This window comes from Leptodactylus fuscus, chromosome 1 (assembly GCF_031893055.1).
Source record: "Leptodactylus fuscus isolate aLepFus1 chromosome 1, aLepFus1.hap2, whole genome shotgun sequence".
Lineage (NCBI taxonomy): Eukaryota > Metazoa > Chordata > Amphibia > Anura > Leptodactylidae > Leptodactylus > Leptodactylus fuscus.
The window spans coordinates 195,209,045-195,428,816 of record NC_134265.1 but is presented as its reverse complement, the minus strand read 5'-3'; the positions used below and the strand labels follow the sequence as shown (position 1 = coordinate 195,428,816).

The window sequence follows — 219,772 nt, the reverse complement described above, 5'->3', positions numbered from 1 at the left end:
AAGCTGGCCTGGTCTGATGAAATAAATTGTTTACAATATGTATTTACCGTATGAGCCGAGTTTTTCAGAACAGTTTTTATGCTGAAAAAGCCCCCCTCGGCTTTTTTTTTTTTTTTTTTTGGGGGGGGGGGAGCTATGACCAGCCACAATAGTAATGTATAGAATCTCCCATAAAATAGTGGAAAAAAAAGAAGCTTTATAAAAATATAATAAAAAAATAAAATAAATAAAAGTTCTAAATCACTCCTTTCCCTAGAATACATATAAAAGTAGAAAATTAGAAAATTACTGTGAAACACATATACATTAGGTATCCCTGTGTCTGAAAGTGCCTGGTCTATACTGTTCCATCGGGAAGGGGTTAATAGGAGTACTGCAGATACCCTATATTCAGCCAGACTGAATTCCAAGTGGGGAAAAAAAAAAACAGTCCTCAAGCTCAGGGGCAGACAGACAACCAAAACACCCCCTCCCCTTTCCCAGCACCCAGCAACTACTGCACCAATTTTAACTTCTGAAATTTTGCAGTAGCTGCTGCATTCCTCCCCCTTCCTCGGCTTATACTCAAGTCAATAAGTTTTCCCAGGTTTTGTGGTACAATTAGGGGCCTCGGCTTATATTCGGGTCGGCTTATACTCGAGTATATACGGTATATCAATTGCTTGATGCTCTTTTTCTAATACAGTTGCTAGTTGGATTACATCAATGTATATACCTGACTGTGCAGCACTCCGCTCCTAACATACCTGCTGATAGAGTAAGGCTAAGTTCACACATTGGAAAGTGTCACTGAATTTGCCACAGAATTTACTCTTTCCGCTTCTAAAATTTCAGCCATATTTTGCTTGTTAAAATATTTGTCATATGTTTGGGGCTATGACAGCCCTGACATGGAAGTAGAGCTATAGGTGGCTTTTGGGGAATTATCTCCCAACCGGAACATTGGTCGTGCATCCAATCAGCTGTACAGGTGAGAGACACCTTTACAGACTACTTCATGACTCCAAAAGGTGCCATGTCATGGCAATTTCCCAGCCTTAGTGAAGAGCAGTCTGGCCAAGATTGATGGTCTTCCTCCTGGCATGTGGGCAACCTAGTCCAACTCACCTGCCATTCACACACCTAGCACAGCTTAGATTTTGCAGAAGCCACCTGACACACCAAAGCCTCTGGTCCACCTGCCACAGCTATTGACCTCTCCTCTGAGGCACCTGGCACCTTCCATATGTCAATTTATTCTTTTTAATTTTGGCCGATTGATTTTAACAAAATTATTTATTCTGTTTGTTGTTTTTGAGCAATAAAAATTATCTATTCTTTTTCAGTTACACAGAATATATTTAACAAATAAATATGCTATTTTGATATAATTTATTTCTATTAAAAAATTATTGGTATAGGGACAGGACACAACCTATTGATCATTGGTATATGTCAGCATTCGTGCCTTTATTTATATATGTAGGTCAACTAATCACCAGGTTATTCCTAATCACAAATTATTCAAAAAAATTTTTCCACACGTTCTTCAGTACTGCCAGGGGCAGAATAGCCCACAACCACTATTTTATTTCTATAGCAGTCATGAGCTCTTCTGCCAATGACCCTTTTGAAGTTAGGAGCAACATAACTCTCATGGGGTCTTCTATATACTCATGGAATTAATAGTAATCTTGGTGTTTTCTGTACTTGGCATACTTTACATAATAGTATAGAAATAGAAAAAAAAACAAGACACAAGTTTTTGGAATATGTAAATACATATATTTATAAAAAAATAATACAAATACAGCCCCCCAAACATAGTAGGCCCCCCCAACCTATAGTAAACAATAAACCTTTCCTGCCCTCTCCACTAACAGAAATAAATACTTAAAAGTAAAATTAAAGATTTTTATAATAAAAAGGGGAATCTAGGAGATCTAATGAGCTACTTGTGGTGCTCCCAGGACCAGTTTTAGACAAAGTGTGCCCTTGGGCAAAACTAAAAGCGGGGCCCCCATATCCTAACATAGCAACACCATAATATTCAGTCATTTCAGAGGTTAGTTGTGCACCTCCAGCGGCATTGATATAGTCTCAAAAGATCAGGAATAGACAAAAAACACTGCAAAGATATATATATATGTATATATATATATATATATATATATATATATATATATATATAGTTGTGATGCTGCTATGTATGTGGTACCGCTATACTAGGGAGAATTATTACCTCTATTACCACTATATAGACAATTAACAATCAATACACATCATTTGTAGAGCAACAACACCTCTATACAAAGACCAGATAGTACACGACCTCCACACTGTGACTATCTCCATTACACTACTTAGTGAATCAAAGCCCATAGCTGTGCACTACACAAACCCCTAACCTAATAAACATCACATCAATTAAATTGTTTTATGGCCCCAAATTAATTCTTTAATCAATTCTTTAATCTATCCACAGGACAACTCTTCAGTATGTCAGTATATAATCTATCCACAGGATAGGTCATCGGCATGTCAATATATATTCTGTCAGGGTTCAACACCCGAACCCTACACAGATCAGCTGTACTAGCAGCTTCCGGGTGTCAGATGCTGTTTGTGGACAGGATGCCACTATTATCCAAGTAATAGGATTGGCACTGCAATTACCCAGAACCACCACTACAGTGGATGGCGCTGCTGTGCCAGTCCTATTACTTGAATAGTAGCGATGCTGCATCCTGTCCACTATAAGCTAACAGCACATGGAGAACAATCGGACCCGACATATCACATACTGAGGTCCTATCCTGTGGATCCTGTGGACAAGTCATCAGTATCAAAAATCAGTTTGCGGCTAGAAAACTCCTTTTAAAATAGTGATGTAATAATACCCTTTTCTGTCCCCAGTAATAACAAAACCCTTTTTTTTTTGCCATGCAATAGAAATGACCACCTTTGTATCATCTTATGAGTTATTATACTGCCCCCCTGTAAATAATAGTCCCTGCTTATAAATAATAGTTCCACCTTACTAATAATAGTTACCATAGCTTCCCCTTATAAGTAATAGATCCTTCTTATAAATAGCCCCCCCTTATAAATAATCATTTCCTCATCTTCATTAATAATAATTAGAGATGAGCGAACAGTGAAATATTCGAGATTCAAGATTCGTTTCGAGTAGTAGTAGCCTGGATCGAATATCGAATCCCATTATAGTCTAGGGGAAAAAATGCTTGTTTCAGGAGAAACCACTATTTGACTAAAGGAGAGTCACCAAGTCAACGAATAGCAGGAGGAGAGTGTTTAGGAGGAGCGCTGTGCAGTTAAAGTGCACGGACCCCATTATAGTCTATGGTGTCCGTGCGCTTTAACTGCACAGCGCTTGCAGTTGCGCTGATAAAAAGTAAGCTCCCTCGTATTCGCAAGCTGCCAGCTCTCCCGACTAGCAAAGACGAGCCTGCGGCAAATCAACGCTGTTTCTGCAGCAGGCTCTTCCTTGCTAGTCGGGAGAGCTGGCAGCTTGCTGTTACAAGGGAGCTTACTTTTTCTCACAGGAATGCATTGACCAGCGTTGATTGGCCAGTGTACATCATTCGGCCAATCTGGTTCTGCCGGAGGCTTGTCTTTGAGGAGGCGGAGTCTAAGATCGGACCACATTGGAGACTGCTGTGGTCTGATCTTAGACTCTGCCTCCTCACAGACGAGCCTCCGGCAGAACCAGCGTTGATTGGCCGAATGCTGTACACTGGCCAATCAACACTGGTCAATGCATTCCTATGAGAAAAAGTAAGCTCCCTCGTAACAGCAAGCTGCCAGCTCTCCCGACTAGCAAGGACGAGCCTGATGCAGAACCAGCGTTGATTTGCCGAATGCTATACACTGTATAGCATTCGGCCAATCAACGCTGGTTCTGAATCGAATATTTACTGCGAATAGCTAGTAATATTCGATCGAGTACGAATATTTCGAATACAGTAGTATTCGATCGAATACCTACTCGATCAAATACTACTTGCTCATCTCTAATAATAATCCCTCCATATTAACTATGATTCCCCAGCTGACTTTGTTATTAATAGTGACTCCTTATAAATAGCCTCCCATTATACAGTTAGGGCCAGAAATATTTGGACAGTGACACAATTTTCGCGAGTTGGGCTCTGCATGCCACCACATTGGTTTTGAAATGAAACCTCTACAACAGAATTCAAGTGCAGATTGTAACGTTTAATTTGAAGGGTTGAACAAAAATATCTGATAGAAAATGTAGGAATTGTACACATTTCTTTACAAACACTCCACATTTTAGGAGCTCAAAAGTAATTGGACAAATAAACATAACCCAAACAAAATATTTTTATTTTCAATATTTTGTTGCAAATCCTTTGGAGGCAATCACTGCCTTAAGTCTGGAACCCATGGACATCACCAAACGCTGGGTTTCCTCCTTCTTAATGCTTTGCCAGGCCTTTACAGCCGCAGCCTTCAGGTCTTGCTTGTTTGTGGGTCTTTCCGACTTAAGTCTGGATTTCAGCAAGTGAAATGCATGCTCAATTGAGTTAAGATCTGGTGATTGGCTTGGCCATTGCAGAATGTTCCACTTTTTTGCACTCATGAACTCCTGGGTAGCTTTGGCTGTATGCTTGGGGTCATTGTCCATCTGTACTATGAAGCGCAGTCCGATCAACTTGGCAGCATTTGCCTGAATCTGGGCTGAAAGTATATCCCGGTACACTTCAGAATTCATCCGGCTACTCTTGTCTGCTGTTATGTCATCAATAAACACAAGTGACCCAGTGCCATTGAAAGCCATGCATGCCCATGCCATCACGCTGCCTCCACCATGTTTTACAGAGGATGTGGTGTGCCTTGGATCATGTGCCGTTCCCTTTCTTCTCCAAACTTTTTTCTTCCCATCATTCTGGTACAGGTTGATCTTTGTCTCATCTGTCCATAGAATACTTTTCCAGAACTGAGCTGGCTTCTTGAGGTGTTTTTCAGCAAATTTAACTCTGGCCTGTCTATTTTTGGAATTGATGAATGGTTTGCATCTAGATGTGAACCCTTTGTATTTACTTTCATGGAGTCTTCTCTTTACTGTTGACTTAGAGACAGATACACCTACTTCACTGAGAGTGTTCTGGACTTCAGTTGATGTTGTGAACGGGTTCTTCTTGACCAAAGAAAGTATGCGGCGATCATCCACCACTGTTGTCATCCGTGGACGCCCAGGCCTTTTTGAGTTCCCAAGCTCACCAGTCAATTCCTTTTTTCTTAGAATGTAACCGACTGTTGATTTTGCTACTCCAAGCATGTCTGCTATCTCTCTGATGGATTTTTTTCTTTTTTTTCAGCCTCAGGATGTTCTGCTTCACCTCAATTGAGAGTTCCTTTGACCGCATGTTGTCTGGTCACAGCAACAGCTTCCAAATGCAAAACCACACACCTGGAATCAACCCCAGACCTTTTAACTACTTCATTGATTACAGATTTACGAGGGAGACGCCTTCAGAGTTAATTGCAGCCCTTAGAGTCCATTGTCCAATTAATTTTGGTTCCTTGAAAAAGAGGAGGCTATGCATTACAGAGCTATGATTCCTAAACCCTTTCTCCGATTTGGATGTGGAAACTCTCATATTGCAGCTGGGAGTGTGCACTTTCAGCCCATATTATATATATAATTTTATTTCTGAACATGTTTTAGTAAACAGCTAAAATAACAAAACTTGTGTCACTGTCCAAATATTTCTGGTCCTAACTGTATATAACAGTTACCCTGCCTTATTAATAACTAGCTTTTACCCACGACTTCGTCTGCGGTGATTTGAGAATTAGGCGGACACAGACGTGTGAAACTGTAAAAGTGCTTTAAAAAATTTGGTGGGATAGCATATGTGATGTGTTATATTGTGTATGTAGTAATACAGACAATGTGATGCGTTATATTGTGTATGTAGTGATACAGACAATGTGATGTGTTGCACTGTGTATGTAGGAATACAGTCAATGTGATGTGTTATATTGTGTATGTAGTGATACAGACAATGTGATCTGTTGTATTGTGTATGTAGTGATACAGACAATGTGATGCGTTGGATTGTGTATGTAGTGATACAGACAATGTGATGCGTTGTATTGTGTATGTAGTGATACAGACAATGTGATGCGTTGGATTGTGTATGTAGTGATACAGACAATGTGATGCGTTGTATTGTGTATGTAGTGATACAGACAATGTGATGCGTTGTATTGTGTATGTAGTGATACAGACAATGTGATGCGTTGTATTGTGTATGTAGTGATACAGACAATGTGATGCGTTGTATTGTGTATGTAGTGATACAGACAATGTGATGCGTTGTATTGTGTTTGTATTATGTTGTTTAGTTGCACCAAAAGTAGCCTGTGACTCAATCCTAAGGGAAAATTATGTTTGTGGAAAATTGCACGCAAATCCGTCCAGGCGTTTTAGCGTGATTGAGGAACAAACATCCAAACTCACAAACATCCAAACATCCAAACACACAAACTTTCACACTTATAATATTAGTAGGATAGTCCCTCCTTTTACATGTAGCCCCTTATTAATAAAATTCCCCTCCCCAGCCTTATTATTAATAGTTCCCCCTACTAAATAATAGTTCCACCAGCCTTATTAATAACACAAGTCTGCAAAAAAATTTCTTTCAAGAGCTATTTTGGTTATTCCACATAATCCTTATGATTTTTGGTGCGCTGAATCTGAAAATGACCTCCATTTTGTCATACGACATCACGTTTTGACAATTTAGGTACCTGTATTAAATAAGGCAATACCTCAAAATAAGGAAATAAACTTATAAAATGAATGTTTTATTACAATTTTTTTTCAAGAAAATCCTTTTTTGAACTGAAATGAGCTTATTAACACTAAATCTGCCTTCCAAAATATCAGTTTACATTCACATGTGGGGTACTATAGTAGTCAGGAGAACTTGCATAATAAATTGTGTGATGCATTTTCTTCTTTAACCCTTTGTGAATATGTAAATTGTAGGGCTAAATGAAAATAATAGTAAAATCTAAAATATATACAGCCAAATGGCACAAGCTCAATAAAGTAAAATAGCTTAAGCAGTATCCACTGGGATGCTACACACCTTTCTCCTCATTTCTGGCACTATGGGGTATTTCTCGGCATTATGTGCCTTAGATTTCCCTTTCATCCTCCTGGTCTTGATGGCTGATTTTCTTGTATCCCTGATTGATTGTAATTAGAGATGAGCGAACAGTGTTCTATCGAACACATGTTTGATCGGATATCAGGCTGTTCGATGTGTTCGATTCGAATCGAACATCACGTGGCAAACTCCAAAAAAATTCGATTCCCCTCCCACCTTCCCTGGCGCTTTTTTTGCACCAATAACAGCGCAGGGGAGGTGGGACAGGAACTACGACACCGGAGGCATTGAAAAAAATCGGAAAAAGTCATTGGCTGCCGAAATCAGGTGACCTCCATTTTAGACGAATAGTGGATTTCAAATCCGGGTCATATGAGAATGTGAACTTTGTGACTAAGAGACAGGGATAGCTGTACAGGCAGGGATAGCTAGGGATAACCTTTATTTAGGTAGGAATGTTATTAAAAATAACTTTTTGGGGCTCTATCGGGTGTGTAATTGTGATTTTTGTGACATAAACTTTTTCCAATAGGAATGCATTGGACAGCGCTGATTGGCCAGAGTACGGAACTCGACCAATCAGCGCTGGCTCTGCTGGAGGAGGCGGAGTCTAAGATCAAGAATAGAATGTATGCACACTGCCACTCACCATAAAACCGGACCAGAAAGGGTGCACGACCTGCAGGCTCCCGGACTTTAGAGGACAATTTCCATAGAAAATAATCTGTACAAATGGTCCGCAGCACCTTGATCCGGTTAAAATATAACCTTTATTTCATCCTTAAAAGTCCATGGTATAAACGTGCCAACAAACGACAAATAACATAAGACAAACGCATAAAAAACGCATAAACGCATAAAAAACACCCCAGGAAATGATACCAACACCCTGGAATGACACTGGAACAGCAGGGGAAGCATGTCTGGGGGCATAAAAGTCACTTTATTTCATGGAAATCCCTGTCAGCTTGCGATTTTCGCAAGCTAACTTTTCCCCATAGAAATGCATTGGCCAGCGCTGATTGGCCAGAGTACGGAATTCGACCAATCAGCGCTGGCCCTGCTGGAGGAGGCGGAGTCTAAGATCGCTCCACACCAGTCTCCATTCAGGTCCGACCTTAGACTCCGCCTCCTCCGGCAGAGCCAGCGCTGATTGGCCGAAGGCTGGCCAATGCATTCCTATGCGAATGCAGAGACTTAGCAGTGCTGAGCCAGTTCTGCTCAAATACACATCTGATGCACACTCGGCTCTGCTACATCTGATGCACACTCGGCTCTGCTACATCTGATGCACACATGATGCTACATCTGATGCACACTCGGCTCTGCTACATCTGATGTAGCAGAGCCGAGTGTGCATCAGATGTAGCAGAGCCGAGTGTGCACACTCGGCTCTGCTACATCTGATGTAGCAGAGCCGAGGGTGCACTAGAACCCCTGTGCAAACTCAGCTCACGCTAATAGAATGCATTGGCCAGCGCTGATTGGCCAATGCATTCTATTAGCCCGATGAAGTAGAGCTGAATGTGTGTGCTAAGCACACACATTCAGCTCTACTTCATCGGGCTAATAGAATGCATTGGCCAGCGCTGATTGGCCAGAGTACGGAATTCGACCAATCAGCGCTGGCTCTGCTGGAGGAGGCGGAGTCTAAGATCGCTCCACACTAGTCTCCCTTCAGGTCCGACCTTAGACTCCGCCTCCTCCGGCAGAGCCAGCGCTGATTGGCCGAAGGCTGGCCAATGCATTCCTATGCGAATGCAGAGACTTAGCAGTGCTGAGCCAGTTCTGCTCAACTACACATCTGATGCACACTCGGCTCTGCTACATCTGATGCACACTCGGCTCTGCTACATCTGATGCACACTCGGCTCTGCTACATCTGATGCAGCAGAGCCGAGTGTGCAAAAGATGTAGCAGAGCCGAGTGTGCATCAGATGTGTAGTTGAGCAGAACTGGCTCAGCACTGCTAAGTCTCTGCATTCGCATAGGAATTCATTGGCCAGCCTTCGGCCAATCAGCGCTGGCTCTGCCGGAGGAGGCGGAGTCTAAGGTTGGACCTGAATGGAGACTGGTGTGGAGCGATCTTAGACTCCGCCTCCTCCAGCAGAGCCAGCGCTGATTGGTCGAATTCTGTACTCTGGCCAATCAGCGCTGGCCAATGCATTTCTATGGGGAAAAGTTAGCTTGCGAAAATCGCAAGCTGACAGGGATTTCCATGAAATAAAGTGACTTTTATGCCCCCAGACATGCTTCCCCTGCTGTCCCAGTGTCATTCCAGGGTGTTGGTATCATTTCCTGGGGTGTCATAGTGGACTTGGTGACCCTCCAGACACGGATTTGGGTTTCCCCCTTAACGAGTATATGTTCCCCATAGACTATAATGGGGTTGGAAACCCGTTCGAACACACGAACAGTGAGCGGCTGTTCGAATCGAATTTCGAACCTCGAACATTTTAGTGTTCGCTCATCTCTAATTGTAATCTATTTTTCAAGCCTCTTTGGCTGTTTTTCATGGTGATATACTATCACAATCCGTTATAATAGCCTCCAGTATTGTATGACATGGCCCAAAAGGGTGATATCGGCTCAACACAAATTGTGGACAGTACCTTATAATGGATGGATGCCGCCGTATTTGACTGTTATTGGTTCAGATTACATTCCACAAAACCATGGCCAGGCTATTTACCAGTCTTTTGATTATCTATTATCATACAACGTTCGCATGGCAGCTATGCCCATGTCTGTGTAGCATTTTGGACTTTTTGTTATAATTGTAAGTTAGCATTTCTATGATATTACTTCAGTTGTAGTTCACAACCCATATGATCACAATATATTTACGTACTGTCCCTTTTGGGAACCTTGTTGCCATGACAGTCCCCCTGCCCCTAGGATGACAACCAACAAGAGGGCGGGGTCATCTATTATGATTGGTTACCCATCCGTGATGACATGAGCAGGGAAGGAGCTAAGAGTGGGGCTTCCTCTATAAAATCCCGCCTCCAGTCAGTATTATTTGTCAGCATTCTGGGAACTGTAGTTTTTACAGTAATTGGATATACTCCTTACTAATTACAATATAGGTCTCCGGATGAGCCCCTAAAGGTTAGAGATCGGGGAAAGTGTGTAGAGGCATTACAGTATCACACTTAGTTTTATTCATTTCTCCTCTACCTCTAATGTAGATTGTAAGCCCTCGCGGGCAGGGCCCTCTACCCCACTGTGCCAGTCGGTCATTGTTAGTATTATATCTACCTGTATATTCTATGTATTGTATGTAACCCCCAAATTGTATGTAACCCCCATATGTAAAGCACCATGGAATTAATGGTGCTATATAAATAAATAATAATAATAATTAATAATAATAATAATAATAATAATGTATTCCCTTCATTTTACTATCAGGTGTTGAGAATTTTAGAAGGAGATTCTCCTGTTTATTTTTGCTCTATAGTATATAGTTTTTTCCCTTATGTACCGTATATACTCGAGTATAAGCCGACCCGAATATAAGCCGAGGCCCCTAATTTTACCACAAAAAACTGGGAAAACTTATTGACTCGAGTATAAGCCTAGGGGGGAAATGCAGCAGCTACTGGAAAATCTCAAAAATTAAAATGGTTGGAGTTTTTGGGTGCAGTAGATGCTGGGTGCTGGGGAAGGGGAGGGGGTGTTTTGGTTGTCTGTCTGCCCCTTCACTGAGCTTGAGGACTGGTTTCCCCCCCCCCCCACTTGGAATTCAGTCTGGCTGAATATAGCGTATCTGCAGTGTTCCTATTAACCCCTTCCCGATGAAACAGGAGCACTGCAGATACCCTATATTAGTAGACTGGGCACTTTCAGACACAGGGATACCTAATGTGTATGTGTTTCACAGTAATTTTCTACTTTTGTATGTATTCTAGGGAAAGGCATGATTTAGAACTTTAATTTAAATTTTTTTTTTTAATTTTTTTTTTTTTCTGACTCAAGTATAAGCCGAGGGGGGCTTTTTCAGCACAAAAACTGGGCTGAAAAATTCGGCTTATACTCGAGTATATACGGTAATTATTTTCCCCAATAGTTTCTAACTATAATTAGCTGATGTTACCGCCACTTTATGGCTTTTTAGGGGAAACATTACTGACAAACATATGTTAGACTATCATTTTATCTCTTAAGGTAACTGGATTATTTTAGCTATTTGGACTATATAGGACCCAGTACTTCTGTGGGGAACCTTTAAAGGTGCAGTATTTGATATAGCAAATATCTTTCCATTATTGAATTGATGTTCAATATAGGTTCAGTGCAGGGGTGAACCTACCTTTTTCGCCGCCCGAGGCGGACGACAGAAAGCGTAGTGGAGCGAAGGGAGCGGGGTGGAGCGGCGTTATCAGGCAGAGAGCAGGCAGGGAGAGGACCTGCTCTCTGCCTGAGCGTGAGGGGAGGCGCGCTCTGTCCTCAGGGCCTCCCCAATCCACCGCTCGGTGACGGTGACGCTAAGCCAGTCCAGGAAGCTTGTCCTGGACTGGCTTAGGTAAGCAAAAATGCCGGCCTCCCTGGGGCCCTGGCATAGCGCCGCCTGAAGCGGTTGCTTCAGGTCGCCTCATGGAAGGTGCGGCGCTGGTTCAGTGGCGGATGGGTCTGTCCACCATAATTAATAGAATGAATGATGAAGTGGGAGTGATTGGCACTAATAGTTGCCCTTAACCATACAATAAAAAAATTATATATATATATATATATATATATATATATATATACTATATATATATATATATATATATATATATATATATATATATATATATATACAGTCCTATGAAAAAGTTTGGGCACCCCTATTAATCTTAATCATTTTTAGTTCTAAATATTTTGGTGTTTGCAGCAGCCATTTCAGTTTGATATATCTAATAACTGATGGACACAGTAATATTTCAGGATTGAAATGAGGTTTATTGTACTAACAGAAAATGTGCAATATGCATTAAACCAAAATTTGACCGGTGCAAAAGTATGGGCACCTCAACAGAAAAGTGACATTAATATTTAGTAGATCCTCCTTTTGCAAAGATAACAGCCTCTAGTCGCTTCCTGTAGCTTTTAATCAGTTCCTGGATAAAGGTATTTTGGACAAACAATTCAAGTTCAGTTAAGTTAGATGGTCGCCGAGCATGGACAGCCCGCTTCAAATCATCCCACAGATGTTCAATGATATTCAGGTCTGGGGACTGGGATGGCCATTCCAGAACATTGTAATTGTTCCTCTGCATGAATGCCTGAGGATTTGGAGCGGTGTTTTGGATCATTGTCTTGCTGAAATATCCATCCCCGGCGTAACTTCAACTTCGTCACTGATTCTTGAACATTATTCTCAAGAATCTGCTGATACTGAGTGGAATCCATGCGACCCTCAACTTTAACAAGATTCCCGATGCCGGCATTGGCCACACAGCCCCAAAGCATGATGGAACCTCCACCAAATTTTACAGTGGGTAGCATGTGTTTTTCTTGGAATGCTGTTTCTTTTTGGACGCCATGCATAACGCCTTTTTTTATAACCAAACAACTCAATTTTTGTTTCCAAAATGAAGCTGCCTTGTCCAAATGTGCTTTTTCATACCTCAGGCAACTCTATTTGTGGCGTACGTGCAGAAACGGCTTCTTTCTCATCACTCTCCCATACAGCTTCTATTTGTGCAAAGTGCGCTGTATAGTTGACCGATGCACAGTGACACCATCTGCAGCAAGATGATGCTGCAGCTCTTTGGAGGTGGTCTGTGGATTGTCCTTGACTGTTCTCACCATTCTTCTTCTCTGCCTTTCTGATATTTTTCTTGGCCTGCCACTTCTGGGCTTAACAAGAACTGTCCCTGTGGTCTTCCATTTCCTTACTATGTTCCTCACAGTGGAAACTGACAGGTTAAATCTCTGAGACAACGTTTTGTATCCTTCCCCTGAACAACTATGTTGAACAATCTTTGTTTTCAGATCATTTGAGAGCGGGCTGTCCATGTTCGGCGACCATCAAACTTAACTGAACTTGAATTGTCTTGTAGAAAGAAATGGTCCAAAATACCTTCATCCAGGATCCAGGAACTGATTAAAAGCTACAGGAAGCGACTAGAGGCTGTTATCTTTGCAAAAGGAGGATGTACTAAATATTAATGTCACTTTTCTGTTGAGGTGCCCATATTTTTGCACCGGTCAAATTTTGGTTTAATGCATATTGCGCATTTTCTGTTAGTACAATAAACCTCATTTCAATCCTGAAATATTACTGTGTCCATCAGTTATTAGATATATCAAACTGAAATGGCTGTTGCAAACACCAAAATATTTAGAACTAAAAATGATTAAGATTAACCCCTTAGAGACACAGCCCAAAAGTGACTTAAGGACCAGGCCTCTTTTTTCAAATCTGACATGTGTCACTTTAAATGGCGATAACTTTGAGACGCTTTAACTTACACAAGTGATTCTGAGATTGTTTTTTCGTAACACATTGTACTTCATGTCAGTAGTAAATTTTCGTCGATATGTTTTGTCTTTAATTATGAAAAAATAGGAAATTTGGTGAAAATTTTGAAAAAAATGCAGTTTTCAAACTTTGAAATTGCAAGCCTTTCAAATAGAAAGTCATACTACCCGAATTTTTTCATAAATATAATTAACCATGTCTCTGATTTATGTAGCAATCAAATTTTAAGCACCCTTTCATTTTTTTCAGATATTATAAGGCTTACAAGTCAAGCAGTAATTTTCCAAATTTTCAAGAAAATTTCCAAAACACATTTTTCAAGGGACCAGTTCAGTTCTGAAGGGAACTTGAAAGGCCTCTCTAATAAAACCCCCCAAAAGTCACCCCATTCTAAAAACTGCACTCCTGAAAGAATCCAAAACAGCAGTTAGAAAGTTTCTTAACCCTTTCAGCATTTCACAACAATTAAAACAAAATGGAGGTCAAATTTACATTTTTCAATTTCTGTCACTAATATATTCATTTAGCCCTAGAATTTACACATTTACTAAGGTTTAAAGGAGAAACTGCACCCCACATTTTGTTACACAATTTCTCCCGAACACGACAATATCCCATATGTGCTGGTACCCTAATGTACGGGCACACGGTCGCTCTCAGAGCGGATGGAGCGCTAATTGGATTTTGTAGGCCAGATTTTGCTAGAATATTTTTCAGGCGCCATGCCCCGATTGCAAAGCCCCCAAGGTGCCAAAACAGTGGAAAACCCCAAAATGTCACCCCATTTTGGAAACTAGACCCCTCAAGGAATTTATCAAAGGGTATAGTGAGCACTTGGACCCTACAGGTGTTTCACAGATTTTTTTACCATTGAGATGTGAAAATGAAAAATTACTTTTTTTTATAATAAAATGTCACTGTAGCCCCAAATTTTTCATCTTCACAAAGGGTTAAAGGAGAAACTGCACCCCACATTTTGTTACACAATTTCTCCTGAACACGACAATACCCCATATGTGCTGGTATCCTAATGTACAGGCACACGGTCGCTCTCAGAGCGGATGGAGCACTAATTGGATTTTGTAGGCCAGATTTTACTAGAATACTTTTCAGGCACCATGTCCCTTTTGCAGAGCCCCCAATGTGCCAAAACAGTGGAAACCCCCAAAATGTCACCCCATTTTGGAAACTATACCCCTCAAGGAATTTACCAAGGGGTTTAGTGAGCCCTTTGACCCTACAGGAGTGTAACAGAATTGGCCCAACAAAAGGAAAAGTGACATTTTTTGCTATAAAATGTAGCTTTAACCCCAAATTATGCATTTCCACAAGGGGTTAAAAAAGAAAATGCACCCCACAAATTGTCAAGCAGTTTGCCCCAACTACAGAAATGCCCCACATGTGGATGTAAAGTGATCTATGGGCACACTGTAAAGTCCAGAGCTGAAGGATCGCTATTGGGATTTTGGAGGGCAAATTTAGCTGAAATCTGTTTCAGGCACCATGTTGCATTTGGAGAGCCCCTGAAGTGCCAGAACAGTGGAAACCCCCCCCAAAACGACCCCATTTTGAAAAATAGACCCCTCAAGGAATTTATCAAGGGGTTTAGTGAGCACTTGGACCCTACAGGTGTTTCACAGATTTTTTTACCATTGAGATGTGAAAATGAAAAATTACTTTTTTTCCAATAAATCGTCCATTTAGCGCCATATTTTTAATTTTTGCAAGTAGTTAGAGAATTAAGAGCCCCCCACAGTTTGTTACACAATTTCCCCTGAAAACGGCAATACCCCATATGGAATCATAATCTGCTGTATGGGTACATGTTGGGGCTCAGAATGGAAAGAGCGCTATTTGGATTTTGGAGGGCATATATTGCTGGAATAGTTTTGAGGTGCCATGTCGCATTTGCTGAGCCCCTAAAGTATCAATACAATAGAAACCCCTCAAAAGTGACCCCATTTTAGAAACTACACCCGTCAAGGAATGTATCAAGTGGTATTATGATTTTGAGACTAAAAATGCTTCCCAAAAATTGAAATTTTTAAAGAAATATGCCATTTTGGTATCCAATGCATTGCACCCACTTTGTGTTGTCAGAGACCTGCACTCCTAAAACTATTAAGTGGGCCTTCCCGAGGGGCAAAAAAATTATATATGTGGGTATAAACTGCTGCTTGGGCGCACAGCAGGGCTCAGAAGCGAAGGAGCACTGCGCTTTTTAGCTTTTGGGGTACAGATTTAGAGGGACTTTCTGGGCGCCATGTTGTTTTTGCAGAGCCCTGGAGGTGCCAGTTAACTGGAATTCCCCAAGAAGTGACCCCATTTTGTAGGAGAAATTTTAGAGTCTCTGCAAAAGTGCCATGGCATCCAAAAACCAAACCGTCTAAGTCTGTGCTCCAAAAACCAAATAACCTTCTTCCCTTCTGTGTCTGGCTGGGCCCTAATATCAGTTTATACCCACATATGACATTACATATGTTATCCCGGGTACACCAGTGTCATATATGTGTCCTAATATCAGTTTATACTCACATATGACATTACCCCGGTTACACCAGTGTCATACATGTGGCATACACTGCAGTTTGGGCGCACAGCAGGGAGCAGAAGGGAAGGAGCGCGATGCGGCTTTTGGAGTACAGATTCAGATGTTTGGTATCTAGACGCCATGTCATGTTTGTAGAGCCTGTAAGGTACCAGAAAAGTGGATTCCCCAAAGGAGTGAGCGCAGTTTGAAAACTGCACCCCTAAAAGAATTTATCAGGGGGTGTAGTGAGTATTAGTATCCCGGACGTGACTGCACAGCGGATCGCGAAGAGGGAATGTATAAGCGGTTCGGAGGACATTGCAGACACTAAATTCCCTACTGTACCCCCAGTAGCTCCTATGATTGGGGAAGTCACACTGGGGTCACTTTGGGGGTCACTTCTGGTATATTTTCCCTCATAAGCTGTAAATCTGGGGTGTCCCCTGATATTCGCTCGCACAGCTTATACATTCCCTGCCTGCCGCACCCAGTTGTGTTCTAATGATTTGGCGATTTTGCGTGATTTTGTCTTCACATTGGTAGAGGCTATATTTTCTTTATTTTTCTGCTGACGTGGCCATATAAGGGCTTGTTGTTTGCGGGATGCGATGTATTTTGTAATGACACCATCTTGGGGTGCCTAAAACTTACTGATTACATTTTATTAACTCTTTTTTGCTGGATTTAAAAGAGAAAAAATCAATTCTGGTATTGAGTTTTACCTTTTACATTTTTCGCCATGCAGCGTACAGTATAAGTAACATGTGATCTTTATTCTGCGGGTCGGTACGGTTACGGCGATACCTCATTTATGTTATTTTTTTATGCGATACTAAGTCTGCAGAACAAAAACACATTTGGGGACATAAATCAGTGATTTTTGCATCGCCATCTTCTGAGAGGCGTAACATTTTTATTTTTCGCTTGACAGTGTTGGTTGAGGGCTTATTTTTTGCGGGACAACCTGTGCATTTTATTGGTACTATTTTGGGGTGCATATGACTTTTTGATCACTTTTTATAGCACATTTTGTAAGGTGAGATGGCGAAAAATCACTACTTCCGGCGGGTTTTTTCCGTTATTTTTTACCGCCGTTCACTGTGTACATTAAATATTGTTTCAGTTTTGTTGTACAGGTTGTTACGGACGCGACAATACCAAATATGTATTGTATTTATTAATTTTTTGTGTTTTTTTTACATAATTCATTTTTTATAGAAAAAAGGGATTTTTGGGACTTTATAACTTTATTAATTGTTTTCAAATACTTTTTTTTTTTTTTTACACTTTTTTTTTACTTGTTCTTGTGTCCCTATGGGACACATGGATCAGTGAAGATTGCATCACTGATTCTCTACTATAGAATGAGACACAGGCTGCAGTGACAGCCTGCACGTGTCTCACTCTAGACACAGGAAGTGAGCTGTGCGGACGGCACAGACTCACTTCCAGAAGACGCCGGGAGCATCACCAGGTAAGTGAGTGCTCAGGGCTGTCTGGGGTCACTAACCAGACCCCAGACTACATATTACAGATACCGGCACCCCCCGATCTCGCCGCGGGGGGTGCCGGTGGGGGGGGGGAGAGATCGCGGCACCCTTTGTTTGCGGTGGTCATGTTTGACCATCGCAATCAAAGGGTTAAAACCTCCGATCGGTAAAAGTACCGACCGGAGGTTATGGAAAAGGGTGATAGCTGTCAGTAACAGCCATCACCCAGTTCCGATTCCGCCCGCTCAGCTAGTGAGCGGGCGGAATCACCATGACGTACAATTACTTCATGGTGCGCGAAGTACCTCGCGTCCATGACGTAATAGTACGTCAAAGGTCGCTAAGGGGTTAATAGGGGTGCCCAAACTTTTTCATAGGACTGTATATATATGTATATATATATATATATATATATATATATATATATATATATATATATATATATATATAATATCAGGAAGCTGGATACTTTTGCAACATACTGGCCATAGTGACCAGCCTGATATTCCTGATACTTGACTCAGGTACCTGGTCCCTACTGGAATGTTTTAATACATTTTAATTAAAGTTATGTTTTGCTGGAATGGCTTTGCCATCCCATTTTTTTGTTTTTCTGAGAGCTAGTTTGCCATTAAACAAAAGTTGAAAATCAAATTGCCATGGCTGCCAGAGCATTAAGATGTGAGTTAATACAGTAAAAGAAAACCAGGAAAACACCTCAAACTCACCTCGAGATGCTGAGGGGAGTTACACAGAGACTACATACACTAGAGGACCATTTCAAATATTATAGGTAACAGAAGAACATTATTGTCAGGATCTCACTGTCCCTTCTAACAATAGGAACATTTCCAGGCACCCCCAAAAAATAAATAAATAAAACTTGTCCATATATAATGACCATTGAGAAGGTAAAGATCCCTAACTCAAACCAGGACTACAAAATCCCAGGAACCTTTACCTGCACAACACCAAATGTGGTCTACCTAACTCTATCTACAAAATGTCTTACTCTATACATACTAATAATAATGTCCTATATATGCTGTATATGTAGGTGAAACAGGGCTGAAATGTGAGGAGATGAAATAGAAGGGCAACAACCTAGCTGATCACCTGGGACACATAAACAAGAGTTCTTTATTAGAGATGAGCGAACAGCGTTCGACTGAGTACATGTTCAATCGGATATCAGGCTGTTAGAGATGTTCTATTCCAGTCAAACACCACGTGGCAGACTCTCTAAAAATGTGATTCCCCTCCCACCTTCCCTGGCGCTTTTTTTCACCAATAACTGTGCAGGGGAGGTGGGACAGGAACTACGACAACGTAGGCATAAAAAAAAAATAGCCATTGGCTGCCGAAATCAGGTGACCTCCACTTTAGACGAATAGTGGATTTCAGATCCGGTTCATATGAGACTGTGAACTATGTGACTATGAGACAGGGATAGATGTACTGGCAGGGTTAGCTAGGAATTAGCTTTATTTAGGTAGGAATGTTACTCAAACAGCTCTTTGGGGCTCTATCTTGTGACAGCCCATTATATGCTAGTCGGGATCCCTGTCAGCTTGCGTTATGTAGCAGAGCTGTGCGGTCAACACTGCTACATCTGAGATCGGACCACAGTGGAGACTGCTGTGGACCGATCTTAGACTCCGCCTCCTCCAGCAGAACCAGCGTTGATTGGCCAAATGCTGCACACTGTACGGCATTTGGCCAATCAACGCTAGCCAATACTTTCCTATGGGGAAAAGTCAGCTCCCGCATTATTAGTGGAGTAATATATATATATATTTATTTAAAATTTGTGCATATATATATATGCATAAAACTAGGACAAAGTCCTTGATTAATCCCTCTTATATATAGTGGTTCCCCAAAAGTAAGACACCCCCGAAAGTAAGGCACGTGGGGGGGGGGTGTTCTGTTGAATTGCCTAATATAAGGCACCCCCGAAAATAAGGCATGCCTGGCAGTGGTGGGCGGGGCTTAGCAGGGATTCAGGGGTGGGGCTTAGCGTTGCTTTCGTGGGTGGGGCTTGGCGATCCCCACTTCACTGACACAGCAGCCCTGCTCTGTGCTCCGTGTGCACAGCAAAGCCGGCTGCTGCCTTTGCTGTCCGTGCTGCTCTAGGATGAGCTCCCATACAGAAAAGGCAGCAGCCGGCTTTCCTGTGCACACGGAGCACAGAGCACGGCTGCTGTGTCAGTGAAGTGGAGATCGCCAAGCCCCGCCCACGAAAGCTCCACTAAGCCCCGCCCCCAAAACATTGCTAAGCCCCGCCCACCACTGCCGGGACGAACAGCAGCACCAGCGCTGCTATGAAGATGGGAAAGGTAATTATGATACCTTCTCCCCCTCCCCTACACTACACTACCTACAACCGGCAGTCATGCTGACGCTCCACTAAGGAAGTGCCGGCATGACTGCCGGTTGTAATAAGACATCCCCCGAAAATAAGACAGGTCCTATATTTAGGGCGACAATTTAATATAAGACACTGTCTTATTTTCAGGGAACCACGGTGTATATATATATTAAGCGCAATTCGCTCTAAGTATCACCGTATTGAAGTCCAAATTAATAAAGTCATATTAGCATATGCTAGAGATACGCACAAATTACACTCAGCTGTGGTGTAAATGGTGGTTCTGATTTAATGATGACAATGAAGCAGTATATACCACATTGCATACACAGGAACAGGTTTGGCTACGATAATTAGCATAACATGATTGGTGGAGAAGTTGTACCAATAGTCCTGAAGCATGTCTATTGGATAAGAAACTGGAGAGAGGTTACACCCCCCTGAGGGCTGAGGGGGGATATGAGTTCTGTTGAACAAAGGTGATTTGTAAAATGGCTGCAGGTAGGACCGCATGGTCTCAAAATCCAAAATTGAGTCTGTAAGCACATGGCAGGACCACATCTAAAATGGAGGTTACACAAGCTGACATCCTCCACAATGTGTATGTATATATATATATATATATATATATATATATATATATATATATAGCTATTGAGGCTGGTCAATGATAAGCCTGGGAGTCTTCATAAGGTTGTCAGTAGAACAGGTCGGCTTCAACGATCTTGCTGCAAGAATAAAGGAACGGGTCAGGTGAGGATTGACCCGGGGGAATTTTTCTTACTGTGGAGGAGTGGGCAGGAGGGTCCTGCCCCGCATTGCCTACAATCAGAGTGAACTTTGATCACGGGCACTAGCACCAGGCCTCTGCTATAGAATACAGTGAAGACCTGATTGCTATGGTGGCTATGCTGCAGGAGAGTGGCCGCCATCTTTATTGACTCAGCATCCACAGTACTGTTATGGCAGATATTGGCAAAGGTGCAAAGGTTTAAAGCCAAGACCCCACGTTGCGGGTTGCAGCAATAAAGCACTGCAGAAAAAAACATGGCTACATCGCATCATGGTTTTTTCCGCATCAATTTACACTGAAAGTCTGCAGGGGTTTCCTCCCCAGACTTACTTTCTGCTTCTATTATACCTATAGATATAATGACATGCTGCGATTTCCGAAACTGCAACGATTTTGTAAATTGCAGCGCGCTGCTGCACATATTTTTATGCAATGCCATGTGGGGCTTCTCTTGCCATTTACCATTTTAGTAATGAAAAATGTCTGTAGTATATTGTAGAATATAGTAGAAGTGGATGGCACCTCCCATAGTGATTGCAGTAGATTTAATTTTGTGATTTGTCAAATTTATTATGAGGTATATGTATCTTAGGGTGCATTCACACGGAGTAACGTGCCGCGTGACCTGGCACGTATACGCCGTGTGAGATTTTGAGCGCCGTATACGCAAAATCACGGCCGCAAAATAACGCGGCGTATACGATCCCGGCTCCCATTGAAATCAATGGGAGCGTATATGGCGCTCAAAATCTCACACGGCGTATACGTGCCAGGTCACGCAGCATGTTACTCCGTGTGAATGCACCCTTAGTGTGCGTTCACACTCATGTTGCTACCCCTGGTTCACATTAGCGTTAGGATTCCGTCCGGGGGAGTCCGCATGAGGACCCCCCCGGAACAGAATACCAACGCAACTGCAAGCGCTGTGCCGTTAAAGCACATGTACCCCACAGACTATAATGGGGTCCGTGTGCTTGCCGCGCACTGCCTGTACAAATGATTCATGCGGGCAGTGCGCGGCAAGCACATGGACCCCGTTATAGTCTATGGGGTCCATGTGCTTTTACAGCACAGCGCTTGAAATTGCAATTGTATTCCGTCCAGGGGGACTCCATGTGGACTCTAACTGGATGGAATACATACGCTACTATGAACCGACCCTTAACGTCCATTGCTCTCTTGTGTCCAATCTCTGCAACAGTTAATGTCCATTGCTGTCATACTATGATGAAGGAAGACAGCAACGGACATTGATTATGATAATGTGAACAAATCCTTAGTGTCCCAAATTGACCTAAAAAGTTCCTTTTAAGTCAGTTAATAAATGAACCATCAAGACATGTGTAGAGTTTTATGAGATGTAAAAGTAATTAAAATGTGTAAATCATTAAGGAGATACATAAAGTAAATATATTACGAGCCAATTTTTTTTTTACATAATGCTGTTTTACAGGCCTGCTGAAAAAAATTGCGCATATACATTAATATATAGAAATCTTTATATACACATCATAACTTATTTGTGAAATTATCATACTTTAGATTTCCATTGTCATATATTGTGTAAAACAAATATATGTCTCTGCTACATGTGATATGGTATATGTTCTTTGTTATGTTCAGAAGTAGACAGATCCCTCATGTTGATCGTATGCTTGGATCTGTTTCTTGATGTGGGTCAATTTCCCCTTTAAATAAATGCAGCGATCTTGTTTTTCTGTGAATGCAGGATCCTGAGGGAAACAAATAAAGATTATCTCATTAAGACACATGACAAAGCTTTATGGCTTTCTGCACTTTCTATACATTTCTGTCCCAGCCTTGGAATGGCAGTGGCTACTTCTGTAGTCAGATGACTAAACATTCCTAGGAATGTTTGACTGCAACAAAGTTCACAGTTCAGTCCTCAGATCATTCTAGCATCAATAATGAGTCTAGAAGTGTCTGGAAAGTTTCTTGTATGTATTTGAATTTGTTCACTATATATCTAGCAGCCTAAACTACATAATGTAGGAAATTGTAATAATATTTTTAATTTATTTATTATACTTACTTATATAGAGGATTAGTATTCTTTTAGCACAATAAATAATACATTTAAGGGTATGTTCACACAGAGTTTTTTTGGAGTGGATTTTGACGTGGAATCCGCCTTAAAATCCGCCTCCAAAAATGTCTCTCATTGCCTTCAATGGGAGCCGCTCGCTTCTTTTTTCCACTAGCTAGTAGTGGAAAAAAGAAGCGAGCTGCCCTATCTTGCTGGGGAATCCACGGCTGACTCAGCCACGGCAGCCGTGGCGCGAGACTCCCTTCTTCTGGCCTAATCCGGAGCAGAATGGTGCGACTAGCCATGCGGAAGTATTCACACATGGAATGCAAATTCTGCCATGTGAACATACTCTAAGGTTTAGGCCTCACATTGCGGAAACGCAATGTGTTTTATTGCAGGTTTTGCTGCTGTGTTTTGAGCCAAAATCAAGAGTGACTAGAAAAGGAAGGGGAAATATATAGGAAGTTCTACTTCTACCTTCTCTTCAATCCACTCCTGGCTTTGGCTCAAAGAAACACACTAAAATCTGCAACAACAAAAGCTACATTTCCGCAATGTGGGGCTTTAGCCTTAGTGTTTTCTAACATTGACGCATAAGTCTTGAGCACTTCCCATTGTGTTTTAATTTAAAACATAGCACAGTGTTGTCAGGAATTGTATTGGGGAATTGCAGTTGTTGGGGTGTAGGGAGCGCCCATGTACAGACTTAATATTGGGGCCCAGCAGCTTCACAATAAATGTCTGCTTTTTTACCATGCTTTCAGAATGATACAATTCTTTCATTTTTTTTCATAAATATCCCTGATTATACAGAGTCTCACTTTTGTCCATGTGCCTTGTATTGCAGGCCAGTTCTATCAAGAGAATATAGAAAACCTCCTTTCATATACCTTTTTGCAGTATTTAGAGGGATCCTCATTTATTAGCCATTGAGGAGGAGAGTTACAGAACAAATAACATCTATCACTCTGGATGACTCTCAAGTATAATACAGACAACTTATTCATATGAATGGGCATTTTGTAATGCCTTGCTTTCCCTATGCCAGCGCTGCGGGGAAATTGAACACTTTTTGCCCAGTTTCCCTACAGATTCCAGCTGAATGCTGGGGGTTTGTGCAGAGGGAGACCCCTTCTAACAATTAGAAAACGTAGAAAGTAGTAATAGCAACAGTTTTTGTTAGGTTCCCACTACTATTGCCTCTCCATTGTCAGGGTCCGTCAGGGACCTGAGCAATGGAAAAGCAGACCGTTAAAATAGTGTTTACACACAGAGCCTGGCATAACCCATTGGATATAATAAGGTCCATCAGGTGTCCATTTTTAAACTGAAACAATTTTAACCACTTCAGTACCGGGTCAATTTGTGGTCCGGGACCAGACACATTTTAGGTTTAATTTGTATGTGAAGTTATGAGGGCTGTAACATTTTTCTCGTATGTCTCATTCAACTAATTTTTGCGTCTTTTTTTGGGGACACATAGGGATTTATTTTTATGTTGTTTTTATTTTCGAATGTGTTTTAATTTTTCACTTTTCATTTTTTTTAACTTAACAAAACAAAGTGCTACTGAAAAACTTTATAAGGCTAAGGCCCCACGGGCCGTAATCGCAGCGCTAAAGCACAGCGGAATGAACCACGGCATGAACGCACTGCAGTTCTTTCCGCAATGCTTTCAACAGAAAGTTTGCAGAGTTTTCCTCTGCGGACTTTCTGTTACAATTATATCTATGGGAAAGCCAACGGCGTTCCTGTAGATATAATTGACGTGCTGCGATTTGCAAAGCCGCAACGGCTTTGAAAATCGCAGCGTGTCCGCACTGCGTTTTTTTTTCGCAAAGTGGGCACGGGATTTGCATGAATCCCATCCCTTTGCTTGCACTGTAAAATGCCGCGATTTTTCCCGCAGCGCCTCCGCTGTGGGAAAATCGCAGTATTTAAGTCCCGTGGGGCCCTGGCCTAAAATAGGATTTTTTAAATTATTTTATTTATATTTTTTATGTTTTTTTTTTTCCAGATTGTGTCCCCATAAGGTCATAATAGACCACTTTTTAATTTGTTAGGGAGGCTGATTTCCCCTGCAACTGCGGCTGGTACACTTAGCTATTCTTTAGACTTACAGATCTGATCTGGGTCCTGTAGGACCCAGCAGCTCGTGTAAGACGTTGATCCCGGCGGATCACGTGACTACTGGGTCAGAGGGCGGACCCATCATGGCGACGCGAATAGCTGTGTATACAGTGCTCATTGATGACCTTCTGTGACTTCGCTCTGGAACCTCCGGCTGAAGTTACAACCGGCTCCCAATATAAGTAGTTGCACAAGGCAACCACTTTCCGGACATAAATAATCTATGGATGGTCCGGAAGTGGTTACGCAAACACTGAAACAATGTCTCCAACGGAAACTCCAGCGTAGATGTGAATATAGCCTTAGTCTTAAGTGTTTTATAACCTTGAATAGAAACGGAAGTCCTTTTTCTGGTTCTAATCTGGTTCCTTCATTAATGAATTATCTAACCATTTCCTTAATACATGCCTTTGATTTTCCTTTCTTTGCAGTCCTTGCTAAAGTTATTAGCACTGAATTTTATTTTTTACATAGTTAGTATGGTTGAAAAAAGACATGTGTCCATCAAGTTCAAACAGGGGGTAGGAAACATCATAAAATCCTATACATTTCCATCAGTGGCGTAACTAGGAAAGGAAATTTTGACATGGCCCCCCCCCCCCCCAACCGACGTAGAAGACCTCGACCGACCCCCTCGTCTGCACTCTATTATGTCCCTTAGCACACAGTATTATGTCCCATAGTGGCTCCTGCACACAGTATTACGTCCCTTACTGGCCCCTGCACATAGTATTACCCCCATAGTGGCCCCTGCACACAGTATTATGTCCCATAGTGGCCCCTGCACACAGTATTATGTCCCATAGTGGCCCCTGCACACAGTATTATCCCCCATAGTGGCCCCTGCACACAGTATTATCCCCCATAGTGGCCCCTGCACATAGTATTATACCCCATAGTGGCCACTGCACACAGTATTATAGCCCATAGTGGCCCCTGCACACAGTATTATGTCCCATAGTGGCCCCTGCACACAGTATTATCCCACATAGTGACCCCTGCACACAGTATTATCCCCCATAGTGGCCCCTGCACACAGTATTATCCCCCATAGTGGCCCCTGCACACAGTATTATCCCCCATAGTGGCCCCTGCACACAGTATTATAGCCCATAGTGGCCACCCATAAACAACTATTATACTCTGGGGTCTTTTCAGACCCCAGAGTATAGTAATCGGAGACCCGGGTGGAATAAAAACATAAAAAATTACAGTTTCTTACCTGTCTCCGACTCCTACGTGATCTTCTCCGCTGGCGTCCTTATGAAATGACGTCAGACGTCACATGACCCGGGACGCAGGCCGGGTTCATGTGACGTCAAAGACGTCAGAAAGGAGGCCTGGCAGGATCGTGGAGAGGTAAGTAACACTGTTTGTTATGTTCCCTTACCTCTCCCGATCCGCCGATCATTATACTCGGGGGTCTGCAAAGACCCCCGAGTATAATGATAGTATTTGTGGGGCCCACGGTGTCACTTGCCGATCCCGGCCCAGCCAGGATCAGCAAGTGAATAGGGACCCTAACGGCCTATTTAAAAAAAAAACAAAAAACGCAGCGGTAGAGGCTGTCACCGGGCCCCTAATGGCCCGGGCCCTGTGGCAGCCGCCTCCGCTGCCTCTATGGTAGTTACGCCCCTGATTTCCATAACCATCAATACTATTTTGCTCTAAAAAGGCTTCTAATACTAAACTGTTAGATGTGATTGCTATGACCAGCTCCTGGGGTAGGCTATTCCACAGATTCACAGTCCTTACAGTGAAGAAGCCTTGTCACTCTTGAGATTAAACCTTTTTTTTCCCAGACGGAGAGAGTGTCCCTTTGTTTTTTTGAGGGGATTTTACATGGAACTGCTTTTCTCCATATTTCTTGTATGGGCCTGTTATATACAGTCCTATGAAAAAGTTTGGGCACCCCTATTAATCTTAATCATTTTTAGTTCTAAATATTTTGGTGTTTGCAACAGCCATTTCAGTTTGATATATCTAATAACTGATGGACACAGTAATATTTCAGGATTGAAATGAGGTTTATTGTACTAACAGAAAATGCGCAATATGCATTAAACCAAAATTTGACCGGTGCAAAAATATGGGCACCTCAACAGAAAAGTGACATTAATATTTAGTAGATCCTCCTTTTGCAAAGATAACAGCCTCTAGTCGCTTCCTGTAGCTTTTAATCAGTTCCTGGATCCTGGATGAAGGTATTTTGGACCATTTCTTTCTACAAAACAATTCAAGTTCAGTTAAGTTTGATGGTCGCCAAACATGGACAGCCCGCTCTCAAATGATCTGAAAACAAAGATTGTTCAACATAGTTGTTCAGGGGAAGGATACAAAACGTTGTCTCAGAGATTTAACCTGTCAGTTTCCACTGTGAGGAACATAGTAAGGAAATGGAAGACCACAGGGACAGTTCTTGTTAAGCCCAGAAGTGGCAGGCCAAGAAAAATATCAGAAAGGCAGAGAAGAAGAATGGTGAGAACAGTCAAGGACAATCCACAGACCACCTCCAAAGAGCTGCAGCATCATCTTGCTGCAGATGGTGTCACTGTGCATCGGTCAACTATACAGCGCACTTTGCACAAATAGAAGCTGTATGGGAGAGTGATGAGAAAGAAGCCGTTTCCTCACGTACGCCACAAATAGAGTTGCCTGAGGTATGAGAAAGCACATTTGGACAAGCCAGCTTCATTTTGGAAACAAAAATTGAGTTGTTTGGTTATAAAATAAGGCGTTATGCATGGCGTCCAAAAAGAAACAGCATTCCAAGAAAAACACATGCTACCCACTGTAAAATTTGGTGGAGGTTCCATCATGCTTTGGGGCTGTGTGGCCAATGCCGGCATCGGGAATCTTGTTAAAGTTGAGAGTCGCATGGATTCCACTCAGTATCAGCAGATTCTTGAGAATAATGTTCAAGAATCAGTGACGAAGTTGAAGTTACGCTGGGGATGGATATTTCAGCAAGACAATGATCCAAAACACCGCTCCAAATCCTCAGGCATTCATGCAGAGGAACAATTACAATGTTCTGGAATGGCCATCCCAGTCCCCAGACCTGAATATCATTGAACATCTGTGGGATGATTTGAAGCGGGCTGTCCATGCTCGGCGACCATCTAACTTAACTGAACTTGAATTGTTTGTCCAAAATACCTTTATCCAGGATCCAGGAACTGATTAAAAGCTACAGGAAGCGACTAGAGGCTGTTATCTTTGCAAAAGGAGGATCTACTAAATATTAATGTCACTTTTCTGTTGAGGTGCCCATACTTTTGCACCGGTCAAATTTTGGTTTAATGCATATTGCACATTTTCTGTTAGTACAATAAACCTCATTTCAATCCTGAAATATTACTGTGTCCATCAGTTATTAGATATATCAAACTGAAATGGCTGTTGCAAATACCAAAATATTTAGAACTAAAAATGATTAAGATTAATAGGGGTGCCCAAACTTTTTCATAGGACTGTATTTATACAGATTTATAATGTCTCCCCCTAAACGCCTCTTCTCCAGACTAAACAGATTTATCTCCTTTAGTTTTTCCTCATAAGTGAGGTCCTCCATGTCTCTTGTTAGTTTTGTGGCAGCTCTCCGTTTAACCTAGGACATCCTTTCTATGAACTGGTGCTCAGAACTGAGCTGTATAATCCAGATGGGGCTACAGAAATAACATATAAGGTGGTAATATTACATTCCTGTCCCGTGAACCCATACCTCTTTTGATACAAGACAATATCCTGCTGGTTTTAGAAGCAGCCGATTGGCATTACATGCTGTAATCTAATCTATGATCTTCAAGTACACCCAGGTCCTTCTCCACCTCTCCCAGCTTTACTCCCCCTATATGTTGCATGTGGATTATTTTTACTCAGGCGCTAACTTTACATTTATCCACATTGAACCTCATTTGCCATGTGGATGCCCAAACACTCAGTCTGTCCAAGTCTGCTTGTAACCTGCCTACATCCTCTATAGACTGTACTGTACTACATAGCTTGGTGTCATCTGCAAAAATAGAGACACTGCTCTTAAAGGGGTTGGTCACTTTCAGACCAATATTAACCACTTCCGACCGCCCATAGACTATATACGTCCGGGAAGTGGTTGCCTTGTTCTGACAGGACTTGCCGGTACGTCCTGTTAGAACACAGCTATTGCACGAGATCGTGCAATTGCTGAAGCTGGGAGCCGGCTGTAACTTCAGCCGGAGCTCCCAGAGAGAAGACAGGGAAGGTTTATTCCCGTCCCTGCCTTCTCGATCACTGTGTATACAGCGCTCAGTTCCAGTTTCAGTGGAAATCAGCCTCCCTAACAAAGAAAAAAGTGATCAGATGTCCCCAAAGGTCTCTTATGACCTTATGGGGACACCATCTGAAAAAGAATATATAAAAAAATTAATAAAAAGTAATAAAAATGTAAATAAAATAATTAAAAAATAAGTAAAATAATAAGTAAAATAATGCACCAATAAAATGCTGTTATTAAAGGTTATAGCTCCACCCCCGACGTCACCATATAAAATAAAAATTACCTTAATGGAGAGGAAAAACTATTTTATAAAGCTTTTTAGTGACACTGTGTGTTAAATAAAAAAAAGAAGAAAAAAAAATGAAAACCAGACACAATTTCCCTCCTATTTTGTTTATATTTTCCCGGATATAAAAAAAAATTAAAACATATTAGTTGAATGAGACGTATAAAAAAAAATGTTACAGCCCTCTAAACTGCACATACAAAATAAACCGAAAATTTGTCTGGTCCTGGACCAGAAATTGGCCCGGTACTGAAGTGGTTAAGAGACAAATGTTATTGTTTGTACAATATAAAGATATACAATTTTCCAATATACTTTCTGTATCAATTCTTCACTGTTTTCTAGATCTCGGCTTGCTGTCATTCATTCTGTTACTTCTAGTGGATAAAACTCTGACCATGGTCATGTGATTTACGGCCCATGGTCATGTGATGGACACAGGTGCACAGCTGATTACCAGGCAGATGTCTGATTACTGGGCTGTGACTATAACGAGCGGCACCTGTGTACTCATCACATGACCATGGACTGTAAATCACATGACCATGGTCATCGTCCTCTAGAAGTAACAGAATGAATGACAGCAAGCCGAAATCTAGAAAACTGTGAGGAATTGATACAGGAAGTATATTGGAAAATTGTACAACTTTCTATTGTACAAACCATAACATTTGTCTCTCAATATTGGTCTGAAAGTGGCCAACTCCTTTAACTCCATCTTCTATATTATTAATAAATAAGTTACATAACAGCAGACTCAGCTCTGAACCCTGGGGTACACCACTTATAACAGAGGACCCAGCACTGAACCCTGGGGTACACCACTTATAACAGAGGACCCAGCACTGAACCCTGGGGTACACCACTTATAACAAAGGACCCAGCACTGAACCTTGGGGTACACCACTTATAACAGAGGACCCAGCACTGAACCCTGGGTATACCACTTATAACAGAGGACCCAGCACTGAACCCTGGGGTACACCACTTATAACAGAGGACCCAGCACTGAACCCTGGGGTACACCACTTATAACAGAGGACCCAGCACTGAACCCTGGGGTACACCACTTATAACAGAGGACCCAACACTGAACCCTGGGGTACACCACTTATAACAGAGGACCCAGCACTGAACCCTGGGGTACACCACTTATAACAGTGGACTAGTCTGAGTTGCAGTCATTGACCACAACTTTCTGCATACGAACCTTTAACCAGCTTTCAATCTGGTTACAAACAATATTTTCCAATCTGATGGACCTGATTTTACTCATTAAACATCTATGAGGGATGGTGTCAAAAGCCTTTACAATGTCCAGGAACACTACAGGTATATCTACAGCCTCAAATACTTACATTTTTTTTCTTTTCATACTTTTCAGTGATTGCTTTGATTCTATCTGATGCCTGTAAGAATAAAGAATAGATGAATTATTGCCCTGTGACCTCAGCATCAGTAATTCTAGGTTAAATAGTATCTGTCACAGGTTTCCCAATCCAATAAAAGTGGTGTTTGGTCACAAAACGTTAAAGCAATATAGAGATGTAATGTCCCGGTACTGCTAGCCCAATTCCCTTTTATAGTCCTTGCAGACCGAGATGATATGGACATTTGCATATAAGGTAAAGCGTTTATTCCCCCTTCATTCCTTCATTTCTATTTTTCTAGAGCCAGCACACAGGGGGTCTATTAATGCGCCATCTTGTGCAACGTTTTTGTGTACTACACCTGCCTATATTTACTATTGTAATGTAATTTGAGCTGGCACTGTAAAGGGAGTGTCCATTATAATTAGGTGACCTCCAGGACCACTCAAGGGAGCTTGGCTGGCCTGGAGGCGGAGCTGAGTGACCGCCCTCTCTAGAGAGGGGGTTGGGAACTTTTTGGGTTTTTTGTCTTTTTTTGGTGTGGAGAAACAGCAGCAGACTGGGCACATGGAGAGCTGAAAAATGGCCGCCAGCTCCCACAGCCCTGCCAGCAGAGATGTCTCTCCCTCTGTTCTCAAGATCCTTCTCGGAGAGTGTTTTCCTCTGAAGCTCCAATCTTACAAGCGCTAAAGTTGACGGACCTGCCTATCCATACATCTGGGACGTCTACACGTATCTCTCTATCCAAGTAAGTCTTTGGGACAAATCTATATTTAAGAAGCCCATAGCTAGCCTGGCAGAAATCGAGGATCGCTCGCTGCCGGCACTTCTAGTCGCTCCCCTACATACGTGTACCCAGTTGTTGAGGAATAACCCCCTGGATACAGGCCGTCTTTACAAGTATATACAAGTTTACTACTCAAGCAACTATTAATTAATCTATCCAAAGCATTCCTGCTCCAAGCTCCAGCACCTGCTTAATTGGATACTACCTACAAAGATCGCTGTATTGTATGTGAAGAATTACTCCAAATGTACATTTGTATTACCTTGTCCTGCTAGTAAAAAGAGCAACGATTACCCCCGAAGCCTGGTTGTCTGTTGTCACTGTCAGATATCAGAGTGGGGGTGGGTAATCGGGGACATCAAAAAGGAGATTTTGTGCACATTTGGGACCCAGGGACCCCCTGAAATATATTACCCGTGATACCAGCCCTGGCCTTCCTGAGTGTTGCAGAGAGAATTCTCATTGTCCATTTAGCAGCAAATGACATTTTCAGCCTCTGCCTGTGTCAGAACTGTCTGTTGGCACATCAGACCCACCTCCGATGCACTTGCAGGCATATTTGCGTCTTCATAAAAAGATTATTATCTCTGCATTGGTTTGTGAATTTGTAGTCTTCTATTAAAGCCCCCTACACAGCATTATTATTGATTTGGGAAGCAGAAATGAAGAGGATGTAGCACTGGTGTTCATTTCACAGAACAGTAGAACGCTATCATTAGTTTGAAAGGCATTCTAGATCTAAAAGATTCCTTTTAACCCCTTCCTGACATCCACCGTACTATTACAGCAAATACTGGGTCTTTAAAGAACCACCAGGTCTCCATTGCATTCTACGGTGGAGAAAATGCCTGCAATCAGAGTTGAAACAAAAATTTAAAAATGCCTCAGATGGGAAAGGGTTAAAGAGTACCTTTCACCTCTACCAGCTATTTGCGATATTGTTGCTCCACTGATTCCAGTGCCGTTGGATTTTTTTTTCTCCCCCATGTATGTACGATACCTAATATCAATGTATGTAATGATTTTTAATCTAATTTTCATGTACGCACAATCATGTCAGAAGCTGTTAGTTTAGTTACTGTTGCTCTGTAGTGGTACATTCACACATTCAATTTTCTCACTGAAGATTTTCCACTGTGAATTTGGTGGAAAATCCATAGCAAAATCCTTAAATGGGATCTGTCACCAGGAAAATCAGTATCAGACTATTTACAATAGCTTGTAGGGCAGCTTCTACATGTTCCAGAAATGGCTTTTTTCTTCTGCATTGTAGCTCCATTTTCATGAAAATCAGGTTTTTACTCTAATTTAAATTAGCTGAAAAGGGCTTTAGGGGTATTTTTTCTCTCATTGGGACTTGCTCAAGTGACATCTTGTGCGTTGTCACACTTTGTCTACAGTTAAGGGAAGTTAACAAAAGTGGAGAGCAAAGCCCCAGCATGAGAAGAAACACCCCTAAAGCCCTTTTTGTCTAATTTGCATAAGAATAAAACAGTGATTTTAACAAAAATTTAGCTGCAATGAAAAATAAGAAATGCATTTTTGGAAAGTGTAGAAACCTCCCTACATGGTACTGTCATTAGTATGATACTGATTTTCCTGCTGACAGACTCTCTTTAACTAATCTGTGGAAAGATCAGCATATGTTACATGCAGAATGACTACGGATTTTGCTGCCAATTTGCCATGGATTTCACCCTATGTATTGCAGTCTCTACCAAAATTTGACATCATGCCGATTTAACACCCACACCAGAGGTCAATTTGTGCATGAATTTTAACACAGCATGTGAAAATTTTAAATTTTTTAGTAAAAACTCATGAACTTTACTACTACTACCACTACTACTACTGTCCCTACAGGTTAGAATTCTTTATCACCATATACTCAGCACTCATCTTTTAATTGCAAATTATCCTGGCGGCAGTTTTAGTGGTGTATATGTATATACTTTATACCAACAATATTTATGGGGGAACAAGCGCGTAACTTCAAGCTCATGGGCCTCAATGCAAAATCTTTTATGGGGCCCCTACCTACCTTGTGCCATTTAGAATAGTGGTAGAGGGATCTTTGGGGCTCCCTCAGGGTTCAGGGCCTAGTAGCAATTGTCACTTCTGCATTCCCTATAGTTATGTCGCTGTGTAGGAGTTATGGTGTATTATTTAGATGTACAGAATGGTAACACTATATGCATATTATGGTTTTGCATCACTATTTTTGTGCAAGGTACAGTGTCGGGGTCAGTATGTGTTGGAAGCATAGAAGAGGTGAATATAAGTATTTCTTATTTTTAGTCCTCTTTCCTGGGCCAGGTGCCTTTCAATTAATAATATATATAGCCTGGTTCCTCATGGTGGTCTGTGGCCCCAACCATCTCCAGCTGTCCATGGACCCCATACCCCTCTGGATCTGGTCACTACACCACTGATCACTGTACAACTCATACGTCCATAGTGAAGCCATATTACAAATCCATACCACGGAGATCCATAACACTGTTACATGGAAGAGCCCTTTTGTTAGATTACTTTTTCAACTGAATATAGACGAGGTAAACACATTTTATTGTGAATTATATGATAAGAAGTAGATTTACTTCTGGACTCACCTTCTGACTTTGAGGTCCACTAGTTAGTTTTTGCATCATGGTATCCAGTTCTTTAAACTTCTGTAAGGCAAGTCTAACTTCTGAATACAGTTCTTTATATTCAGTGTATTGGTCATTAAATACAGCTTTATAATTCTCTCTTTCCTCTGCACTCTTGATCTCTGGATACTTTCTGCAAAACAGAGAATATCATACTGGATTATCCCAGGTCACATAGTAGAAAGAATTTATAAGTGAAGGTGTTGGTATATTTGGTAAATAAAAACATGGCGAGGAAAGAACTTCAAAGGGCCATTATTATAAAGAACATTGACAAGTAGACTTTGAAAAGTCATTGAGGCCAGGGCCCCATGCCTCGATTTTGCAGCAGTGTTTTACAGCCCCTGTAAAGTGGATTGGGTTTTGGCAAATTTTAACCACACATTGCAGAAAATAATCTGCAGTGAAAATGCTGCAATTTGAAAATCACGCTTGTTTTTGCAAATTGCAGCATATCAATTACACCTACAGAAACAATGGAAGTTTCCATATAGGTATAGTGGAAACGGAAAGTCTGCAGAGGAAAACTCTGTGATTTTTTTTTTTTGTTAAAACCTCTGTGGGATAAACCGCAATGTGTTTTGCCTTTATGGCCCTTTTAGCCCTAAACAGAGCTTGGCCTCCCTGCCTTATCCAGCAGTCACTTTATTATCCAATGCAATGAATAAATGTCTGCCTATGTGTGGTAAATAAATTTTGCAAATACAATTTTAAGCAGTCTTGTTTAATGGATTTAGGGTCCATTCACACAGAGTTTCCGTGCACGGGTTCTGGCGCGGAATTTGCTTCAATGGGTTCCTTTTTCCACATCAGAATTCGCGCACAGAAACTCTGTGTGAATGGCCCCTAAGATACTTACACAACATAATCTGGTACCGTGTAAGGTTTTGGCCGGTACCCAGTGGGTATAGAACGACTTAAAGCTCCAGTGTCACTTCCTTTGTCTGAGAAATGGATGGTCTTCATGACTTTGCCTTTGACATTTCCTAATTCCTGAACTTCATCTTGAAAAACTATCCTTTTTGGTTTGGTTGCTCTCTGTGTAGATGGTAAAAAAAATAAATAATAATTATAAGATACAGTAAAGCCAAAAAATGGTTGCATGGTATATGAAGTTAATAAATGCAATGTATTTCACTGGTTTATATATATATGTGTGTGTATATATATATATATATATATATATATATATGTATAGTGACAATTGGGGGTAATTTAGCATCAAAGGTAGCGGTTTTCCTGGATTTACAGAGGTGTTGGTGGCGCTGGATGCCAAATAAACAGCAGATCAAGTTGTGCGATCCAAAATACCGGTAAGTGGCTTTATTCAGCTTATAACAGAACAAAAAAATAACAGACAGCCTAGCCCACACACAGGGCAATACCTCACTTCTTGAACCCTGTCTAATCTACCAAGGGCAAGATACTTTTCTGAGGTTTCTTCTCAGCAGTCTGGCTTGCGCTGAGCTTAATCAAGGCCCTTCTGGATTCCACTTCTCATGGGACAGACCGCCTGTCTGTCTCTAACTGGTCCACAGTGCACCTGCTCCTGTAGGGCACCAGCAGCACTCACTCTCTGAAGTTCGCTCCTTTTGGATTCCAGTTCTCTTGGGACAGACCTCCTGTCTGTCTCCAACTGGTCCAGTCCACCTGCTCCTGCAGGTCACCAGCAGCACTCTCCTGCTGTGTGCACTCCCTCTAGATTTGAGACCCTTTCCCAGGTATGGATGTGGTCAGGGTCCTTTTTAACACTGTTTTTGGTTGCTCTACAGCGCCCTCTAGGTTTACACCCTCACTATATATACCCTGTTTCCCCGAAAATAAGACACCCCCCCCTTCACCTTCTGGATCACATACAACCGGCAGTCATGCCGGCACTCCGCTAATTGTTCCCCGCTTCATTTGCTGATTGTTCCCCGCTCCAGCCGCTGCATAAAACATCCCCCGAAAATAAGAAAGGTCATATATTTCGTTAGCTAATTAATTATAAGTACATGTCTTATTTTCGGGGAAACAGGGTATATATAAAAAAAATATGAAATATTATTGTTTTTCTTCTCTTATTAGAAACCCAGTCATGATTTTCTTATTGTAGACATATTATCAGGCAGGGAGACTGCATGTATGAGAAGATAACCCTGCCACAACAAGGATATCATGACTGGGTTTTAGAGTATAAAAAGTTACTGCATTCATGGTCATAGCTATTGGCTTTTAAAGGGAGTCTATCATTGGAAAAAGTGCTTTTGAGCTAAACACATGTCTGAATAGCCTTTAAAAAGGCTATTCTACTACTACCTTCACTTTTTCCCTGCTGTTTCTTTATAAACCGCTTTATTTCTTTATGTAAATTAACCCCATGGAGCACCCTGGGAGTTCCTCAGGCCCTCCGAGCACCCCCCTCATCATACCCAGGGGTGTAACTACCGTAGAAGCAGCAGAGGCAGCTGCCACAGGGCCCGGGCCATTAGGGGGCCCGGTGACAGCTGCTACCGCTGCGTTTTCTTTTTTTTAATAGTCTGTTACGGGCCCTATTTACTTGCCGATCCTGGCTGGGCCAGGATCGGCAAGTGACACCGCGGGCCCCACAAATACTATCATTATACTCGGGGGTCTTTGCAGACCCCCGAGTATAATGATTGGCGGACCGGGAGAGGTAAGGGAACGTAAAAAATACTGCTACTTACCTCTCCACGATCCTGCCAGGCCTCCTTCATACTTGTCTGATGTCTCTGACATCACATGAACCCGGCCTGCTTCCTGGGTCATGTGATGTCCGACGTCATTAAAGAAGGACGAGAGCGGCGGGTGACAGCGTAGGAGTCTGGGGAACAGGTAAGCAACTGTTTTTTTTTAATGTTTTTATTCCCCCGGGTCTCCGATTATTATACTCTGGGGTCTGAAAGACCCCAGAGTATAATAATTGTTTATGGGTGTCCACAGTGGGACATAATACTGTGTGAGGGGCCACTATGGGGGATAATACTGTGTGCAGGGGACACTATTGGGGATAATACTGTGTGCAGGGGCCGCTATGGGTGATAATACTGTGTGCAGGGGCCAGTATGGGGTATAATACTGTGTGCAGGGGCCACTATGGGGGATAATACTGTGTGCAGGGGCCACTATGGGGGATAATACTGTGTGCAGGGGCCACTATGGGGCATAATACTGTGTGCAGGGGACACTATGGGGGATAATACTGTGTGCAGGAGCCACTATGGGGGATAATACAGTGTGCAGGGGACACTATAGGGCATAATACTGTGTGCAGGGGCAACTATGGGGGATAATACTGTGTGCAGGGCCACTATGGGACATAATACTGTGTGCAGGGGACACTATGGGGCATAATACTGTGTGCAGGGGCCACTATGGGGCATAATACTGTGTGCAGGGGCCACTGTGGGGGATAATACTGTGTGCAGGGCTTACTAAGGGACATAATACTGTTTGCAGGGGCCACTATGGGGATAATACTGTGTGCAGGGGCCACTATGGGGCATAATACTGTGTGCAGGGGCCACTATGGGGGATAATGCTGTGTGCAGGGGACACTATGGGGGATCATACTGTGTGCAGGGGACACTATTGGGGATAATACTGTGTGCAGGGGACACCATGGGGCATAATACTGTGTGCAGGGGCCACTATTGGGGATAATACTGTGTACAGGGTCCACTAATGGACATAATACTGTGTGCAGGGCTTACTAAGGGACATAATAGAGTGCGGAGGAGGGGGTCGGTCGAGGTCTTCGGCGTCGGTGTCGGTTGGGGGGGCGGCATGTCAAAAGTTCTCCACGGGGCCCCGCCATTCCTAGTTACGCCAATGGTCATACCTTTATTCACGCCCCTCCAGTGCTTGTGCTCCATCTCTCCTTCTCCTTCCTGGATATTGTGCTGTGCTCTTGCCTCAGATCACGCTGTTTGAGTTCAAATCTCAGGCATGCGCAGTACTGTGCATGTCCTTGCGGCCATTTTGTTGTAGTAATCTACACAACAGTATGCTCAGTTCAGTAGTTGACTACATCAAAATGGCTACATGCAGAGTCCGAGATTTGAACTTGAACAGTGCAATCTGAGGCAAGAGCACAGCACAATATCCAGGAAGGAGGAGTAGAGATGGGAATAAAAGTATGATGCGGGTGGGTGCTTGGATTCCCTGGGGAATACCCAGGGTGCTCCTTGGGGCTAATTTGCATAAAGAAATAAAGTAGTTTATAAAGAAACAGCGGGGAGACCTAAAAAAGTAAAGGTAGCAGTAGAATAGCCTTTTTAAATGCTATTCAGATGTGTTTAGCTCAAAAGCACTTTTCCCAATTATAGACTCCCTTTAAAATGTACTGAAAGTCTCTACTTGGTCTGTATAATGTCTACATGAATGCCAGGACCCATTGCCTTCCAGCAGAACAATGCTGAGAGCTTCACATTATATCTTCCCTTGGTAAGAGTTGCTCTCAATTTAAACTAGGCTTTCTGTTCTCATTCGTGCAGGCAGCGCGCGGTAAGCACGCAGATCCCATTATAGTCTATGGGATCCGTGTGCTTTTACAGCACAGCGCTTGCAATTGCAATTCCGTCCGGGTGGACGCCATGTGGACTCTAACCGCACGGAATACATACGCTAATGTGAACCAGGGGTCAGCCTTGAGAAATATTTTCTTTATGGAAAAACTTCAGGGCATGGCTTGCTGGGTTTCCTTGAGGAAAGGAACGTCACAGCTTTATTACAGATTTATTATTGCTGTACATGCTGCATTGTTGGAAAAAAAATGGAGACTACTTACGGACACTGTAGTATAAACAGATATGACTGAAACTAAAATACTGCAAAGAGTAGAACATTTTAAGTGGTTATCAATTGTATAATAAATGATTTATGAAGACACAATAAATAAAGTGATGGGACAGGGAGATGAGAAGAAAAAGAAGAGTTAGAAATGCATATGTAATTAAAGTAGAAATAGTGAGTGAAAGTAAAAGAAGACATATAAAATCAAATGGAGTTGGTGCTACAACAGAGAAGAATGAGTGAGATTTCATGACTTGAAACCCCCTCACCTGAATGTTCGCAGCCTGCCTGCGCCTTTCTTCATGCCTCCACATTTTTAGACAAACCAAAGAAGTAGCCAAGTACAAGAACATGTTGAAGAAGAGAAATGCTATGGCTGCCACCTGACCTCCTTCCACTCTACAGAATGCCACGATTAGTGGGTTTACAGCAAAAATAGAGTAGCAAAGACCACCACGGTTTATGTCATTGACATAAGCAATGCCTGCTGCCATGTATAACAGACACATAAAAATGTTGATGGCGAACTCCGTGAGAGGCCACCAGTGGGAGTCAAGGAGAATGGTCCGATAATATAAAGTCAGCCCCAACCCCAATAGGATCAAAGTGACAAACCAAACCAGACTGGCAACAAGCATCACAAATGGAGTCATTGGACCATAATAGCTATAGCCACCTGGCAATGTTCTTTGAAGTTCAGTGCCAAAAAGATTATACCACTGGTAATCCTTCTGTAAATAGGCACAGGTACAGGCAAACACCATGCCACCAAAAATCAACTGTACTCCAGCCATGATTCTGAGCAATCCAGGCCAGGACTTCATGTAGGAATATTTTAAATTGAATGCTTCTACCTTTTCTCCATAAATGGTGCACACCTGACTCTTCCTTTCAATAGAATTTGGAGTTTTCTTTTGCTTTATATCACTAACAGTGTCAGTGTTAATTGAAGATGTTTCTCTATAATCCCGACTCTTGTTAACAAGACTAGATTCTTTGCTAACATCCCCAAGTGATGAAATTGATGGTAAATTATGGACATCGTCTAAAGTGTAACATTCCTCTTCTGTCTTGCTTTTCCTGAAGAATCTTTTCCAGGAGTCAGGAATGAAACGTCGAACAGGCTTTAATCCATTTTTTCCCTTAACCTCAACATCATGGAGATCAGATGAGCTTTCAAGGTCTTTGCGCGCACCATGATCATAATAATCGAATGAGAAACTTGGAGCATCTCCCCACTTTGGAGTCTCTGTCTGCCACACCAATGGTTTTCGGCTTCTATTCTTATCAGGTAGTAAAGAGAAGGAAGACATTGCACTTCTATCAATGTGACTTCATGTAAAATGCTGCTGAAAATATATCTGTAGGCATCAGTTTTTTTCTTATGTCTCGAAGGACAATGTGCTCTAGTTTATGAACCACGTGGTATATGTAAGTTTTCTTCACACAGAAAAAAAATCTGAAAAAAGAAAAGAAGTAAATATTATCATGCATTTTTGTCTTTTGAATGTATTGACATATTTACAGACTAAAAGGGTTTATAAATTTAGGATAAGTCATCAATGTCAGATTTGTGGGAGTCCCACACCCTAATCCCAGGGCCGTACCTCTAATGAGGCGAGGTGAGGCAGTGGACTCAGGCAGCACTCCGGAAGGGGTGGCAGCCATGGCAATCAGCTTTTTTTTTTTTGCTAAACTAGCAAAGGAGAGAGGGTGCTCTAAAAACAACCTGAGCTGCCCTCTCCTGCACTGGTTTAGACCTCTGCGTCTCAGCGCTGAGATGCAGACGTCTTATTGCCAGGGAATTGAAGAGGCGGCAGAAGCAGGAGCAGCGGCGAGGTCAGTATGTAACTTTTTTTGTTTTATAATAGGCTGCTACCTGCTGGAGAATCCACAGCAGTTAGCGGCCTATTTACCTACCTCCCCGAGCCTGCTCACTGCTGCCCCTGCTTCCCCTTCTGCGATAGGCTGCGGAAGGCAGCAGTGAGCAGGCCCGTGCCCAGGCCGCGATCTCAGTACCACTATTATTATACTTGGGGGTGTTTTCAGATGTCATGTGATCTGGGACATTACCGTATAGGTCCAAAGCCTGCTCTAGCAGTACCATACAGGCCCGAAGCCTGTGCTAGTAGTAACAGCCTGTTACTGCTAGCACAGGCTTTGGGCCTGTATGATAATGTCCCAGACGTCTGTGCCAACAAACAGACAAAGCCTGTGCCAACATCCTGGAAAGCAAGTGGGACAGCAGGAGAAGCATGTCTGGGGGCATCAAGTACCTTTATTATGTCAGGATTCCCTGTCAGCTTGCGATATGCCGGAGCTGACTTTTTCGCATAGGAATGCATTGGCCAGTCTACGGGATTCGGCCAATCAACGCTGGTTCTGCCTGAGAGGCGGAGTCTAAGAGCCGTCCACAGCAGTTTCCATTCTGGCCCAATTTTAGACTCCGCCTCCTCAGGCAGAACCAGCGTTGATTGGCTGAATCCTGTAGACTGGCCAATATAATAATACCCCCCGAATATAATAATAGCGGTAGTGGGATCACGGCCTGGCTTGGGCCTATTCACTACCGCCCACCGCGGTCTATAGTACAAGGGGAAACAGAGGCGGCAGTGAACAGGTCCGGGGAGGTTGGTAAATAGGCCGCTACCTGCTGGGAATACTCCAGCAGGTAGCAGCCTATTATAAAACAAACAAACATAAAGTTCTCAGACTTACCGACCTCGATGCTGCTGCTGCTGCTCCCGCTGCCGCCGCCGCATCCTTTTCTCCTGGCAGACATCTGCGTATTACCGTAGGCGGCGTCATAACGCCGCCTACACTGAAACATAGATGTCTGAACCAGCACAAGGAGAGCGGCAGCTTTCCTGCGCTGGTTCAAACAAAAAAAAAGTAAAAAATAAATAAATAAAAAATGTCACGCTATCAATCCATACATCCTTTGCAATCGACCGGTAGATCGCGATCGACGTATTGGGCACCACTGCCCTAAACCTATTTTTCTGCCATACATATCAGAGGGTCACTGAATATAAATCAATTTAGTGGCATCACTGCTGGAGCAGCGATGGGGGCGTCCCCATTGCAGCTCGAAAACCGACCGCAGCGCCGCCTCTCTGGTCTTCGGTGTCCTCCCCTTGCTTCTTCAGCGTCTGTCGGACGCCTGCGCAGTACGCTCTGTTCGGCGAAGATTGCGGTCCCAGCCATAGTGCGGGCACTAACGACATGTTAACTAGAAAAAAATGTGTTTTAGTGGTAGAATCCCTACTCTCTCTCTCTCTCTTTCTCTCTCTCTCTCTCTCTCTCTCTCTCTCTCTCTCTCATTAGAGCAGAGTCCATGAATAAGAACTGTGCCTAGATTCATAACATCTTCATGTCTTGGGCATCAAACAAAGGAAATGAGAGCTCTTATCCTTCCATTCCAGTCATCCTGGAAGTCCTTCAGGATGGTTTGGACAAAGGCCTTCCACTGTGAAGGTTCAAGTTGCAGCCTTGTCAGCCTGCTTAGGTTTGCAGGCTGGGGATTGTCTTGCTAGATCCCCAGTATTGTGCTGCTAGTGAGGAGAAAGGGAAGTGCAGATTATGATTTTAATCTGTTTTTCTTTAGTCCCAACAGCAGCACAAGGAAAAAGCAGAAATACTCCAGTATTGCAGGCCCCAGTATTATGCTGCTGTTGGGACTAAGGGAAAGCAGATTAACATCATAATCTATGCTTCTGCTGTGTTTTGCTTACCCATCAAGTCTGTGGCAAAAATTTGCTTTTACCAGTAAAATTATGGCTTTTTGCAGTCTGCCATACAAATGCCAATATTTTGCAATGTATTATAATGCAATGCATTATTGATCAGACCCCCTGTAGTTTAAGACCCATAGGGGGTCTAATAAATGCAATAAATGAAATTTAAAAAAAAGTTTAAAAAAAATATCTAATAAATAAAAAAAATTAGAAATTTAATTCTAGAACACATATAAAAGTACTTAAATACTGTGAAACACATACACCATAGGTATCCCTTTGTCAAAAAAACTCTGATCTACAAACATATAAAAATATTTTTCCCGTACGGGTAATGCCATAGTGGAGAAAAAAAATCAAAAGTGCCAAACCGCCGTTTTTCACTTTTAAGAAACAGTGATCAAAGAAAATGGTATAAATAAAAAGCACACCTGCCCCTGCAAAAAAATATGCTCTACCCATCCCCATACACAGAAATATAAAATGTCAGAAACTTAAAAAAAAAAAAAAATTTCTTTGCAAAGTTTTGGATTTTTGTTAAGGGGTTAATAAAATATGTAAATAAAACTAAATAAATTTGGTGTCCCTGAATTCGTACCGAAAAGTAGAATACAGGTGACATGTCACTTTGGTCGCAAAAAGAATGATGTAAAAATTAAGCCTGTAAGAAAGTTGAAAAAAATGTACTTTTTTTCCAATTTCCCCAAATTCAGATTTTTTTTTTACAGCGTTCCAGTACATTATACAGAATAATAAATGGTACCATTATGAAGAACAATTTGTCCCACAAACAATGAGTCCTGATATGGCTCTGAGAACAGAAAAATCTAAAAAATTATGGCGTTTGAAAGGCAGGAATCAAAAATGAAAATCAAAAAATGTCACCAGGGGAAGGGGCTAAAGGTTTTTCTTTCAGTTATTTATTTGATGAGCTATCCTCAGAATAGGTAATCAATATTTGCTTGCTGGGGGCTGAATCCTAGTCCCTGTACAGATCAGCTGCTCAGCACTGCTGCTGGGCCCAGTACTATACAGTGTATGGATCAGTACATTGTATAGTGGTTGTGTAAAGTTACTGCAGCTCAGCTTTTGTTTATAAGTATGGTGCAGGTCATGGTGCAAGAATTTGTGACTATTTTATGGCAAAAAAAAACTGGAATAATTTGATACTTTTAGGTTTTGGGACAGAAAAATCCATTATATTTTCATTTTATCACATAAGAAAACCCAGAGAAGTCTGCATGACATACACCCATAGAAACATATCATACACAAGACATCTGCACTTATTACCTGCTTTGTAATGCTATTGTACGTACTGACTGTGAACTGTGTTACACGGCAGATAAAAGTTCAGGTGGCAAGGATAAACAAAAAAAAAATTTAGAACAACTTAGTGAACCTTTCTCATACCGCAGTAATCAACAATACATTTTCAATCTAATCTCATAATATAAAGACAATGTACAACTAAGGCACTGAACAGACTGTGCGACCTCATAACCTGATTTTCTAGGTTGTCTCTTAAGAATAGATATAAATATCCCTCCATTACACTCTTACCTGACTCAATATATTTCTTAGGCCCATTTCTTGTTTCAGGATTGGGGTTTATCACCACATAGCATACATTTTCACTTCCCGGTGAAACTCTCCACTCATATTTTGAGAGAAGGGAGTCACAGTCTTTTGTACTGTTATCTTCATGCACTATGTAACATCTAGTTATCCATTAACTATAGCACAGGGAGCAGCAAGTTCTTTTAAAGTTGTAGGCTCTCCAAGGATTATGTCATTATTAGGGGTTATTCACACTACCGCTTGTGACCATCAGTAGTGTCTGTTGCTTTTGTCTGTTAAAAGATTTTAGCAACAGACACTAGCAGAACCATCGCAAATACGTAAAAAATTCCATTGATTTCAATGGGATTTTATTTGGTGTCCGTTAATGCTGTTTACATTATGTGTGTTATTTTTCGCAGACAAAAAACCTGCGTGCAGGACTTTTGTGTCCATGAAAAATAACGGTTTCATTTTGGATGTTAAGTGTCCGTTATTTTTTAACATTAAAGTCTACCGGACTAAACAAAAGGATGTGTATGAGTAAGGGGCGCAGCCCCAAAACGCGTCAGTCGTTGATGTGTTGGTATCGTCGGTGTGGTATGTCCTTGTGAAACCCTTTTTTTGTTGAATATGCTCGATGTCTTACTGTTCAGAGTTTTTATGGACATTTATTTTTGCTATTAAAAGCTACGTTTTATCAATAATACAGGATGTGCTGGGTATACCTTTTTCTCTTGCGTACATGTTTATCTGTCTGCACCCGGCAGATTTTACCCGTGCACGCTAATCTTGGGAGTACTGGCTGTGAACTTTATTGTGACTAGTCAAGGTAGGGACACAAAGTGTGCAGCAAACTGGTTTATTTAGAAAAAAAAACAGGAAAGTAAATAAACCTTCACTTCAGGCACAAAAACAAAAACAAAATACAGCCTTAACTTCAGGCAAAAACAAAATATAAACCTGCTCGTCTGAGCCACTAGCTAAACAGAACCCAACGGGCATAATATTATCTCACCGGAGTCAGGGTTACAGGACAGAACCATACCACCTCATGGAACTGCCATGAACTGCAGGCTCTGCAGCATTTTATGGGTCAGTAAGGAGCCTGGGATCTACACCTGTGCTTAGGCCTACTCCAGATCCGCCCCGGACCACACATCTGTGGAATACCGAGTCGAATGAGCACAAATAACAGCTACACACACAGTGCTGTGGTGTAGCTGTCATTAAAACATTTCCCATTTTCCAATAAACTTCTTCGATAATACCACTTTAAATAAAGACAGAGACAGATTCAACTTTTGATGGGCGGTAGTTCGGCCACAGCTTTTATTAACCAAATACGTAATGTAAACGTCATAAACCTTATCTTTAATTAACTGATTTGCATAATGCAAATAACATTTGACTGGAGGAGTAAGCCCCGCCCTGGATAACCAGAGGGCCTGTCCGGCTTCCGGTCCGCCCCCTTCATTTTCTCTGAACCACTGCCATGGAGGGACCGGTGTGAGACCTTACACCAGGCCCCAACCCCCACCCAAAATAAACAATGCCTGCTCGATTCCACCCTGGAGGCCATCAAGAAAAATATCATTACCCAATTCATTCAAATGCATACCAACAGAACGCATAAAATCCATATTCTCACCCTCCAAGTGTCTGTGTCTAATTACCACACCTCCTTTAGCCCTAACAAATCTTGCCATTCTGGCATTCACTGACCGTCTGACTCTTTTGATGGCCTCGGCATTTCTAGCTCCACGCCAGACCAATCTAGGAACTATTTCAGACCAGACGATGACCGAAGAATGAAAAAAGTCAGGGATTCTATCCAGATCGGATCTCATGACCGCAAGTAAGACCATATGCACGGAGCATAAATCATTCCCGCCTGCATGGATCAGAATGATGACGGGTATGTACAGACCTACTGACCGACACCACTTCAGGAAGGACTTGATCCCATTTCATGCCACGATAGCCTCTCCACAAAATTGAATTAGTTGAAAACTTTTTTGAAAAAATTTTGTCCTTCAGGCCGGAACTCAGCATGCTGATATGCCCAATAAATGTAAGAGCGGCCCAAGATAACCACTACCGGATCCTCATCATCTGAAAAAGAAAAACGCGTTATAGAACCAAGTCAGGGTGAATATAGCCCATTTAACAACCAGATTTCCACCTGCCTATACGCTTGACATCGTCCTCAACCATGCCTGCCCAGAAGGCATCGATGGCTGCACCGATGCGGAACGAATGCGACCCAAATTGCAAGCCATCAATACCAAGCTTATGAAGACAGCGTTTCAACATACCAACAAACTGATATCTCGTAACAGGGGACGCATCCCCGTGAATTAAAAATAGAGGGGCCGAAGGGTGAACCAACAAGTATTCTGACACCCTAGAAACCGGGCAAGCCAAACCGCTGACCGGTTTCAACATCAACAAGGTACCCCTGCCGTAAACGTCCGTCTTGGATTTACGTATCCTAACCTTCAACACCCCGTTAGTGACCAAAACATCATTCTCCTTCAAACCACTAAGCCTAGACTTACTAGCTGAACAAAGCTCCTCAACCCGCAAGGCTGCAAAGAAAGCCAGACAAAACGCCGTGGACCACAAGACAACCTCAAACTCAGAAGATCAGACTCCCACCAGGGACCCCAACAAGCTAGTCAACAGAGTATGAGTAATAGGTCTCCTAGATTCTTTTCTGACGTACTCCTTTCGCCAGCCCTTTAAGACCTGGTGAACAACGAAACAACTCATCACATCATGAGCTCCTTGCAATTTCAAGTGAAAACCCATGCCTGGCAATAATTTCTGCGCAACTACCGCAGAAACTCCGGAATCACGTAAAAGAGCCCAGGTAGGACAAGGTAAGGGGCAAAGTGGATACAAGTGAATACAAAATCGCCCATCAGCCATAGCTAACCAAGCACACCATGCCTTACCGTGGCTTGACCAAGTAGCAGGAGTAACTGACGACTGGAGAAGCAGCATTAGTCGAGGGTCACCAATTCCCACAGGTTGGGAGGGCGCACTGCACTCTCCTGAGCAGCCTCCGGGCAAAGCGAATGGAATTCCTGCCAATTAAAACGGGATAGCGCATCAGCGACTTTATTCTCCACTCCTGGAACATGCTGGGCCCTAAACCATACGTTAGACTCCAGGCACCGAAGCACCAGGTGATGCAATAATGCTAAGACCGGTAGTGAAGAAGAAGACAGTGTGTTGATGCAATGCACTACGCTCATAATGTCAATCCAGAAAACTACTCTTTTGTTAAGCAAGTAATTCACCCCACACCTCTACAGCTAAAACCACAGGAAAGAGCTCCAGCAAGGTTAGACTGCGGCACAGACCAGACTCTCTCCACACCTCAGGCCAGCTGCTGGCACTCCACCTGGTGCCAAAAAACGCTCCGTAGCCCATGCCACCAGCCGCATCGGTATAGAAAGATAGATCACCGTTGGACAACTCGTCCGACTGCCAGCAGGTATGACCATTGTACTTGCTAAGAAAAGATTGCCATACCCTCAGGTCCCCTTTCAACGTTCTGGTAAGCCTAATTTTATGATTCAATGCAGTGATGCCCCTAGTTGCCAAGGACAGTTGTCTAGAGAACACCCTCCCCATGGGCATTATTCTTCAAGCAAACACAAGCATGCCCAATAATGACTGCATCTGTTTGAGCGAAACCTTACCAGGAAACCTTGAATCAAATATCCTTTTTGTATTGTCCTTGTGTTTTCATATTTTGTTTTATGCTTTTTCTAATTTCTTGTTTATTTGTTCAGTTTATCTATGTACTTACCATGGAAGATCTTCTCTCTTAAGCCTGTAAATGAATCGCTGTCCGTGATTGGGGATAGAAGGAGAACATCGATGAAATCATCGTGATACTTACAGGAGGATATGTTTGCATATCAAAGAAAGAAACGAAAACACCCTTTTGGTTTTTTTACACATTTGTCACTGTACACATTTAATAATTGGTATATTTATATTTAATTGTTATATGTTCACATTTCTATGTTGTTTTATATCACATTTGCATTACATATGTACCATATGCTTTTTTCACATATATTTACATTTTGGTTAAAAAAAAAATATATATATATATATATATATATATATATATATATATATATATATATATATATATAAAATGCACATAATATTTAACATTTTGTTTCATTCATGTTTCACTTTTTATGTAAAACACTGCTGGTGCAAGGCTCTAGTCACCCCAATGGCCCAAAACACTGCTAGTTAAAAGCTCTACTCACCCCAAGGGCCAAAAAATAAATACTGCTGGTGCAAGGCTCTACTCACCCCAAGGGCCAAAAAGTAAAACACTGCTGGTGCAAGGCTCTACTAATCCCAAGGGCCAAAAAGTAAAACACTGTAAAGTAAAAAAATTCACCCAAAGGGCCAAAAACTCTGCTGGTTAGAGGCTCAGTTCACCCCAAGGGCTGAAAACACTGCTGTTTAAAGGCTCAGTTCACCCCAACGGCCAAAAACTCAGCAGTTTAAAGGCTCCGTTCACCAAAAGGGCCAAAAACTCTGCTGGTTAGAGGCTCAGTTCACCCCAAGGGCCAAAAACACTGCTGTTTAAAGGCTCAGTTCACCAAAAGGGCCAAAAACTCTGCTGGTTAGTGGATCAGTTCACCCCAAGGGCCAAAAACTATGCTGGTTAGAGGCTCAGTTCACTCCAAGGGCCAAAAATGCTGCTGGTTAAAGGCTCAACTCACCCCAAGGGCAAAAAATCTGCTGGTGCAAGGCTGAACTAACTTAAAGGGCCTAAAACTATGCTGGTAAAAGGCTCATGTCACCTCAAGGGCCTCAATCTCTGCTGGTAGCTCAGCTTAAGGGCCTCTAACTTAATTTGGAAGGGCTCACGTGAAGGGCCAGAAAAGTAATTTTTGAAGGTCTCACAACATCACACACACATAAACAATGACAGTTAAGGGTGGGGGCTGTTGGATTTCCCATTGCCTATGCCATCTGTGGTTGCCATGTGTGCAACGTGATTTAAAGGGGTTCATGCTAATGTTTCTTTAGCTTAAAATTTGGCTTTCTGTCCATACTATTTTTGGAGGAAAGAAGGTTTTCAAGTATTTTTCCACTTTCATAGAGGTTCTATTGAGTTTGTAAAGTGTCTAGTTGATAGGCAGTGATAGTGGAGTAATCCTGGGACTTGGGCTTGTTAGATGCCCCCAGACATGCTTCCCCTGTTGTCCCAGTTGCATTCCAGAGGTGTTGGCATCATTTCCTGGGGTGTCATTGTGGACTTGGTGACTCTCCTGAGTTGAATTGGGGTTTCCCCTGAAACAAGCATTTTTTCCCCATATACTATAATGGGATTCGATATTTGGTCAAATAGTCAAAAATTGAGGGGCTACTCGAAACAAATATTGAATATTTCACTACTTGCTCATCTCTCATTTTGAACATTATAAAGCTTACAAGCGTAACAGCGATTTTCAAGATTTATAATAATAATTACATATATTTTGTAGCGACCACTTTAGCTCTGAACGGGATTCTAAAGGCCTCTATATTAGAAACCCCCATGACTCACACCATTTTCAAAACTGCACTCCTCAAATAATTCAAAACAGCATTTTGGAAGTTTGTTAACTCTTTAAGCATTTCACAGAAATTAATACAATATGGAGGTGAAATTTAGACATTTCATTTTTCTTTCAGTAACACATTCATTTAGCCCTAAAATTAACACAATCACAAAAGGTTAAAGGACAAAATGCATCTCACAGTTTGTTATATAATTTCTACCGAGTACAGAAGTACCTCACATGTGGATGTAACCTGATGTTTGGGCACATGACAGTGCTTGGAAGAGAATGAGTGACACTTGGCATTTGAAAACCAGATTTTGTTGGAATAGTTTTTGGTGCCATGTCTCATTTGCAGAGCCCTTAAAGTACCAGTACAACCAATCAAAAGTAACCCCATTTTGGAAACTACATCCCTCACAGAATTTATTAAGAGGTATAGTGATCATTTTGACCAAACAGCCTCTTCTCAGATTTTATTAACATTCGGATTTATAAATGAAAAATTAGTAGAATTAGTAGTGTAATTTTTTCAAAAATGTTTTTATTTTCACAAGGGATTAAAGGAGAAAAAGCACCCCACAATTTGTTAAACAATTGCTCATGATCGTGGCAGTACCCCATACGTGGTCATAATCTGCTGTATGGGTACAGGGAATGCTTGGAATGGAAAGAGCGCAATTTGGCTTTTGGAGGGTGGATTTTGCTGGAATAGTTTTTGGTTGCCATGTCGCATTTGCAGAGCCCCTAGAGTAGCAGTACAATGGAAACCTCCAAAAGTAAGCCCATTTTGGAAACTACACCCCTCACAGAACATATCTTAGGGATATAATGAGTAGTTTGACCCTAAGGCTGTTTCACAGATTTTATTAAAATTGGGATGTGAATATGAAACATTAGGTTTTTTGTTTTTTTTAAGAAACCATCAAATTAGTCCAAAATTTGTTATTTTCACAACAGGATAAAAGGGGAAAAAGCTCCCCAAAGTTTGTTACGCAATTTCTCCTGAACGCAGCATTACCCCATATGTGGTTATAATCTGCTGTATGGGTACATGCTAGGGCTTGAAATGGAAAGAGCGCTATTTGGTTTTGGAGGGCAGATTTTGCTGGAATAGTTTTCAGGTACCATATCACATTTGTAGAGCCCCTAAAGAACCAATACAATGAAAATACCCAAAAAGTGACTCCATTTTTTAAACTACACCCCTCAAGGAATTTATCAAGGCATATTATCATTTTGAGCCTAGGACTGCTTCCTGAAAATTAATGTACATAGTGAAAATTAAAAAATTTTAAGAAATTTGTTATTTTGGTGTCCAATATGCTGCACCCATTTTGTGTCATCAGAGACATGCACTCTTAAAACTATTTAGAGGGCCATCCCGGGTAGAAAGAAGTTATATACATAGGTATAAACTGCTGCTTGGGCACACAAGGCTCAGAAGGGAAGGAGTACTGCGCTATTTAGCTTTTGGAGTACACATTTGGAGGGATTTCCTGGACACCATGTTGTTTTTGTAGAGCCCGGGAGGTGCCAGTAAATTGAAATTCCCCAAGAAGTGACCCCATTTTGTAGGGGTAATTTTAGAGTCTCTACAAATATCACATGGCGTCCAAAAGGCACCAATCTAAATCAGCTGTCCAAAAGCACATAGCACTCCTTTTTATCTGCACCCTCCTGTGTGCCCAAGTGGAGGTTTACGCCCTCATGTATGACACTTGTGTACTCAGGATAATGTTAAAAATGTCATGTTTGCAGAGCCTCTATTAGTTCCAGTAAAATGTATGACACTGGTGTACCCATGATTAGGGTTAAAAATGATCACTGTACCACTAGATAAATTCCTTCAGGGATGTAGTTTGCAAAATGGGATCACGTGTCAGGGAATTCCACTTTACTGGCATTTCAGGCTTCTGCAAAAGTGTAAAAGCGTCCAAAAACCAAACTGCCTAAGTCTGTGCTCCAAAAATCAACATAGCGTTTCTTCCATTCTGTACGCAAACAGCCATTTATACCGAGAAAGGACATTAAGTACGTTATCCTGGGTGCACCAGTGTCATACATGTGGGCTTAAACTGCCCTGTGGGCACACAGCAGGCCATAGTAGCGAAGGTGAACTATGTGGCTTTTAGAGTACAGAATTAGATATTTGGTCTATGGTTGCCATGTCACGTTTGCAGAGCCTCTAAAGTTCCAGTAAACTGGAATCCCCTAGGGTATGATCCCATTTTAAAAACTGCACCCCTCAAAGAACTTATCAAGGGGTGTAGTAAGTATTAGTCTCCCAAACATGAGTGTGCAACGAAGGGTGAAGAGTGAATATATAAGCTGCGCGGAGGAGATTGGGAACACCCAGTTCCCTACTATATCCCTAGTAGCTCCTATGTTTGAGGGGAGGTCACTTCGGGGGGTTAGTTCTGGTTTATTTTCTCTCATAAACTCTAAATCTGGTTTGTACCCCAGTTTATACATTCCCTTCCTGCTGCAGCCAGTTTCGTTCTAATGATTTGGCGATATTTGCGGATTTTGTCTTCACATTGTACAAGCTATAATTGATTCTTATTTCCTGGTGATGTGGTCACATGAGGGTTTATTGTTTGTGGTATGAGATGTATTTTGTAATACTATTTTTGGGTGCTTATAACTTATTGACTAACTTTTATTAACTCTTTCTTTGTGGATTAAATTTTTTTTTTTAAAAAAATCCCATTCAATTCTGGTATTGTGTCTTACCTTTTCATTTTTTTTCCCCACACAGTGTACAAAATAAGTAACATGTTACCTTTATTCTATGGGTCGGTACGATTGTGACGATTCTTCATTTATATTGTTTTATTGTTTTTTCATGTGTTGCTAGTTTTGCAGAACAAAAATTAATTTGGGCCATAAATCAATTATTTTCGCATCCCCATCGTCTGAGGGGTGTAAACCTTTTAATTTTTCAGTTGACAGAGTTGACTCATGGCGGGGGCCATACGGTGGCTCAGTGGTTAGCACTGCAGCCCTGCAGCGCCGCTGTCCTCAGCTCGAATCCTGCCAAGGACAAAAAACCACCTGCAAGGAGTTTGTATGTTCTCCCCGTTCTGGCATGGATTTCCATCTCATATTTCAAAAACACATACTGATAGGGAAAAATGTACATTGTGAGCCCTATGTGGGGTTCACAATCTACATAAAAAAAATAGTTGGTTGATAGCTTATCTTTTTGCGGGGCAACCTTTTCTTTTTATTGGTACTATTTTTGGGGTACATGTGATGTTTTGATCACTTTTTATAGCATATTTTGTAAGGTGAAATGGCAAAATCATTACTTCTGGCGTGTTTGTTCCATTTTTTTTCCCGACATTCACCGTGTACGATAATGTTTCAGTTTTACTGTACAGGTTTTTATAGATGCAGCGATACCAAATATATATTATTTTTTTTTTATTAATGTTTAGGTTTTTGTTTCATATAACTCATTTGATATAAGAAATGGAAATTTTGGGGCTTTATTCATATATATATATTTTTTATTTGTCCCATAAGGACACCTGAACCAGCGATCACAACATCGCTGGTTCAGCACTATAGACTGCAATACACGTGTATTGCAGTCTATAGCACAAGTCATTCTATGCAGACACATAGGCTGACTTCCTGCATCTTAGCAGGATCAACCATGTATCGGGGGGCTACTAGCAGCCTGGGGTCACTGGCCAGACCCCAGGCTGCAAAAGATACATATGGCATGCCCCTATCTCACCGCAGGGGGTGCCCAGGGGGACATTAGACATCGCTGAACCCATTGGATGCTGCGGTTTTGTTTGACTGTGGCATCCAAGGGGTTAAAACCTCCAATTGGAACTCAGCTCTGACCGGAGGATATGGAGCAGGGTGTTAGCTGTCAGATACATCTAACACCAGGTCTCGTTGCTGCCCATTGGCTGCGGCTGCTGATATCAGGGAAAGTTTGTTACTGCAACAAACTTTCTCTGATATGGAGGCTACATGATCGGGACCTGAATCTAGTCTCCGTGGACACCAGCAGCTAATAGCGCTACGTTCTTGGAGTTCCTGATCTGATCCCCAATTTAGTAGGGTCCGTTTATAAATATCGATGCTGCACAGAGCCCAGCAAGCGCCGACGTTTATATACAGTGGGTGGTTGTGAAGAGGTTTGGTGATAATGCATTGTTATAGCATTTACCAATGTGCTCTGCTTTTATGTGTAACTTGTAATTTCTTGAGTTTATATTATAGTTGATTTGGGTAATGTGCTTAGGACACTACATTTGTAGTGATACAAAAATAAATACTTTGAACATAAAAAAATATTTTTTGTGACCAGCAGAGGGTGACATATGCTCACTACGAAACTGACTGTGGCTGTCTGAAAAGCAGCTTCTACAGAGTAGTAGTGATAGTGTAAATGACATTTTCCAAAATGTTGTAAGTAGGAAAATATATAAATTCTATATATCAACAATCATTATGTAGCATTCTCACTGTACCTTGTCCTATTTCATACTATCCCAAGAAAACCTGCAGTATATAAAACACCATCCCATGATGCTTACGAGTTTATGTTTTTTTTTTTTTTAAAAAAGGGGCTCTATCAGCAAAATTATGCGGTATGAGGGGGCCAGTGGTTAGCACTACAGCCTTGCAGCGCTGGAGTCCTGGTGTTCAAATCCCGCCTCGGGCATAAAATTATCTGCAAGGAATTTGTATGTTCACCCTGTGTTTGCTTGGATTTCCATCCCATATTCCAAAGACATACTGATAGGGAAAATTGTACATTGTGAGCTCTATATGGGGCTCACAATCTACATTAAAAAAAATAATAATAATAATTGAGCCGTATGAGCCCCACATATGCCTGAATATCCTTTAAAACGGCTATTCAGGCACTGCTAATGGTATTTTAAACCCCACTCCCCCATTTTAAACTAAGACTGTAAAAACATATATGCAAATTATACTTACCGTGCACGGTGGGCGGTTCGTGCATTGGTGGACGACATCTTCGGTCCCGCCTTCTTCTGGTGTCTTCTTCGAGCGACGTCCTCCTGGGTTCGCTCTTCCCTACCTCCATCTTCGTTTCTTTCGGCTGGTTTCATCCAAATTACGGGTGTGCGCAGTATTGCTCCCTCCGGAGCATTACTGCGCACGCTTCAGTGCCATTTTTGTGGTAGTTCTAAGGGGAACTACTCAGTATGCTCAGTTCCCCTTAGAACTATGCGAGCGTATTGCGCATGTGCAGTACGCTCACGATCTTCCATTGACAAAAATGGCGCCGGACTATGCGCAGTAGCGCTCCGGAGGGAGTGATACTGTGTACGCCCGTGATTTGGATGAAACCAGCCGGAAGAAACGAAGATGGAGGCAGGGAAGAGCGAGCCCAGGAGGACGTCGCTGAAAGAAGACACCAGAGGAAGGTGGGACCGAAGATGTTGTCCACCAGTACACGAACCGCCCACCTTGCACGGTAAGTATAATTTGCATACATGTTTTTACATGTAGGTTTTTGATGTCCGCTTGAAAAATCGAACATCTTTGCAAACGGACACTTAAGGACAGACATGGATTATAAAGAACGCACATGATGTCCCATTTAAATCAATGCAAAATGTAACGGACACAGCTAGTGTCCGATGCTAATGTCCGCGCAAGATAACGCTTAACCCGGGGCACAGATCGTGAAAGCCGTATGGTCAGCTTTCCAGCGGTATATAAAACTGCCTTTGCCCAAACCCATGAAAGGTCCTCTTTAATATCGGATCCCGGAGAGGTGAATAACAGTGTTTATTATGTTCTCTCATCTCCCCTGGGGCTCCGATTATTATACTAATCTAAAAAGACCCCTGAGTATAATAATAGAGCTTGAAGGGTACACTGTGGCCCCTGTAACCTCTATTATGCCCCACAGCAGCCCCCCTGCAACCTCTATTATGCCCCACAGTCTATTGGGCCACTGTGGGGCATAATATAGGCTGGAGGTGCCACTGTGGGATATATATATATATGTATAACTTCGGCTGAGCTTGTGTAAGTTAAAACGTCTTAAAGTTATTGCCATATAAAGTTACATATGTTAGTTTTGATAAACGAGGCCTGGTGCAAAATGCACTTTTAGGCTGTGTCCTTAAGGGGTTAAAAGAGATACACAGCCCAGCACCCCATCAGCGCTTTGACGAAAGAAGAAATAAGTATGCAATTCCGTGCATATGGAGACAGTAGTGTGGCGAGGGTGCTATGAGTACTCCTGGCTTAGGGGCCCTTTCTAAGGCCCCCTTTAGCTGTTTGTTCTGTTTTTGGCAGGAGATCCACAACACTCCCCAAGTATAAAGTGCTGGGGCCCTTCTGGCTGAAGACAGAACAAACTGAGTAGGTGCTGCACCATCAAAGGGTCACAAAACACAGATTTGGCATGTGGGCCTTGGGTTTGACACCTGTGTACTGGAGATAGCTACCCATACACAACTTTCCAAATATATTTTTCTTTTCAGAAACCAAATTTAGAATAAAGTCTAAATTCATTCCTAAATGATGTATTGATTATAGGGTTGTGATGAATGGACTAGCAGTTATGTATTTTTCAGCATTTGCCTTTTGTGTTTTACCTCATGCTATATTCACCCTTCTTGATCACAGGATGTAGGGGTGGGTGCCAGATGGCTAAACCTGATTAATTACTAGCAGTGGCCAGCTTTGATTATGGCCTTTTGTTATGTCCTGGCCAACTCCAATACCATACCTGTGTAAACCTCGTTATCTCCCCAGGGGTTTCCTGTGAGACAGGAACCCAGGGCCGACAGCCTCAGACTAAGCGGAGCTTAGCCCCACTTCAGAGATATGGTTTTATGATGATATTGCCCCGAGGAGAATATGTTTCAGTTACCCCAATAAATTCCTTGGGTGCACAATGCGAAGGTGCACGTTCCAAGGCCAAATATCGTTCCGTTGAGGGCAAGGGAAAGGTCCAGACGCTGAACTCATTACTCAAAGGGGATTGGGGTGTCATCCTTGGTGTCTACACAATGAGGACCTCACTACAAACACCATCATGTCACTGGCCTGGCCCTCTGATCATCTGGCAGGGAATTATGGCTACTTATAGTTATTTTGTTGCACAATGGGGGACTGAGCTTCTCTCCCTGGGACCTCATTATGGGAGGAGGGTGGGCAGAGATATATTGTCCCCTCTGTGTGTTCTGTTACCCTGGATACTATAGGTACCACTCCTGGACTGTAATCTCTTGCCTTATGGATACCATGTGCTAAGACTGCAAAAGCCATGTGCTCTGGTCTACTCTGGACTGTTCTACTGATGGGGAATGTCACCCCAAAAGCCTGAGGATTACTTAAGGACTCTAAGCAATGTGCCCTGGATTTTATGAGAAGAAACTCCGGAGACCCAACTGGGTATTATATCTCTCTTTCTGACCTTTTATTCTCCTTTTCGTTTATTGTACTGTACCATACTTTTGTAATCGTATGTGCTTATCTTCCGCTAATATGTCTCTATGTATGTTTGTGGCTAGTACGACCCACTTGGGGTTAATAAATATATAAAATTTATAAAGCTCATTTCATATTTTCCTATGAGATCCGAACACTCTCAGGGCAAGAGGAGTCAGTAAGGTAAAGAGGGTGACCAAGCGGCTTAGCATTGGGAAGCGATCCTTCACAAGGGATAATGGTTTAGTTTAGAGTACTTATGGTGTCTTTTAGTGCCTGTTGTCCAGTGGTTTCTATACCTTTACTATTAAATCAATTAAATCCTTTATTCTAATAGTGAACCATGTAGTGGGTTGATTTTGTTACTATGTCATTTTTCTAGAGGATTGAAAGGGTCAATATATTTGTTGATCTTGGGGGAGAAGGAATTCAACATCTGATGTCCTGGAGCTTTATAGGCTTTTAGGCTGAATGTGTTAACAAAGGTAACATATCTCTAAGGCCAACCCCAGATACAGTGACCCAATAGTACCACTATGCAATAATCAAGCAATGGTGCTATAAAAGTGGTCTGCAGAGCACTCACATTGAGGACTGGAAAAGGAACACTTCACAAAAATAAAACTGAATAACTATTAAATGTCTAATGAATTTTCTGATAGCAGTCATAGCATACGTCACAACCGTCCCGGATTCTGCGGGACATTCCCGGATTCAGAGTCATGTCGCACAGTCCTGATCAGCGGGATGTATATCCTGCTTTCAACTCATCTGCGTCCTCCGGAACACAGTATTGAAGGAAGCAGGAGCTGTCTGCAGACAGCTCCTGCTTCAACGCTGAGCTCCGGCTCCAGGCGCGATGTGAGTGACATCATCACATTGCGCCCGAAGCCGGAGCTCAGTGCTGAAGCTAAGACGGCAGACAGAGTGGCAGGGGATCGAGGAAAGGTGAGTATCAGTGTTTTTATGTTATAAACTTTATGACAAATTGAGGTGGAACATTAACCTAGGGGCAGAGATGGAAGGAGAAGATTATACTGGGGCAGAGATGGAAGAGGAACATTATACTGGGGCAGAGATGGAAGAGGAACATTATACTGGGGGCAGAGATGGATGGGGGACATGAAACTGGGGGCAGAGATGGATGGGGACATTATACTGGGGCAGAGATGGAGGGAGGACATTACGCTGAGGGCAGAGATGGAGGGGGACGTTACACTGGGAGCAGAGATGGAGGAGGGATATACTGGGGCAGAGATGGAGGGGGGACATGAAACTGGGGCAGAGGAAGGGGGACATTAAACTGGGGGCAGACAAAGGATGACATTAAACTGGGGGCAAAAAAGTCAATGGTACCGCACACTCTAAAATGATATGTGGTGCTAGCGAAAAAAGGTCCTTCGACCCAAATATACTAGTGAAAATAGATTTTGCTGCACACACTGTTTTGTGATCAAAGGAATATAGAGATTTATTTTAAAATATAGGTAACGCCAGTTTACCAGTCAGCCCAGCTCTTTCAGGAAAGCCACCTTAGTTCTCAGTTGAGTGGCAAGAACCTCCTCTGACTGGACTTTCAAGAACCAGTCATCTAAATATGGAACTACAAAGATCCCTTGGAGGCGCAGGGCGGCTACAACCAGAGCCACTACCTTTGTGAAGGTGTGAGGGGCCGAGGATATGCCGAATGGGAGAGCCGTGAACTGGAAGTAAGAGAGACTTCCGTTTAGATAGACAAGCGATTCTTAGAAATCTCCTGTGAGGAGGGAAGATAGGTACATGAATATACGCATCCCTTAGGTCAAGGGTGACAAAAAACTCTCTGGGTTGAAGGAAAGGAAGTACCGACCTGATGGTCTCCATGCGGAAACGTACCTTGTGAATAAATCGATTCAAATACCGGAGAACGATAATCATACGCCATGTTGAATTTGGCACTAGGAATACCGGCGAATAGAAACCTTGACCCTGTTCTATCAGGGGAATGGGTTCCAATGCAGCCTTGTCTATGTACTCTTGTACCGACCTTTCCAGATGAATTTGCTTGATGCCCTGAAGAGGGAGGGTCTCTACGTATGTTCCTGGAGGAGGAGAAGAAAAACTGATCTTGTAACCGTACTGTACCAGATGGAGGACCAGGGATCTTGAATTAAACAAAGCCAGACGAGAAAATGGAAAGAAAGCTGACCTCCTACCACCGCAAATTCACGGGGGGGAGGATGGAAGGAGTCAGAAGGGTCTCTTCTTGTCAGCGTCATGGGAGGCACCGCGACCGCCACCTCTGGCCTGGCCTCCGGGACGCCATTGGGATTGACCTCTAGGTGCTCCTCTTGAGAACCCATTGCCCCGAAAGGAAGAACGTTGTCTTCCTCTAGAGGACTGGGGAAGACTCTTCCCTTTAGAATCTGACAGACCCTCCATGATGCGGTCTAGTTCTGAACCAAATAGCCTGCCCAGTTCAATCGGGAGAGCACAGAGGTTAAATTTAGAGGCGTTATCAGCCCGCCATGGCTTGAGCCATAGGGGACGCCTCACCACTCTAGACAGGGCCATAGACCTGGAGGCTAACTTCATCTGACAGGATGACGCCTCAGTCAAAAAATCCACCGCTAGGGAGATATTAGACATGGTAGATAAAAGGTCGTCCCTAGGAACACCAGAATCAATATCTCTCTCCAGAGAGGTTAAATCTGACCGTAATTTAGTTACCACTTCAGAAGAGGCAATGCCCACAGAGGCTTGGGCAGCTGAGGCAGAGTATATACGCTTGAGAGAACCTTCAGTGAGGCGATCCATAGCGTCCTGAAGATTGCATCCGTCTTCAGCGGGAACCACCGTGCGTTTTGAAAGCTTGGATACAGCCATATCAACGAGAGGAGGGAAACCCCAAGACCCCAGCTGGGATTTAGGAATGGAGAATAAGGCTCTGAAACGTCTAGAGATGTTAAATGCCCTCTCAGGACACTTCCACTCAGCCTCCATCTTAATAGCCAAATCATTATTGACCCTAAAGGTCCTGAGGCCTCTAGAGGGCCTGGGCTCAGAAAAATCACGATACCGGTCAGTGGTCCGTATAGCCTTCAACAATTTTGGCATCTTTTCTACCGGAAAGATGGGTCTTTCAAACTCCTCTGTATCTTCTTCAGAGGAAACCTCATCAATGATACGGAGGTCCTCCAGAGATGGGAGGGATTGATGGCGAAACTCCAAACGAGGTCTTTTAGAAAACTGGGATATGGATTCCTTCACCTCCCTCATGGACTCCTCTACAAAGTCCTTTACCCATCCAACAACGTCACGGACAGTCGTATCCTCGGTAGGGGGGCCACGGCACCACTGATAATCATATCCGTCAGGTAAGGGTATGTCACATTTTCTGCATGCAAGATGCCTGCGTTTAGAAGACGAATTCCTCCTGGGAGGAAGAGGATGAGGACAACATCTAGTAAACAAAAAAGGAAGATAAAGGGTTAATACCCAGAAAAAAAGAGCATACAAGGTCTAAAAGAAAATTCCTACCTTTCAAACAAGGAAGGCATAGAACAACACAAATTAGGCAATAAACCAACAGAGAGCTTGAGAAAACTCAAGGAGCAGAAATAGGCTATACACAGCAACAGCTATAGGCAAGCCACCATACCTAGGCAGAGCCCAGGTATAAATAGGGCACCAAATAATAAGAAGGGTGGACCTAACATTGAACCCGCCCCTTCCCTCCAGCCACAGCATAGGCCGCGGGTAATAAGACATAATTCTGCCGTAAAATAGATATATAGAAGGCCAGGAGCCCACCCTGGCCCTCTGAAATGTTAATGAACGGTTAATACCGTTAAAACCAGTGAAAAGCACCGTTTAAAAGCACTGCATCAGTGGGGAGTACTAGAAAATCCTGCCGGCCGGAAACACAGCTGGCACCTAAGGTTCCGCAAAACAGGAACCTGGAACAAAGGTTTCCCCCCTCCATAGGAGCCAGGAAGAGCAGCGAAAATGCCGCAGAAGGCATCCCAGAAGAGGAGGAAGAAGGACAAAACTGTCCTTCCCCTGAAAACCGAAGGGGGAGACCACCAACCCAGAGGGTCAGGTAAGTAAAGATACAAATGGGGGGAGGCAAGAGACACCTCCCCACCACCACCTGTCCCCACACCCTCTTATAGGGGATCTGTTAGTTTAATTAAAAGTTCCACCTGTCCTAACACACAGGGGCAGGAATACCCCAATCTTGTGCTGCTGTTAGGCGTAGGAGGAAAGTGTATTTTCTTATGGGCTTCATTTTTATGGGGTTCACTCTGCAGCCAAATTGACATGTCATCTGTATTTGGCACAATTCCAGAAAATATCAAATGTATATAGTTTTATTTACATTTTAACCCCTTAAAAAAAATCTAAAACTTTGCAAAAAAAAAAACAAACCTACTAGCTTCTGCCGTTGGTTTACATTAGGGTCCATGGGAATGGACACAGAATCAGTCCGAGACCATTCTTTGTGACAGCTAATGTCCGTTACTGTCATCCTATGACAGCAACAGACTTAAGTAACGGTAGGTAGTGTGAACTCACCGCAGCAGAAATGTTAGAGGGAGTTTCTCAGCTGGAAAATCCAAATATGCCTTTCTTATTCTGTATTTCAGTTCCATGTTCATGAAAATTGAGGTTTTATTTTTATGCAAATAGGCTGAAAAGGGCTTATTACATTAAAGGGGCTACTATGTCTTATTAGGGAGAGACTTATTAGACCATGCATGACCTGATGAGAGGAAAAAATATTGAAATAGCTGTCTGTGTATGGGTCTCTTTTCTTTTTGAAGAAGATATTCTGGATTGAGTATAGTAACAGAACCAAGCATTCATCTATATGACTTTACCTTTCAAACGGCACTAGAGCAAATTCTCTTTTTCCATCAAGGAATTCTTATTTCCTTATTCCTTTACCAGAATTCTTAGTAAGGCATGCATGGTTTAATACTGTCTCTTCCTAATGAGACATGACCTCTGTATAGATATAAGTAAGTGTTAATTATATTTGAGTGAAAGGATAAGTCTCCGACAATATACCTCTAGCATCTGTTTGGCCCCTGGGTTTCCAGCAATATATAACACTAATACCGGTTTGTCCCCTAGGCTTTCTGCTATATACACCTCCAATACCTGTTTGGCCCCAGGTTCTTTACAGTATTCATCTAATCTAATACCTGTTTGATGTGTGGATTCTGAGTTCTGTGATTGAGTTATATATGCATGCATTCTGCTCAGTTGTTTTATGTCGGGGTATTTGTCTGTCAGGTTTTTATGAAAGCCCTGTTGTGTCCCTCCACAATATACCTTTAATACCTGTTTGGTCTCTGGCATTTCTGCAGTATGAGCCTCTGATAACTGTTTGGCCGTTTAGCTTAGAGCAGTGTTCCTAGAATATCTCTGTCATTGAACCTTCTGCATATATAGTTATACTGCCTGTTCTCTAGTCCTGCCCTTCAGGTTTTTTTTTTTTTATCCAGATTCTGTTTTCAGTTAGTTTACCTGTTCTGACATTCCAGGTCGCAAGTACCAAACCTTCAACCAAGGCTTCCAAGTTATTAGTCATTGTGGCATTTTATTCAAATCATAGGCAAAATAGTGGAAAAAAAAAAACAGCAGTTCAGCACATTTGATTTTTTTTTTCCTGCTACGACATTCATTCTACAGAAAAAAAAATTTAAGTTTGTAAAGCAGGCATTTTCAGACACAGGAATACCTAATGTGTATGTGTTTCACAGTAATTTTCTACTTTTATATGTATTCTAGGGAAGGCAAGAAATTTTGAATTTATATTTTTGTATTTTTATATTTTTTTGAAGGTTTTTTTTTTAGCTATTTTTATTAGCCCCACCCAGGGGGCTCATAAATTCTGTACATTACTATTGAGGTTGGATATAGATAGTAATATTCATGTAACAGGCATGGAGGCCTTCATAAGGCTCCCAGCTGTCACAGGACCAGGTCGGCTCTGGCGAATACACCGTATGGAAACAGGCCTGCAACTTGCGAGGTATGTGGCCGGTGGGGACCAACCCCTGGGGCAGTGTTTACACTTTGGAGGGAAAGCTTTAATGTAATAATGCTCACAATCAGAGTGGACTCTGATCGCGGGCATTAGCTCCGGGTCTCCGTTGTACATTACAGCGGAGACCCAGTAACTATGGTGACTGCTCTGCAGCAGAGTGTCCACCATCGTCTGTACAGATCCGGCATCCACTGTAATAGCACGGTGGATGTTGGGATGGGTTCGTCGGGACACCCTCTCCTTATAGTCCGAAAAATACGGTATATATGGCATATCAAGTACAGCTTGTATGTACTAAAACATCTATTAAAGTGAATTCAAAGGATGGCAGAACTTCTTTATTTCAAGAAAGGATGATTTGGTTGCAAGAGGATATCCTGGTGTGATATATACGTCCCTTTCAAGTCCACTGCTCTACTTCCTCCTCTTTACATCACTTTACAACACACCAGTTGTGTTGTACACATGTTTAAGCCAATTAGTATAAGTAGTTACAAATCCTTCTACAAGGCTAAAACAAAGCTAGAGAAGCCATCAAGAAGTAATATTAAACCTTTCTAATATACTGATGCTTCCCCCATGGTAGGTTCTGCCCAATGTTTGGAGTATATGTTAGCGTGTGTCCCCAAGACCGAGACCAAGTGTTCTGGAACACTTTCAGTACTTAGTACTCAACTCACATAGCATTAGTCCATCTGCCTTTCTCAGGACATTAATCCCCAAAATCGCTGTCACTTAAGGGCTCATGGACTCCTCCACCTCTACTATACCTTCAATATATAGGAACGATCCCCAACATCTACACACATCACTCCCACCTTTTGGATTAACAAGTTATTGTCTTTCATCAAATTCAGCCACTGTGCAGATCCCAATGGTGACACAGAGAGAAACATTCCTTGAACACAGGACAAGTCAGGGTGGTGACCTGGGATATGTTGTCAACCAGGCAAGAATTCTCCACTCCACCTAACTTGGCTCAGACCACTGGACTTGCCCCCATCATGTCTCCACAGTAGGGCATTCAATGGCGTTTCCTGCAGTTTGCCCCTCGAATTTTTTGAAATACAACCCCTTCCCACTGGAACATCCAACCGTTATGCTTCACAGTTCTACTGGCGGAAGGGCAGGTACAGAAGACATTGAAAAAATAAAATGTATAGGTAAAAATAGTGTAGCACCAGGTAGCCAGAAAAAAAAATCATGCAATATTTGATACTTTTGTGTCAAAAAGGCAAATGTACTTTTGGTATGATACCTTTATTAGCTCACTAGAAAAATTACATTTGCAAGTTCTTAAACTAGAGAGGCTCCTTCTTCTTGCATTTACATATAAATGACCTAGAACACAACACAACACTGGAAGATACACGCAAGCAATCAACATTGTCTATGTGTAGTATCTTGCCAGTGTTGTGCTGTTCTAGGTCATTCCTTTGTAAATTAAAATTGCCGGCAACAAAACAAATTCTAATATAATAATGGAAAAATAAAAAAGTTATGGTTTTTGGAATGTGACAATGAACAAATTTAAAAAAAAGGTACAAAATAAGCTAGACACCAAGGGGTTTAGCTAAATTAACACTTCAGTGTATGGAGGGATCTGCAAAAACCGCCAACCGGCAGGTACAACTAACAGTCATATGAATAGCCTCCATTTACTGACATGGAAGTTAATAGAACCATTAAAAACAAAAAACAAAACAGCTATCACACAGCCATTATTCACTGTCATATGTATGTATGTAGCCTTATTGTGATATTCTGCATTTACCATACAAGTCAATGAATCAATAACTTCACACAGATGACACCGAGTCATAAAAGTCTCCAATATAATTTATTTCTTTGTCTAGATCTGTTGCATTCTGATATTTCCTACAAAACTGGCTATAGATTCTAAGTATCCATTTTCCTCCATAAACATAAAAAACAAAATAAAAATTAGAGATTACTAGCAAGAGCTGGGTGCCTAATGTTATAAACCCTTTCTAAAATGCAGGGGTTATCTTATTCTCTTCAATGCGGAATGGACTATTTATACAATTTAGTCTCAAGAAGTGATTCATCTTGCACAGTGAAAATATCTTCGGAGTGAAGTTAGAGGATATTGAATTGTGGTAGATAGTCTGTGTGCCCTATTGAAACATTCTCCTAATATACATGCTTCCCCAGTTTGCTTGTTCTTTATCAATGAAAAAAAGACTGAATAGGTATACAATAGTAGCATTTCCAATCAGTATAATGTTGCTTTTACGGATGGAATATATAGTTTCACACAATGTTGAACCTGCAATAATCCTTGTACACATTGTCATTTGGTAACTGTAGTTGTATCTAGGTCTAGTTAAAGGCTTCATGCTACAAATTCCATTTCTCCATTCTCAGACTATATGTAAAAATATAGAAATTAAAATTGATTCTAGCTACAATATCTTATATATTTTTTTCCATTTGCTGTATATTTGATAGTGTCTGTAATAGTTTCCAACATATTTGTGTCTCTGTTGTTTTACTCATTGTGTCAGTAAGGAAATTTAATTCGCATCATATCAATATTATACTCGCCAGTTTGCAAGTAACCTTATGATATACTTCACCCATTTGAACCTTTGACTATTATATATTGTCTATAACATCTATATTGATGTGCACTGGATAATCTACCTGTTAAAGGCTATGTACACCTTTGCAGATCATTTTGTTTCACTGCCTCCAAAAAGAGAAAAATTAAGCAACTTTACAAAAGTTTTAGTTGGAGTTTTATGGAGACCTATGTTCATCCACAGTTAGGCTAAGGCCCCACGGGTCGTAATCGCAGAGCTAAAGCGCTGCTGAAAGAACCGCGGTTCTTTCCACAGCGCTTTTAAGAGAAAGTTCACAGAGTTTTCCTCTGCGGACTTTCTCTTAACATCATATCTACGGGAAATACATAGGGGACAAATGGTTCAAACTATACAAGATTTGTTTCTAGACTGTTACTCTAGGTTTATATCTGCGCTTGGGTTAATGTTCTTCAAATCCACTTGGGGACCCGAAAAATTACCCGTGGATCCGATAGACTATAATGGGGTCCGTCGGGTTTCTGCCCAGTTACTGCCTGGAAAATTCAGAGAGAAAAGTCCTGCTTGTGAGATGAGGAAAGAGCACAGATGTAAATCTAGCCTTACCAGGTAGACAAAGGTCTCCACAGGAACTGTAGACACAAAGTTAAGATATTGTTAAACAAGACTTCTTGCAAAGTTGCTATATTTTTTAATTTAAGAGGCAATTTAAAAATGATTGCAAAGTAAGATACCCCCCAGAGAAAACACGCGAAAACTATATTTCTTTCTGCTGCAATAATCTGCAGTCTTTTTAACCCATTACTATGTCCTACTTGAAGAAGGAGGACCCAAAACTAAAGATGTTGTTTTAATCAAGTTCACAATGATAAGAAAAAAAAATGAAATACAACGATACAGCATTGTTGTTAACTGTGTCTATGACTTGAGTATATTTAGGCCTTATTCACACAACAGAATTTCTTGGCCGGTAGTGTCTGTGATCCATAAAAACAACATAGTGCATAGACTAATTTTTAACATATTGAATTCTTGAATCAGTTTTCACAGATCTGATTTACCCATTGAAGGTAATGGGTCTGTAAAAAAAAAACAACAAAACAGATAGCTATGAAAATTAGTCCTATTTGTGTGAATAGAGCCTAAGTTAAAGTGCTCAAATGAGTTAAGTACTAGTAGATTCTTGACTTTGCTTATTATTAGTGAACTCAATCCAAAACTACATTTTTATTTTTGAATGTAGTCAACATTTTTAATCAAATGGCCTAAGATATGACTAAACCATTGCAAATGCCAACAGTGTTCTTGGGAAGACTGAAAGTCTCCTAAGGGGGCATCATAGAGCCCTACACTGCCCTATGGGTGCAATGGCATGGAGTATGTGGGCACGGTGTCAGTCAAGATTAGATCTGGTTCTAAATACTATGTCTAGTTCTGCAGTTCAGAAAAATGGTCGTGTAGGGAATGTAAACATGTTGCCATGTTTAATGCTTTAGAGCAGGGAACCATTGGCACTTCAGCTGCTGTGAAACTACAACTCCCAACATGCTACACTCACTTCCATGGGAGTTCCAAAAACAGCAGAGCAGGTATGCATGCTGGGAGTTGTAGTTTTGCAACAGCTGGAGTGCAAAAGGTTTCCTACCCCTGGTTCAGAGAATGCTTTGGGAATATATGTGTTTGTGAATTGCATGAGTCTCACAACCTTTGCACAGGTAGAGCAAATATGTGTGTGTGTGCGTGTGTATGTATATATATATATATATATATATATATATATACAGTACAGACCAAAAGTTTGGACACACCTCATTAAAAGAGTTTTCTGTATTTTCATGACTATGAAAATTGTAGATTCACACTGAAAGCATCAAAACTATGAATTAATACATGTGGAATTACATACTTAACCAAAAAGTGTGAAACAACTGAAATGTCTTATATTCTCGGTTCTTCAAAGTAGCTACCTTTTGCTTTGATTCCTGCTTTGCACACTCTTGGCATTCTCTTGATGAGCTTCAAGAGGTAGTCACTGGAAATGGTTTTCACTTCACAGGTGTGCCCTGTCAGGTTTAATAAGTGGGATTTCTTGCCTTATAAATGGGGTTGGAACCATCCGTTGTGTTGTGTAGAAGTCAGGTGGATACACAGCTGATAGTCCTACTGAATAGATGGTTAGAATTTGTATTATGGCAAGAAAAAAGCAGCTAAGTAAAGAAAAACAAGTGGCCATCATTACTTTAAAAGTGTCCCCAAGTGCAGTTGCAAAAACTATCAAGCGCTACAAAGAAACTGGCTCACATGAGGACCGCCCCAGGAAAGGAAGACCAAGAGTCACCTCTGCTGCGGAGGATAAGTTCATCCAAGTCACCAGCCTCAGAAATCGCAGGTTAACAGCAGCTCACATTAGTGACCAGGTCAATGCCACACAGAGTTCTAGCAGCAGACACATCTCTACAACAACTGTTAAGAGGAGACTTTGTGCAGCAGGCCTTCATGGTAAAATACCTGCTAGAAAACCATTGCTAAGCACAAGCAACAAGCAGAAGAGACTTGTTTGGGCTACAGAACACAAGGCATGGACATTAGACCAGTGGAAATCTGTGCTTTGGTCTGATGAGTCCAAATTTGAGATCTTTGGTTCCAACCACCTTGTCTTTGTGCGACGCAGAAAAGGTGAACGGATGGACTCCGTGAAACATGGAGTAGGAGGTGTGATGGTGTGGGGGTGCTTTACTGGTGACACTGTTGGGGATTTATTCAAAATTGAAGGCATACTGAACCAGCATGGCTACTACAGCATCTTGCAGCAGCATGCTATTCCATCCGGTTTGCGTTTAGTTGCACCATCATTTATTTTTCAACAGGACAATGACCACAAACACACCTCCAGGCTGTGTAAGGGCTATTTGACCAAGAAGGAGAGTGATGGGGTGCTATGCCAGATGACCTGGCCTCCACAATCACCAGACCTGAACCCAATCGAGATGGTTTGGGGTGAGCTGGACCACAGAGTGAAGGCAAAAGGGCCAACAAGTGCTAAGCATCTCTGGGAACTCCTTCAAGACTTTTGGAAGACCATTTCCAGTGACTATCTCTTGAAGCTCATCAAGAAAATGTCAAGAGTGTGCAAAGCAGGAATCAAAGCAAAAGATGTCTACTTAGAAGAACCTAGAATATAAGACATATTTTCAGTTGTTTCACACTTTTTTGGTAAGTACATCATTCCACATGTGTTAATTCATAGTCTTGATGCCTTTAGTGTGAATCTACAATTTTCATAGTTATGAAAATGCAGAAAACTCTTTGAATGAGAAGGTGTGTCCAATCTTTCGGTCTGTACTATATATATATACACACACACACACACACACACACACACACACACACACACACACACATATAGTGCTATACAATAGTTTTAGGAAACCACAGAATAATTGTTGTAAGGTGTTAATAGTTTATTTTTGTCAATCAACAAAATGAAGTGAATGAGCAAAAGAAAAATCTGAATGAAATTGTGTGACCAACCTTTGGAGTGGTGATTATATGACCCCCACAGAGGACCACATGATCTCCACATCATTGAGTCGAGTAAGGCAGAAGGATTTGAGCAAGCTTACATTCACAGAAGATCTGTGTCTCCAAGATGCTTGGAAAAACTTTGTATCTAGAAGAATTGATGCTATCTTGAAGGCAAAGGATGGTCACACCAAATATTAATTTAATTTAGATTTCCCTTTTGTTCATGTTTTTGCTATTTTGTTATCAATTGAAAATCTATGTGGGCCCAACAACCAAGACCCCCTCTGAACAGCTGTTTGAAGCAGGAGTACTGCTTATACTTCACAGGCCATGTGATATCACATTTATCAGTCATTTGGCATGATCACAGGTCAGTCCCATCCAAATGCAGGGGCTGAGCGGTGTCACCAAGCACAGCCACTGAACAAATGTAGGGCAAAGTGCTTGGTAAGTACTGAAGAGGCTGCAGCCTCCACGGTCATACATTTTAAACTGCAGTTATGAGTCGTTATGAGTCAATGTTGTTTCTTTGCTTTAAAGAACCAGATGCTAATCTTCTACACCATCCACCCTATCACCTTCACATAACTGCTTGCCATGCACTGGGGCAGTAACAATGGTATTTTACACATTACACCACTCCAGCAACGTAAGATTAAAAAAATACAGTTTTTTTTCTTTGCTATACCTCTATATATATAAATATATATGGATATATTTATATATACATATTTATATATGTAAACACACACACGTATTTAAGACCAACCACTTACAAACCTCTCCATGTCAGACTTAGGTTCCTCTGACATTACCCAGGTTACATGCAATCCCACCCCATTGATATGTGGCTCTGTAAAATATATATTTATTTCACTACCTCCATTCCTATATATATGTACATAGTTTTTCTCCTTTGGCGGGGATTGTTAAAAAAATATGGCTGACTGCTCATTTCTTTTTAAAAACAGAAAGCTGCTATGCTTAGAGCAGAGATGGTTATCAGAATCCATGACAGTCAGCTTTAGAAGCTCTTTTAAAGAAAATAAATAGAATTTGGGAAGGGTTTAACAGACTGATTTAGAAACTTATCTAGATTGGACTATACCCCATCACTGTACAGGGTCAGCCTGTGACAGAGAGAGGGATAATCGCGCCACTGCGCGTACTCTCGTGTGCGTGTTTACACAAACATTTTTATATATTTTTTAGTTTTTGATAGAACTTTCACTCCAGCATTTTCAAAGAACCCTCAGGGGTTAACAAATATCCAAGGCTTTTAAGAAAAAAAGCTGACATAATCAAACCACATAGTGGCTATGGATAAAAGGTGAGCTTGTTAAGTCTTCACTCCACCACTCCCACCAAAACTCCATCTGTCCTTTTTCCTCCTCAGCCGCTGTCTGAAGAGGTGTGCGGGGCAGTGGAAGGTGAGGTACGTCTACGTGGGGGGGTCCATGAATTGTCCGAGCTATTAGAAGGGGGAAATGGTCTGTGAGAACGCATGAGGAAGAGTTCTCCCTGCTCTCGGAGCAGAGCCTGAGCAATCAGCCCTGGAAGAGCATGGAGCGAGCCATTTAAAGAGTCAATCTTTGTCTCCAGCGTCATAATTCTCTTCTCAAGGTCATCATTCCGTTCTTGTAGTTCAGACATTAGATCATACATAACATTCTGGGTCTGCAAAAAACAATCAGAAGAATTAATATTATTGTAGAGAATACTTATTTGTATTTATTTTACAATACAATGTAACTGTACAAGCAATTAGGAAATTTATCAAGACTGGTGATTTCTACAGTCCTTCCATAGTCTTGGTAATCTCTGCTTTGACCAAGGATGCACCTGATTTATGACAAGGTGCATGCCACATCATAACTCAGGTGCATCCTTTGTTGGGAGCCTACGTTTGTACTTCTATATATATATTTTTGTAATATTTCAAAAATTCCTATTTACATATATATAGACGTAGTTTAGGAGACTGCATTACCCAAGCGAAAATTTTCAACACATCAGCTGGCTGGTCTTATAGCCAGTAATTGTTAATACTGCATCTCCTCATAAAGGAAGAGTTAAAATGTAAAATATGTTTACGTGTTTACATATGTTTTTACTTTGTACATATTCAACATGTTTTCATCAGAAAAAAAAACGTAACCAGAATTTGAAGTGTATTGGCATTCCTCCTGCCTATGAGCCTCATGTTCAGCTGCATAGATTGCAAATATGGGATGTTCTTCCACTTTAAAATGATATATTAAGCCAGCTTTACGACAGAGAAAATTAGATCTATGCAGCCATGAGGCTTAGGGTCAGCAACACCTAGATAACAGATCAAGAATTGTGTTTCTAAAAAAAAAGTTTTAAGCATATTGTAATGTATTTCTAATTTATGTCCGGAGAGAAAAGAAACTTGCAACATTCTGTATATTCTGATATCAAAATTGATAGAGTTGGCATACATTTAGTACCACTGACTGGCTGAACTGGACATACATTAGTTACAGTTTAGGTGACTCGGTACACTGTACAATGCCTTGTAAAAGTATTCCTACACTTGGAACTTTTTAACATTTTGTCACCTTACAACCACAAACTTAAATATATTTTATTGAGATTTTAAGTGATAGACCAACACAAAGTAGCAAATAATTGTGAAGTGGAAGGAAAAAGATACATGGTTCTCAACATCAAATATAAATCTGAAAAGTGTGATGTGCAAAAGTGTTCAGCTCCTTGTACTCTGATACCCCTAAATAAAATCCAGTGCAAATCCAGTTGCCTTCAGAAGTCACAGTATAAATACACCTGTTCTGTGAAGGCCTCAGTGGTTTGTTAGAGAACACTAGTGAACAAACCACATCATGAAGGAACACACCAGACAGGTCAGAGATAAAGTTGTGTAGAAGTTTAAAGCAGGTTATAAAAACATATCCCAAGCTTTGATCATCCCAAGGAGCACTGTTCAATCCATAATGCAAAAAGAGTTCTCTACAACTATAAACCTACCAAGACATGACTGTCCATGTTGAACAAGGAGAACAATGGAAAGAGAAGTAAACAAGAGGCCCATGGTCACTCTGGTGGAGCTGCAGAAATTCACAGCTCAAGTGGGAGAATCCGTCTACAGGACAACTATAAGCCGTGGACTCAAAAAATCTGGCCTTTATGGAGGAGTGGCAAGAAAACCATTGTTGAAAGAAATACATAAGAAGTTCAGTTTACCACAAGCCATATAGGGGACAAAGCAAACATGTGGAAGAAGGTGCTCTGGTCAGATGAGACCAAAGCTGAACTTTTTGGTTTAAATGCAAAGCGCTATGTGTGTTGGAAAAGTAACACTGCTCATCACCCTGAACACACCATCCCCACTGTGACACATGGTGGTGGCAGCATCATGCTGTGGGGAGGCTTTTTCTTCAGCAGGAACAGTAACACAGAGTAAACGCGTGTGTATTTTGACAAAATACATTTGTAAAAAATGCACGTGTAAAAATAAGACTCCCATTGACTTCAATGACATTTTTTTACACGCATAAAAAAAACACATCAAAATACACATCAAAATACACGTGTAAAATGTAATTGAAGTCAATGAGAGTCTTATTTTTACACGTGTATTTTTTTACACATATATTTTGCCAAAATACACGCGCGTTTACTCCGTGTGAACGGGCCTTGAAGCTAGTCAGAGTTGATGGGAAGATGGATGGATCTAAATACAGGGAGATACTAAAAGAAAACTTGCAGGATGCTGCAAAAGACTTGAGACTGGGAAGGAGATTTACCTTCCAGCAAGACAATGACCCTAAACATACAGCCAGAATTACAGTGGAATAGTTTAAATCAAAGTATATCCATGTGTTAGAATGGCCCAGTTAAATTCCAGACCTAAATCCCATTGAGCATCTGTTGCAAGACATGAAAATTGCTGTTCACAGACTGTAATGATACTCCTTATTCTAGGGATACCTTGAGCCACCGGCCCGCAAGCAGACTAGCACAACAGGATACAGTCAATAATGCTCTTTATCTTGTGCAGGCACAGAGTTTAGACACAGGCTCACACGATATGCAAGAACAGAGTTCAGACAATGCACAAATGGTATATAGGAACAGAGTGCAGACAACTTATCCAAGTTCATGCAGGTGTAGTAGCGATGTCATGGATTCCAGGGGCCAAGAGAGGGAGAGTTCAACTGCCAGAGTCCAAAAGCCAGGAGAGAGAGTTCCACTGCCAGAGTCCGGGAGCCAGGAGGGAGAGGGGTTCCGCAGTCAAGGTCCCAAAGCCAGAAGAGGTAGATTCAGCAGCCATAGTCCAGAAACCAGTGCTGATACTGAGGCACTAAGCAGCAGCAGGTGAGGCTTTTTAAGCAAAGTCCAAGCAGGAACTGGGTGTGCCGAAAGAAGCTGTCTTCTCCATCTTGGAACAGGGCAGATAAAAACAAAATGGGCAAAGCAATAAACCTGGATCCTGACACTACTCCCTCCCTAGGAGTGGCCTCTGGACGATCCCTGGAACCGGTTTGCTGGGGTGCTCTAGGTGGAAACGTTGGACCAGCTGTGGAGCGCAAAGGTTACTCACCGGCTCCCAAGAGTTGTCCTCAGCAGGATACCCCTTCCATTTGACCAGGTACTGTAGGTGCTTTCGATAGAATCGGGAATCCAAGATGTCCTCCACCACATAGTGTTCCTGGCCGTCAACCATGATGGGATCGGGAGGTGGGGAAGACCGACCTAAAAAGGAATTAGGAACAGTGGGTTTCAGCAAAGAGACATGGAATACCGGGTGTATCCTAAGGGTCTTGGGAAGTTGAAGTTTGCAGGCCACGGAGCTTACAATACCGCAAACCTTGAAAGGACCGATGTATTTCTGGCCCAACTTGGGCGAAGGCAGCTTCAATCTTAAGTTCTTAGTAGAGAGCCATACCGAATCTCCGAGCTTGTAAATGGGAGCCGGCTTCCGGAACCGATCAGCCACCTTCTTATAGCGGGTCTGGGCCGTGGCCAGGGTCTCCTTTAAAGTTACCAGGATACCTTGCAAGGCTATTATTCTCTCCGCAACAGCAGGAACCGAAGTGTCCACAGGGAGCTGCGGTTGGATCTGCGGATGGTAGCCTAGGTTGGCATAAAATGGAGAAAGTTTAGTGGTCGCGCTCTGAGAGTTGTTAAAGCAGAACTCAGCCAGGGGAAGCAGCTCAACCCAATCGTCCTGCTGATGACTGATGTAGCACCGTAAATATTGTTCCAAGGTCTGATTGGTCCGTTCCGTCTGGCCATTTGTCTGGGGATGATAAGCGGAGGACAACCGAACTGAGATGCCTACTGCAGCACAGAACGCTCTCTCATCAGGAACACCGTGTAGCCAGAAGACTTCCCGTATGATCAAAGTGGCGGTGGTGGTAGCCGATGGGAGACCTGCACACGGGATGAAATGGGCTGCTTTAGTTAAACGGTCTACCACATCCAGAACTGTGGTTTGCCCCTGAGAGGGCGGCAAGTCTACAATGAAGTCCATGGAGATTGAGCCCCAAGGCCGAGATGGAACAGGCAGGGGCTGCAGGAGACCGGTGGGCAAGGCCCTAGGTACCTTACACCTGGCACAGACTTCACAGGAGCGAACATAGTTCTTGACGTCCTTTTGAAAACTGGGCCACCAGTAGAAACGAGACAGGAACTCTTGAGACTTCTGGATCCCCCTGTGACCTGCGAGTTTAGAATCATGGATTAGCTTGAGTACCTTAAGTCTTGCAGCTTCCGGGACGTAGAGGCGACCGTCGCGAACCCACACACCATGGAAAGTCAAGGAGACGTCCTCCGGGGGTGAAGACAGAAAGGCATCCAATTCATACGCATCCTTAATATCGGCAATCAGGTCCTTGTTGTGTATGACACCTAAAAAACAAGAATTAGGAAGAATAGGCTCTGGCGAACGGGCAGAACTTGGTTTGGAGGAATACATTCGGGAAAGAGCGTCTGCCTTGCCATTGCGGGAACCTGGTCGGTAAGAAATGATGAAATTGAATTGATTGAGAAATAAAGTCCATCGGGCTTGTCGGGTAGTCATATTTTTCGCGGACCGGAAGAATTCCAGGTTCCGATGATCTGTAAGAACAATAATTTGCTGCACTGCCCCCTGAAGATGATGTCTCCATTCCTTAAAAGCTGAAACAATAGCTAATAACTCCTTATTGCCTATATCATAGTTCCTCTCTGCGGTAGACATCTTTCGGGAGAAGAAGGCACAGGGGTGGAGCAACCCCCTTATCCCGCTTCGCTGCGAAAGAACAGCCCCTATAGCACAGTCTGAGGCATCTGCTTCCACAATAAAAGCCGATTCGGGGTCAGGGTGTACCAGGAGTGGAGCGGTAGTAAATTCCTTCTTCAGTCGATCGAATGCGCTCTGGGCTTGTGGGGACCAGTGAAAAACTGCAGTCTTTTTTGTCAGTGAGGTAATAGGCGACACAATTGCAGAAAAATTCTTTATGAAGCGCCGGTAGAAGTTTGCAAAACCTATGAATCGTTGTACCTCCTTGCTGTTTTTTGGGGTCGGCCATTCCTGGACAGCTTTCACCTTGCTGGTGTCCATGCTCAGTCCCTGGGGAGAAATGACATATCCCAAGAATTGTATTTTGGATTTATGGAACTCACACTTCTCCAGTTTGATGTATAGGTGATTTTCTCTTAGACGCTGTAATACTGCTTTCACCTGATCCTGGTGTTCTTGCATAGTGTTCGAGTAGATCAGGATGTCGTCCAAGTAGATTACCACAAACCTGTCCAGGTAGTCTCGAAATATATAATTGATTAGATGCTGGAAAGTGGCAGGGGCATTGGTGAGTCCGAAAGGCATGACAAGGTATTCAGAATGACCATACCTGGAGCGAAAAGCCATCTTCCACTCATCCCCTTGCCGTATCCGAACCAGGTTGTAAGCCCCTCGTAGATCCAGCTTAGTAAAAATGGACACCTGTCGAACTCTTTCCAATAGCTCGGGGATCAACGGTAATGGGTAACGATTTCTCACCGTCACTTTGTTGAGCTCTCGATAGTCAATGCAGGGCCTCTGAGAACCGTCCTTCTTCTTTACAAAAAATATCAGAGCTCCGGCTGGGGAGGAAGAGGGACGAATGAATCCTTTGGCTCGGTTTTCGTCTATATATTCCTTTAGTGCTTTGAGTTCCGGACCGGCCAGGGGGTAAATATGTCCAAATGGTATTGGGGCCCCAGATAATAATTCTATCGGACAATCATATGGACGATGAGGGGGAAGTACATCCGCATTCTTCTTGTCGCACACATCTGCAAATTCTTTATATACCACAGGAAGCCCAGTTTCCGACAACGTATAATCACCCGAAGCAGAGGAGGGTCCAGGCTCCTGCTTATGTGCAGGAGGGAAATCTTTCAGGGAATGGCAAGAAGCAGCAGCCCTTTTTGGGAAAAAAACGTCTTTAGTCTCCCAATTGATGGTTGGGTTCTGTGCTTGAAGCCAAGGTAGGCCAAGGATGAGTGGGAAGTGCGGGGATGAAATGATCATAAATGTGATGACTTCTTCATGCTGAGGTTCGATGCGGATCTTCAGGGTCTCAGTTTCGTGATCCACTGGATCCGATGTCAACGGAGAGCCATCAACGGTTTCCATAATTATGGGGGAATCTTTCTTCCTGACAGTGATGTCGTGACGCTTTGCAAACGCACCATCCATGAAGTTACCCCCCCACTCCAGAATCCACCATGGCCAGACACTGGAGCCACTGAGTCCCCTTCCAGATCTTAATGGGCAGGAAGAAGTGTGAATTCTTATCCTTGAGTTCTATGTGTGGAGCGACTGATGTTAAGGATTGGACAACCATATTCAGCGAAGGAGCAAGTTCTGATGTATAAGACTCCATGTCTGAATTGGGCTCTTCATCCTCAGCTAATGCTGCGATAGTCCTGGGGGGTCTCCTGGGGCAATTCATCAAAAAATGGTTTTTAGCTCCGCAATACAGGCAAGTTCCTTCCCGAAGTCTCTGCTTGCGTCGTTCTGCATTTTCTCTCTTGCGGAGCGAATCCACTTGCATGGGTTCTGCTATCGGTTCCTGCATCGCCTGATTTTGGGACCCCCGGCTGGAAGGAAAAGGTAAGGGGTTATTACCTCGGTTTAATGAAGTCCATCTCTCTAGCTTGCGTTCCGAGAGACGGACATCCATACGGATGCAGAGGTTAATGAAAGCGGAGAGATCCGTAGGAGGTTCAATTCGGGCCAGTTCATCTTTAATAGGGCTGGACAAACCTCGGTGAAACAAGGGGAGCAGACCCTCTTCAGACCAAGCAGTATCAACCGCCCATCGCCGGAACTCCTTAACATACTCTGCGACTGAGCGTTTACCCTGTCGTAGTGCCAACAGGGCGTTTTCTGCGGTAAAGGACCGGTTTGGGTCATCGAACAGTTGGGCCATAGCTGCGATGAAACTGTCAAAGTTATGTAAGCAGGGATCATCAGTCTCTATTAAAGAATTTGCCCAGGCCAGTGCCTTATGGGTAAGGAGCATAAGCACACAATGTATTTTTGTTGTATCCGTGCAGTAATGGGCGGCGTGGGCCCGAAAAAACAGACGACACTGATTGACGAATCCCCGGAACTTATCCCATTCACCTCTAAAACGAAAAGGTGGCAGCCTTGGTGTACTCTGGGAGAGCGGAGTCGACCCTGTAGTCTCGAGTTGGGTGCAGCGGTCTGCCAAAGCAAGCACAGCCTCATTTATCTCAAGCCGAAAGGTGTGCAATTCCTGCTGGGAGATTTGCAGAGCTGCTTGTAGTCCTTGCTGGGATGTGCGCACCTCCTGCAGCATCTGACTGGCTGATTGCAGATCATTAGTGGACCGATTATCCACAGATTCAATCTTTAATCCCAGTGCATGCACACTATCGCTGGTTGTCTGCACCTGTCCATTGAGCTTTTTAATGCGGAGGTCAAACACCTGCACGGCAGCGGTATCCATAATGGCCTCAGTATCTTGTAATGATACTCCTTATTCTAGGGATACCTTGAGCCACCGGCCCGCAAGCAGACTAGCACAACAGGATACAGTCAATAATGCTCTTTATCTTGTGCAGGCACAGAGTTTAGACACAGGCTCACACGATATGCAAGAACAGAGTTCAGACAATGCACAAATGGTATATAGGAACAGAGTGCAGACAACTTATCCAAGTTCATGCAGGTGTAGTAGCGATGTCATGGATTCCAGGGGCCAAGAGAGGGAGAGTTCAACTGCCAGAGTCCAAAAGCCAGGAGAGAGAGTTCCACTGCCAGAGTCCAGGAGCCAGGAGGGAGAGGGGTTCCGCAGTCAAGGTCCCAAAGCCACAAGAGGTAGATTCAGCAGCCATAGTCCAGAAACCAGTGCTGATACTGAGGCACTAAGCAGCAGCAGGTGAGGCTTTTTAAGCAAAGTCCAAGCAGGAACTGGGTGTGCCGAAAGAAGCTGTCTTCTCCATCTTGGAACAGGGCAGATAAAAACAAAATGGGCAAAGCAATAAACCTGGATCCTGACACAGACGCTCTCCATCCAATTTGGCTGAGCTTGAGCTATTTTGCAAAGAGCAATGGGCAAAATTCTCAGTCTCTAGGTCTGCAAAGCTGGTGGAGACTTATCCCAAAAGACTTGCAGCTGTAATTGCAGAGAAAGGTGGCTCTACAAAATATTGATATGGGAAGGGTGAATTCATGATGGCAACCATGTATCCTTTTCCTTCCATTTCACAATTATCTGCTACTTTGTGTTGGTTATCATTTAAAATTTCAATAAAATACATTTAAGTTTGTAGTTGTAAGGTAACAAAATGTGAAAAAGTTCAAAGGGTATGAATACTTTTGCAAGCCACAGTATCTAAGGCAACAATGTTGGATTCTTGAACAGTTTAAACAATTTGAAACATTCTTCAAAAAGCTTTGAAACGTTCACAATTTGTCCACTGTACAAGACACAATACTAGTTGTGCTTGCTCTAGTCTATATCTAAATACGTCTAGAAACTGCTAAATTAATAAACCGGTGCCTCACAGTACGTGGTCAGATATCCAATATAAAAAAAAACATGTACTACATAAAAAGTCTTTTTAATATATACCAGTATGTCTTTTTTATATGTGGTACATGTTTTTTTTATATGAAGTATATATTTTATGGACACATGTTCTTGTTATCTATTTAAGTATTTTTATGTATACAATTATTATTATTTGATTATATACCCATTATATGTATTGTATTTGTTTATTGTATATTTTGTACAGTCGGCCTGACGAAGACACCAGGCAAGGTGTCGAAATGCGCTGTTATTATCAATAAAGGATTATAAGCTATCAGCAGCGCATCATTTATTCCCAAATTTATTATTATTATTATTATTATTATTATTATTATTTGTGTCCTAAATACATCTTAGGGGAGACTGACTTGTCTTTTGTAAGGATAGGAAAATTTTAGGCATAAAGCCTTTACAAGCATACCTTAACAAGTAAAAGAAATGGATACTTTGACACCACTGGACTTAACTGATGATAATAAGACACCTTGTAATACATTTTATCAAAGGCAAATGCCTCCTTCTCTGTTATCAAGATATTTCTGGGTACCCCTTCCCTCTGCTAAACTGATGTTCACTTTAAAAATCTTTGACATATCTGGCTTGCGACAGACTGCAGGTCACATGGCTCAGGTTACGCATGTCTATATACTTCAATGGAGAAGAGAGGGGGGTAAGCATAGGGTGAGAGAGATAGCATACCAGACTGATGCTGGAGTTGAATGGTAGCTTTCTATCACAACCAAAGTGTAGTACTTTATATATGTTCTGCATGGTCCTGGAATTGTATCAAAGTGAGAAAGAAACCGTAATGGTGGAGGTTTCCTGTACTTCCTGGCCCACATTTACTAAGGCATTTGTATCTAGATAGTGGCCAAAAATGTGTCTCTGCTTGACATATTTTTGGAACACTGTGGCACATCTCGGCCTCTACTCCCTGCTCCCACGCCTCCACTTTTTGAGACGGTAGGAAGAGTGGGGCGTGAATTTGGGTAGGCCAGGGCAAGAACGTCTTGGTCCACCAGATTTACTATAACTCAGGCCAGAAAACTGCAGTAAGTTATACCAGAAAATCTATACTAGCGCCTGGCTGGCATGTGTGACAGAGCCTCTTAGTATTTCTAGAGAGTTGAGTGCCTGGCAGGGAATCAATTAAGACTGGTAGAAGGATTTAATAAATTTCACCCATTGTGTTTAGTTAGTCTCTACCCACTTGCTAAGAGGGAAATGCAAACTATATATACATAGTAAGATGTCTAGGATATGTGATTTCAAATGTACTGACATGTCATCGCACTCATATTTATAGTGATGTTTGCAAATGGTAATATACTAGTATATGTTAAATTTTGATACGATGACAATGTTTAACTAGGGTGTAGCAGAAATAGATTGTGGGGGTGTAACCACAGGTGTTTAGAATACCGGAAAGATATATAAGGAAACAATCATATAACGTTTAACATGCCATGACTAAGAGGTAGCAAACCTCGAAACGCGTCGGAGTTTTCTAAAATCTTTTTTCACTATTTTTCTGACTTCGCACCTTATGTGTTTTTGTACTTTGGAATGGTGTCGGTTTTAAGAAACCATTAAAAGTTAAATTTTATTGAGACTGGAAGACTGCGGACCATCTGTACATGTTCCTATTTCTTATGAAGATCACCTCTTCAAGTCCGGAGGTTTAACAGGTCGTGCACCCTTTCGGGACTCAGCTTATGGTGAGTTACAGTGTTCGAACTTTTTTCTAATTTGTAATAAACTGCAGATAGAACCTACAGAAGGGAAAAAAACTAAAAATCGTAGAATATAAGTCATATAATGGTCATAAATAGTGTTCTTTTCCATGTACACAAACTATACTGCTGCATAGTGAGGTTAGGTATGCCTGAACTGATTGTAATAAAAGGACAACCATAAATAATACCATATGCTAAAAAAGTTACTAAATGCTATCTGCATGTATGAATATATATGACTACATAGGTCTAAGGTTATGAAATAGGATATAACTGTCCCTGCTAGACAAATTGTTTACTGGTATAACATATTTTATACACTAAATGGAGAATAGAATAGAATTGAATACATTCAATTGGACTGACACAGAAAGATGGATAATATTACTGAGACTGTCTGCCAAAATAGCCAGAGACTACGATAGAGAACCCTCTATGTGACAATAAAGGTGATAGAAAGTAGGTTTTCATTAATGTTGACATTTGTAAATTTAAGACAGATATTTCATGTCCTAGAAATTTAAAGAGAACCTGTCAGGTCGATTTGGGACACTAAACCACTCTCCTTATAGACCGAGGGTTTAGTGTTATAAATCCATCTGTACCCACAATTAAAAAAAACTTTATACTCACCTCTCATTGGATGACTCTTATTGGCCTCATCTCTGGTCCCGAAGTCTGTGCAGCTCTTCAGTGAAGCAGAGGACGTACACCCTGGATTAATTGTGCAAGTTCTGGAGGTACGGATCATGCGCCCTGAAACTGAGGTGTACTCCTCTGGCTTAATTGAAGACCTGTGCCATTGGGGAGTATAGAGGCAGGGTGAGCATAAAGCTTTTTTATTTCAGTTGCGAGCAAGAAAGGTTTTATTACAGGGCGATTTGGGACACTATGCCCTGGTTATGCCTGGTATTGCTGCTCAGATTCATTCACTTCTGAAATGTAACAGATGAATGCAGTGGTGATGAATGAAGTGGTGAGAGCTGTGTCGACTTCAAACAGCTGACTGGCAGGGATGCCGAGTGATGGACCCCGCCAATATAATATCGATCATCTTTTCTTAAGACATCAATATTTACTCTTGGAAAAACCCTATCCCTGTCTTTGCATTTCCCCAGACAGCTGTTCTCTCTACTCCCTACAGGTCTGCCTCCTCAGATTTGTTGCTGTGTATAAACACACATCTATAACTGGTCCAGCAGGAAGTCAGTGCAAGGAGAACAGATTTTCATTACAGCAAGGACAGAACGATTAGAAGTACACATTATTGAAACATAGTTAATTCTGTTTCTGGAAACCATACGCAAGGTATACGGGAAGAATTCCCTAGCCATATTAGCCTCATGATAAAGTCATGAGCATGTTCAGTCAGGTTACTACTGATCAAATTGGTAAAGCTCACCTTTGCTAGATCGACCAGAGTGTTGGCTTGATCATTGAGCTTCCTCTGCTCCATTTTCACACTGCGTAACCTGTAAGTGACAAAACAGTTAAGTTTATATGGCAAACCTACCTTCCAAACAGCCAGTCACATGACACATGCAAAGCAACTGACATCTTTCCTTACCCCAAAAATTGAAGCTGAATAAATAAAATTATCCCTTGCAGCACGCAGACATTTCTAACAAGTAGGATGATTCAGTGCTGTCAGGGTTCTTCATGTATTCATGTAGTTCATGCAAAGTTAATTGAAAATGAGCGAGCAAAAAGTTATCATTTTCATAGCATAACTCAGGGCCTTTTCATGTGAATTAGGCCTGTACACTGCTGCACAACTTGTGATGGGCTAGAGATTGAAAGTACGTTAAGAATCTTTGCATGCGTCAGTATGAATTTCCCCTTTCATCATCATTGCTTCTGATAAAAAGCAAAAGTTTAAGTGAAACTGCAGCAGCCACTGCAACCCTTTGTTAAAGTGAATATGCTGCTTCCTGTTCTGACATAGATTCATTAAACCATGATGCCTAATTAACATTATTAAAGATGAAATTTAATAAACATCTTGAAAAACATCCTTAATGGATCAAGGCTGATAGTCTGGTTGCAATGCCCATGAAGTATCTTATATAGTTTGCCCAGCTTTTGTGGTGTGGCTAACTTAAGCAGTTGGCTAACCATGCATGTTTTTTTGCAAGTAGATTTCTGCTCATTGGATTTATAGAAACTCCAGTTAAATTAATAAAGGTCTGATTTTTAAGGGACCTTACCAACAGGGTTACTCAGACTAAAATAACTAGAAAAGAAGCCGTCAAGATTGATGGTTCACTTTCTATTACGGGAAACAGTCAAATGAGTTTGCAGATCACTACATATGGCATGAATGTCAACTCTCAGAAATTTACTTTAGAGAGGACCTGTCACCTCTCTTGACATGTCTGTTTCAGTAAATAATTTTATTTCACATTAACTAATTCTAAAGCATCTCTTCTTAAAACTTCATTGCAGACTGCGTTCTTCTTGTGTTATTCCTACTACAAATTAATAAATAATTTGGCAACAAGGGAATGGGAACACCCAGTTGTCAATTAAAAGTTCTAGGTAAAGGTGTTCCAAATGTTTCATCTTGGCTTGACTTTTCCAGATATTTGCGTCACAAGATAATCAGCTTTTCAAAACAACGTGATTAATCAATATTCTCCAAAGGGGTTTCCCATCTCAGGGTTTCATCTGCACTCTTGTCTACTCTCTCCCCGCTCCCTGGTCTTCAGCTCAAGCCAGCAGAATACGCTGTCCTTGTTTCTAAATTACAGTTATTTCTGGATTTACATTTAGAGATAACAAAGGGACTGTTCAAGAAACTGTTCTAGCCCTTATCAGGATTCAGCAACTGAAAGCAATATGCAGAGAGAGAAAGAGAAAGCTATATATGTGACTGGCTGCAGGGGCTGGGTGTCATCAGTCTGACAAGAAATGGTCTGTAACCTAGGCAACCGCTGAGGATTCATATTCAGCAGTATGTGGCAAAAGGAGCAAGATAGATATAGCGAGAGTATAGGTAAAAAACTTAAGTTTCTTCTTTAAATATATTCCTGAATATAGGAATACCCCTTTAATGACATGTTAAGATCTTTAAGTGTGTATACATTTGTGTTTACTACAATTGGGATATCAGGATTAATAATGGGTCCTCTTTAGTATCTTAGGGAGGATGAGGCTGGCAAATATTTGAAACATTTTTTCTTTCTTTGAAACATATTATATAAATCACTGTAGTAAGGAGGCACTGGAGTAAGGCAGTCCCTACATAAAGTGGATCACTATCAGTTTTAACGTAAACAAGTGATTCCACCAACACTTGTCTATAACTGAGCAATTCCATGGGGAATTATGATATTAATCATACATTTATAATGACTGATGGTTATTGATAATTTGCTATTTTGAGATTGTTGCAGTAGAGGGTGGAAAGTAGGTGTTGCATAGGTTGTAGTTATACCATGGCCTTAGAACTTTAGATGGCCAAGTAAGGGACCTATGGCTAAAATGGCATGAGATAACTCACAGTTTTTATGCAGGAGCCCCATTGGATTATGTAATCTTTATAGCCTTTTAAAAATAAAATGATTCTGAATAAATCAGAGTTAACATCTTTCTTTCCATGTCTTCAGTACGATAATGGATGCTAGTTCCCACCTAACTGTAGAGCAGGCAAGGACTTCATATAGATAACTTTATCTGGAAATGACCTACTGTAAAAGTGCAGATTTTGTTTGTATTCTATGCAAAGGGTCTTTCCATTTTCTCAGGCGGCATGGTTGTAAATCTCAGAATCATCACAGAAAGCAGCATACTCAATGCTCAGAGAAAAGAAAAAGAAAAAGAACAGCCAGGTTTTCTCATTCATTCAATGAATGAAAAACCACAAGATTTTAGAAATGACGACCACAACTTTGCAGTTTTTTTTAGATTCCCATGCAGGCAAGCACCAATACATCTGGAGAGGTTACTCATTGGAGACGTGGTGGGGTATGGAGTGAGGAACTTACTTCTGAGCTCTGGTAGGGGATGATTTAGCAAAACAAAGACAAAACACAACATAATTTTTTGTTGTTGCTGTTAACAAACAGGACACTAAACAAACAATACAAGACTTACAACTAATTTACAGGACTAGGGAATACACTGTTGAAAACAAACCAGATGGTGTAGATAGGTTTTGGATAGTTCATATATTTGACTCTATACACTTAGGCCATGTTCATCCTGTGTGTTATGGTGCCACAAAAAATAATATGTGGAAAATGTCAGTAGAGGTTTATAGATCTTTTTCAAATTAGCTAGAGCTGTTTGCTTGGAGAGTCCATGTGGCCCAGCTTTATGTGGCAATGTTTGGCGGTTTGTTATGGAGGTACACATCGCTAATAGCAACATTATATGGTATCCCATGGTGAAACATTACATGATGTTTACATTTAATTACAGTATGTAGTCAGAGGCAAACAGCTATAGTATTGCTCCATAGACTTCTATGTGTGCTGTATTATGGCTTTGTATATCCTTCAAAATTTGTATATCACTTAACTGCCTCTGTAGTTTACCCAAAGTGAAAAAGCAGGTAGACATATAAAATCACCAAATGTGTCTTTACAGATACTTCTAAATGTATTTCTCGAATCAATGTTATCCTAGATATTAAAATGTATAAACTGCATCAACTGCATGAATTCCCCAAATAAATTTCCTCGACAATATAAAATGAAACTATAATGTCCTTATTGTGTAAAATTGAAAAAATAACACATAACGCGGGAGATATTATAAAAGAATAAATGTACTGTGTACAATTATATCATGCTTACTCTGCATAGACAAGCCCACCGTTTGTTATTATACCACCACTTCTTCAGATTTTCTGATCTATATTTTTTTGTGTGCACGGTTTGCTAAGCAGCTGTTGCCTAGCAAGAGAAATTTCAGGCAGCAAGTGACATTAGCGGATCACCAAGCCATTGTAGAGACCACGGTTGTCAATCACAATAGGGCAAAAGGCACGTAATGTTGTGTGTCTTACTGCTATCTGCTTTAGAGCTCGAAAGACTGCACGTGGCCTCAGGGCTGCAGTGTGTTCTTCTTATTATGTCACTTTACCATTTACTGCTTAATATTCTTACATTAAGCATGTAAGCTGTGCAAATCCTCTGGTTATAACCTTTATTTACCGATCTGTAAAACTCATCTTTTTATTTCTTCCTGTCTAATCTGTGCACTATTTGGTTTCATATTTCTTCTGTCTTGTTGCTATTTTGTAGTGTTTCTGTGAAAGTCATTTGAAGCGTTTGCTAAGTTATTCTTAAGGGCCATTCACACATAGGAATTTGATGCTGATTTATTGGAAGATTCCACCCAGATTCTGCCTCCTGTTGTTTTCATCCATGACAAAACGCCAATGCCCTGTATTGGCATTCTGCCGTGGGTAGAAAATGAAGAGGAATTTCTCTTCATTTTCCACCGTGTGAATGACCCCTTAAAGAAACAAAAGGGAAGCAAGCTTGCACTCATTTTGACCATATTTTCTACATCTATTTGGAGTAAACCTGGCCATACACAAAAATAAGCTTTCTGACAGCTTCCTAACTCAACACTCCCATTACCAGGAGCACTTGCCTTGGCTTGACTTTCCCAATGAAACAAAGGATTAGATATATTGATATTGGAGCACCCATACAATGTGGAAAATTGGGAGTATTGCTAACTCTAATCTAGTGTGTGTGAGTAGGCTTTATACATACTTGTGTAACTCTATAGACTAGCCCATAGGTGAATCCCTCAGTGGACGCCTGAGGCTGGTGTGCCCCCAGCTGAACTTAGCAATACTTAGTGCAATCTTCATACATCATGAAGACACTCATTATACAGTATTTCAACCCAGCTATGTGCCAGTATTTTATACTGGCTAGATTTACTGTAGACACACTGGGCAACTGAGATGACATCTAGGTGCAGTGACAGGCCAACCAGTACTCTTCCCTGAACCCTATCTTCTTAATCACACTGAGGGCCCCAAACACCAATAATCTAATAGGGCCCTAGTCTAAGAGAAAAGACAGGCAGCAGACTAGTGACCCAGGATGCCAGTAGTATCAAGGCAAGAACTAGGCAGAGAGCTACTAACACTACTAAATTTGGTTGATGAATTTTAGGAATATGCGAATGACTGTCCGGTAATAGTTACATTAAGCTGTATTGTGGGCCCCCAGAATAAATTTTGCTTGTGGGCACTAGGCACTCCAGTCTGACACTGCCTATCCTTAATTGGCTGCTTTGGATAATTTTGCAGAAGCAGAAAACTGACTTGGTTGTTTTGATTTTTTTTCCCCACTACAGCTTTCAGCACATGGGAAAAATATTTTTATAAATTAGAAGACGGGGCAACTTTGGACACAGGTACCAAATGTATGCGTGCGTGCTTTACTTTATTTTTATATCTGATCTAGGGAAAGGGAAGTCATTTAAACTTTTTTTTTTCTAAATGTAGATTGTGAGCCCTATATAGAGCTCACAATGAACATTTTTCCCTATCAGTATGTCTTTGGAGTACGGGAGGAAATCCATGCAAACACGGGGAGAACATACAAACTCCTTGCAGATATTGTCCTTGGCAGGATTTGAACCCAGGACTCCAGCGCCAACTTTTATATTTAGATCCCCTTGGAGTCTTGAACTCCCAGAAGTCTGATCACTAATAAAATACTCTGCAATGCTAATACATTGCAATGTATTGTAAAATCCCTATGCTTCTAGTGCAGCCTGTAATAGATGTACTGAAGACAAGCCTGGAAGCCTTCAATAGCCTCCTGGTTGTCATAGCAATTGATAGTGACCCCCTGAATCTCCTTATGGGAGCGGCAATCACCGGTAAGATGGCTGAATCTATCTGCTGCTGGGAAAATGGTCCCTTGGTCAGGTTTAACTGAAGCATCAGAAGTGTTAATGCCCATGATCAGTGCAGACACCCAGTTTATTTTTTTGCGTTCTGTCGAGTATTATGATGAGCGTTCACTTAGGTGAAGACTCAGGTCACTATCTGGTGCAGGACATAGCGCAGTCAGTGTACTAGGCAGAATGTACTTAGTCCTGTGATTTGCACCAGACATTGCCTAGGTTAACTGGGGCAGGAATGGCTCACTAATTAAGTGTCCCTAAGGACACCTTGGAAGAACAACCGCTTGTTGGAAAAGAGGATAGCTTGGATTGTAACCAGCTTGAGAGTACATTGGTCAATTTGGACACCTTAAATGGGAAAGCCTCCTCCATGCCACAAGAATGCCACCGGGTTCTATGAACTGGACGACCTAGGAAACTTGTGTATAAGAAACTAGGTGCTCTGATGACTGGTAGTGCATCTCTCATGATACTGGAAAAGTGCAGTTTGTTGCCATGGCCTGTGATCATAAACACTGGGCCTAACCACAAATGTACTTTCGACCTGTCATCTATCTCCTGTTGTACCACTATAGGATTGCATATTCTGTATTTCCATAATTAATCTCAGTATAGAGGATCTCCAGTAAAGAGAAGTGTCTGTATGTTTCATCACCAGTGGGTGGCTTCCTCTGACCTGCAGAGGTTGATATATGGGCAGCAGAAGGAAAGAAGACAGACTGGGCACAGAGGTACTGTGAAGAAGTGCAGTGCTGACCACAGACGAGCAGCTATATTGACATTGGTACTGGTGAGTAGTGACTGCTGCCTATATACACAGGCTGCCCTGGTGATGTCCTCACTGGTAATGCGGTAGAATAGGTTATATTTGTTTCTCATTGATTTTATTTAATAACCAGCACTGCTGGAATCTGTTCACACTGGTTTTTTATATAAAGCAGATATTAATGTTGGTCTGATGCTTCACTAATGGTATTAAAAAAGGTTGTGCTAAAGCATAACTTTATTTTTGTGTAGAAGCAGACAAAATGCAAACCAGCTAAGCTGGCACAAGCATCTGACCACGTGCAAATTGTAAATCGCCGGAGAAGTCATAAATTTTAATGTGCATGTAAATATACAAGCACAGTTATCCATATGTTAATAGCATCCAGGTTGTAATACCTCTTTTTTCCTTTGTTCCTATGAGTTTATCTTCCATTTTCCCTATCTGGTACCCTGATCGCCTTTTGTCTCCCCTTGACTGACCTTTACTTCTTTCTTTCCCTTCTAGTCTCACTTACAGGTGAATTGCTTGCAGGAACTTGCGTTGATGTTTGCGTACTTTAGCATGGTCAATTTTTCTCACAAGTTTTGTATGTTTGTAAATGAGCCACGTTTCCCTGAGCACGTTGGCAGCTGCATTTTTCACCTGGAAAATAAATAGATAAAAAACCAAATAAATTTGCATGTAACAATCCAGAAATAGTCATGAGGAATGGAGCAAAGTAAAGAAGCATAGACACATTCTTATAGTGATAAAGTGATTTGTATGACAGGTATTAATGTGGTGGGTAGAAGATAGTGAAGAAATTGTTTCAAAACCACTTTATCCAACCAACTACATCCTTTAGTTTGCCCTTGACGGAATATTATACCTTCCTTAGCAGTGATGCCATTTTCTAGTTTATTAAGCTGTGGAAGCAGATGACTTGCATTGAAGAATTTGTGTTAGGGTTATTTTATGAATAGGGATCAGTAAAGCACAGATGGCTCACTGTGTCAAATATTAAAGTATAAATCTGGCAGGAAGACCTCTCTTGTAGCACATTGCGAGCAGCCATTCAATAGATGCTTGCTTACGTCTTGTTGAGTGGTGTAAAGACCAGATCAGGCGTTTCATTTTTTATTTGTATCCAGTTTGGATCCTATTTGATAGAGCACTATGGGTGACATCAGTTCTAGTTTTATGTTGACACTATGACCATTAAGTTATGGGCATCATAGCTGCCATTGTAGTTGTGTAATGTAAACTAATAAATATCCAATGCTGGTAATACATATATACAATATGAATGATTATGAATAATATTATTATATAGATGTAAGAGAATTGTGATTATTTTTTTATCTGTGTTATTTTTTATGGAACTTTAAACCTACTGAGTTTTCAGGGTGCAAAAAAGGAAACAATGAGAGAAATTTCGCCATGCTACATCTGCATGCACCCTATATCTGAGGCTATTATATAAGCACTATAGTGCTATATAAAGTATACTTCTGCTATTGATGTAATACCTCTCATACGTTTGCAGAAATGTCATCTGGTAGGCATTATTACACACATACCCTGTCTAAGCAGAGGAAAACCCAAATGGAAGAGGCTGACTTTGTCTGTGTTGAAGTACACATGTAGAAGCCAGCCAGTGTTAAATGGGGGACAGGTAAGTTCAATGACGCTATTGTGGTGTTGCACTGGGGGAATAAGAGGAATATGCACAATCAGAATTTTGCTCAGGGTGCCATGCAGTCTGAGGCTAGACCTCCAGAACACAGCAAAGTAAAATGTAAGACAAACTCAGAAATGAATACTCTGGATTAAGGAACATTTATTTTTTCTCTCCAAATTCCTGGTGAAAGGAAACATGCATATGGGCATAACATGAGGGAAACAAGCACAAGTACATGCAAAGTAAATGTATTCTTAGTAATTCCTTCAGTATAGCATGCCTTTTCATTCCTTCACTAGATTTGTAGGGCACTACAATAGCATTTGCTTCAAATTCCACCCCACTCCCATTTTTTTCCCACCACTCTGTACCCGCTTTGAAAGTTGTGTGTCCATCATAAAGTTGTGTACGTGTTTCTCTGCTTTGGTGAGCTCCAACTTTCTTGCAACAACAGCAACAACCAGAGCTGTGCAGCCTGCACCCTGTGGAAGGAAAGGACAGGCTCACTGCAGAGCATGGAATAAGAAAAAAACACTACAGATAGAAAGATTTCAGAGAGACTCATGACTTAGGAGGAAGACAGATGAAAAGAAAGGTAGTGAGGGTACACCAAAAAAAACATAGTAAATGGAGGATGAGATATTACTAAACATGGTTGTTGTCTTACCATAATGCCTGTCAGCAGACAGACTCCCTTTCCACAGTAAGTGTTGGGCACCATGTCTCCATATCCAATTGATAGGAACGTTATTGAAATGAGCCACATGGCACCCAGGAAGTTACTGGTCACCTCCTGTTTGTCATGGTACCTAACGGGGAGAACAGAATAAAAACAGAAGGCAATGAGCAATCTGGAACTGGGGATTGCTGAGAGTACTTGGCATGCAACATTTTCTATGACTATATTTTCAGACTGGGGCAAATAAAATAATCAATGCCAACCTCAATTAGTGCCGGGTATAAAACACCCAAATACTGTTAGAAGTAGGGCTTAAAGACTCCTCATATGCCTTAACGTTACGCCTTACAATGTTAGGTTTAGGACCAAAGTGAACTAATTATATTCATTTTATATCTTTCTTAATTTTTATCACTGATCAGTCATAGCAAAACATATGTATATAAATTGTGTATGGATGATAAATATTAATGGTCTGTCCCAAAGAAGTAACAACATCCCTTAAACCATATATAGAAATTACTATAATGCAGCTGAATACATAGCTATTAGCTAACAAATTGATTATAAAAGCATACCTATTAAAGGAAGCCTGTCAGCAGAAAAAATCAGTATCAAACTACTGACTACCTTGTAGGGCGATTCCTACACTTTCCAAAGATACCTTTCTTATTCCATTTTCAAAAGCTGGATACTGAGTTTAATACTGAAAGATTCCCTATAATAATAACAAGACATATACAGACATTCCAGTTCCTTCTGTGAATGGACACCTTTATAGCCTTAAAAGTAGAGCCTAAAAAACAGATCTTGTGCATGTGACTTCAAATATGCTTAGTCAGTTCACACAGAGTTTACGGGCGCGCATTCTGGCACGTATACATGTGTCAGGATGTGAGCGCTCAAAACAGATCCCATTCATTTCATTGGGTCATTACGGACGTGTAACGCTTCGTTATATGCCTGTAACAACCCATTGAAATGAATGGGATCTGTTTTGAGCGCTCACATCCTGACACGTGTATACGTGCCATAATGCGCGCCCGTAAACTCCGTGTGAACTGGCCCTTAGAGAGTATCTCAGAGGGACCTCAAACATTTTCCTATGGAAGATTTTCTGCAAGTGGCCAAGATATTAGATAGCTGCCAATGGGCCAGACCAAGCTGCATGTTCATGAACACAATGCAGGAAACTGAATAACGTATCTTAGAAGCCCAGAATGTCATTAAAGGACCTAGCACAACTGACTTAAATGTCTTGAGTCTACCATTATTAAAAGGCTCTACAAATGAGATGTGCTGTATATGGGAATGTGTCTTTCATGCCCCTCTTCAATATGAGTGGACAACCTTGTTGCCTGTTTATATATTATTCAGGAATATGGCACATTGTGCCCTGCTTATTGGGAGTGTGTTTAAGTCAGTTCCGCAGCAGCCGCATGCAGGCAAAACCTTGCCAACATGTTATGGCCAATAACCACAATATTTTGAAGGCAATAGCTTTCTTTAGCCATGTTTGTCTGCATGAAGATGGACATGTTGGGCAAGTCCAGCCACATCACCCCTGAGGAAGGCTGACCTCAGATGCCATGATTGGTAAGGAATGCATGGACACTTTGTTAGACAATGTGATATATGTCTAAGGCCCGGTTTACATTTGCGTTTAGGCCATTCCGTTCACCTATCCACAGAAAAATATGAGGAGAGAAAAGACCTGCAAGCAGACCTGCATTCTTTGCGCAGAAACCACACGGACCCCATTATAATCTATAGGGTTTGCAGGTTTCCTATGGTAACCGCTTTTATATGTGGCTAGTTTTCCATTTGGGGGTGTCCCCAAGCAGACTCCCTGAATGGAAACTCAAACCAGGCCTTAAAGAAACCATGCTGTTTGCTGCAAAAGAATGTGTCTGCATTCTTCATTGTAACTTGCCTGAGCCTTCACACGGAGTAATGTGCCGCTCATTTTGTCCCAAATACACGTGTAAAAATACACGTGTAAAATCTAATAAGCCATTAAGTTCAATGTTTTTTTTTTTTTTTTGTATAACGCGCGTAATTTTGCGCGTGTAGTTTTGCGTGTGTAAATTTATGTGCGCAAAATTACGCGCGTTATATGAAATAAAAACAAAAGCATTGAACTCAATGGCTTACTAGATTTTACACGTGTATTTTTACACGTGTATTTGGGACAAAATGAGCGGCGCGTTACTCCATGTGAAGGCTCCCTTATACTCTCAACCTTGGTGGAATTGACTCCTCACCACAACATTACATGCACATGAACATCTTGATAGCAAGATTCTGAACAAGTAAAACAGAGAGTTATTTGGCCACAGAAAAAGGAAAATTATAGCCTAAGTCAAAGAGGAAATTTAACAGTAAACAACAATAAAGAACATAAACAAGTAAGTTATTGACAACATATAAGTAAAACTTCGGAAATAATAAAAAAAAAAAAAAAAAAAGAAAAAAGGGGGGTGGGCAAAGCAAAAGCCTAGATCTAAATCCCAAGAACATGTAGGGCAGCATGGTGACTTAAGGTCAGCACTTCAGCCTTGCAGCGCTGGAGTCCTCGGTTCAAATCCTGACAAGGACAACATCAACGTTTTTGAATAAGTCCGTTTTTATTCATATGCTAATTAGCCTCCTCCATGCACTCCGGAAGTGAATGTGTGTTCCTCTCTGCTATTGTCTATGTGTATGAGAGCAGAGAGGCTGCTGTGCTGATGACTCCTCTCCCTGCTCTTATACACTAATTAGCTTATGAATAAAAACAGACTTATTCAAAAACTACTGAGGAAATTTACATACAAAAGGGACATGTGAAATATCCTTTCTAAAGGCTATGCAAGTATGTGCTTAGCTAAAAATGACTTTTTCCAATGATAGAGCCCCTTTCACATGTCCCTTTGGTCACATTATTTTCAGGGGTACCATGATTTCTATCCAGGCCTGTTTCATGAGTTTTATTTTTATAAAAATTCTGTTGAAGCGAAAAGCAATGTCTGTCTTCCTCATTTGTTCATTTTCATAGAATTTTTATTTATTATTACTTTTGTCAGATTCAAGTTATGTCTGTGACCATTGTGGGTTTTTCTTTCATTAAATGAGGGCTACCCACAATTTTTTCCACGTATGTGTGTGTGTATATATATATACAGAGAAAGAGAGACAGAGAAAGCCTAATACACTCATGTTCAAGACTAAGGCTAGGTTCACACCTGTGCCTGATCTATGTTCAAGGTTTCCGTCCCTGAATCCGCATTTTTCCACAGGTAACTGCTTTTTTAGGGTCCATTCACACAGAGGAAAATGGTGCTTTATTTAGCGCTGAGTTTTCAGTACTGAAAAAAAAGCCTCCTATTGACTTCAATGGGTGCTAGTAGACAAAAAAAAGCTACAAGAACCCATTGAAATCAATGGGAGGCTTGAAAATTCAGCGCCAAATAAAGTGCCATTTTCCTCTGTGTGAATGGACTTAGAAAACGCCTAGCTTATTTTGGTCCTGAAAAAAAAAAAACGCTTCCTAATTAGGAAGCGTTTTTTTGACCTTGAGGCATTTTTTGGAGCGTTTTCTGGAGCAGTTTTTGGTAAAAACTGCTTCAGAAAACGCCAGGCGGTTTTCCCCTCCCCTAAAGTGAATGGATTGTAAAAAAAAAAAATGCTAGGCGTTTTCGGTCGTGTTTTTCGCCTCCCATTCACTTTGATTGCTTTCCTCAGGCGGAATCCGCCTGAAGGTCATGTCGCTTCTTTTTTCTGCTAGCAGAAAAAAAAAAGCTAGCAGTCTCCATAGGCCACCAGTGTATGGTGCCAGATTTTGAGGCGAAATCTGATGTCAAAATCTGCCTCATTGCCCCCGTGTGAACTAGCCCTAAGAAGATTAGGTTTCCGTTTGTAGGATCCCCAAGCAGATCCCACAAACAGAAACCTGAACACAGGTGTGAACCTAGTGTAAGAATTAGCATAAAAAGGTTAACATCTTTCATACATTTAGAAGGAATCTCATTGAAATATATTCCTCACAATGATCCATTTTAAAGAAACACAACTAGAAACATCATGATGAACAAAATAAATGGAAAGATCAAGGTCTGCTATGTAAGGGTTGATTCACATCTGCGCTAGCATTCTCTCTGGGGGAGTCCGCATGGGGACCCCCCAAACGGAATACCAAACGCAATTACAAGCGCTGTGCAGTAAAAAGCACATGGACCCCATAGACTATAATGGGGTCCATGTGCTTGCACGCCGTTGCCCGCACGAATCATGCGGACAGGAAAGTAGATTGTGAACTACTGTCTACATGTTCTGTGCGGAGATCTGGTGGCAAGCCAGTCTATGGGGTCCTTGTGCTTTTACTGCACAGCGCCTGCAATTGCGTTTGGTATTCCGTTCGGGAGGGTCTCTATGCGGACTCCCCCGGACAGAATACCAACGCAGATGTGAACCAACCCTAAATGAATGAGATCAGTGAAGTCCAGTCTACATAAGCAATAGAGAATTATGATTAGTACACTTTGGATCTAGGCCTAACAGGTTTCTTACCCGTAACACTTTGATAATTAACTAAAAAACAAGATGAAAACTGACATGCGTACTAACAAACAAAATGCATAACAAAAATGCATTATAGTACAAAATCTTGTCACACTGGACTGAGCCTTTAAACTCGCCCATGCTATCTGCATGCTTTTTACAACCGAACTCTCCCAGTAACATCTTTGGCATGAGCCATGAGCAAAATGGGCTAAGGTACTTTCATCCTACCCCTCCCATGCATGCCGCAGGCATGTGGCATGTAAGGGACATGCTTAAGCACATGGATGGTAGGCTAAACTGCATGCTGTAACCATCCGGGAACTTTCTTGGTTGCAAAAAGTTCCCTCATCCCCTCAAAATGGGTCCATGTAATGTGAGACCAGTTGCTATTAAGCTGAGCTATTTGAGACCTCAAACATGTTTCCTCTAACAAAATATGGAGTCCTGTTATTTAAGAGAGCACACAATGGGTATTTTTATTCTGGTAAACAAAATAGCAGGGTCTGCTGATCAAGGCAAATGAGATGGTAGAATAGTAGATTTTTGTTTTTATTGTATTCTAAAAATGTCTAAGTTAACCATTTTTTCTAAGTACAGTACATACATTACACATATTATACATGTAAAGAAAACTTTAAAGAAGAAACTTCTGCACACTTTCTGTCTAAAAGGCTACGGGAAGAACCGCGACACATTTCTGGTACGTTTTTTCCCACAGCGCGTTTTTACTGCAAGATGCCACGTGTGGTCTTAGCCTACAACAGATTTCTGTTTTGACTCAGAATGAAACATCAAAAGTTTTGTTTTAATTAATGAACTTAGATTAATACACATAATTATTTTAACTTTTGTTTTGTTTTTATCCCTTGACCTTCTTTTCTGCTTTCTGTGACCTTTGTGAATTGAACACACATCTCAGAAAAAGGTTTGTAAATTACCGTTTTTACCACTTAACAAGAACTTAAAGAAATCCTAAAATTTAAGCACAAAATTTTACCAAAGCATTTATCAAATCTGCTTTAACAGCAGTAAAATAGGAGCCACTTTTTTTAAAAAACTGTTCTTGTTAATTTAAATGCTCCATGATTCATTGGTATTAGCTATATAGTCAGCAAATGCCAAATCTACCATCTGTACGTGATCTTGTGACATTATTACTTGCCCTAATTATGGTCCAAGAAACTTTTTACAACGCTACCTTCAAACCAAAAAGAAACCGTTGTTAATAGATCTGCCACTCATAGGTCTATTTCACACTTCTGTATATGGTCAGTGTTTTTCAAGCCATAGTCTTATCACAAATTGCAGTGGTCTTCAAATGGCTGTTAGGCCCAAGGGTGCACCTCTAATGAAGCAGAGTGAGCACTTTTACTATTTTTTTTCCCCCTAAACCAGCTCACGGTAGGCTGATTGAAAACAAAGCTGGGCGGACCCGTGCTGGGCTGGCTTAGACCTCTACGTCTCGGCGCAGGCGGCAATGCTAAGATGTCATCAGACCTCCTGCACTGAGACGCAAACGTCTTATGCGTGGGTAAAGGATATAGGAGGCGGCGGCGGCTCCATCAAGGGATTGTAGGTAGGTGAGGATAGCTTTTCTTGTTTTTTTTAAAATAAGCCACTACCTGCTGGAGTATCCCCAGCAGGTAACGGCCTATTTACCTACCTATGTCCGTTCCTGCTCATGGCTGCCCGTCGCTTCCCCTTCTATAGGATACAGAAGAGGGGAGCAGAAGCGGCTGTAAGCAGGCCCAGGCCCACGATCCCCAACACCTATCACTAATATTATACTCTGGGGTCTTTTCAGACCCCGGAGTATAATAATTGGAGACTCAGGAGAGGTGCAGAAACATAAAAACCATTGTTACTTACCTCTCCTGGATCCAGTGTTACTTTCAGCAGGCTTTGGGCCTTTATGGTAATGTCCCAGACATCACGTAAGGTAGGCCAACATCATTCTGCGTTGCGACGCCGGTCTGGCCCATATGATGTCAGACCCCACATTACAGATGGCCGAAAGCACCAGCGAGTGCGCCAGAGCCCAGATAGGTAAGTAATAGTGATTTTTATATTTATCACCTCCTGGAATTTCCGGTCATTATACTATGGGGTCTGAAAAGACCCTATAGTATAATAATAGTTCATGGGTGGGCCACTATGGGGCATAATAGAGGTTGCAGGGGCCACTGTGGGGCATAATAGAGGTTAGGTGGGCCACTGTGGGGCATAATAGAGGCTGCAGGGGCCACTATGCACCACAATGAACCCTGCAACCTCTATTATGCCGCACAGTGGCCCCTGCAACCTCTATTATTCCCCACAGTCTATTATGCCATTCAATCCAGGGGGAAGGGGGGGTCGTCTTTCTATCGTCAGCCTCAGGCAACAGAGAGGCTAGTTTCACCACTGGTTAGGCCCCTTGCAGACGATCATGGTCTGGGTCAGTGTGCTATCCGTGTATTTCTTTTTTGCATCAGTAGACACGACCATGAATTTCACGGTCCCTTGTGTGGGATGACAGTCTGGTCCGCATAATATAGAAAATGTCTTATTCCTGTTCTATTTTGCAGTCCGTGCTTCTGTGGCTCCTATTCTTTTAATGAAAAGAGCTGTGGAAGCATGGCCGTGCACGGGTGGCACACAGGAAACAACCCTGTGTCTCTCATGTGGAGCCCATGCTTTTAATTCACGGCAGATCAGTTGCAGCACGGTTCTCTCAAATAACCACAAATAGAAACAGAAAATATGTAAATGTGAATGAGGCCTTAGGCTAAATCTCTACATAGTGGGCCACAGCCAAAAAGCAATGTAGGAAAAATGGCAACGGAAATGCATTGCAGTTTTTCCCACAACACTTTTCACAGAAAGTCTGCAGAGTTTTCCTCCAAGTATACCGGCCAGTGTTTCCGTAGGTATAATTGACATACTGCAATTTCAAAATACAGTTTTGGAAGTCACAGAATTTCCGTTGGGGTTATTTATCTGCAATGTGTGGATGGGATTCGCCAGAATGATGCAGGTTTTTTACTGCGGCATTTACACCACATGGGGCTTCAGCCATATAATGATTTTGTGTTTAGTTCAATACAAAACGATGTGCTGTGGATGGGATGAATGTGTAAAGGTAGTATTACTAGTATCCATATTTTTTGGAAAAAATAACACTGCAAATCATCTTGCAGCAGCTATTTTTATAGTAAAGCTTATGTGTATTATATATATATATATATATATATTTATACTATGTATGTAGTAGGAAGGAGAAATGATGTAGAACTGCCAAAAAAACATTAGCATCCAATTACTATTGTAATTATGACTAGACTCTCTAGTGACGCCCTCATCTACTTCTCCGGACCGCCTCTTCTCCTGCGTCACTGGTGAGTCTTCATCCAAAAGCGCTGACTGTGCATGTCCATCAGCCATGGCCAACGGTCATGCGCAGTTGGAGCTTTTGGATGGAGACGCGACGGTGATGCGGGAAAAGAGGCGGTCCGGGGAAGAAGATGGAGGCGTCGCTGGAGAGTGTTTAGACAGTACAGGGAAGCCCTCTGTGCTGTTTTAGCACAGGGAACGCCCCGAGTGCTGTCTGAAAACTAATTTACATATGGAAGAAAGAAGATATCTCTCAGGAACAGTGGCGCAAATCAGGACAATAAAGGTAAGAGAAGAAGAGCCTTTCTTAAGGCTATTCTTACGTGTACTTAGTTAAAAAGGGAATTCTAATGATGGAATCCCATTAATGGCATGCAAATCATAATACTATAAGCAATAAGCAGAAGGACAAGCAGCATGAAGCCATGGCCCATGATGTGTGATATGTGTTGCCCAAGCTGCTGATGGTAGATTTATCAGAAGACATGTTTTGATGGTACACACTAGATTTCCTTTTTTTTTTTTTTAATGCCATTGCTTATTTAAACAGAATTTCTGAGCACAGTGATCCCTACTGTGTGTCCTGATTCCATTCGCATTGTTTAAAGGGATTCTATAATAAATAAAAAAAAACAAACAAACAAGTTTTAAACTAAAAGCATGTAGGAATAGCCCTTATAAAGATTATTCATCTCTTACCTTTATCTTGAAGGTCCTTGCTGCCGGTTTTGAATTTTTCTTCATTCTTCATTGTGCTCAGAAAGCAAAAGGGGCGTTCCCTCTGTGCTCTAAGCACAGCGTTGTCATCCATTCCAGCGCCGCCTTTCTTCAGCCATTCTACTCTTCTACTCACAACATGGCCGACAGAACAGCCGTCTGCACAGCCGTCGGTGGTCTCATGTAATAAACCACCATAAAATGGCCAACAGATATGTGCAGTTGACAGTTCCGTTGGCCATTTTGTGTTGGTCTCCAGTAAGAAAAGGAAAATGGCTGACAGAAGAAAGGTGGCGCTGGAATGGATGACAACGCTGTGCTCAGAGCACAGGGAGAACGTCCCCTGTGCTTTCTGAGCACAATGAAGAAAAATTCAAAAATGGTGGCACAGACCTTCAAGATAAAAGTAAGAAATGAATAGTCTTTATAAAGGCTATTCCTATGTGCTTTTGGTTTAAAACATATTTTTTAATGATAGAACCACTTTAACAAAAGAGCATGCCTTTTAGGAACTGCACATGGACATAGAACATAAGTTGTATTCCAATGTTCTCTGGGCCTTGGCTGTGACTAGGGCTTATTGCAGTGATCAGCACAGCTCTCCAATCTTCACATAACTGAACAGATATCATGCTAACATACTATATCCTTCATCTGCAACACATGGGTCTTATTTATCAATACTATATACTAGCCTTGTTGCCCTTAGCAATCAGAGTTCTGCTTGTCTTTACCAAATTGCTGTAGCAAAATGAAAACTGCACATTAGTCATTAGTTGCAATGAGCAACAAGGTCATTTTTAGTGTTAGGCACATTTCCAGCAAGCTCCAATTTTGACTGATTGGGTTTTTTTTTGACTGATAAGTTCTTGACTGAAGTAAACTAAAGCTTTGTGTCTACATCAGTCAAAAAAAATATTATACAAAAAAAAAAACAAACCTTGTTGCATTTGACTTTTTAGGATAAAATTCTATGTGTGTACATTAGGAATTCCACTATTTTTAGAGATTATATGACTTGTATTCTGCAGTTTGTATTAGGTCTCCCTCTGCACGCTATATCGGGAATTTGTAGTTCTCTCTAAACTTGCAGGTGGAGAGTAGCTGCCATACACTGCACACAGTAAGTAAAGGAGGAATTTGCTCTAACTGTCTTTCTATCACTCAGAAACGGCCTCAAGAACATGCAGGACAAATATAAAGAAGTACTAACCTGTACTGATGTGTGCTTTGGTTATGCACTTCCTGCTTATCCCTTCCCCTCTCCATAGACATGAACTATTGTGACCTGCAGTCTGTCTTGAGATGGATAGAATAATGATTTTCACAGTGAAAGTTGTTTTAGCAGAAGGAGCAAGGAAACTTACAATGTACAAATATATGAATGGACAGCATGGAGATCTTTCCAATGATCTCTTCAGGCTAAGGCCTGTTACAATGCCAAGTTAGCATTCTCTATGTGTAGATGTCATAAAAAGTTTTAAGCATGTGCAGGGTTTCTTTATAGTAAGAGTGGTGTGACTATGGAGCTCACTGCCACAAGATGTAATCATGTCTGATAACTTGTACAGGTAACTTGGCCTAGATGTCTTTCATGAAAGAAAGTAAGAATATTACAGGTTCTTGGAGCTTTGAGATAGTCCATGAATCGACATCCTAAATCCGATTGCCATATTTGAAGTTTTGAAGGAATTTTTTCCTCTGATTGGACAACTGGCATTCATCTCATGGAGGACATTTTTGTATTCCTCTAGATCTCTGATGGTGAACCTATGGCATGAGTGCCAGAGAGGGTACGCAAGGTCCTCTCTGCTGGCACACGCGCCGTTTCCCAAATTGCCCATTAGTGAGTGCTCGCTTCTTTTAGGTGTATGTGCAAATGCACATACAACTGAAAGCTGTCAGTGTAGGCCGCAGTCCGGTGTGACCTCTGCCCGGATGCAAGTGTGATGACGTAAGTCATCAGCATCTGCAATCAGAAGAAGGAGGAAGCCTGGTGACTCTTCATGGGACTTCAGGTAAGTATAATACTGTGTATGTGTGTGTATGGGGAGAGCTACTGTGTGTATGTGGGGGGCGTACTGTGGAGTATATAATATTGTGGGGAGCGTACTGAGGAGCATATAATACTGTGTGTTGGGCTGCTGTGGAGCATATAATACTATGGGGGGCCTAGTGTGGAGCATATAATACTGTGTGAGGGGGAACTGTGGGGCAGATTGTACTGTGTGGGGGACACTGCAATGCAGATTGTACTGTGTGAGGGCTCCTTCACTATTTATATCACACAGTATCTGTTTTACAGCAGATGTGATATTAATACCGGATGTAAGGATAAGTCCAAACCTGAAGCTTGCCAGAAATGTGAACAAAACCTTACACAAAGGCCCATTTATTGTGCTGCTATATCCTGTACCTAAAGATCAAAGGAAGAGAGGGTGGTGGATGTCCCAAGTGGCGACTAAGGACCACAAAGGACATTTAAGGCTCTTCCGCCCTCTTGTATCAACAGATGCATGCATCAACAATCTGTTTCAATGTAGGCCTCCTACTAGCTAGAAATTTGGTGTACATAATAACATAACAGTGATTCTGAATCAGAGTAAAAAAATAAAATAAAAGGAATATAGTATTCAATATTATCATGTCAATTTTTAGAAAATTTGGAATTTTCTGGAAGTGGTAAATGCTTTGGTAAAGTTAATCTGAGATTACCTTTTTAGAATTTGTAACAATGTTAATTCTTATAACTCATGATCCTTTAAGACTTTTGACTATATGACACAGATGACTTTGATCTATCACTCTATTTATCTATCTTTATTTATTCCATATTGATTACATATTGCCTTGATTCACAGACACCAATGGTCAATAATATATTTGCAAGTGTTCCAGAGCAGACATTTCATTGGCAACATGTATTTAAAAGTAAGCACTGCAATGAATGAAACTCTTTTTCGCTGTCTGCATGTTTACCACAGCCTTTATTCCCAGAGGTGCCATGTTGGTTCTCTCTGCTAGCAAAGGAGCTAACATGCTTATTAAGAGAGAGCACACAGATGAAATGCATGCTGGGAATGAAGGAAACCAATCTTTCTGCAATGTCAGTAATGGGTTAAATGAATATCATATCTAATTGCTGTCATGAAACCCAAGCAGAGGAGGGGGGAAATAGGGAAGAAATAGGAAGCATTTTAGGGATTGCTGCAGTTGTTATTTTGGTTTAAAACACCATAAAACCTTGTCCTTGCACAAACAGAAGGAAAATGAATATAAAGGTTGAGCTCCAGTAATGCACTTAAGAGTGAAAGAGAAGCATTGATCATCTGTTACCTATTATAAATTCACTGTCTGGAGGATATCAATAAAACTACAATAAGCTCAGTATTGTTTGTTAAAAAAATCCAGAAAAAGAATTCTGAGAGTTTTTATCGTGTGAAAAAAAATAGTAAAAGCTTTAGATGTGATCTTCCATGTAATTGGCATTGAGGGCAGGGTCTAGGCTGTGTGCAGCAACTGCTCCGTCTGTCTTTACCCTGAGGGTTCATTACATGGTGCGGTCATAAGTCATGACGCAGCTGAGAAACAAGGTTATGTAGTAACCTGGAAAACCGTGCTGCTGGTTCACTCAAACAATTTGTATCGTCTCTGCCTGTTTGGGTCTCTGCGCCATACTCCGCTCACATGCTGCAGTGCAGGAGGTGTGATCAGTTTGATTCTTTGCTTGAAGTTTTTTGTTGCTTTGTCCGAACACTGCTCTATTACCTCTCCTCTGTAATTGAATTTCCACCACACCCATCTCCTGCACCTTGTTTCTCTACATTCATGATATAGTTAATTCTAGCCTTGCCTTTGTGATTGACAGCCTGTATACCAATCAATCTGTGGCTTGTCCTGGACTTCCTATATACACGTCATCAGCCCACACAGGTTTGCTGGCTATTTTGACTCTGTCTTGTGATTTTGTCTTCGCTAGCTTCCTACTTCTCCTTCTATTGTATTACGGACCTCTGGCTTCCGTTGTGACTACTCTTTTGGATTACAATTTTGTACTGCTTTGTCTCTCTGGCTTTGATCCTTGGCTTGCTGACTCCTCTTCTGTGTTGTTTGTCTCGTCTGCATTCTGTGTCATCAAGTATATCTAGGGTTTAGCCACCAAGTTCTATGGCAGTGAGGCAAGTAAGTAAGGACAGGGGCTGGGTCAAGTTTAGGACTCACTGTCTCTGTCTCCCTTCGTCCATTGTTCCAGCAGCAGCATTAGGGGAACTGCACAGCTAGCAATTTCCTTACACAATTAGTTTGTAGTTAATTTTAATGAATACTATGGCAGCTTGCATGGCCATCAAGTTTTTGGCTGCATCTTGGTTCAGTCAGACGCACACTACGTAATTGTACCCTTTTACTTATGAATATCAGTGATATGGCTCCAGATGCTAAAGGATAACAATGGACAAAGTATTAATTCTGTCTTCATCCATTTACAACGTGTAAAAAAGAAAGCATCCTCAATAGTACAAGATCACGAGGACATATCATTAACAAGCAACAATTACAGGACTCTTCTCAAGTCCCTGGTTTGCAGCTGTAACTTGTTTAGATGCTAGAATATTAAAACTCTGTATTTTCAAACCACTAAGCTTTGTTGCCTTCCTTATGGCTATATGACTATAATGCCACACAAGCCATATTTTACTCATCGAGAAATTAAAGAAACACACTACAAAGGGACTACCAACAAAATAGTGGAAATCTGATAATACCAAACAACTGAATGAAGAAATCCACACATATAACAAAATAGATCATAATTTATTATATGCTCCAATAAAAATGCCCCGATGAAGCCTTTTGGGCGAAACGTGAATCGGGGCATGTGACATCCTGGTAGGTGAATACACTCATGTGAGTACAGTTTATCATTGTGGTTGTTTTTTTCATGCTACCTGATGTTGGTTTTGGCATTGTAAGTCTCCCATATGATGATTACACTTAAAGAGGACCTTTCACCATATCCGGGCACAATCAGTTCTATATACTGCCAGAAAGCTGACAGTGCGCTGAATTCAGCGCACTGTCGGCTTTCCCGATCTGTGCCCGGTGTGAAGAGCTTACGGCCCGGTACCGTAGCTCTTCTATGGTCAGAAGGGCATTTCTGACCATTAGCCAGAGACGTCCTTCTGCCTCGCGGCGCCAATCGCGCTGTGCTGTGGAGTCGGGAGGAACGCCCCCTCCCTCTGCTCACACAGCTTGTCTGTAGACTAGCATTATCAGGAGCGGGAGGGGGCGTTCCTCCCGGCTCCACAGCACAGCGCGATAGGCGCCGCGAGGCAGAAGGACGTCTCTGGCTAATGGTCAGAAACGCCCTTCTGACTGTAAAGCGCTACGGTACCGGGACCGATAGCGCTTTACACCAGGCACAGATCGGGAAAGCCGACAGTGCGCTGAATTCAGCGCACTGTCAGCTTTCTGGCAGTATATAACACTGCCTGTGCCCAGATATGGTGAAAGGTCCTCTTTAATACGGGGTGGATATATGTGATTTGAGACATATTTTTTCACGTACAATATATTTATATATATCACCTATATGTTCACATATCTACACCAAACAATTCACGATCTGCTATTTTAATGCATCAACAATCAGTAAAATAATGTTATAATTTTTTTTTTTTCCTTAAATGTAGATTGTGAGCCCCACATAGAGCTCACAATTAGAGTTGAGCGAGTACTGTTCGGATCAGCCGATCCGAACAGCACGCCCGCATAGAAATCAATGCACGCAGCCGGCTGCCGTCAAACCGGAAGCACCAGGTGCTTCCATTCATTTCAATGCGTGCGTGCTGTTCGGATCGGCTGATCCAAACAGTACTCGCTGAACTCTACTCACAATGTATATTTATCCCTATCAGTATGTCTTTTTTGGAATATGGGCTAGAAATCCATGCAAACATGGGGAGAACATACAAACTCCTTGCAGATGGTTTTTTGCCCTTGGCAGGATTTGAACACCAGGACTCCAAAGCTGCAATACTAACCACTGAGCCACCGTGTGGCTCAATGCATCAACAGTCAGTATACATAATGTTATAATTATTGTGCAGTCCCTATCTGGATGTCATTTCACTGTGGCTATACTTTGCTTTTTAGTATCTTTTTCCTTTTTATCTTTTGTCTGATTATTTACATTTTTATTGGAGAATATAATAAACTGTGTTTCGATGTTTTATCCCTTCAATTTAGTACTTTGTTCGATATTTAATTTGGGTCTGGCGGTTATGCCTCTCCCCTTTGTTATCGCTTTTGTTTGGACCTGTTTCCGTTTCTGTTACGTGAAAAATTTTTCAATAAAAACTACAGTTGTTAAAAAAAAAATAAACTGTGTTTTATAGTAAAATTAGAAACTTAACTTGTGGTCCATTCACACAGTAATGCATTTTACCATATTAGACACTCATCATGGCATAAAGAATATTTGCATACCTGTATTCACCCTTCAACAAGTGCCAGCTATAGTTGCCAGTTAGTGTACGGTAGGGGGTTGCAGGAAAGTCTGTAAGTTCACTACATGCAGAAGTTGGAGGGACACCATTACTGCTCCCGACATCACCAATCATCAGCTGCAAAATTTGTGTGGTAAACAACTAATGCAACATTTTCTATCCGTATGCTCCTGCTCAGTATTCATACAAAATATGTTTAGCTTGTTTTCATATTCCAGGCCAGCTTGAGTTATTTTTGCTATAGAAATACATGTGAAGCTTATCACACTCGTGTATGAAAAAGATGCCAATCTGTCCTGGTGTAACCGGAAAATATTCCTCTAAACTTCAAATATTGGCTCAGTTGTGAGCTCTGAACAAGAAATATCTAGTGATGGAAATCCTAGAGCAACGTCAAATAGGTTCGAGCTGTAGATTTTACATCACAGGTCCTTACATTTTAAATGTTTATATAAATATAGATATGACTGGCATGTCTTCTGATGTGTTGTCAGAACATAGATTTACACCATTCAACCATATTATTAAAACTGACAGATGACGTGAATGACGTTGATTATCTGGTGACAAAGGCACTTTTCAAGGTGGGATATATTAGGCAGCAATGGAACAGTCAGTTCTTGAAGTTGATGTTTTAGAAGCAGAACAATGGTGGGCAGACGTAAGGATATAAGTAACAGTGACAAGTGACAAGGGCCAAATTGTGATGAAAATAAGTCACAGCATCTCCAAAATAGCAGGGTGCTTCCAATATGCAGACCAAACGTAGTCTAAGAACAACTTATTTAACTCTTGTCATAGATGCCACATGATGTTTGGAGGCTAGTCTACCTGATCTGAACTAGGCGAATTGCTGAAAAAGTTAATGCTGGCTAAGATACTAAAAAAGTGTGAAAGCACACAGTGCATTGCAGTACATGGTACATCCACAGACTGGAGAGACTGGCTATGCCAACCCCTGTCCACCACCAGAACTGGTGCATAAAGCTATGAAAAAAATGGCCCAGGCTGACGAAGACTGAGAGCCTTGGGTTTTTGCATTCATATGGATGTTCCTTTGACTTGTACCTCCCTAAATATTGCTACATACCAATTATACCTCTTCATTACAATAGTATTCCCTAATGGTAGTGACCACTTTCAGCAGGATAATGCACCCTGCCACACTGCAAACACAAGTAAGGAATGATCTGAGGACAGTGTGTGAGCAGTGGGTCAGAAAGAATATTAATGGGGTTTTCTGGGCAAATTTTTTTTTTTTTTTAAAGTGACTGTTAGTGCTATTAATGGGTTATTAAATGCGCCCATATACCTTATAGCATGTTTTGAATGATTACTGGGTGTTTCTGGGAGCTGCTGGTATCTCCTGCTTTTGTTTACATATTTCTGCTTCTTGCTATGTAACTTCCTTACTAACCCCTCTCACCTTACTTCCCACTCCTTCCTCAGCCCTCCATACACCCCATTCCTGTCTCTATAGTTATCCCGCCCTTCCCTACTTACCCATAGTATATACTTACCCTCTACTCGGCTTCCTGTGAAATGGCCCCTCCTCCTCCTGTACTCTGTCTGTTTGAGCTCTTCTCCTCCAGCGGTGATCCACCTCTACTGTGCATGCGTGCTAATGCAGTAGAAGCTAGAGAAGATAACATCACGCAGCCTAAGGCTCCGTTCACACAGAGTAACGCCAGGCGTTTTTTGTGTGTATTTTGTGTGTATTTTTACAGCCGTACAAAGCAGTCTCCATTGAGTTCTATAGTAAAATATGCCTGTATTTTTACGTCCGTAATTTTATGGATGTAAAATTACGGACGTAAAATTACGGATGTAAAAAAACACCAGCATTTTACTATAGAACTCAATGGAGACTGCTTTTTACGGCTGTAAAAATACACACAAAATACACACAAAAAACACCTGGCGTTACTCCGTGTGAATAGAGCCTAAAGAATCAGTACAGAGGCAAGAGCCGTCTCGCCGGAAGAAGCCTGGAGGGTAAGTATAATGGAGTGGATGGGGAGATGAGTAGCAGTGACAATCCGTATCTGGAAATGGGGAAACAGATCGTTACTGGATAATCAGAAAATGTCCAGTCACATGACTGCTCCAGGGATATGGGTAATTTATAATTTTTTAAATTACTAATGTTATTTAGAAAGTAGGAGGGGGGGGGGGGGGTGTTTAGACTAGTGTAGGGATTTCAAATTTTCACGGACATCCCATTTAAGACTTCCATAAGAAGTCTCCAATCACCCAGGGAATGAAGCTCAGCGGTGACCTGGGGAGCCTATGTATCAGGCTTGCAGAGGGTTGAAAAAAATCTTATTTTAACATGCCCCATTAGGCTCTATTACAAATGAATTTTTGAGGCTGGAAAACCTCTTTAGGCCGGGAACGCACATTACAAAAACAGTGTTTTATATTACCTGCAAAGTGGATGGGATTCTGGCTAATACACATTGCAGAAAAAAATCTGCAGCACGTCAATTATACCTATGAACCAGTTGTAAACACCGAATGACATAATGAGCAGTATCTGATAAACTGAACTCGATACACTTCATTTGGCTTAATTTACAAGTCTGAATATGACATAGTTATTATTTTAGCACAGGAGTGTAACGATCACGGTGTTAGGTAGGGTAGGTAGATGGCCGGTTCTTCACCATGATAACAGTTGGAGGAAAGCCTGCCCAGGGGAAATGATTAAAAATAAAAAATACTTATACTCACCTCTCCTGGATTTTCAATAGTCCCCAGCAGTAATCACTGAAGAATTGTAGGGTCCCAACAGTAATCATCTCAGTCATAGGCAGGGAGGACCAAAGGTGACAGAGAGGTGAGGCAAGGTGAGTATAAGTGTTGTTATTTATACTCACCTCCCCTGGGCCCTCACTTATTATACTCTGGGGTCCAAGGAGACCCCAGAGTATAATACTAGCATTAAAATGAACTGATGGGCTGAACCTCATGAATATTCATCAAAACTAATTTTGTAAGGGTTCCCCTAAAGTGGCTTGAGGGGGGCTTTTTTTAAAGCATATTATACTGTGTGTAGCCGCTGTGTAGCATTATACTGTGGGGTGGGCCATAGTGTGGTGTATTATACTTTGTGGGGCCACTGTGGAGCATATTATACTGTGTAGGGGCCACTGTGAATTATGTTATACTGTGTGGGGCTCTTTGGCGCATTATACTGTGTGGTGCCACATTCGTACATTACACATGGTGGTGGTCATTGTGGAGAATATTATACTGTATGGGGCCATTGTGGAAAATATTATACTCTGTGGGGCCATTATGAAGCATTATACTGTGTGGGGCCACTGTGGAGCATATTATACTGTGTGGGTCCCCTTCACTATTTACATTGAACACTATCTGTTATATAGCAGCCATGCAATGTTATTACAGGCTGTAATTACATTGCATGGTCACTATGAAACAGATACTGTGCGATGTAAATAGTGAAGGGGCTATGGCGTTTGCAAAACCACTACAAGTATCTTCAAACAGCTGATTAACCCTCAGTGTTGGATCATCACTGATCTCTTAAGAATGTTAGGACCCCTGCAGATCAGCTGTTTCCAGGAGCACGCAGCTACCAGTATTTCTTATATGCTGGGTGCTGTGGTACTTACCCACTGCATTTATGATAACCAAAGTTCTGGGTACTATAGTTATATTCCTTTGAAGCAGGCATGTCAAACTCAGGGTACCCCGAGGGCCACATGAGTAACAAGAGGTTGTTGCAAGGGCCACACACAGCAGCTAATGTCACGCACGTATTTTAACAGCAGTCATGAAAACAAGATATGAAGTAGTAATATGTAACAGCAACATATATTTAACAAAAATACAGCAATTAAAAACTAAACATTTATGCTATCTATGCATATTTGCTATCATTTTTTTCAATCTTTTTTTAGATTATAAGTGGTGATCAGTCAGCCTTGTTCTCTGAGAAGATTTTGTTAGTTTCATAAAAGAAAATTATCTATTTACATATACACCCTTCATCTGCCCCAGATTCATGTCCCCCCATATCTGCCCCCAGATTCATGTCCCACATCTCTGCCCCAGATTCATGTTCCCCATCTCTGCCCCAGATTCATGTCCCCCCATCTCTGCCCCCAGATTCATGTCCCCCACCTCTGCCCCCAGATTCATGTCCCTCCATTTCTGCCCCCAGTGTCATGTCCCCCATCTCTGCCCTCAGATTCATGTCCCCCATCTCTGCCCTCAGATTCATGTCCCCCATCTCTGCCCCCAGATTCATGTCTCCACATCTCTGTCCCCAGTGTCATGCCGTCCCCTCCTTCATCTGCCCTGTTTCACGTTCCACCTCTATGCATACATACACACATTAAACTTACCTTCTCCGACGACTCCGAGTCCTCGCTCCCCCGCCGCACTCTCTCTCTCTCTCCCGCCTGCCGCGACCATCGCGGTTGCGGCTTTCCCCTCCGCTGTCGGCTCAAATGAATGAGCCGACATAGGAGGGAGCTGCCGGGGGCGGAAGCCGCGCGGCTCAACCCGCGCGGCTTCCGTCTGAAGATTTAGACGCGATGTGACGTCATCACGTCACATCACGTCTACACAGCAGCGAGTAGCCGCGTGAGTATTGCACCTCTGCGGCCCGCACAAAAGTCTCAAACTTTGTCTCTTAGAGACAAAGTTTGAGACTTTTGTGCGGGCCGCAGATATGCCTGTAAAGGGCCGCATGCGGCCCGCATGTTTGACATGCCTGCTTTGAAGTATCTGAGTTACGCATACATATAACAGTCGTTATCAAGAATACGCTGATGCACTGTTGAACTGTTTTAATGTATTAATATTATGTTTTATTTTTGTATCTCTATAGCTTTAATAGTATTCTGAGCCCATGTCCTGAGGTGTGGTTGAGGGGGTATATTCACAATGTCACTATATTAACTGCTAAAGTACCAAAGTGATATAACAGAAGTGACAGTTTCATAGTCCATGGTTGGCATCACCCTGAAATGTCAGTCCACTTCCAGACAAGTGAGCAAACAGTTAGAGACACTGGCTGGAATCTATCACTACACACGACTCCATCCTGTCTGATCAATAATCATAGTAAAATAATATACTTTTCACATAAACCTTAAAATTAAACAAAATAGAAAAGGAGCTGAAAATAAATGCCTGTTAAAAAAATACAAAGGAAAAATATATGATGCAAACAATCTTGGTACTGAAGAGACCACAGAGTATTCGTGGGTGGAGAAACCCATGATCTACCTTTAGGCCAGGTTCACACTGAGTATTTTGGCTCGTAATGTGGTACGTAGACGGCGCGGGAGCTTTTGCGGGCCGTCTACGCTCCCATTGTTTTCAATGGGAGCCGGTACCGTATACGCGGAGCTATATTGCGGCCGTGATTTTGCGGCAGCCGCAAAATAGCGCCGCGTATACGGTACCAGCTCCCATTGAAAACAATGGAAGCGTATACTGCCCGCAAAACTTCCCGCGCCGTCTACGTACCACATTACTAGCCAAAATACTCAGTGTGAACCTGGCCTTATAGAGGAGCGCATATCCAGCAGGAAGTACCATAACAAGAATGAAACAGCAATATCTAGATGCTGAAAATTTTTAGATAATCCCAACTGTGTATTATTTAATTATGGGAAAACTTCTTTAACCCCTTAAGCTATTTTGAGATTGTTTTTTCATGACACATTGCACTTCATGTTAGTGGTAATTGTTGATCAATATTTTTGTATTTATTTATTTTTTAAAAAATAGGATATTTGATGTAAATTAAAAAAATTAAAGGGATTCTATCATTAAAATCACATTTATTGTCGATCACACGTAGGAATAGCCTTAAGAAAGGCTATTCTTCTTCTACCTTTAGATGTCTTCTCTGTGCTGCCGTTCGGTAGAAATCCCGATTTTCGTGTGTATGCAAATGAGTTCTCTCGCAGCACTGGGGGCGGGCCCCAGCGCTCAAACAGTACTGGGGGCGTCTCCAATGCTGTAAAAGAAATTTCCAGCGCCGCCTCCATCTTGCAGCTGTGTAAGCGGCCATTTTCTTGTGGTCTGTGGGCATGCGCAATCGGCTCTGCCCGAGGCCTAGAGGTTTGAACCCAGCTCCGGAAGAAGACACACAGAGAGGCCATTCCTGAAGAAGATGGAGGCGGCGCTGGAGATTTCTCTTGCAGCATTGGGGACGCCCCCAGTGCTGTTTGAATGCTGGGGCCTGCCACCCAGTGCTGTAAGAGAACTAATTTGCATACAGACGAAAACCAGGATTTCTACTCAATGGCGGCACGGAGAAGAAATTTAAAGGTAGGAGAAGAATAGCCTTTCTTAAGGCTATTCCTAAGTGTGATCGACAAAAAATGAGATTTTAATGTTAGAATCCCTTTAAAAAAATGTGAAATGCTCTGTTTTTCAGACAGATAGTCATACTACTCAAATACATTACGAAATATTAACTACTGTACCTCTGTTTTATATTGGTATTATCTTTTAATTAGTTTGGAAGTTAGAAAGCTTACAATAACTGCAATTTTCCAATTTACTAGAAAATTTCCCAAGCTCATTTTTAAGGGCTTATTGTAGTTGTGAAAAGGATTATAAAAGTTATTAGAACCCCCCCCCCCCCATAAAACATCTAATTTAAGCATTTCACGAGAATTAAAACAATATGGAGATGAAATTTAGACATTTAATTTTTTTCAATAATACATTCATTTAGCTCTAAAATTAACATATTCACAAAAGGTTAAAGAAGAAAATGCATTTCACAGTTTTTTCATGCAATTTCCCCTGAGCACATAAATACCCCACATGTAGGTGTAAACTGATGTTTGGGCACACGGCAGCACATGGAAGTGAAGGAGCAACACCGTGTTTTTGAAAAGTGGATTTTGCTGAAATAGTTTAACTCTATATGTCCTCCCAGGGTGGCACTTCTCTAGCCGAGGACGTAGCTACTACGTCCTTACTTCTATTGTGAATATCTCTGGACTCGTTTGGGCTACAAAGATAATTTTAATTTCAATTTAAAGATGAGAATCTCTTCATTAAAATAATACCAAGGTCTTCATGTTAACCCTTACAGTGCCGAAGCGATTCACTGTTGAATACACTATTCGGGATTGAGATCCCATTGAAGATCTCAATTCCCAACAGTGTTTATAACAGTGATTCGCTCCATATCTGTAAGGGCTATTATGAAGAAAATGGTACAATTTTAAAGATGAGATTCTCATCTTTAAAATGAATCTAAAATTATCTTCATATCCTAAACGAGTCCTGAGTTACAGGACTTTAAAATGTCCCCTCCTCCTGTCTCAGGAAGCATCAGTGAACTGTAACAGGAAGGGGAGGGGGGATGAGGAGCCCTGCAGCGTGCACAGAGGTAAGGAAGCATTCTCATCTCTGTGCATAACCTGTATGTGACACCAGGAGGGGGTTAGCAAAGATTTCTGTCCCTGTTACTCCCTCTCCTATCGATCAGAGAGCATACCATACTTTTGCGCTCTCATTGTCACATACAGGTATAATGTCATTTCCCCCTGAGCTGTACTAGTGAGGTATTCTTTTTTAATACCCTCTGAACATAACCAGGAAGTTTATTGGTGCTGTCACTTAGAAGTTTACCATTGTCCAGGTCGCAGCTCCAAAAAAAAGTTGCACCAAACACTTACACATCACATACACAAAGTCGTAAATAAAGTTTACATTTCACTCTATCCCTGTCCTGTCTATATCTGAGCTTTCTAGAATAAAATACGTCTCTAGTGATATCTTTTACACGCTAAAATAATAGCAATAAAGATTGTCACTAGAGATGAACGTATAGATTGCTAAAATTTTTATAGGGGGATAGAAAATAATACTTTTATGTAAAGTCCTATTTAATTTGCATGCACAAAATGGGATGGTGCATTTCTGCGATTCTGGCGTTTCTTTAACACCTGCACCAGTAAATATATATGTGTGTTATGTATGAACTCCTCGCGTATTGCAGTTTTTTGGACAGTACATTTTGTTTGCAGAAAGGGATTGCTTGAGCAGGCTCTTTAGTGGCAAATGTGAATTTTTGCGCAATTTTTGCTTGTAATCTCTGTTTGCTGCAAAGTTGCATGAAGGTGGTTGTGTATATGAAATATTAAAGGGGTATTCCCATGTACATAGTTTTTTTTTTTAATTTGTAGATCATTCAAAGTTAAACATTTTTGTAAATATTAGTAATTAAACATTTTGCAGAGTTTTAAAAATTTTCTCTCAATATCTTGTGGTCACAGTCTGTTGTCTTGATCGGTTGCCAATGGATACGACCATGAATGCAGGAACTTTCTAAGGGCTCGTTTACATCTGCGCTGTGCTTTCCGTGATGCAGGTTTCCGTTTCCTGCATAAAACAGAGCAGGAGACGGAAACCTGCAGGAGTCTCTCTCACCCATTCATTTGAATGGGTGAGAAAAATGTCCGGCCGTGAGCGGCGGTGAGCGTTTTGCGCTCTCCGCCGCGAAACCGGGTTTTTTAATCCGGACACAGAGTCGGACATGCAGTACTCTGTGTCCGGATTAAAAAATACGGTTTCGTGGCGGAGAGCATAAAACGCTCACCGCCGCTCACGGCCAGACTCGGTCTGTGCTTTCCGTCTTCTGGCATGCAGAAGACGGAAAGCACAGAACGGAAAGTAGAACGCAGGTGTGAACCTAGCGTAAGGTCAGAAAATCCGCCATGATGTCCTTATTGTGGCTGGGATGTCTTCTGATACATGTAGTGTCCCTGCCTGATAACCCGGCTACAACAAGAAAATCATAGCTGGGTTCCTGACAAGTCCCAGACCATAGAAAGTTTCTGCAATATTGGAAGTAACCATTGGCAACCGATCAAGACAACAGAATGTCATCACTAAGAAAGTTAGAGAAAATCTTTAAAGCTCTGCAGAATTTTTAATTACTTATATTTGCAAAAATGTTTAACTTTTAATTATCTACAAATATAGATATGATGATGTACATGGGAATACCCTTTTAAGTTGTGTTTTTATATACGGTATGCTGTGCAATCTTAAAAATAAATTTTGGTGTCACAGTCACAGTTTGCTAGGTGCACTGTGGATTTTTAACATATTAGAGAATAACAGCAAAATCTTGCTTGTCTTCTGTATTAGTATTTTTGGGTGTTCAAGCTCTTGTTGTAGTTGATGTTTGTGGTACATATAGTATATATACACATTGTATACACCATAAGATATTATTTTAAATGTATTTTGTATATGAATGTGAGATTGAACATGAGTTTAGATGCAAATATGTGTTTTAGTGCATTTTTTCAAAAAATTATTTGTGTTTGTCACAAAGTTGCATGAAGGTGGATGTGGCTATTGCCCCATTGAGACATATGTAATCTTCAGGTTGTCTACTTTCAAAAATATACAGGGTTTAGTGGTTCACTTGTTTTTCACGGTGTGTAATCCCTACATTTAATAGATGATACGTTTTTAACATTTCCAGCTTCAAAGCAGATTTTTGTTCCTTCCAGTTCTAGTGATTTTCTGAAGACATGTGCATACGGGTGTAGGCCTTAGTGATATCAATGAACTCTGCACATGCTGAAATCTTGTTTTTATGAGGTTTGGTGCATATAATTTATTGTTTAGTTTCCACTTTTAGGGTAAGTTTAAACGGGTTATTTGGTCCAGAACCTGAGGCGGAGGCTGCCTCAGGTTCTGGACCAAAAACCGGGTAGCCGCGACTGAAAGCCGGTGCACCAGCATCCAGTCACGTACTCTGCTCCAGATTAGGCCCAATGAATGGGCCTAGTCGGGAGTGTCTTCAGGCAGATTCGCGAGGCGACTCTGCCTTAAGATTGAGCATCTCGCTTCTTTTTCTGGAAGCCGGAACAAAACAGCCTCAAAATACCCACCAAAAAACTCTGTGTGAACTTACCCTTAACAACTAATATACATTTATTTAAATTTTACTTATTTATTATGCTTACTTATATAGCGTCATCATATTCTCAGAGCTTTACAGATATTGTCAGTCACTGTTCCATATAGGGCTCACAATCTACATTTCCTATCAGTATGTCTTTGTTGTGTGGGAGGAAACCGGAGTACCCGGAGGAAACCCACGCAAACACGGGGAGAACATACAAACTCCTTGCAGAGGTTGCCCTTGGCCGGATTTGAACCTAGGACTCCAGCACTGCAAGGCTGCAGTGCTCACCACTGAGCCACCATGCTGCCCTATTTTTTCATAAAACATTCACTTGAATTCAAATTTGCATGAAGGTGCCTGTTCGTATACAGTTCTAAGTGGCATTCTGACAATGCTGCAGGTGTCTGCTTTAAGAAAATATATAGGTATGGGGGGGTTTGGATGATTTTTTATGTTGCAATATAGGTTTTATTTTTCCTCTCAAAACTGTGGAAATTGCACTGGCAGTCTGAGGTGCAAAATTTCCAGAAACCCTTGGCAGTGAAAGGGATAAAGGTGCCATGTCTCATTTGCAGAGACCCTGGACTACCAATACAATCGAAAGCTCCAAAAAAGACCCCATTTTGTACACTACATCACTCAAGTAATTTATTTAGGGGTATAGTGACCATTTTGACTCCACAGCTCTTTCACAGATTTTATTAACATGGGGATGTGTAAATGAAAAATTATTAAAATGTCACTTTATCCAAAGAATTTTCATATTTACGATGGGTTAAAGGATAAAAAGTTCCCCACAGTTTGTTAAACAATTGCTCATGAACACAGGAATACCACAAAGGTCTTGGTAAAGTGATGTATTTGTATATGGTGAGGTTTGGAATCGAAAGAACGCTGTTTGGCTTTTGGAGGACAGAGTTTGCTGGAATAGTTTTTGGGTGCCATGTCGCATTTGCAAAGCTTCTAGAGTATCAATACAATGGAAACCCCCCAAAAGTGACCCTATTTTGGAAACTACATCCCTCAAACATTTATCAAGGAGTTCAGAGAGCATTTTTACCCCACAGTTGTTTCACAGATTTTATTAGCATTGGAACGTAAAAAATAAAAAATTACTTTTTTTAATAAAACATCTATTTAGCCTCAAATTTTTCATTTTTACAAGGGGTTAAAAAACAAAAAAACAAACTATAGTTTGTTACAGAATTTCTCCTGAACACGGTAACACCCCATATGTGGTTGTAAACTGTTGTATATAGGTACACTAGCCTCTGCCTGCGACTTCGTCTGCGTGTTGTTGGCAACAAATTAGATTTTCTTTTTCCAGGCATGTTTATAATTGGCAAACTGCCAATTTGGATTAACAGTGTTTGCCCATGTCAGTGTGTCTGCATGTTGCCTGGAGCAGATCCGATAATATGCAAATGCATGTACACAATCCACTGAGGGTTAGCGTGTGTTTACACAGAGAGATAACAGACCTGGCTTCATCAGAACCTGAGATAAGCTGCTGCCAAGAGCAGTTTAATATAGTATGTGAACATAAATTCATAAGTCATGAAGCCATGTCATTTACCGGGATAAAAAGTAGCCTATGTTTTAATCAAGGTTACAAACAATCTATGTGGCAAATTTCATCTAAATCCATTCAGCCGTTTTTGCGTTACTGAGGAACAAACATCCAAACACACAAACTTTCACATTTATAATATTAGTAGGATAGGATGACTGGCTTGGTATAGAAAATACGCTATTTGGATTTTGGAGGGAAGGTTTTGCTGGAATAGTTTTGAGAGCCATGTCGCATGTGCAGAGCCCCTAAAGTACCAGTACAACAGCAATCCCCCCTAAAACCCCATCTTATAAACTACACCCCTCAAGGAATTTCTCAAGGGGACTTATCATTTTAAGCCCAAGAGTGCTTCCCAAAAATTAATGTACAAAGTGAAAATTAAATGTCATTAGAAAGACATATTCCTAAAACTTTACAGTGGGATATCCCGGGTACAAGGAAGTTGCATATGTGGGAGTAAACTGCAGGGCTCAGAAGGAAAGGAGCACTATGCTTTATAGCTTTTAGTGTATAGATTTAGAGGGACTTTCTGGATTCCATGTTGTTTGTGTTTTGCAGAGCCTCATTTTATAGGGGTCTCTGCAAATGTGACATGACGTCCAAAAAATGATAATCTTCTTCATAGCTACGCCCTGCTGTGTGCTTAAACAGCAGTTGATACCCACACGTATGACATTGTGGTACCCAAGATATCATACTTGATGCCATACACGGGTATAAACTGGTGCTAGGACACACAGCCTAGCACTGAAGGAAAGAAGGGTTATTTTGGCTTTTGGATGTCATGCCACTTCTTCAAAGTTATTAAATTACCAGTAAAGTGGAATCCCCATACACGTGACCCCCATTTTGGAAGCTACACCCCTCAAGGGATTTATAAAACAGTGTAGCGAACATTTTCATCTCTTTAGTGCTGTATTGATTTAATTTCTACAAATGAATGCACAACTGATAATGAAAAGTGAAAATTGCAATTTTTCCATATAGATACGACATTTCAGTGTGTGAAATGTTGAGCTCAGCTTGTGTCAGCAGTGAAAAACACTGCAAATATTGCTAATCAGGTATCCCGGGCAAAACAGCTTTTGGAGCATTTATCTCTGACACAAGTTGGGCACAGGATATTGTGCACTGAGATGATGTGTTCCTGAAAAAATTGACATGTTCACATTTTATCATCAGCTGTCTGGAAAACAAATTAACGCAACACTCGTGGGTTAAAAATGTTCACTGTACCACTGGATGAATTCCTTCAGGGGTGTCATTTCCAAAACAGAGTCACATATCAGGAGCTCTGTAATAGTTGCATGATGTCTAAAAACCAAACTGTCTAAATCTGCGCTCCAAGAAGCAAATAGCCCTCCTTCTCTTTTATGCCTGGCTGTGCCCAAAAAGCAGCTTATACTCACATATGACATTAAATGTGTTATCCTGGGTATGACATTGTTGTACATGTGGGCATAAACTTTAGTTTGGGTACACAACAGGATACAGATGCGAAGGAGCGCTATGTGGTTATTGGAGCGGAGATTTGGATGTTTGGTATCTGACCATGCCATGTTTGCAGATCCTCTAAGGTCCTGTAAAGTCGAATCCCATAGCAAGTGACCCCACTTTGAAAATGGCAACCCTCAAAGAAATTATCAAGGGGTGTAGTGACCATTAGTATCCCAGGTGTGAATGCATAGCCAATGGTGAAAAGTGAATATGCAAGCTGTGCAAAGTACTTTGGGAGCATCAAATTCCCTACTATTTTCCAATAGCTTCTATGATTCAAGGGTCAATTCTGGTGTCTTTTTCATCATAAACTCTAAGGGCTCGTTCACATGGGGGGCGGATTTTGGCACCGAGAGTGATGCGGGGAGCCGGGTCACTCTTGGGTCAAAACCCGCCTGCCACAACCGTCGCGGCTTCCCCCTCCGGAGACGGCTCAAATGAATGGGCCGACTCCAGAGGCTGCTGCCACCAGGCGGAAGCCACAGCTCAGTGAGTTGCGGAATCCGCCTGAAGAAAGGGCAGCTCGCTTCTTTTTTCCGCTAGCAGCAACATCCCGCTAGTGGAAAAAAGAACGCTAGTGGTCTCCATAGACGGATATAGGCGGATTTTGAGGTGAAATCCGCTGTCAAAATCCGCCTCCTTGCCCCTGTGTGAATTAGCCCTTAATCTGTGGTGTGCCCTGATATATACTCACACAGCTTATACATTCCTTTCTCACTGCAGCTTATTTTGTTCTAATGATTTGGCAATTTTGCAGGGTTTTATCTATACATTGTGCAAGTTATATTCTTTTTATTTTTCGGGTGATACATTTTGTAATGACACCTATTTATTGACTAAAATAAATATATAAATAAAAATTCTTTCTTAAATTAAAAAAAAACCCATCAATTCTTTTTACCTTTTACGTTTTTGCCGTGCAGCATACAACATAAGTAACATGTTACCTTTATTCTAAGGATCGGTACAATACCTAATTTATATTGTTTTCTCTCTGCATTACTAATTTTGCAGAACAACAATCCATTTGGAGATATAAATTAATTCTTTTTGCATAGCCATTTTCCAAGAGCCATAGCATTTTTATTTTTCATTTGAAAGATTGAGGATTTATTTTTTGTCAGTCAAGCTTTTTTGGAGTTTTATACTTTTTTTTTTAAAAAAAAACTTTTTACTGGTCAGACCTCGAGATGCCAAAATTAGGTATTGGCACCACTCAAATCAGCCTAGGGGATGCCGATGGGGGCATTAAAGAAGTGGAAGTGGTATCCAAGGGGTTAAAATCCCTCATTGGATCTCATCTGTGACTGAGAATAATGGAGAAGGGGATTATCTATCAATTATGGTTAACACTCACACCAGAACCCACCTGCCTGTGTGAGCAAGGACAGACATTTCTAGATTCTAGTGCACTGTCAGCTTTCTAGCAGTATATAAGAATGTATGTGCCCGAGGACATGAAAGGTCCTCTTTAAAGTCACAAATAGGCAGGTTAAAGCCAGTTTCTTAACATTCTGTAGGTCCCTTTTGTACTTCTAATATATTTCTAACCCATTGAGCCATGAACTACACAAGACCTAGGAAGGTGTCCAGGATTAACTTTCTCAGCAAATTGTGCTCCAGTAACTCTACTGTAGGATAAGACCAGACAAACTAACACTCAGTTCAGTGTGCTCCTGACAACAGTTTTAATAGATACTAGCAACTATATACTGATAAAACTCCATTAGACATGCTGTTTTGGAGGTGTTTTGAGCAAGTCATCTAACCAATACAATTTGTCAACTTTAAAACCCACTCAGATGCTTGCTCTTGCCACTTTCTCTGGTTTCAACACAACATCTTCAAGAACTGACCGTTTACTTGTTTCCTAATACCATATTTTTTTGGATTATGAGACACACTGTAAGACACATCCCATTTTCAGAAAAAAAAAATCAGAAATTTTTTTTTTAGTACTAATTAGAGACCCCTGCACTTCCTTTGTAAGGTTTAATTAGTACTAGAGATGAGCGAACACTGTTCGGATCAGTCGATCCGAACAGCACGCATCCATAGAAATGAATGGAAGCACCTGTCACGCCGGCTGGCCACCGGCAAAGTCAGCGTCACAGGTGCTTCCATTCATTTCTATGGGAGCGTGCTGTTCGGTTGGGCTGATCCGAACAGTGTTCACTCATCTCTAGTACTAATTAAACCTTACAAAGAAAGTGCAGGGATCAGTTATCAAATTTGTCTTATCTTTTGACCAAACTGCCATTTTTCATGATTTTAAGCTTTTTTGTTTTGTTCTATGACATTATACACACATATATTTGTAGTAAACACAGTCCTGTGGTCAAAAGGGTCCGTGACCCAGGAGCCTGGTAGATGACTGAAGAAGATTGTGAGGGAAGGTGAGTATCAGTGTTTATTATGTTTCTGCACCTCCCGTGGGCCTCCACTTATACTCTGGGAATTGCAGAGATCCTGGAGTTTAACAGTAATTTGTGTTTTTGGCAAACCTGAAATGTTTCGGATTCATGAAAACCCAAAATTTTTGGCAAATTCATAATGAATCCATTTTGTTAAGAACTCTTCTCCACTATTACTTGCCAAAAGAAGTAAAAGTGTGTCTTTTAGGCTCTTCTATATCTAAGTATACAATTGGTTTTCTGTATTAGGCTAAAGCCCCACGTTGCAGAAACAATTTTTTTTGTTGCAGATTTTGCTGCGGTTTTTTCAGCCAAGGTCTAGAATGGCTTGAAAGGGAATGGGAAATATAATGAAAGGACTTATTTGTTTCCTTTCTGTTAGATCAACTTCTGACTTTGGCTCAAAAAAACATAGCAAAATCTGCAAACAAAAACGCTAAGTTTCCACAACGTGGGGCCTTAGTTTTAAATAGTTTTTATAACTGTACTTTTCTATTCAACTATCTGCATAAAAAAAAATGTACCCTATCCAGTATACATGAAAGAGGTAGGAGATGAGAATAAGGCCTAATACAGACCGAGTCTCTCCCAATGGTGGGGGTTCAATGCTCTGTTCCAATGAATTATAGAGCAGGTCCTAACGGAATAAAACCCCCATGGAAATCAGTTGTCCGAATGTCATCTAAGTATTTTCTGCTACAAAATCAGTCCCGCCTCAGTCAACATGTGCAGGCGGAATCTTATTTGCACCTAGGTTTTGTACTGTGCCATGTCCCATTATACTTATCCTGAAGACTTTTTGAACTCTTATGAAGTCTTCTACAATAGGTGTTCAGAACTTTTGTAGGTAACTTTTATAAGTGTGGCAGATTGATATAATTGTGTAAGAAAATTGTGAGTGTGACTGATTTGTTGTTATTTTCTGTTTAACATTGTTTCTGTACTATTCATCCCATAGACTATACAACACTTTATATTCATATTTTATATGGTTACCACAATCAATGGAATAACCAGTGAATCATTACATTTTGAAACCATTACCAGATGAAACGGTAACAAAAGCAACAAATCTACCAAATACCAACATTGTGGAGTACTATACATCTAATGCTGCATTGTCATTCTCTGTAGTCTAAATATGAAATTTGGAATCAACTGAAGAAAAAAGACAAACAAGGTTGTACAGAGCTGTACTGAGTGGCAAATTCTCAATGCAGCCATAGACAGCGAAGATCCATTGTAATCCATTCAATCATTGTAGATCACTTATGTTCCAGCTGAGCCTCAAGTTACGTCTTACTGATTCAAAAAAATCGTGGACAATAATTTTTCAAGAAATGTCTGTCTTCTACTACTGTATTTCTTAAATCACAATAAAGTGTTTAGTTTTCACAATGAAGAAGAAACTCAAGTTGATGGTCCGCAAAGTAAGATGGTCTACAAAAGACAGAATGTGGAGCCACTTGAAACTGGCACAATGAATTTGATATATCTGTGTTGTTCATCATGGTTACTTCCCGCTTAACCCAAACAGCTGCAGCAAGCCCTGTTTTTTGTTTTTATTTTTTATTTTCTGGTAGAGTTTAGAGCAGTCGTGCATTTAGAAAAAGAGCCTTGTGTTCATTTATAGTTTAACTCACAGTTTCTCCCTAGGAGCAGCATTTGTCATTAGAAAGAGGGGAGACAACGGCAGGTTAAGGAGCATGTAACAGACTGGGGTAGAGCGTGAGAAGACAGTAGGAGAGGTTTTGGATGGAAAGAACAGATGGAGATATGTAGACAGTTATGGGAGGGTTGGCTGTAGACAAGCTAAGCATTGACAGGCTGGAAGATAAGCAGAGCAGTAGGAAGGTCAGTAGGGGTGTTAGAAAGGGACAAGCATTGAAACATTTACACTGGTGAGGCAACATTTTCACAGCCACAAGAGCTTCATTTTATCTCTATTCTTTGTAGATTTTACAGATTGTCTTTAGGATTATCATTCTGGGTGATCAGTTTTCCAATATGTTTGTCTTGCCCATTGTGAGACAGTTAAAAACCCATTTAGACCTGCAATGTGAATGTCCTGTATAATGCAACCCTGCAGAATGTATTTTCCAAATGTTTCCATTTTCAAAATGCATGGCTTGGAGGAAACATAATACAGGATCCTGTTGGAAAGTATAACAGAGGCATGTTTCCACCAGCACATCTAATACACAGGATTTATCATATTGTCAAGATACAAACTTCAAGCATGTCAAATCTATCGTATACAAGCAATGTTTATGGGTATAGGTCAGGCTACATTCCTAATATACTATGGAAATTGTGTGCATATATTGTCCTAAGAAATTAAAAATCATGCTATTAACGTAATGTTCTCTCTTTCTACATCCCTCAGTCTCTGCTGAACGCATGCTCCCCCCTTGATGGATGGGGAAGTAAGCAATGAGCCATAGCATCCAAACAGATGATGAGCCTAATTTCCATTACACCCATCAAAGCAGTATTGTTGTCTGGTTGGTATGAGCTTCTTCACTCCTATTTTATCAAGTCGCTGATACTGTCAGCAGCAGGGACAGTATACAGATTAATTCTGCTGTTCATAGTGCATGCATAGAGTGGAGGCATTCCAGATCTATGACATCATGGTCCCATACAATGGTTTATGTTAAGGTTAGATGGTAATGATGGATTTCCAAGATTCCTTTTTGGCGGGCCTAAACCAGGACTTTCAGACAGCTATAGTTTAGTTCAGTTAACACAGTTGATATTGGAAATCGTAATTCCTTACATGACCAAATAAATGCATAGCCCTATATGTATCTCATTTAAAGGTTTTTTGGCTGTATGGCTGTTTTGAGAAATTGTCAATTGTATGTAGAAGTTAAGTGTTTGTAGTGACAATACACGCCCTACTTCCATGTCTTTCATGTTTATTTGTTGTCATTATTGCTTGTTTAATTGCCATGTATTAAAATATATGCTGCAATGTCCAATGAAGCTTTTGCTCAATTTTTCAAGATTCTATGTCATATTCATCCGAAATCTTGACTCAATTTGTTAAAAGTTTCTTTTGGACAAAGATTGGCCATCAGTATGGAATTACTGGCAACTGTTCTAAAATAATGTATGTTATAGTTTCCACAGTGAGCACCAAGTGTCCAGGCATTTTGAAGTTTAACTGTAATGGCCCTTAATGTACGTAAAAAAATACATTTTTTAAATCTTTTCCTTGAATTTAGGATCCCTTCGGCCAGGATCTAATGAGATTAGCTGGTCTGATTTTTGTCATATGCTGTGTTGCCATGTAAACTTTATGAGGACTCCAATCACATATATACACATATCTGCCGCTATATGGTGGATCTGTCACTTACATAGGCTGACTTACAGTATGCTTTCCATACCACCTCCCACCTTGTGATGGCCACCATCATCCACAACTACGGAGGCCAGGGAAAAGCAGGGACAGTGAGGTACTGACAGATCCACTATCATGAATTCATGTAAGATCTCAGAAAGGATTCAGAAGGATTTAACTTGCTAATAGGACCTGGCAGGACAAAGTAAAAAAAAGGGCCTTCTATCATTTTCTTCTAATAGGTTGCCCTTAAGAAAGTAAAGGCATATATTGCATATTGATGTGCATGTAAGGGTCTTCTATCATTTTCTTCTAGTAGGTTGCCCTTAAGAAAGTAAAAAATTAATTTATTATTATTTAGCTTATATATTGAAAAATTGGCATGTATTACCGTATATTTGGGCTGTAAGCTGATTCAACATATTATAAAAGCAATTAGTTTAGTTATTTTTTTTATGAAATATTTTTGGCTAGGTCCATAGGCATATTAGCATAGTTCAATCTAAAGCTAAAATTTGATTAATTTAGTGTGTCCAAAGGTGTATAGAGTTGGACCCTAGAGTAGGACCCTGGTCAGTATACCATATGGGTATTGTTAGTTGCCCATATTTATACAAATGTAGCAGTGGCTAACATGACCCATAACGAGTTAAGAACACTGTGGCACATTGTTAACGCAACTCAATGTTGTGTTCTGAGATAGGCAACCACACAGAAAGTCAAGTTAAACACTGCTACATTTGAACATATATATATATATATATATATATATATATATATATATATATATACCATTAATATGGATCTGTTCTTATCTATAAAGAAACATTTTACATATCTGTAGTAAGGTAACTGAAATTTGTTTTGCAAGCTGCAATTAGTCTTATAGCGTTCGTTAAGGATTTAGCTCTAATTACAATACATTACTAAATTTTGAAAAATAGAGAATTTTTCTCATTAACGTAGCTCAGACGTCCTTGAATGTATTTGCACCTAGCACTGATAGTAAGAATAGATGAGCTTGCAGTACTGGTGATAAACCTAAGTAGACAGATTCATCCTCAGGGTTTGTTGTAAGAGAAGATTATATGTGGCTAGTATTCTGGCTCCCTTTTTATGACTGGTGCTTGGCATCATGTAAAGGGACATTTATTACCTTTACCCCTTATTTTGTTGGCTCCACAGGTAGAACTACATAAAACACTCAAGTGTTAGACCCATCTAGTTATGGTTATTGCTTGTCCATATAACCACTTAGGCAGATTTGAATAGCAATATATTGGAAAATGTATGAAAAGAACACTATACATCTCAAAAAGATGTAGTCGATGAATATGTCAACAACATGAGTTGCTATTGTCATAAGCTTAATAGGTTTGTGTTTTTGCCATTTGTAACCAAACACAAATTAAAAGCAAACATAAGCAGAAGGGATGGACAATGGATATAGGGTCATACACGCAAGGATCAGCAGATGAGTGCACTTAGTTAAAGTGATTTTCTAGTTAAGCTGAAGGTAATTATTAAAGAAGAAAGGTCAATTTAAAAGCATGCCAACCCCATGCTGGACACATAATGGATATTTCTGTTATCTACAAGTTTCACTTGAATGCCATATTCAGATAAGCACTTACCTCTCACATACTCGGACTGTCCATGCTGCAATGATCCAGGATGAGATACTGAAAACCAGAAGAACAGTGCCTGGACAGATGGTCATAAGAGTCTTCATTACAAATCGAGTATTGAAGTTGATCTTATTGAGGGCACCAATGCTCCTTGAAGAGGCATCAGTGAAAAGCTTGCTATGCAGAAGCATAACTCGTCCAATTAAGTATAGCCTTAAGAACATAGGGATAGATAAGATGATGTCTATGTCAGCATTGGCTACAGAAGTTGTATAGTAGAAGGCCAGACGGGCTGTCCATGTAAAGGAATACTGTCCGGGAATGGGATGAATGGCACACACAGTCAACTCTAGGGTGATGAAAAATATCCTTTCGTAGGTCATGGCTATTCTCCAATCATCTGCTCCATTGTCCACCATGAAAAGCTTAAAAAAAAAAAAAGAACAGCTTAGGCCACAGAAAATAGAATAAATAAGAAATATATTAGAAAAATGTATTTTGATGACAAAGGGTAAAGAAAGATATTGAATTATTACATATGTATAAAATGAATGCAAACCAGTGCTTTGAACCTTTAAGGGGCTCTCGGCTTTGGACAATGCCTACTTTTTAAAAAGAGTTTTTGAAAATAAGCTCATCACAAAGTATCCCCACCGGAAACCCCCAATGATCAGTCAGCATCTGTGGGGAAATCTGTCAATAAGTATTTTGTTTTCCTGCAGCCGTACCAGCATTAAATATTAACCAGTAGATCAGGTAGGTGTCTGTGTAATATAGGAGAAACCCTCTACACTAAGAGTAACTTCTCTCCACACTTCCCAAGAGATAAGGATCCTGAACAGGGAACCCCCCCCCCCCCTCTATAAAATAAGAATACCTATATAGAATATGAAGTTAGCAGTGTCATTCTGTAACTGTCCTGAAGGAATAACTCATTCAAAGGATATATTTTTGTTAAACGAAATCTGTCAAGAAGAATTTAGCCCCCACAAAATCACAATGCTGTGTAAGGCTGTTAGCACACATTCCTAACTTACTTTTCAATGCCCTAAATATAGATTCATTGCAGGCAAAAAATTATTTAGTAAATGAGGCTGGAAGAGTAATGTGGATGTGTCTCGAGCATTGCAAATCTCTGGCCCCCGTTTTGCACCATTCTCTGCATGTTCCTGCATTACTGCGCTGCAACTTCCAAGACAAAGGGTGTGATAGGTGATAGACTCCTTTTAAAGGGATTCTATCATTAAAATGCTATTTTTTTGCCCCTAGCATGTACGAATGGCCTTAAGAAAGGCTATTCTTCTCCTACCTTTAGAAGTCTGCTCTGCGCCACCATTTGGTAGAAATCCCGGTTTTCTTCTTTATGCAAATACTGTTTGAGCGCTGTGGACCATCCCCAGTGCTGCGAGATAACTCATTTGCATAAAGAAGAAAACCGTGATTTTTTCCGAACGGCGGCGCGGAGAAGACATCTAAAGGTAGGAGAAGGATAACCTTTTTTAAGGCTATTCCTACGTGTTACGGATAAAAAATAGCATTTTAATGATAGAATCCCTTTAAGTCTCTCCTGATATGTTTTATGCGTAAGACTCCACCATTTTTGCCCATTTTTGAAACTATCCACTTTATCTATTATACGTGAAGTCTCTAGAACTGAGCAGAGTATTCTACATGATCAATCTCTCAATCTCAATCTCTCTCTTTCACTTTTTGAAAATATAAGGAAAACTTTTTTTTTTTTTTTAATGTAGATTGTGAGCCCCACCTAGAGCTCACAATGTACATTTTTTCCCATCAGTATGTCTTTTTTGCAATATGGGATGGAAATCCATGCAAACACAGGGAGAACATACAAACTCCTTGCAGATGCTTTTTTGCCCTTGGCGGGATTTGAACACCAGGACTTCAGCGCTGCAAGGCTGTAGTGCTAACCATTGAGCCACCGTGTAGCCTCCAGAAAACTAAATTTGACTATTACACATATAGGTGAGTAGAGGTACTATGTCTAAACAAGGAAGACAAAGTCACTGTGAGGACTACAGAAACTTATTAGGCCATGCGTGTCCTGCTAAGAATTCTGGAAAAGATATATGCAAATAATTTCTCTTAAAATTCCTCTAGTATCTCCAGATCCCTTTCTGACCCACATCAAGGTTTTCACCCAGCCAGCCAGTACTCTGCTTCATACTAATGAGAGGCAATAACCTCAAACCAGCTGACTGCGGATGAGTCCCTCTTACTTCTGGATTGAGGTATTCTGTCTGACAAGGAAAACCAAGCATAAATCTATAGGGAGCTAACTTCCCACATATGGTGCCATAGTAATTTCTCCTTATTTGCATATTACTTGCCCATAATTGTTAGCAAGGCATACATGGAGTAAAAAGTCCATGTATAGCTCACAGTGGCCTCATCTCCCTAATGAGACAGTACCCCTTCCAACCCACCCTGCTTTGTACTAATGGAAGGTAATAACCTTCAAAACAAGGTCTGTCTCTTCCTTTTGAATCAAGTTATTCTGGCTTAGCTTTATCCCCAGATCATGCTACCAAGCTTTAGGAAAACCAAGCAAGCTACTGTTAGAAATCTCAGTGTGCACCACTGCTCACTACTGTTACCTTAAAGGGGTTTTCCAGGCAAAAAATGTTAATTAAAAAAAAAAGTCTGTTAGATCTATTAATGGGTTAGTAAACGCACCCATATACCTTTAGCAGTGTTTTGAATGATTTCAGGGTGTCTCTGGGAGCTCCTTGTTATCTGCTGCGTTTGTTTACTTGGCTCAGCTATCTGCTATGTAACTTCAGTAGCTACCTCTCACCTCACTACCCCCTTCCTCTCTCCCTCCTTCCCTCACATACACCCCCTTCCTGTCTCTCTTACTATCCCGCTCACTACCAGCCCTTCCCAAACTACCCAGCCTAACCCCCGACTCCATTATAGTTACCTCTCTTCCTTCCGGTCTACATCCTGTAGGACGGCCCATCCTTCTTTTCTGATTCTGCCAGCGCGTGCTATTGTCCCAGTGTTGCTCTGTGCTTTGCAGCATACAATCCACCTCTACTGCTAAGGCGTGGAAGCTGCTCGCCAGCCTGTGCAGTAGAGGTGGATTATCAGCTACAGAGAACAGAGCAGCGCAGTGTCTATAGTACGCGCCTGCAGTCAGAAATGAGGGAGGAGCCATCCCATAGGAAGAAGCCTGGAAGGAAGATAGGTAAGTATGATGGAGTGGATGGGGAGAAATTAGTAGAGACATTTCTTTTCCATAAATGGGGAAACAGATTATCACCGGATAATCAGCAAATGTGGTAAATATACATATGGGTATATATACATTTTTCATAAATTATGTTATTTAGAAAGTAGGCGGGGGAGGGTGTTTAGATTAGTGTAGGGTTTAGTTATTATCCTGGACAACCCCTTTAAGGTTATCATGCCAACACAGCTTTCTGCAGCTCCCTCCATTATGCTGAGCCAATCAGCAGTTTAGGAGGGATATTCAAGGTATGTTCAAGGTGCCTTCTATTGATTCTGTTACTTATCTACTAAGTTTGGTTCCAGTACTCTGACTATACCTACTTGTTTGCTGTTATACTGATATATATATATATATATATATATATATATATATATATATATATATACAATTACACATATCTGTAATGCACTTTTCTCACAGAGACTCAAAGCACAGAGAGCATTGTGGAGTAGGGGAGTAAGTGGCTGCATACAGATGCTCATCCTCAACACCCACAAGGGTCAATTGTTTGTATGAGGAGCCACATTTGGCAACAAAGTACCTGGAGGAAACCCACGCAAACATGGGTAGAATATAGAAACTTTTTTTCTTTAAAGAGGACCTTTCATGTCCTCAAAGATGGATAATATTATATACACCTAGAAAGTTGACGGCTTTGCCAGTATGTGCGCTGTTGTCGGAGTTATTAGTGCCATTATTTTCAGCAACGATATCCCTCCACTGTCAGAAAGGCAGGCCTTACAGCCTAGCATCATCGCTGAGGTGTAAGGAACATTCTTCTGACAGTGGAGGAATTCCGGTGCCGAAACTAACGGCACCAATATGTCCAGCACCTCCACACATACCAGCAAAGCTTTGTAGCTGTATATAATATGAAAGGTCCTGTATTGGGGTACAGTAGGTTTCAGAAATCATGAGGCATCTCCACATGGTTTCACAGCCAAATTGTAAAGTATAGAAAAGCAAATAGGGATAGATCTCCTAAAATGGGAGCAAATAGTAATTGTTTTTTGATTAGCAGTGATATAGACTTTCATGTATTAGGCTATAGGGGGTACGAAAGTAGTAGTTGCACCTGGGTATGTACCTAGTACCAGGGGGGACCATAATATTGCTCTGCTACATACAAAGAATTCAAGGTGAGATATCTGCTATAAATTTTGCATTGCTCCCAGTTACATCTCAGTGGCCTCAAGTGATGCAGGTGCATTATCTAATGGACGTGTTGTGATGACCGTATAGAAAGCATCAATATCATGCAGGGTCATTAATGGAATTGATTTTTCTCCTGCGTCTGTGGGCAGCAGCAATAATGTGTATTGTTCACACATTTGTCTATATACTGATCACATAACAACGATCTAATGTTAAATATGTATACAGAGGAATGCTAGAAAGAAACAATGGCTTCCCAGCAGTTCCCTCATCCCAAGTGATATCATTGGTTTCTATAACAACAACACAAATGCAGAAGCAATTGCTTTATCATTCAAAGGCACACCACTATGTACCGGTAAGCGTTGTTTACCAATCTTAGGAAACTGGTCATTTCAGCTGTATAATTCAGCACACCATTATGTCAGGTTTGCTTTAAAACAGAGGTGTGAACTTAGTGATACAGAGTAAAATGTAAAGAAAGTAAGATTGCAATGATTTGGAAATATCACCATGTTTTATTCACAACAGAACATAGAACACATATAAGAAGGTGAAAGTTAAAGTTTTTCCCATCTCATTTGGAAAAATTAACTCATTTAGAAATTGACGGCAGTAGAAAATCTCCAAGAAGTTGGGACAGGATTAACAAAAGGTTGAAAAAATAACTGGTACTAAGGAAAAACAGCTGGAGAGTCAATTTTCAACTATGTCACATGACTGCGAATAAAAAGAGCACATTTGAGAGGCAAAGTCAATCGTCGGAAAAGATGGACAGAGGTTCCCCAATCTGTGAAAAAGTGTGTATAAAAATCGTGGCCCAATTTCAGAAAAAATGTTCCTCAACATAAAAATCGCATAGAGCTGAAAAGTTAAATCGAAAGTCATCTCAATTAATGAATGTGAATTTGCTGATATTGATTATTTCAATTATTTTGCATCCATGCCATCCTCACATTGCCATGGGCTGGAGGTTAAGCCACTGTATGTTATCCAATCAGAACTGCTCATATGTGAATATCAAAAAACAAAATTCAGTGTTATGTCGTGGGATAAATATGGATGTGGGATATAAAAAGGGGAGTGTTCAAAAATAATCAGTCATTTATCATAATCGAGCTAAAATGTTCAATTAATCGTAAATTTGATTTGAGTCAGCCGAGCCCTTATGTACAGTACATATTCCATAAATCATAGTTCAAGAACACAGTCTACCAGGCAGTCTCCAAATGCAAGTCAAGGCTGTATCATGCAAATAAGTCATATGTCAAGACAATCCAGAAACACCACCGTCTTCTCTGGACCAAAGCTCATTTAAAATAGGCTGAGGCAAAATGAAACAACTGTTCTGTGGGCAAATTAATCAAAGTTTGAAATTCTTTATGGAAACCAGGGATGTCATATCCTGCGGACTCGAAAGGAGAGAGAACATCCAACCTGTTATCAGTGCACAGTTCAGAATAATGCATCTCTGATATAATGGGGTTGCATTAGTGCCTATGGCATGGGCAGGAGCAGCTTACAATGTTAAACACTATGTAGAAGTTTTAAAACAATATATGCTCCCATCCAGACAATGTCTCAGCTGGATAACACTGTCAACATACTAAACCAAATCAAAACAGCATGGCTTCGCAAAAGAAGAATCTGGGAGCTGAACTGGCCTGCCTGCAGTTCAGACCTTACATCAATAGAAAACATTTGACGCATTATGAAACTATCCAGCAAAGAAGACCCAGGACTCTTGAGCATTAGAACACTACAACAGGCAAGAATGAAAAAAACATTCCTCCCAACACTCCAGCAATTGGTCTACTCACTTCTCAAACGTTTACAGATAGCTGTAAAGAGACGAGGGGATGTTATACAATGGTAAACATGGCCCTAGCCCCAGGACCATTTTAACACATTGGTGGGCACTGTGCAAAGGTTTCATAAGTGGGCCCCCTCATCACCACCACCTAGAAATACCTGACCTACACAAACTATAATGCTCCCTCAATGGCCCCCACATAGTATAGCTCCACTTAGTGGCGCTCACACAGTATAATGGTTCCCTAGAGGCCACAAAATGTCCCCCACAGATTCAAGTCACCTTCTAGGTCGTTTCTTCCCCCCAAGTTGCCTCCACCGTGTCCTGCCCCCCTCAGGTTGCCCACTTAGTATCATGTCCCCCCGCAATGACATATCCCACTCAGGTTGCCCTCACAGTGTCATGTGCCCCCCCCCCCCCCCAGGTTGCCTCCACAGTTTCGTATCCCCCAATCTGCCAGATTGTCCCCATAGTGTTATTTCTTCCCCCATATCATATCTTCAACCAAAGCTGCCCCCACACTATCATGTCCTCCCACACTGACATGCCCCCCTCAGGTTGCCTCCCACAGTTTCATGTGTGAGTACCCCCAGGTTGCCTCCACAGTTCATGTCCCCTTGCCACTGTGGTTGCCCCCATGAACCCATTGGTGAAGCCTTCAGTAGTGAGCTACCCAAACACAGTTCTACGTGCCCATATGGCACATCATCACTGCAGAGAAACAAACAAATATCAGCAAGGGGGGGCAAAGCAGCAGGGAAATGAACTAGTGAGTAATATTTCATTTAGATTTTTATGGGCTCACTTCACTTACACCAAAAGATTCAAGTATGTGCATTTACTAGTGTATGCGGTGCACCCATAACTAGCACCAAGAGAGTTCCAGCAATATCAGTAGAGTGCTAATAATAAGTATCAAGACAATCCTATCATAAAGCCAATTACAGGAGGAATATGGAACAGCAAATGGCGGAAGGATGCATCACTAAAGTTTGGAACAATCTTAAGGCAATATCTGGTCACAGGCAGCCTGTCTCCCTGGCAGAAGGAGACACAAAGTGGCTTAATAAGCTAAATCTATTCTTCAACAGATTTGATCACACACTAGCTCCTCCCACTCCAGCTTCTCACTCAACTTTCCCCAACCTATAGCCCCACCCCCACCTGCTTGTTCAAACCAAACCAGTTTCTCTTGCATACAACTGCCCTCAGGTTACAATCTCATCTTCATAGAGTTTCAAGTGTGTAGGGAATCAGGAAGACTAATGCAGACAAGGTCAGAGGACCCAATGGGATAAACACAAGAGTTCTTAAAGTGTGCGGAGACCAGCTGTATGGTGTTATTACACACACGTACAATAAGAGCCTGAAGCTAAGAGTGGTAATACAACTGTGGAAAACATCTTGTGTGGTACCAGTTCCAAAGACACCTCATCCGATGGATCTCAGCAACTACAGGCCTGTAGCATTGACATCTCACTTGATGAAGGTCCTAGAGAGACTGGTCCTGACTTATCTCCGACCTCTAGTAACTTCTGCTATAGACCCCCTCCAGTTTGCCTATCGGCCGGGCATTGGGATGGATGATGCCATCATCCACCTTCTTCACAGAGCTCTTACTCACCTGGAGAAATCAGGGAACACTGTGAGAATAATGTTCTTTGATTTCTCCAGTGCTTTTAACACCAATCAGCCAGGGATACTGAGGAACAAGCTGGACCTTGTTAGAGTGGACTATCACCTGTCTAACTGGATCCTAGACTACTTACAAACCGACCTCAATATGTGAGAGCCCAGGACTGTGTGTCTGACACTGTGATCTGTAGTATGGGGGCACCACAAGGTACAGTTCTTGCCCCTTTTCTCTTCACACTGTACACTGCTGACTTTAGGTGCAACTCATCTAACTGTTACTTTCAAAAGTACTCCGATGACTCTGCAATAGTAGGCCTTATCAATGAAGGAGACGACAGAGAGTACAGAGACTTAAACTGTGATTTTGTGGAATGGTGCCAGCGGAACCACCTCAGGTATAATGCTGGGAAGACCAAGGAGATGGTGGGGGACTTTAGTAAGCGGAGACGTGGTCCAAATTGGGTGGACATCCAGGGGACAGGTATTGAGATAGTCAAGACCTATAAGAACCTGGGTGTGCTCCTCAATAATATGCTGGACTGGGCTGAGCACATGGATGCGCTGCACAGAAAGGGCCACAGCAGGCTCTATATGTTTAGGAGGCTGAGGGCCTTTGGAGTCCAGGGGCCACTTCTTAGGGCCTTTTTCAACTCTGTGGTAGCATCAGCCATCTTCTTCACAATGGCCCGCTGGGGGAGTAGCATACCAGCCAGATACAGAAATAGGCTTGACAGGCTGGTTAAAAGGGCCAGCTCTGTCCTGGGGAGCCCCCTGGACACAGTGCAGGTGGTGGGTGACAGAAGGATACTGTCTGTGGTGAGTTCCATGCTGGAGAACAACTTCCATTCCATGTAGGAGACCGTGATAGGACTGGGCAGTACTGTCAGTGACAGACTACTTCCCCCAAGTGTGAGAAAGATCGCTCAGGCTGTATAATCAACATCAGGCTAAGCAAAGATCACTCCACACAGAGAACTAAATTATCCTGAAGTCTTTCTTTTTCTTTTTAGTTACTATGACTCACAGCATCTTTTCTATCTGCTATTCTGAGCTTGTAAGTATTTTTTCTTCTACTATTACTGTATTATCAATGCTGCTGGAACACACTGAATTTCCTTATGTTGGCACTATTAAAGAATTATCTTACCTTATCTTAAACAACACCAACAGAGGTTCACCTTAGATTCTGTTTACAACTGCCTAAAGCTGACCATACACATTAGATTTTAGACTCCTGAAGTGGCAGATTTTGATCATTCGGCGAATGAGTGTTCGTACATAAACCAAAGAACATTTGACAGCTGACTAATAATTAAAATTTATCACAAACAAATTTGGTTGTTTTGGATTTTATTTTGCCTCCTATCAGCTGTAATTGTTTGTGTAATGTTTACACTGACAACCCTGTGGAAATGTATTTCTCAAAATATGGGTTGGAGTGAACGTTTATTTCGTATCAAAATTGTATATATCTATGTTCCATATTTGCCTCGCATAATAAAAAAATACATACAAAATTAATTAGTAAATTGTTTTATAAAGTTGATGTTTCCTTTGCATCACTTATTTTATGCTGTCTAAAGAAAGCAATATACAGCAAGTGCTTCTTCCCTGTGCCAATGACGTTATGTTCATCAGTCACATCGAATAGCAGCAGCTGAGTCCCATTCAAATGAATGCTGCTGAGCTGCAATACTAAGTACAGCCCCTACCCAATGTATATCACTATGCTTGGCATTCAGTACAGAGGCTGCATAGCTCACCCGAACACTGCAGTTTGTTCAAACAGTTGGATGGCGGCAGTCATGGGTGACTATCCTAATGGGAGCTCATCAATATATAAAAAAGCACTTTACATAGGCTGTATTCATTTTTTCCTTGCATAGAAAAAAGGAAAAACATAGTATGAACCTCAAAGTTAGCAGCACTAAAATAGTATTATACTCAAATGTATTATATGTAACTGTGTCTAGTTAACAAAAAAAAAAAAAAATATTAAGATTATAATCAAAACCATATCACCCAACTCTACATAGAAGTGAAAGACATACTTTGTTGCTTAAGGATTAAATAGAAGCTAAGACTTTATACAGCTATGGTGGTCTTGCAGTGGATAAGGAGACACCAAATGTAAATTTATAAAAGTGAAGTCTACACAAATCTTGTATCTCTCATTTGTTCAATATTTCTTTTTTCCGGATCTAGCTTCTCTTATTAAAGGTTGTGGATATGGTCAAGGATCCGCGCTCAGAGGTCATACGGGGGAATGATAGGTTCGAAGACCATATGGTTAAAACGGAACGTTTTTTATTGTGGATAAAACAGTAGGCACTATTATTATTAAAGGTTGTTTCCAGAACTTATTACTGTATACACTTGAGTATAAGCCGACCCGAATAGAAGCCGAGGCCACTAATTTTACCACAAAAAACTGGGAGAACTTATTGACTCGAGTATAAGCCTAGGGAGGGAAATCCACTATTGCAGATAAAAAGTCTGGTCATGTGCATTACAGCTTAGTTACTCCATGTGCCTCATAGTAATAGTAGTTAACCCCATCATGTCCCTCACATTAACTCCCTGTGTGCCTCACATAAGAGTTGCTGATATGTGGGACATACTGTATGGAGGTAATAATTAGGTATCTTCATAATTAAGGTCCTTTATTAATACCGTCATGTGTCTCACATATTAGTAACCCTTATATGGGGCACACAGGGGTTAATATGAGGTTCATGATGGGGTTAACTGCTATTAATGTGAGGCACATGGAGTTACTGAAACTAAATTAATAACCCCAAATGCCTGACATTACTAGGCAGAGTAATAGGCACAGCAGGTACCTGTGTGTTTTACTTTCACTTTACTGTAGCTTCCTCTCCTCCATACAACAGACATCTTCCATAAGACACAATGAATCCTGGCCACTCATCTGCAGGGTAGATGCTAAATCCTAGTGTGCTAAAGGACCTCTGATGACGTCATGACCATGTGATCGGCCTCTGGTGTGGGCGGAGCTACTAGGATTTAGACTCAATCTTATCTGCAGATGTTACATAACAGTGCCTATAGGACCTTTGAAGATATCACAGTCACGTGACCTAATGACAAGCCAATCACAAAGCAGTAGCACTAAAGGACCTCCCCCTTCGTTTAATTTATGCAGGTTCTTCCAGTTTTCTGTGCTCCGTGGACCCTGACTCGAGTATAAGCCGAGTGGGGGCTTTTTCAGCATGAAAAATGTGCTGAATAATTCGGCTTATATTCGAGTATATACGGTAATTAAGGACCTATTGTAAAGCTATATTCACATGACTGTAAATGATGGCCGTACGAATGAGGGCTATTCACTTGATCATTAAGATAAGATAAGATAATCCTTTAATAGTCCCACCATGGGGAAATTCAGTGTGCTGCAACAGCACAGATAATCCAATAATAATATAAAATATAAAATGCGAGTAAAAATCTCCACAGTTGAGACAATACAATGACGGTAGGTACAAATAATAAGATAAAGGTAAAGGAGATAGTAGGAGGGATATCACAAACTTCAGGATCTTTCAGTTCTCTGTATAGAGTGATCTACGTTTAGTGCAGTGTTGATTGTACAGCCTAACCGCAGCGGGGAGGAAAAACGTCCGATAGCGCTCCTTCTCACACTTAGGGTGAAGCAGTTGGTCACTGACAGTACTGCCCAGTGCTATCACGGACTTATGTTTGGGATGGGAGTTATTCCGCAGCATGGAGCTCACCACGGAAAGTATCCTTCTGTCACCAACCACCTGTACTGAATCCAGGGAGCTCCCTAGGACAGAGCTGGCCCTTCTAACCAGCCTGTCAAGTCTATTTCTATCCCTGGCTGGTATGCTACTCCCCCATCAGGCCACTCCAAAGAAGATGGCTGATGCTACCACTACATAGTTGAAAAGGGCCCTATGAAGTGACCCCTGGACTACAAAGGCCCTCAGACTCCTGAGCAAGTAGAGCCTGTGATACCTTTCTGTGCAGCACATCTAGGTGATTAGCCCAGTCCAGCTTATTATTGAGGCGCACAGGCACTTATAGCTGTTGACTATCTCAATGCCCATCTCCTGGATGTCCAATGGTTTTGAAGCAAATCTCCACTTGCAAAAGTCCACCACCATCTCCTTGGTCTTCCCAGCATTAATCCTGAGGTGGTTCCGCTGGCACCATTCCACAAAATCCCGATTTAAGTCTCTGTACTCCCTGTCATCTCCGTCTGTGATGAGGCCTACTTTTGCAGATTAAACCGAATACTTCTGTAAGTAGCAGCTAGATGAGTTGCACCTAAAGTCAGCAGTGTACAGTGTGAGGAGGAAAGGGGCAAGAACTGTACCTTGTGGTTCCCCCGTACTCCAGATCACAGTGTCAGACACACAGTCCCGGGCTTTCACATACTGAGGTCGGTTTATGAGGTAGTCTAGTATCCCATTGGACAGGTGATGGTCCACTCCACCAAGGTTTAGCTTGTCCCTCAATAGCTCTGGCTGAATGGTGTTGAACGCACTGGAGAAATCAAAGAACATTATTCTCACAGTGTTCCCTGGTGCTCAGAGCTCAGTGAAGAAGGTGGTTGATGGCATCATTTACCCAATGTTTGGCCTGAAGCGGCGTCAGAAAGCCCCCCCCCCCCCCGAGGAGGGGCGGAGCTGAGGGGGGCGGGGGTGTCGCGAGAAAGGGGAGGGGCCGAGTTGAAGGGGGCGGGGTCGATCGGAAAGGGGTTGTGGCCGAGCGGAGCGAGCGGCGTTCGCAGGCAGAGAGCAGGCAGGGAGAGGACCTGCTCTCTGCCTGAGTGTGAGGGGCGGCCACTGGAGCAGCGCTGCGTCCAGCAGGGCCGCCCCAATACACCGCTCGCTTCCCGTGTCGGGCTGCAGACACGGTGACGCTAAGCCAGTCCAGGACAGCTTGTCCTGGACTTGCTTAGGTCAGCAAAAATGCCGCCCTCCCGAGGCCCTGGCATAGCGCCGCCTGAAGCGGTTGCTTCAGGTCGCCTCATGGGAGGTGCGGCGCTGGGTCCAGAGCAGAACACACTAGAGGTCAGAGATGTATGAGAACCAGTCTCTCTAAGACCTTCACCAAGTGGGATGTCAATGCTATTACTTTGATGGACCATTGTAACGAGACACAGTTTCTACATCAGATGTTTTGGGTTTTTTTTGTTGCTCTGACCATTTTGAAGTCTAACACAGAAACTACTAGCACTCTTGACTATATAGACACATTTAATTCTAGTAACCTGAAGACAAGAAGATCTAATCAAGAGGGATTTAATAATAATAATTTAATAATTTAAAGTCTTGAGCTGCTGTTTCCTGTCTGTGCGGAAGAATGACAGGTGGGGAAGCGACCTGTGCAGCTTAGATGAGGTATCAAGTAACAAGGTCACGTAGGGCTATGGATAAGTTTCTTGTGTCTCCTGTTTGAATGTGTCACCTTTCAGTGTGTAAGATTCATGTCACCTTACTTATCTCCTGACACTGAATCCTTCTGTAAGAGTCAGCATTTAACCTGACCTACATGAAATATTTCTGTTGCTGTACTTCTCACTATCACTGCTGCAGAGTGACAAGTAAGTTAGTGCTTTTGGATTGTGCCCCTTCCTTATGTGTGAAAGACATTTTTATCTCAAAAAACGAAAACATTCCTCTTTCTTATTTCACTAACTAATTTCCCTAATCTAGACCGTGAGCAGAATCGCCAGTTGGCAATTTCTGGATTGTATGTGAAGTCATTCTGTTTGCCAAGACTTCACCCTTTTATTGGGCAGACTTTTTTTCCATGTAGTATTATTATTCCAGTACTATCCCACCAACAACCAGCTGCAATGTGAGATCATTGATAGACTATGTGGTTCTCTTTTTTTTTTAGCTACGGATATTGATGTTAGGCCTTTTCACATGACATTGAAAAACAGCTGTCACATGGCCATTTTGAGAACACATTGCTTTTAATTGGTCAATTCACGTGCCTGTTTTTATGATGTACCATGCTCTATCTTTGTCTGGCCCAATAGAAATGAATGGATCTGTTGTTAATGAATGTAAAATGGATTAACGTCTGTATTACGACAGTTGGGTCAAAAAAGAAAGAACGACGACATTTATCCAGGTACCTTTGCTTATAAAGGCCATTCGATTCGTCAAAAACATCACTATTGTGTGAATAAGGCTTTAGGTTAATCATATAGGCATATCCTATTCCATTGTGTGTCTGAGAGGATTCAGTTTAGCAATGAACTCTTTACAATTTGTATGTCATTTCTATTGTAGAATTAATGTTTTATTCTTTCTACATTGGTTTTGAATTATCCCATGTGTGTTCTGCTCAACAACCTGATAGCAAGTGTTCATCTTTCCTGTACCACCGAAGCATTGCAGAGTCCCTATTTGTATTAATAAAAGACCCATGTAATGCACAGACTTGTAAAGCCCTTCGGAAATAAAGACCCTCTTGGTAGAGACTAAGATCTAATTTGTCTTTATAAATAAAGGTCCTCCTCTGAGGTGGCTCTGCTAATTTAACCAAGAACTCTCTATCAACCAATCTTTGTCTTAGTGGAATGAAATACCTGGATCTCTCTTGCGTGGTACATGACGATGAGTCCAAGTAGGATAGCAGTTGAGAGGCTGATAAGGCATTTCAGTGCAAATGAGTAAGATGATTCCTAAAAAAAAAAAAAAAAATCAGATATTAAACATGAATGCTATTCAAATAATAGCTTCATTGTCTCAGCATTTTCATACTCCCTTGATGTCATTTTTAGTGCCCATTTTCCCTTTTCCAGATTGGTCTGTTCACATTATAAAATTATAACAAAACTACTAATTGCTGGTATTAACTCTAGTATAAGGAAAATAATACATTAACAGAAAGCCTAGCCCTCGGTTTTAAGACCATCTGTCAGGTCACCTGCCCACAGTGTGATTGATAGCTGCTCCTGTAAGAGGAGAGCTGCCAGTCAGCGATGTGTGGGAGGAGGAACCCAGTAATCATAGGCATACTCTTATTCCTGTCTAAAATTTATCCCCTTCGGTATTGGGCTTACTTCATCCTTAAAGATGCAGTTCAATAAAACCCCTTTTTCCATTGCTGCACCCCACCTGAATACTGATCACACTCCGCACTTCTTCTATGTGCATTGCACTAATATCCCTCCAGTTCACCATTTTGTCTATTTCTGACCAGACATCATATTCAATTTTAGATTTCTATGTGCTCTACTGTTAGTCCCGTGACTCTTTAGCATGGAATCACAAGGACAACTAGAGTCAGTGCCAGCTCTACCTGCTGGGGAACAGTGTAATTAACCATTGCTATATTCTCATGTATGAACTAAGACACCATAAATATACAGTTAGAGAGGTTTAACTGTGATCTCCTTTATGATAATTGTGAGACAGACGTCTGCCATATCCTCACATTCCCACATTCTGTGATCCATAACCTTTTATTTTTGTAATTGGCATAGCTATATGACGGCTTGTGTTTTGCAGGTTGAACTGTATTTTGCTTTTAATGGTAATATTTTGGGTTACATTTAAATTAACTTTTCATAACTCAGGAGGAAAGTGGGAACAACAGCTCCCCACCATTATTGTTTGTGCTTTAAATAAGTGTTGTTTAGTATGTGGAATAGGAAACATATTACCTTTATTTTATGGTTCCGTGTGTGATTACAGAAGTATCAATATACATATATTTTTGTATTTTGTATTACTATTTTTGCACAATAAAATTAATTACAGAAATAGTGATGAGAAATAACACTTGACAACAAAGCCCCTCCATCAAAGTTAATGGGACCACATTTACCCCAATCCCAAGGGCCTGCTGTCTTGGTATAACCTTTGACTCTGACCTATCCTTCAAGCCACACATTCAAATACTCAACAACTTTCTGCCACCTCCATCTCAAGAACATCGATCAAATCCGATCCTTTCTCATCTCTGAAACTACAAAAATGCTAGTCCATGCCCTCGTAATCTCCTACTTAAGACTACCATAACACTTTTCTCCATGGCCTCCCAGTGAATACTCTTGTCCCCCCTCCAGTGCACCCTAAACTGTACTGCTTCGCTTAATCGGCCTCTCCCCTCTGTCAATCCCTTCACTGGTTACCCATTGCCCAGTGAACAGAGTTCAAAATGTTAACACTGACATACAAAGCCATCCACAACTTGTCCTCTCCATATATCTCTGACCTAATTCGCTGCTACTTGCCCACACGTAACCTCTAATCCTCCCAAGCCCTCCTACTCCGCTCTGCTCTTATCCACTCTTCGCACAGTCTTCTCCAAGAACTCTCTCGTGCATCTCCCCACTCACTACCACAACTCAATACCACAACACATAAGACTGACTCCTGTAATCACAAGATTCAAGAAGACCCTGAAGACTCACCTATTCAGGAAGACCTACAAGCTACTGTCACCACACCACAATCTGAACAGCCTCTACCCTCATCTACGGTCTCCATCCCTCTATCCCACTGTACCAGTTGGTCATTGTTAGTATTATATTTGTTTTGTATATTTTGTGTACTGTATGTAAACCCTCAAATGTAAAGTACCATTGAATTAATGGTGCCTTATAAATATATAATACAAAGAAAAATAATATTATTCAATGATGAAGACATGTATCAACAAAATCCAGAAACGCCCCCATCATCACTGAGCCAAAGATCCTTTAAAATGGACTAAGGCAAAATGGAAAACTGTTATTTGGTCAGATGAATGAAATATGAAATTCAGACAAGAATGGGACAATGTTCCTCTCCGAAAACTTCAGCAATTAGTCGCCTCCCTTCCCAGATGTTTACAGACTGTTTTAAAAAGAAGATGGTAGACATGGCTCTTGCCCAACTTTTTTATTTTGTTGCTGTCATCAATTTCTAAATTAGCTTTTTTTTTTTCAAACAAAATGGAAAAATGTCTCGCTTTCACCTTCTGATAAGTGTTCTATTGTAAATAAAATGTAGTTTCCAAATCATTAGATTTTTGTTTCTTTTTGGAATTTAAGTTGTATATCATCAAGATAGAATGGATTAATTTTATGATAGGACTGCATTTTTTCACACTAATTAATAAACATATCTGGAAGGTAGATTGCCGCTTACTTACTGTGTAAGCGGCCATTTTTCTTGTGGCCATGGGCATGCGCATTTGGCTCTGCCCGAGGCCTACAAGTTTCACCGCCTGCGCCGGAAGAAGACGCGTGAAGGTTCCCGAAGAAGATAGAGACGTCGCTGGAGAGTTCTCTCGCAGCATTGGAGACGCTCCCAGTGCTGCGAGAGAATTCATTTGCATACCATCAAAAACCGGGATTTCTACGGAACGGCGGAGTGGAGAAGACATCTAAAGGTAGGAGAAGAATAGCCATTCTTAAGGCTATTCCTACTTGTCGACCCGAAAAAAAAAAGTGTTTTAATGGTAGAATCCCTTTAAACTGCAATTTCACATATGTTTTGAAAATAATATAATGTCCTACTACTACTTACTAACAGGTTTACAGTCATGTGATGGCTTTTTTGAAGCACCATTCAACATCATGTGTAATGTACTGGGAAGCTGGAAAAATATTTACAATAATTGCCAATTTCCTATGGGTTTAATTTTTACGACATTCACCATGTGGTAAAAATGACATGTTATCTGTATTCTGTGGGTCAGTATGATCAACAAATTTATATACGGTAGTATTTTTTATGTTTTGATACCTTTTAAAAAATTAAAAACTTTAAAGATTTTTGTGTCGCCATGTTCTAACACCTTTAAATTTTGTGTACATGCTTGTATCTATGTAAGGTTGCAGGGCAAGATTTAGTTTTTATTTAGAGATGAACGAATACTATTCGAAACAGCCGTTTCAAATAGCACGCACCCATAGGAATGAATGGACGCAGCCGGCACACAGTGGGTTAAGCAGCTGGCCGCCGGCAAAGTCTGCGTGACGGCCGCTTCCATTCACTCTCATGGGTGCGTGCTATTCGAAATGGCTGTTTCGAATAGTAGTCGCTCATCTCTATTTTTATTGATACCATTTGTGGGAGGTCTGATGTTTTGATCACTTTTTATTAAAACAATTTTTAGGAGGCATAGTGTTAAAAATAAAAAATTCGGATTTAGCAACTTAGTGGGATTAATTATTAGAGATGAGCGAACACTAAAATGTTCGAGGTTTGAAATCCGATTAGAGTAGCCCCTCAATGTTCGACTACTCGAATCGAATATGGAACCCTATTATAGTCTATGGGGGGAAAATGCTCGTTTCAGGGGTAGGCAACATTCAATCAAATTATACAAGTCCACGAGTGAGGGTCGGGCTGGATCCTCCGAAAAGTCTTCTCCGTGCAGCGTCCCCGCGGTGTCTTCCGGCTCTGAATTCACTCTGCCAGGCATCGGGCCTGGGCAGAGCCGACTGCGCATGTCCGCACTACAAGCGGGCATGCGCAGTCGACTCTTCCCAGGCCCGATGCCTGGCAGAGTGAATTCAGAGCCGGAAGACGCCACAGGGAAGCTGCACGGAGAAAGCTTCTAAAGGTAGGAGAAGAACCAGCGGCGATTGGCCGACTGTATAGCATTCGGCCAATCAATGCTGGTTCTGCATCAAACTTTTCCATTCGAATAGCAAGTGGTACTCGATCGAGTACAAGTATTTAGAATACCGTAGTATTCGATCGAACACCTTCTCGATCCAATACTACTCGCTCATCTCTATTAATTATTATTGTTTTCATTATTATTTATTTATTTTTATATGTGATCTAGGGAAAGGGGGCAATTAGAATTTTTGAGTTTTTTTATACTTTTAGCAGAATTCACACTACTGTTGGATTCCGTTATGAAGGTGTACGTTTAAAAAAAAAACAAAAAAAAAACAGACACCTATCATAACAGACATTAAAGGACACTAACTGATGCTAACTGATGTTAAAATGTCTGTTTTTTTTACCTGATCCATTTAAATGTGTCTGTAAAAAAACGGACACATTAGTATGAGTTAGCATCAGTTAGGGCTCATTCACATCTGCGCCCTGGGTCTCCGTTTTGCAGGTTTCCACTTCCTGCCCAAAACTGGACAGGAAACGAAAACCTGCAGTCAGTTTTCAAACCCATTCATTTGGAAAGTTCTGGCCGTGAGCGCCTTTGAGCATTTTGTGCTCTCCGTGATGAAACATTTTGTTTTTTAACTGGATACAAAGTCGGACATGCAGGACTTTGCGTCCGGTTAAAAAAAACAGTTTTGCCGCGGAGCACACAAAACGCTCACAGGCGCTCAAGGCCGGACACGGTCTACCAGGTTTCCTTCTTCTGTCGGCAGAAGACGGAAACCTGGAAACTGAGATCGGGAGCTGGTGTGAACCCAGCATTAGCATCAGTTAGTGTCCGTTTTTTTATACTTCCCTTTTTTTTTTTGCTGTTTATGCTTTCTGAGCATGCACAGAAAATGAACGGACACAAAATAACGGACAGTAACTGATGGCTATCAGTTACTGTCCGCTAGAAGTCCGTTGCCCATAGAAGGGGCTCTATCATTGGCAAAATTCATTTTTAACTAATCACATCCTTGCATATCCTTCAGAAAGGCTATTCCACACCTACCTTTTGTATGTAAATCGCCTCAGTAGTGTTTGAATAAGTCTGCTTTTATCCATATGCTAATTAGGATCCAGTGTGCACAGGAAGTTGTCATCCAGCTCTCCTCTCTATGCTGTGTGTAGTGTGAGAGAGCAGGGAGGAGAAGTCAGCAGCAGCAGCCTGTGCTGTATATGCAGAAGACGGTGCACAAAGAGACTTCCGGGGTGCATGGAGAGGCTAATTAGCATATGAATTAAATGGACTTATTCAAAATCTACTGAGGCAATTTACATACTAAAGTTAGGTGTGGAATAGCCTTTCTAAAGGATATGCAAGGATATGATTAGTTAAAAATGACTTTTTCCTATGATGGAGCCCCTTTAAAAAATAACAGACACTTACTGTCTGTTTTTTCAAACGGACAGAAAAGTCCTGCATATAGGATTCTTTTGTCCACTTGAAAAAAAGGGACATGGGGATAAACGGACAAAAACGGACACTAACGGACACAAGAAAAAAAAACATTGAAATGAATGGAAATTTCAGACGGACTAGTTAGTGTCCGTTGCTAAAATCTTGTAACGGACAATAGCAACGGACACTGTTGACGGAATCCAACGGTAGTGTGAAAGTCTCCTTAAACTTTTTTCTTTTACTTTCAGACACCCTAGGAACCTTGAACCATAGGAGGTCTTATCACTCATACAATACACTGCAATATTAATTGGTGTTGGCACCGTTCGTGGCTGTTACTAGCATGTGATGGCTGTATTATACAGCCAGCATCCCCCGTTTATGTTTCTGATTGAAAAAGTGCTAAAATTTTAGCCTGTTTTTTAGACACACAAGCTACATTTTAAGCATATTAAGAATTATATTATATTGTACCATATGATTGTACTGGAAACTATTTAATATACAACTAATATTTTGTATTTAGCAGTTCAATGCTAATGATTTGCTCTAAGAAGTGCTGCTCCCTTAACATTATGTTCCTCTCCACTGTCTGCATGGTGTTCTAGTCCTAAAGATGGCTGCTGATGATTGGTCATATGATTTGACACTTCCATCATCAACCTGCATGTAAAATAACTACTTATGTATGTGCTGGTCACATAACCCTTCATCAGTATATTTAGGTCAAGCAGACAGAGCAAGATATTGCCTCTTTGTTTTCAGTTTCTCTGTACAGGTTCCCAGCACCCTAATACATAAGAAATAAAACAACCAAGTCTGGGCCTCCTCTCTCCAAAGGCCACATACTCTAGCAAACTCATCATGTGCCTCTACGGAATATTAGTGTCTTGAACAAAGAGCTTAATATGAGCATTAGGTCAGTGTCAAGTGGGATTAAAGCATATTCTAGACAGTCTGGTGACTATGACACTACTGAAAATCTCCAGAAGGCATGAAAGTCAAGTCATCCAAAATATTTATGTTCCCCGGGAATCATTTTGTATGAATATACATTTTGGTGACCTTCATTGTTTTTATACAAAATGTGAGTTACTGTATATATTGTACAATATACAAGTTATCTCCAATATTAATTCAGCATCACTCACACCTTACAATACGTTAACCCTACTTTACCTTACTTTTACTAACTTACTTTTCCACCCTACCACATATTTGCAATGGAGTCCACTCACAAACCTCACTTCTTTTAGATATGATCTCAACATGGCCCATGAAGTATGATAAAATCCGACACGCCTGATCGTTGTTTCCATACATATCTGCCATAGGGGAAGAATAAAGCCACGCCATGCACATCACTTAGAAAGTAGCCATTTCTGACAAAATCAATTGGTTTTGCCATTTTTTTTTTTCAAATGCATAATGGCAACTTAAAGGGATTCTATCACTAGAATCCATTTTTAAAGGTTAATACACATAGGAATAGCCTATTCTTCTTTTATCTTTATTATTCTGATCTACGTCACTATTCTTTAGAAATATCTTCTTTTTTCCTTATGTAATAAGTTTTCTTGCAACACTGGGGACGTTCCCCAGCACTCAAACAGCACTGTATCCAGCGACAGCCTCTGTATTCTTCTTTCCCTCCGCCTTCTTCTCACGCACTCCTTTTCTCTTTGTTCCAAAGCGAAATGTGCATGTCCGGTGGCCACTTTTCTGGGAAGAGAAGTGCAAGAGAAGAGGCGGAGGCGGAGAAGAAGACAGAGGCCGTTGCTGGAGAGTTTTCAAGCAGCACTGGGGACGCCCCTAGTGCTGTTTGAGTGCTGGGGAACGTCCCCACTGCTGTGAGAAAACTCATTTACAGAAGAAAAAAGAAGATGTTTCTAAGGAATTACGGTGCAGATCAGAATAATAAAGGTAAAAGAAGAACAGCCTTTCTTAAGGCTCTTCCTACGTGTATTTAGTTTAAAAAGGGATACTAATGATAGAATCCTTTTAAAGGGATTCTATCATTCAGAAAACTGATTTTGAGCTAAGCATATGCCTGAATATAGTTCTTCCAAAGCCCCTCTCCCCCGTTTTTAGTAAAAATGAGTAAATACTATATGCTAATGAGGCTCACTGAGCACCCTGCGCGTTCCCCATGGCCAGTGAGCACCCCCCACGTCATACCTCTGTAGCGCCCCTCCATTGCTTGTACTCCAAAAGACCTCCTCCACGACAGCCACTACCGCTGCGGTTTTTTTTTTCTTAATATTGGTAAGCCCCACAAACATTATTATTATACTCGGGGACTTTTTATACCCCCGAGTATAATGATCGGAGGCCCAGGAGAGGTAAAGGAACATTAAAAACACCTCTCCAGGTTCCAGACAGGCTTCGGGCCTACTTCTGTGACGTCCCTGACGTCATTGAAGGTGGCCAACACCACCGAAGCGTGCATCTGAGCCAGGGATAGGTAAATAACAGTGTTTTTTATGTTGGTATCCCCCCTTGGTCTCCGATTATTATACTCTGGGGTCTGAAAATATTAAAGATTACGTAAACTATTTGATGAACTTCTTGGGGATAGGATAGCATAAGATAGCATGAGTTACTCCATGCTAACCTAGTTTATAATTATATGGGTGAAGTGAGAAAAATTTTACTTGAAATAAAATACATGGGTTTAGTTGGAAAAGAGGAGTCTGACTTAATTTTGACACCACATCCCATTACAGCCATCGTTTATAGCTTACCTAAAGTGCATAATGAGGCAAATTCCTATTTAGGGTTGGTAACCTTAGTTAAAATGCTGGATTATATCTGGATAAAGTGCTTTGCCTGTTTGTAACAGCCTTACTTGGGTTTTGCCTGTTTGCCAACTGGTGTGCAGAGCTGGTACGAAGTAACTATGTTTATTGGAGAGGAGGAGTGTATCAACACTGAAAGGATACAACTATAGGTGCGGTATATTGATGACATATTTTTCATCTAGCGGGGCTCAACCTCCTCCTTTGCTGAATCTGTTCATAGACTTAATGACAACCCTATTGGTCTCAGATATACATTTGAAGTTAATACTGAAAGTCTCACCTTTCTTGATGTGCTTATTAGAAAGACTAATAATGGGATTTTAGAAACTACAGTGTATAGAAAAGCTCTGAGTGGGATTCACAGTGGTGAGCACAATACTCTATATACTTGTATCTGAGGAGTTTGAGTATATCTTTATGTATGCAGGCACATATAATTGTGGCTAGTGTTTTATTTGCGCATACTACTCTTGCACTGTATCTATACATTCATGAAGCTAGATACATCTTAAGTAAAATGCTCCACTTTGTGGATAATGTATTCTGACCTATGTATTTATACTTTTGCACTTGCATTATTGCAGCTCACATTTTTGATTAATGTGCATATACATAATTATATATATATATATATATATATATATATATATATACATATATATATATATATGGTGAATTATAACAGCACACTCATCAGCTCCTCTGACCCCTCTATGGTATATGTGTGTATCATGATTACTCTTTGTACTTTTTGTGCTCTTCTCACTGTGACTCCCACTTATGCATTATTTTCTATGTTTTTAACTGATTTTAAACAAATTCTTTTTCTGCTCAAGTAGCTATTAAAGTATATTTTTGTACAGTTTATATTTTTGTGGACATTATTCATTGTTTTATTAGCCTTGATACTAGATAGGTATATCAATATGTTTTGAAGTATCTGTTGGCCATTAACTCTAGTGTTGAGTATTTGTAGGTTTAATAAATGGATTTTAGAAACTATAGTGTATAGAAAAGCTAAATCAAAACAATAAAGAGATGTCAATGGTAGATGTACCTCGTAAACTTCAGTAAACAAAAAATCTTAAATAGGGGTACATTAAAATTTAACTTTTATTAAGTATTATTAAAAAGTTATTGAAAAATTCCTTGGCTGTCCAAGTAGATATTAAGTGGGGTAACAATGTGATTGCTGTAGTGAACGGTGTATTGTGATAGAGTGTAGTGATGTATAAGTAGCTGACCACTACCAAGTGGGGAGTTAGATATGCACCCCAAACTCGGTATATAACGATCAATGTTGTTAAGGGATATATATATAGATCCCACACACATCATTACTACACAACATACACACATACATACACTAACTGGGATCAGTAAAAGACCGATCAGGACCCTAACTGATCACTAACTTGAGGGCCCACTTTACTCCCCCAGCACTAAGACTAGCAGTCACATATATAAACTTAATATTTACTTGGACATCAAAGGAATTTTTCAATAACTTTTTAATAATACTTAATAAAAGTTAAATTTTAATGTACTCCTATTTAAGATTTTTTTGTATAGAAAAGCTACTTTCACAAATTCTAAAATGGGAGAGTAGCCATTCAGCCACCTCGGGAGGTGTATTACAAAAGGCCAGTACTTAAACAGGTATTCCCATGTACATAATTATATCTATATTTGTAGATAATTAAAAGTTAAACATTTTTTGCAAATATAAGTAATTAAAAATTCTGCAGTTTTAAAGATTTTCTCTAACTTTCTTAGTGGTGACGTCTTTTATCTTGATCAGTTGCCAATGGTTACGACCACTAATGCAGACACTTTCTATGGTCTGGGATTTGTCAGGAACCCAGCTATGATTTTCTTATTGTACCTGTGTTATCAGGCAGGGACACTACATGTATCAGAAGATATCCCGGCCAAGATACTGATATCATGGCTGATTTTCTGACCTTAGAAAGTTCCTGCATTCATGGTCGTATCCACTGGCAACCGATCAAGACAACAGACTGTGACCACAAGATATTTAGAGAAAATCCTTAAAACTCTGCAAAATGTTTAATTACTTAGATTTGCAAAAAAGTTTAACTTTCAATTAGCTACACATTTAAAAATAGTTATGTACATGGGAATACCCCTTTAAGGCTGCACTGTACTTGCTGAAGTAAGAGGGAGTTTTTGAAACAAACATCTGGTCTTAGATGCCGGTTTGGGGAATGTGGTTACCCCCATAATATTTTGAAAAGAGCTTTTCAAGATGTGATGAAGCAGCGTCACAGAACATCATCGGAACATTTTACTAATGTTATTACAGTCCGTGGTGGTAGAATGCCCTAAAGTAACGTTTTGTAGAGTCAGATCCCTTAGGAATAGATTGGTTCATTGTCATTTCCCGAGATAGAAAGAACCTATCTGGCTGAAATGTAGATTAGTGGGTTGTTATCATTGTAGTGAAATTATAGCCTGCCCAAACATACAGCCAACAAACTTCCTCGATTACTAAAAAAATATTCCAGATACAAGACCTGGGAGTGAGTGATTTATAAGACAGTATGTGAGAGTAATCTGCAGTATATAGGGAAAACCAAATGGGACTTGAAGAGAAGAATTGGAGCACATCTAGATGACATTACTACTAGCAGAGACAGTCCAATAGCCTAATAATCAGATACATGAGGGTAGACTTTTTTTCCATCAAATTTGATAAAGTCAAAAAAAATCCAAGAGGGGGAGATTAAGATCGAGCTCTCCTCCAAAGGGAAACAAAGTGGATTTTCCATCTACATACAGTTGTGCCCTACATACTGCCTTAATGAACAGCTTCAGTTTGGTTGCTTCATCTGATTTGGGCCCCATTTTGTATGAGTGTCTATTATTTTTTTTTGCTCAATATGGCACCTAATGCATTGGTGTAATCGTTCTAGTGAGTATTCTGTCTCCTCTGTATCTCTTCCCCTTTTATCCTTTGGCACTTTGAATCTGAACTTCTGTCTGAGATTTATGCAAATACTGGTATAAGGCAATATTGGTTGCACATTTTTATATATGTGCAGATTTGATCATCGGCATGCACACGTATATACATATTTGCTTCCTAAACTTTTCGATTGACCTATAATCTGTGGGCAGTGTACATAGTTGAATTAAAATGTGGCATATATACGTCTGTATATCTACGATTTATTGGTCTGAGATAAATACTGGGCTGACAGTCCTGTTTAAGATCTAGCAGTAATACTACTTCTCTAGGGGGAGACCACATGTATATATACATATGTTTCACTGATCAATGTAACATTATATAGGTTCCTCCTTGGGTGACCTTGTGAACCTGTGGGTGCGTCTTTGTGCTATGTATGCTATGGCAATATGGAACACCCACTTAGACATACAACACATTGTATGTAGTCCCTACCTACCCCACACCCTGTTTGTTTGTTTGATTCATGATCCCCTCTAGTGGGACATGGTCTTTGTCCCTTTTCAGGGAGGAGGAATATAGTCGGTGCCTGTGAAAGCATGTGGGAGACACTGGATAGGCATCCATGTTACTGCATCCACATCTCCCACCACTACAGGCTGTATGCTGGCCACTGCACAACACTGAGTAGAGCATAGTGCCACTGTACAGTGCTGAAAGGAACATAGCATCATAGTTACTGACTGTTGTAGTAAGTAACCAGATACTGTTATGTTGGATGAAGTTGTTTTGTGCTAACACCCAGAAGCGGAGTGTGTTTTTTTCTCCCTTCTTCCTAGATTCCCTGATGAATCCTTGCTAATAGGACGAAGGACATTGGGAAGTTTTAGGGAGTAGTAGGGTGTTTATAGGAAGCAATTGTTATACTGTCTTTTAAAAAGGCTGGAGTTATTATTTATGGGTGATCAGGGTGAGACTCAGGGTATACTAAGGTGAGTTTGTTCTATCTGCTACAATAGTCTTGAACACTGGACTGTGGCCTTAAATCTGTACCTTCCTTTTTTGTTTTTTACCTATATCTTCTGACACTGGTAAGACCATTTATTTTTTGTGTGTGAACTTCTCACTAATGGACTTGATGCCCAGGTGTCTGTGTAAACATTTATGGTCTGGGGTTTCTATGTGAGTCTTGGAGTTCAGAAGATAGTGTGGCCAGTGGTGTGTATTTTTAGGATATGGGTGTTTTGGGCATTGGATATAGGCTCATGCAATGAACTTATCTTAAATATTTATTAAAAGCTAAAGGTGTTAGACACTTTCTGGCCAATATTGGGAGACAAATATTACTGTTTGTACACATTCCAGTCATATTAATGTGACCACCGCCTACTTTTGACGTCAACGTTAAATAACCAATAGCAGAAAGCATGTGTCAGCATCCATCTGTGTGCTCTCATCATTGTGGAAGGCACGATGGATCAACACAAGTATGCATCTATCCTTGCGGACCATGTTCACCCCTACATGCGAATTGTTTTTCCTCAGGATGATGGCATCTACCAGCAGGACAATGCAACATGTGATAAAGCTTGCAGTGTACGTGCGTGGTTCAAGGAGCACCAGGATGAGTTTACCGTACTCCCTTGGCCAGCAAATTCCCCGGACTTGAACCCAATCGAGAATCTGTGGGACCACCTCGATCGGGTTGTTCACACCATGGATGCTCAACCACGTACCCTAGTGCAGCTGGCCACAGCACTGGACTCAGCATGGTTCAACATCCCAGTGAACATCATCACAACATCCCCTCTCTACCTGCACATCTCGCAGTGGTCCGCTCTGCGAAAGGTGATTATTCTGGATTTTGACAGGTGGTCACATTAATGTGACTGGACTGTGTATAATAAAAAGATATATAATTTTCCAATATACGTTCTGTATCAACTCTTCACAGTTTTCTAGGTCTCTTATGCATTGTTCACACTTGCGCCTTGACCTGTCCCCCGTGATTCCACCTAAGTCCCAGATAAAACCGCTTGGGAACGGCTTGCCGTGGTCAGTTTAAAAACCCATTCATTTGAATGGGTTTTTAAAGCAAACCACCGGTGTCCGTATGTGGCCTCTCCGCCGCGAAACCATTTTTTTGCAAAGATAAAATGTGCTGCATGTCCGACTTTGTGTCTATGCAAAAAAAAAAAAAGTTTCATGGCGGAGCAGTTTTTCCTGGGATTTAGGTGGAATCATGGCGGACAAATCAAGGCACAAGTGTGAACGCCGCATTACTATCATTCATTCTGTTACTTCTAGTGGAAAAAATCCTGACCATGGTCATGTGATGGACACACAGGTGCACTCATTACCAAGCAGATGTCTGATTACTGTGCTGTGACTATAAAGAGCAGCACCTGTGTCCTCATCACATGACCATGATCAGAATTTCATCCACTAGAGGTGATCAGAATGAATGACAGCAAGCAGAGATCTAGGAAACTGTGAGGAATTGATAAAGTATATTGGAAATTGTGTATCTTTTTACTAACAATAACATTTGTGTCTCAATAATGGTCTGAGAGTGTCCAACCCCTTTAAATTTTAATAATCCCTGTTCTTTTAATCTCACTTGTTATAATACCGTGCTATTGTTTAGCAAGTCACAAAGCTTAATTCAGTGCATCTTCAGCAAAGGTTAAGCCAATAAACATGAATCTTATACATAAATAGATATTGAATGCATTTATCATTACCTTTGTGTAGACCCCCCAGGACAACTCTGTTTCGGTGACCATGACCACTATACCAAACATCCCAAATATGAGAGCGTAGTCACTGAGCCTTTTCCTCTTCTCAAACAGGGCTCTTCGATGACCCAGTTTGTAGCCCACGTTTTGGTTCTTCTTTTGGCCCTTATGACCTCCTTGGCTACTGTCGTCCCCTCCTCGTAGGCTGCGGTGAGATGCTTTGATGGGGTCGTTTTTGCTTACTACCACTTCAATTCCAGGGCTGTGTAGTGTCTGCAGGGGCTGGGTTTCTGGATCTGTCTCGTGTAGGTTCCTCCTAGAGGAGCTCAGGCTGCTGAGGGGTCTTGGGATCCCCCCGTTGTATCTGCAGCTGTTCATGGCTATGTCCGAAAAACGGTTGGACTGTCTGAAGGATGCTCCTGGACCATCATGACTGATGGGCTGTAGGTCAGCGTTCCCCTATGAGACAGACACACAGTTAAATTAGTTACAGATGGACAGTAATTTGAGTATTTTGAATGTAAGAGATAGTGGGCAATTTTTATACTTTAACACAAATTTTATACTGTACAAATCCATACTTAATACACACTTTGGCATATGAGAAATCAATGAAATAATGAATGCATAAAACAGAATTGGCACAAAAGCAAAGCTGGATACAAAAACCCTCAGACAACTACAATGCACATATAAAAGCCCTCTCATCCATGCTTTGCAATATGTCCCTGTGTTTAGTTAAAGTCAATAAAATACCCATGAAAATATGTGTCACACTATAACAAAAAGAGAAGTAAAGAAAACCCCAAGAGAAAAAAGAAAAACATAAAATGGACTATCCGGTTGACAGGGGTTTTTTTGGGAGGGGGGGGTTAGATAATGCTATGTAAACAGTGAGGAACATTTATTATGTCTTGTATACAAGTTTTGTGCAATAAATCTGCGCCGCCTTCGCCACTTTCCCAAAAAGGAGGCATGATGTAGGTGGGCAGGGGGATATCAGAAATATGGCGTAAATGATGATAGGGCAAATGTACTTCAATTAACTTCAACTTTGGCTCCAAAAAATCACACAAAAGTCTGCAACAAGAAAAGATGCATTTCCAGAATGTGGGGCCTCAGCCTTAGTTTGCTATGAGCCAGCATTTCATAATGCAATTTTAGCACATTTAGGTTACACTACCTTTTCTGAAAATCCACACCCACATGTCTAGCAAGTCAGAAATATTTTAGCTCAAACTAGAATTGGCAGCCTGCCCCTAAGAAAGTAAGTAATAACAGTAAATGCTTTAATGTTTGTTTTTTTTCTTTTTTTTTACTAAGGTATAAATCCTTTATGTATGTTTAGTTTGTGTTCATGAAACAAAAAAAGATTAATACATGTCATGTGTGGAATAGCTGTGATGTATTCCAGATGCATTTTGTATTGCTGTAACATATTAGATTTATCGGGTGTGAGAGAGTGAACCTAGAGGGCGCTGGAGAGCAACCCAAAAACAGGACCTTGACCAGGACCTTGACCACACTCATACCTGGGGCCCAACTCCAGAGACACTACACACAGAAGGAGAGTGCTGATCTGCAGGTGCTCTGTGGGTCAGTTGGAGACAGACAGGTGGTCTGTCCCAAGAAGACTGAATTCCAGAAGGAGCCCAACTCCAGAGGCAATGCTGCTGGTGATCTTCATGAGCAGGTGGATTGTGAACCAGTTGGGAACATAGGGGTCTGTCCCAAGAGGACTGGATTCCAGAAAGTACTTGGTTAAGCTCAGTGTGAGCCAGACTGCTGAGAAGAAACTTCAGTAAAGCATCTTGCGCTCAGAAGTTAGTCAGCGTTTAAGAAGTGAGGTATTGCCCTATGTATGGGCTGTTTCGTTGTTTGTTGTTCCTGCTATAATTTATAAGCTGAATAAAGCCATTTCTTTTGGATTGCCATTACCTGCTATGCTGTTTATTTGGCACCCAGCGTCACAAAACACCTCTGTTAAGTCCAGGAAAAGCTACAGTTCATACTAAACTAACCCCAATTGTTAAAAGGGTTGTAGGTGGCTTTTGCCATTAAATCACACAAAGAATATGTGGATACACTTTAGCAAGCATCCTACCATACTACATCGCACTGAACATGCATTCTTGGCACTTACATTGTCACTTAAAGGCAGTGAAATGTGTGCATAGAAAAATAAGAAAAACTAACAATAAACTCTCATACATGTGTACTGTATATAAAGATTAGGCCACCACATTTTTAAATGTAAGGGCTAGTGAATAGAGTGTGGCAGAATTTGGTCCAGAAAAAAAAACGCTTCAGGAATTAGGAAGTGGTTTTTGACATTTGAGGCGGTTTTTGGAGCGGTTTTTGTTTTTTCCCTGCAGCACAGCGAAGGGACCTTAAAAAACCATGTCACGTTTTTTGGGCGAGGATTTTGCCAAAAACCATGCTGCGTTTTTTGGCAAAAAACGTAATGCAGTTTTCCGCCTCCCATTCACTTGTATTGATTTCCTGAGGAGGAATACCCCTCAAGAAAGGGCAGCTTCTTTTTTCGCTAGAGGGAGCAAACTGCTAGCGGAAAAAATACTGCTAGCGGTCTACATAAACCTCTATTGTGAGGGAGCGGATTTTGAGGAGGATTCCGTGCAAAAATCCACCCCCTCTTGCCCCGTGTGAACGGGGCCTAAAGGATTAAGACAGTGTCCACAAAAATAATCATATTTTAGACAATTAAAATTTAATCTTGAAGACTGAAACAGTTTCATATTTACTAACCAATCAAATATTATATTTTTTCTTTCAATGCAATTAAACTAGTTTTCTGGTGAAATTAAAGGGGCTCTATCATTGGGAAAAGTTATTTTTAACTAATCACATCCTTGCATAGCCTTTAGAAAGGCTATTCCACACCTACCTTTAGTATGTAAATTGCATCAGTGGTTTTTGAATAAGTCCATTTTTATTCATATGCAATGAGCTTCCAGCCAGCACAGGAAGTTCCCAGCAGCACTCGTCTCTGCTATTATCTCCTATGTATGTGTGCAAACAGGAAGCAGAGTCTTCAGCAGCAGCAGCCTTTGCTGTATACTCCCATAGGAAACAATAGCAAAGAGGGTGCACGGTGCAGGTTTGGAATAGCATTTCTAAAGGCTAAAGGCTATATGGACGTCTCCCCTCCCAGTACCCGCCCACACTCTCCTAACCCGCCCACACTCTCCTAACCTGGCAGGGAGGGGGCAGCGAGGCGAAGAAGACTGCAGCATGGAGCAGCAGCGAGGCGAAGAACACCGGAGCAGCCATCTCTGGAGGTAAGTGGACACCAGGGGGGACTAAGTGGCCAGAGGATTTTTAAAAAAATCCTCTAGCTACTTAGTGATTCACTACACGGCGTGGATTCTAACAATTGTTAGATTCCATGCTGTATAGTGAATAGGATTGCTTTTAAAATCTGATCTCCGATTAATAAAAAAATCCCATTGACTTGCATTGGGATCGAGATCAGGTTCGAATGAAAAATTATCGGAAATCGGATTTTAAAATCGATCCTGAAAAGCCAGAATCGGCTTAACCCTATTACCAAGCATTGTAATGAGTGATGATAATGAGATGCAGCGATTGTTCTCAGGCTGAGTTCACACGGAGTTATTTGGTCAGGAAAAATTCACTCAGGAAAATTCCTGAGGCGTTTTTGAGGTGTTTATTTTAAGCATTTTCTGCCTGAAAAAATCATTGCAAATCAATAGGAGGTGGAAAAACCGCCTGGCGTTATTTGTCAAAAAACACCTAAAAAAAATGCTAGCAGTTTTTCCGCGTCCCATTAACTTGCATTAACTGTGTAAGCGGCCATTTTCTTGTGGCCTGTGGGTTCTGCCCGAGGCCTAGAAGTTTGAACCCAGCTCCGGAAGAAGACGCACAGAGAGGTCATTCCTGAAGAAGATGTAGACAGCACTGGAGAGTTCTCTGGCAGCATTGGGGATGCCCCCAGTGCTGTTTGAGCGCTGGCGACCGCCCCCAGTGCTGCAAGAGAACTCATTTGCATACAGACAAAAACCGGAATTTCTACCGAACAGCAGCGCGGAGAAGAAATCTAAAGCTAGGAGAAGAATAGCCTTTCTTAAGGCTATTCCTGTGTGTGATCGACAAAAAATGTGATTTTTAAAGGGGCTCTATCACTAGATATACATGTTATGAGCTAAAGATATGCCCGAATAGCCTTTAAAAAGGCTATTCAGGTGCTGCGATTAGTTTGCAAAAAGACCCCCCCTGTTTTTGTTTCTTACCTCGGAAATCGATATGCAAATGAGCTTGATTGTGCTCGCACGTTATTTCAATAGAAACCGCCAACGATGGAGGTGATGAATAAGCAGGAGGAGGGGGGCTTGGAGGCATAAGGAAGAGCGGTGAGCGTCCAGATGCTATGACGTTAAGGGGTACATGGAACGGCCACCGTGCACAATCAAGCTCATTTGCATATCGATTTCCGAGTTAAGAAACAAAAACGGGGAGGTCTTTTTACAAACTAATAGCAGCACCTGAATAGCCTTTTTAAAGGCTATTCAGGCATATCTTTAGCTCATAGCAGGTATATATAGTGAGCCCCTTTGATTTTAATGATAGAATCCTTTTAAGGTGGTGCATCAAAAATGACATGGCAGCTTTGTCCTGCAGGTCATTACAATTATGGCAATACCATATTTATATTGATTTTAAAATGTTTCACCATTTTTGCAAATAAAACATCACTTTTTGAAAATTAGCGATTTTTCCTAGGGTAACTTTTTTACTGTTTTGTTAACGGAGCTATGCCAGGGCTCTTTATTTGCAGAAAAGACAGCGGCGGAAACACATCATGTGTTTTTCTGTAGTGTTTTTCACAGAAAGTCTGCCTATATTATACCTATACAGAAAATGCCAGCGTTTCCGTAGGTATAATTGACATGTTGCAATTTACATCAACGCAAATGTTTTTGAATTCGCAGCAATTTCACTGTGGATATTTTCCTGCAATGTGTGGATGGGTTTAGCCAGAATCCCATCCACGTTGCAGGTAATATAAAATGCAGCACTTCTTTGCTGCAACGTTTCCACCACAGCCAAAATGCTACGTTTTCGCAACGTGAGGTCTCTACCTAAAGGGGTTGTTTTTTTATTTATTTACCTTTTTAGTTTATACTTTTTTTTTTTTTTTGTACTGTCCAAGAAGGGACCCTACGTGTAATGTGCACACGCTGTCAAGAGGCCGTTGCTCGGCCTTCTGACTGCCATGGCAACCATTTGATCCGAGGGATGGTGAGGGGGGGGGCAATCTTCTGACTCCGATGGCTAGTCCCAGGCCTGTTTAACACAGCCAAGCGCCAGAGGGAATGTTTCTCTGCCCGCAGCATTAAACTGCCGTACTATTATGGTGTTGAGCATTAACTATGTGACGCAATAGTATGGCACAAAGTAGGAAAGAGTTAATATCTGTTGCTCTCATCTATCCCAGGATGAGAGCTATGAGCATTAAATGACAGATGCAAACCCCTTTATTGGGCGTCTGCAGGTAAAAAACAGGAGCTTTTTAGTTTTTGTTGGTTTTTTGATGAAAGAAAAAGTCAGGCAGGTCTTTTTTTTCCATCACAAAAGTAAACGAACTTGACAGAAGACAGTGCCTGTCATGTTATTTACTTTAGAGTCACAATGAGAATGAGCATAGACAGAGGTGGCTCCAAAACCAGGAATGGATTTAACAGAACTTAAAAGTAAGAATGTTTGCTTTATATTTCCCATTCCCTTTGTAGCCATTCTGGTTAAAAAAAAAAGAAAAAAAAAAAAAATCACGCAAAGGGCTTGTTCACACGGAGTAAACGCGGCACGCAATGTGCCGCGTGTACGGGACGTTTGTGCTGCAATTTTGACGGTGCATATTTGCGGTCACGTTAGCGCCGCGTTTACGTGGCGCTAACGCGACCGCAAACATGCACCGTCAAAATCGCAGCGCAAACATCCCGTACACGTGGCACATTGCGTGCCGCGTTTAATCCGCGTGAACAAGCCCGGGACGGTTCACACAGGCACAGCGGGGGCGGATTATGGCATGTAATCCACATCATAATCTGCCCCCTCACAATGGTGGTGTATGGAGACCATTGTTGCCGCTAGCAGAAAAAAGAAGCGAGCTGCCCTTTCTTCAGGTGGATTTCTGGCAGCAACAACCTCCGGAGTCGGCTCATTCATTTAAGCCGACTCCGGAGGGGGAAGCTGCGACCGCAACAGTCGTGGAAGGCGGGTTTTGACCCAAGAGTGACGTGGCTCTGCACGTCACTCTCGGTGCCAAAGCCCGCCCCACTGCCTCTGTTTAGTAATCTGGGGCCTAAGCCTAAGGCCTTAATCACTTGTTTCTGTAATGGCTGTCACATTGCCGTTTTGAGAACACATTCATTTGAATGTGTCTCTTTATACGTTGGTTTTTTGACAGACAGTTTTCAAAGTCATCAAAAAACAGACATAGTCTATCTCTGTCCGTTTTCACAGAAATATGGACCGAATAGAAATCAAGAGATTTTTTAACCGATGTAAAATAGTCAATCGTCAATAAAAACGGATTAGTGGATTGGGTCAAAAAAGAAAGACCAATTTTTTTTCTCTTAACAGATAAAAACCAATGCAAAATAGATGACCCTTCATTAGCAATAAGTATTACTTGTAACATCTTGCAACATATGTCTACTGACCTGTTGCAATGATGAGCTATGAAAGTTAAGAGTTATTTATTCCCCACAAGAAATTATAAATTGTCCCACATAAAACAAGCCCTATTACTGCCAAGCCAATTGAAAAATAAACAAGTTACTACTTTTGGAATGTAAAAAATTAAAAAAAACTGGTTATAAGGTGACAATGGTTGCAAAGTATCTAAGAAAAAGTTGCAACTGTGCCAATCCAGTGTTACCTTTCTAGGCCATTGTGTTTCATCAGGTACAAAACATCTAACACCTGAAACCATAGAGGCAATTCAAAAACACCCTGTACCTGATCCATCACGGAAATTGAGAGCGTTCCTAGGCCTAGTCAATTATTGCCATCCATGGATTATAAATTGTTGTGAATCTTTTTGTTTCACACCAGAGGCATTACAGGCATACCACACCTAAAACAGACATTGGTCTCAGCCACCAGATTACACACCTTTCACGCTCTTCTGTTATGAATCAAAAGCTATTGCCACAGGTGTTGTCATAGAGAAACATGGCGGGTGTATAAGACCATTAAGCTACTATTCCACACTACCAGATAGTGTTACTCAAGTTGTGCCAACCTGCTTCAGACCAGTAACAGCTGCTTTAGCCCAGAAGTCAGAGGATTTAATCCTACACCATCCTCTCACATTGCAAGTTCCACATGCAATTGCAGAACCTTTACACACTACAAAATTCAAGCACCTTCTACAGGCAAGAATTACAAAGTATGAACTTGCACTTAAGTCCTCGCATTACAAGTCAGTTGTGTATACCTCCCAACCGTCCCGATTTCCGCGGGACACTCACAATTTCGGTGTTCTGTCCCGGTCGGCGGGAGGTATGTCCCGATTTCAACTCATGGGCATCCTACGGGGCACAGGCAGTTCTATATACTGCTGGAAAGCCGACAGTGCGCTGAATTCAGCGCACTGTCGGCTTTCCCGATCTGTGCCCCGTGTAAAGATCTATCGGTCCCGGTACCGTAGCTCTTTACAGTCAGAAGGGCGTTCCTGACAGTCTGTCAGGAATGTCCTTGTCCACAGCAGTGTCTATTACGCTGTACAGTGTGAGTGGGGAGGAACGCCCCCTCCCTCTGCTCACAGTGCTCGTCCATAGACAAGTATTATCAGGAGGGGAGGGAGGCGTTCCTCCCTGCTCACACAGCACAGCATGATAGGCGCTGCTGTGGAGAAGGACGTACCTGACAGACTGTTAGGAACGTCCTTCTGACTGTAAAGGGCTACGGTACCGGGACCGCTAGCTCTTTACACGGGGCACAGATCGGGAAAGCCGACAGTGCGCTGAATTCAGCGCACTGTCGGCTTTCCAGCAGTATATAGAACTGCCTGTGCCCCAGACCATGAAAGGTCCTCTTTAAAGCAGGAGCTGTCACAGCTCAGCTCCTGCTTTAACGCTGCGCGCCAGCATTTGTAGCCACGATGTGATGATGTCACATCGCGCCTACAACTATGTGTATGAGGGAGAGAGCGGAGAGAGCGGCAGGGGAGCGATGGAAGGTGAGTGTAAGTGTTTGTTTGTGTTAAACATTAATGTGGAACATAATGTAGGGGGCCCATGAAACTGGAGGCAGATGAAGGGGGGGGGGAGAACGGCATGACACTGGGGTAGATGAAGGGGGGGGAGAGAACAGCATGACACTGGGGCAAATGAAGGGGGGGAGAACGGCATGACACTGGAGCAGATGAAGAGGGGGGAAAGAACGGCATGACACTGGGGCAGATGAAGGGGGAGAGAACAGCATGACACTGGGGCAAATGAAGGGGGGGAGAACGGCATGACACTGGAGCAGATGAAGAGGGGGGAAAGAACGGCATGACACTGGGGCAGATGAAGGGGGGGAAAGAACGGCATGACACTGGGGCAGAGACAGCGGGACATGAAACTGTGGGCAGATGATGGGGGGAGAACGGCATGAAACTGGACAGAGACGGGGGGACATGAAATTGGGGGGATATGAAACTAGGGACATGAAACTGGGGACAGAGATAGAGGGGGGAACATGAAACTAGGGGAAGATGAAGGGTGTATATGAAACTGGGGGAGAGATAGAGGGGGGGCATATAATTTACAGGTGACTGTAGGAGGATTATACTGTGTGGGAGGACATGAAAAATTAATGAGAATGAGCGGGGTCAACATAAAAGTGGGCGGGGCCAAATTTGCAGCGGCGCGTGCAGCACGCCGCACATTTTGTCCCTCTTTCTACCCTTCAAAAGTTGGGAGGTATGGGTGTGTACAGTTCTAAACCCAGCCACTCTCATGCCCTGGGATTTAGAAAAGAAGGGAGGGATAGTACCTGCAGACCATGAGTTGATTGATGAAACAAGAGGATTGTCAAATATAACTGAAACACCATTGACTAAGGCCTCTTATCACATCTGCGTCGGTAATCCGTTAGGGGGAGTCCACATGGGGAACCCCCCGAACAGACTAATGAACGCATTTGCAAGTGGTGTGCAGTGAAAGCACACAGATCTCCATAGACTATAATGGGGTCCATGTGCTTGCTGCGAGATCTCCACAGGGAACATGCGGACAGGAAAGTACTTCGCAATCTACTTCTGCGGAGATCTCGCGTCAAGCAAACAGACCCCATTATAGTCTATGGGATCCATGTGCTTTCACTGCACACCACTTGCAAATGCATTCGGTAGTCCGTTCGGTGGGTTCTCGTGCGGACTTCCTGAACGGATTACCAAACACAGATGAGGACCAAGGGTAACCCTGATGCTGAAGTTTTTGTAGATGGATCCAGATAGTTGAATGAAGAACAAGGACACTTTGTCACTGTGTATGCAGTAATCCAAAATGATGAGGTAGTTGTGCAACAACCATTCCAGCACAAGAGGTGGAGGTGACGGCTCTCATCAATGCATGTACATTGGGGAAAGGAATGAGAATTAACTGTCATACAGATTCCAGGTATGCTTTTGGGGTAGCACATGATTTCGGTGTTCGCTGGAAAAAGTGGGTTTCTGTCATACTTAGGTAAACCAATAAGAAATGCAGAAGCTGTGAAGAATTTACTTGAGCTACCAGCAGAGGTAGCTATAATTAAAGTAACAGTTCCCACTAGAGATGAGCGAGTACTGTTCGGATCAGCCGATCCGAACAGCACGCTCGCATAGAAATGAATGGACGTAGCCGGCACGCAGGGGGTTAAACGGCCGGCTGCCGTCAAAGCGGAAGTACCAGGTGCATCCATTCATTTCTATGGAGCGTGCTGTTCGGATCGGCTGATCCAAACAGTACTCGCTCATCTCTAGTTCCCACCAAAGAAGATGATCTGCGGGGAATGCACAAGCAGACTAAGCAGCCAAAGCAGTTGTTACTCCACAACTATCCAAATGTTAAGCAACAGCTCCAGATTTAACCCTGCTGCAAGAGTTAAAAACCCAGTAAATGCCTCAAGAGAAAAAGGTATGGTTGGAGGCTGGGTCTGAACAAATATCAGACAGGTAAACGGCAGAAACTGGCTGCCAAGAAGTTTATATCCTATGATGGCTGAAATGGCCCATGGCCCAACACACTTACAGTGTTGGCCAAAAGTATTGGCACCCCTGCAATTCTGTCAGATAATACTCATTGTCTTCCAGAAAATGATTGCAATCACAAGTTCTTTGGTATTAATATCGTCATTTATTTTCCTTGCAATGAAAAAACACAAAAGAGAATGAAAAAAAACGTCAAATCATTGATCATTTTACACAAAACTCCAAAAATGGGCCGGACAAAAGTACTGGCCCCCTCAGCCTAATACTTGGTAGCACAACCTTTAGACAAAATAACTGCGAACAACCGTTTCCGGTAACCATCAATGAGTTTCTTACAATGCTCTGCTGGAATTTTAGACCATTCTTCTTTGGCAAACTGCTCCAGGTCCCTGAGATTTGAAGGGTGCCTTCTCCAAACTGCCATTCTGAGATCTCTCCACAGGTGTTCTATGGGATTCAGGTCTGGACTCATTGCTGGCCACTTTAGAAGTCTCCAGTGCTTTCTCTCAAACCATTTTCTAGTGCTTTTTGAAGTGTGTTTTGGGTCATTGTCCTGCTGGAAGACCCATGACCTCTGAGGGAGACCCAGCTTTCTCACACTGGGCCCTACATTATGCTGCAAAATTTGTTGGTAGTCTTCAGACTTCATAATGCCATGCACACGGTCAAGCAGTCCAGTGCCAGAGTCAGCAAAGCAACCCCAAAACATCAGGGAACCTCCGCCATGTTTGACTGTAGGTATCGTGTTCTTTTTTTTGAAGGCCTCTTTTTTTTCCCTGTAAACTCTATGTTGATGCCTTTTCCCAAAAAGCTCTACTTTTGTCTCATCTGAGAACATTCTTCCAAAACGTTTTTGGCTTTCTCAGGTAAGTTTTGGTAAACTCCAGCCTGGCTTTTTTATGTCTCTGGGTAAGCAGTGGGGTCTTCCTGGGTATCCTACCATACAATCCCTTTTCATTCAGACACCGACGGATAGTACGGGTTGACACTGTCGCACCCTCGGACTGCAGGGCAGCTTGAACTTGTTTGGATGTTAGTTGAGGTTCTTTATCCACCATCAGCACAATCTTGCGTTGAAATCTCTTGTCAATTTTTCTTTTCCGTCCACATCTAGGGAGGTTAGCCACAGTGCCATGGGCTTTAAACTTCTTGATGACTGCACACGGTAGACACAGGAACATTCAGGTCTTTGGAGATGGACTTGTAGATTGAGATTGCTCATGCTTCCTCACAATTTTGCTTCTCAAGTCCTAAGACAGTTCTTTGGTCTTCTTTCTTTTCTCCATGCTCAATGTGGTACACACAAGGACACAGGACAGAGGTTGAGTCAACTTTAATCCATTTCAACTGGCTGCAAGTGTGATTTACTTATTGTCACCACCCGTTAGGTGCCTCTGGTAAGTAACAGGTGCTGTTAATTACACAAATTAGAGAAGCATCACATGATTTTTCAAACATTGCCAATACTTTTGTCCACCTCTTTTTTATGTTTGGTGTGGAATTATATCCAATTTGGCTTTTTTTCACAATTCTTTTTGTGGTTTTCCATTGAAGACAAATTAAATGAAGATAATAATGCCAAAGAATTTGTGATTGCAATCATTTTCTGGAATAAAAATGAGTATTATCTGACAGAATTGCAGGGGTGCCAATATGTTTGGCCAACACTGTATCAAAAGATGCCTTGAGAACATTAGTCCCACAACATTGGTTTACCAGGAATTCAAACTGTCTTTGACAAATTTGTTCAGGGTTGTCTTACCTGTGCAAGACTCAACATTGGGAAAGTAGTGAAAATTCGTTATAGACACACTCCTAAACCATTGTACCCATTTCAAAGATTGCAGGTAGATTCCATACAGCTAACTAAGGTAGGCACAAATGACCTGGTGTCCTTGTAGCAATTGATGTATTTCAGGCTGGCCAGAAGATTGGCTAGTGACTGCAGCCACAGCCAGAAAAACTGCTAAGAAAATATTGTCAGAAACAGTCTGCAGATGCAGGATTCCTAAGGTGATAGAAAGACTATAAAAATCACACAAACACTTGGAGTTCTGCTATATAAGCCCCAGATTCCTGACTTATGTGTGGTTCAGGGCGGGTCTGGAATAGGTTTCAGCCCCAGGTGTGGTTCCTGAGGCTCATTACTGGCCCATAAAAGGTTGCAGAGCCTGCACTTCAGGACAGATCCGGGGAGAGGGAGGAAGTGCCTGGGTCTATCCTAACACTGCCACTGTAATACGGTACTGTGTTTTGGGTTTTTTTGTTGATTCATGTGGCTGGTAGTAAGCTACATGTACAGTTATTTTTTGTTTAGTCAGCACTCAGACGAGCAGGATTTTGTTTGATGTTATTTTGCCTGAAGTTAAGGCTGTATTTTGTTTTGTTCATTTTTGTGCCTTACATAAAAGGTTTATTCATTTTGCATTTTTTTCTTAAATAAATCACTTTGCTGCAAGATCTGTGTCCCTGTCTCTGACTGGTTGGGTCCGCACCACTGCATCTACAAGCTACCTTCCCCACAAGACTTATTGGGACCATTAAGTTAACCCCTTAAGGACTGGGCTTAAAAGTACCTTAAAGGGGCTCTATCATTGGGAAAAGTCATTTTTAACTAAACACATCCTTGCATAGCCTTTAGAAATGCTATTCCAAACCTGCACTGTGCACCCTCTTTGCTATTGTTTCCTATGGGAGTATACAGCAAAGGCTGCTGCTGCTGAAGACTCTGCTTCCTGTTTGCACACATACATAGGAGATAATAGCAGAGACAAGTGCTGCTGGGAACTTCCTGTGCTGGCTGGAAGCTCATTGCATATGAATAAAAATGATGCCAAAACCACTGATGCAATTTACATACTAAAGGTAGGTGTGGAATAGCCTTTCTAAAGGCTATGCAAGGAGGTGATTAATTAAAAATGACTTTTCCCAATGATAGAGCCCCTTTAATGACCAGGCCTCATTTTTCAAAAGTGACATGTGTCAATTTATGTGGCAATAATTTTGAGATGCTTTAGCTTACGCATGTGATTTTGAGATTGTTATTTTTCATTGTACTTCATGTTAGTGATCAATATTTTTTGCATTTACTTATTTAAAAAAAATAGGGCTATGGTTTAGGGAGTGAAATTCCCAAATTGTAACCAGGTTGTGTGCTCTCTCTCGATAAAGTAGAATACAGTATACACGTTTAGCAACGAATGAAATTTGATGAAAGATAACACGTTTCGGGAGGTTTTATAGTGCTAAACAGACACGTAGTGAGCCAAATTCCCTACTATTTTCCCAGTAGCTCCTATAATTGGGGTGGGGTCACCCTGGTGGTCACTTCTGGTGTCTTTCTACATTGAAAAAACTAAATCTGGGGTGTACCCTGATATATATGCTCGCACAGCGTATAAAATCCCTTCCTGTCACAGCCAGTTTTGTCGAAAAGATATGACTATTTCTTTTTTTTTTTTTTGCCATTACAATGTACGAGTTATAATCGTTTTTTAATTTTTGTTGTGATGTAGCCATATAAGGGCTTGTTTTTCGCAGGAGGAGATGAATTTACTAAGCACACCATTTTGGGATGTCTATAACTTAACAAAATTTTATTGACTCTTTCTGTGTGGATTAAAAAAAAAATCAATTTTGGCATTGCGTTTTAACATTTCAAATTTTTTGCCCTTCAATATACCACATTAATAGTATATTACAGTATAACCAATTTACATAGATTTTTTTGCGTTTCTAATTTTGCAAAATAAAAATCGATTATTTTTCCATTGCCATCTTCTGAGGGGCGTAAATTTGACGGAGCTGGTTGAGGTCTTATTTTTTGCAGGAAAAGCTGTACTTTTTATTGGTAACTTTTTTTTTTTTTTATATTGTAGATTGTGAGCCCCACACAGGGCTCACAATGTACATTTTTTTTTCCCTATCAGTATGTCTTTGGAATATGGGATGGAAATCCATGCAAACACGGGGAGAACATACAAACTCCTTGCAGATGTTTTTTTGCCCTTGGTGGGATTTGAACACCAGGACTCCAGCGCTGCAGGGCTGCAGTGCTAACCACTGAGCCACCGTGTGGCCCCTCTTTTTTATTGGTAACATTTTGAGCTAGATATGACTTTATGACTTTTTATTCCACATTATCTGAGGTGAGATGTCAAAAATTGTTACTTCTAGCATTTTTTTTTCCCTGATGTTTACCGTGTGGGATAACTAAAGGTTTACTTTTATTGTACAGTTTGTTACAGACACAGCCATACCAAATATGTAGTGTTTTATGCTGTATCGTGTGATTTTATACTGTTAGAAGGTGACAGGCAGAGGGGCAGCATGGTGGCTCAGTGATTAGCACTGCAGCTTTGCAGCGCTGGAGTCCTGGGTTTGAATCCCACCAGGAAGTATATCTGCAAAGAGTTTGTATGTTCTCCCAATGTTTGCCTGGATTTCCTCCCATTCTACAAAGACATACTGATAAGAAGAAAAATGTACATTATGATCCCTATATGGGGGGCGGGGCCAAGTGGAGGGGCGGAGCAAGCGTCTTTAGCAGAGAGAGGACCTGCTCTCTGCCTGAGCGTGAGGGGCGGCCTCCCAATCCACCGCTCAGTGACAGTGACCCTAAGCCAGTCCAGGACAGCTTGTCCTGGACTGGCTTAGGTCAGCAAAAATGCCGCTCTCTCCGAGGCCCTGGCATAGCGCCGCCTGAAGCGGTCGCTTCAGGTCAACTCATGGGAGGTGCGGCGCTGGAAGAAGGTGACAGGCAAAGTGCTTGGGTCACGGTATATCTCCCCCAGGTTTCTGACATACGTGTAGTCCAGTACGGGCTCTGAATAGGCTTCAGCCCCAGGTGTGGGTCATAGGCTCATTACTGGGCCATAAAAGGCTGCAGTGCTTACACTTCAAGGCAGATCCTGGGAGCGAGAGGAGGTGCCTGTGTCTATCCTGACAGTGTGAGTCTATCAGACTGTACTGTGTCTTTTTGTTGATTCGTGTGGCTGCTAGTAAGCCACACATACAGTTAGAACTTGTTGTCTAGTGAGCGCTCAGACATGCAGGATTTTGTTTCACATTGTTTCACACCTGACGTGAAGGTTTATTTATTTTGCTGTTTTTTTTAAATAAACCTTTTTGCTACAGTTTTTGTGTCCCTGTCTCTCACTGGTTGGGTCTGCACCATTGCTACTACCGATCTACCTTTCCCCCAACAGGCCTGAGTAGTCGATCCTGCACACAGGATCAGAAAACCTGATATGCAGATTGCAGACCTTGGGCCAAGAAACAGGCCCCGGGCTACCAAATAAGGATCACACCTTCCCCCAGAGACAGAGGTACCGGGTTTATAAGGCAACCCCTTTGATCAGAGCTCAGCTCCAATCACGGGTGTTACAGGCGGGTATAAGCTGCTGCTTACAGCTGACATCCATTCTCAATGTCACCCATTAAGCTTCTGAGCAGGTGACATTACCATAACGAAATAGTATATCATGATGCGGGAAGCTACACTTTCTCATAACATACTATTGCTTGATTTTGTGCAAAGGGGCTAAAGCTGCAGATGTTTCTAGACAAATACAGTTCAATGAACTGGGTAGAGGCCTTACCAGTAGGACTGTATGCTATTCGGACCACTCCTAGAGGAAAGGAAAAGTTGAGTCCCTTTGAAATTTTGTTTGGCTCAGTGCAGAGAACTGGTTTACATTTTCCACAGCAGCTCCAGGCAGGTTATTCCGCCTTAACCTCCTTCCACCTATCTGGTTGAATTGCATATACATTTGTCACAATGTATTCATATGTTTTCTCTTCCATACCAGACCCTAATCCAATGGAAGGATCTCACTCTTTAAAACCAGGAGACTGGTTGGTTTTAAGAAAGCATGTCAGGAAGACCTTCAAGCACAAATTCAATGGTCCATACCAGGTGCAGATGATCACACCTACTGCTGTCAAGCTTGAAGGAAGACCTACTTTCACCTATGTTCACTATAGCCACTGCAAGAAGATCTGAAACCAGCTGACCATGAAAAAGTACTCGTAACTCTCCTATTACTGCTACCAATCCCAATGACTCTGGGCATGCATCATTCCCTTAGAGATGACTGGAATAAGAGATTCATTAATTAAAGGATGCACCAACGCCTTGCAAAGTGGTATTAAAATATGGCTCTTCCACAAGTTCATGCCACTATTTATACACACCAATATCCTGACAGACTTAGAAGCAGCTGATTGACATTGCATGTTGTTATGTAGTCTATGATCTAAAAATACATCCAGGTCTTTCCCAATAATTGGCTCTCTCAGCATTACTCCCTCATAGCGATTGCTGTATGCCATATTTGTTATAATAATAGCTATAATGAAAATAATTTGTCAAATTTAATACATTTATGTGTAATGGTATATGTAATGCTAAAACACCTTATTACTCTGTGCAGAAACCCCATGCTGTCCATAGGTACTGAAGCCATATCCAAAGTTTCAAGATGGCGACAGACATATGATTTACTGACAAGACTCTGTTCCCGGCTGAAGGTAGATCATGTGACTACAGACACATTCTGGGAGCAATGGACAGGGTAACTGATGCCTCTATTATTTACACACTGGTGTCAGTATGGGTGCTAAGAAGTTATGAGGCATTTTAGCATTTCATATTCCATTCCACATTAGTTATTGGCATTTAAGAAATTTCATCAGAAAATGGTCAACCCCTATATAAACTGATACAGTAATCTTTAATGGTAAAAACAATATGTAGCATATACAATATCTTTACATTAAAAGTAGAGTGTTTTTACTGGTGTTTTTTCAGACGGTCGCCTACGGAAGTTGATCAAACATAAAAAAAGCTGTGTTACTTACCTCTCTTGGACTCTAGCACAACTCCCTACTTTAGCAATAACATGGGTCATGCAGCGGTGTGATATTTATAAGTCACAATGATATGTCACCTGCTGAGGCCCAATAACAGACTTCAGCAATACTTGACGTTCGGCAGAAGCGCTCGAGCCCAGAAGAGGTGAGTAATAGAGATGAGCGAACACTAAAATGTTCGAGGTTCGAAATTCGATTCGAACAGCCGCTCACTGTTCGTGTGTTCGAACGGGTTTCGAACCCCATTATAGTCTATGGGGAACATATACTCGTTAAGGGGGAAACCCAAATCCGTGTCTGGAGGGTCACCAAGTCCACTATGACACCCCAGGAAATGATGCCAACACCTCTGGAATGACACTGGGACAGCAGGGGAAGCATGTCTGGGGGCATCTAACACACCAAAGACCCTCTATTACCCCAACATCACAGCCTAACAACTACACACTTTCCACATTCCAAAAAACCTCTATCAAAGTGGGAAAATACCTGGAAACCTTCTTTACTCCCCAAATGGATGGACACAAACCCCAATTTAAGCTCAACAAACAGTAACAACCACCCCTTTAAATCACGTTCCCCATGACAACCACGGATGGAATAGACAATGGGAAATCCAAAAGCCCTGACCCTTAACTGTCATTTTGAGTGTGTGTGTGTGTGTGTGTGTGTGTGATGTGGTAAGACCTTCCAAAATTCACTTTTCTAGTCCTTAACATGAGCCCTTCCAAACAAAGTTACAGGACCTTAAGCTGAGCTACCAGCAGAGATTGAGGCCCTTGGCATGAGTAGAGCCTTGCACCAGCAGTGTTTTTGGCACTTAGGGTGAGTTGAGCCTTGTACCAGCGTGTGTCCCTTAACATCAGGCGAGCCCTAAGTTCTGCACTTTGCACAAAAGTTCAACATTAACCTTAGTAGCCTTAGTAGGCCCGAGAACCAGGAACAGGTCTTGCAATGGCTGTCGGATAACGCTTAAAGCACATTGTCCACCAGCCAGTCAGCCTCTACCTCCTCTTACCCAACAGTCTTGTCCTCCTTCCACCCAAAATTCCCAATCTTCCCAGAACAATAACCCCAACTGTCCCTGCTCCCCAGAGCTGTTCTCCCTTCCTTTGACTGTACCGCAACATGCCCCTCCATTTCGCGATTCCACAGACCTAACAGACGAGTATCTGTGTCCAGATGCTCAAACACTAGAGTCTCCTCCATCTCCGGTCGATTTGGTGGCGGATGACCAGCAACCCACCCTCATCGACGACGATGAGATGCAGTTGCTGTCAGGGCAGCCAGTTGACATGCGCATTGTGCAGGAGGAGGAGGCGAGACAGGAGTTGGAAGAGGAGGTGGTGGACGACGAGGACACCGACCCCACCTGGACAAGGCGGATGTCAAGCTGGGAAAGTAGTGTGGATGTTGAGGCAGGTGCAGCACCAAAAAGGGTAGCTAGAGGCAGAGGCCAACAGCTTCGCCGAAGCCAGGCCAGATCAGGAATGTCCGAAGATGTTCCCTTTTGTACCCAGCCCAGAAAAACTCCCCCATCGAGGGTACGTTTCTCGAAGGTGTAGAGTTTTTTCAAGGAATGCGCCGAGGACAGATATAGTGTCGTCTACACAATTTGCCTCTCGAAATCGAGTAGGGGCCCTGAGAAGAGCAACCTGTCCACCACTTCAATGCACCGTCATTTGGAATCCAAGCACTGGAATCAGTGGCAGGCAGCAACGGCAGGACAAACGTCGCACGCCGTTCATGCCACTGCCTCTGCTCACAGTGCTGGCGATGCACTCCAGAGGACGAGCCAGGACATCACTTCATCTGCCTCCGCCACTTTGTTGACTTCTCCCTCATCCTCCCCTGTTTCTGTCTTATCTCCTTCTCCTGCACCATCAAAGGCACCATCAGGTGCTTCTTTACAACAACCCACCATCTCTCAGACATTGGAGCGCCGGCAGAAATACACCGCTAACCACCCACCCACGCAAGCCTAGAACGCCAACATCGCTAAACTGCTGGTCCAGGAGATGTTGGCGTTCCGGCTTGTTGAAACTCCCGCCTTCCCGGACCTGATGGCAACTGTGGCACCTCACTATGCCGTCCCTAGCCGTCACAACTTCTCCCAGTGTGGCGTCCCCGCCTTGCACCAGCACGTGTCACTCAACATCAGGTGGGCCCTTAGTTCCGCGCTTTGCTGCAAGGTCCATTTGACCACCGACACTTGGACAAGCGCCTGTGGTCAGGGATGCTGCTTATCTTTAAGGACAGGCAGGGTGAATGTGGTGGAGTCTGGTCCCCGGGTGCAAACTGAGGTACCCTATCTCCTCTCCCAGGCCAAAATTCATGGCAGGAGTAGACTGAAACCCTACGACGCTGCAACCTCCACCCCAGCTACTAGCGGCAAACGCTAAAACACTGGTGTGGGGAGACATCAGCAGGCCGTGCTGAAGCTCATCAGCTTGGGGGACAGACAGCACAGTGCCTCCGAGGTCAGGGATGCCATCCTGGCTGAGATGGCATTTTTTTTTCCCTGCTACACCTGGGGCCTGGCATTTTTACGCCTGTAATAATGGCTGGAACCTGGTAGCGGCTCTGGAGCTTGCCAGCCTCCAACACGTTCCATGTTTGGCCCACGTCTAACCTAGTGGTGCAACGTTTTTTGAAAACATACCCAAATGTACCGAAGCTACTGTTGAAAATGCGGCGCTTGTGCGCCCACTTTTGCAAGTGTACAGGAGTCGCTGCTAGCCTAAAAACACTCTAGCAAGGCCTACATCTGTCCAAACACAGGCTGTTGTCCGTCATTCACACACGCTGAAACCCTACAATACCATATCTTGAGCAGGGTGTGTGAGCTGCACAGACCTTTGATGGAGTTCCATCTACAAAACCCAAGGGTTCCTCAAAGTCAGCTCCCAAAGTTTCTGCACCATGAGTTTCCAGGGGTGGCAGAGTTATGGCTAGGGGCAGAGGCATGGATAGGGATGATGTCTAGGGGCAAAAGCAGTGTGGATGTGGAGGCAAGCTAAGCAGCAAAAACTGGGGGTACAAGCTAAGGCATGGACTGGGGTGATGTCTAGGGGCAAAAGCAGTGTGGATGTGGAGGCAAGCTAAGCAGCAAAAACTGGGGGTACAAGCTAAGGCATGGACTGGGGTGATGTCTAGGGGCAAAAGCAGTGTGGATGTGGAGGCAAGCTAAGCAGGGAAAAAGGTGGCTAGAGGCAAAGGGATGTCCAGAGGCAGAAGACAGCTGCATGACAGAAGCTAGACCTGAGCCAGCAAGGCCCAAGATGCCCTCTTTTCTAGCTTCCTTAGAAAAATTCCCCCATCGAGGCCACGTTCCTCGCTGGGGGAGATAATTTCTAAATGTATAGGTCGAGGACAAAATGAGTGTGGTTTACACACTTTGCAATGCGACTCCCCATCTCCCAGGCCTTTCATTCCAGGCTAAAGTACAGCACAACCCACCCACATGCCCAAGGCTTCAACGGCCTCATCTCAAAAATTCTGGCCCAGGAGATGTTGGGGTCCCGGCTTGTGGACACTCTGCCCTTTTTGGGCCTGCTGGCTACTGCGCCACCTCACTGTGCCGTCCACACCAGCACTTTTCCCCAAACATGAGGCGGTCCCTAAGTTCAGCGCTTTGCCCAAAAGTTCCACGTGACCAGCTATGAATGGACAAGTGCATGCGGACAGGGACGCTAACTTTTAATCTTGGCACAGTGGTTGAATGTACTTGAGGCATGGACCGGGTCGCAAAATGTGGTAGACTGACTTGTCTCCCCACACAACATTCCTGGGAAGAGGGCTGAAACACCACCCTCCTCCTCCGCTGTTAGATTGACCCCAGCTACGAGCTGGAAACGTTGCAACACTGGTGTGGGGAGACGTCAGCAGGCCGGGCTGAAGCTCATCAGCTTGGGGGACGGACAGCACACTGCCTCTGAGGTCAGGGATGCCATCCTGGATGAGATGGCAATTTGTTTATCCCCGCTGCCCCTGGGGCCAGGCTTTTTTGTCTTGTTGGAGGGCTCTGGAGCTTGCCAGCCTCCAACACGTTCCATGCCTGGCCCACGTGTTCAATCTAGTGGTGCAACGATTTTTAAAAACATACCCCAAATTAGCAGAGATAGGGGTGAAAGTGGGGCACTTGGACACCCACTTTCCCAAGTCTACAGTACCTGGAGCTAGCCGCAATACACTCCAGCAAGGCCTACATCTGCCTGAAGCACCTACTGTTGTGCGAGGTCACCACACGCTCAAACCCTAGATACCGTATGTTGAGCAGGGTGTGTGAGCAGCAGAGACCTTTGATGGAGTACCAGCTACAAAACCCAAGGGTTCCTCAGAGTCAGCTCCCTCACTTTCTGCACCATGAGTTTCCATGGGTGGCAGAGTTATGGCTAGAGGCACAGGCATGGATAGGGGTAATGTGTAGGGGCAAAAGCAGTGTGGATGTGGAGGCAAGCTAAGCATAAAAAACTGGGGGTAAAAGCAGAGGCATGGACTGGGGTGATGTCTAGGGGCAAAAGCAGTGTGGATGTGGAGGCAAATGGTGGCTAGAGGCAAAGGGATGTCCATAGGCAGCAAGGGCAAAGATGCAAAACTCTCCCCTGTTTCAAGAATTTTCCTGACTTGTCTCCCCACAAAACATTCCTGGGAGGAGGGCTGAAACACCACCCTCCTCCTCCGCTGTTAGATTGACCCCAGCTACGAGCTGGAAACGCTGCAACACTGGTGTGGGGAGACGTCAGCGGGCCGTGCTGAAGCTCATCAGCTTGGGGGCCAGACAGCACACTGCCTACAAAGTGAGTCATGCCATCCTCGATGAGACGGCAATGTGGTTTTTGCCACTGTACCTGGGCCCAGGCATGTTGTCATGTGTGATAATGGCCGTAACCTGGGATCGGCTCTGTAGCTTGGCAGCCTGCAACATATTCCATGCCTGGGCCACGTTTTTAACTCATTGCTGCTAATCTTTTTAAAAAGGTACCCCAATGTTCCTGAGCTACTGGTGAAAGTGTGGCGCTTGTGCGGATAGTTTTTAAAGTCTATAGTTGCCGCTGCTAGCCTCTATGCACTCCTACAATGCCTGTACCTGCTGGAACAACGGCTGTTGTGCGACGTCTCCACACTGCTGGCACTAAACATATCATGTGTTGAGCAGAGTGTGTGAGCAGCACAGACCTTTGATGTAGTTCCAACTCCAAAACCCTCGGGTTCGTCAAAGTCAACTCCCTCAGTTGCTCAACCATGAGTGGCCATGGGTGGCAGACTTATGTGAAATCCCATCCCATCCATTGCACTGGACACGAAACATTAGCATGCGCTCAGCACAACTCCGGATATGGCAGCTGCGTTAAGCAGGGTGCAGGGTACAACACAGACCAGGCCCGAGCACCAGGAACAGGTGTTAGAAATACTGCAGCATCCGCCATTTCCTTCCAATTTTGGGGTTTTGGACCCGCCACCGACTTGTCTGGACCTCAGTGGGGATCATGAGACACAGTTGCCATCAGCAAAGGCATAAACTGGGGTGATGTTTAGGGGCTAAAGCAGTGTAGATGTGGAGGGAAGCTAAGCAGCAAAAACAGTGGGTAGAAGCAAAGGCATGCAAAACTCTACCCTGTTGGAAGACTTATTCCTAGGTCTGGAACACGTTAATGGCCCCCCCTGGACAAATTACTGCCACTCAGGGGCCTAGTGTCACCAGGAGGGAAAAGTATAGGCGCATGTTGTGGGAATACCTGACCGACACCAGCTCTGTCCTCTCCGATCCCTCTGTGCTCTACTGCCTACACTTATTTTTTCATCTTTTTTTCTGCACTGCACATCTCTTGCCTACTTCCTTTGGGATCTTAGAAGTGGTGGTCCACTTCCAAAGGTGGTAATTTCAGTGCTGGAGTTGTCAATAGACAGTGTAACGGGAGTAGCTGAGGTATCGCTGTCTTAACCACTTTTTGGCACAAAATTAACTTCCAAAGCCAAGTATGATGCAAGTATATGATGCAAGGACACCTACACACCTATCTCTGACACATTGGGGAGTTCACCCTCATGCGCCCTTTTGGCCTGCACCATCATGCGCCTCTTCCCAGCCACTCCACATCTCCCAAGCTTTTCATTGCAGGCAGAAGTACAACACAACCCACCCCCATGCCCAAGCCTTTAACAGCCTCATCGATAAACTGCTGGCCCTGGAGATGTTGGTGTTTGTTTATGCTTCTGGATACCCAGGCCTTCCGTCAGCAGATGGCAGCTGGGGCACCTCCCTATGCTGGGCCTAGCCGTTACTACTTCTCTTGGTGTGCTGTCCCTGCCTTGCACCTGCATGTGTCCCATAACATCAGTCGGGCCCAGAGCTCTGCGCTTTGCTGCAAGGTCCACTTGACCACCGACACATGGACAAGCACCTGTGGTCAGGGATGCTGCAGTGCTTATCTTTAATGACAGGCAGGGTGAATGTGGTGGAGTCTGGTCCCCGGGTGCAAACTGGGGGTGGCCTATCTCCTCTCCCAGGCCAAAATTCATGGCAGGAGTAGACTGAAACCCTACGACGCTGCAACCTCCACCCCAGCTACTAGCGGCAAACGCTATAACACTGGCGTGGGGAGATGTCAGCAGGCCGTGCTGAAGCTGATCAGCTTGGGGGACAGACAGCACAGTGCCTCCGAGGTCAGGGATGCCATCCTGGCTGAGATGGCATTTTTTTTCCCTGCTACACCTGGGGCCTGGCATTTTTGCACCGGTGATAATGGCTGGAACCTGGTAGCAGATCTGGAGCTTGCCAGACTCAAACACGGTCCACGCATGGCCCACGTTTTTCAACTTGTTGGTGCCATGTTTCTTTGAAACCTACACCATTGTGCCTGATATACAGGTCAAAGTGGGGCCATTTTCGTAAGTGAGAACTAGCCTCTGCTAGGCAGAAAACATTCAGAGCACACTCCTCTCATCTTCGCACCGTTGGCTGGCGGAGGAAGACGAGGGGGTTGGAGTGGCATCTGATGTCCCTGTCCCACACGAGGCTAGAGGGTGCACTTCAGTGCATCCCATTGCTTCACCACAAATGGTGTGAAGGGGAGTGGAAAATGGAGGAAATGGAGAGTGACCCTTACAGTTGGGGCCAGCAAAGGCATGCCAAGTAACACACTGGCACACATGGCTGACTTCATCTTGGGTTGCTTTTCAACACATATTTCACATCATGAAGAACAAATAATACTGGATTTTTACAAGCCTCGAACCCCGGTCTAGGTCTAATGTCTGTTCCTTTCTTATATTAGGGGAGAGGGAAAAAAAATTACTTCAGTGATACGTTTAGCGTACATAGACTGACTATTAATGTGTATCCCACTTAGTGTTGTTAGGGTTACACACCGTCACAACCTGGTTAAAGCTTCTATAGCTGTTAATAAAGTCAACATAACTTTACGGTATCCAAAAAGACAGCTGGTACCGACAGAGAGCAAGACAAATGTCAACCAAAGCTGTGAGCTCTGAACACCCACAGTGACTTTGGCGTCATCATCATTATAAGGGAGCGGGTGGTAATAAATAACTTGGCAGTGCCTAAAACCCAAAAAGCTTATACAACTATATTTACATTAAGATATACAAATGACACTTTTTAGTAGCATGTCATGAGACAAGCTGATAAGATCTTCCTTTGTGCAGTGCTATTTGAAAGTTAAACGCTGCCTTTATTTTAATTCTGGAGAAGGTGCAGACATTAGATTTAGAACATGTTGTCTTCATTGTCCAAATCCTCTATATAGGTAATGTGTTTTTCGGGCCGAGCTGTCTGGGAACGAGCTGGTGCAGCACTGACAACCTGGGTGAATATGGCAAGAGCCTGAGATGTAGGGTGAATGAATCCCCAAATTATTTGGGGAATTTCCACTCAGAAACTGGCACTATATACCAGTAGCAAAAATTGTGGGTGCACGTAACCCCAATATATTCTTTGAATTCCCAGTCAGAAACTGGCACTATATGTCAGTGGCAGGACTTGAAGGTATTTGTAACCCCAATATATTCTTTGCATTCCCAGTCAGAAACTGGCACTATATGTCAGTGGCAGGACTTGAAGGTATTTGTAACCCCAATATATTCTTTGCATTCCCAGTCAGACAATGGCACTATATGGCAGTGGCAGGACTTGAAGGTATTTGTAACCCCAATATATTCTTTGAATTCCCAGTGAGAAACTGGCACTATATGGCAGTGGCAGGACTTGAAGGTATTTGTAACCCCAATATATTCTTTGCATTCCCAGTCAGACAATGGCACTATATGGCTGTGGCAGGACTTGAAGGTATTTGTAACCCCAATATATTCTTTGCATTCCCAGTCAGACAATGGCACTATATGGCAGTGGCAGGACTTGAAGGTATTTGTAACCCCAATATATTCTTTGAATTCCCAGTCAGACAATGGCACTATATGGCAGTGGCAGGACTTGAAGGTATTTGTAACCCCAATATATTCGTTGCATTCCCAGTCAGACAATGGCACTATATGGCAGTGGCAGGACTTGAAAGTATTTGTAACCCCAATATATTCTTTGCATTCCCAATCAGACAATGGCACTATATGGCAGTGGCAGGACTTGAAGGTATTTGTAACCCCAATATATTCTTTGCATTCCCAGTCAGACAATGGCACTATATGGCAGTGGCAGGACTTGAAGGTATTTGTAACCCCAATATATTCTTTGAATTCCCAGTGAGAAACTGGCACTATATGGCAGTGGCAGGACTTGAAGGTATTTGTAACCCCAATATATTCTTTGCATTCCCAGTCAGACAATGGCACTATATGGCAGTGGCAGGACTTGAAGGTATTTGCAACCCCAATATATTCTTTGCATTCCTAGTCAGACAATGGCACTATATGGCAGTGGCAGGACTTGAAGGTATTTGTAACCCCAATATATTCTTTGCATTCCCAGTCAGACAATGGCACTATATGGCAGTGGCAGGACTTGAAGGTATTTGTAACCCCAATATATTCTTTGCATTCCCAGTGAGAAACTGGCACTATATGGCAGTGGCAGGACTTGAAGGTATTTGTAACCCCAATATATTCTTTGCATTCCCAGTCAGACAATGGCACTATATGGCAGTGGCAGGACTTGAAGGTATTTGTAACCCCAATATATTCTTTGCATTCCCAGTGAGAAACTGGCACTATATGGCAGTGGCAGGACTTGAAAGTATTTGTAACCCCAATATATTCTTTGCATTCCCAGTCAGACAATGGCACTATATGGCAGTGGCAGGACTTGAAGGTATTTGTAACCCCAATATATTCTTTGCATTCCCAGTGAGAAACTGGCACTATATGGCAGTGGCAGGACTTGAAGGTATTTGTAACCCCAATATATTCTTTGCATTCCCAGTCAGACAATGGCACTATATGGCAGTGGCAGGACTTGAAGGTATTTGTAACCCCAATATATTCTTTGAATTCCCAGTGAGAAACTGGCACTATATGGCAGTGGCAGGACTTGAAGGTATTTGTAGCCCCAATATATTCTTTGCATTCCCAGTCAGACAATGGCACTATATGGCAGTAGCAAAAATAGTGGGTGTATATAGCCCCAATTCTATTGCTAGGGGACTTGCAGGGTATTTCTGGGGTGAAGGTGGGGGGGCACACTGTTGGAACGGGGATCGGGGGTGTATATATAGGGTATACGGGAATACACTGTCAATGTATTCCATTCAGGATCCTGGGAAAGCTGGGTTGCGGCGATTGAGCCCGTCAGTGCCACGTTACACTGACAAGCTTCTCCCTGGAATTGAAGTTATATGTGACCCCAATATATTCTTTGAATTCCCAGTCAGACAATGGCACTATATGGCAGTAGCAAAAATAGTGGGTGTATATAGCCCCAATTCTATTGCTAGGGGACTTGCTGGGTATTTCTGGGGTGAAGGTGGGGGGGGGGCACACCGTTGGAACGGGGATCGGGGGTATATGTAGGGTATACGGGAATACAGTGTCAGTGTATTCCATTCAGGATCCTAGGAAAGCTGGGTTGCGGCGATTGAGCCCGTCAGTGCCACGTTAGGGTGCATGCACACTACGTAACGCCGGGCGTGTATGAGAGCCGTACACGCCGGCATTACGGCAGACTGCCGAACACTTCCCATTCACTTCAATGGGAGCGCTCGTAACAGCGGCGTTTACGAGCGCTCCCATTGAAGTGAATGGGAAGTGTTCGGCAGCCCTGCTGTAACGCCGGCGTGTACGGCTCTCATACACGCCCGGCGTTACGTAGTGTGCATGCACCCTTACACTGACAAGCTTCTCCCTGGAATTGAAGTTATATGTAACCCCAATATATTCTTTGAATTCCCAGTCAGACAATGGCACTATATGGCAGTAGCAAAAATAGTGGGTGTATAAAGCCCAAATTCTATTGCTAGGGGACTTGCTGGGTATTTCTGGGGTGAAGGTGGGGGGGGGGCACACCGTTGGAACGGGGATCGGGGGTGTATATATAGGGTATACGGGAATACACTGTCAGTGTATTCCATTCAGGATCCTGGGAAAGCTGGGTTGCGGCGATTGAGCCCGTCAGTGCCACGTTACACTGACAAGCTTCTCCCTGGAATTTAGCTCTTATAAGAGCTGTTGGTTGTCTTCTCCTTCCTATCCTAGCCTGTCCCTGCCTACCCAAAATCTAAGCCCTAGCTAACTGGACGGAAACCTCCGTCCCCGGTGAATTGCAAGCTCAGAATGACGCGAAGCTGGGCGGCGCTGTTCTTTTAAATTAGAGGTCACATGTTTTCGGCAGCCAATGGGTTTTGCCTACTTTTTTCAACGTCACCGGTGTCGTAGTTCCTGTCCAACCTACCCAACGCTGTTATTGGAGCAAAAAAGGCGCCAGGGAAGGTGGGAGGGGAATCGAGTAATGGCGCACTTTACCACGTGGTGTTCGATTCGATTCGAACATGCCGAACAGCCTAATATCCGATCGAACATGAGTTCGATAGAACACTGTTCGCTCATCTCTAGTGAGTAACACTATTTTATGATCACCTCCCCTGGGCATCTGATAATTATACTCTTGGTAATAAAGAGAGTGCAGGAGGAACCTCGCAAATATTGTAAAAACTGAACTGAAATAACCAACATAAACAAAATCATGCTGGTTATCCTGGTCTATGCTCTGTATCCCCTCTTTCCTTAGAACACATAGAAACACACACAAAACAAATTAGGCATTCCCATTTCCAAAAATGCCCAAACTATAAAAATATTAGAATATTTATTCTAAACAGTAGACACTGTAGTGGTTTTTTCAGTTTCACCTCCCAATCAAAATTAAACTAAAAGTGATCACAATGTCAAATATTCCCCAAAATGGTAAAAATAAAAACTACATCTTGTACTGGAAAAAACCCAAAACACCTCCATACACAGTGTGGGGAAGGTAGCTCGGTATCAGCAATGATGCAGTCCCAATTAGAGACACAAAATCTGGTGCAAACAGGTTTATTAAAAAAATTTAAAAAAAAATAAAAAACAGCTAAAGAAATAAACCTTCACTTCAGGTGTAAAAAAATAAGCAAAATAAAATACTGCCTTAATGTCAGGCAAAAGGCAAAACAGAACTCCTGCTCGTCAGAGCTCTAACTACAGTCCTATGAAAAAGTTTGGGCACCCCTATTAATCTTAATCATTTGTAGTTCTAAATATTTTGGTGTTTGCAACAGCCATTTCAGTTTGATATATCTAATAACTGATGGACACAGTAATATTTCAGGATTGAAATGAGGTTTATTGTACTAACAGAAAATGTGCAATATGCATTAAACCAAAATTTGATCGGTGCAAAAGTATGGGCACCTCAACAAAAAAGTGACATTAATATTTAGTAGATCTTCCTTTTGTAAAGATAACAGCCTCTAGTCGCTTCCTGTAGCTTTTAGTCAGTTCCTGGGTCCTGGATGAAGGTATTTTGGACCATTCCTCTTTACAAAACAATTCAAGTTCAGTTAAGTTTGATGGTCGCCGAGCATGGACAGCCCGCTCTCAAATGATCTGAAAACAAAGATTGTTCAACATAGTTGTTCAGGGGAAGGATACAAAAAGTTGTCTCAGAGATTTAGCCTGTCAGTTTCCACTGTGAGGAACATAGTAAGGAAATGGAAGACCACAGGGACAGTTCTTGTTAAGTCCAGAAGTAGCAGGCCAAGAAAAATATCAGAAAGGCAGAGAGGAAGAATGGTGAGAACAGTCAAGGACAATCCACAGACCACCTCCTAAGAGCTGCAGCATCATCTTGCTGCAGATGGTGTCACTGTGCATCAGTCAACAATACAGCGCAGTTTGCACAAGGAGAAGCTGTATGGGAGAGTGATGAGAGAGAAGCCGTTTCTGCAAGCACGCCACAAACAGAGTCGCCTGAGGTATGCAAAAGCACATTTGGACAAGCCAGCTTCATTTTGGAAGAAGGTCCTGTGGACTGATGAAACAAAGATTGAGTTGTTTGGTCATACAAAAAGGCGTTATGCATGGCGTCCAAAAAAAAAACAGCATTCCAAAAAAAAACACTTGCTACCCACTGTAAAATTTGGTGGAGGTTCCATCATGCTTTGGGGCTGTGTGGCCAATGCCGGCACCGGGAATCTTGTTAAAGTTGAGGGTCGCATGGATTCCACTCAGTATCAGAAGATTCTTGAGAATAATGTTCAAGAATCAGTGACGAAGTTGAAGTTACGCCGGGGATGGATATTTCAGCAAGACAATGATCCAAAACACCGCTCCAAATCGACTCAGGCATTCATGCAGAGGAACAATTACAATGTTCTGGAATGGCCATCCCAGTCCCCAGACCTGAATATCATTGAACATCTGTGGGATGATTTGAAGCGGGCTGTCCATGCTCGGCGACCATCAAACTTAACTGAACATGAATTGTTTTGTAAAGAGGAATGGTCCAAAATACCTTCATCCAGGATACAGGAACTGATTAAAAGCTACAGGAAGCGACTAGAGGCTGTTATCTTTGCAAAAGAAGGATCTACTAAATATTAATGTCACTTTTCTGTTGAGGTGCCCATACTTTTGCACCGGTCAAATTTTGGTTTAATGCATATTGCACATTTTCTGTTAGTACAATAAACCTCATTTCAATCCAGAAATATTACTGTGTCCATCAGTTATTAGATATATCAAACTGAAATGGCTGCTGCAAACACCAAAATATTTAGAACTAAAAATGATTAAGATTAATAGGGGTGCCCAAACTTTTTCATAGGACTGTAGTACAGAATCAGGCTAACTTACGTGTGGCTTACTACTGACCACACGATCAAAGAAAACATAAGTCCCAATTTGGTCTCACCAAACTCAGCTCTCCAGGGCAGACCCAGGCACTTCCACTGACTCTTAGGATCTGCCCTGAAGTGCAGGCTCTACAAACTTTTAAGGGCCAGTAACAAGCCTTAGGACCCACACCTGGGGCTGAGGCTTACTCAAGACCTGCCCTGGATCACACTTAGGTCAGGAATCTGGGGAATATATATTACGACTCCAGCACTCTGCCTGTCACCTTCTCCCAACAGAAACATGAAAATTTGTCAAAATATAGCTACTAAAATTATTTTCTTCAAAGTTTTGAATTCTTATAAAGACAAACATCACAAAACATGACAAAAAACATAAAAATTTGGTATTGCTGTGATCGTGCCAACCAAAGAATGAATATAGGGAACATGTCATTTTTAGCGCACAGTGAACACAGTAAAAACAAAAGCCTAAATTTGCTATTTATACATGAAAGACCTCTTAGCATTGTTATGCCTACACAGCATTTATTTTCATTACTGTGATCTTTGTACTCTCCTGTGGTGAAAAATACTCAAAAAGCAGGAGGAGGAGTATTTTTACTCTTTCAAGATTAAAAATGTAGAGACCTTTGTATGTACGTGTGCATCTTTGTATACATATTTGCAACGCTTCCCAGTAATTCTGTGTTCACACGGTGTGTTTTTACTCAAAAAAGTATATATTTTTATTGGAAATCAACCAGCTTTTTTTTTTTTTTTTTTTTTTAATGCATGCGTTTTTTTGAAACCTGCACGTGCTTTTAAAAACAGCATAAACGCATGCAGTTTATTTATTTTTTGGGAAAAATGTACTATTTGAACATAGCATGAACAGGACCCTGCACATGTTACATCTACTTCACTCTCACTATGCATCTGCCATGCTGCCCACCATCAATTCTTCCCCCTCCACATACATTCAGTTTATCCACGGCTCTTTCAGTTATCAGTCAGCTAACTGAATTTTGCTGATAAGAGCTAAGACAGGGAGTCTGTTACCTCTGTATGTAATGTGGGGGAGTAGGCTCAGCGGTAGCAGCAGCGGACCCAGACAGTCAGAGACAGACACACAAAAATCTGGTATAAACAGGTTTTACCCTGTATGTTTATTTTTCAAAAACTGGCAGAAACAAAAAAGGCCTTAACTTCAGGCAAAAACAATAAAAAAAAAACCTGCTCACTTGAGCTACTAACTAAACACAGGAACACTAACTGTACATGTGGCTTGCTCCAGCCACATGAAAAAACCAAAGCAAAACATAGGCTGTGTTCACACAGGTCTCTCACCAAAGGTCAGGTTGTTGCAACAGGACCCGGCACCTCCTCTCTTCCCCAGGAACTGCCCAGGACTGAGGGCTTGACAGGGTTTTATAGGGCCTTGATGAGCCCCAGCTCTCACTTGTGCATGAGCTCCTTCCTGCACTAGGACAAGAAGTGGTTAATCGCACAGGTGAGGTTTTGATACAGCCCTGGGTTAAACTCTCTCACCACACATACGTGAGGAATCTGGGGGAGATATAGCACCCTTCATATTGTGCATCTTCCAGTGATACTGTGCTAATTTATTTACAACCATCCCTCATTACTAACTGCAAACATGTACTGCTATGAAGAGAGATAACAGAGCTGGCTTTGTCTGTGAGATAGCAAGTGAAACTCCGCCCACCAATTTACCGAGAAAACCAGGAAGTGAACAGAGCACACAGCCTGCAAGTTGGTGAACAGGCGAGTTGGGAATACCCCTTTAACATGTTTCAATATTGTAGAAAGATTAAAACTCAATTGTCCCAATTTCTGACCTGTAGTACATCCCACAAATAGAACTCTAAAGTCAGAACATATCTATATGTATCTATCAATCTACATGTCTATATATATATTTTATTCTACCTTTATATCTATATTATACATGTTAAAGATATATTCTACCATATGTGGCTATGGCAATGCCAAAAACTGCCTGGCATATGGTAAAACCACAAGGTATTATGGCTTTCAAATGCTTTTTAACATTTGCAATAGCATTTGCAGGTAAACATCAGTATCACCTTTAGAAACTAGAGAGGAATTTAACCCCTTCCCATTTTTTATTTTGTCACTTTCATTTTTATTTTCCAAAAGCCATATCTTTTTAACTTTTTTGTTCACATATCAGGGCTTATTCTTGTGGGACAAATGGTACGCCATTAATTATTCCATTTGATGTACTGGGAAACTGGAAAATATATTCACAATAGGGTGGAATTATAGAAAAACTGCATTTCTACCATTTTCTTGTGGGTTTCTGTTTCCACTGTCAGAAAAAATTACATGTTCCCAGAGTTGCTCCTTCTATGAGGCGACCTGAGGCTATGGTCTCAGACAGCACCTCAGGGAATAAATTTAAGGGAGGGCATTTTATTGTTTAATCAGCTGCAGCTTATTGTGTTGTTGAAATAAGCAGCTGCCGATAATTTTTATTCAGCTCCTGTTCAGGCCGCTCCTCCACAGCCTCCTCTAAGCAGCGCTACAATTACAGTACGTCACGATGATGAAGAACACCGGGACGCTACATACGGCATCCCAGTGTTTTTCAGCATCAGCTACAGCACACCCTGGAGGCAAGACAGGAGCATGGACAGATGAGTAAAAATTATCGGGCGCTACTCTGTGTGTGGGTGGGAGAAGAAAGGGGGTCCTAAACTTAGAAAAAGAGTGTCATACACTGCGTATGGGCTCCAAAGTGGTCATAAACTGTGTGGGGGCCATAAATAGGGAGATCATATGCTGTGTTTTGGAGGGGGGGTTAAAAAAGGGGGCAGATACTGTGTTGGGGCCATAAAAAGTTGTTTGGATTTTTTGATCTGCCAATGGTGGGTTTGTCCTAAATAGGGGGTCCTCATCACGCAAAGATGAAGTTTTTAGTTATACTGTTTTGAGGAAAATTTTTGAGAGGCAAAATGGAGAAAAAACTTTGTTAAGGCTATTTTCATTTTTACTATTGCTTTATTTTTTTAAAGTTTGAGCATTTTCAGATGGAAGGATGCCTTATTTGTTTGATTATTTTGTTGTTTATATATTTTTAGATTTCATCTAGAAAAAGCGGGGGTTATTTGAGGCTTTTTCGAATCTATGACCATTGGCAAACAAATGGCTCATACAGCATCGCCACATGGAAGCGATATTGATAAAAGTAAACAATTGGAGGTGGCACCGGAAGAGGGACAAATCGGGGATCAGAGACCACAATTACAAATAATGCCTGCGACTAGAAAGCATTCACAGGCATTACTGACAGGTCTCTGCTGTGTAAATTCCTAACATCCACCGTACTATTAGGGTGCCTTCACACGGAGTAACGTACCGCGCATTTTGCTACATTTTACACGTGTAAAAATACATGTGTAAAATGTAGTAAGCCATTGAGTTCAATGGTTTTTGTCGCATAACACGTGTTAAAAGATGCGCGTTAAAAAAAACCCCATTGAACTCAATGGCTAACTACATTTTACATGTGTATTTATACATGTGTAAGGGCAGTTCACACGGAGTTAATGGGCGCGCATTCTGGCAAGTATACACGTATCAAAATGTGAGCACTCAAAACAGATCACATTCATTTCAATGGGTCGTTACGGGCGTATAAATTATGTGCATTATACCCCTGTAACGATCCATTGAAATGAATGTGATCTGTCTTGAGCGCTCACATTCTGACACGTGTATACCAGAATGCCAGAATGCGCGCCCGTTAACTCCGTGTGAACTGGCCCTTAAATGGACAAAAAGCACGGAGCGTAACTCCATGTGAAGGCACCCTTACGGTGGATGTCACAAAGGGGTTAAAATCTTTGCCAATTTACTGCAAAACTACATGACACTGAATTTTAACTTTAAAAAAAAACAACTTTCCCTTTCTGAAGCCCATACACTTTAGAATGAGGTCAGATGAACAGCTATTTCACCTGACATTGCCACATAAATGACACTTGGCTGAGCTGTGCATAGGAGAGAAAAGAAAGGATTCCATGAGTTGATATTCAGAGAACATAATCCCAAATGTCTAAGGCTGAGTTCACACAGGGTTTTTTGGTCAGGATTTTGAGGCCGTATCCCCGCTCAGGTCTTTTTTCCGGGAACCGGTTTGTTCCGGCTCCAGGAAAAAAAGAAGCGAGGTGCTTATTCTTCAGGCCGTTTCGCCTCACGATTTGGCCTGAAGACACTCCTTCCTCCCGACTAGGCCCATTCATTGGGCCTAATCCAGAGCGGAGTGCGTGACTGGATGCCCATGCAGTGCACCGGCATTCAGTCGCGGCTACCCGTTTTTTTGTCCTCCACCTCAGGTTCCAGATCAAAAAACCCCATGTGAACTTACCCTAATACTAACCAAACTCTTCTGTGCCTTACTATGCATAACTTTCATTACTTACTTCTCGATTAAGTGACTATACCTGGTAATAATCCCAGCGTCATTGCAAAACAAAGGCCTCTTGGAAGGTCGGGCATGATGCTAAAGGGAGCAGCCATTATTGGGTTATTTCACTGGAATCCTGTCATAAGACAGGCTTGCACATTCCAGTGAGCGCCCTCTATTGGTTTGCAATACTGAGGCAGCAAACTGTCTTCCTAATTACATCATGTAAGGCAGATTTGCATATTCTTCCCATAGTAACTTTCATTACATGATGTTTTTTTTACTTATTCTAGACCAGTGGTTCTTAACCAGGGTTTGATTGAACCCTAGGCCATATGCACGGTTCATTTTGTGTACCAGTAAAAAAACATATACCTATGTCTTGAATTTGGAAAAAAATCATATTTGATTTATCACTAAAGAAGGGTTCGGTGAATGTGCATATGAAACTGGTGGGTTTGGTACCTCAAACAAGGTTAAGAACCACTGGACTAGACAAAGACCTTCAGTGATTGAGATGTTCGGAGATATACTGGATGAGTTGTCACAACACTATTGGCAATATTTTAGTAATATGACTACTTTATAAAATATTCATCATTGTTCCAAATAGTTCCTGTTTGAGGGAAATGGAGGATGTTTAGTAAGCAAAATACAACAGAATGCTGCACCACAAAAGTAGAGTACATGTGGCTAAGAGCATACTTACCTACTCTGCTGAATTTTTTAGGGGGCAAATGAAAAATGGGGGGATGTCCCAGATTACTTGGCAAATGCCCAGGGCACAGCTGTCCCCATTTCAACTTTATCCGTATCCTCAGGTATATTCTGTATGGAGCCACTAAGGGCCCGTTCACACGGAGTAAACGCACGTGTATTTTGGCAAAATACACGTGTAAAAATAAGACTCTCATTGACTTCAATGACATTTTACACGTGTATTTTGACATGTATTTTGATGTGTATTTTGACGTGTTTTTTTTTTTTAAAATGTGTAAAAAATGTCATTGAAGTCAAAATGCGTGCCAAAATACACGCGCGTTTACTCCGTGTAAACGGGCCCTAAGGGAGCACTCTGCTGTGTGTCTGGGCAACAAGGAGGAACCATATTATGTAGCAGGGCCATAAAGAGCCACTATATTGTATATGGGTATTACAAGTGTAGGAGCCTTTAAGGCGGCATTTTACTGTCTTTGGTGGACACAAGAAGGTACTACATTGTGTGGAGCGACTAAGGACACATTATACTGTGTGGGAAGCACTAAGGGTACATTATTCTGTGGGTGAGGGGATGCAGTATAGGGAGCCTGGCCTTTTTATGGACAAAATAAGGCAGCATGCTATACTATTTTGTCTAGAGATTCTTATCTTTAGTCTAAGGCTCCAAATAATGGGCTGCATTAAAAAAGTGGTGCGGGAAAAATCGCGGCAGAAATACATTGTGGTATTTCCCACAGTGCTTTTCACAGAAAGTCCACAGAGGATGCTATGCTGCAATTTCCAAAACGTCAATGGTTTTGGAAATTGCAGCATTTCTGCTGCACATATTTTTCTGCAATGCGTGGATGGAATTCGCTAGAACCCCATCCAATTTGCAGGGACTGTAAAAAGCCGTGGCGGGGCTTAAACAGCGAAGTGCAAAATGGGGGCTAGTATGTTGAAAAAGGCGTGACCTGGAAGGAGAGCAAACTGATTAACACGTCTAGAGATTTATGCCAAATTTATCATTTTGATCAATTTGACACAATTTGTACAGCTTTCACCTTCTCTAACACTATAGATACATCTCCCCAGTGTCTCTGTGTTTCAATTGATTTCTAGATCCTTACAAGCAGGTTCATATAAACTGATATTACAACAATTTTATAAAAATCTTTCCTGGGCTGGAAGCAGGCAGTTAGCGCAGGGACTCCTCTGGTGTCTGAATTAAATGATTACAAATTATGTCCTTGTAAGAGTTTAGCTGCAATTGTCACTTTGAGAAGTAGTAAAGTCAGTTACTAAGGTCACCAGAGAAATTACTTTTCCAATCATTTATAAGATTCTTGAATAAATTTGTTCCATATTTGCCTAGTATTTCATTTTGTTGGCCATCAGTAATATCCCATATGAAAAATATGCAGGAATAGGAGGCATGAGAAAATATGCTGCTGTGAATCAGAAGCATCTTGAAAAACAAGTCAGTCATGAAACAATAGGCCAAATAAGCTCAGTGACCGGACCCTGCATAGCATATAAAACTTGTCTGTCCTTGGCTGCAATATTCACTACTGCCTCTGAAGCAACATTAGCATTAGACGTGTTTGTCGGGCGCTCCATTGATTGGGCTGTCGTGGCCAGTCAGCTGTGTATAAGGCTGAGATCACTATGCATAATGCTAATTCTTGTCTGGAGTGGTGTAAAGTACACTATCAATGTACGCTGGAATGGTGGAAGCTCATGCTCTGCAATACTGAATCACCATCTGGCAGTCTAGTGGATGAATCTGTCTCAGGCTAAACCTAAGGGCCCACGTAATAAAATGCAGTGCACAAGTTTTTGATACGTTTTCCTCTACTTTTTTCTCCCCCTATTAAATCTACAATGAAGACCCTCAGGATTCTGTAGCTAAACCTAATATGTTGCCTATTTGAAACAGCAGCTTTTTCACAGCTCTTTTTTTTTTCTGTAATGCATGGATAAGATTAACCAAAATTTCATTCACTTTATTGGCACTGTAAAACGCTTGCGATTCCACGTATTATATTAACATTCTGCATTTCCACAGCTTTTTTTCCTGCAATAAGTGGATGAGATTATACAAAATCTCATTCACTTTGTTGCTACTGAAAAATACAGTGTTTTTGGCTGCTGTCACTGCCAAAAATGCTCAAAAGAAGAAGAATTTGAAGTGGATATCCACCTAAAATTCCTCTCCATACCCCATTACCCCATCATCGGCATTCTGTTGTGTCTTTTGGGCATTGATTTTGGGGCGGAGTCCACCTAAAACTAAGAAGCATATTCTGCCGTGTGAATATACGACATGTGTGGTTTGGTTATTAAGTTTGGTGGTTTGAATGCAATTGAAATTGTAATGCTACATACAATTACAGTATGTTCTTTCACCATAGTAGAAAGGAAACTAATCCTCTAGTTTGTAGAAAGGAAATAGTTTGCTGAGATGAAAGAACTTAGGCTAAGGGCCCATGAGATGACTTGCAGCTATAAAATACTGCAGGAAAAACCGTGGTGGCAACGCATCACTTTTTTTCCCACAGCGCTTTAAATGGAAAGTTTGCAGAATTTTCCTCCACGGACTTTCTGTTTCAATTATATCTATGGGGAAACCAACGGCATTTCCGTAGATATAACTGACATGCTGCGCACTGGTTTTGGAAACCACGGTGTGTCCACACCACAATTTTTACCGCAAAGTGGGCATGGGATTTGCAAGAATGTAAAAAGCCACAATTTTCCCCGCTGCATTTCCACCGCAAGCAAATTGCAGCGTTTCTGATCCGTGGGGGCCTGGCCTAAAGTAGCAAAATTTGGGTGTAGTGATATAAATGCTAACGTCACTAATGATCATGTGGCTACATGCATGCAAATTGTAGTAGACTCTGTAATAATGCCCGTGGACACTTATGGCTATGATATTTACATGGCAAATATTTTTAGTTTTGCACCACACCCGAAATATATAAATATAAAAAGTGACACATCTTTTCCAAACTATGACACTGCACAGATATACATCTAATGCACATTTTCAAGGATATGCATATGAACAAAAAAAAGTTAATAATTAAAAAATAAATAATACAGTGATATTTTTTATTGGCAGTGTTCCCATTAAAGAATATTTTACCAACTTTCAGTCTTCTTGGATTACTGGTCACATGGCTGAATTATGACCTTTCTAATTATCAAAAGCTATGTCTGAATGTTTAGAACTTGGTAATAGTAAATGTGTCATATGGTACAGATTCCTAGAACTATTACTGTTTTGGTTTTGCATTACAATTCTAATTATTTGTTTAATAATTTCCTGCAATTTCATTTTCACTTAGTTTTTTTTTATTTTTCTTTTCACATAGTCATATTAGGGTTTGTTTTTTGCAGGTTACATTGTACTGCCCAACAGCACCAATTATTATTGCATACAATGTACTGGAAATATGAAAAATAAAATATCAATATAGTGAAATTGGGGGAACAAAGTGCAGTTTTACTCTATTATGTGTTTTGTTTTTATGGCATTACCTTACTTACATGGCTCAGTACAACTATGGGGGATACCAAATGATTTCATCCTTGCTCTATTACTGGGAAAAGTCATTTTTAACTAATCACATCCTTGCATAGGCTTTAGAAAGTCTATTCCACACCTACCTTTAGTATGTAGATTGCCTCAGTGGTCTCTGAATAAGTCCGTTTTTTATTCATATGCTAATGAGCCTCCAGCCAGCTCAGGAAGTTCCCAGCAGCCTCCTCTCTCCTATTATCTCCTATGTGTGTGAGACAAACAGGAAGCTGAGTCATCAGCAGCAGCAGCAGTCTCCCATAGGAAACAACAGGAGAGGTGTGCACGATGTATCGTGCACCAGTCTAATTAGCATATGAATAAAAATAGACTTATTCAGAAACCACTGAGGGTTGTTTTTGCAGGGGGGTAGGGGGAAGGAGGTAATTTTATTTTAATGCTTTGGATATTTTCATATGGAATGATAGTTAATATGTTTGTTTTGTTAAATTTGGTTGCTTTGAATTTTACTATTTATTTTTTAACATCCTTTCAAAAACTTTTTTGCTAAACTTCTTGAAACGTTTAGTAGTCCTTCTAGGAATTTTGAACCCTAGGTGATTTCAATTTCTCATATAATATATTAGGGGTCGGCAACTCCAAATCCATTACTCCCTGTCATACTGCGTGGAGCACTAATGGGACTTTATGCTAAGTGAGGGCAACTAAAGGGGTATCATACTGTGTGGGGGGCTAATGTAGCATCACTGTCTGGGCAACAATGGAGCCTAATACTGTGGGTGGGGGGAACTAAAGGGGCATCATACTGTATGGGAGATACTAAGGGGGGGTACTAAAGGGCATTATACTCTGTATAAGGAGCCTGGCATTCTACTGCACTATTTTGTCAGGTATTTTCTTAATGCTAGGTTCACACTAGCATTGGCCTTTCCATTGTTCTAGTCTGTCAGGGGACCAGAACAATGGATAAGTGGACCTCTACAACAGAGGTCACATACACAGCCCAACATACCGCATTAACTATCATGAGATCCATCCCATGTCTGTTTAAAAATGAAACTGCCGGATGAAAAAGCCAGACTTGCAGGATGTTTTCGTCCCCCAATTTTGGACGCACACTGCAAAGGAGTCTCCAACGCAGATGTGATTGTAACCTTACCTGCAATGGAAGCTTCTTACAGAGCATCCTATACACATATGAACAAAATATATGGCTAAGCTCACACAACTGTAATACTGAGATAATCTACTCTCTGTATTACAGTTGGAAGTCCTGTTATCATTACTTTTATGTATAAACTAACAACCTATGGAACACCGAGTACCTCATCCCTGTTTGTTTGTTTTTATTAAAATCAGCAACCTGTACAAAAAAGGTTGCCTAACCCTGCAATATACTATAATATTTCTGCACTGTAGTATATTATCACATTGCTGCATTTCTATGACAGGTCTGGGAGCCTTTGATAAGGCTTCTGGCTTTATTGAAAACCCCCTATGACTTTCTGGGGGTGGTAAACAAAACCAATATGGCGGCGCCCGTGCACCAGAAAGGCTAGGATGCATGGTTGCAATTGACCATGGCATCTATGTGGTTAACAACTACAATCGCTGGTCCCACCTTTTGCGGCTGTTTTGACCGGGTGCCTGTATTATAATATAGCCAATAAGTTCCATATATGGAAAAGGCTAAGGTCCTGAGCTCACTCCATATCCCCAGCCTAACATTATGATGTACATGTACATGAAACGTCTGGAAGGTTTAAATATAGCTATAAGGTAATTTGTATGAAGAAGGAGATGTTGTGCTGTATCATAATTATAACAGGTTGTCATGATATGGCCTGTTTACATGCAACACTGCATGATGCATATTTCTCTTCCTCATAGTGGTTGCTTCTGAATTTGCTTTGATATGCTCTTACTAGACATTCATTCTGAGGTTTAGTCCTCCTTAAATTTCTGTATAAGACAGTTCTGCATGCATCCACTAAATGCAGTACCTTTCTACTTCCCTAATGTTGCAATACTAGTTTCAGATAAATGCCACATTGTAGAAATCAAAAGAACCATGCATTTCGTATCAACACAAACACATATATATATATATATATATATATATATAATATATAAATAGTATATATATATATATATATATATATATATATATATATATGAACAGATAGACTGTGTAGATTAGAAGGAAGTGACAGACATCAGTCTATGCATTGATACGAAACAAGTTGTATATTCAATGGTTAAATGAGTGGGCTCAAGGCAGAGGTGACCAGCATCTGAGGACGGGTGGTATGATACTAGTAGGATACTCAGTCGGATAGAATAGCGAGGATGAGGCACTTGAAGTTAGCAAGCTGTAATATGCACAGCACATATCTTGCTTATGGCACAAAATCCCAGTGAAATTCTCCGACTACAGACAGAAGCTTCTCTATTGATGGCATGTCCTCTAGGTAATATTCACAGGCTGCTTTACTCTTGGAAGTAGAAACATACACTAGAAATCTTGCAGTTGTGACACCTGTAACCCCTATCAATGGGCATGCACATTTACAACCACAAAGGTCATTATGGGAGTGTAAGGCCATGAATAAGCCATAGAGCCACAAAAATAGAAACCAGCATAGTAAGCTAAGATATACCCAACTGCATTAAGGAGAAGAGCACGGTTCACTTCAGACACGCAAACGCATTCCTGCACTGCAATAACTGCATTGGCACACACTAATGTCTTCACTGAGGCACAGATACACAACATCTCTAATGCAGGCAAGGAGACACCAGCATCTTCTACCCTGTCTCCATTATACATAGCCTGACTCTCACCATCCACTCTAATGGGCAAGATTCCTGTCAGGAACATTAGCTTTTCTCTCTTATAACGCATTCATTATCCGACATCTCCATTTCTGCACTGATATCATAACCTTAGTCACATCCTGCCCTGGAACATGCATACTTGGCTGCAGACCAGAACCCATTCACATCTGCACTGGGGACCCCTGCCTGCATGGACCTACCTCCTCAGCTCACATCATTGCTTTTCAACTTCGCATACACAATCATATTCATATATATATATATATATATATATATATATATATATATATATATAGATATAGATATATATATATATATAGACACACACACCTATGAGTCACTAGACGCATATAGACAATGCACTGCAACCAGTCAGACATCACAATCTCCTCAGCAGAGATTTACAGTCCATGAATATGAAGTTCCATGAAAGTCACAACCTGCTCCCATTAACCCGTCACTCTCCACAGGCAGGCCCTGCAGTCATACATATGCCCTTGCTCCAGGAAAGCTTACATTCCTATGCCCTGTCATCCACCCACTTACCCATGCTGCGAACTGGAAACCAAGCCACATAGGGTTAATTCTCTGGCATAGCAGGACCCAGACGCTCTTCTCCAGGACATGGGATGGGAATGGTGTAGCCTTCACTTCTTGTGGTGCCTCATATTGCTGGGCATGTGGCGGGGAAACGAGAGCAGAAGTTGTTTCCGTGGCATTCGCCGCACTGCCGCAGCTGAGGAGCCCACCCTGGTCTTGTAGATTGGTCAATGCTGCAATGTCTCTTCTCTCCAGCCCTCCCTCCCCCCGCAATCCAAACGGGTAACACAGCTCCCACAGCCCTCAGCACAGCACACACACCATGGCTTTATATCCTGCAGTCTGACCTGGCTGCAGACATGCCGTGCCTGGCATGGGTGGGGAGCTCGAGGCTTTGGCTGGCTACGGTCTGCTACTTGGGTATCATGTGAGGTTTTGGTAGACACCCCCTAGTCCTGCAGATTAGATACTGCAGGTAATCCAGCACGTTATGCAGAGAAGGCAATAGACAGCCTGCCAGCTCTGGATGCTGAAGGATGGCTCATGCCACATGTCTCATGTATGTCACATCCACAGACTGGCATCAATTGGGACCCACAGAGACAAGACAGGGCTACTTAGGGTTCTAGTGCGATGCAGGGATGAAGCGACTGGAAGATTTACAATCATAGAGGGAAAAGAGCCGTCATCCTCCTTTTAGGATACGTTCACATTTATCAGCTGCATCAGTATCAGTTTTTTGGCCACTTAGTCAATACAACTGTTGCGAAAATGCATCGCTTGTCATCAGGCTTTTTTTTTTTTTTTCTTTTTTTTTTTTTACAAATTTCTACTCTAAATTCTCATCAGTTTTTACCATGGTGGTCGCTGAGGCCAATAGAGTAGGGGTATTCACCTACAAATAGTAAAGGTCCATTGACCAGGGTCCGCCATCAAGTAAAGGTCCAAGCACTGAACACATTCAGTATTTACGGTATTTTTCTGACAAAAAGACGCAGCCCTGGTTTAGACAGAAAAAAAAATAAGATTAGGCCAGGGGCAACTAATGCGGCAGTGTACTGTGTGTGTGGTAGGTGACTAACGTGCACTGTGTGGGGTAACTTGGCATTACACTGTATGGAGGCAACTAATTTAGTATTATACTATGCAGGGGTGACTAGCGTGGCTTTATACTGCGCACGGGTGACTAACATGGTATTATACTGTACAGGAGCAGTAACGTGACATTACACTGTGTGGGGCTAACGTGGCACTTTACCGTAGGGGGAAAATTTATGTGGTATTATACTGTGCAGAGGTGACTAAGGCTGGATTCACACTTGCATTTGAGTCTCCGCCGTAGAATCCACTGGAAATCGGCAGGACTTTTCTCTCTGTTTGGTATAAAACCGACTGAAATCCAGAGGATCCCATTAGTCTATGCGGTCCACGGGTTTCTGCTGGTAATTGTTTTTTAGGCGGACAGGCTCTCCATTTTTCAGGTCCCCATATGAAACCAAAAGACAGAGACCCAAATGCTAGTGCAAACCTAGTGTAACCTAGCATTATTCTATACAGGGGGGCAATTAATGTGTCATTATACTGTGCAGGGGACACTAAGGAGCATTATACTGTGGGTGGGGGCATTACTGTGCCTTCTCAGTATGCTCCTTAGTATCCCCCTACCCACAGTATAATTCCCCATTAGTGCCCCTAAACATAATTAAACCCCTGGAATCGCTTCACTACTGTACATAGACAGCTCAGAACACTGGGTGCTGCCATATCTATGTTCAGGAAGTACCCTACATGTATCTGGTACTGAAGAAATTTTAATGTAGCCGTAAGGAAAAACACTGCAGGTAGTGTCTTCCCATCTGTTGGAGGCACAAATCCGGTGCTATATGGTGCCAGAACTGATGCCTCTTGTGCCAAAACTGATTCCATAGAGAACTAAGCTTGTGTGCACCACACCAGAGGGAAACTGATAATTGCACCGTACATTTGTGAATGCACGCTTAGAAAATTAAAATTTATTAGGTTTGCATTAAAACTCGGATTAAATAGATATTAGAAATAATTATATTAGAACGTGGAAAATATTGGATTCCCAGCAGAGAAAAGGTTTGGTTTTTTTTATAATAAGTAATCCCAGCGGTAGCAGACTGACCCCTTATACTTCAATAATCACCCTAGCATACCTTCAGTATCTTAGAGGAACCTGTTACCATGAAAATGCTGTGTAACCTGCAGACAGCGTATTATAGCAGGAGGAGCTCTGTAACAGATTCAGTATAACTTGTCATTTATCTATTTATTTCTCTCTCCTTTCTCTGAGCGCAGAGTGAGTCTGGTGGGTGGTCCTAACATTGATCTCTGTATGTACCATCAGAGAGGAGTTGTCTGTGTGTTCTCGGACAGGCCAGAACAACAGACTCAGACTGCTAAAATAGTGGACAGCAATGGTGCCCGACAGATTCCATTGCATCCAGCTGTCACTGCAACAGAGTCTCCAAACACAGATGTGAACCCAGCCTATGCAAGCAAAGAACAAAGAAATAAATGACAAGTTACACTGAATCTTTCCGTACAAAGAATCTACTCAGCTTCTCCTGTTCTGTAACATGCTACCTGCAGATAAGACTGCAATATTAGGATGCATTCACACGGAGTTTTGTGACGCTGATTTTGCCACAATAACTTGAGTAAAGAATCCCATTGACTTCAATGGGTTCCATTTTATGCGTGTAAAATGGAACCCATTGAAGTCAATTGGAGTGTTTTTTTCAGCGCTGATTCTTTACTCGAGTTATTGTGGCAAAATCAGCGTCACAAAACTCCATGTGAATGCACCCTTATGGTGACTGGTTCCGTTTGACTCTTGATTAGCACAAGTGGTTAACAATAGCTGGTATAAATAAAATTTTCAGGAAAATGAGGGAAATACTTGATTTAGGCCGGTTTAAGGGCTGGTTCACATCTGCATTCAGTATTCCGTTCTGGGAGTTTGCTTGGAGACCCCCTGAACAGAATACCGAATGCATTGACAAGCAGTGAGCTTATGAAAGCACAAGGACCCCATAGACTATAATGAGGTCCATGTGTCTTCTGCGCAGTGTCAACATGAGTCATGCAGAGGGGAAAGTAGTTCTTGACGTACTTTTCACTCGTGCAGACACTGCGCAAAAAACACATGGACCCCGTTGTTTAATGTGTTCTCTATTCCAATTGGGGGGGTCACCAAGCAGATACAGAACACAGATGTGAACCAGGCCTAAGACCCCATGTTGCATAAAGCCATTGGTAAAAAAAAAAAAAAAAATCGCAAGAATTTTTCCTATATTCTTAAGACTAAGACACTACATTGTGGAAAAACAGCATTTTTGGCTGCTGCAGAAACGCGGTGGCAAAATTGAAGCATTTCACAGTACCAGCAAGTGAAAGAGATTTATTTAATGTCATCCACATATAATGGGGAAAAACTCCAGGAAAGCTGTGTTTTACGTTTGTGAAGATGCAGCCTGTCAGCTGCGTAATCACATGCTTTTTTATATATATTAAGTAGGGGAAGAAAAATGCAGAAAAAAAGACAGCAAAAACTCATTGAAAAACACTGTGGGAAAAAACGTGTTTTTTGCTGCATTTTTCCACAGCGTTTTGTAACTGTATTTCCATACGTGGGGCCTTAGGGTACATTCATACGACAATGCAATGTCAGTGTGGACTATTCACATAATCGCTATTTTGACGGTCCATTGTAACGGACCGTTAAAATATAGATCATGTCCTATTTTTGGCCGTTTTCCTGGATTCTTCCATCCACTCCTATGTCTAGAGGGTCCGTGAAAATGGGTGCCCCTCAAGTGCACCCTCAAGATGGTTGTGAAAAAAGGAGGGTTATCACCGCTGTTCTGCACCTCAGTCGTGTGAATCTAGCCTTATAGTGTTTATTATATGAGCTCAGTAGTTAATTTTTTATTTTTTTATTTATTTTCTTTCCAACCTCCAGTTATGAGATAGATAGACAGTATATGAAGCTGTGTAGAGCCTCAGCTTTCAATGAGTTAATTCCCTCTGGGTCTCAGACACTGTTTGTGTTGCTGGCTCTGACTGCTGAAGCAGCCACAATGTATTACTACACCTCCCCCTGCCAGCCTCAGAAGCCGCAGAGACTATTGGCGCTCTGTATAGATTGCTGTGGGGGTCCCACGGTATGCTCAGGCTTACACTTGTATTTGCTGCAAGGCCTGAGCATTTTAATGTAAATTCTTTTAACTATCCCTGGTATTACTCAATCCCCAATTCTCCGCTGGATCCCAATGTGCGTTTTGCCATATGAAGCGGTTTGTTCTGGAGGCGGGGTGTACTTGGCACACCATCTCTTATGGACTAGAAAAGAATGATACACTCTATGACCAATCTACTTCTGGATGGGTTGGTACTTGGACCTGATAGGTTATCAGGACTGCTGGTGGGACTTGGCCAGCATCAGAAGTAATGAGTGTGGTGCAGCCAATATAAGGGGGATTTAACCATTCTTTTACTTGACAGGTTAGGCTTTATAACCAAAGCCTATTAACTGTAGTATTTATCGGAGTTGTAGTTACAGATGGTGACACATATGATTAGATAGAGTTAACCCTGTATTGCCCTACAAATTCCACACAGGGATACCTAAAAGGGATAGATAGATAGATAGATAGATAGATAGATAGATAGATAGATAGATAGATAGTGTAAGCTGATGGCTGGTCAGGTAATGGAGGGGGTGTACATCTCACCCAGACTACTAAGGTGGGTGAGATGTGAAAACTCCAGAAGGAATGTTTGTTCTCAGCAGATAACTTTCGTCTTCTGAGCATTTTGGTAAATGTTCAGTATTGGGCTGGATTTTTAGGAATGGCAGGTAGGTTGGTAGTGGGACCTGTCATTCCACCCCACTCCAGTCGACACTTTGGGGATGTTCCGGCAGCATCCCAGCTGCAGAGAGTCTGCTCATCAAGGGAGCTTAAGAAGTCAGTTCCAGCAGCAGACTGGGGGCAGAGTTTGGCTGGAGAGGTGACAGAGAGGTCATATTTTTGGAGCTGTGTCCTGAGTTATTCTACTGGCTGTTTGATTTCTGTTATTCTAAGTGAGGTAACCTATTCTTATGTTTAGTTAGAGCCTAGCCGGGCAGGTATTTATTTTTGTATTGTCTCCTTTTGTTGCTGCACTATATTTCTGAGTGAAAATAAATCTCTACCTTTGTTTTGGAATAAAGAAACTGGACTTGTGTGTCTATGCCACCCCACCTAGCAACCCCAGACCCTGACAATTGGTGGAGGATGCCGGCATACAGCGGTTGCTAGGGGCAATGACACGTCCACTCCTTGCTGGAGAAAATTTATTTATTTTTTTCATGTCCTAGGTAAAGGCTGCTGCTGCTGCTATACAAACCCAGACAATGGAAGAGCTGCTGAAGCATCTCATGCAGTCCAATCTGCAGCAACAAGAAACGAATCGTTTGCTGATGGAGCAAATTGCGCTCCTTAAAGAGACTGGTGTCACTAGCCCGCAGAGACCTGTGGAGCACAGAGATAAGAAGTGGGCTGTGCAAAGAGCTTTGCAAAAGATGACCCCAGATGATGCCTTCCTGACTGTGTTTGAGAAAGTGGCCGAACGGGAGAAACTGCCAGCTGCTGACTGGGCAGACCTCATTGCACCCTATTTGACCAGTGAACCCCAGAAGGCCTATTATGACCTCTGCCAGCAAGATGTCCAGGACTATGACAAACTAAAGGTGGAAATTCTTGCTCGGCTGGGGGTAAACACTGCTGACCGTGCCCCACGGGTACATACCTGGAGCTACCATATGGACAAGCATGCCAGATCCCAGATGTATGACCTGATTCACCTGGTGAAAAAGTGGCTGGAACCTTACACCTGTACCCCTGCACAGATGGTGGAGAAGTTGGTCCTAGACCGGTTCACCAGAGCTCTTCCTCTTGTGTTGCAACGCTGGGTTGGACATGGAGAGCCCAAAGATGGCAACCAGCTCGTCAGCTTTCTGGAGATATACCTGGCGACTGAGGTGTAACTCCGTGATGACCCAACAGCGCGACCATCCCCCAGGCACACCCGGTGGAGGGAGGTCACCTCCCGATAAGACTGTTCCGTTATTTGAGAGCAGAGGGAAAAGAGCTCTAGATGTGTTTTCTAGGCAGTCCACCAGCCCAAGAAGGGACTCTCTGCTGGAGAAACCAGGGCTGGTACAGTGTTGGAGATGCCATGAGCGGGGACATATTGCTGCCCAGTGCCCATTCACCTCTGAGCCAATGGACTGTGACGCTGGTAGGCGTCAATCATTTTTTGCCAGACCTGTCTGTGCTGTGGCACCGGGACTAGAGACTGGGCCTCAGGTCTGCCAAGTTGTGGTGAATGGCCATTCTGTCCAGGCGTTGTTGGACTCTGGTAGCCTGGTCACTCTGGTGCATGCCAGCTTGATAGCTGGGGACTTTATCCTGGACAAACATATGAGTGTTTATTGCATCCATGAGGATATCAAGGATTACCCCATGTCCAAGGTCACAATAGAGACTATATTAAGATCTGTTTATTATGAAGTGGGTGTTGTAAAAAACCTTATGCATAATGTGATTTTGGGACGTGATTTCCCTTTGTTCTGGGATTGTGGGGAAAAAGTACAACCACACAGCCAAATGTGGAAGCCCCACCTACTCCCAAAGTGCATAAAGAGGGCGACACCTTTCCGTTACAGGTCCTGGCTGGAGAGGAGGATGATGCCTCTTCCCCAGCTCCTGAGCCTAACATACCTGAATTAGAGGTCTCACGGGATAATTTTGGTACTGTACAATTGAGAGATCCCACTCTTGCTAATGCTCGTGATAATGTGACAGTTATCAACAATGTGCCTCAGAAACCTGATGCTGACCACCAATTCCCACATTTTGCTATGAATAATGACCTCTTGTATCAGGTTGCAAAAAGCAATGGGGAAATTGTAGAGCAGCTTCTCGTACCAAAGCCTTACCGCCGTGTGGTACTTGTTAAGGCCCATAATCATGTGCTTGGGGGACACCTAGGGGCACAGAAAACACAGGCGAGGATTCTCCAAAGATTTTATTGGCCAGGCATGTACAGGGAAGTGAAGAACTACTGTGCGTCCTGTCCTGTCAGGTACATGCCCCAGCCCCACATTTCCGTAGTCCCTTGGTTCCCCTGCCCATCATTGAAGTGCCTTTTGAAAGGATTGGTCACCAATATATTCTGGTTGTCATATATTATGCTACTCGCTATCTTGAGGCGGTTCCCTTGCGTAATACGACATCAAAGACTATTGCCTGTGAGTTATTCTATATGTTTTCAAGGACAGGCATACCTAAAGAGATACTGACCGACCAAGGCACGCCCTTCATGTCAAAGGTGATGAAAGACCTATGCAAGCTGTTTAAAATTACCCAGATACGGATCTTTGTGTATTACCCCCAGACAGATGGTTTAGTGGAGCGCTTTAATACGACTCTCAAGCATATGCTTAAAAAAGTGGTAGAAAAAGATGGTCGTGACTGGGATTGCCTGTTGCCATACCTGATGTTCTCTATTAGAGAAGTTCCACAAGCGTCTACAGGTTTTTCCCCTTTTGAATTAGTCTATGGTAGACACCCTAGGGGCTTACTAGATATAGCCAAAGAAACTTGGGAAACTGAGGCTTCGCCATACCGTAGTGTCATAGAGCATGTAGCTCAAATGCAGGATAGCATTTCAACAGTCATGCCAATTGTAAAAGAACATCTGCAAAGAGCACAAGAGGCCCAAATCAGAATTTACAACCGTTCTGCCAGAGTCCGAGAATTTAACCCAGGGGACAGAGTCCTTACTTTGGTGCCTACTGTGGAGAGCAAGTTCTTAGCGAAATGGCAAGGCCCATATGAAATTATGGAAAAAGTAGGGCCAATCAACTATAAGGTTCACCAACCAGGGAAAGGGAAGCCTTTTCAAATCTACCATGTGAATTTGATTAAGCCCTGGAACCAGAGGGAATCCTTGGTGGCCTCAAATACAGAGGTGAGTGATTCGTTGCCACCAATCCCTCCAGTCCGTGTGAATGAGACCCTATCAGTGCCCCAGCAACAGGAGGCAAAAGAGTTCCTGCAGAAAGATAGACACAAGTTCTCTGATCTACCAGGGCGTACACACCTAATAGAGCACCATGTAGTGACAGAACCTGAGAGGAAAGTAAACCTCAAACCCTACAGAATACCAGAGGCATGTGGGGAGGTAGTGTCAGCTGAGGTTAAACACATGCTTGAGTTGGGAGTGATTGAGGAATCCAAAAGTGAGCGGTCTAAGTTAAGATAATCCTTTAATAGTCCTACAGTGGGGAAATTTCAGTATGTTACAGCAGCATAGTAATACAGATACAGGATAATACACAGTAATATATTACAGACGTAGACACACATATGCTGAGAAGAGAAGATATACTAGGAGTCCATAGCAGCTAAGGAACAGAAGAAGGAAGACGTTATAATCATTATTTTTCTGTGCCGAGTGATCTTCGCTTGGACTGATGTAGATTATACAGCCTGGTCGCGGTTGGAAGGAAGGACTTGCAATAGCGCTCCTTCTCACACTTGGGGTGAAGCAGACGGTCACTTATAGTGTTGTCAAGTGCCATCAAGGTCCCATACATAGGGTGGGATTTGTTCTCTCACATGGAGGTCACCACGGACAGTATCCTTTTGTCACCCACCACCTGTACTGGGTCCAGGGGGCTCCCCAGGACAGAGCTGGCCCTTCTGATCAGCCTGTCAAGTCTATTTCTGTCCCTGGTTGATATACTGCTCTCCCAGCAGGCCACACCGAAAAAGATAGCTGAAGCAATCACAGAGTTGAAAAAGGCCCTAAGAAGTGGCTACTGGACTCCGAAGGCTCTCAGCCTCCTAAGCAGGTAGAGTCTGCTGTGGCCCTTTCTGTGCAGCGCCTCCAGATGATCAGCCCAGTCTAGTTTATTATTAAGGAGCACACCCAGGTACTATAGGTCCTGACTATCTCAATGCATGTCCCTTGGAACTCCACCGGGGTCGGAGCACTTCTCCGTTTACTAAAGTCCACCACCATCTCCTTGGTCTTCCCAGCATTAATCCTAAGGTGATTCTGCTGGCACCGTTCAACAAAGTCCCAGTATAAGTCTCTGTATTCCCTATCGTCACCATCAGTGATTAGGCCTACTATTGCAGATTCATCAGAGTACTTCTGAAAGTAACAGCTGAATGAGTTGTGCCTAAAGTCAGCAGTGTACAGTGTGAAGAGAAATGGGGCAAGAACTGTACCTTGTGGTGCCTCCGTACTACAGATCACAGTGTCAGACACACAGTCCTGGGCTCTCACATACTGAGGGCGGTTTGTCAGGTAGTCTAGGATCCAGTTGGACAGGTGATGGTCCACACCACCAAGGTTCAGCTTCTCCCTCAGTAGCCCTGGCTGAATGGTGTTGAACGCACTGGAGAAATCAAAGAACATTATTCTCACAGTGTTCCCGGGTTTCTCCAGGTGAGAGAGAGCTCTGTGAAGAAGGTGGATGATGGCGTCATCTACACCAATGCCCAGCCGATAGGGAAACTGGAGGGACTCCAGAGCGGAGCTCACTAGGGGGCGTAGGTGTGTCCGGACCTCTAGGACCTTCATCAGGTGGGGTGTCAGTGCTACAGGTCGGTAGTCATTGTAGCCCATCGGGATGGGTTTCTTTGGGACTGGTACCACACAAAATGTCTTCCACAGTTGAGGTACCACTCCCAGCTTTAGACTCATATTGTACATGTGTGTAATGATACCACCCAGCTGTTCACCGCACATTTTAAGAACTCTTGCACTTATTCCATCAGGTCCTCCGGCCTTGTCTGCTTTAATCCTTTTGATTTCCCTACACACCTGAGACTCCTTGAGGATCAGATAGTCAGATTGCAGTTGACTGCAGGTCGGTGGGGGTTGGGTCTTGGTGTGTGAGGGGAAGGGGGTTGACTGACATGCTGGTGAAGGGAGCATTGGCTTGGAGTCAAATCTATTGAAGAATAGATTAAGCTCGTTAAGCCACTTTCTGTCACCTACTATCTGCGGGCCAGCCTTTTGTTTGTGTCCAGATATCACCTTAAGACTGTCCCACACTTTTGAGATTCTACCCTCCCCCATCTGTAGTTCCATCTTCCACCTGTAATTGGCTTTCCCTTCTCTGATCAGTCGTCTCAGCTATTTTTGCACCTCCCCCAGGCCATTTTTGTCCCCAGACCTAAAGACTTGTTTTTTCTCCTTGAGAAGAGCTTTAATCTCAGAGTTGATCCATGGTTTGTTATTGGAGAAACACTTCACCTTTCTAGTTGGTACCATGCTGTCCACACAGAAATTAATGTAGTCCGTTATGCAGTGTGTGAGTTCCTCAATGTCACCTGGAAATGTGTCTAACCCACTTGTATTGATACCAAAACCCAATGGTACTTGGAGGTTTTGCAATGACTTTAGAAAATTAAATGAGATTTCAAAGTTTGACGCTTATCCCATGCCCAGGGTTGATGAGCTTATTGAAAAGTTGGGAAATGCCAGGTACTTAACCACACTGGACCTTATAAAAGGTTACTGGCAAATACCTTTGTCTAAGGAAGCCAAGGAGAAAACTGCCTTTGTTGTTCCAGAAGGGCTGTTCCAGTACAGGGTTATGCCATTTGGACTACATGGAGCTCCTGCTACATTTCAGAGGTCGATGGACCAGATCTTGTGGCCACATCGTGACTTCGCTTACCTGGATGATGTGGTCATTCATAGCCCAGACTGGGGAAGTCATCTCTCTAAGGTGCAAGCAGTACTGGACTCCATAAGCAAGGCAGACCTTAGTATTAGTGATGAGCGAGTAGTATTCGATCGAGTAGGTATTCGATCGAATACTACGGTATTCGAAATATTCGTACTCAATCGAATACTACTCGCTATTCGAATGGAAAAATTTGTTGCAAAACCAGCGTTGATTGGCTGAATGCTATACAGTCGGCCAATCAACGCTGGTTCTTCTCCTACCTTTAGAAGTCTTCTTCGCGCAGCGTCCCCGCAGCGTCTTCCAGCTCTGAATTCACTCTGCCAGGCATCAGGCCTGGGTAGAGCCAACTGCGCATGCCCGCGCTACAAGAAAATGGCTGCTTTGACTATAAGCACCCATTTTCTTGTAGTGCGGACATGCGCAGTCGGTTCTGCCCAGGCCCGGTGCCTGGCAGAGTGAATTCAGAGCCGGAAGACGCCGCGAGGACGCTGCACAGAGAAGACTTCTCAGAGAATCCAGCCCGACCCTCACTCGTGGACTTGGTAAGTTCTATTTGATCGAATGTTGCCTACCCCTGAAACGAGCATTTTTCCCCCATAGATTATAATAGGATTCGATATTCGAGTAGTCGAATATTGCGGGGCTACTCGAAATGAATATCGAATATTGAACATTTTACTGTTCGTTCATCTCTACTTAGTATTAACCCTGAGAAATGTGTTTTAGGGCACTAGGAAGCCAAGTACCTGGGCTATATCATTGGCAAAGGGGTAACAAAGCCCCAAATCAATAAGGTGGAGGCAATACAAAACTGGCCAAGCCCACTGACCAAGAAGCAAGTCAGAGCATTTCTTGGCATTGCTGGCTACTACCGGAGATTTGTGCCAAACTGTGCCTCTATTGCAGCTCCTCTTACAGACCTGACGAAAGGTGGGAAGTCAGTGATGATCCACTGGACACCAGAGGCAGAGGAGGCGTTCCAGAGGTTACAGCAAGCTCTATGCCAGCAGCCAGCAGTCAGATAGCCCCTGACTTTAGGAAAAAGGTTCCTGGTGCAGACAGATGCCTCAAATGCAGGTCTAGGAGCAGTGCTGTCCCAGGTGGTAAATGGTGAGGAGCATCCAGTAATGTACCTGAGCAGGAAGCTGTCCCCTGCAGAGAAAAACTACGCCATTGTGGAAAGGCAATGCTTGGCCTTTAAGTGGGCACTGAATGCCTGAGGTATTACCTCCTGGGCAGAAAATTTAAGTTAATAACTGACCATGCTCCTCTTACATGGATGAAAATGAATAAGGACAAAAATGCTAGAGTTAAACTTTTTTAACAAAGAAAAAAATTGAAAAGGGCGTGCAATATTATTCGGCCCCTTTGCTTTCAGTGCAGCAAACTCACTCCGTTCAGTTCAGTGAGGATCTCTGAATGATCTAATGTTGTCCTAAATGACTGATGATAAATAGAATCCGCCTGTGTGTAACCAAGTCTCCGTATAAATGCACCTGCTCTGTGATAGTCTCAGGGTTCTGTTTAACGTGCAGAGAGCATCATGAAGACCAAGGAACACACCAGGCAGGTCCGAGATACTGTTGTGGAGAAGTTTAAAGCCGAATTTGGATACAAAAAGATTTCTCAAGCTTTAAACATCCCAAGGAACACTGTGCAAGCAATCATATTGAAATGGAAGGAGTATCAGACCACTGCAAATCTACCAAGACCCAGCCGTCCCTCTAAACTTTCATCTCAAACAAGGAGAAGACTGATCAGAGATGCAGCCAAGAGGCCCATGATCACTCTGGATGAACTGCAGATCTACAGCTGAGGTGGGAGAGTCTGTCCATAGGACAATAATCAGTCGTACACTGCACAAATCTGGCCTTTATGGAAGAGTGGCAAGAAGAAAGCCATTTCTCAAAGATATCCATAAAAATTCTCATTTAAAGTTTGCCACAAGCCACCTGGGAGACACACCAAACACGTGGAAGAAGGTGCTCTGGTCAGATGAATCCAAAATCAAACTTATTGGCCACAATGCAAAACGATAAGTTTGGCGTAAAAGCAACACAGCTCATCACGCTGAACACACCATCCTCCCTGTCAAACATGGTGGTGGCAGCATCATGGTTTGGGCCTGCTTTTCTTCAGCAGGGACAGGGAAGATGGTTAAAACTGATGGGAAGATGGATGGAGCCAAATACAGGGCCATTCTGGAAGAAAACCTGTTGGAGTCTGCAAAAGACCTGAGACTGGGATGGAGATTTATCTTCCAACAAGACAATGATCCAAAACATAATGTAAAATCTACAATACAATGGTTCACAAATAAACGTATCCAGGTGTTAGAATGGCCAAGTCATAGTCCAGACCTGAATCCAATCGAGAATCTGTGGAGTGAGCTGAAAACTGCTGTTCACAAACGCTCTCCATCCAACCTCACTGAGCTCCAGCTGTTTTGCGAGGAGGAATGGGCAAGAATTTCAGTCTCTCGATGTGCAAAACTGATAGAGACGTACCCCAAGCGACTTGCAGTTGTAATCGCAGCAAAAGGTGGCGCTACAAAGTATTAACGCAAGGGGGCCAAAAAAACCTACATGCTCTTCTTCTATTTTCTTCTATTACAGCTGCCAAGAACCTCATTGCTAAGCAATGGAAGGGTGTTAACCCCACCACAGCATGGAATTGCTATCCTGTACGAAAGTTGTCCATAGTCTAAAATTTTTGACTGCATCTCTGAGTAATACAGTTTAGGATTTCCAGGCTGCCTGGGAACCTTGGTACACATATTCTGCACAGATTTTGATATTAGCCCCTCTTCCCCACATCTTGATCCTATTGTTCTCTCCTTTGTCTCTCGTTGCCTTCTTATTTGTCAATTATTGCTGTGATGTTGTTTATTGCAGTGCTCATTATGTAATTACATACTTTGTTTCTACTGTATTCTGTACTTTTGTAAAACCCTTTAATAAAAATTACATTTATAACAAAAAATACACTATCTCCCTTTGGAAGATCAAAAAGTCCTATATGAATTAAAACAGGAGAAGATGTAGCTATCAAAAAAAGTAGGGGGTCACACGACCACATGACCTCTATATCGAAAAAACTGTCACAAATTGGATAAAGAAATTTAAAATTCTCTGGGGTGATCCAAGTTCACAATTCCTCAAGGAATATCATTGGTACAACACATTTTAAGCTAAGGTAAAATAATGATGATCAAGCCTGAAGGGCTAGGCCATGCACCAGAAAAAAATGGATATACGAGGAGTTGCACCTGGACAGTTTACTACTCTAGACAGAGAGTTACTGGACTTTTCGCATGAGTTCAGTAAATCGTAAATTCTTCAACTAGGGATGTTTCCTGTAAATTTTGGAAAATGTATTGTACAAAAATTTATGGTTGAGTACGGCTGCTGAACAATAGTGGAATTTAAGTGGTACGAGAAACTTTAGGTACAGTACGGTGCGCATTCGGCTTTTGCCCTATGCCCGAGGCCTAGAAGTCTGAAGCCTGCGCCGGAAGAAGACGCGTGAAGAGGCCGTTCCTGAAGAAGATGGAGGCGTCACTGGAGATTTCTCTCACAGCATTGGGGATACCCCAAGGCTGTTTGAGTGCTGGGGCCCGCCCTCAGTGCTGCGAGATAACTCATTTGCATACCAACGAAAACCGGATTATATACCGGACGGCGGCGCAGAGAAGACATCTAAAGGTAGGAGAAGAATAGCCTTTCTTAAGGCTATTCTGACGTGTTAGTGAGAAAAAATTGTGTTTTAATGATAGGATCCTTTTAATAGTTTTTTTTGTCATTTAACAAAATGAAGTGAATGAACAAAAGAAAAATCTAAATAAAATCAATATGTGGTTTGACCATTCTTTGGGGGAGAAATCCTTTAAGTGATGAAATGATTCTCATAGAGTCCTGATCTGTACATCATGGAGTTTGCTTGGGTTTACATTAAATAATTGACAGAATGATTTGAGCCAGCCAACAACTACAGAAGATCTGTGGTCATCTTTCCAAAATCTTGGAACAACCTTACTTCTGAGATGTCTCAAAAACTTTGTACAAGTGTGTCTAGAAGAATTTATGCTTTTTTGAAGGCAAAGGGTGGTCACGCCATATATTAATTTACCTTACTCATATATGCAGCACATAACAGAGATTGTCAACACTGGCTCAATTAGGGGTCACAAGCTAAATTCCCTATCAGTAAGTCTTTCTAGGGTGGGAGAAAACCAGAGCACCCAAATGAAACCCACACAAACAAAAGGAGAACACACAAACTCCTTGCAGATATCGTCCTTGGCTGGAATCAAACCCAAGACTCCACTGCTGCAAGGCATCAGAGTCATTGTGCTGCGCTCATATTGTGTGATTTAGATTTCTTTCTTATTAATTCAGGTCATTTTGCTACTTGACAAAAATAAGCCAATGACATTTTTTAAAGCATTCTTGCTTACCAGCATTTTTTCCACATCTAGCTCCAACTTTTACATATTACTGTACAATGCAGCTCACACACACCCATGGATGGGTCAATGGCAAAATTACACTACAAGCTAAAAAACTAAGACCTTAAGTGGGAACACCAAATCCTCCTAAATTTGCTTAATCTACAGTAGTATACCATATTCGTTAAAGTGGTAGACCAGTTGATGCTATATATATTCCTGTAGGTATATCAGGTTGGATATTACAGGGCAATACACAACTAACACTAACCAAATACTATGCATCACCCCTATACCTGAATTTTTTAAATAATTATGTGCCACTACAATTAATAACTTTGGTTAAAAAGCCTAATTATCTGTCACCCATAATGAGGGTTAAAATCCTACCTGTACTGACTATACTCTGTTGCTGCATAACCTATCAGGAGCTAGTACAACCCATCCAGGAGCAGAATGACCACACAAATTATTACTCTCTTGGCCTATAAGGGATGTTAGTGGCACCCCCATATCCAGAAGTAGCCATGTCATACAGCAAAATATGCACCAGGACTTAGCTCCATGGAGAATTAGGGACAAAATAGTATCAAGGACAATCAGAACGCCCAGGCTATGCAAAAAAAAGTGTAAGCCTGAGCATAACGTGTGTTCTGCAGCAGATTTCTAAAACTATACAGACTGGCACTGCTCTCTCTGCAGCCTGTGAGATTGGTAGGGGGATGTGTAGTATTATGCTATGGGTGGTCCAGCAGTCAGAGCCCGCAACACAAACTGCATTTCAACCCTAGAAAGAATTAACTCTTTGAAAGAAAGGGCTCTGTATAGTTTCACAAATTATTTATCTCAGTGGTTGAAAATAAAATAATGTAGAAATAACAACTGATAAGTTAAAATGCAAAAATATGTAACATAAAAGCATGGCACAATAAATAATAAACAATTTAGCCACAGAGTTGAGCCAATAAACATCAACAAATAGAATCCTAGGCGTATCCAGTTTTATGTACCAAGTAGTAAATAAATAAATGTTTATTATAATATGAGGTCAATGCATACTGCTAATAATGCACAATTGGAGTACTGAACTCATATAATAAACATTAGAAGTCAAGTATTTCCCTCACTGTCCAAAATTCCATACATACCAACTGATAATGTTAGCCCTTTCTGGCCACTAATAGAAACACTTTAGATACTGGATGTAATCTAGGCTGATCACTGAAATTCTTCTATCCCTATTTATTATATAGCGTACTAGCCTTCTTTTTTGCTGTAGATTGGATTATTTCGATTTTTTTTATCTAATTATTTCTAATATTTATATAAAAAGCTTTAACCCCTTTTCCCATTATCTTTTTCTCACTGTGTAAATATTTCAGTTACAATATGAGGTGGCATATGGTGTAATTCAGTGATTCAATTATTTACCTAAAAATTTCATACTCATAACATGCAAAAAGACATCAACTTGCAAGAGCAGCAAAACTGGAGAAGGAATTTTTTGTGGTATTGCAGGACAGCTCCTAGTACCCACACAAATAGGATGATTATCTGTGTGGTACTGTAGGACAGCTCCCAGTACTTGCACAAATAGGAGAGAAGTCTGTGTGGTTGTACGATAAGAGATCTCCCAGTACCTGGACAAATAGGACAAAGTGCTATGAGGACTAGAAGACTATGTGACTCTTAGTATGTGCATAAGTAGGATAGAGTGTGATGTAGTACTACAAGACAGGTCCCAATACCCACACAAAGAATATAGAGTGTTGTATGGTGGTACAAAGCAGAGCCCAGTAACCAAACAGGATTGAGTACTGTGTAGTATACTATATAGTATACTATAAAACAGCTACCTGTACCTACAAACATAGGTTAGCAGTGCTGTTTGTTACTACAAGACACTCCTAGTACCCACACAAATAGGATAGTGTTGTGGGGTGCTAGGAGACAAACACAAATGAAATAGAGATCTGTGAGGCACTGAAGGACAGTTCCAGGTAGTCACAAAAATAGGCTAGACTGGTATGTGGTACTGAAGGATAGCAAGCAATGCCCTTACATATAGCTAGCATTGAGTAATGAGCGGTGCTGAAGAACAGCACTTAGGATACAATGCTGAGTGAAGATGAAGAACAGCTACTAGTACCCCAATAGATATGGTACTTAGGATACAATGCTGAGTGAGGATGAAGAACAACTCCTAGTACCCACACAGGTACTTAGGATACAATGCTGAGTGAGGATGAAGAAGAGCTCCTAGTACCCACACAGATACTTAGGATACAATACTGAGTGAAGATGAAGAACAGCTCCTAATACCCCCACAGATACATTATTTAAGATACTATGCTGAGTGAAGATGAAGAACAGCTTTTAGTACCCACACAGGTACAGTACTTAGGATACAACACTGAGCGAAGATGAAGAACATCTCCTATTACCCACACAGATACAGTACTTAAGATACAACGCTGAGTGAAGATGTAGAACATTTCCCAGTTCCTTCCAAGATATGATAAACACAGACAAGCAGTGACGATTCCATTATGCTTGCTGTTTGTGAATGACAACTCTCCTTCTAAAGGGACAGAGGTCACTTCTCGGATCCTTTTACCTGTTAAATGGTGATGAAGAGTTAGTTCCAGGTCCCTGTTCTGCAGCTGCTCTGCAGTGGGACAGCCCTGGGCGAGAACAGCATCCTCTCTCAGTACAGTTGCTGGTTCTGCTTCTCTTGGGGTATGTTGAACTCCTGTGGACCCATTCTTATTGGCTAGTCACAGCACAACAACCCTCATCATGTATTCTATGTACTACATGCTCCACCCACACTTAAAGGAGAAATCACAATGTCAGTAAGTGAATGGTCATTAACACTCCCCTACTTACTCGCTCTGCAGCAATACAGCAGGCAGGCACCTTCACACATCCAGATCTCCTGGGCAGCTGAGGGTTAAATGCTACACATAAATATATATGGCTTGTGCAGCCAGCCAAATGCCTTCATCCGTGTAATGAAAACCGGCTTTGCATATAAACAGCTCTATGTTGTGTTCACACTTGCGTGAAATGCCTGGTAGCTGGTGTGGGTAGATGCATACATGTGATGCATTGTTATTCTATAGTACAGGCAGCCAGTCATAACTGTGCATCATTAGACAGTCAGGAAACAAGATCTCATTTTCTAGGTATTATTAAAGCTGGATCTGCTTGTCAATATGTACAGTAACATGGCTTTGTTTTTAGTATTACCATTTATTTACTGAGACTTGTGAAAATGTATATCAGCATTATGCATGTCTATAAAATGAAGAGAAGGAAAACATGCATGCCATTCCTTTCAAATACAAAAAAAGAGCCTTTTCCATAAACTACAAAATCACAACTGAGTGATGGCCGTGACAGCACTTGGCAGTACTGCTTCACCCCAACTGTGAGAAGGATCGTTATCGGAGATCCTGTCTCCCAACCGTGGTCAGACTGTATAATCAACATCAGGCTAAGTGAAGATCATCCGCACAGAGAACTAAATGATCCTGAAGACTTTCTTTTCGTTTTAGTTGCTATGACTCCTAGTATATTTTCTATCTGCTATGAGCTTGTATGTGTTCTTTCTGTAATATATTACTGTATTATCCATGCTGCTGTAACACACTGAATTTTCCCATGGTGGGACTATTAAAGGATTATCTTATCTTATCTTACTGGTCAGTGTGGGGTATATTATCACCCTTCCACCCCTAAATAGCAACAGTGCCTTTAATGATAAACTCCACAATGTGTGCGCCTTCCCATGACTGCAAACTCCTCTAGCCCCAGGTTTTCCTGTACTCAGTATAAGCATACCATTAGAGAAGAAAAGCGTACACAGACAGCGCCTCTGGTTGGAACACACAAATATCATGTTAGCAGTCACCTAACACAGGTAAGGGGATTGATGTTGGACCCCTTTCCTGTAATTTAGAACCACTTCTTGCCTTCCACAAGGTGGTATTCCCAGGTCCTAGATGTTCAGACGGTGACCCCCAAATCTATATGGCACTCCACTAGATCTGAGGGGGTTATATCTACATACAGAGGTTTATTGTATAAAACATAAACAAATGCACAACAAGTGACAGATATATAATACACACCACTGTGACATTTTGTTCATAGGGAGCGTTCACACTACCGTCTGTGTCCGTCAGGTAGTGTCCGCTCCTAGTGTCCATTCAAAATCTGGCACGGACATTAGGAGCGGACACTAGCTGTGTCCGTGACACCTGTTATTTATTTAAATGGCGATCGGGTGCGTTCTTTTGCACTCCGTGCCCTTCCTTCACTGTCCGCATGTAAAGATGTCCGACTTTTCAAGCGGACAGAAAAACCCTACATGTCGGGTTTTTCTGTCCACTTGAAAAGTCGGACATCTTTACATGCGGACAGTGAAGGAAGAGCACGGAGTGCAAAAGAACGCACCCGATCGCTAGGAGCGGACACTACCTGTTGGACACAGGCGGTAGTGTGAACGCCCTCTTAGTGAGATTATAGCAAAATTATGCAGGTGACATCATCACTCAGGAATGAAACCCCAGAAGATCAAAAGCTCAATTTGAACAGATAAGTGTTAGAAATGGACGAACCTCTATAGATTAATTTTGTTTTGGGTTGAGCAGTTCAGTCCAATGATTTATTTTGGGATCGAATATATTCATTACAAATTTGAGTTTAAATTGCCTTAAATCATAGTGTATGACACTGTGATGGCTCCTAGGATTCTAGCCCATTTCTAAGTCTTTAAGGCAAATGCAGCCAAAGTAAAGTCACGGCTCGTTCACATCTGCGTCCGTACTCCGTTCTGCAGGTTTCTGTTTCCTGCACAAAACAGGGGCAGGAGACGGAAACCTGCCGGTATGTTTCAAGCCCATTCATTGGAATGGGCTTGAAAAGTCTCTGGCCGTGTGAGCGTTTTATGCGCTCCGCGGTGAAACCATTTTTTTAAAACTGGACACAGAGTCGGACATGCAGTACTCTGTGTCCGATTTTAAAAAAACACGGTTTCGCTGCGGAGCGCATAAAACGCTCACCGGTGCTCACAGACGGTCTCAGCATGACAGGTTTCCGTCTTCTGCATGCAGAAGACGACAGAGTTCAGGCGCTGGTGTGAACCCAGCATCATAGTGACATTAATATGTATGTATATGGGAAACAGGATAGTAGGCTGTGGATACAAACTGCTAGTTTAACCTTAAATTGTGCTGACATGCTTTAAAAGGGCTCTATCATTAGAATTTGTCCATTTGAGACATTCATATGCCTGAATAGCCTTTAAAAAGTCTATTTAGGTGCTGCTAATCCTTTTTTCAAAGACCCTCCCCCCGTTTTTATTACATACCAGTAAAACCGATATATAAATGAGACTGTCCGTGCACCCTGGGCGTTCTTCCAAGCCTCCGTGAACCCCCTAAACATGCCCGAGCGCAATTTTTTTGTGGGCTTTCTTCCACTGTCCACAAGAAAATGGTGCTCGGGCATGTGCAGTAGTTCTCAGAAGGGAGCGTTACTGCGCATGTTCGACATTTCAATGTACAGGAGCGATATGAGAGACGCTGGAGGCATTTACAGGAAGTGAGTAGGAGGAATTTTCGGAGCTCAAGCAAAAGAGGGGGTGGTTTGAGGGTATGGGTGGGTGCACGGAGGCTTGAAGAAACGCCAAGGGTGCACGGACAGGCTCATTAACATATCGGTTTTAAAGGTATGTAATAAAAATGGGGGGGGGGGGTCTTTGAATAAACAATTAGCAGAACCTGAATAGCCTTATAGGCATATGAATATCTCAAATGGCCAAATCCTAATGATAGAGCCCCTTTAAAGGGTACCTGAGTTTTCATGAAATGTTGAAATATTTGCAGAGTTTTCCTGGGCAGAATGTTGTATGACTGTATAAGTCTTCATACATGATATCCTATCAGTTGCTGCTAATAAGCAGAGAGAAAGATGCAGGAACACTGAACTGCAAATATACGGCAAATACATGCAGCCACAATACAGCTAAAGAGATGACTGACACAGGAAAAGAGAAATCTATGAGTGCAGTCAGTAAAGCTGCTTGCTGCCTGTGAATACCATTCCATCTGTAACCACATAAGTAGCCAGAAGTAGATACAAGTACACAGTAGATTTTTTTTTAATGTGTATTGTGAGCCCCACATAGAGCTCACAATGTACATTTATTTTTTTCCCCTATAAGTATGTCTTTTTTTCTTTTGGAATATGGGATGGGAATCTATGCAAACACGGGGAGAATATACAAACTCCTTGCAGGTGTTTTTTTGCCCTAGGCGGGATTTGAGCACCAGGACTCCAGCGCTGCAGGGCTGCAGTGCTAACCACAGAGCCACTGCGTGGCCCCACAATAGATTTTTTTTGTTACATTTTAAGCTGTGAGATGTGCAGAATGTTCAATCCAGTGTAAAAGAAAAAACAATTTACAGATGTGTGTGGAGGCTGAGATTCAACCCCTCACCTTTCCATTCACTGTGTAAAGACAGAGAAGACCCTACTCCTCCACTCACTGTGAACCCATCTTGATATATTAATAGCATCCATGTACAGGACTTCAACATTAACATGGAGTGAACGTAAAATTATTGTTATGTACAAAGGCAGTTTAAACTCAGCTTAAAGGAAGAGGGCACAAAACCATGACTACCAAGTACTATGGCAAAAGCTGCTACCAGAGATACTGCACACCTAAATTAATACCAAACCAGTCTCTGGATGTCTGTACCAGAGCTCCTAGTGCTGGAGATGGAATTTGTAGGTTCCTTCCG

The 219,772-nt window shown here is 41.9% G+C and overlaps 2 protein-coding genes across 4 annotated transcripts; both read right to left on the bottom strand.

Annotated features, from left to right (window-relative positions):
* Positions 1–22,346: 22,346 nt before the first annotated feature.
* On the bottom strand, positions 22,347–44,506 carry OCEL1 (occludin/ELL domain containing 1). Of its 3 annotated transcripts, none has more exons than XM_075281362.1 (6): positions 44,434–44,506; positions 39,403–40,592; positions 35,199–35,377; positions 34,301–34,472; positions 30,890–30,940; positions 22,347–22,540 (listed from the first exon to the last, which is right to left on the bottom strand). In XM_075281362.1, the coding sequence occupies exons 2-6, from the start codon at positions 40,444–40,446 to the stop codon at positions 22,427–22,429; spliced, it is 1,560 nt and encodes a 519-aa protein (XP_075137463.1). In that variant the 5' UTR covers positions 40,447–40,592; positions 44,434–44,506; the 3' UTR covers positions 22,347–22,426. The 3 variants fall into 3 exon arrangements, with proteins under 3 accessions (XP_075137463.1, XP_075137473.1, XP_075137482.1); XM_075281372.1 differs by having other exon boundaries at positions 39,988–40,592; XM_075281381.1 differs by having other exon boundaries at positions 40,012–40,592.
* A 25,295-nt stretch (positions 44,507–69,801) lies between these two features.
* KCNN1 (potassium calcium-activated channel subfamily N member 1) lies at positions 69,802–198,121 on the bottom strand. The gene is made up of 9 exons (XM_075281340.1): positions 197,734–198,121; positions 155,282–155,734; positions 141,379–141,474; positions 126,934–127,352; positions 91,384–91,525; positions 91,088–91,198; positions 89,571–89,698; positions 82,808–82,877; positions 69,802–71,270 (listed from the first exon to the last, which is right to left on the bottom strand). Exons 1-9 carry the CDS (start codon positions 197,761–197,763, stop codon positions 70,986–70,988), a joined length of 1,734 nt encoding a protein of 577 aa, XP_075137441.1. The 5' UTR covers positions 197,764–198,121; the 3' UTR covers positions 69,802–70,985.
* Positions 198,122–219,772: the final 21,651 nt, after the last annotated feature.

Excerpts from the sequence above, each read along its gene's own strand:
- OCEL1 (XM_075281362.1), bottom strand. The coding sequence starts at position 40,446 with ATGTCTTCCTTCTCTTTACTACCTGATAAGAATAGAAGCCGAAAACCA. Across the intron at positions 35,378-39,402 it reads GGCAGGCTGCGAACATTCAG|AGAGCAACCAAACCAAAAAG; the intron begins GTGAGGGGGTTT and ends CCATCTACACAG. Across the intron at positions 22,541-30,889 it reads AGTATGAAAAGAAAAAAAAT|GATCCTGCATTCACAGAAAA; the intron begins GTAAGTATTTGA and ends TGTTTCCCTCAG.
- KCNN1 (XM_075281340.1), bottom strand. The coding sequence starts at position 197,763 with ATGTGGCTTGGTTTCCAGTTCGCAGCATGG. Across the intron at positions 127,353-141,378 it reads ACCACGCAAGAGAGATCCAG|CTTTTCATGGTGGACAATGG; the intron begins GTATTTCATTCC and ends TTTTTTTTTAAG. Across the intron at positions 89,699-91,087 it reads ACACACAACTTTCAAAGCGG|GTGAAAAATGCAGCTGCCAA; the intron begins GTACAGAGTGGT and ends TTTATTTTCCAG.